The sequence below is a fragment of the Mesoplodon bidens genome (assembly GCF_964165515.1).
Source record: "Mesoplodon bidens genome assembly, chromosome: 1".
NCBI classification, from domain to species: domain Eukaryota; kingdom Metazoa; phylum Chordata; class Mammalia; order Artiodactyla; family Ziphiidae; genus Mesoplodon; species Mesoplodon bidens.
The window spans coordinates 162,689,009-162,926,622 of NC_138176.1; the positions used below are offsets into that span (position 1 = coordinate 162,689,009).

Sequence of the window (237,614 nt, forward strand, 5' to 3'; positions counted from 1 at the left end):
GTGTCTATTACCATAATGTGAGTTTTCTCCCAATAGGTTCACGTCCTCAGCAGCTTACTGCTCGTGGATACTGCTAAAAGGCTTTGATTTACGCAAACATGTAAATCATAGCATCTCAAACTTATGGACGTCACAGTTTCATTTATTAGACCCTCACTGCCAAGGTTAGATCTACTTATAACTGTAAACCCTGAGGCTTTTGGTCAGTTAGAGCTGAATCCTTAACAGTCGTCTCAGGCGTCCCTGATGAATGTACATCTCTCACATCCAAACTGGAAAGATACAGAAGAAGTAAGATTGATGCCTCATCGCGACACTGGAGGTGAGCCGTATTTCACATGTGCTCTAGGCAGACACTGGAACGTGACCTGCAGATAAAATCTTCAGAGAAGTGCGTAGGAAGAGGCTTAGTGCTGTGAGCTGGAGGGTCTTGGTTCACATACTAGCATCGGTGTTCTGTCACTGAGCCACCTCAAAAAACCCTCTAAGTTATATGAGCCTTAGTTTCTTCATGAGGTGATGAAAATAATGCATCCAGATTAAACGCAGAATGTGAACTGCTTTGAAAAAGCTCATCCCCCTTACCTTGGTTCCCCTTATGTGAGGGGAGTTAGAATTCGGGATAAATTGGGACCCTTTCTCCACAGTTAGTTCTGGACCCAAGGACCCAGGAATTTAGAAGCAGCAGATGTTACAGAAATATTTGTTTGTAATTAAAATATACTGTGGTTTATTTTACATCAAAGAGTTTAGGTCACGAAGTGTCAAAAGCCCATTCCCCCCATCTGGGTTACATTTTGAAGCAAAGAGTGATTGAACCAATGTAACCCCATCTCCATAGCAGAGCCTGTAAAAGCCTTCTGCCCTGGCCCTCTCCATCCCATCCCTGACTCCATCCCCAGTAACTCCAAACGCCCAGATCCTGGTGCCCTTTTACACCTCTGCACCTTTTCACGTGCCCCTCCCTTGTCCTTTTCCTCAAACTTCTGACTCAAGAACCAGTCAAGGCTCTTGGTTTCAACAGAATCTTTCCCAGGGTGACGTAAGCAGTAAAATCACATATCAGAGGCTATCAGGGAGCTGGCAGAATCAGCTAGAAGGCTGGAGAGAGCAGCTGGGCAGGTGGAGGGAAACTGAGGAAATCACAGTCAGAACCACAACCAAGACTTCAGAGCAAAACAGCCAAGGGACGACCCCTCTGCTGCCACCAGCAAGCACTGGAAGCCGGAGGTGTGTGCATCACCCATGCCACCACCCTGGAAGGCTGGCCCTGCCCCCGCACTGCCACCATCACCGACCCAGGAAATGAAACTCAGCAGCTGCAGTGCAAGTCCCAGACAGATCTGTCCAGTTGGGTAAGTCTGGGGGACTTTGCCCTTCTTAGCAGGAGGGCAGGAACTGGGGGTATTGGGCTTTTCAACTTCTGTGGTGGAATCCTATGTTCTAGCCAGACACACTCAGGTAAAGAGCTCAGAAGCCAGGCAGCCAGATGGATAACAGATACAAGGCCACAGGTCTGGCATCACAGTGGTGCCGAAACTTCCCTGATACACTTTTCTCTTTGTCCCCAAGCTGTGCTCCCAGCACCCCTTAAACTTGATTGTGTGGTTTTATATTTTTCTGACTAGGTTTCTGTGACTGCCTTAGGACAGACTCCCCAAAAAAGCAGACCTTGGGGGGAGAAATCACATACAAGTAATTTATGAAGGAAGCTCTCCAGGGAAGATATGTGAGGGAGTGGGGAAACGGGACAGGAGGAAGAGAAAGCCAAGCAAGGGGGAGATCTTGGGTGAAAGTGAAGCAGAAGGTGCCTTCAAGCTGACCCCCCAGGGGACCTCAAGAGCATAACCTACACCTCAGAATTGCCTCAGACCAAGACAAGGGGCTGGGTTCCCACACTTGATGCCCAATAGGCATTAGTTAAAGGCAGCCAGGGTTGAAAAAGGAAGGTATAAATATAAATCCAAGGCACATCCTTGCAAAGTGGCTTCAGTTGCCCTAGCACAGTCCTCCAAGAAGAGCAGCAGGTGCGAGCTATTGAAAGCATGATGTTGACAGCAGCGACGGTAAAATGGGGTCTGAGGAGATGGAACGGAGCTCTGACGCCGTCTGCTCCAGTGACCCCACTAGACTGGGAGCCCCCTCGACAGCGCTGCCCGTGGCTGATTTGTCCCTACGTTCCCAGCACCCAACACAGGCAGGAGCTTAGGAGGCACCGAGGAAGTGTTCAAAAAGTGAATAAATGCTGGCTAGAAGGGGCATTTTGCTTTCGGGATGCAAAATGAAGCAAAGGGATGAGTGCAGACCCTGATGGGAGGCAAGCAGGCAAGGGTCCGGGAATTCCAATCTGGGATTTATAATCCCTTCATTATCTTGCAAGTCCTGGCCACACAGTCTCAGACAAAGAGAAAGAATTCATGGAGTTCGCAAAGTCAGAGGGCCTTCGTTGTCAGAAAGGATTCAATGTCGGGTGAGCACTTGTCTCTAGAAGGGGAACAAGCATTTGGAGTTCTCAGACACAGTGGCCCACAGCTACCCATCCCCTTGGGAAGAGGCTAGAAGCTGGAGCTGACACAGATGGCTTCTGAAGTCACGTATGATACCCAGAGGGCATGGGTGATTTGCCATAGCAGCTCACTTCTTGTCGCCTACAAGCAGGGGGAAGGCAGGACTGGACAGGCTTGTAAGCCCCTGACGAATGCGCTTTCACAGTAGAGTCCCCAGAAGAATTCATCCAGGCTGACTCTGGAGAGAGGGCTATTTTTAATCCTATGCCTTTGAGTTGGCCAACCTCAGAGAAAGAGCAGCAGAGCCAGTGGGGCGGGGGGAAGGGGCAATCTCCCCCTCCCATTTTAGGATAAGAAGAGGGTGGAGTGATTTAGCAAAGGCTTGATTTGGGATGCTAGAGAGATCTGGGTCCTTCCAGTCTGAGGCATAGATGGTAGCCCCGGGAATGTAGCAGGGCATCAAGAGAAGGGACCACCAAGTAAGGCCCTGCTTAGGGCCACCATGGCCCAGGTCATGTCATCAGGCCACTGCTTAACACCACCACTGGCCTCTGGAGTTAAGGGCCGCCCTGATGGTTAATTTTATGTCAACTTGGCTGGGCCACAGTGCCCAGATATGTGGCCAAAGATGATTCTGGACCTTTTTGTCAGGGTGTTTTTGGATGAGATTAACATTTAAATTGGTGGACCTTGAATAAAACTGGTTGTCCTCCATGATGTGGATGGGCCTCATCCAATGAGTTGAAGGCCTGGATCGAATAAAAGACTGACTTCCCCTGAGCAAGAGGGAATTCTGCTGCAGACGGTCTTTGGACTTGAACTGCAATATCAATTCTTCCCTGGGTCTCCAGCCTGATGGCCCACCTTGCAGATTCACTCATATAAGTATAAAGGCTACATGGAAGTGCCCAGAAGGATGGAGTCAGGCAGTGTCACAGAGTCTCCACAGACCTGGATAGAGAGAGTTCAGAAAGCAGACAAACGTTTTACTGTGTGACTTACCCAGAGGTGCTTTGAAGCCAGGTCAAGACTATCAGCAGGTACAGTGTGAATCTTATGGCTGGGAACTCAATGGAAATTTCTTCCAGGGTCCAGCAGAAAGACAGGACAGACCTCAGAGGTAAGGTAGGTCTAGAAGTACCAGTGGGTATTGACTAAGATGGAACATCTCCTGAATAGTAGACGCCCAGCAGCCCCATCACACACCAGGGTAAGTCACAAATCCCCCAGTGCTGTAAATCCATCCTGGGAAGAAAAGGGATTGTGAATTAACTGACTTTAACCTGAAATGACCAAATTTTATTCAGAAAATGGGAACTTGATATAAATTAGGTTCAATTACAGAAAATTTAAGTGGCATTTCTTGCACAGCTACCTGAATTATGAAGATTGTAAGCTTCATCCATCATCACAAAGACAGCATGTCCACACTGTCCTGTGCCCCACCGGGGTGGGGTGGGGGGCACTTAACCTCTGCAACATAGACTCCATTTCCTTAAAACAGACTAATGCAGAGGCCCCAGCCCAGACCCAGGTGTCAGCATCTCTAGAGTAGGAATATTACTGTCTATTTGTTTGTTTGTTTTTAAGATCCCTGGAAACTGCTTTAGATCTTCCTGTTCATTCCCAGCATGTAATTCTGTGCATAGACAATTTACTGGCTGAGCAGACATAAGAAGACAATTGAGGTCCTTTCCACTCTTTGCTAGTTTGTTTCCTTTTTTGTTGTTGCAGAGTTTCAAAGACAGTCAAATTAGACTCTGCCTCAAGTCCAAACTGTAGTTGGGCTTCACTTCTTCCTTCTAATCTGCCAGAAATTACACTAGAAATTTCATCCCATCTCAGATTAACCCGTGAGGAAATGACAGCAGTCATTTTGAACGGTCCTCCCCTCGTTCCGCCAAAACCATAAAATAACTACATAGAGAAATGGGACAGAGCTGCCTGGTGGGTGGGACCCAAAGTCTCCACAGTGCCCCAGCAGCAGACCCCTGGCTTCCAGCCCCAGAAGGACCTGTGCAGGAATGCTGAGCCACAGGTTCAGGTGAAGAACCCCTAGGGATGCTCAGAGTGTACTGACTCCAAGTGTGTGCTTTTCTGATGAATCTCCCGTGTCACCTACTGTTACTTTGTCTTTGGAGACCCAAAAAAGGAGAAACTACACTGTGGGAAAAGTGAAGAAAGTTAGAAGAAGTGAAATAAACGTTTAACTAGAGACTTCAAATGATCACAGACAGAAATGTACCAAGAATGGGCTCATTGCTAAAACTGAAACGGAGATGCTGGAAAGTCCATCAAGAGCAGCATAACCAAGGAATGTCAGAACGTAGAGGATGTCGAGATCTGCCATCCTGGGGTCCAGTGACCACCACCAGGCTGTCTATCTCCTCAGGCACAGAGGGAAATGTGAGGGTCACCTCGTGGTGGAGGCACTGAAACACTACAGCCCAGTTTAAAAGCTGGAGGTTGGGTAATGAGATATGGCTTCTGTCTTCAAAGCAAGATAAAGAGGTCCATTAACAGACTTTGCAAATGGACCTAGAAAGGTGCCAGTGGTGGATGGAACAGGAGAGCAGGCAGAGACACTATCTCTGAATATGTGACAGGACCCATGGCTGGCAAGAAGAGCTGGGACACCCTCGGACTCACTTTGCCCCCAACCCAATACACTCTTGGCCCTTCCACCTTGGGGGGCTGACTTGTGTAGATTTCACCAAGAGTTTCAGACCCTCTAGCTGTAGGCTGGTTCAGCCACTGGGGTGCCCAGCAGAGATTAGAAGGAGGGAGGAGGGTGAAGACAGGTTATTTACTTCTTGCCCCAGCTGCCTCCCTGCAAGGTCACCTGAGGCTGGCTCTGTCCCTGGACACAGTCCTGACCTGCTCAAAATGGCCATCTGTATACGTATCACCCTCCTCATGCTGTAACTGCTCTCCCACACACGCCACCATCCTGAGGGGCTGTGGGGTAACAGCTGGGACGCCACCAAGCCACACACAAGTCACTGCACTTTCCACTGTGGGTCCCCTATGCCCCCCACCTTTGTGAATGAAACTTCATCAAATGGCCCTTTGTTAAGGCCCCCTCTTCTTTCCTTTTGGGGCCCCAGCTAATATAGACACCAACAACCCCTCAATCTTTTCTTGGCCATTCTCAAGCGTCTGTGGAAAAAGACAAATTACATATGCAATGGAACAAAAAAAAAAAAAATGATTCCATCTGAAGAAAAAGACAAGACAAAAAGCTTGTGAGAACCTATGAAATGTGTCTCTAACTTTTTCTCCCTTTTAAGTTACCATTGTACTTTTGAGTACAATTGGTTAAAAATTAGTGTTAAGAGGCTTTTTAAATTGCTGGGAGAAACGGTACCTCCCTTAAACCAATAATTGAATTGCTTAATTGAGAACATAAATCTCATTGTGAATACTGATCGTTTCTCTTAAGGGCTCTGTGTGCTACACCTACCAGCCTGGGCTCCATTGTTTTATAGACGTGTCAGGTAAGTGCTTTTAACACAGAGTATTCCTCCCTTGGTATTACTAAGTAATAAAAGTTAAGTTGTTCCTAAAATGATTTTTGCATTTCCGTTTCAGCTGTGAGTTAGCATCTGCTTTCTAAGGTTAAGAATGTTTCTGATGCAGAGCATCGTTAACTAGTTTTCCAATGGTGCATATGTTCAGGAAGTCCATGCCTCTTGAACAAATTGCTAAGCGATTAATGGAAAATGATATTTTGTTAGGCAGACTTGGGGAAGTGTCTTGATTTATTCCTAAAATAATGTGTTAGAGTCAGGCTCCGGGCTACTAAATCACAGACGTTTTTATGGATTTTAGTTATTTGTTCCAATACTAATTTTTGTATTCAGTGTGCTATTTTGGTTGTTCTGTTTGTTTTTGTTTGCTTGTAAGCCATAAGGGGTCTTTACTTTTCAAGAGTCCCTAGAAACTGGAAATAAGGAAAGAGGTTCCATTAACTCAAAGAACTTTCCATAGTTCTGTTCAACAACCAACTACCAGTAGAAATACGAGGCTGGAAACAATACACATGCCACATATAAGGGGGTGGGCCCCCCACCTTATTAAATTGCCCAGCAGCTGCTCAGAGGGAAAAGAATCACTAAAGAATGGCAAAATGAAAGGCAATAATTACAGCCAATCAGAACAAGCCAAATGGAAAAACCCACCAAAAATCCATGAAGATGTGAGAATAAAAAAGGAATTAACCAGAGTCATGCCAGCACAAACAGCAAGGTGTAATATCGATTAAGAGAGTCAAGAAAAGATAAACGAGGAACAAAACAAGTTATGGAAGGTCTAGGCAGAATTTTTGGGCCACACCCAAGTTATCGGTACAGATTGCTCTTACCCCATAGGCTTGCAGGAGTGTCCAAGATGCTTGGCTGATGACTGAGAATCTGGGCAGAATGTGTCCCTTATGATGAATTTGGTTGTGCAAATGTTCAGTTTGTGTGAAAAGGGAGGGATAGATTACCATATGCTAAAGAGCCCCCCCCCATACACACACAGCCTGAGTTTGGTTCTGAAGGACCCCGTGGATCATAGGGGCTTTTAAGGCTTTTTCCCTAGAACATACACACCACACACACACACACACACACACACACTTATGCACTTTCATGCCTCCATACCTTGGCTTGTGCGAATTTTTCCCTCTTCCTGGAAGCCTCTTCTATTCTTCTACCACTTAAATTCAGATTCCTATTGGTGATCCCCAATGAGCTCCCCTTCCCTCTACACCCTGCTGCCACGTCCTGCCTGGGTGGGGGATGAAAGAGGGGGTGCCCACAGAGGGGAGAAGCCCCTTGGTGAATGGGTTAAGGGTCGACCATAGACCAGCTTGGCTACCTCCTCCTTCTACAGACCATGGGTGCTCTTGAGGCCTTTTCTCCTTCAGCTCCCCTCTAGGGGGTCCCTTTGATTGCTGGGCCTCTGACACTGGTGCCCCCAGGATAACAAATTTCCCTTCAGAAGAGTAGCTGGCACAACCATTTTTGAGTCTGTCTCTGGCTCTGCAACCTCACCATCCTCCACGTTACACAGTTTCCTGGAGTAAGAGCTCATAGCCCAGCAAGTCCGCGAGCTTATCCTGTGGGATGATGTTATAAATGGACACGGAATATTGCCCACAACAGGGACTCACACAGCTGCTCTTAGCATGGTCAGTGGAAAGGAGACATTCACCTCTTATTAAGTGTTTATTGTGGACCCCACGCTTTACAGGTGTCATCTTTTTAAAGCCCACCAGCTAAAGCCCTCTTGGAACACACATATAACCAAAGTTAGATTTATTAGCTGGTTGCAGCAAGGGGGAGCACAGACCAGATAATCGTGGGAGCTAGGAAAGGTCACTTGTTGAGATGGGGGAGCTGAAGTTGATCACAGAATGACCTCGGCAGGGAATGGTCAGAATCTGTAAACTAGGGAGTTGCTGGAACACCCAGGAGTTCTTCAGAACACATGAGTCATGCAGATATGCACCCATGTTCATAGCAGCGTTACTCACAACAGCCAAAAGGTGGAAGTAACCCAGGTGTCCATCAACAGAAGAATGGATAAACAAAATGTTGTATATACATACAACGGAATATTATTCAGCCTTAAACAGGAAAAAAGTCTGGCACATGCCACAACATGCATGAACCTTGACGAAATTATGCTAAGTGGAATAAGCCAGGGACGAAAAGGCAAATACGATATGATTCCACTTACATGAGGTACCTAGAGTCATCACATTAATTCAGACAGAATGTAGAATGGCGGTTGCCAGGGGCTGGAGGGAGGGGAGAATGGGAGTTATTGTTTAATTGGTTCAGCTTATCTGTTTTCAAGTTACAGAGCAGTTTTGCCTAGATGGGATTTTTGTTTAAATTCTCAGTCCCCCCACTTCAGACTAGCTGTTAGCAGAGCTTTTTTGACTTTATCAGTCTCGTTTGTTTGTTTGAAACAATATTTGTAGTTTAATCTCAATCTCATGTTATGTTATTTTCCCAGCCGCACTCTGAGACAGGCATTGTGGAGAAACTGTGGCCCAGAGAATTGGAGACACTTGCTTAGCGTCACAAAACAAGAGTCTTTCTGCCTCCAAATTTATGCTGAGGATAATGAAGGATTTAAAGGTACAGGAGGGGGCATACTCCCCAGGCACTCAGGTCTTCCTGCCCTTGTGTCCCTTCTAAGGATCCCCTCTCAGTAGCCCTTTTCAGCCCCTGCTTCCTAGATATTGCCCCCACTCCCCAAGTGTGCAGGTCCAACTCTACTACACAGGGACCTCCCCGAATCTATACCCCAAGTTACCCTTCCATCCCTTGAAATTTATCTTCCATTAAGTTGCACAGTGTTTTTTACACCTTCTCTTTCTAGTTATAGATTGTAAATTTTCCCTCTGCTGAGTCTTGTAGCTGGCTGACTGTTTTTCATTATATTTGTAGGGCTCAGGGAAAAAAAAAAAAAAAAGACAATTCCTTTATTTGAGAATCCTGACATTTATTAGCATAATAAAACTCTCAAGATGAGATTGCAGTTTTCCAGACAGTAATTTCATTTGCAGGACAACTTACAAGGAATTTATTTTAAAGCCAGGTAAAACCTAAGATCTATGAGACATGCAGAAAGTGCAGGCCCCAAATAAAAGGAAATAAATGTATTAGGCATGGAAAACTCAGCTGTTGTCTCTCACATGTTAATTAGGGGTGACAGGAACAACAGCTTGGGGAATCAGGTTCTCAACCCATCTTGGTCTACTTTCAAAGCTGCTTTGGAGTGAGAACTTTCTTCTTGTTAGTTTCTTCTAACACCTTGAAAATCATCACATCACATCCCCCTGACACGTCCCTGCTAAGCATGAAACTGTTGCTGCTGTTAAAGCGGTTGTCATCAGCGATACCCTCCATTTGACAGAGCTTTCGTATTTATCATTTAACTGACCTGCCAAAAGGCCTAGCGATGGCCGTATAGAAAATTCTCTTCTCAGTTATACTGAACTTTAGTGAGGTTAAATAACATGAACAAAGTCACACGGTTGGTAACTAGCAGCCAAACTCTAATTTGATTCTTCCGAGTCTAATGGAAAGAAGGTAATTTTAATAATAATAATAATAATCAGGTTTTAAAGCACTTTACAGTTCAGAAAGCAGGTTCCCTCCATCACTTTATTGCATTCATCCAGGGGCCCTGTGAGGCAGGTAGATAGGAGAGAGGACATGGAGTCAGCAGGCAAATTTGATAGTATTGAACATGTGTGTATGATGGGTCCTTACCCTGGCTTCCCCAAAAGGCTGAGCCTGCAGCAGATGCTTATGTGCTGCTGTGTCACTCAGGAGCATAGTCCCATGGGAGCAGGAGAGAGAGAAAGGGGAGTGAAGCAGAGAAGGAGGAAGAACACACAGGAGGGGGTGGTACTGATCTGGCCACTGCTTGGCTTCATCGTGACTAGTTGCTCAGTCTTGCAGGACTGTCTTGATACGTCTTGCATGTGAAGAACTGCCTCTCAGAACAGTCCCTCCAAAAGGGAAGAGGAAGGGAGAAGAATTGATCACCATTCTCCGTCTCCCATTGATCAAAGGTTCCCTTCATGGGGAGTTAACCTCCAGGTTCTCCTTGGCTTCATGGTGTCTTAATGCCTCTGCAGTAACAGAAGAGAGGCCCATAGCACCACACGAGGCAAGGCACCATTGGCCGATCAACACGGTGGGAGAGCCGTGCAGATCTGGTTTCAGCGGTGGCAACCAGAGTGAAACAAGTGGCCAAGGTGATCTGAGGAACAGGAAGGGGTGGAGTAGAACATGAGATGCTTGATACAACTATCAAGTAAGGTAACCAGTTCACTGATGGCCACAGAGTACATTCATCCTTTTACTCCCACCACATACAATGCTGCCAGCATTATTATGCTAGTCAGTTTCAGGGTGAGATTTGAATCCAAGTCTTCTTGATCCTAGAGCCTAAAATAATCCCATGATAACATGCCATATACAAATATATATTTTATATATATATATAGAATCTGTAAATGTAAAATATGAGTATGCACAAATAGACACCATCGCTGAAAGTTATTGAGTTACTGGGAGAGTCTTCTTGTTAATATGAAGAACACACTCAGTATAAGTGGACAGTAGAATCAAAATCAAAAGAAGTAGGAAGGCAGAGGTAATCATTTGAGTAACCTGTATAAACAGGACCACAACCTAGAAAGCAAAGGCCTTATCAGATGTCTACGAGCCATTCTTGAATTTATAATTCCCCCTGGGGCTTAAGCATATCTGTAGGAATACATGAAACTACTGCCTCAATACTGCAAAACCAGGGCCAAGATATGATTCCAAGACAGAGGTGGGATGGCAGAAGAAGAGGGAAATACGAAGGCAGGGCAGTATCAGTCATCTCTTCTGAAGCTGGGGCTCAGAAGCCTTAGGTAATTCCAATGATAATATCAATGAGAGTGACAATGAATATCATTTAAAACACAGTATATATGCCTTCCATATAAATCCTTTACAATATTTCTTCTCTAATCTCCATGACTTTATAAACAATGACAAATAGAAAATAACTTACTAGAAATCGTTGCTGATGAGTGTTGGAAAACTTTCAGAAGAAGTGCAGTCATTCAACAAACATTTATTGAATGTCTACCATATGTTAAATTCAGAGTTCGGCACTGGAATTATTTGTATAATTAAAACATGATCCTTGTATTCTAGGAATTCAGTTTAGGGCAGCCATGACAAAAAGGCTTCATCTTCTGAGGTTGTATCTAAATTTTTCAGGAAAGAGTTGCACCAGCTATTAGCAATTTCTGTCCTGGGCACTGGGTCAGGAACCAGCAGCACATACACCATATATTTTCATATTCCTTGAAATATACTAATCTACTTGTCCCTCTGGATGGTGGTGGATCTTCCAGAAGGCCATAAGAAGCTGGGAAGTTCTTGAGTTCAAAAATAGGATGCCCCATGGAGTCCAATTGAGAAGGGGGAAAAATATCATTCAAACAACAGATGGTAGTCTGGTGGGCTGTCCCTCTGTCCACAGGGCTCCTGCAGCAACTCTCCCCCTGAAACAGTGATAATCTCCTCCTAAAAGGAAAAAAAAAGGAAAATTCACTTATAATCAAAGAAAGGAAATAAAGGTCCACCAGAGAGAGATCAGTTCAAGATAGAAAGACTAAGAATATGTATCTGCCTCCTCTGCATTCAAATTTATAGAAATGGCAGGGAAAAATTTGCTTTTAAAAAGAAATAAATCCATAAAAGCATGGGAAAATAAGAAGGAGGACCACCAACAGAGCAAAAATGTTGCAGAATACTTGAAAACCAAAGGCAATACAGGATGAGATTGTCAGAGGAGTGAATGTGGGGCAGGGGCAAGAACAAGTGTCAGTGGGACAGGCTGGGGAACTCCAGGTGGCAGAGGTCTTTGCCTCAGGCAGGTCAGGAAGTGAGGAGAGGCACGCAGTTCCTTGGGAAACCAAAGAGATCCAACTAGTTCAGACATCTCCACGCCCAAAGATGAACTACTCACTGTCAATTCCGTCCCTCATTTCATGAACAGACTGGATTTGGGAAACAGGGACTATATCCATGGATGAATAAACAGGAATTTCAAAGTTCAAAGATCCCCTCAAAGCCCCAAATTTATAAACATTTAAGGAAGATCATAACCATAAAAGAAAGATGCCAAACTCAACAATCGAAATGACTCCCAAGAAAATATCAGGTTTATAAAACAAACAGAGTCTTTAAGAGATGCGTATTAATCTCCTCACTGGAATAAGAAGATAAATCATCCATGAGACAAGAATGGACTATTATAAAATAAAAGAACCAGTTTAAAAACCTGGAAATGAAAGGGATGCCCATTTAAGTTAAAAATTTTTTTTCAGTAGGAGACCTGGAGAGCAGAATGGATGTAACTAAAAAGCAATTTAGTCACCAGAAGAACTGACACATCAATAAGAAAGAGACATCTAAGTAGAAAAATGGATGAAAGACATTAACAGACAATTCGCAGAAGAAATCCAAGTGGCCATTAAACATATGAAAAAATCCTCAGCATCAGTGGTAATCAGAGGAATATAAGCTAAACAACAGTGAGATACACTGCCCATCTTATGGGGAAAAATTAAAATGACTGATAATCCCCAGTATTGGCAGCAGTGTGGGGAAACAGCCTCATATAGTTTTGGAAGAAGCATGAATTGGCGCTACATTTCTGGAGGGCAATCTGGCAGATCTTTTCAAAATAAAATGTGCTTAGTCTTCTATCCAACAATTCCAGTTTGAGGGATCCATCCTAGAGAAAGACTTGCACATGTGCCCAAAGTGATACATGCAGGCAAGTCTCTGCAGCACTGTTTGTGATCACGAAAACCTGGAAGCTACATAAGTGACAAGCAAGAGGAGGATGGAGAACGAAACTGTAAGATACATCCATACCAAGGATGCGGTGCATGCATGGACATGAAAAGATCCCATAGACGTATCTCAATAACAGCCAGCATGTCCTGATAGCTTACAAATGTCAGGTATATTGTTTTAGTGCTTTACATAGTGATATCTTATTGAAACCTCCCAGTGACCCTGAGAGGTGAGTACTATTCTTAAACCTACCTTACTGAGGAGGAAACTAAGGTCCCAAATTTGAATAGTTGCCCAAAGTCACACACAGTAATGAAGTTGGGATTTAAAACTTGGCAGCCTGATTTCAGGGACCATGCTTTCAAAAAATACATTCTATGATATATTAAGCAAATTTTTAAAAATCCAATTGCTAAGCTCTTGGTAAAGGATTATCCAATTTGTGTGAAAAATAATAAAACTATGGACATACATTTTGTTATATATATAACAAAAAAATTCATGTACATAAATTTCTACATTAATGTCCAGGAAATACCTGGATAGGGATACAGCAGACTGGTAATTCAAGATGGAAGATAAAAATGGGGGTTTGAAATGAACAAGACTTTCGCTTTGTACTGTATTTGATTTTTCTTAGAATGTAATCATAAATTAATTGTGTAATTAAAATGTTAATTTATAAAAGCTGACCACCAGATCTACACAGGGGCATAGACAAGATCTCTCTTTAGTGTTAGAAACTCAGTTGCCAGCCTCAGACCCTACATTTGGGAGAGGGTAAAGACCTCCAAAGACATCTGGTCTAGCCTTCCTATGCAGGAACCTGTCCATAGCATCTCTGAGAGACGGACATTCACCCTTCCAGGGACAAGGAGATCATCACTGCTCAAAGCCACTTGTATTGGACAGAGAGAGCACACAACGTGGCTTAGAGGAACAAGCATAAGCTTTAGATGCAGACAGCCTGGGGCTTATCTCGTGGATCTAGCTGGTACCAGCCATGAAAACTTAGACAAGTTACTCAAACTCCCTGACCTTGGTTTCCTGATCTATGAAATGGGACTAACATGCCTCCCTCCCAGAGCCATGGTGAAGATTAAATGAGAACATGGATGAGAGTAACAGGCACAGCGATCGACACTGAGAAGGTACCAATATCCACACACCCCTCCTTCCTCTTTCCTGTAGTTGTTAGAAGGCTCTTCCTGATGCAAGTAGAAATCTGCCTTGATCCTGGGTAGCCTAGTTTTCTGAGCAGTCCTCTCCTCGTAGCATCTAGGTATTTGTAATTGGGTGGTTTTCTATGTGCTTTACTTATAAGTTCAAGTTAAGAGCTGCCCTAGAGCCCTGGGGACATCCATGAAGAAAAAGTAATACAAATCCAAGAGTCTCTATTATAGCAAAAGCCCAGTGAGGCGGTCAAGTAATTCTGTGAACATTTCTATGCCTGCAAAGCTCGGGGAGATGGGGGACCCCTGAGCTGCCACAGCTCTGTCTCCCGGAATCCTGAGCCCCCCCCCCTTCCGGGTCACTGAGCTCCACCTCTGGCTTTCTCCCAGTTACTACTAATGCCAACAGCCACGTTAACACAAAAGTTGTTTCTTTTTATATACATCGTTGGGAAGAAAACATCTTTCACAATGTGAGGTCCATGACAGGGGAACAAATAACAAAAAGAGTTGTGGGAAACAAGAACATGCCTACCACTTCACAGTTAAACAGGGCGCTGTATGTACACCCCCCATTTAACACTCACAGGATCTGAGTTAAGTATTATTTACATCCATTTGCCTGGTTAGCAAACTAAAGCTCAGTGAGACTAAGGAAGCTACCTGAGGTCACACACACACTAAGTGGCAAAGCTATAGTTGGAACAAGAGGCATTGTAACTGAAAAGCTTCTCTAACCACAGCGTTGCCTGCCCAGCTTCAGCTAACTTGACGAAGCTGTTGAAGGCCTGCCTAGAATGTCCTCAAGAGGGACACCCTGGAAAAAGCTGGGGGTGAGACATGGGCTGGGACAGAAGGCAGGTCAACCAGCCCCTAAGTGTGGACAGTAGGCAGCGCTCAGGTACTCAAGGTGAGAAGCGTCTTGGAGACGGGGGTTGGAGGTGCCCACATGAGTAGAGGGTCAGCCAGAGAAGAGCAGTGGCCCCAGAGCCTGGTCTAGACAACCTCTTGTCTCTTCTACCAGCATGGTCTAGATACCTGTGACCCTAAGGACCTTTTGGGGCTGCTTGCTCACTCTCCATCCCCACCTCTTAGAATGCCCACAGCCTGCCTCTCCCTGCCCACCCCCATCAGCACCCCTAAGAGGGATACCTTGTGGAAATCAATGAGATCCGTGAGCGTTGCATGGCGATTGGGGTCCACGCCCAAGAAGCTGTAAAAATCCCCAGAGGCATCCACAAGAAAATGCTTGAACCCTTTCTGCAGGCGGTAGGAGAGGGTGTAACCCCAGATTTTCTCACTGACCCGGACCAGAAATGCACCCTCAGTCATATTCTCAAGGAGATCTTCGGCATCTTCTCGGCTGATAATTCCTGTTTTTTTTTAAAAAAGGAAAAAGAAAAAAAAAGTCAGCAGATTCTGCAACCGCTTCCCCAGCCAGCTACCCTCCCCAGATCATTCCTGCCCCTCAGCCTTGGTCAAAGGTCTAGAGAAGAGAGGGGCCTCAGGAGCTGTCCAGCACTTGACTTATTCTGCTGAGGAGACACCTTGGCCCAGAGCAACTAGCAGTGAGCCTGGGGGCAGAGTTGCTACTTGGACCCCAATTTAGCACGCTTTCCCCCAAATTAAGCCACACTAATTTGGATTAATTGGGTAAAATTGGGTAAGCAAAGAATTAGTAATGAGCTGGAATTATAGCATCTATCCATTACAAATACAAGTCAACAAGAATTGCCCTGTGGAGAGCCTTAAGAGGACTGCTTTAATGACCAGACCAGAATGACTTATGATTACTGCCTCGGTTATCTCTTTGGTACCCATGGGTGAGCACCTGAAAACAGTATTTCCTCTTAAGAAGTAAAAAGACTTCCTCTGTCTACCTGTGGACACCAGGCAAACAGTTTCTTAATAGGGGCATATAGTTAAGCTCCACTTCAGCTCAAAGAACGAAACATTCTCAGGTTCTGCTGTCCTACACAATGCGGTTTCACCACAGTAGGAGAGTCAGGTCTGGCCTTGGAGGTGTTTGTACATCAGGGTCAATCCCCCAAAAGGCTCTTCAGGAGCCATTCTCCTCTAGGGAGTGAACGAGAGGCCATGGGTCTGGTAGGTCAGGCTCTAGAGGGGGCAGCGGTGGGAAAAGGAGGGGGAGTCAGGAGACCTAGATGACCTGCCCACCTCTGCCCTCACCTGTGCATGGGGCCTTCAGCCAAGCCCTCAACTTCCCCAGTGTCCTTTGACGTTTAAGTGACAATCTTAACCTACCTACTTTAAGGGCGCATTACGACTGTCAAGTGAGACCAAGAATTGAAAATAATTTCATAAACAGAAGAGCTATAGAAATGTGGGCTCCAGTTCTCATCTGTTACTTGGGGGAAAGGTAAATTGCAACACAATGTCCTCTTACACACCCACTTGTTTACCATCTACATTCATTCAGGGGATTATTTATTGCCAGTCACATAGCAGAGGGTAGAAAGTAGATGGGCTGCTCATCACCATGACCCTGAAGGCACTGCACGCTGACTTCCCCCCACTGCACCCCTGGTGCCATTGCCATGCTTCACGGTAGGGACACTCCCTTCCCATATCTTTCCTACTTAACAGGAGGTGTGGCAGGACTTCCTTGTGCCCAAAGCAGAGGACACAGAAGCAACCACACTGTCACATGTCCCCCTTTTAAGACAGCCAACACAAATGGGGGCCACCTCTTTCCTCCTTGCCCAGGACTTACCAAGAGGCAATCAAGCCAGCCACCCGCTCCCCAACCAGGCTGTATAAGCAGAAAACCAGGGAGAGAGAAGGAGAGAAGAGGGTGGGAAGCACTCCCACCACAGGGTGCCCGAAGAATCACACATACATACCATGCAGGAGGGAGGATGCTCCTTGGATGGCCTTGGTGGGTTCAGCCAGAGAAGCAGGGACAGCCAAAAGAGGACCAACCGAAAGGGCATGCCCAGGATTTGTCAGAAGACTCAGCACTGTCCCTCACCCACCTCCCTGGCCCAATACCAGAGGACCTAGACCCTAAAGGTGTCTAGGGCAAGGAGGTAAGTAAGGGGAAACAGGGACTGAGCCAAGGGCTGCGAGGAAGGAGAACCAGAAGATGTCACCTGTCCCAACTCCAAGTACCTCAAGCTGAAGCCCAGCCTAGACTTGGGAGTTGGAGAGGAGGGGAGTGTTACAATGGGCGGGAGACTGAACAAACTTAAATATGACTTGACTTTTTAATATGCAAAAGTGACCAGTAACCCCAAAATGACAATGCCATGCATCTCTGCCATCTAAAACCCTTGAAGGGCTTCCCACTGACCTCCGTCTGGCAGAGCCTGGCTCAGGAACAACGGACACCAGGCTCTGAATGCCCGATTTGTCCCAGCTGACCCTGAATCCTCATTGAAGGATTCCTCTTTTCTCCCAGGAATCACAGGCTGCCGGTCACCTACACTCCACCTTTGTGTGGGTTAGAAAAAGATGTCCCTCTGGGTGGTTGAACTAGAAGAAGTTGCCTCTCTGGGCCAAAATGGCTAAGCTCACTTTTCTGTATTTCAATCCGTTCTCCCCCAAACTAGCCCCCTTGGCTTCCCTTTATTCAGTGTCCAAGTTGCTTAACCTCGTCAGGAAATCATTTTTATCCCAGGAGGCCGCTAGAACGTCCCACCTTTGGACTTTTATAATCTTCTGTCCAAACTCTACGGTATATTAGCAAGTGGCTGGGAATAGCTCAAGGACAGAGCCTGTGATGGCCGTGGCAGTGCTCTGCTCAGCCTCCCTCACAGAGAGACCCTGCTTCAAGGAGCAGCAGTGCTGGTGAGCTGACAGCCTCCAGCTGCTGGTCCTTCAGGATCCATCGTGCACAGGGGGTACTGTGTGCCTGACTCGGACAAGGGGTACTATGACGGAGCCCAGGGGGTACCAGAGCTGCCATGCCTACCCAACGTGGGACTCCTCTAGCAAGCAGTCTTTCCTCCAGAGCTTCCCGTCAGCCTGACCAAGATGTTCTCTGAGCTGCACTCCCGTATCAGGCTCTTCCTCCCAATAAGCTGTCCTTCCTTCCCTCTGCTCCTTCACAGGTGTCAGACCTGTACCATGTTCAGAAGACTCTCCCCATCTGTCCTGCTCTGTCTCCCCTTTACCCTTCACAGACATTTCCTCCAGTAAAGCTCTTGGACTTCTGTTTCTGGAAGACCTGAACAGACACAGAAATCTTATCTTTGTATTCCAAGTGCCTGGAATGTTGGGGGCTTGTTTGGAGCAGCGATCATGCACATGGACTAAAATCACAGCTCAAGGACTTGATCAATAGGTGGCCTTGGGCAGGTCACTTAAGCCCCTCTGAAACCCAGTTCAGTGACCTCATCTATTAGGTGGTGCTGATTATAACACCTACATCATACGGTTGTTTGAGAGTTCATTACGTAAAGGCATGAGTGTGCCTATCACACATGTGAATGTGCCTGAGAACATAATGACTACCCGATACAATGTAACTCATTTGCACTGGATACACTGAATACACTACACACATGCTAGTGTTGGGTGTTACCTTGAGCTGGTAGCAGCAATGGTCACAGTACTGCCAAGCTGTGCTGCCCACACCCCGCACACACAGTCCTCTCAGACAGAGGCTGCTGAAGTTGACTTCCTCTGAAGGGGACCACTTGGGTCCCTGGGCCCCAGCCTGGGATATTCCTGGGAGACTCTCCAGGTATCTCAAATAGTAAGCATCTGCGAACCCTGCCTCCTCTTTGATACCTACCTGGGAATCAAAATTGTAATTTGGCCCAAGACCAAAGGTGATACAGCCTCATAGTTCAGGATGGCCAAGAATTTCACAGAAAACCTGACTCTTAAGAGAATTAATTGGTGGCTGAGGGCCGTGTAGGGTGATGGTGAGCGAGGCCGTTACGTTTTCCTGCCCCGTTCACTCTGCTCTCCATCGCTCTCTCTCTTCTGGATCACCTCGAAGCCAAGTGTACTAGGAATTAGCATTAATCATATCCCATCCCATCCCACCTCCCCTCTGAAATACTCTACAACCTCCTGGCCAAGGAAAGAGGGGAGGGCCTCACCTCACCACTTCTGGCTGGGGAGTGAGCGCACCACTGGGATCATGGAAACTTTCTAACTCTGCTAATGACTAGGGTCTTCTGCTGAGGGAGATGGCCTTACCAGACGATGTTCCAGGGTAAGTTGCTCTGGAATGATTATTGGAGTATGCAGCTACACGTTCTTTCTGAGCCAATTCTCACCCCCCGACAACAGGAAATGTAGTTTTTCCAGAAACACTTTCTTTCCTTCCTTCCTTTTTTCCTTTTTCCTTCCTCCCTTCAATAAATATTCATCAAGAACTCTCTAGGAACCAGGTCCCATGCTGGGCACCTGGGAGTCAGTATTAAATGAGAAACAATTCCTGCCTTCCGGCATCTCTGATTCTGGACTGAAATCAAGATTAGCAGAATTTTTTTAAGGGCGGGTGGGGGAGGGGTGGTGCTCGCTGTAACCAGTGGCGATAAAGGCTATAGGGTGGGGGCTCAGGGAGGCGACGCACCCAGCCCTGGAGCCCAGGGGTGGAAGCGCCAGTTAGACTGAAAACAGAGAGGTTAAAACAGAGAGGCAAGGAAAGGAGGGCAGTTTGCAAAAGGAATGAGCACACGATTCTTTGTGGCTGGAGGGAGGGCTAAAGTAGGAGCTGGGGGCAATTCTCTGGCAGTCCAGTGGTTAGGTCTCTGCACTTTCACTGCTGAGGGCACCGGTTCAATCCCTGGTTGGGGAACTAAGATCCCGCAAGCTGCGCAGCGCAGCCAAAAATTAATTAATTAATTAATTATTTTAAAAAGTAGGACCTGGGCAGTGGCATGATGTATAGAGGCTGGCAAGGGTCAGGCCCCAAGGTACTCTCCATATCATTAAAAAGGATTATGGACTTAATTCTGAGGGCAATGGGGAACTACTGATCTTTCCTAAACAGAAGAATGTGAGAATGTTCAAGGGTGGAAAATGGATTGAAAGGTATGGATTGGAGTCATACAAGCCAGGGATTTCAACTCACTGAGGGCTTTTTCACCTAAGTGTTGCTTCACAGCTCCATTTCCACAGTTGGGACATTGGTATCCAGCCCCCAAGCCACTAGTCTACCAGAAGCGGTTTCTGTTTTGAAGCAGAAAGGCAAAAGGATACACCAAGGGTCACATGAGAAGCCTTCTATCAAAGCCAGCACTGGGCAGTATCTGGGGACTCAGTGGCCCTCATCTCATTTAGCCTTCCTAACAACGCTACCATCGTCTGTTCATAGCTGAGGACACTGAAGGTCAGCAAGAGAAGTGACTTACCCAAGGTCACAGAGCTATTAAGTGGTGGAGCCAGAATTTGAACTCAAGTCCTCGGACTCCAAGTCCAGTGCTCTTTGCTCTACACCAAGTTATCTCATGCAGAGGACAGCAAGTGCTGTGAAAGACACAAGAAGGAGGAAATTAATGAGGCCTGTAGAAGTCAGGGCAGGATTTATAGAGGCAATGAAGGGGGATGGGAAGTGCACCTTGAAGGCTGGGTAGATGCTAGGTGAGCAGAAAGGAGTGACGATGAGGTGAAAGGAGAGAAGAAGGGGTAAGTGAGTGAAGCGTCACAGTGAAGACCAAGAATGACACAACCATGGGACATTTATATAAATGTGACATAAGTTTAATCTACGTCTCAGGAGGTTAAGAGACATGGAGGATGAAATGAAAGGTCTAACACATGTATAAGCTGAATCCCAAAAAAGAGAGAGGAGAATGAAGAGGAGGGAATATTTCAAGAGTGAATGCTGAGAATTAGTCAAAGACACATAACAGTGAAATGGCACAAAGTTACTCAATGTCTCATTTTGTCAACCAGAGAGAAAAGGCAGATTACCTGCAAAGAATAAAAAATTAAACTGATGATTGACTTCTCAGTTGCAACAATAGAAGCCAGAGGACAATGAGATAATATTTTCAGAGTGCAGAGAAAAAAATAATGGTGTTTAATGAAACTCTTTCAAGGTGAAGGGAAAAATAAAGACGCCTTCAGAAAAAAAAATTTGAGATTTGACTACTAAGAAAATTCTAGATATACTTCAATTAGAAGAAATATAATCCTAGACAGAGAATCTGAGATGCTAGAAGGAATGATGAGCATGGCTACTGTAGGTCAATTTAAAAATATATGTTGACTTACATTAAAATTGTAAGTTCAACATTAGTGTATCTATAATTATAATTGGTAAAGTCAAGATTATACATGGTGTGAACAGAATGCTGTATAGAAACTATATGTAAATTATTTGTCAGCATTTCATGCAAGTGTGATTATTTTCTAAGGCCCTTCTAGCTCTGGTTTTATGAAATATGTGAATGTAGTATTTTCATCAATAAAGTTTAATATGCTAAGCATTAGTTTAAAATTTGAATGAGAACAATGTTAGGTAGATATGAAGTTATTTACCACATGTTGTAATGATCATTTTTGAATTTATTTTAATATGCAGTATTTGAAAAATGTCAATACATAAAGAAAAGGAAATGAGCACAATTAAGTCAATATATTTTAAAGCAATTTTTATAATTTAGCAGACATTGCATCTTAATATAAGTAACTATTAAAATCATGTCCTTGTGAAAAAAATTAAAATAAAAACATATATAGACTTACAAAACAATAATAATAATGGGTAATTGAGGGTTTGAATAAGATAGAACTATAATACTGGACAACATCTTATCAGTTGAGAGAAGGGTGCTTGGAGTTTAAAAAATCTGTTTGTTTAGGAAGAGGGTAAAGATATATATTAACTTTATAATATATTAAGTATGCACATTAAATCATCTGAATTAACCACTAAAAGATAGGCATTGTTGTTCTGTTGTTCTCCAAACAACAGAAGTGGGAAAATGCAATGAGAAAAAAAAATTTTTTTTCAATGAAGTGTGAAACAAGCTAATCACTGAAAAATAAATACACTATAGCTCCATTTATATTAAATTGAAAAACTCACAAAGCTAAACACTCTAGTGTTTGGAGATCAATATATAAACAATACATGAAGCAAAGAAATGATGGACAAAATACTGAGGATAGGGATCGTATCTGGTGGAAGGAAGAGGGCTGCCCTGGTGAGAAGCACACAGGGGCTTCCAAGGATTGGTGATGTTTCCGCTAATTAAGTTTTCATTCTGCCCTGCTTTTCACCAGGGTCAGCGGCAGAAGCAAACAGAGGTGTAACCTGGAAACTGAGGCAGAATCCCAGCATACAGATGGAGGCCCTTGATGGGGACTAAGGGGAACAGGGCACTGGACCTGAGTGGGCCCACAGGTCCCTGATGTGTCCAAGGCTTCTCGGGATGTCAGAGGCAATCCGACTAACTGCAGCGCCCTCTGTGGGGACACTGCCCAAAAAGACAGGGCCAAGGTCAGGGGACAGAGGCCCTTCAGGGCAGCAGCCCCCTTCCCCACGGTTGCATCAGGCGAGGGTGAAAAGGTGGGGCAGGCAGAAGGGAACGTGTAGGCTGGCACAGCAGAGAAGCCCAGGCTCCCATCACCCCCACATTAACATCACAGGCAGGAGTTTGCAGCCAGCACACCTGTGAAGTGGAGCCAGCTGCTCCTGACTCCTGTCTGTTACTGCACCTCGAGCACAATTCCCGAGCATTCTTCCTGCCACCTCGCCTAATCATCTCCCTGGATTCCACGCAGATGTTCTCAAACACCAACTACTTCACGTTCGCTATCAAAATATTCAATATTTGCTCCATCGGTGCTAACCAGTGGCAGCCCCAGGAAAGGAAAGGCACTTACTTGCAAAAGACACTCTGCTCTAATGGACCCATAAATCCACATGTTAGCAAATCCTAAAGCAGACCCGGGATTCAGTTCCCAACCCCTCCGCCACCTCCGTACCTCCGTCCCTGAAATCGTTAGCTTGGAATTGAACCTCAGTGACCAAATGAGCTCCTTTTATTTCTGTTAGAGCTTCTCCCTGAAAAGAAAGGCAGGCAGGCCAGATAGGACGTTTTACTTTTTATGGGTCTCAATTTATCTGACATGCGTATTTCTTAAAGCTTTCACCAAAGCTACACCTCACCGGCCAACAACTCCTCCATTACCTTTCTCATTCATTTTTGTGAATTTCCTTCCCCTTTCTTATTGCTGTACTTCCCAGATGGTATCATTAAGGGGGCTGGAATTATAAATTGCTTCATTCTCAACAGTTTCTCAGAGCATCCTAAAGCCACAGAGATTGTGATGAATGAGTTCAAATGCCTTCATTTTTTGTAACTCCAAATGAAATTTAGCCACAGTTATCTGCTGAGACGAGTGTTTCTCTGGACAAGCATCTTGGTTCCAGATATATTATGCACAAAAGGCACCATTCCACGCCCATGACCGCCTGCTCCAAGCTGACATGCCAGGTTCAAATCACTGATGCCTCTGTTCATAACATGGCTGCAACCACCCAGCCAAACGACTTCTGAAACTGGCTACACAAGGATCCTGTGTAGCACTAACCTCAACTGGAAGCATAAATTCATTATTTGATTCATGCCAGTCTCACTTCCTGTGAGTTCCACTAGGCCAGTTATTTTCCTCAATATGGTGGACATCAATTGGTCTTGCCCACTCAGGACCATTTGCCCTTCTTCTGGCAAGGGAATGGTGAGCTTCCTTTGGAAGGACACACCATCCCACTCGGTCTATACAGTTGCAATGGGATGGACTCTTCCCTGCTCTGGGGATAGTCATGTGACTCAAGCCTAGCCAATCAGAGAGCTCATCCCTCTGGCCATGGTGATTGGTTCAGGAGTGGGCACGTGACCAAACCAGAGCCAACAAGGCAGAATAATGGGACTAATACCAGAAATTATTTGAGAGAAAAGTATGCCCTATCTTCTGCTGGATTTGAACCTAGGAGAATGAACACACGCATGTAACCACAGGCTGATGCATTGCTTGAGAATAAAAACAACATGGAGAGCAACAGAGCTGAGCGATGGAGAGAGGCCAGTTGCTAAAAACTTAAGCTCCCTGGATCAAGCAAAGCCTGAAGATGGCATGATGTTTGGGTTTTTCCAGTCACATAAGCCAATAAACTCTCTTTTGAGTATACCAGTACGATTTTTTTTCTGTTAATTGCAAGTGAATGTAAGTGCCATGAGAGGAGGGAAGTTGTCAGTTTTGTTCACCACCACATGCCCTGTACTTAGTACAGTGTCTCATGGACAGCAGAAGCTTAATATTAATAATCAACAAATGATTTAACTGCCTTACACAGGGAGCCTGCTCCCTGGTGCCCCTGCCCAGGGAATTCAACAACCCCAAACTCTGACAACTCCCTGTTTTACTCCATTTACTGCATTTACTCCATGAGGACTCCATTTATTGCATTTATTGTGGAGACTGGGATAGCATCCTTCAGGAAGTCTATGGGAGGCAGCCCCAGCTGCAGGAGGAGCAGACACTTGCCCCAGCCAAGAATAAGGCATGGCAACTGAAACAGCTGGCCCCACGGCCCAGAGATGGCTGGATGTCTCCTAAAGGAACAGCCATCTCTTCATCCTCAAGGAGACATCCTGGACTGGAAAGGAACTGACTCTCCTGGGCACTGCGTGCCCCAGGGCAGTTTCTTAACCTTTGGAGCCTCTAGTTCCTTACCTTGAGACGGCAGCAAGGCCACAGTGCGTCACAGATAGGAGCGTGGACTGTGGAGCCAGACCACCAGGGTTTGAATCCCACCACCCCCACTTACTAACAGTGAACCGCAGGCAAGTGGCCTCACTTCTCTATGCCTCAGTTTCCTCATTTGTGAAATGGGGCTAATGCTAGTAGCAAGCACACAGTGTTATTATGAGCATCAAAGAAGTTAAAGTATGTGATGTGCTTAGAAGCAGGCCCCACATATTGTAAGCACCGTGGACCTAACTACTAGTATTATTACCTCTTCCAGAAAGTTGTGCAAAGGGTAAATGAGGTACTGGATGTTCGATATTTACTGGACACAAAGCTAGCACAAAGGAAATGGTCACTAAATTACCAGGTAAGGGCTTCCCTGGTGGTGCAGTGGCTGAGAGTCTGCCTGCCGATGTGGGGGACGCGGGTTCGTGCCCCAGTCCGGGAGGATCCCACGTGCCGCGGAGCGGCTGGGCCCGTGAGCCATGGCCGCTGGGCCTGCGCGTCCGGAGCCTGTGCTCCGCGATGGGAGAGGCCATGGCAGGGAGAGGCCCGTGTACCGCAAAAAAAAAAAAAAAATTACCAGGTAAAACATAAAAGCCAGTGTGAGCCCACACATGAGGCCAACCAACCACATTTCCTGGATATAGACCAGTGCACATCTGACGGAGGAGTGGTACCAGGTCAGGTACCCCCTGCCCAGGGATGCCACCAGTCCAAGTGGTGCCTCTGGGCACCTCCAGATAGACACAGCCCCACGCAGGGAACAGGGCCTGGAAGCAGGGAAGAAGGGGTTGGTGATAACTTCATGAGATCAGAGAAATTATAGAAAAATAAAAGTGCATTTTCTTTGTACACTTAAATAAACTTGAAATGTGGCTACACAAATGTTGGTAATGCCTTACTGTCTGCAGGAGGCTGACAGTATATTTGTGATGATTACAGGAGAAGACACACGTTAATTGCAAGCCATGTTGATCCCCTGCAGGAAGTGTTTCCAGGAGGTTGAATCCTAAAGCAGGGGACACCCTCCTGCCCCGTGCACTCCCAGAGGCTGATGAGGGGGAGTGTGAATCACAACACCCAAAAGCAGCATCACTATTTTAAACGAAATCTGTAAGCAAATGACGTTGACACGTGAATGTATAAAGAACTTAATTACTAAACAGAAGGTAATTTGGGTCTAATAAACTTTTAATAATTAAGCATAAGTGTTACATAAGTCATTTCCAGAAAGCGTCTCAACTACTGTAGTGACTGTACTTTATTCTCTAGCAAATGTCAAAGCCGCCATATTTGTTTCTCAGATAAACAGAGAAAGAAGAGCTCACAGTGGGAAGGTGGGGGGAGAAAAGTCGTGTAATCTGATCTAATCCCCATCATACTGGACAACCCACGCTTTCACTGTCTTGACCGAAGAGCCATCTGGCCTCTGTTTACACATCCCAGCAGCGGGTGCTCCCAGCTCCTGGAGGTAGTTTATTCCATCTCAGGACAGCTAACTGCTAAAAAAGATGATCAGACTGAACCAAAGTCAGCACCTTGTGATTTTCACCCAGTGCTCCATTTCTTGAGGCCGCTGACCTTGAGGACATTAGTGATTTGAAGACAGCAGCTGTGCCACCCACCCCAAGTCTTCCACCTCAACCCCATGCCTGTTGTCACAAAAATGTGAGGCCAAGGGCTCTGGCATGAACTGGAGCCCCGGGTGCCAGGGCTGGGATAAGCTTGGGGCTGGGGATTGGTGGGAAACTAGACTACAGGCCCCAGAGCAGAAAAAACCTAACAGCAGTTTCCTGGGTCTAACCTATGATAGAAACTTCCTGGAGTTAGCAAGGTAGGAGGAATCTCTTGTAACCACCAGAAATATGATGACACTGTCAGAAGTATATTAGATCAATTACATCAACAGAAATCAAGTTTATTGTCACTCTGTGCTTCTATTTAATCTTGATAGAAAATAAAAAATCAGTTCTATCAAATCCAAGCCATCTAGGTCCCCCAACCCCTGTCCCTTCCCACACATTTTAGTTACCCACACCTGCGCATCAGAAAACAATCTCAGCAAAACATCCAAACTAAAAGTGTTAGGTAGACAAGATACCAAGGGTCTGAAATCAGAAACACGGAATCATAGAGAGCAGAAAGGAAAGAGCTACAATCTTGGGAACACCATTACAGTCGATGCTTTCCTAAAGCAAAAAATAATTTCGCTCTTCTTTGTAATCTTTTTTTGATACCCTATAGCCAGTGCACAATTCTTTTAAAAAGAAGGAAAAAGATTCCTTTATTTCTTAGTTGGAACAGCTTAAGCAAGAACTTAAGAGAAAAGTAGGTCAACTGACCTACTCTTTTTCTTCTTTAGAAATGTTTGCATTTGGGATCAGAGTTGGTAGAAATTTTCCATTCCAAATTCTGCTCAGGAGAGGAAAATTAGCAATCTGACTTGACGAGATGGATCATGACATGCTAATCATCCTTCCAAATGACCCATGTGTTACCCCTCACAGCTTTTACAAAAATTTCAAGATGGGTATCTTATTTATAATGAAAAAAATTCAGACTTTTACTTTTTGTGGGGAAGGCTAAATATGTACCATCTTCCTTTTGTGAACAGTCGTTTGATGTCATCTTTCTCTTTACTTCCAAGTGATAGCAGTGGCATACCCTAAGGGTGTGAAGCCACATTTACATGCTTCAAATCCCGATATGCATCTCCAAAAGCTACCGTGTTTATTTATTCCATGTAACAAGTGGAAGCATTTAGTGCAAGTTCTGAACACTTTATAAATATCATACATGTAATCCTTATAACACCACCACTACTTTCTCTACCCCTGGTTTCTTCAGCTAGTCCTTGCTTCACATGGATTTGGTGCCTGGGTCCACACCACCCGGGTCCCCCATTCTGGCTGCCACCTCTCAACAGGTTCCAAAGCCTCACGTAGTTTCCTATCCTTCCACTGATCTTGAAAGCCGAGGACAAGAGCCTAGCTGGCTCACTCTCTCCACCTCAGCCCCAGACACTCTAGCCCCTGAGACTGACCCCAAAGACCAAACAGGGCGCTCCCAGATTTCCCCTCAAGCTGGGCCAGGAGACCAGTGGCAGCTCTGCTCTGGAAGGCCCACGGATTGAGGAGGGGTGAGATTTAAAAGAAAGAACTCGGGCCATGTGTAACAGAAGTTCAAGTGAATATACAGTAAGGGATTGTGAATCCAGAGGAGGCACTTTTTCGCCCCAAGCTCCCTGCCTGGCTAGCAGCATATTCAAGGGGCCGCCAGAGTGGAGGAAGAGCCCTGCATCTTTTCCCAGCTCCCATGCTTACTGCTGGGTGAATAAGGGTGACTTCTCAAGCTTTCTGGTCATCAGCGTCTTCATCTGTAAAGGGCTAACCATGACCAGCTCAAGGAGAAGTTGAGAGCACCTGTGAGATGGTGCACGTCAAACCACTCTGCACGTCTACACAGCCAGGCAAACATACAAGACTTCACGGCAGCATCCGATGATGAACACTGATCAGCCAATTCAAGCCTTTCCTGCTCTGTGCAGCTCAGATAGGATGTGCTGTCCCAGTGCATGCAGTTGTGGGGGACCGGGGGCGGGGGGCAGCGAGCGAGACCCCATTCCCACTCAGCCCCGGCCTCCCCAGGCACAATCCTTCCCACCTCCTAGGGGCTGCCGCCCTGCAGGACTCCTGGAAGGGTCATCCAGACGGGGTGCCCACTGCTGTGCCTCAGTTCCTGGACCACAAACAACATCCGTAATAGGGACACAAATAAGGCAAAGAAGCACAACAGTCACTGGGAGAAGAACACCTCACTCCACAGCCTGCAGACTCCCGCCCGGGCGCCTGCTCTGTGGCCGGCCTCACGCCCTGGCCAGCCTTCCCCATTCTCCTGACCGCCTGAGAAAACTTTGGAGGTCCTGGGGCAACGCCAGCAGAATCACACTGCATCCCAGATGCTAAGGAGAGAAAGCTCTCAAGGGCCCTCGGGCCACCCATCTGAGGAGTCCAATAGCCGTCCTGCTGCCCAATTATAGCTGCAACCATCTTTCTTCTATTGAAGTGAAATGTGTCTCTTTAGAACTCCCAGCCCCCAAGCCCCTTTAATAATCTCCCTTTCTCCAGACAGGACTCCAGAGATTGGGGAGTAGTGGCTCTGTTCCCCGCTTCTGCAAGACAAACATTTCCCCAAATCATCACTAAAAATGACTGCTATGACTTCTACATTCTCCCCCCTCCCCCCTTCAAAGACATTTGGATGCGCTGTGGTCAAGAGCAAGGTGGACAAGGAACCTGAAGGGAGGGACCCATCCTAGAACCCTGCAGCCCTGGGACCTTCAACATTCCTCTCCTCCACGTGTGCCCTGAAGTCGCAGCATGGGCAGGTAGGAAGCAGTGCCCATTCCACTTAGGAGCTCTGCTTTGCACAGAAAGACACCCCCAGCTGCTGGACCCCCGCAGGCTGCACCATCTACATGGTGCTTGTCAGGAAAGGCGTGATGTGAACACCCCACCTGAATGCAGGACAGGCCATCAGGAGATCCACTCTGGAGCCCCAGCTCCACCACCCACTGCGCAGCCGCAGTCCCCGCCAAGCCCTAACTAAGGGCCAGTCGCAGACAGCCAATGGGTTGCTGCCAGGACAATGAACCACGGACCAAGTGTGACTGTTTTCTAGACTGTTTTCTTTTCTCAGGAAAAGAAATGGGTTCTGACTGAGCCAGTGTTCAGACAGAGGGTATTCTTAATAGTTTTAGATACATGTTGAAGTCCAAAAATAGATTTTTCCCCCCAAAGCCAAGCTTATATGCACTAGCTTTTCTCAGGAGTATTTTTGTATACCAGAAGTCTCTCTTAGAACCGCTGGAACATAACAATGAACCGAGGAGAAACGAGGAATGACTTTAACATTTTCTCTCTCTTTTTAACAGAGGGGACTTTATCAAGAACCCCGTGGCCCCAGAGGGAAGCCAGTTCCTCCTTCCCTCCTGCTCTGTGCTCTGAGCCCACATCCCCAAACTGTTTCCCCAGGGAGGTGGGGTCTCTAGTGGCCCACCTCAGTGCATCAGCACTCATGCCAACGGCTCGTTATGGTGGAAAGAGAACATTTGTTGGCTATATCTTCATACGTATCCTGTGGAGTCAATGTTATCATCACAGATGGGGAATTTAAAGGACAGACCCAAGGTCACAGAGCTGCTAGGTTCTAGAGGGGGCCCCAGATCTTCAGACTCCTTGTCCACATCGCTCTTTGGATTACACTTTGACACATCCAAATATGTTTGATAGAAGGATAGATAATAGAAGTCACAGTAGTCCTTTTTAACCTGCATCTAAAATCCATCTAAGGGCTTCCCTGGTGGCGCAGTGGTTGAGAGTCTGCCTGCCAATGCAGGGGACACGGGTTCATGCCCCGGTCCGGGAAGATCCCACATGCCGCGGAGCGGCTGGGCCCGTGAGCCATGGCCGCTGAGCCTGTGTGTTAGGAGCCTGTGCTCCACAACGGGAGAGGCCACAACAGTGAGAGGCCCGCGTACCGCAAAAAAAAAATAATAATAAAATAAAATAAAATCCATCTACATTAACTAGGAATGCTTTCCCCAGGAAAGAAAAGATTTATATTGGGATTGCGATCGATGGCATGATTGGCTCAAATTCTCCTCCCCTCCCTGTCTTCATACCCTTTGACACATGGCTTTGCAGTTCCTCGCACGAAAGGAGCAGAATATTTTTCTCAGCACCTCAACTCTGTGACATATTGTGGCCAATGGCATGAGGTGAAAGTGACAGGGTGCTGGTTTGGAGGCTAGACTTCTGGAGCCTAGCATGCTGCCACGTGCTCTCTGGTTCCTGAGAAGAGCATGCCTGGGCTAGCCTGCCAGTCCCAGGAGGAGCCTGAGAGCTACACGGGGCAGAGCCGCCCCAGCGAAGACACCCAGCCAAGACCAGCTGAGAGCAGAGCCCCAGCCAACTTGCAGCAGACTCCCTAACTATTAGACTGTGGGGCAGGAGGTTTCTTCTCTTGTACAGATTAACATGGGGGAGTCCCACCAAGGATGCTGTAGGGAATTGCTACGTTGGAAGAGAGAAGTTGGATCATGCCAGGAGTTCCAGACATTGGGATTTTAGGTATAAGTAAAAAGTGTGGAAACCAACATGGGGCTGCTCCCTTTTTGCTCTTCTGAGCAAAGGAAGTATATAAAAAAAAATAACTATTGCTTACTATCACCATCAATTCATAAGAGATAGGACATTTTAACACTAAAACTGAGGAGAGGATATCATCTTCTAGTACAACACAGTCCTTTTCAAGCAAAGATAGTTGGCCACCCTCCATATATGAGCCTTTTCCTTTCATCTTGTCACAGATCAATGAAAACTTCGACACATAGCTCTCGTCTGTGGATTAGCAACGTTCCTGCACGCTTTATGGTGGAACTGTCAGAAGAACACGAAATCAGTTACGTAAATTTCGAGACTTAAATCATGGTTCTGTTTCTTCTGTGACAATATAAAAAGTACATGTCTTTTTCATCAGGATAGAAAACGGAGCTAAAGATAAATGTAAGCACCTCTGCCGTGCCTTCTCCGTTGGCTGCCACAAGTGCAGCAGAGCAGCCAGTGGTTCTGACAAACCCCAACCGTGACAGAACTTTTAAGTTGCACTACGCAGGTGCCCAAGATGCTAGTTTTGTGCTTCCATGATTACGATAATATACGAATGAAAAGGAAAGCAGTGATGCAAATGGAACCTCTCACAGGGTCTACAGGGACACATAACAGGGACAGAAGTTAGAGGCAGGGAATCCCCGGGACCAGCTCCCGGGACACACAGTTAGGCCACACGTGAATGTCGACTGTCGACTTTCTGAGCCATAAAGAGCTACCCCATCCTTCTGTTAGATTTGTGGAGGCCCAGGAGAAGGAAGGGGTCTGAAAGTGGACGGGGGTCCTAACAGATTCTGTTATCATTCCAAACTATCCATATCACAGATGCCAGGCTGGCTCTGGCCAGAGGAACGTGAGCAACAATGGCATACGTCAGTTCCAGGCAGAAGCTCCGGGAGCCAGTGTGTCACTGGCCATGCCCCTCTTTTTCCCTCTGTCATGAGATCACTGGCATTTCCAGTAGAGGCAACTCCTTCTGTCTGAGGCCCAGGTTAAAGTTCACGACCAACTCCCACTGGGCATGTTACATGGGTAAGAAATGAGTCTTGGCTGGCAGACGTCACTGAGACTTTGGGATCATTTCTCACTGTAGCGTAACAAAGCATAATCTGACTGACACAATGGGGATGCTACTGAGGTGAAGAACTCAACATCAGTGGCAACAGAGAAAGAGGGTACATTTGTCTTGGATGTGTTTCTCTACCTGATCCCTGAGCAGGTAAGAAGCAGAGGTGAGGGCTGAATACAGAGAAGCCTAAGACACAGGGCCCTGGCCCCTTTGAGCCCACGGCTAACCGGAAAGGCTAGCCTCACCTCTCGTGTGGCTGGGTTTTCTCATTGCTCCCAGATTCACCTCACTCATCAGGCCCTGAGGGGACTCACACACCTACCAGGCCCAATGCAGAGACAGAAGATGCCTCTGAGGAGCCCTGGACGGCCAAGGAGGCTGTGAGGTGAGGGCAGTAGGCAAGAGTCATGTTCATCCCTTCCCAGCAGAGAGGGCAGTGCACGTCCAGAGCCCTGGGGCCTGCAGTCCCCTGGACTCCCGCTCACAGATATTGTGCTTGGTCTCTGACCATCTCCATCAAGGTCACTCAGTGTTTCAGCACACGCCCTGGGGAAGTCAAAGCTTGTGCCTTGAGCTCAACACACTCAGTGAGCAAAGAAAGGACAGACATGGGACCTCTCTCTACTCCACTCCCAGGCCTTGGGGGACCGGCCAGTCTTTGTGGGGCCAGAGTGGAATTAGCAGAGTCTAAAGTCCTTGACTCCTCTGATTGTGGTGGCCCTTCAGGACCCCACACCAACCCCAGAGGGAGGCTGAGATGTGGAAATGATCCACCCCAGGGATCCGGAAAGCCACCCTACCGTGGAACCAGGGGGCGATGGCTTTGGTGCTCCTCTCAAAGCCCGCTCGGCGCGGCAGCTGCTCCTCCTTAAACCAGCGGACTATGACTTCTCTGGAGACAGGACACAGGGGCCGCTCCCAAGTCCTGCTGAGACAGAGACCGAGTGTGGCAGAGTCAGGGAGAGAGCGGGAGGGCGAGAGGGGAAGGAAGGAGGGGGAGGGAGTGGGGAAGACCACTGTGAGAGTGAACAGTCCCGACGCCCACACTCACGCCTGTGGAGAGGATTAAATGAGTCCAGGTACTTGAAGGCGCTTTGCAGATCATAATGTACCAGCTGTTACTGTTTTCCCCAAAAGAAAACTGTTGTCGCTTAGTTTGAAAAAAAGCCACGCAGGTGCGAGTGCGAAATAGGATAGGAGGGGATGTCAGAGGGAGAGAAAAGGCATATGTGCCCTCTAGAATGGCCAGGGCATAAACATCAGCATGTGTGAAGAAGGATCGTAATGTAATAGGAGCAAAATCATTAATATGTGTGTGCCCTCCGCCCTCCCCAAACCCGCCCTGAAGAGAACTCTGGTTTTGCCCCTCCCCGTCTCACCCACCCCTGCCGTCTAAGGGGACACCTGGCTTGGCCAGCTAGCCTTCCATGTTTATGAGGCAGAACCAGGACAGTGAACAGCCTCAATCTGCTCTGGAAATGGCTGAGCTTCACCACCAAGAAGTAAGAGGGAAAAGGACAGAGGAAAGGGTCACTGCACGGGCTGACTTTTGATGGAGAAGCAGGTGTGGAATTGAAGATCCTGGGGCGGGGGAGATGAACAGGGGCACTTGAAGAAGGTCTGAGTAATAAATTAGATGCTTTTTGATATTTTCTCATAAGTCAGCCCGGATTTTAATTGTTATACTGTGGCTCCTGAGCGTATGCAGAGACGGGGCGACGTGAGACCCCGCTGTACTAGAGCCACACTAACATGCAGCCCAGTAAGGGTTTGACAGCACATCCCCCGTAACAACACACACCACTGCCATCGTCTCTTAGGAAATAAACGTCAGCACCAAGTCACGAAGTCTTTGCATTTCCCCTGCACCAGCAAACACTCTGATGCTGAGCCCAGCAGTTCCTGGCAAACCCCAGAATGAGCTCCTATGTTTAATTTACTTGCCCTAAAATGAATCCACATACACACACACAGTAGTGAACACTGTAGATTTTAGAAAAGATGCAATAAGAAAGACAGAGGGTGAGGTTCCACTGAACAGCTTAAAGCCATCATCAGTGGAGTCTGTTCTCCAAACCCCTTGCTTCCCACTGCCACCTCTGCAGGCTTTTTTTAACACCCCCTCCAACCAGCTTTGCTCCTGTGTATCCGCCCTTGAGGATTTCCCTCTTCTCAGGAACCTCAGGTGCTCTTCCTCTTTATGAAGCAGCACACTGCAGCCCTGCCCCAGCCTCTTCCCTCACACTTGCATTCCCCGATAAATAACTGTGCTCAGGGGGAAAAAATATCCTCTGGTTTCTAGGACTCATTCTCCTTAGAAGGCAAGAGGAGGTTATAAATAACAGCAAGGAAAATTCGTTCACTCTTGTCCCTCTGTTTCTAAGCAGAGAATCTGATTCCCCAGAATATAAATGCTAGGACCAAGTGCGCCAAGAGGCCACCTGGCCAGAAGCCTCACTCCTGCACCCGGAGCTCTCTCCCATCAACAATGTGTCTGCCCCCAGCATCACCGGGCAAGCGTGGGCTGGCCGCCGGTGTCGGCCGCCGGTGCCAGCACCACAGTGCTGAGGGCAGTGAGGCCACGGGGACCTGTTCCATGGGGCAGCCACAGGAAGGAGGCTGATGCATGGCTTCTGGTGCCTGGGTCTGCCGCTCCATCTGCAGGGTCCCTGGTCCCCCCGCTTCACCCAAGGCGGCACACTGTGGCTGTCACTTCTCTACTGACAGCCACACACAGCGAGCCTGGAGCCAGACTGCAACACAGTTCATGCAGCTCTGCCTTCTGGGCCTGAAGGACAAATTACATGTCTCCTTTAAAAAAAAAAAAAAGCACAAGAGGAAGAAGGCTTTTCTAACTATGTCTCCAAATCCAGGAAACATGAAAGACAATCTGACCTCATAAAAATAAAGAACTCCTACATGACAGAAAACATCATCATAAAAGTCAAAAGACAAATGACAAGTTGAGGGGAAAAAATGTTTATCACAAAGAAAAGCATCCCTAATATTTTCCCTAATATTTAAGGAGTTCCTAGAAACAGATGGTGAAAAGACCAATAACACAATGAAGAGGCAGGAAGGGAAATGAACAGACAGAGAGAGAAATACCAAAGGCCCTTAAACATACACAAAATACTTCATCTCACACATAAATAGAAATGCAAATTTAAATTTTCCCTGAGATATTATTTCTCACACAAAACAAAAGTCTGATAACATACTGTTGGCAAGGCTAAAGGATGAGAGTGTTCATTGGTACCACCCCTGTGGAGGGCAAGTGGATGATAACTATCAATACTATAAGTGCATGTAGCCCCTAACCCAGTGGTCCCACTTTTGGGAATCTCTCTTGTAGATAATAGTTGCATGTTTATAAAATTAATGTCTACAAGGTTACTCATTAAAGGCACTGTTGGTAATAACCAAAGATTTCAAATAACACCAATGTCCACTAATGGAGGTTTTGAAAAATAAATTAGAGCACAGTCATGCAGTGGAATACTATGCAGCTGTAAAAAGAAAACTAAATAAAAATAATCAGGTAAGCATCGATATGTAAAGACCTCCAAAATTTATAGTTAAATGGAAAAAAAATCAAGATGCAGAACCATGTGTATGACAGGCAAACTTTTATGCAAAAAAAAAAAAAAAAGAGGGAGATACAACTTTTCACCTTGGCAGTTGCAAAGAGGAACTGGGAGGACACATAAACTAAGCACAGTGGTTCCCTGTGCGGGGAAGAGGGAACTGAGTAGATGGACAGCAAGGATGGGAGTCAGCCTTTTCTCCATGTACCTTTTTAAACTTTCTGGTTTGTGAATCATATAAATGACAAGGAAGGAGGAAAGGAAGGGAGGGAAGGAAGGAGGAAACGCAGATGTCAGTTCTCCCGAGGCTGTAGGGAGAGGGAGGGGGTTTTATGAATAATCCTAAATCCCAGTTAAAGCAAAACCCAGACAACCCTCTGTCGTCTGGGGCTGAATGGACTCTTCTGCAGGTTTATTGCGGTTCAGGGAACAGCAGGCACTCACCATCCAGCCTCTGAGCCCTCCCTCGGGCAGCAGACAATCAGCAATAATGAGGAGGGGAACCAACCTTAGGGCTGGCCTGAGGTGGGCACAGGCGGCAGGTGGAGAGGCTCCAGGCAACCTCTTGATCCTCGGTCCCAGCAATCATGGGCAGTCAGTCACCTGAGCGCCCTTGCGAAACCACTCATCAGCCCAGTGTGTAAGGACCCTCCTGCACTCAACTGCGTTCATCTGCAACCGGCTATCAGAACCCAGGATGCACCAGCATTGCCTGTGGTTACAAAAAGCAGCAGCCAGTTCTGATTCCAGGCTGCTGGGCCACATTTAACCCATTTGAGGTCTTATATTACAAGTTCTTAACCTGGGGTCTACAGATCTTTTAGAGCTTGAAATTATATGCAAACATTTTGGGGTATTTACATATGTGCATTTCGCAGAGAAGAGGGTACACAGCTTTCTTTAGATTCTCAAAGGAATCCTAGACCCCAAAGAGGTGAAGCCTCCCAGAACTCCAGAGTTGGTAGAAATCTCCAACCCCGACTCCTCTCCCCAACTCCTGCCCCATTACACAGACTAGGGCACTGAGGCCAACAGAGGGGAGATGACTAGCCCCAAATATCACAGCAAATCGGAGGCGGAGCCGGACTGGATCCCTGGTGCCCTACGCCCCAGCCGGAGGCCCTCCCCCAGATACACCGCGGATGCGGATGCGGGATGCGAGGTCCGCGACCCACCTGCCAGGCACGGCCAGGGGTGAAGGCGGCCCCGGGCCCAGGAGGTGGTGGTAGAGTCTCGCCTCCTGCTCGTGGCTCTGGCCGAGCTCTCGGAACCTGGAGCTGAGGCCAGCGACCGTGCCCTTCTGGATGGCGCGGAGGGAGTGGCGCCGGTACTCGTCCCGGGCGCGCTGGGCTCGGCGCCTCCTCTCCTCATCAGCCGCCTTGGACCGACGCACTGGAAAGGAATAGAGAGCGTGTTCACCCAGACCCGCAGCCCAGGCCATGCACTGAGCAAGCCAGTACATGGCCAGGAGCCCTGGGACTCACCCAGAGTCCCAGGATTCATCCGGATGCACCCACGTGCGCTGCGTGGAGGCTTGGCACCCGGCAATGGCAGGCCCACCCTGAGCCAGCAGCCCTGGGTTAGCCTGTCCCTGTGGGGATAAAAACACTCATGACAGTTTGGGGTGGTCCAGCTGTTCCTGTGGCCCTGTTCCAGAATGAGCAAGCAACTTTTGGATGGAAATTTACATCTCCATGTGCAGTTCTTCCTGGAGTGCCCTGCTCAGAGCAGCTTCTCAAACCCTGTGCCCTGCCTCAAGGACACTTGTCCACCTTGAAGTGGTTGGCATCTCACATACCACTGCCACCACCCGTGCTGATGACAGCTTTCTCTGTGCCAAGCCCTGAGCTCCGGGCCCTCCCTGCAATATCGCATTATAGACACTTCCTCCAGCCACCAAGGGAGGAGGGCACATCACTATGTTTGCACAGAAACCCAGCCTCCGGGAGGTTAAGCAACTTGTCCGAAGTTAAATAGCTAATAAGGGGCAGAGCCAGGGTCGGAACCCAGGTGTGTCTGGCTCTGAAACCCATGCAGCTCTCTACGCCACTCTACCCCACTTCTCAAGCTTCCTTCCATTTTAAAATCAGGCGTATCTGACACCAGAGCCCCTGCTCTTTCCTACAAAAAGCCACAGGAGCATTTAAGACCATCCCATCCAACCTCCTCATGTTATTCACGTGGAAACTGCTTTCCAAGGAAGGACGCTGACTTGCCTAGCTGGGTCAGTGGCCAAGCCTGGCCAGGCACCACCCTGTCTGCTACCACAGGATGAGTTGTTGGAAACTCTGGAGTCCCACTTACGGTGCCCTTTCTCTTTGGTTTCCTGTGGCCTTGACAGCTGGTGGGTGAGTGTGTTGGAGGGAAGGGAGAGGATCCTTTGACAGCTGTGTCACGCCACAGGTTCCAGAATGCCACGAGGCCCCTCTCTCTAGCTTCTGTCTTTTCATGTTCCTCAAGGCAGGGTGGACATCTGCAAGTTGCTTCTTCTAAAACTCAAAAGGGAGTCGTGGGGCTGGGAAAGTGCCAAGAGAGGGAACAAAACCTGTTGCAGGTACGGTCTAGAATTAAAACCAATTATTTTGTAGTCTGATTGCATCGTGTCAGGCCCCTGTCTGCCTCTAAAATCCAATACTTTTGTAGAGAACTCGTGGAGCTGGCCGTGTTCTTCTCGTTGTGCGAGACCTGGGATTGCCCTGGCCCAAGCAGGTCACCCACCCCCCCAGGGAGTAAAATCTTACCCACAGTCTAATTCTACTCCAATCTCCATCCAATACCTGTGTAGCAAGCACCTACAACCCACAAGTCAGAGAACTGTGTTCTGTTAGCATTTGGAGGATACAAGGCACATGGCCCTCATGCTGAAAGAAAGCGCTTCTCCTTCTCAAGTTGTCAAAGTCCACTCTCGAAACATAATAACATCCCCCAGATCTGAGGAAGGCAGCAGGAAGTCTGTCCCTCAGAAGGTATTTATGGATGTGGAAGTCACATGCAGAGGATCTAATAAGCTGAGAGCTCCAGGGCAGGAGGGGAATTTTCTTTGGTCTATTCACTGATGCATTCCAGCGCCTAGAATACATATGTATCAGTCAGCAGGTGATAATATGCTTGGATGACTGTGCCCAATTAAATACTTAACTCTGCCAGGCCCTGAGCTGGATATAGAGACAGCAAAGACCAGACGCTTCCTTCAAGACACTCAGAGCCTAGCTGGGAAAATAAGACAAATAAATATCTCTAGCATGAGGAGAACAGGGACTGATCAAGTACTGTCAGAGTTTAGGGGCAGTAACACTCACATTCTGTGAGGAAACCAGGAGCCACCACAGGAGATGGAGCATCCCACTGGGTCTGGAAAGGTCAACAGGAGTTTTTCCAGAAAAAGAAGAGGGAGGAATCCACTCCAGGGGGAAAAAAAAAACCCATATTTCCACTGCAGGTACTAAGAACACCATAGCACCTGCTACCACGAGGCTCAAACAACGCCAGGCTCCCCAGCACAGGCTTTGCGGTCACTAGACTACAAACTAAACATAGAAGCTTGTGCCCTATAAGGGCCAGTGACCTTTGAGTGTTGACAGCCCCTGAGAGACAGTCACACTCAGTGACAGAAGGAAGTCACATGCAAACTAGGAAGACAGACTTTTAGAACTTGGCTAGGAGAGTGCACAAGCTGTGGGTCACAGAGGGACTAAACCCAGCCTCCTAAAACCCAGCTCTAGTTTTGCCATTGTCTTCCTCAGAAGCCTTCAGTGGCTCCCAATGCACACAGGACAAAGGGCAAACCCCTTGGCCCCTAAGGAGCATCCTGCCCGCCCCGCTTTCTTTCCCAGCCCAGTGGGCCTCTGAGCTCCTGCCCACACTCTGTGTTCAGGCACCACCAAGCTCCCCACCATTCTGCGAACTCTCCCCTGTGCAGCTGTGTCCACCGACTCAGACCAACTGTGATGCCCAGGCAGCAGCCCGGAGGGCACTCGGAGGTGAGGATGCAGCTGAGGCTGCCACAGGAAGCCAGCCCTGCCACCCAGGGGCTGATGTGGAGTCAGACAGGGTTAACGGCAGTTCTGAGAGGGCTCTCTTGGGTCCTTTTCTTTTCTCGTGTTCTTTTTTTGAGACATAATTGACATATGTAAGCTTAAGGTGTACTATGTGCTGATGTGATACACTTAATATATTACAAAATGATTACCACCATAGCATTAGCTAACACCTCCATCAGATCCCATAGTTAATTTTGTGTGGTGAGAACATTTAAGATCTAGTCTCGGCAACTTTGAAGCATACAACATATTATCGTTGACTGTAATCCCTAGGCTGTGCATTAGATCCCCAGAATTTATTCATCTTCTAACTGCAAGTTTGTACCCTTTGACCAACATCTCCCTAACTCCTCCCCACCTCCCCCTTCATCCCCCCCCCCGCCCCCCGGCCCCTGGTAACCACCATTCTACTCTCTGTTTCTACATGTTCGGCTTTTTTAGATTTCACGTATAAGTGATATCGTGCAGTATTTTTCTCTGTCTGACTTTTTTCAGTTAGCATAATGCCCTGAAGGTCCATGTTTGTTGTTGAAAATGGCAGGATTTCCTTCATTCCCATGGTCTTTATCCAATCATCCGTTGACAGATGTTCATGTTGTTTCTATAGCTTGGCTATTGTGAATAATGTTGCAATAAACATGGGAGTACAGATATCTCTTTAATAGCCTGATTTCATTTCCTTTGGAAATATACCCAGATTGCTGGGTCATATGGTAGTTTATTTTTAATTTTCTGAGGAACCTCCATACCGTTTGCCGTAGTGGCTGCACCATTGGACATTCCCACCAACAGTGCACAGGGTTGCCTTTTCTCCCATCCTCATTAACACTCCATGCCAGCTTTCTTAAGAAAGTCCCTGAATGCCTCTAGGCGTCACTTTACACTGCTGTCAAAATGAGAATGACATGAATGTCTGCCACACTGAGTTACTGTGAAGATTAAATGAAACGTAAAATTCTATAAACTATGAAGTACTTTTTTTAAAGCAATGTCTTACTAAATTAGGCCTCTGAACTTGATCCTTTCTTCAAATTTCCCAAAGCCTGATTCTGGAACCTAGCTGCCTGGGTTCAGATCTCAACTTCATTTACCAGCTGTGTGACACTGGACAAGTTACTTAATCACCCTGGGCCTCCGTTGCCTCAAAAGTAAAATGGACATAATAAGAGTCCCTCCTTCATAAAGTTGTTATGAGTTGTTAAGAGAGCTAATAATATAAACCACTTAGACCTGTGTCAGGTACATTTTAAGCACCATGGTAAGCGTTAGCTAAAGCTTTTATTTTCATTAGCCCTGGCATTGCCATGTTCAAAATGTAGCCATAAACAATTCTTGGCCAGTCCAGGAGCGGGCACCCTTGATGCTTGGTCACATGAAATCTGGGTCTGTTTAAAAGCAGTGCGGGATCTTAGTTCCCCGACCAGGGATTGAACCTGGGGCCACGGTAGTGAAAGTGCCGAGTCCTAACCACTGGACTGCCAGGTACTCCCAGCTTACCCTAAATTAAGCTTTGAAATCTTAAAAGGTTGCTTCTGTTCCTTCTCTGAATCCGGGATAGATTCGAACTGTATCATATGACTCTGCCATGGAAACCCTCAGCCAGAATTCGAAGTTTTTTCTTCTATCCCACTGAAAACAACCATAAGCATCTTGTGCCCTGAAGCAGCAAGTATCGGACAGTCCTTGTCCCCAGAGGACGCACTGCAGAGATGAGGGCCCCAACCGAGTCACCGGCTTCCTCCCACGGCCCAAGTTCCCAGGGCCTGCACTGCACGCCGAACAAAGGGGGGCCATGGCCATTCCCACTTCTAAGGTAGGTTCCAGGGTCTCCTTTCTCCATCTCATCTCTCAGAAATACATAAAGACAGCTGAGCAGCATGAAAACACTGAGGACCAGAAGAAAAGCTGAATTTAGAGACTGAAAAAATGGACCAACCACAATAAGATTCCTCTTCACACCTATTTGGATAGCTATTTTTTTTTAATTTTTAAATTTAAAAAAAAGGATGAAAATAGCAAGTATTGGCAAGGACATGGAGAAATTGGAACCCTTATGCATTGTTGGTGGGAATGTGAAATGGTGCAGCTGCTGTGGAAAATAGTACAGCAGTTCCATAAAAAATTAAACATACAATTACCATACGATCCAGCAATGCCAATTCTGGATATATACCCAAAAGAATTGAAAGCAGGAATTCAAACAAATATTTGTACAGCCATGTTCATAACAGCATGATTAACAATAGCCAAAAGGTGGAAATAACCCAAATGTCCATTGATGGATAAATAAAGAAAATATAGTATACACATACAAGTAACAGTATCCAGCCTTCAAAATGGGAGGAAATTCTGACACATGCTACAACATGGATGAATCTTAAAGACATTATGCTAAGTGAATAAGCCAGCCACAAAAGGACAAACATTGTATGATTTCACTTACACTCCACTTATTGCACTTAGAGTAGTTAAATTCACAGAGTAGAAAGTGGCGGCTGCCAGGGGCTACAGGAAGGGTGAAATGAGTTATAGTTTAATGGGGACAAAGTTTCAGTGTGGGAAGATAACCAACGTTGGAGGTGGGTGGTGGTGGTAATGGTAACACAACACTATGAATGTACTAAATGCCACTGAACTACACAACTTAATGTGGTTAAAATGGCCAATTTTAAGTTGTATATTTTACCACAATTTATTTGGGTTTTTTTACCTTTTTGTGGGATCTTAGTTCCCTGACCAGGGATCAAACCTGCTCCCCTGCATTGGGAGCACGGAATCTTAACCACTGGACCACCAGGGAAGTCCTCTACCACAATTAAAATGAAAAAAACAAAAGGACATTCTGGCTTGGGGAGCACCAGGCTGAGAATGAAGAGGCCAGAGCACAGCAGGGTGTCACCGTTAGCTAGAAATGTCCCCAGCTGTGTCCCTGCTGCCATCCCTCCGTTCTCTCACCTACAGATCAGGGGGAAAGATCCCTTTCATCTCTGCTCTCCTAGCACAAGGATGCACCCACATCTGCCTAGCATGGGACCACCTCCCAGAGCTAAGACACCACCCTCCAGGACTGCCTGGCCTGCAGCCCTCCTGCTCAAAAGAAACCAAGTCCCACAGTCTGGGGAGTCCAGCCACACCCATGCCAGAGCTGGGAGTTTAAGCTGTCCCAGGCTCGGGGGTGGGGAGACAGCTGAGCATTCTGCTTGACTTTGCTCCTAACTCTCTATCTAGCCCAGGACAAGTTTTCATCTCTCTGGGTCTTAGTTTTCCCTCCATGGAAAATAGAGACCATCCCCCACTTCGTCCAAGGGCTGCCAGAACTGCCAGGCTGCCCTGGAATCACGTCCTTGCCTGTGCCCTAGGCTTCTGCTCAGTTCTCCAATGCTGAAGAGAAACAGCAGGAGTTGGGTTTCCTCTTGGCAGCATCTCTGGGAGCAGTTACATAGCTCCAGAAATATGGCCAGGCTAGTCATTGCAAGAGGCAGGGTTTTTAACACTTTAAATAACACATTCGGGCACTAAAAACACATTTATTCAGCACGTGTGTATAGTGCCTCCCTGTGCCAGCTCCGTGCTGTGCAGGCCCGAGCTGTGCATTGCACAACTCCAGGGGGCGCAGTCGCCCATGACCATCATTGATATGTACAGATGTAACAATTTCCTGGTAGATGGCAGTGTAGCGTCTTATAGAATCAGCGCCTTTTTCTAATTTTCACAAGGTCACCATATCAGCTGTCTGCCTGGCTCCTGCTAGGGGATGTGGATAGAGCAACCAGCAAGACACCGTCCACGTCCTTGGAGAGCTTACTGCCTGGGAGAGGAAACACGCCAGCAAATGGTGAATGGAGCTGTGTGGGGTGTGCACAGGGTGCCGCGGGGCCCCGGAGAGGCACCTCATCCAGGCAGAGAAATCCTCTGGAGAAGGATATCTAAGCTGAAGCCTGGTGGACACACAGGATTCAACAAAGAGAGGCCAAGGAGAGGCTATTCTAGGCAGAGGAAGCTCAGGGGCAGAGGCCCAGAGGCAAGAGGGAGTTGGAGCATCCCTCCTAGAATGGCTGGGGGGAAGCTCCTGTGGGGAGGGGACAAGAGGTGAAGATGCAGAAACAGAAAAGGCCATTTAGGAGACCAATAAATACCGGCTAATGACTTTTAGTGCTTTACCAAAGGGTGATTGACGCCACTGAAAGGCTTTAAGCAGGAGAGCAGGATGCCCGTTTGCACTTTTCAAAGACTGACTTGGCTATGGTGTTGGAAATGAATCTGACAGGAACAAGAATAGAGGCTTGGAAACAAGAAACCTAGGCAAAGAAAAATGGGGTTAATGTCAGGACAATGGGAAGGAAGGGAGTAAATTCAAAGAATATTGAGGAGGTCAAATCTTTACAACTTGGTGGTTTGGGGATTGGTAGTGAGCAAAAAAGAGAGACCAGAATGACAGCCAAGTTTCTGCCTCTGACAGTCAGGTGATGAGGCAGGTGGGGGAAGAGGAGGATGGAGTTTTGCATGTGTGGAGTGAGAGGTGCCTATGGGATTCAGGGGGGAAGGTCCAGGGGCCACAAGGTTCTGGAAGATCATTAACTGTTGCTCTTCATGAGACCTGTCTCTAGAGCACTTGCCCATGGTTCTCCCTACCTCTGCCCAGACAGAAAAGACTCAGTGCTGAATAGAATTCAGATGAGGCAGTTACAGCCTGCCAAGAAACCAAATGCTTCAAAGCAATATCAATTTGTAGTAACCCCTTGGGTGAATAGCATAATGTCTCAGAAAATTAGTGAATAATCCTATACACAGGAAAAGGCACCAATAAAGATTTAAATTGTGTATGTGTGTAGATGTGTTTAAATTCTTCTCCATTTTCTGCTTCGTGGGAACCTTGGACAACTTGAATTACTATACCTACACTTTATTTCCTCATCTGTAAAATGAGGGCCTTGTAGGGTTACTTTGAGACATCAATGAGATTGTACATAGATGGGGCTTGGACAGTTCTGGGCAAACGGAGGAGGTTCATTAAATATTATCTATTGTTGTTGTTATAATCATGTTGACTGTGAGATAAGGGGACTGGAATTCCACCTTTAGGATGGGTCCAGCCCCATTAAGGCACAAAAGGGTGAAGGTGGGGAAGTGGTGTAAGAATGGGGGCTGGGTGGAATCAGGAGCTCTTGTCAGGGAAATGGTAAAAATGAAACTTCGTGAGAAGGGTACGTTTCCTGACCACTGGGAGAAGGGAAACAGGTGGTCCGGATGCTGAAGGATATTCATACAGGCCTCTGGTGACTCAACCTGCTGGAGCAGCCGTCACCTGGGGAGAGGACGGGTTTGGTGCCAAGACAGTGAGCTCTGATGAGCCTCGGGGAAACCCAGTGAGGCTCACCAACAGCTAAACAAGGCCAAAGTAAGGGGCTGTCTCTACCTGGACCCCGAGGCTTCCGAGGTCACCTGCCAACCATCCTTGTTCTGCTTGCAATCCTGATTGCTGCCAACAGTGACCCCCTGTGGCCAGCAGGAGGAACTTCAGGGGTTCCTTAAGACCAGAGTGCTCCCCATGCCAGCGTGAAGCTCAGAAAGACTTCACTTTGGGGACAATATAAAGTGCCCAGGGATTCCTGAGTAATTCAAGAGGGGAGAGAACCCTAAGCAGGACATGAATCAGGCATGTGGGGACTCACGCTGGCATCATTCTGAGCTGTAAAGCCAAAAGTATATGGCACCTGGAGTTTGGGGATCAGTTCAAACTTACGTCCAAGGAGCAACTACACAATTTCCCATCCCATCAGCAGAGAGAGAAAAAATCCTTCCATGCTATCCTTCAGCTTTCCTTCAAGCCCAAAACTCTTCTCTGCCCACCCCGTCGGCAGACCCACACCCCATCTCCACAGGCCCCTTCAAGCTCTGCCTGTGTCAAGCGCACGGCATTTTAGAATCACTGACTTTAAACCCAGACTCCAGAGCACATGCCCTTTTATGAGCGAAGAGAACAGAACCAGCATAACTGGACTCCCTACTGGGCCCGAGCACGTATTTTCTCAGCTCTGACCGAAACCCCACAAGGCGTGCGACACTAGAGTGCCAGTTATGGGTGAGGGGGCCCACAACCGGGATCACACAGCTCAAAGAAGGAGGGGAGGAGGGCTTCCCTGGTGGCGCAGTGGTTGAGAGTCTGCCTGCCGATGCAGGGGACACGGATTCGTGCCCCGGTCCGGGAAGATCCCACACGCCGCGGAGCGGCTGCGCCCGTGAGCCATGGCCGCTGAGCCTGCGCGTCCGGAGCCTGTGCTCCGCCACAGGAGAGGCCACAGTAGCGAGAGGCCCGCGTACCGCAAAAAAAAAAAAAAAAAAAAAAAAGAGGGAGGGGAGGAGTGAGCAGTCACACAGCTCCAATTTTTGTAAATGATACCGTGAACCAAGTCAGGCCGGCTCATCTCTAAATCTCTGGATGACTAAAGGTTACCTAACTCACACTCTTCCAAATTCACAGTTGAGAAATTATTAAGTGAATTTCTGCCTGATATATTCAGAGCTTCTCAGGAGCCAGAGCCTGCTCTGCTGTTTGAACTGAATAACTAACTCTGTATTCAAGTGATATTAAAGGGAACAATTCCCTTTTTTTCTAACGTGGAGAATTTAATTTAGGTGTTTTATCGAAAACTGCTGCTCCCAGTAGATTAATGGCCCACTATATCTTTCATATTAAGTTAATTGAGTGCAGAATGGCTTTGCTGGATTTGAATGACAGCCTCCAGAGTTTAGCTCATCATTCTTTAAGAAAGCGTAAAATGAGGAACCAAAATCATGGGCCTGAATGATCACATCTTCTCTCTGTTCAGGGTAGGTTTTTCCATTTTCGGTTGCCACACAGTATATTAATTAGCAATCAGGCAGCACTGGGGCCAAATGATTTCCGTCCTCCAGCACCAATGAAACACCAGCCCAGCCCATAACTTTCCATCTCATTGTGTAGCTACAAAAAAGAGGGACACTTCGTGAGTGACAGCCCTTCACAACTTAGAGAGCACCCGTGCTTCCTCCCTCTCATTTCACCCTCTGCTCTCCGTGCGAGATCTTGCTCTGCGTCACACACCTGGAAGTGGCAGAGCTAGGACAGGGCTCCCAGCCCAGTGCTCCTTCCCCAGACCACAGTAGCCTCGTGTGACTTCACTCTGTGATCGTTCACTATTTTTTTCAGTATAAATTTTGTCCTGCCTTCTTTTTTCATCCATTCCAAGTTTAAACAAATGAATTCTTCGTTAGCTCTTGCCCATCTTATCTTTCTAGCCTCATTTCCATCATTACCCACCATGAACCCCAGGCTGCAACCACATCAAAGCATGTGCCGTGTTCTATGCACATTATGACCTTGCTTTTGCTCAGTACTGTTCCCTCGGCTGCGAGGCCCTTGCCCGCCTTATTTATCACCCCATTTTTCCCAAACCACATGTCATTTCCTCCATGGGGCCTTTCCAAATGTACCAATATTTTGTAGCAAAATATTACAGGATTCTTGCATCTATGTTTATCAAGGGTACTGGCTTGTAATTTTCTTTGCTTGTATTGTCTCTATCTGGCTTTGGTATGAGATGATGCTGGCCTCCTAAAATGAGTTTGGAAGTGTTCCCTCCTCTTCAATTTTTTGGAATATTTTGAGAAAGACTTGTATTAATTCTTTTTTAAATGTTCAGTAAATTCATCAGTGAAGCCATCTGCTCCTGGACTTTTCTTTGTTGGCAGATTTTTTATGACTGATTCAATATTCTTTTTTTGTCTTTATCCAAAGCCAGTATGTTTCTTTTATTATTAGTTTTTTTGTTTGACTTAAGATGGTTGAATGATTTCATTTTCATTTATAAGCATTACAATAATTCCTATGCAAAAACCAAGACCGTATATGCCTAATTTCAATTGGCCAAAATCCAACCCGTGAGACTGGACATTCAAGATCAAAATCAAAATGTTGCTTGACCTTTCTAATAGTAGACATCACGGTCATCCTTTGAGAGATCGGCAGGCCCCTGACCTCCCAAACACTACAGTTTGCCATGAGTTCATACCAAAACAGGGAGCAAAACAGCATGTAAACCTGGCAAGTGATTTTATTCATGAAGACAGGACACCTCTACACCAAGGCTGCCACCCACAGTTATCTCCTGGTTCCTGCTCTATAGAAAAACCTGCTTTTGAACAGGCATGGTATCTTCTGTTTGGGGACTGATATTAATTTTTCCTTCCAGTTTTCCTCACAACTCTCAGTAGAAGCAAAGAGACTTTACAAAAAAGCTTACCAAATAATGCCAAAAGAAATACAGTTGAATAATGTATGAATAATGCGGGGTCAGTGGCACCGACCCCTGTGAGGTTGAATATCCATATATAACTTTATGATTCAATATTCTTATTAGTAACTGGACGGTTCAGATTTTCTATTTCTTCATGATTCGGTCTTGGTAGGTTGTATGTTTCTAGAAAGTTATTCATTTCTTCTAGATTAGCTAATTTGTTGGAATATAATTGTTCATAATAGTTTCTTATGATCCTCAGTATTTTTTTGGCAGTCGTTAGGTAGATGCAAATCAAAATCACGATGAGGTGGCACTTCATACCCATTAGGATGGCTGTAAAGCAAAACACCACGAAAAACAAGTGCTGACAAGGATATGAAGAAATTGGAACACTCACACATTGCTTGTAGAAATGTAAAATGGTAGAGTCACTTTGGAAAACAGTATGGCAGTTTCTCAAAACGTTAAACATAGAGTTATCCTACGACCCAGAAATTCCACTCCTGGATATATATCCAAGAGAAATGAAAATATATGTTGACACAAAAACATACACAAGTACTCAGAGCAACATCATCTATAATAGCCAAAAAGTGGAAACAACCCAAATGTCCATCAAACTGATAAATGGATAAACAGAAATGTGGTATATGCACACATTAGAATTTTATGCAGTCATAAAAAAGAATGAATGACTGATCCATGCTACAATGTGGATGGACCTTGAAAACATGCTAAATGAAAGAAGTCAGACACAAAAGGTCACATAATGTATGATTCTATTTATATGAAATGTCCATAACAGGCAAATCCATAGGGACAGAAATTAGATTAATGGTTTCCGGGGGGGTGGGGGCGGGGGGCAGGGAAGTAACTGCCAGTGGGCAGAGTTTCTTTCTCTGGTGATGAAAATATTCTAGAATTAGATAGTGGTGATGGTTGCACAACTTTGTGAGTATACTAGAAACCACTGAATTGAGCACTTTAAAAGGATGTATTTTATGGTATGTGAATTACATCTCAATTTTTTTAAGTCTGTTTAATGAATCTGGCAGATGACTAAGAAGTGCTGAGGGGGCTTCCCTGGTGGCACGGTGGTTGGGAGTCCACCTGCCGATGCAGGGGACACGGGTTCGTGCCCCGGTCTGGGAGGATCTCACATGCCGCGGAGCGGCTGGGCCCGTGAGCCATGGCCGCTGGGCCTGCGCGTCCGGAGCCTGTGCTCCGCAGCAGGAGAGGCCACAACAGCGAGAGGCCCGCGTACCACAAAAAAAAAAAAAAAAGAAGGACCTCTGCTGAGGACCAGAACGCTGGCCAGCAGAAGGCACCTCACATCCCTGCTCTCCCTGCTGTGGCCCTAGTTCCTTTCACTCCCAAACCCAGCCTGAAGCATGTCACTCACCTTTAGAAGCTGCCAGTGTACACCTATATTAATCGTGCCTTTTTATTTTCCGTATTTTTCAAAGTTTTGACATCTGGGGCCTTGCCATCCTTCAGAGACTGCCCGTCCAAGAGCTAGTGAATTCCTAACGCTAGTAAAGGACTCACGTGCAAGTGTGCCTTTCAAATGCAAACTAACCAATGCAAAGCCCACATTCCAACCACCTCTTTTATCTAGTTCTTACACCCCACAATCTATCCATCTGCCATAACCACCCCAGGGCCAGGTATCAGAGAACTAGAGACAGCCCCTGGACCCCAGAGCCTGCTGAAATTATTCATACTAGCCAATCCTAAGCCTGTTTACCCTGCCCTACCTTACCTTTTCCAAAGAAACCACAGTGAAGGCTCTTGCCCACTTTTTCCCCTTGCTCCCTCTGTCTCCTGACTCACCCTCATGCTTCCCCATGTGGCCCTGCCTGGCATGCCATGCTCTCCATGTCTAGGAATCTGTGAGGAAAAACTTCTTCCTGCAAGACAGTCATTTCCATGTCTGAATGTCTAACCATACCCGATTAAAGCAAATCTCAAGAACATATTAAAACGCCACCCTTCAAACCTGGTTCCACCCTTTCTTTCCCACCTAACTTCTTACCACCCCTGACACTCTCCAAGTTTAAGAGTCACCCCATACATCTCTAACTTCCTAAGCACACCACATTCCTTTGTCATATTCTGGGTGCTCCTTCCCAAGGGCCCTCTCCAGCTTCTTTGTCTGTTATCCCTATGCCACCATCAAGCCTCACTTCATAACTCAACTGAAACGCCACCAGGATAGCCACCATGTGCTCCAACAGAACGTGTGCATTTTCCCTCAAAGCCCTTATCCTGTGTGTCTGTCTCCTGTCTGGCCAGTGAGTTCCCCCAAGATAAGGACCGTGATCCCTCATCTCTGGATCCCCAGGGCTTAGCACAGAGTCAGAAAATTATTGGTAACTCAGTAAATGTAGGGTTTTATTCTTTAGTATAAGAAACCTCCCCAACAGGCAAGTAAGTTCCTTGAGGATGGAGCCCTTACCCCCTGGGCCCTTAGCAGGACCACACACATGGTTGACCCCAGGCAAAGGCTCTGGGCTGATTGAGTGAACTGGAATGATGACTGAGCAAATAGACAGGTGGGAGGAGAGTGGCTGAAGAAGGCAGGCCGGCCTCCCAGTCCCCAAGAGACAAGCTCTACTCACGCTGTTCTTCCCACTCGCGTTCCTCCTTCTCACTGGGGAGGCTCTGCAGCTGGGCCTGCTTCAGGGTCCAGTAGAGTTCCTTCGCCCTCTGCTCTTCCTGGAGGCGAATCTGCTCTTCTCCTCGCTTCCTCTCCTCTTCCTCTTTCCTCTAAGATACCACGGGGACAGGGTGACGTTAGGTGATGGTAACAGGGCACGGGCAGGGAAGGGCCGAGCTGTCACGGGAAGAGGTGGGCCAGTGGTGCCCCTCCAGGCTCTGTCTCTATGCACATGAAACGGTGATACTTACACCTAATTTTTGAGCCATGGTAAGGATCAAATGGCCTGAAACATGTGAACGATTTGAAGACACTAAAGCTTTCTGCAATAGTAAGAGGACTTTGGGCCACCCTTGGTCACACTTCCATTGTTGGGGAAGAGGGGAGGGTAGGCATGGGGAGGGGCTCCTGGTCTTCCTGGAGGCCAGTTAAGCAGGATATGATTATATCTTAACCTTATTTTCAGAGAAGATATTTCAGAGAGAGAGCAGGTTTGGGGGGGCCCCAAATCTCCAATTATTGTCCTGCTTTCAAGCTCCAAAAAGGCCATGTGTGTATTTTCCTCTACCTTTGTTTAATCAAAGCAACATGCACACACATGTCAATCATGCATTATATGCCAAAAGGCTTGTTGTAAAAAAAACATCAATTCTCCAATCCACTTCACCCCAACCTACCCCACCCTCATCTACTGCCCAGAGGTCACCATCCTCAATTATTTTAGCTTTCCTTCATGTGGTTACATCCATGTCTGAATAATGCTGCTAATTCTTGATTTATCAATTCTAGACATTAACTACTACCTTTCTTTTTTGGTACATGAGTATTTAGCATTTATATTTCCCACACAGGTACGTACCCATACTTTTCCTCTCCTTACCCTCACAATAGATTTACATCACAATTTGTGGTTAAATCAAACATGGGTGCAGAACTAAATATAGTTCACTGTAACGCCAAATAGGGTGCTATTTCCACCAATTCTAAGAATTACATTTTTTAACTTTCTAATATCTCTAAAATATGTATGTCTTACAACTTACTACTTGCCTTTTTCATAGCCAACAGTTTTTTTCTTTCTTCTTAAAATAATCATAGATTTTACAATTAATGACATCTGAAATTCAGTAAAACATGGCAGTGTGATGATTTTTCTTTCGAATAATTTTCTTTCCTGAGTTACTAGTTGCTTTATCTTGAAGTAGAGTGTTGAATTTTTGCCAAACTTCTCTAAGATCTGCAGTAAATCTTTCTCTGTGTTTAACCAAGTGTTTTTTTTTATAACAGACAATACAGCAGTGATCTTTTCCAAGGGATGCCCGCCCCCCAGATGCATCTCTCCTTCCCCATCTCAGCTGGCTGCCATCTAGGTCTCCTGTCTGCCTGTCCTCTCAGGACTTGCCTCTCAGCCTCCCGTGAGCTGAAGCCCCTGTTTCTTTGTTCCATGTTTTCTTTCTTGTCCACGTCCTCATTTTGCAGCAACATAGCTCACAATACCTCTCAGAAAAGGATGCACAGAGACACTTGTCTGAAAATATCTATATTTATATATATATATATATGTATTTATTTACCTATATATATCTATAGATAGATCTATATATAATCTATACGTCTATATAGAGTCTTGTCTGAAAATATCTATATGCTACCTTCGCATGTAACTTCTAGCTAAGCATAGAATCTGATTAAAAATAATTTTCCGGGGCTTCCCTGGTGGCGCAGTGGTTGAAAGTCCACCTGCCGATGCGGGGGACACTGGTTCATGCCCCCGTCTGGGAGGATCCCACGTGCTGCAGAGCGGCTGGGCCCGTGAGCCACGGCCACTGAGCCTGCACGTCAGGAGCCTGTGCTCCACAGCGGGAGAGGCCACAACAGTGAGAGGCCCATGTACCACCAAAAAAAAAAAAAATTTTTCCTGCAGAAGTTGGAAGACTTTACTATCTTGTCTTCCAGCATCCAGCACTTGGATTCTCATTCTTCTGCATAAGGCACTAATTTTTCTCTTTATCACTGAATTCTGAACCTTTTTTTTTTTTTTTTTTTTTTTGGCTGCATTGGGTCTTCGTTGCTGTGCACGGGCTTTCTCTAGCTGTGGCAAATGAGGGCTACTCTTCATTGTGGTGTGCGGGCTTCTCATTACAGTGGCTTCTCTTGTGGCAGAGCACAGGCTCTAGGCGCGCAGCTTCAGTAGTTGCAGCGCATGGGCTCAGTAGTTTTGGCGCATGGGCTCAGTAGTTTTGGCACATGGGCTCTAGGGCATGCAGGCTTCAGTAGTTGTGGCTCGCGGGCTCTGGAGCGCAGGCTCAGTAGTTGTGGTGCATGGGCTTAGTTGCTCCGCAGCATGTGGGATCTTCCAGCACCAGGGATCGAACCCATGTCCCCTGCAATGGCAGGCGGATTCTTAACCACTGCACCACCAGGGAAGTCCCTGAACCTTTTTAATAGATGTGCCTTGATGTGGATTTTCTTTCATTGATTGTGTTAGGCTCTCAGGATGCTTTCGATTGGAGTTTCAGGTTCTTCTAGTCTAATACATCTCTGCCTAGAATTTTTGTGATAATTTCTTCTCCTCTCATTTTGCCTCTTTCTTTCTAGAACTCCTATGTGTCAACTGATGGACTGCCTGATTTGACCCTATAAGTGCCTTATCATTTCTCTTTTATTTTCCGTCTCTTGTCTTTTTGTTCTACTTCCTGGCTGATTTCACTGACTTTATCCCCCAAGCCTTCTACTGAATTTTTTATGTCAGCTAGCACATTTGTAATTCCCAAGCCCTCTTTCTTATTCTTTGGTTGTTTCTTTTTGCTTCGTTACACCCTGAAATTGTGTCATGAATGCAATAGCTCATCTCTGAGGATTTTAGAGATTTTTCTCCCCCATATTCTGATTTAGATCTGTTTCCTCTCTTCTTTGCTTTTTTGTTTTCTTTTAAGTTTGTTTTATTTGGCGCCTGTCATTTGTGTTGGAGGCTTTCCTCTGATGTCTGATGTTCCCTGACTGCTCACATTCAAGAGAGAAAGTTAAGTATGTATCTGAAACAGAGACTCAGAGTGTGTAGTCAGGGTTTCCTTGAGAGATGGGCTTAACTCTAGGAAGACTGGATGAAGGGCCAGCCATTTGGGCTTCACTGATGGCGCAGTGGTTGAGAGTCCGCCTGCCGATGCAGGGGACACGGGTTCATGCCCCGGGCCGGGAAGATCCCACATGCTGCGGAGCGGCTGGGCCCGTGAGCCATGACCACTGAGCCTGCGCATCCGGAGCCTGTGCTCCACAACGGGAGAGACCATAGCAGCGAGAGGCCCACGTACCGCACCAAAAAAAAAAGGATCAGCCATTTCATTGAGGACCCTCAAATGTAAGTATCTGGAGGTCCTTCCTCTGAGATTATTCAGTGTCTTCTCTGTCCTACCTGGGTGGTATGAGACCACCAGCATCCCAGGAGTCTGTGGTAGGATGCAGGCTGCACGTAGAACAGCCCTTAGACTCAAGCAAGCAGGACCCCTAACCTAAGCCCCACACTTCATGGGAAACCGATGCTTTGAGGTGTCTTTTTGCAAATTTCCCTTGCAAGTTCCCCCAAGACTGGCCAGAAATAGTACCCCCAGGACTGGCAGGGGCAGCAGTGTTGTCCAGGTAAGATGCCCCAAGCCCAGACCAGGTCCCACATGAGTCCTAGTGCCTCCTTCTCCCCTTCAAGGTGCTCTCTGACCCTCTCCTGCACACAAGGGGTTAACCAAGTGCCCCCAAGGGGCTCCAAGATTCATATTTATGGAGTCATCCTGGGGCCCAGTGGCCAGGCCCTGGTTCCAGAAGGGTGGCCCAGAAAGCAGATGAATCCTACTGGCCAACACAATATTTTTATCATAGGATCACATGAGATTGGGCCACCAGAATAGAGCTAATAGACTGATTTTATGTAGTTCAAATTGTTTATTTGCTATAGACAAAAACGCCGCCAAAAAAAAAAAGTTGCCAGGCCTGTACACCCTACAGGCAACCCTGGCTGCAGGTCCCACTGTTCAGAGTTCAGGCCTTTGCTTGCTCCCCCTGTTTCCCACTTGCCCCCCATCTGCTGTCTCCACTCAGCCTGATACACTGAGCCCCAACCTTGCCCTTGCAACTCCCCATCTCCTCCTGGTTAGAGGAAGGGATGAAGTAGCCTGGAAGAAACAGATGAAAGCAGGGACCTGAGGGTCCAGCCACTCCACATAGAAACTTGCCACCAATCTCACATTCTCAGCGCCATCCTTCATGTATCTGCTGCCCCCAAGTCCCGAGCCTGTGGGGACTCTGGACTGAGTCGGCTCAGTGCCACCAGCTCTCTTCCTGCAGGAGCCCCGCTGACCCCCGCACTGCTCTCCCTCTGTCTTCCAGAAACCAAACTTCTGTGGACATTTTCTCATCTGTTCTTCCCTCCTCTCATTTTCTCTGTTTTTGTGGCTCATAACTTTTTCAGTCCATCGATATTTTAATGGATAAAAAAAAAAAAGAAGACAGTAACTGTGGGTTTTGAGTCCCTCATTTAAAAAAAAAAAAAGGCAAGGATTTTGTTGCTTCTGAAACGGCACAGATTGAGGACTTTTCTCCAATTCAATGATCATTTTTTTTTAATTCTAAAACATAGATAAAATTCCAACTTCCTATTGACCCACTCTCTAGGAGTCAGGAATTAAGGGCTAAAGAAGTTGAGCAGCTTCATCTAGTCATTCACCAAATCCTTACTGAGCATCCAGGAGGCTCGGCCTGCTCCAGGCACTGGGGATGTAGCCATGAACAAGGCAGACACGGCACCACTCTCTCGGAGCTTGCCTTCCAATGATGGAAAAACACTCATCAAGTAAAATAAAAAATATATCAGAAATAATAAAGTGTGCAGAGAATTAAAACAGGGTAAGTGATAGAGTCTGGGAGGCTAATGTAGGCTGCGTGACCAGAAGTCCTCTCAAAAGGGACTGATCTGAGACCTAACTAATAAGAAGGCTGATGAGTGAGTCTCAGGGAGAAGAAATTTCCAGAGCAAGGGAACCACAGGTGCAGTAGCCCCAGCACTGGAAACAGGTTTGGCATGTTTGAGTAGAGAATTATCCACTGTGGCTGGAAGAAAAACAAACAAAATTCTATCTTTAATGAGTTTGAGACACCATCTGACATCCAAGAGGCCTGCCGTGGGCCATGGGACACGTGACCCCAGGACTTGAGGGTGAGTGCAGGCTGCAGGTGTTGACTGAGAGGTCCTCTGCTCGGGGGTGATGTTTCTCAGCCATGGACTTGATGTTATCAATGCGAGAAAGAAGGTAGATCAAGAGAAAATAGCCAGGGTGTCTTGGGGCGCTAAGCCATTTAAAAGTTGGGAGAAAGAGCTGGAGCCAGAAAAGGAGACTGAGAAGGCAGACCAAGGGGTAAGATAAAAAACCAGAAGGGGCGACGTCCGTGGGGGAAGCCAAGAGAGGAAAGCATTTCAAGTAAAAAGGGAGTTGTAAGCTGAGCTCAGGCCGCTGAGACATCACAAAAGATAAGGACAGAGAAGCAACAAGGGACAGCAGGACGTGGTCTCAGGGCGTGATGGGAGATCTTGTCAACAGCAGCCCTAGTGGTGCGATGGGCAGCCATCCAGGCAGCGTGGCGGAGGCAGGGGAGTGACCGCAGACAACCCTTTCAAGACATTTCCTGTAAAAAAGGAGCAGAGACAGGAAGTGGCAGCCGGAGGGGAAGGTGGGGTTAAGATAGAAATGGGGAGGGAGGGTGTGTTGGTTGGCTGGTTTTAAGATGGGAAATACTAGAACAGAGAGTTAATGACTGATGCAAAAGTGGAACCAAGGTCTGTCTGACTCCAAAGCAGAAGTTGAATCTTACCCCAAAGCTGTATTTCACCTTCATCAGTCACTAGCGTCTCGGAAGCACAAAAATGAAGCATCACACTGGCACAGCACTTCACAGTTTATACAGTGGGTTTCTATTCCTCCCCCAGGAATCCCTGATCTGACTGTGGTCACCACATCACGCAATACGCAATACACAGGGCACCGACCAAGACAGCTTCCACCGGGGACTATAGATCCATCATCTGCCCCCAGGAGTCTTCCAGACAGGAGTGGATCTCAGGGGAAATCCAGGCAGTCAAGGCATGTCAAAGCCAGAGGGGCTTCAACCCCCTAGTCCTACTCCCTTGTAAGGATAAGGGGTGCACTAGCTTACCCGGCTGCCATAACAAAGTACTTATAGATGGCCATCTTCTCCCTGTGTGTTCACATGGTCTTTCCTCTGTGTTCATACATGTCTGTGTCCAAATTTCCTTTTCTTTTAAGGATACCAATCATAGGGAATTAGGGCCCACCCTAAAGACCTCATTTTAACTTAATTTCCTCTTTAAAGACCTCAGCTCCAAATATAGTTACATTCTAAGATACTGGAGGTTGGGACCTCAACATATGTATTTTAAGCGGACACAATTTAGCCCATAACAAGGACACTGAAGGGTCATGACTGGCGTACCATAGCTAAATAGCATTTGACCAACCACCTCAAATTAAATGCAGTGTTCCTACTCCAATCAGCTGTGGCGACATGAAGCAGCAAGGTCAATGGCAGTGCCCACTCCCCTGACCCCAACCCGGCAACCTCCATTCTACTCTCTGCTTCTACAAGTTCGACTTTGTTAGTCTCCACATTTAAGTGAGATCATGCAAATCTGGCTTTCTGTGTCTAGCTTATTTCACTTAGCATAATGTTCTCCAAGTTCATCTGTGTTGTCACAACTGGCAGTATTTCCTTCTTTATTAAGACTGAATAATATTCCACCGTATATACATATATACTACTTCTTTTATCTATTCTTCTGTCTATAGATACTTAAGCTGTGTTTGATGAAAAGGCACAAAGTTTCAGTTATGCAGCATGAATGAATTCTGGACATCTAATGTACAGCATGAGGACTATAAATTAACACTGTATTGTATATTTGAAATTTTCTCAGGGTAAATCTTAAGTGTTTTCATCACACACACACAAAAAGTAACTAGGTGAAGTGATGGATATGTTAATTAGCTTGATTGGGTAATCATTTCACAATGTACATGTATATCAAAACATCACATTGTACACTTTAAACACATACAATTTTGATTTGTCAATTACACCTCAGTAAAGATGGGAAAAAATTACTACCAATAAATAAATAAATAGACAGATAGACAGATGGCAGTGCCACTGTTCACTCAACCCCTTCCTCCTGAGATTGAGACAACATCTAAGATCCAGAAACCTGCATCAACCTCCATCTCAAAGGAAAACAACTGGTAACTTACTGTGACAAAGGCAAGCTCTTCACAGGGATGAGTTGACACAAGAAAATGCTTTCAATTACAAATAAAGAGTACTACATTATTATCGCCCTGGTTTTGCTAAAATGCTCAACCTTCACAGCTAAAATTGCCTGAAAACTTTCACTGTTGCTACTTTCAGAGTCATCTGGCCCATCTGTGATGACTGAAGAAAAGGCCATCTTTCTTAGGCTTAGCAGCCAAAGGCCAATGCAGCCAAGAGGCAGATAGGCAAAAACACTCGCCTTCCACCTTAGGAGTCAATTGCTTTTTTCTGGCAAGCCCAAAGCCCTCTGAGCTGTCCAGCTTATTCAATCCCCCTTCTCCTGATAACCCATCAGTAACAGCACACCGCAGGAGCACACAGAGGCCTGGCCCATCTCACCCCAATGGAAAATGTCACGGAGACAGATGCTTTTTCTGGAAGGTCTAGTCGTTGTTTTTTTTTTAGCCTGGCCCCAATGATACCATTGTGCCTTGTGGGATGATGTACTCCCAAAGGACAGGGCCAGGCCTGTGTCGTTTATTCCTCCATCGCCAGTTCCCAGCACAGGGCCTAGCAGATACTGGGTGCTCCATAACACTGACCGAAAGAGTGAGTGAATTAACGAATTGATGAAGGGAGGGTTTGTGATGATCTGTGATGGGGAAAGGGTAGACCACACACCACGCTGCCTTGTCGATGTCAGCCTTGTCCAAGAGAAACTCAGATAAAGCCTACAATTTTCAAGAGAAAATGGAAAGTGGAAGGTTTTCCCACCAGTTAAAACCTGATTGGGAATAAGGCAGCGATAGTTTCTCTAGTTGTGGAGGATGTCATGAGGTGGCCAAAATGAACTCCAGACTTAAAGGAGAAAAAACAAAAAGGGAGTGGCCTTGAATAGAAAACAGAGAAAAATGAAAGGACAACTTAGCTGTAGGGTGTCTTCCTCATCAGAGAAACTGGGAGGAGGCGGGAGGGGGCAGGAGACCTGGAGGTGGGGAAAGGAGTTCACAGGCCCTGAGGGAGAGGGAGAGAGCAGGATCCTTAGCCCATGTCCTGTGGTCGGAAGCAGAGGGAGAAGCATCCTAAATCAGTCCTATGGGTTAAGAAAGCAGGGGAAAAAATGCAAATGTTATCTGGACTCATGATCTCCTTTTTTCTAAAAAAAAAAAAAGAACTTCTATGTAAATCTCATTCAAATGGTGCCAGCCACAACAGAATGGTTTTTAAAAACATGTTTTTAGCTGTCTGTATCTCCTGTTTGGAAGTTCCCTCTTTAACCCTACACAAGGTTCTGGGATTTTTCCCCCCATTTTCTAAAAGGAATTTCCTATGACCAGGAGAATTCGCAGAACGCGCCTACATCCTCAACACAGGCTGCCCAAAGTGAGCCCAGCCAACCTCCCTCCACCACCAGGCTTCCCATCCAGGTTCTCTCCTCTCCTCTAGCCTCCACCCCTCTCCCCCTTCTGGGTGGTAAAAAACAAAAACAAAACAAACAACAACAAAAAAACCCCTCAGCACAGCCATTCCAAGCACATTCTCTCCTCCAAGTCTGCGCCTCCTTCCCAGGTCCCCACGGTTAGAGGGTGGTGCCCTCTACCCATCCCTCAGCCTGGGGCTCAGACACGTTGCTCTCTGCTTTCCCTCATCCTGACATCTAATTGATGCCAAGCCTTGTTGATTTCACGACCACCGTTTCTCCCTGTCCATCCCCTTCTATCTCTATCTCTATCTCCCCTTCTACCCTTATTTCCCACTTTGACCACTGCAAAGATCTCCTAACTGGCCTCTCTCTCCCTGCAAACTTTCATCACTGGAATCACACCATCCCCACCAGTCATCCTCGTAAAACTTGATCCAGCCATGGCCCTCTGTATCCTCACAGGTCTGCTTTGCCCACAGAAAACTGTCCACCTCCTTAGTGTAGCATCCAAGGACTCCACAGCCTACCTTTCCAGGTTTACATCTGGCTCCACCCATCGTGTGCTTTTTTCTCTGCCCCCAGCAGACCATTCATCGTTCCACAGACCTCCTTTACATTTCCTGTCTTTGCTCGTGCAAGACTCCTGGAGGGACCTTCACCCTCTATGGTCCCCTGGGCGTGGTTGGGGCTGAGGGCTGCTCATAGAGCTGTCTCTCCCCTGGCACCCTGTAAGCTTTTTGAGAGCAGGGAGTTTATTACTACCACCACCACCCTCCCCCAAACAACCTGCACTTAGGTTCTCAGGGTGAAAAAAAAGTATTAAATTAGATGAATGTTATCGCTGCATTGCTGCATGCAAGACTCACATTATGGTAGAATCTTGGTGTTGAAAGACACATAAAAATTATCTAAACCAATTTCTAGCCCGATGCATAAATCCCTTTGGCAAAGCTGTTGCAGTTATCTATTGCTAAGTAACAACAAGCTTTCAGCAAATTTAGTGGCTTAAAACACAACCGTTATGTGTGCTTGTGATTCTGTGGACTATTAATTCGGGCGGGGCTTGGCTGGGTGGCCCTTCGGCCCTACATTGTGTCAGCCAAGGCCAACCACTTGGTTGAGCTCATTGACTGGAAGAACCACGAAGGCTTCACTCACGTGCCTGGTGCCTTGGTGTTCCTCCACATAGCCTCTGTTTGGCTCTAGCCTGGGTGTCCTTGCAACTTGGGAGTCTAGGGCAAGGAAGGCTTCTCATGAGGCAGCTTCCAAAAGTGAGCATTGCCAGAGGGGCAAAGGCAGAAACTACAAATCTTACAGCCCGTCCTCAGAAGTTACACAGAGTCACTTCCACTGCATCCTACAGACCAAAGCTCGCCACAAGGCTGGCGGAGACTCAGAGTACAGGAAGCAGACCCTACTTCTCAAAGGGAGGTGAGGACAAAAACTTACCAAGAGGCATATTTAATCCACCACAAAACCTTTTCAGATACTTTCAGCCTACGCATAACCATTTCCTGTGATGAAGAGCTCGTCACAATACAAGGGTAGTTCATTTACAGACAGCTCTGACAGAAAATATCCCAGCTCATAAACATGGACTGTCTAATGCCAGAGTCTGGTCTGATGTTCCTTAATGAGCCCCTCCAGGGCCTCAAAGATGCTATACCTGCATTTCTGAGGCTCCTCAAAATGCAGACATATCCATCAGGGTTACTATGTATATTAAACACATTAAACACATCCACACTTAGAAAATTAATTTTTAAAACACAAACAAACACATAATAATGATAACCTTCTTTGGAAATAACACCAAAGCCTGCATTTGGGTCCCTCAGTGAACCTGATGCCTGGCCACAGAGCTTTATGATCCTTCCATGAACCCCGACACAGAGACAGCCCACAATTTATATCCGTCGATCACTGAGGTCCTCAAGGAGAACATCAACCAGAAAATCTCCGCTGGGAACTGAGCCCCAACACCCCAGCTCCACTGAGCTACCCTCCCAGCATCTGGGACTCAGCTCACCTCTAGGGAGGAGGGAGTCCAGAGATTGGAACAGGTGACTTTTGCTGTTGGAGACATATAAAAAGTATTGTTTTTCTTCCCCAGCAGATTTAAATAATCATATGCAAAATCCAACAATACAACCTAAATACCTCTCCACTGTGGATTAGATTTGAGTTACTATTATGGAATCATATTGTTAATTTCAATCAGTGTGATAATGATTATTGTGGCTATGACAGGAAATGTCCTTTTTCATGGAAGATCCTCGCTGAAGGATTAGGGTTTGATCAGGAGGCAGCAAACTGAGGCTCCAAGGCCAAACCTGGCTGACATGCATTATTAAAAGTCTCACCAGGGCTTCCCTGGTGGCGCAGTGGTTGAGAGTCCATCTGCCGATGCAGGGGACACGGGTTCGTGCCCCGGTCCGGGAGGATCCCACATGCCGCGGAGCGGCTAGGCCCGTGCGCCGTGGCAGCTGAGCCTGCGCGTCCGGAGCCTGTGGTCCGCAACGGGAGAGGCCACAGCAGTGAGAGGCCCGCGTACCGCAAAAAAAAAAAAAAAGTCTCACTGGACCACAGCCACACCCTTTTGTTTACATATTGTCTGTGGCTGCTTTTGTGCTACGATGGTCTGGGTGAGTAGTTGTGACAGAGGCAGACCCAAAAAGCCCAAAATATTGATTATCTGGTCCTTTACAGAAAATAGTTTGCTAACCCTTGGGTTAGAGTTACTACGTCTGCCACTTTCTCTCAAATTGTTCAGCAAAATGACAGCAACCAAAAAGTGCATACGTGTATCTGTATGTGTGTGTGTGCGCCTGTGTGCATGGAGAGAGAAGGAAAGAGAGTGAAAATGTGGCAAAATATTAATAACTGGTAAATTTAAGTGGATAATATGAGTATTCATTTTATTTTTCTTTCCACTTTTCTTCAAGTTTGAATTTTTTTTTTAAATAAAGTGTTTTAGAGTAAATATTGCTTCACTTAAAAACTCAAAAGATGGGAATTCCCTGATGGTCCAGTGGTTAGGACTCCGTGCTCTCACTGCTGAGGGCCCAGGTTAAATCCCTGGCCGGGGAACTAAAATCCCACAAGCCATATGGTGCAGCCAAAAAAAAAAAAAAAAAACACTCAAAAGAATCTCCTAGAAAAAAATGCAACTCATAGGAAAGTTAACTAAGGAGACCAGTAACAATATAAATATATAACTAGCAATTGCAATAAGTTTAAAAATAATGAGCACAATCACAATAGCAATAAAAAATATTAAACCTAAAGTTTAATTAGAAAAGAAATGTAGGGCACCTAAATAAAACAATAAATTTTACCAAAGTCCAAAAAATAGAAGCCCACAGGTACATATGTCATTGAGAATGTTTGGGATTGGGTGGCCAGTGCATTTACAGGTGTTTAAAAAAAACGTATATCAAAGACAAAAAAGAAGCTTTGAATAAAAGGAAGAACATACCACATTCCTGAACAAGAAGATTTACTTGTCCATATTATAAAAATGTTCATCCTCCACAAATACAGCAATAGCATTGATGCAATTCCAATAAAAACCACCATGTTGCTTTTTTGATGTTGGGGGGAGGGGATAGTGAGAAAATATTTCAAAAGTATCTCTAACAGGAAAAAATGGATGAGATTAGCCAAGGACATTTTAGAAATGAAGAGTAATGATAGACTCTGACTTTAATAGATGGTAACATTTATGTTAAAGCTGCATATAATTAAACAATTAAATCTGGCTCAGGAATAATCAGTCAAAGAAGAAAAATCCATGAAAAGATCCAAAAGTAAGTAAGAAGTAAGAATCGAGGCAGCAAATCCAGTGAGAGGAGAGAGGATAGTTTACATAGTAAATGATGTTAGGATAACGGGCTAGCCATTTGGAAGAAAATATAGTGAGAGCCATACATCATACCACACTCCAGAGTGAAGGAAAATTAAGTGCAAAGAAATGAAATAAGGGAAGATATATAAAACAATGTAGATTAGTATTTTTATAAGCTTGTGATGGCACAGATCTTTCTATGCATAAAACAAATAATAAAGAAAATGATTCATATAGTTGGCTAATAAAAATTTTAACCTTCTGTACATCCCAAACCACTATAACCAAAATTAAGAAAATAGCAACAACAACACTGAGAAAAAATATTTGCAATAGAAATGATATTAAGGGGTCAATGTCCCCATTATCTAATCATTATGGGGGGAAAAGTTTTTAAAAATTCAAAAATGAGCAAATGTCATTAATATACAATTCACAAAATAATACAATTATTGAGATTCAGCATGATTATCATTTTTTGCTTTTTGTTTATAGTATTTTCTGAGTTTCCTATCCCCCCAAAATGTATTATTCCTGTAGAAAAAAAAATTTCAAAATAGGAACCAGGAAAAATTTTTTTTCTTTTTCAGGAAACCTAAGCTTCTTGCTAGAGGACAGTAAAGCTCCTTTAACAGCTCCAAACTCTCTCAGAATGAGTAGATATGCAAGGTTACAAACAACCTCCAATCGTGGGCAAAAAATATACATTTTTCATCTCCTCGAATCCTCCAAAAATCTCAGGTAGGGTGTTGTTACTACCCTAATATTACAGAAAAGAAAGTGAAGACTCAGAGAAGTTCAGCAAGCTTCCTAAGGTCACAAAGCAGTAAGCAATAGAGTTGGAACTGGATCCCAGGCTGGTCTGACCACAAACTCAGCTCTTTCCAGGCCTCGTTTCAGGACCCTTGGGTTGGGATGTAGAGGGCTGAGTTCTGATCCTGGCTCTGTCCCCAACCACCAGTACACACAGCCTTGGCAAGTCTCTTCCCCTGTCTGACCCTGATTTCCTCATCTGTTCAAGGGGAAGTGGATTGGCCCAAATGGTGTGTCAAGTTCCTTCCTGCTCAGACATGCCAGATTTTTGTTCTCATAAAGCACTCATTAGCCAAGGACTGATCCAAACCAGAGATCAACCCCAGGGGCTTGGGGGCTGGAACAGGTGGCCTCACACAGATGCCCAGGCACTGGCCCACCTTGAATTCCTCATGGATGCGCTCCTCCAGGACTTTGGCAGCCTTGCGGTCCTCCGTCTCCACTTTCCACTTCTCCACCAGGATCCGGGCTTTCTCATTGGCCAGAGCATCCCGGAACTTCTTGGTGATCTCTGCCTCCTTCTGTCTCCTTCCAAGAGAACACCAGCAGGTATCAGGAGGTATGGGAAACTGAAGGACCACATGCCAACAGAACTTCAAATAAAAACCATGCGCAATCATTCTTGGTCTATCAGAACGGCAAATATCTGAGGTTCACAAAACTCAATGTTAGCAAAGGTGGGGAGTATAAGTCACCAGAATTGCTCTGGAAGCCAGAAGATAAAGCCTCAGAAACCCCATTTCTCACTCAAGTTTACAAAGGTGTAGGGAAAAGCTCATTAGAGGGTTTTTATAACATAAAAAGTGGCAAACCCAAATGTCCCTTAACAAGACCAATAAATTGGGTTTCTCACGTAATGGGATACTATACAATAATCTTAAATAACACTGTGGATCTATATTAATCAATTTATGAAGGTGTGAATAAAGCAGCTTACAAAGCATGTATTGCCCAAATGCTCACCATGGTTATCTTAGGTGGTTGGTATTGAGTTGTTATTTAATTGATTCTTTACAGTTTTCAATGTTGTTTACACATTACAATTTTATGATTAAAACACTGTCATTAAAAATTGGGGGAAAAACGTTGGAGTCGACTTCATACAAATTTCCAAGTCTGGCAAAAAATATGTCAAATGTGGTTTATGAAAGAAGTCTGACCCCCCAGTATCAGTAGGGGCTCAACTGTCCATCTTGTGTGAGAAATGGAGGTAACATGATGAGGAACGAACAGATTTTAAAAGTGAATTCAAATTGCTCTGCTGTCCTCGGGACAATTCGGTGAGGAAAGAGGCAAAAGGATATCAAACGCATTATCTCAGTAAATCCAACTACATCCATATAGAAAAGGTGTTGTGATGCCCAAACCACAGATGTGAAAACTGAGGCCCTGGATCAGCTCACCACGAATTAGTGGAGCCAGGATTTGAACCCGCAAGGTCTACCTGATGTAAGACTAGTGCTTTGGGTCCCCTAATCATAGCAGAGCTCCAAACAGCCAGCCAGCTGCCTGGCGCCCCCTCCCTCCCACCCATAACCTATTGCCCTTAATGTGAACCCACCCCAAGCCTCCGTGTTCAGGACCCGCCCCAGTACCCATTGGCACCTCTCACCAGAGCTCCTCCGCCTCCCTCTGTGCCTGCAGCCGTGCCCTCTCTGCAATCAGCTCCTCAGAGATCTCTTCATAGGGTTTGTCTCCAGGGCCTTCTCCCATGACCCAGACCCAGACTTCGCCATCTGCCCCCAGGAGCCACTGGATGTGCTTGTCACTCGCTGCCTCACAACACAGGAAGAACAAGGAAGGAAGGAAAAACAAGTCTGAGTTGTACTGAGTCAGGAATGACCTGGGCTGGCCAGGGGTGCACAACCATCACGCCACCCTACAAAACGTGGTCATCTGCAAAGAGGGTGCCAGAGAGACATTGACCTGAGTGCAGGTCCATGGCCATCTCCCTCTCCCACTCCCTCTAGGGAGCAATATGTCAGCCAAGTCAGCCTGCTGGAGCAGGTGTTCAAAGCTGGAACTGGTGTCCGAAGCCCAGAGACTCTGAAATCTTCAGCACAGGAGACACCAGGTGACAGCACTCGCTGAAGGAAGACTTGTGTCACTCCCAAGCCAAGGCAGTTAGGAGCCCGGGAGTCTTTCTCTCCCTCTCTCTCTCTCTCTCTCTCTCTCTCTCTCTCTCTCTCTCTCTCCCCCTCCCTCCCCCCCATCTCTCTATCTATCTCTATCTCTATCTTTATCTCTATCTCTATCTCTCCTGTCCATTGGCTGGAAATAAGGAATTGGAGATGGTGGCATTGCAAGATGAAGCAGCTGGCCCCTGAGTCTCCCTGACCCACATCAGCCTGTAACCTGAGCAAGAAATAAACCTGTGTTGGATTAAGTCACTGAGATTTTTCAGTTTGCCTGTTCTAACAGATTCCATTGATAACCATGACTAAAATGGAAATCTAAAGTGGGGTACTGGCTGAAACAGGAATATCAACTAAGTGTCACTGCCTTGCCAGTGATGTTTAGCAGGCTGAATGGCTGGGGATCCACGTGATGCAGGAGCAAAGCATCTGGTAAAGTTATCAGACACTATCACTTAAAAGGCAGACCCTCCTGCCTTCTGAACCTGTCCCCCCTAAGGGAAGATATTGGAAAATAGAACTTTGGTAGCAGGTTGGTTGTTAGGAGCTGTGTTTGGCAAGATGTTAAGTTCAAGGAAGAATTGAGCACTTTGCAAGTAGAAATGAAAGGGAATAAAGAGAATATAGAAATCTGGGACTTGGTAGGTTTGGAAAAGCCATCTCTTTCTAGGGCCCAAACTGCAAGAGATGGGATTTTTAAAGGTTTTGCATGACTGGCCCAGTAAAACTTTTAAGGTGAATAAAGGGCCCTAGGACACAGATCTCTGTGATGGTCATGAGAATGTGCTCCATGGACATCCCACAACAGGGAGCATAAGTGACTGTGCACTCCAGCTCCTATGCCCTTGTGTTTGCCCAAGGCCATGCTTCCAGAGGAGGCTCCTAGCCTTTGACTGAGTATGGCAGGCTGGTTCCTGGGAGACATGGGACTCCTCTAATGGGCAACTCCCCGGAGGCCTTGACAAACCTTTCCTGGACTGAGTGGCTGCCTGGAACACCTCCAGCCAACCGGCCTCCCCCTCTCCTTCACTCAAGGTCACTCCCGCACTGCAGTGCCACGGCTCTCCCAGCCTGCTCCTTTTTCTCTCACAGGCATTTCCTGAACAATAGCCTTATGTGATTTTCTCCCAACACTGTCTCTGCCCCTCACAAGCACACTCAGACTGCAATCTCTCACACATATTTTTCAAGGAGCCTAACGTAGATGACCTTCAGTCGAAAGGTAGAGGCATCAGGGTAAAGAGGCAAAGAAAAACAGGCAATTTGCGAAATATGTCCAGAGAAGAATCTTAGCTGTTGCTCCTGGCACATGGAAGCAAACAGATCAGGAGCCTCCTAAGTCTCTGAGTCTGGACTAAAAAAGCCTCTGATTGTTCAAGACTTAAACAACCATTGGGCACCCAGCCTCGATGACCAGGGGGCAGGTTTCAAAGGCTATACTGGTCCAGAGAGGGTGCGACCCTCAACACTCACTCTGGATGTGGCCAAGGGGAATAATGAACAAGAGGAGCCCCCAGGGCACAGACAGCATCCATTCAAGGCCATCCCTTCACTGCCAGGGCAGGGGGACCTCGCAGAGCCTGACCTGGAGGATTTTAGGATGCTATAGACTAGTGATTGAGTGGGGCTCACACTCCCCCCTTTTCCATAGCAGATATTCTGACCCTGCTCCCCCACTGTATATCGTGTCTTAAAGGTGGGCCGTGTTAGGATGACATGTCTTTTTAGTCATATCAGGACCTTAGAGTGCCTAACGCAGAACACATGTAGACTGCGAACTTTGGGTTGATGCAGTGACCGGGTGAGACTTGCGGGCATCCCCTTAAGGAGGTGGTGAGTGTATTTATGCAGAGAAGAACAAAACAAGTGAGTAACCAGAATGACAGTTTGTGACAGTGACCACGCTATGTCCAGCACCCCAGCTCCACTCCCTGAGCCCACCAGATGACCACTTCTCTCAGGTTCCCTTCAATTCCATGGGGCCACGTGACTGAATTCTAGTCTGTGGAGCGTCAGGGGAAATGATTTGTGCTACTTTCAGGCTGAGGCTGGTTGCAATCTGAGTGCCTTTTCCACATTCTGTCTCCCATCCCTTCAGTGGGAAATAAACGACTCCAAGATGGTGGAGAAAAAAGCAGCCTGATCCATGAGTCAGTGTTCGAAAGCAAGCCAGGCAGACAGCTACCTAATCCACATCAAACTGTGACTTAATCAGAAATAAACCTTCATTATGTTAACCCACTGAAATTCCCGCATTTACCTATTGCAGAAGGCAGCATTAATTCCCCCAGCATCGGTATATTTTTAGTATGTTAAAGCAATATAGTAATAGAGGAATATAAGTTTAATTTTGACTGATAGAATCAGGGAAGCAACCACTACTAGAATTGTAGAACTTCCAAATTAATAGTGGGCAAAAGTAAATAAGAGGCTTACCAATCCTGTAAAAATACTTAAAGGGAAAAGAGAAAACAACAGAAAATGTGTAGTTATTATAGCAGGCACTGTCAGTTACCTCCTCATCACCCATTCCAGCCACCTTCCTGCCTTACTAAAAACCCCAGTTTGTTTTGGGGAGTAACAGAGATCCCTTGGTTTCAGGAGAGGCAGGTTTCTACCCCAGCCTCAAAGGACAAATAAAATTAGTCTAAACCCATCATGTAAATTTATTCTCCTTGGCAAGTAATCGATCTAGGAGTGACCAGACATCCCCGTTCTTGACAAAGGAGATGCAGGCAGAAGTCCCAATGATGGGAACTCATTCTCGAAACAAAAGGTGAAGACTTCTTAAGGTTGCAGACAAATACGGTTTGATTCCACTCATACAAGGTACCTAGAATAGTCAAATTTGTAGAGTCAGAAAGTACATTGGTAGATGCCAGGGGCCGGGGGAGGGGGGGGGTAGGAGGAGTGGGGAGTTAGTGTTTAAAGGGGACAGAGTTTCAGTTTAGGAAGGTGAAAAATTCAGGAGATGGATGATGGTGAGAGTTGCATAACAATGTGAATGTACTTAGTGCCACCGAACTGTACAGTTAAATATGGTTAAAATAGTATGTTTTATATTATGCAACTTTTACCACAATAAAAATCATTATAAAAAAAAAAGGTGAAGATTTCTTAGGAGAAGCCCCTTCACTCTTTACTCGTTTACCTCACCTCCTTCTTCCTACCTGGAATGAAGAAGTGATGCCAGGAGCTGCTGGAGGACTTTTGCAGCCATAAGGAAGAAAGCCACATGCTAAGGATGAGTAAGCAGAAGGACTGAAGGAGATGGGGCCTTGATGATCTTGCTGAGCAGCTAAACTAATCTATCCATTGCAGTACACCTCCAGAATTCTTATCATTTGAGAAAAATAAGGAACTCGAAGGAATAAAGTTCTGTAATTATTAAATGAAATGTGGTAATATAAATAAATATGAAAGATTTATTTAATTAGGCAACTTTTAATCGTGCATTCTGCTACTTACGGCCAAGCACATCCCTAACTGATACAGATAACAAATGAAAAATAACACAGAATCCCTAAACCCTAAGGATATTCATTAACACAAAAATGGGAACAGAATTAATTTCCCTATTAAAGATCTGAGACTGTCAGATGTAAATAAAAAGTAAAAGACAAACACTGCTTTGGGAAAGACCCTAGGTGTTCTCCTTACTGGCTGCAAGTAATAATAAATCCTTCCTTGGGGGTGGTGGGATGAATTGGGAGATTGGGATTGACATATATACACTAATAAGTATAAAATAAATAACTGATAAGAACCTTCTGTATAAAAAAAATAAAATAAAATAAAATTCGGAAAAAAAAAGGAAAGAAAGTAAAAACCCACTATTTAATGTCATTAATTAAGTCATCACTTTTTGACCCTACTTCTAACAAGGCATATTTCATTATAGCTTCAGTGTCAATTTTCTCTTCTTTTACTAAATTAAAATTCCACTGGAATGGTCACTAAATTAAATTCCTACTGGTGAACATTCTAACCCTATAATTCTGGGCATAAGGGTGTTTCACATGAGAGCTGTCCTTAGAAAATGCTGCCAGTTATATTTTTGAATTTAGGTTAGATAAAGTATTCCCAAGTTTTCCCCATCATGGAAAAACAATAATAATAATAATAATAAATCCTTCCTTCTCCTGATGGGGAAAAAAAAGTAAAATCCAATTCTGTACTATTTAAATAAAACACACATGTAAAAAAGAAAAAGTTAAAAAATAAAGAGCTAGTTAACAATAGACCATACAAAGGCAAGCAAAAAGAAAGCAGAAGTGGCAATGTCAGACAAAGTAAATTCAAGGACAAATGTGTTAGACAAGACAAAAAAGAATATTATGTAATTATAAAAGATGCAACCCACAAAGAAGATATAACAGTCATAAAACTTTATACAACAAACAACATAGCAGACAACTGCATAAAACAAAAACTCCTAACAACACAATGAGAATTTCAAAATGTATATATACTCATGGTAGAGAGTTTCGCTATATCTATTTAAGCAGCTGGTAGACCAAATAGATTTTAAAAATTAATAATATAGAGGATTTGAATAATATAGTCAACAAATTTTACTTAACAACTACAGAACTTTACTCCTTAAACATTGACAATATACTTTTCTTCTTCTGATCTTGAAATTATGAGAAAATTTTATAGACCGCATCCTCAAACAATAATACAAAACTTAGAAATCAATGGGGTAAAATAGCCATCAAGAAAGTATCTCCTAGAGAACCCATGGATCTTAGGGGAAATCAAAACTGAAACTATACATTATCTAGGGGGAAAATTGTAGCAAAAAAAGATGGGCACAGATAACAGTAAGCTCAAAAGAAAACTTATAAGCTTAAAGGCTTTTCTTTTTGATGTCCCCGTGAAGATAAAATTCTCTTCTCCAAACACAATATAGATGCCTCCATTGACTCTATTCCAAACAGAAGTGTGAAACAGTGAGCAGGGTGGATGCTCCCATGTGGGTCTTGAAACAAATAGTGGTCACCAGGAATGAGACTCCTACAGGGTAGAGGGGAATCAGAGTTCTCCAGGTGAGACTGGGACCTGAGTAGGATTGAGGTCAGATGCTGGTAATGTGGTTGGCAAGTTCATGAAACAGCAAGGAGACCACTGTGGCTGCAGCAGAGGGAGCAAGAAGGGAAACTGGAAATGCAGTTGGAGAAGCAGCAGCTTTAATTCATTCAGTGTGGGAAACAGGGGACAAGAAAATCTGTAGGCCAGTGAGCATTTGTAATAGTCCAGGGGACAGACAATCATTTCTTGGACTAAGATGGTCCTGGTGGAGGAGGTATAAAGTGGTTAAGATTTAGGATATATTCTGAAGGAAAAAGCAATATTTGCTTAAATTTTGGATATGAGTTGTGAAAGAAAAAGAGCAAGAAAACTCTAGCTTTTCAGCTTAAGCAATGGAATGGATGGTCATATTACTGAAAAGAGTAACATGAAAGAAACTGCTTGGATAAATCAACATTTCTGTTTGGGCCAAATTAAGTTTGAGACGTCTATTAGACATCCAATAGGCAGTTGAATACAGAGTTCAGAGGAGAGGCTGGAGCTAAAATATAACTTTTTGGAGGCATCAGTGTATAGATATTTAAAGCCACAAAACTGGAGGAGAGTAGGTAGAGAGTATGTGTAGACAGAAAACAGGAGAGGTTGAAGGACTGAAGCCCAGCACATTCCAACACCTAGATAGGAGGAGGACCCCCAAGGAGATGAGGACAAAGAAGCCTGTGAGGCAGGAGAACAACCAAAAGAGAGCAGTATCCCAGAAGCCAAGTGGAGAAAGAATTTCAGGAATTAAAGGGAGGTCAACTGTGTCAAAGGCTACTGATGGGTCATTGGGATGAAGACTTGAGAACTGACCATTGGATTCAACAACATGGAAGTCACCAATGACCTTGACAAAGGTGGTTTTATAAGTCTGTGAAAAGGAACATTTGGACGCTTGGAAACTTTTAGAGGAAAATATAAATGCATATCATTATTACTTTGGGGAAGGGAAGAATTTCTTCTATGAGACATAAAAAGAATAAACTATGAGAGACAACGTTGATATATTTGAATACAGATTAAAGCTTAAAATTTCTACACACAAAAAATACCATAAAGACAATTAAAAATCAAGTCACCAACTGAGAGAAGATACTTGAATACACATAACTGTCAAGCAATTGCACCAATTAATAAAAGCAATAGTAACAGCTAACATCTACAGAAGGCTTATCTGCTAATCATGGTTCAACATATTTTACATGTATTAACTTATTAATGTCTAGAACAATCTTTCTCTACTAGGGTCCTTTGAGAGAAATAAGCCCTATAAAATGTAATTTGAATTGTCATTTTTTTTCTCAGTTCTCCCAGGAATGGTATATAGGTAGTACTAGTCTAGATGCATTGTAGAAAAGCTAACTCATTGCATACAATGTATCCTTTGAAGCATCTGTTATCAAAAAATTTGCTCTCAAGACCCCTTTATATTCTTTAAAAATATTGAGTATCTCAAAGAATTTTTGTTTATGTGGGTTATATCTATCAATATTTACCATATTCAAAATTAAAACTGAGAAAATTTTTAATATATATTTACTTAAAATAATAGCAACTTGGGACTTCCCTGGCGGTCCAATGGTTACAACTCTGCACTTCCACTGAAGGAGACGTGGGTTCAAACCCTGGTCGAGGAACTAAGATCTCACATGCCACAGGGCGTGGCCTAAAAAAAAAGTTACTTCAAAATAAAAAGTTTAAAGATTTTTAAGCAAAATAAAATTAAAACCCAGGGGCTTCCCTGGTGGTGCAGTGGTTGAGAGTCTGCCTGCCGATGCAGGGGACACGGGTTCGTGCCCCGGTCCGGAAAGATCCCACATGCCGCGGAGCGGCTGGGCCCATGAGCCATGGCCGCTGAGCCAGCGCATCCGGAGCCTGTGCTCCGCAACGGGAGAGGCCACAACAGTGAGAGGCCCGCGTACCGCAAAAAAAAAAAAAGTGATAAATGGACAAAATGTGGTACATCCATATAATGGAATATTATTCAGCCATAAAAAAAGAATGATACTGATACATGCTACATTGTGGATGGACATTGAAAACATTATGCTTAGTGCAAGGACCTTGAAAACATTATGCTAAGTGCAAGAAGCCAGTCACAAAAGTCCAATATTATATTATTCCACTCATATGAAAGTCCAGAATAGGAAAATCCATAGAGACATAAAGTAGATTAGCAGTGGACTTCCCTGGTGGCGCAGTGGTTAAGAATCCACCTGCCAATGCAGGGGACATGGGTTCGATCCCTGGTCCAGGAAGATCCCATACGGAGCAACTAAGCCTGCATGCCACAACTACTGAAGCCCGCACGCCTACAGCCCGTGCTCCGCAACAAGAGAAGCCACCATAATGAGAAGCTCGCTCATCGCAACAAAGAGTAGCCCCCACTTGACGCAACTAGAGAAAGCCCACTCGAAGCAATGAAGACCCAGTGCAGAAAAAAAAAAAGTAGATTAGTGGTTGCTAAGGGCTGGAGCAGGGAGAAAGGGGTCTGGCAGGTACTAGTTAAAGTGTATGGGTTTTCTTGAGGTGATGAAAATATTCCAAAATTGCCTGTGGTGATGGCTGCACATCTCTGTGAATATATTAAAAACCATTTAGTTGTACACATTAAATGGGTGACTTGTGTACACTTTAAATGGGTGACTTGTATGGTATATGAATTATATCTCAATAAAGCTGTTTGTGACAACAAAAACTCTCCTGGTAATTTATATGATAAGGTAACTTATAGGGAAAAAAATCAGTTAGGGTATAGAGGTCTAAACAACATATTGACCAACTTAACCTAACTGACGTCTATAGCACACTCCACACTACAGCAGAATACTTTCTTTATCAAGTGCACACAGAAACAAGGTTGACTACATTCTCAGCCATTAAATTTCAAATGTTTGAAATCATTTATGGTGCGTATTGAGAACCCAACCGTGGTGGCCAGATAATAAGCACATCTGTGAGATGATAGGATAAAAATAAATGCTCCCTGAGGCCCTGTCATTTTGAAAGGACATGAGGGAAACAGGTGTGGAAATGTACCCAAAGCATTTAAACCCCAAAGTTGAATGCAAAATCTGGTTCCAAATGCAAGAATCCTAGGAAGCTTTGCTAGTTTTTACGTTTGAAAAACCTGGAAAGCAGCGTTGCTTCTAGCCACTGGGAGAGGTAACAGAGGGGCAGGCAGCCACCTGCAACCTGCTGCTTCAGCCCGGGGGTGGGGCTGAGACCTGGTGTCAGGTTACAGGGAGTCAGGAGATAACCAGCTGGTGGCCTTTCTCAGAAACTGCCCCTGCTGACCTCCAGGTGCAAAGGGAAGCAGTGAGGTGGACAGTTAGGGAAGGAGGGAGGTGGCAGGCATGATCACCCCTGAAGCAAGGGGAGGAAATTACACCGGGCAGCTCAGCCCAGCATCCCCAGCTGGGGCCTTGCAACAGTCAGGAGAAGGGCTTCCCTCCAGCCAGAGCTGAGCAAAACTCTGTTTAAAGAGCCCATGGGCTTTAGAAAACAAACGTATGGTTACCAGGGGTGAAAGGGGGAGAGGAATAAATTGGGAGATTGGGACTGACATATACACACTACTATATATATAAAATAGATAACTAGGCTTCCCTGGTGGCGCAGTGGTTGAGAGTCCGCCTGCCGATGCAGGGGACACGGGTTCGTGCCCCGGTCCGGGAGGATCCCACGTGCCGCGGAGCGGCTGGGCCCGTGAGCCACGGCCGCTGAGCCTGCGCGTACGGAGCCTGTGCTCCGCAACGGGAGAGGCCGCAACAGTGAGAAGCCCGCGTACCGCAAAAACAAAACAAAGCGAAACAAAACAAAAAAAACAGATAACTAATAAGGGCCTACTGTATAGCACAAGGAACTCTACTCAATACTCTGATGACCTATATGGGAAAAGAATCTAAAAAAGAGTGGATATAAGTATAACTGATTCACTTTGCTGCACACCTGAAACTAACACAACATTGTAAACCATCCACACTCCAATAAAAATTTTTTTAAAATAATAATAATACACAGCCCATGGGCTTTTGGCAGCAGCCGGGAGAAAGTTGCAGGGACAGGAGAAACCCATCCCCGTGGGCCCAAGCTCCTCAGGAACCTGCAGAAAGTCTGTCCCTCCACAGCCATGCAGGCGAGAGAGTATCTCTTTCTCTGGATCCACATCAACATTACTACTAGCAAACTTCTTTAACTTTTGCTAGTATTATTGTTTTAATTTGCAGTGATGTACTGATAGTTCGCTAGTGAGGATGAACACCTTTCCACATGGTCATTGTGACTCGAAGTTGCACTCCTGTGAATGGCTTGTTCATATCTACCCCATTTTTCTACTGTTTGTCTTCTGCTAACTGACTTAGGAAGTTTCTTTATTCTCTGGATACAAGTCCTTTGCCTGTTATAAATGTTGCAGATATTTTTCTCTCATTTACCTCCTGCTTTGTTCTCTTTTTAAACTCCGTTTGGCGTCTTTTATCAAGAAGATTTTAAAAATCTAGTCATATTTATCTTTATTTTTCCTTTTATTTTTCTTGCTGTATCTTATTTTAAGAACACCTTCACTCTCCCCACTATTCTCTCATATTTTCTTTGATTACTTCTATGATTTTGTTTTTGCTTTTTCTGCACTGGTCTTTGATGTGGGGGGCACTGGAGCCCCAGCAGGCCTGGACCCGATTCCAACTCCACCTCGACTCAGACGGAGATAATAACATATTTCATTAATTTGAAGACACACACCTTAACATTTCTGAAATGAGGATGTATCTTACAAACAATGGTGTATCATGGTTTAATTTACAGCTTTCTTAGTAATATATAAAAATAGTGTGTCTTTCAAGCTATGGCATCTTAGATTTCATGAAATACAAAGGACCCAACCTCAGGTCCCTAAGGGGGTGGAATAAACAGGCACTCAACAGGCCCAGGACAGGTCAGACACACAGGAGGCAAGGCGTTCCATCTGGGTGAGTTCTCCTTCATTCCAAAGAATGCAGCTACTCTGAGGCTTCATTCTTCCTGCAGCCCTGGCCCTTCCCCCTTAGCTTCCAGAACCTGAGCCTACTCTCTGGGAACCCCTCCAGGCTCCCCTACCAAAGGCCTTCAGCTGGACAAGGCCACACCTTCAGTTCTCTCCTTCTAGATACAAGATGCTCAGAGCTGACGGTTAAGGGCTCCACATAAGGCTGATCTCCCTCCACAGCCAAGAAAACTGCACTCTCACCCCTGGGGACACCCACACCTGCTGGGCACGGAGAGCACCACATGCTCTCGTGGCAGCTTCTGCCTGGCTCCTCCCACTGCCCGCCTGGTGAGTCTGGGACTTTGCAGCTTCTGCAAATGCTGGCACTGGAGACAGGGAGCCGTGGATGCTGGCAGAGCTGCCTCGGCCAGAACCACAGCGCCGGCTGGGGGAAGGCAGGGAGGAAAGGGAGTGAGCTGGTGGGCTGCAGAGGCCCCCAGCCAGGGCCAGCGTGGGAACTTTGCACAGTGGCTCCTTCAGTCTTACAGCCACCCAGAAAGCCCTTCCCTCTTCACGGACGAAGGAACTGAGCTGCAGGGAAGCAGAGTGACGCCCCTCAGCGATGCTGAGACTCTACCACGGAGGACCTCGCTCACCAGCACTGCTGCCCCACCTTTCTGTCCACCATATGGAGGCCGAACGGGGCTGAGGAGGCAGAAAGTGGGCTCTCCCCCTCAAGGTCAATTCCACACGCCTGGGCAGAGCATCAACTGCATGCAAGGCCCACACTGGGTCTCAGAGTCCAGGCGGGGGTAGTGGTCTGGCCCCTAGCCCCTCTCTCCACGTCCTAAGGGGTCCCACACCCAGCTGCACAGTCACAACCAAGGTGGTCCCAGGCCATACACTATGCAATTCCCCACGGACTAGTCCTCCCATCCCCCATAATGCCACATCTTTGCTTCACCTGTAGGAAAGCTTATCAGCATCCAAGAACCAAGAGTCTCCTTTTACTAGAATAACTGAATTTCTTGCAATTTACCCTAAGAAGTAACCACACAAGGAATAATGACACAGGAAAAGTCCCATCCCCACCCTCATCCCTGAGACTCCAGAAAAACTGAGGTTAGAAGTGGTGGAGCTGAGCCCATAGCCTGGGTCCCATGGGAACATTCAGGAAGAGGCTGAACAAATTCCAAGGGCATCTGCCACCAGAGGCAGACGGAGCCTGTAAGGAAAGGAAGGAGGTGGACATGGCTTGGCTCTTATGTGCCCCGCATGGTGGCAGGAGCTTTCCCACTTGTTGAAGAAGCTTTTTGAACCCTGCCAACAACTGCTGGGGAAGGGTTATTATTCCCACTGCACAGGTGATGTTCCAAGGTCAACCCAGTAGACCAAAGATGAAAATCCAGGGGACTTGGTTCTATTCCACCAAGCTAGAGACATGTTGAAAATAGCATCAACCCAACCAAAAGGTGGAGAAGTGATCTGTGACACTGTCATTTCCCACCCTTGCGCCCCTCAGGAAATGAGCTAATGTAGCATCCCTTCGGGTGTGGAAGTCTGGAAGAGCAGGCAGGATCTGCCTGCCCCCCACATACACCCTGAGAGCTGCAGTGCCTATCTACAGGTGACGGGCACTAGGACACCTCTCTGGGGTCAGCTGGATGGCCTGGTGTCACCACAGATACACTTCTCATGACGTTCCTCTTGCCTGACTCCAGGGCTCTCGCTGGGAAGCGGGCAGCACCCCCATTGCTCATCTGTTGCCTTCACTGGTCCCTCGGACCCACACTCAGCCCCAATTTAGCAATTATTGTGCCACAGGGGACTTTTTACCTCTTGTCTACCTTGCACAGGACCCTGGACACCCTCCTGCACCGCCAGACACCTCTTTTTCTCTCCCCATCACATACACTCTGTGAAAAAGACCATTCTCCCTCCCCACAGAATTGTTCTTTGAATATTTGCATATGGACAAGAAACATCTTCTTAACAGAAGGGATGGGACACTACTGGTGGAGAATCCGGCACCATAAGAAACCAGGGGGGCTAGATTCCCCAGCCCCCTCCCCCCATGGTACTGTCCTAGAAGCACTGTCCCACTGTGCCCAGGAAAGGGGCCATGAACAATAGCTCCAAAGAGCTACAGTCCAGAAATCCAGGGCATCCATGCCCCTGATTCCCCAATGTTCCTACACAGTCACCACACTCTAAGTGGATCTACTGGAAAACTGTTGGAACTAACAGAAAAATTCACAAAGGGAGTTGAAGAAAATCAGCATGCCTACCACCATATGACAGCAAGAACAGGGACGGTGCAGGAGACGGCTTCAAATGTGGATTTCCCTTGATGTTTAATAATTTCTGTGTGACATGCTGAGAATCTGAACAGCAAGGGGTGTGCTGCTGGGTTGGCCAAAGCATTCGTACCAGGGGGCAAAGGGGGAATGAAATGTTTCTCACTTTCCCCTCAGAGGGAAAAATGTGGGGTACGAGTAATACAAAGTGGAGTTAGTGTCCAAGTAATTACTGTTATTATGATTTGATTATGAAACCACCATTGGCATAAAAAAATAAGTCTTGAAAGATAAGTAAACAAAAAAATTTAAAATTCTTGATTATGCCAACAAAATCATGGAGATGGATATTAAAATATCCTTAAGTTTCTCATCTTCAGTAGATAATGTTTCATTCCTGATAAAGATAAAGAAAATGGGTTCAACTATATCTTTAAAATAAGTTCTAAACTAACATATGCTATTTAATATACATGTTTCAATAGATTCCCTTAAAACAAAATGGTATCAAAAGGCAGGGGCGGGGGAGAAAAGATACAGGGAAATGTACACTAAGTGGATGCAAAGGAAAAAAGTAGCATTGGTCAAACTAAAATCTACGCCAAAATCCTAAAACAAGAAATGAAAAAGAAATGAGTTGTAAGTATGAATGACAAGGTGACAGAATTGCCATTACTTATAGATTAAAGATTGTAGTTCAGCTTCTACAATATATCCCAAAACACAAGTATACTGGGATTTTTAGACTTCTACTGAAGATTTTCAAGGTCTAGGAAAGGGGTCACACTGCACAGCTCACAGTCTTCTACTCAAAAGGGAAATCCTTTGATACCCGTCTCTTCTATCAAGCCCCACTGACACACCATGCATGCAACGGTCTTAGCAGCTCCCTGCCTACAGCTGCCCCCCAACCATATCCTTCAGCCTTGTTCCAGACGCTGGGATGGAGGCAAAGCAGCCGCAGTCATGGTGTCATGGCACGTGCAGACTAACGGAGGAGATAGACCATAAACAAGCAAACAGATACAAGAAAAAAGAGGAAGATGACGACAACAAAGAGAGACAGAAAGCACATCAGTGATTGCCAGGGGCTGGGGGAGGAGAGGATGCGGAGTGACCGTTTAAAGGATACAGTCTTTCCTTTTGGGGGGATGGAAATGATAGAGGTGGTGGTTGCACAACATTTTGAATGTACTAAATGTCACTGGATCGCACACTTTAAAATGGTTAAAATGGTAAATTTTATGTTGTGTTTTCTTACCACAAACAACAACAACAAAAAAAACACGATACTTTCAGATGTGGTAAGTGCTTTGAAGGAAATCAGGCCAGATGTTGTAAGAGAGAGAGACTGGGGTGGGGTCCTTGAGAGCGGGTAGTCAGTGAAGAGCTCAACATCTAACTGAGAAATGAATGAGGGGGAGGACCCAGCCTCATGAGGATTTGGGAAAAGAGCATTCCACACAGAGGGACCCAAAAGGGTGGAAATCGGGTTGGAAAGTAGGCAGAGGCCCCCGAAAAGCATTCGTGTTTCTTTGAGTGCAGTGGAAGCAACGGAGGCAGGGAGATGCCTGAGCTAATCATTGTGTTAAAAGGACACTTTGGGGCTTCCCTGGTGGCGCAGTGGTTGAGAGTCCGCCTGCCGATGCAGGGGACACGGGTTCGTGCCCCGGTCCGGGAAGATCCCACATGCTGCAGAGCGGCTGGGCCTGTGAGCCATGGCCGCTGGGCCTGTGCGTCCGGAGCCTGTGCTCCGCAACGAGAGAGGCCACAACAGTGAGAGGCCCGCGTACCGCAAAAAAAAAGTACACTTTGGCTGCTCTGGGGAGAAAAGTCGTAGGGCGTGAGCCTGAGGCAGGGGACCACTGAGAACGTGGGTGCACCGGGAATGTCTGCAGGCAAGTATTGCTTCCCATGCCCGGAAAGGAAACACACGGAGGCTAGGAGGGCCTGGGCCCAGCAGGCAAGGTTGCCGTGGTTACTGGATGGTTCCCAGGAAACAGAGAGAAGGCAGATGCCCAGTGAGAAGGACTGTGTCACACAGCTTTCATTAGAGCATGGACCAGGCCCGCCTGGGCACCCAGTCCAGGGCAGATGCCCAGTGGGAGTGGCTGAGAGCTGAGACAAGATGCTGGATCGGGTGTCTCCCTCCAGCCCCAGGTCAGGGCTGCTTGTGGGAGCGCCACAGGCTGGGCGGGCAGAGAGAGGCGGGCCTAGCAGGTGGGAGGTGCCTCTTGACCCCAGCTGTGGGGAATGGAAGCAGTGAGGGCTGGACAGCTGGACTTAGAGCCCTCCATAGGCTGGACTGGGGCAGGCACAGGGCTGGCTGTGAGGGTGAGAATAAGGCACCTCCATGAGGCTGCAGGTTCGGTTTGTGGCGTGGCCAGTGTCAGCCACGTTAGAGAAGAAAGCAGGAAGGAGGGTGGGGAAAGAGGTCTTGTTCCCAGGCAGATGACATCCAGATGGATAAGAAGATGGTCACTGAGGAACCAATTTAACACTGACAGAGACTGCCAATCACAGTGGAGCCAGCAAGACCAGGCAGGGAAGCTTCCTGGGTCACAACAGCAGTAGGAACACATGTGTCCTGAGTCCTGTGTCCCAGGCAACACCCAGCTCCAGCCCCCAAAAACTGGGATAACTGGGCCAGCCCAGAAGGGGCCAAGGGTTGTAAAGGCTGCAGCTCCTCACACGGGGTGTGGGTTCCTGCAGTGGCAAAAGGGCACAAAAAGGGGAAACGATGTTGAAGGTCATGGTAATGCTGGATGGGCGTGGCTTAAATCTAACGAGAATGTAATGTGATAACCGCCTTCCCAGAGTCTCAGCAAACAACACAAATTCCCGCTGGACCTCAGTTTTGTCAGAAATGTGACAAACAGCAAACATGACGGCAGATGGGAAAACAATGTAAGCTGAGGGTCTGTATCTTCCATGACAGGGCAGAACACCAGAAGCTTCTCAGCAAAATATAAAGTGAAAACAAAAAGACACACCTGCATGGTCGGGGGAGTGACGTGTGCCCAGCCATGACCGTCATCTTTCACCCCAGCTTACTTCTGTGGACCCCAAAGGTGTGTCCCAGGACTAATACAGCCCCTGAGGTTCTGTAAACTGGAATAATCCCTATCACCAGTGTTTATACCTACCCTCTGCAGGAGAAGCACAGAAGTTCTCAGGGAAAGGGTGCACCTTGCCTGGTTGAGCCCTCAGGACAGCAAGGTCAGGCCCGCTAGGGGATGGGAAGTGTCCTCAGAAGAGAGAGGGTGGGAGAGAGGTCTCAGGGGACAAGCAGGACTGGGGAGATGGATGGACAGGAGGAGGTGCAAGGTCATTCCAGTCTGACCGGAACCGAGTAAGTTGTGCTCAGGGATCCCAAGGGGCTGGCACACACAATAGGACACAGCAGATGCTTCCTTCAGGACAGATTGGAAGGAGGGAGGCAAAAGCTGGGAAGGAAGTGCCTGTGAAAGGAAGGAAGAGAAAAGACCCAGCCCATGGAGTCTGTCCCCACACACGCTGTCCTGAGCTGCTGTGCGGCTGCTTTGCCCCAGGCCACCCTCCTGGCACTCCCATTGGCATGTTCCCTGGGATCTGATCTATCTACCCATGGACTCAAGGGCCAAAGCTCTGTCCAGTTCACCAAGGTCAGTGCTTAGTAATGTTGGCTAAGGGATTGAATGAATAAATGAATGAATGAACAAATGAACACATGAACAGATCATCCATTGAATGGAAGTCCCAAGTTCAGAAGTGAATGAGTAGAAAAACATCAGCCACTGGACCAAGGTCAAAGTCACGGGGTGTACATCCCGTCTCCATTCTTAGCAGCTAGGTGACTTTGGATGGATTGTGCCACCTCTGTGAGCAGTGGCTTCCTCATCTGAGATGGGGTCACAGGGCTATGGGGGCATTCAGTGAGGACAGGCACATGGTAAATATTAAAAGTCACAGACCAGGTGGAGGGTTGTTGCAACCCTTCATTGTGATCCTAGGACAGGAAGCAGGCACTGTGCACCCCAGGCCCACAGTAAGAAGCTCTTCAGCCTCTGGGGCTGCGCCTGCCCCTCAGGGCTTCCCCATCTGCCCAGCTCCACACCAGGACTGAAGTAAAGAGCTGAGATCTGAGCGGGATCCTGACCTGGAATACACACACTCCTCCTCTTATCCATGCTTTATAAATCAGAAAATTAATTATCTGGAAAAGAGTCTTCTGCACCAGAAACCCGAATGAGTTTAATGTATAATTTATACTCGAAAATGTAGATGTCAATGTGTGACAAATCGCCATAAAAACATTTTTGCAGTTAAAGGTTTAGGCGTCTGTCCTCCTCGCAGAAGAGCTACCTGACAGACAACATGAGGCCCCAGGGCTCAGGCCGGGTGGGGCAGGAAAGGCAGCCTGTGATTTTCAGTGATGCAGCTGCCAGTGCAGCCCCACCCTTGGCACCAGCCACATGCAGTCAAGTCATAGCTCTCCCTCCTTGGGGTCCTACTGTGTTTTGTCCAAAAGGGGATTCCACACTCTGTGCCAGCTCTGTGCTAGACCCAAGGATGGAAGACAGAATGGAGGATGTGCTCACTCCTGTGGCTTTGAGTCCCCGGGAGAGCCAGGCAAGCAGACGATGAATGACACTGACAGTGTGGCAAGTGCTAGGGCAAAGACGGGTCCTATGTGCCAAGGAGCAAGTACTTCCCTATGCCAGGAGCATCCCCAAGAGACTCCAGGAGGCAGGGGCTAGAACTGAGGGACTTTGTCAGGAGGATGAAGGCGGGAGAACATTCCCAATGGGAAGACTCACATGTGTAAAGACAGAGGCTAGAGCAAGATGTCCAGATGGGTGCCAGTGTGGCCTATGGCACACGGCAGGGGCTGTCTAGCAGTAAGCCTGGAGTAGAGAGAGGGAGCCAGGTCACCAAGGGGCCTGTATGTCCAGTCCAGAAACAGGACTTTGTCCTGGACTGAAAACTTACAAACACATCAAGTCTGCACTTCACTCTGGTCAACAATATGGAGACCAAGAGGAGGGTTGTTGTGGGGAGTGAACGAGAGAGAAGATGAATGGGCTTTGCAAACTGTGAAGTGAAGCATCCACATAAAGTGCCCTCCCCAGCAGGATCTTGAGTCCTGCAACAACTCAGCAGCCTGCCTGCTTCAGGTGCACCTTCACTCACAGGCGCCCCAGTGACAGCCTTGACAGGCACGTCACTGCAGAATAACCACCTGAAACGTGGGTTGAACCCTTGCTTCTTGTCTGCAGTTGCTATTGCCATCGGGGTTGGTCACTCTTAGCGCAGGACCTTCCCTGACACCCTCTCTCCAGAGGCCCACTGGGGCTCCAGCATAACCCAAAGCATCCTCTCACACAAGGACATGGAGGAGGGGCACGGGCACTGTGCTGGAACCACTATGCCGGAACCACTATGCCACACACGCACGTGAGGGAGGGGCGATGTGTCTTTGCTGCACCCTGGCCCTCTGTCCAGAACCACTGGTGAGGTTCAAGAACATGGCCTCTACCCACCAGGCAGTCACCAACAGGGTCTGAGCACAGTCTGAGATCCCAGTGGTGTCTTCCCAGAACCTGGGCCATCCACAACAAGACAAAGCAAGTCCCCGTGCGCCAATGCCATCAGGGCCCCCAGGCAGCTCCCTGAGCAGCCTTGGAGCCCTACAGACCTGGTCAAAAGATAGACGCCCAGGCTAATGGGACGGGATGCTCACAGAACAAGGGTTTCAAGCCCCCAGCCCTCATCACACCAGTGCCCATTTTAAAGAAGAACATAGCCTGACATCGACAACTTTTCTACCTCCCGGGAGGCCAGGGGTCAGCCCCTTGGTGACTCCCACCCACATACCTCGCTTGACCTTGGGGGGCCTGAGGCCCTCGACCTGGGCCAGGGCCTCCCAAGCCTCACGCTCCCTCCAGCGTCTCAGCTGCTCCTCTCGCATTTTGTAGAAGAGGATGTGCTTCTGCACATCACTGAGCTCGGCCAGGAGCTCGGGGTCGATGTACATGTCGTGCAGGATCTGCTGCAGCATGGTGTCACCTGGGATGCACACGCCAGGAGGGACACCCCAGGCCACTCTTCGCCCCTAGCTCCTCACGCCAGGGTCACTCCCAGAGCGCCTTCTCCGTGCAGCACCATCTCTCTGCCTCAGCTCCCGGCCAGCCACGAATTCATCTCCTCTGCCCAGGACAGCCACAGGGATCAGGCAGCAGGAAGCAAAGAGGCAGCCAGGACCTGCAAGGGGGATCCAGCACCAGGAGCTGTCCAGTCCTTCTACTAGGTCACCAAGAGCCACATCCCAGCAAAGCCTGTGTCTTGACCTCCCCTGGCCTCTGGGACAATGGGAGAGTGAAAGCCTCCAGCTCTGCGGGCAAAACTTAGGCCCGGCCCGGGCAGGTGTCGAGTGATCTGTTCGTGGAAGGTAACGATGACACCAGCTATATCAATGACACTGCCCCAGCCAACCGGGAACCGATCTCTCCTCCGCAGGTAAGAGGAGGAGGAGGAGGCAGCTTTGCCTATTAATTCCATGTCTTTTGAGCCAACGTCAAACAGGCCAGAGGAGCCAGCCAGGAGCTTCTAGGCTGCCCGGCCTCTCGCTCTACCTGCTCCATCACTGCCAATCTTCCTCTTTTCCAGGACGTTGGGCTACTGAGGTAATGCTTCTAACACTCGGCCTTGGAGGAGAAAAGAGCTTTCCTTCTTTCTGTGTTGCAGCCAAGGAAGAAAGCAAAATAGAATCAGTAGGGACACCTGAGGGGCTTGATCATGGAATTCAAGGACATGAAGGAGGCAGACATCCTCTGCCTTTTCCCTATAATGAGGTTCTAAGGCTATGCATGTGCTGACAGATTAACCCTCAATTTGGGGTCAACTTTTGTTGTTGCTTATCTTTTTGTTGTTGTTGCAAGTACCTGGAGATGATCACAAACAAAGAATGCAAGTGTGTCTTCTCTGTCCTCTCCATGCCCTGAATGTGAAGCACCCTGGACAGAGCAGGATGTTGCTTTCTGCTTGGAGGGAACCCACCTGTCTTTGGCCGTGAGGATGGGTAGGTGCTGCTCATGCTGAGACCCAAAGTTCACCCTAACAGCTGCTCAGAGCTACTCTCAGCTGCCCCTGTATTCAAACTGGGGTTCAGAGAAGGTAAGCAACTTGCTGATGGCTACCCACCCTGGGACTCCATCCAACTTTCAAATATGACAACCACTGGATACTGTGAATCTTTTGATGGTTTGTAGCACTGTGGCCTAGTTGGGCTGGTGACCTTCATGTCCCCTTCCCTCCCCATAAGGACTAAAGGTGGATCAGGCACCCAAAAGTGATGGAACCCAGGTGTGAGTGGGCGGTCTTCTCCTGCAAGGTTGACCCACAACAGTAAGGATTAAGTGGGTTCAGATGAGCTTTAATCCCACGGGGTCACAAGAAGTACGGAGGGCCAGGCTGCTCCTCCCCCAGGTCTGGCTGGCTTGTCCCCGTGTGACCCAGACCTTGGAGACTCCACGCAGAGGCTCTTGCCATGCAGCGCTGTGGCCCTGGACCCCACCCGCCCTCTTCTCTCTCCTCCCCACCGAAGACCTTTCAGGGCTCGGCGTCCCGGCTCGCTCAGTTTCTTAGACTGAGGCTATCCCAGCCTCCGGCACAGCTCTAATCTCCCTTGTCCTAACTGTGGCTGAGTGGGAGCCCTGCATCCAGAGAGGAAACAAGGGGAGGAAGGGCACGAAGGGCACGAAGGGAGTCTAGCCTCCCGCTGGCAGCTTCTTACTTTCTGGGTCCACCAGATGCCTACAAGAAGAGGGGAGAGACAGCATAGTACGGGGCCGAGGGGATGGGATGACTGCTGTGGGTGTGGGGTCCAGTCCTCCGGCTGAGCGGTGATGGTGTCATCCTTGCGGTGGTGACACCGTTGAGAGACGGTGGGTGGCGGCCGGATGGGAAGGGCCCCGCTAGCTGCCCGTTTTGTGCCGCAGCCGGCGGAACGCTCCCTGGCAATCCCAGGTCAGTGGGGCCGGAAGCCGAGCGCGCAGCGCAGCCGGGGCGCGGGCTGGACCCGGTTTCCGGAAAGACGCTCTCGGGCCGGTGCGGGTGGGAGCTGCCTGGCCCTGATTGGCGCCACCTCTGGGCTGGTGTCCGCCCGCCCGTCGCCCTCCCCAGGCGGAGGAGGCCGCTCAGCCCGGCCTGTGGCACCCCCTGGCGGCCGATCCGAGCGGGAGCGGCAGCACGTGGGCGAGCCGGGCGCCGGGAGCAGCACTAGGGCGGCTACGCCCGCCGGGATGCGCTGGGATCTGGGTGCGGGAGGACCCGCGGTGCGGCCGGGTACACGATGGCCGTCCAGGGCCCGGACCCCGGCCCCGGAGCCGCGCAGACCAAAGGAGCCCGCGGCGGTTCCGGCCCAGGCAGCTTCCGGCGACTGGAAACGAACGAGATGAGGGGCCCCGGGGTATGCACACACGCTTTTCTGCCGCCTTCCAACCGGTTTTATTTTGTTTTCATTTTTTATTGGCCGATGTGATGTGTTTAACTTTGTATGCTAACGCAGTTCCCTCTGGGGGCGGGGTACACGCACGCAATGTTTTTATGAAAGTGACTGGAAACCACCTGAATGTCCCTCAGTGGGGTGGGGCGGGGAGGGCGCCTGGGGCGAACACTAACATTTGTCACAGAGAATGAAGTCCGTCTATCTGCTTTGGCCGGGGAAAATGTCCAGGGCAGAAAAATGAAAAGGCGACACGCAGAATATTGTGCACGGTGTAATCCATTTTTTAAATTCTATGTTTGATTATTTTTGTATGGGCAGAGGAAGAAATATGGAAGAACACACACGTGGTTTCTTTCATCTTGGAAGGGGGAGGAAGCCCACTTTAGACAATTCTGTATTGCTTTATGCAGTGACTAAGATACATAATTCATGTGGCTGAAATAAATGTATTTCAGAAGTTCTAAAATGTGACCCAAGAAAATTGGCCTCTGGAGTTCAGTACTCGTGGGGCAGGATGTGCACAGCCTCGTCCACACTGGCACCCACCCCCAGAGAGGGACATGCAGACAAAGCCAGACCTCCGTAGCCTGGGAGGCTAGAACGTTGGCAGGGATAAACCGTTCATGTTGCCAGAGTTCCTAAGCTGGAGAAGGACTTGGAGACATTTCTCCGAGACAGAGGAGCAGGAGGCGGGGAGAAGAGTCAGCAGAGTTTGGCCAGAGTCTAGGAGGGAGATGCTGAGGACTGTAGTGGCATTGCCAGTGGGGACCAAGAGGGCAGAATTGGGGGACATTTCCTTATCCCAGAGCCTCCTATCAGGTGTCTCTGCTTCCATCTAAAATCATTTTAAAACTTAGATCATGTTATTCCTCTGCTCAAAACCCTACAGTGGCTCCCATTTTACTCAAGAAGCCCAAGGCTCACAGGATCTGCCTTCCACCCCTCCTCCCACCCCCTCAGATAGCCCCTGGCACCACCACTCCCGCTTCCTTGTGCTGGCTGTCCCTCTGCCCAGAACCCGGCTAGCTCATTCACCCCCTTCAAGTCTTTGCTCAAACTTTTAACTCCTCCGTATTCCTGATCCCCCATTATTCGGCTCTATTTCTTCCCGTATCACTCACTTTGTAAAATACCATTTTACAGTTTGTTTGGTTTTGTCTCTCTCTCCCGACTTGTAACAAGCACCACAAGGGCAGGTGCTTCGCTGGTGTCCTCAAGAGCACTGTTTGGCGTGCAGCAGGTGCTGGATAAATTCTGTAGCTACCGGAAACAAGAACGGATGAAGGAACGTTCATACCGGAGTTGACAAGAGCCTGTGCAAATGCTGGGGAGGCATCCAGAATAGGGCTCTGGAGAGAGGGTGCTGGAGACTCGTACCTGGAAGTTGTGGGCAGATGGGCTAAGTCTGTGGGGCATTAGGTGGACTGGCCCTGCCATAGGCCGCCTCCCCTGGCTTGTCCCCCCATGCCCTGACCACAGGGCTCCCTCGAAGGTAGGGTCACGTGTTGGCCAGAGGACCCTGTCACCTCGGCCTCAGGCAGCCCAGAGCACAGGCACCACGAAAAGATAGGCCGCAGGAAGGCCCTCCTTACATTCCCCCCGCCTCCCCGGCACACAGTCACTTGAGGAAGCTGGTCCCAAGAGCACATTTAGGATCTTACCTGGTCTCAGTTTTGCGATCCAAGGGCTCAGTGAAAGTCTAGAGGAATTTCTGCTTTGTCACCCGTTAAGCTCCACGGAAGAATCATGGCCATAAAAAGCAAGAGTGTCCCTGTATGAGTGCAACAACTACTTAGAAAATACAATGTAAAAGAGATCCCGTTCACAATAGGAGCCAGATATAAAACTCTGGGAATAAATTTGATAAATATTGTGGGGGACCTATATGAAGAAAAGTAAAAATCCTCACTGAGAGCATACCTAAGATTTAAGTTGACATAGAGACACACCACATTCACAATCAGGAAGACCTATTACCATAACATGTTCAATTCACCTCTGTGTTACTTAGCCTCCAAGATGGTTCCAGACGATCCCCACCACCTGGCAGCTGTGACCTAGCGTGGGCCCTCTCACACATATCCGGGTTGGTCTGTGTGATCAATAAGATACGCCAGAAGTGATGATCTGTCACTTCTGAGATTAGGTTGTAAAAGACTTTTCTGCTTCCCCCTTGGGTTCTCTCTCCCTCTCTCTCTTCCCCTCTCTCTCTCTTTCTCTCGTCATTCACTCTGGGGAGACCATGTCATGAGACCCCTATGTCAAGGAACTGAAGCCTCCTGCCAACAGTTAGTGAGTGCGGTTGGCACAGGACCTGGTCAGGGGAGACTGCGGCCCCAGCCAGCAGTTTCAGTGCAACCTCATGAGAGACCCTGAGCCAGAATCCCCCAGCCAAGCTGTTCCTAGATTCCTGACCCTCAGAAAGAGTGTGAGATGTATATGTGCTGCTTCAAGCTGCTAAACTTTGGGGTAACGTGTCATGCAGCAATGCATAACTAATACAATCTCGAAGAATTCATCCGTTTAATACAATTTCGAGCCAAACCTGAAATTTAATTGGGACGTGGAGGAGAGACTCAATAAAATGATCCACAAGTTAGCTGAAAGAATGAACGGACGAGAACAGCCTAGAAAATATTGTGGAATATTGAACTCCATACTGCCAGTATTCAGACTTCTAAAACAAACATTTCGGTTCTGACAAAAACAGGTGGATTGAAGTGAGAAAGTCCACACAGTGATCCAAATACATATGTAATTATTTCGTATGTGATCAAAAGAAAGTTAATAATGGGGTGGGGGAGAATGGATTTTTGTTCAATAAACAGAGTTAGGTTAATAAGCTAGATCCTTGCCTATTACTTGTAATTCTACTATACAGCCATTAGAATTAACGTTGAGAATATCCGTTGGCATAAAAGTGTACTTGTGATGTATTACTGGGGGGAAAGCGTGTGTAGGATAGTCCCAGTTTTACGTATCAGGAAAAAGAGTATTTTAACCCTCACTGCCATCTAAGGAGAGTAAGCAGGTCCTATTAAAAGAAAAGGCCGGGGGCTTCCCTGGTGGCACAGTGGTTGAGAGTCCGCCTGCCGATGCAGGGGACACGGGTTCGTGCCCTGGTCTGGGAAGATCCCACATGCCGCGGAGCGGCTGGGCCCATGAGCCGTGGCCGCTGAGCCTGCGCGTCTGGAGCCTGTGCTCCGCAGCGGGAGAGGCCACAACAGAGAGAGGCCCGCGTACCGCAAAAGAAAACACAAAGGTATCAGGGAAAAAAACAAAAACAAAAACAAAAACAAAAAAATAAAAGAAAAGGCCTGGGGCTTCCCTGGTGGAGCAGTGGTTGAGAGTCTGCCTGCCGATGCAGGGGACATGGGTTCGTGCCCCGGTCCGGGAAGATCCCACATGCCGCGGAGCAGCTGGGCCTGTGAGCCATGGCCGCTGAGCCTGCACGTCTGGAGCCTGTGCTCCGCAGCGGGAGAGGCCACAACAGTGAGAAGCCCGCGTACCAAAAAAAAAAAAAAAGGCCTGTGAACTTCTGCAAACCATGCTAGGTTTGGGTATGCACATTTGGAAGGCCAAGCTGGGGTGAGCTGCGTTACTCCATGTAACACAGGACTGAAAATCAGGGTTCCTGAGCCCAGAGATGGCAGTGGAAGAAGCGAAGGGCACGGCCACACACCCGAGACTGTGGACCACCCTGCCCCAGGTCTTTATCAAAATGATTTAACTCACAAAACACTTGCTGTGAAGTTTCTTATTTACAAAAGAAAAAAAGGGAACTTTATCCAATTCTGCCAGGACAGACGAGGGACATAAAAGGACCATTAAGGGACACAGGAGTGGGAGGCACAGGGGCACGAGTGCCAGGAATTAGCAGAGTTCGTGGGAGAGGGCTTGGGCCTTTCCCCCCCATGGAATTGCTGGGATCCGAGTACCTGTGCAGGGTGAGGACACCAATGCTGGCATTTGTAAACAAAAAGACAAGAGCACAAACACACGAGTTTATGAGCTCAGCTTCAGAGCCCAGGGTTGCAGCCAGCCAGGCCTGACCTCCTGGGCAGAGCTTCTCAAGTAATCAGGGCGCTGCACAGAGCTTTTGTCAGAGTCATCTGGCCAGGTCACAGTAGGTGACAGTGGGAGTTGTTTCCTGCTCCTTCATATGGGACCTGGTTCCTCACTAACTTGGTGAGTCAATATATTAGGCAGGGGTTGTGGGTGCTGGTAGCTAATTCTGTGTCCCCAGACTCCTTCTGGTTTAAAGGAAAAAGTCCCAAGTCCCGCACAATCCCTGGGCCAGGGATTGATACACAAACACTGGCAGAAATCGGCTGATTTTCTACTACAGTTCTAACTTGGGGCCGCTGGCACTTGCGTCTCCCCACAGGGGTGAGGGTCTGTGTGTAGTAGGGGAGATGGGCCAAGCTGAAGAGAGGCGGAGACACTGATGGAGAGGAGAAAACACTGGGCAGTGTGAAGTCTGTTCCAGCCCCCGAGGCCCCGCTCCTCTCTGCGACTGTCCCACCCTCCCTCCCTGTCATAGGAGTCCCCTTCTGCTTAACCTTGTCTGAGTTAAGGTCATTGCAACCGGTGTGTCCTGACCACCGCAGTGGCTTGGCTCGCCCACCATTTGTCTTGCCAAGGATGCTGCGGAAGTGGACAGGACATGACACTAAGGACCTGGGCCAGACCCTCTCTCAGGGCCCCTTCTGCTGGCCCATATCCTACAGGAGGTCCTCCTGGGCCCCGATCTCTCTCTGATTGCAGCCACCCCATCTCCTTGATGCCCAGCATCCCTTCCATCACCTCCCCCGGGAAGCCAGTGACACAGCAAAGAAAAGGAGGTTTCCAGAGAAGGCCAGTCCTCTGCTCACAGGATGCCGAGTCCTTTGGCCTGCACACAGCTGGTGCAGTAGGCAGCTCCGGGTACTCAGGTGGAGGGAGTATTGAGCCAGCCTCCCCCCTCTCCATCAGCCGGCCCTCTGATGCAGACAGATGACCTATACTCGCCTGCACCCCTGCCCCCAAAACCTCTCCAGGATCCCCAGTCCTGCTAATTAGAAAATAGTCTGCTCCATCCAAATTCCCCTGGAACCAGGCCACTCAGCACAAGTATAACAGATTGACTCAGTCTCAGCCCAGGACGGATTCTTATTAACTCAAAGGGCAGGAGGAAACTCTGAGGCTGCAGATGGCAAACAGGCTTCGATGCTGGCAGCCGCCCACACAGCCCTCCCCAGGTCCCCTGGCACCTACTAAAGACCACGCAGTCGGCCAGCCCTGCCTGCTGCCCCTCTCAGCTGCAGAGTCACCTCCAGACCACAGGCCCAGCCCCAGCAGGCCCCAAGGCTGTCCTGCCCGGTAGAGAGGAGAAGCAGTGCCCTTGCCCTGTAAGCAGCTGAGAACTCCAGTGAGCCCTGGGCCCCCCATCCCCAGGCCCTCCTCAGAAGAGCAACCAGAGATTACTGCTAATATTTCCTACACACCCACCGTAAGGCAGCAGGCACTGTGCCAAGGGCTTTCTTCTCCAAGCCTACTTAATTCTCAGAACAAGATTATGAAGCAGGCAATTTTATTATCCCAAGGTCAATTTTATTGTCAAGGTCAAACAACTAATGCTCCAGGACTTAAACCCAAGTCTTACTGAGCCCTAACAGGTTCCTGCCCTCCCATCCTCCACTCCCACCCCGTGGACTCTTGTTCTGAGCTGGACAGTCCTTCTGGGGCCGTGCAGCGGTGCCTTACCTCCCCAGTGGTCACACCTGGAGGGCACGGACAGGAGTTCGTGTGCCGTCTGCCCCCTCATCTGCTCACAGACCACATCTCTAGCCCCGTGGGATCCCACACACCCATCCAGCTTGATGAGGTGCCCTCTGCCTTCAGGCTGCTCTTGGGAGCAGTGAGAAGGCTGAGTGGAGGCAGTGAGATAGGCAAGCAGCCCACCACAGGCTGGGCCCTCAGTTCCCTACAAAGGGGGATTCCAGTCCCAGTCCTCACTTCCCTAAGCTGTGGGTCTCGGGGCACAGACCACTGGTGTCCTCCGATACCTGGCCTCGCCTCTTCTTCCTGGACACACAGCGAGACCTTTTCCAGCCCTGGTAGTTTGACGTGGCTTCTGAGTTCTGGCCAATAGAACGTGAGCACAAGTGATGTGCAAGCCATCCAGGCCTCTTTCCTAAGATTCTCCCTCCCAGGATCTTCACCCTCTTCCCCAGCCACCAGCTGACTAGACTAGAGACTTCAAAGACCTATCAGAGGATGGAGTCACAAAATGGAGTAAGTCTGGGTCCCTGAAAGACTGCGCAGAGTGTTTGCCTACCCAGCCCCTCAGCCTTCCACCAGAGACTGTGATGTAAGCAAAAAACATTTATTTTTCAAAGCCGTCAAAGTTTAGGGGACATTTGCTATAATGGTTAGTCTATCCTGACTCTAATGCAATGGTCTCCTAACTTGAGCTTGCATTCAAATCATCAAAGGGCTGGTTCAAACAGAGATTGCTGAGCTCCCTTCCCGAGTTTTTGATTCCACGGGCCCAGAGTTGGACCACAGAATTTGCATGTTTAACAAGTTCCCAGGTGACACGGTGGCTGCTGGTCCAGGGAGCCACACATTGAGAACCACTGCACTATTAGCCAAGCTGCAGTGTAAGAATCACTATCCCCACTTTACAGAGGAAACAGTCCCAGGTTCCTGGCTCTTTCACTAGCACTGTGCCACATCAGTGCATGTCCCCCACACACACCTGCCCGCTTCTGTGCTCACTAATTGTGTCTTTTGAGTTACTATCCTCAGAGGGAGAGAGAACAGTCCTTGGAGTAGACATCCTGGGCTGTAAACCCAGCTCTGCCCCTCACCAACTGTGTGGCACCAGGCAAGTCCAGTTTCCTCTCGTGTCAAAAATACCACCCTCCTGCCCAGCAGTGTTGCCCACAGTAGGTTTTTTACGAGGCTGTCTGACTGTCACACTTCAGTAGCAGATACTTGGAACAGCAGGAACAAACGTGGGTCCTAGATGAGCCCATTGCAGCCTCACCTGTGTTGCTGCCTCCAAGGCCAGTGGCTGACATCTATCTTGGTACAGCCTTGGGGTGGAGGAAGGGGGGGGTGGGGGTGTAGAAAAAAAAAAAAACACAGTCAAAAACTTTAAATGCACCTTTGCCGGGTATAAGAATTGTGCTGCAGGGAGGAAGGAGGGGAGTTCACCAGCTGGGGGCTGGGCCGCACACCCTAGTTTCTTAGAACATCATTACAGATTCATTTTTATATGAGAATCCTACAAAGACCCCCAGCCCCTGCAGCTTCCAAGAATGGTTTTGAGATCTGCAGAGAGGGGAGGTAAGCTCAGTTCAAAATGCAGTTACTCGACTGCACATGAAAGGTTTAACCTTTAGAAGAGGTGACCGGATGTTCTGTGGACTGTGGAGGAGCCGATTTCATCCTCAGAGCCCAGGTGATACCCACACTCCTGGATTTGGCCCCTGGGTGGATGGTGGTCCCCTCAGCTGAGATGGGTGAGACGGGGAGGAGCTGGCTGGGTGTGGTTGGGATTTAGGGTTGGAGGAACAGAAGACAAGTTCAACACGTCTGCAAGAGCAGACGGGGACATGGGTCTAAAGCGGCTTTGCTGACATTGGGCTCTCTGGGCAGCAGACGACGTGAGACACACAGTCCCTACTGAGAGGGCAGCCAGTGTCCCCGGGACACCTCTCACAGTGGCTGACCCTTACGGAGGAGACACCCTAACCCCTGGGATTCACTTTTCACAGTGAGAAGTTGGCTCCTTTAGATTTCCTGCCTGGGTCCTTTTTTTTTTTTTTTTTTTTTTGCTGTACGCGGGCCTCTCACTGTCGTGGCCTCTCCCGTTGCAGAGCACAGGCTCCGGACGTGCAGGCTCAGCGGCCACGGCCCACGGGTCCAGCCACTCCGCGGCACGTGAGATCCTCCCGGACTGGGGCACGAACCCGCATCCCCTGCATCGGCAGGCAGACTCCCAAACAGTGCACCACCAGGGAAGCCCTGGGTCCTATTTTTAAAAGTGAACTCTGCCAGGCAGAAACTAACACAGTATTGTGAAGCAATTATACTCCAACAGAGGTCTCTTAAAAAAAATAATAAAGTGAACTCTGCCAGATAGATAAGAGGTAGAAGGAAATTTGGAATAAGCAAGAAAGCATGGGTGTCTCCAGTGGAAAACTGCATGGCTTAGAGCACAGCCTTGCAGTTGCCTTTGAGCTGTTTTACAGCTCTCTAAGTTTTAGAATTAATGCAAAATACTTCTTGTCTATGGACCTGCATATTGTGTATTTGAATGAGGCCCCATTGACCCTTTCCCTCTGAAAAAAAAAAAAGCCATTCTAGGGCTTCCCTGGTGGCGCAGTGGTTAAGAATCCCCCTGCTGATGCAGGGGACAAGGGTTCGAACCCTGGTCCAGGAAGATCCCACATGCCGCAGAGCAGCTAAGCCCGTGCTCTACAACTACTGAGGCCTGTGCTTTAGAGCCGTGCTAGGCAACAACAGAAGCCACTGCAATGAGAAGCCCACGCACCACAATGAAAAGTAGCCCCCACTCGCCGCAGCTGGAGAAAGCCCGTGCGCAGCAACGAAGACCCAACGCAGCCGAAAATAATAAATAAAATAAATAAATTTATAAAAAACAAGCAAACAAACAAAGCCTCAACATTCCTTTACTCCATATAGATTTAGAGTCCAGTGCGATTTCTCCTTTGAACTGGTTGTTAATCTTACCAGTTCCATCACTTAATTAATGAGTTATATAAAATCTTTGACATGTACATATGTAACATTTAGATGAGTGATGCTGGGTTTTGTTGTTGTTGTTGTTTTTTAAAAATAATCTCTAACCAAGGGCACAGGAAGGACTACTGCCCCTCTCAGGGATGGGAAGATTTGCCATGCAGCACAACTCCCCACCCCAGCCCCATCCATATCACCCCCAACAGGAGGCATCCAGCCTGGGTTTGCACACCTCCAGGGACAGGGTGCTCAGTCCCTCTCAGAGGCCAATTCTCCACATATGGGACCACAGCTGTGCTGATTTTTAAAAATAGAATGAAACAAGAACAAATCTAAAGCTAAAAAAACCCACAACTGTCTCCCCCACCCCCAGCTGACAGAGAATGACTGCTTGGGCCCAAAGAATCACCTACAAATGGCCTGCAACCCGGGGCACCCTGAAAAGGCACAGCGAGGCTGAAATGGCTGGGTAGTGAGGGCGAGGACAGAGGGGATGACGTGGCCCAGAAAGTGCAGCCACAAGGCAGAGCACGCAGGTGAGACTGCTGGGCTAACGCTGCCTTAGGACAGAGTCGCAACTGAGGCACTGGCTGCCTTCCTGACCTTGGGGCTCTGAATAAAACCCACATCGTCTTAGACACAAAGATTTTCTCCTGGGGGCCTGGACTAGCACAGCAGGGCTCCATGCACATGTCTTACACACACACACACACACACACACACACACACACGCTTCCAGTCCTGTTGAGGCTGCCCTGCTTCGGGGATGCACACCCTCACTTGTCAGAGGTGGGAGATGCATGGACCACCTCCTGGACTCAGCGCCTCACTCTGAGGCCTCGGGTGGGTCCCAGCACTTCCCGGAGCCTCTGTTGTCCTTACTCTGAGTGGGACCAGATGGGGTCTCCCCAGCCAAGACCCTCCCCATCCTGTCCAAACATGTCATCTTGCTGGTTTCAGAGCATCTATTCTGGCCCTTTCTTCTTCCCCGTCCAAGCTCCTCTAACCCCTGTTCTCCCCCAGATCATCCCTCCTGGAGCCCTTGAAGGCAGGCTGTGGCCCTCTGCTGGCTCCCTCGGGCGGCCTCTGCAGATAGCCTGGTCCCCTCGACAGGTGAGGACCACTCTGCTTCCTCTGGGGGCTCCAGGAACGACTTCTCAGGCTGTGTTGATTTCTGGCAGGATCCACACCCCAGGAAAGAAGAAACTCCTTCTCCCCGCTCCTCACCCCCGTGACACAGAAAGCAAACAAACAGACCTTGAACTCCAGGTGCCTGCTGAGCTCCCCACAGATCTAAGCCTTGTTCCTGAAAGGACAGGGAAGTGGGTCTTTTCATTTCAGCCTGGCTGGGAACTTAAGCTGTATTTCACATAACCCAGGCAGCTAAGCCTGGTGGGGACTGGTAGTTACAGATAAAATTTCTTCAATACTTGCATTAGCAGTAATTTTGGGGGGTGCCTAATAAGTAATCTAGACCTATGTCAAAACGCTTTACCCACCTCATCTCATTTAATCCTTGAAACAACCCTGTGTTGGGGTGTTTTTATCCCAATTTTACAAAAAAAAGACTCAAAGAGGTTAAGTAACTTGCTAAAGGCCACAAGGCTAGTGAGTAGTAGGTGGCTGCGGAGTCGATAACACCTGCCGAGTTTACCAAGCTGTCATCTACACGAACTCATGAAATGCTGCCAGAAACTTTGTGAAATAAATAAAATGATCTCCACTTGACAGATGAAAAAATTGAGGCACTAAGGTGTTTTGGGTTTGCATGTATGTGTGCGCGTGATTTTTGTTTGTTTTCGAGCCCCAGCTCAAACTCAGGCTCAGTGTTCTTCCCACTGCAGCACAGGACTTAATCCTTAATCCAAAGCAGTCTGCCCGGTGCTACAGAGGAAACAGATACACCGCAACCCCACCCGGTCTCCCTGGGAATGCAGCCCCACAGGGCCAAGACCCTCTCTTCTCCCTTCCCCACTTACCCTGGGTTCACTGTCTAGTTTTGCCTCTGGCACATAGCTGCCTGTCTGGGGAAGTGGCCACGTGGGCAGGCAGAGCCCACCGGAGTGTGCTGTCCTTTTCCAGCAACCAGGCAGTGAGCCATCTGGACCCCAAAGCCCCATCGCAGGCTTGTCTGCCAGGCTCTGCAGCTCCCTCCCTGGCAACCTCGGGGTGGCACTGGATCTCCAGTGCATGTCCTCATCCGTACACAGGGATGCCACCCAAACCACTGCTCTCCCACACGACCAGCTATCTCCGAAGGCAAAGGCGGACTGCAGGGCCACCCTGCTGAGCCTCCCTATGGAAGCTGTGCTGTTGCAGACCACAGGCTACTGGAGGAGACGTCACCGCCCCCCTCCCAACTACCCCTCTTGGCCCAGAAACAGCCCGCACATCCCTGGTGCTCAGGCCGCCCTCACACACACCAGCCCCGAGTAGCCGCTCATTATGAAGCCAGCCCACCTCCCTGGAGAACTTGTTTAAAAACATGTTTTTCGGGGCTTCCCTGGTGGCGCAGTGGTTGAGAGTCCGCCTGCCGATGCAGGGGACACGGGTTCGTGCCCCGGTCCGGGAGGACCCCACATGCCGCGGAGCGGCTAGGCCAGTGAGCCCTGGCCGCTGAGCCTGCGCGTCCGGAGCCTGTGCTCGGCAACGGGAGAGGCCACAACAGTGAGAGGCCTGCGTACCGCAAAAAAAACCAAACAAACATGTTTTTCTTATAAAACCTTCTAGGAAGTAATTCTAATAACAAAATACCGTGGGGCTCTCATAAGCCCTTGTAAGAGCAAAACACCCCGTAACTGAAACGTCCATCCACAGGAGTTCATGGGGGTGGTTGGCAGCCTTCCCCATGTCCATCTCCTCCCATAGGAGACTGATTTCCCCACCACGTGCTTTCAGCGGCATGGACAAGCACAGGGGGCTGGGGCAGGGGGGGCTTCCCTCAATGGGACCACCATGCCGTCCTCACCAGAGGCTCAAGGTGGTCCGTGGTGGGGTCTTGCCTCCCTCTGCCTTGGGTGATGGGAACACTGTGACAGGCAGAGCAGACAGGGGAAAGGAAACTGGATCCTCGGCACTGGCATCACTGAGTCACTCGGATCAAACCCTTAAGGTCACCCCACCTCTGGACTTTCCAGGTTCAGGAGCCAAAAGCCTCCCTTCATTGTTTAGGCCAGTTTCAATTGGGTTTTCTGTTACCTGTGACTGTAAACATAATCCCTGTTCCAGAACAAGGTTCATTCACTCATGGCAGTCCTGCAGTGGACTGTGAAAACACACTGTGGATGCATATGCGGCCACAGAGAAATATTTCTGAGATACACTGAGTAAAACTCATTGTAAAACACAATTCTCATTTATGTGGAAAATTTTCATTTGAATATGTATGGACATTTCCTAGGACGTTACTTAATAGTGGATGCCTCTGGAAAACAGGACCCATACTTTTTACACTCTATGCTTGGATTGCTTCTACTTATACTGAAAAAAACAGATTAGTTTAAAAGCCCTTTGAGGTAATAAAATTACAGTCCAAGGGGATAATTTAGTTTGGTAGTTATTAAGCCATGGTTTTGAAGCCCCTGCTGATGTACAAGATGCAGAGCAATGGGAAGAAAGCAGAGTGAAGAAATAACTCTTCCAGACCTTTGTAAGGCACACAGACTTCCTCCTTTTACAAACCTGGAGTCTCTAAAATTGGTAAGTACACCAGAACAGTATCCATTTGAATGTAGCCTTAACTTTCTCCCTCCCAAAGTTATACTGCCATTGCCATTCTATAGTGCCCACGTCAGGTTTTCCTGAGGTGTCCTGGAGACCCCAAAAGCATTTTGAGAATGAATCTACCTTTACTGTAGTCTTTGAGGAAGAAAAGCCAGGTCTTACTGAGTTTACAAGGAGCTGAAAAGGACCTAAAGTTGTATAATTCTCTGGATTTTTGGAGAGAGCACCCGGATGAAGGAGAAAGGAACTGCAGGAGGCCCAGTCTGCCCTGGAAGGCTGGGAGGCATTCTCTTGAATGACAGACAAGCACGTGGAAGCACCTGTATCAAGATTCATCCCTGGGGACAGGTTACCACAGTTTGGGGGCCGATATCCTACAAACCCTGTGGCCAGACACCTCACATGACCCTAGAGCTAGAAAGCGCCCACCCATGCAGGTCATACAGCCACCCCACTCACCGGGGACAGCTGAGGGCACTGGACCACAAGGTGACAGGGCTGAGCTCCTGACACCTGGGCAGGATGCCCTGGGTGCTGGGACCACGGCAACAGCCCCTCCCCTTTCTCTGCGCCTCTGCAGTCCACACTCTGAGCTTGCCGGCCGAGAAGCGATCAGGTGGTCCCTACTGCCGAGACTGAGTCCCTCCCTCCTCTGCTGGCCTCTCACCCCGCCTCCCCTCTGGGGAGCTCTCCCCTGGGGTCCCTAAGATTGCAGTGGCCTACACTCACAGGCATGCCCATTACTGCCCCAGTGGCAGCCCCCAAGTAGTATCTCCTGAAGAGAAAGCCATGCTCGATCCCTCACCGTCCAGCAGGCTTGCTGAGTGGACGGCAGCTCTGGCCACGCGAGGAAGTAAGCTTGCTGCTGCTCAGAGCCAGGGCCTCCAGCACAGGGTGGGGCTGAGCTCCTTGGGGATGACATCATGCTCCCCCAAAGGCCCCCCAAAACCAAACCAGGCACCCAAATCCAGGTATAGAGACAGGGATCTGCACTCTTCCTCCAGCTGCTTGTCAACGTGCCTCAGAGCCCAGTAACTGGCTCATTCTCAGGACACTGATGCTTCTCAGTCGTGCCCTTGGTGCTAGTTTTGCTCTGCAGGCACCAAGCAGAGGTTCAGAGTCAGGAGCTGGCAGGCACCCAACCTCCTATTTTAGTTGCAGGTGCAGGTTCAGGGGCAAGAGGCTCCCGGAATTTCAACCCAGCTCTTCCAAATCCTTGATCAGCAACTTACCTCATGTTTTGAGCATAAAAATGGCTTCCCCGAGCTCTTCTGGTGACAATCAGTTTTATTGTTTGTTTGTTTTTGCCGTACGCGGGGCTCTCACTGTTGCAGCCTCTCCCGTTGTGGAGCACAGGCTCCGGACGCGCAGGCCCAGCAGCCATGGCTCACGGGCCCAGCCGCTCGCAGCACGTGGGATCTTCCCGGACCGGGGCACGAACCCGTGTCCCCTGCATCCGCAGGCGGACTCTCAACCACTGTGCCACCAGGGAAGCCAGACAATCAGTTTTTAACTGTTAGGTACTCTGTATACTTCCTACGTTCCAGAAGTTCTGGATTCATTAATTTTTATTGTTATTCACGTGGAGAAGACCAGTGCAGTCTCATGCACCAGCATAGATGGCTTTCCTGCGCGGCTCACAGCCCTGCCTTGGGGGCACAGGAGCCCCAGGAGGCAGATGAGCCCTGGCAGGTGCAGCTGAAGGTGGGACAAGGATGGGCGGGAGAGGAGACCTGAGAGCCTTGGCGGCAGCAGAGGACTTTGAGGATGGGGTGGTCCAGAGCGCCAGGTGCTGCAGAGGCCAAGAGAGGCATGGAGGCCGGTGATTGGGGTGTGTGGCTTTCAGTCAAGTGAGAAGAGTACTGGGTGGTGGTGGGAGGGGGACAGAGCCCGGACGAGCAGCCGCCTGGGAAGGAAAGCAGTGGTGGGGCGTGGGCCGGTAGGAGGGCAAGAGGGCCAAGGCAAGCTTTCTGGGATGGGGATACATGGGATGGGGCGAGGACAGCAGGTGGGAAAGATAACAGTGCAGAAGCCCCAGGAGGAGGTGGGCAGGAGGGTCACAGGAAGGATAAGCAAAGAGCCTGAAACTTCAAAGCGAGAGTGTATGGGGGGCCAGGAGGGGAAGTGCAGAGGCACAGGCTGGCCTCTATCTCAGTCTGAGAGGACAGGGAGTGGCTGGAGACTCAGGGTAGGCTGGGCAGGGAGTGACTGGGAGGGCTGCACTGTGGCTCCATGGAGGGAGCCCAGTGTGCTGGAGATGCCACGTGAGCACCCCTTATCCTGCACTTCTTTTCTATTCTCATCCAACTCAGAGTCAGATGAGATGGCTGAAAGTGGCCAGCAAGTTTCGTAAACTAATTGGAAAACAAACCCAAACTCTGAAAAAGTCACAGCTAGACTTTACCCTGTACTGGGCTGTGACCTGTGAAGACACTTGCAAGGGGTCCAGCCACCAGGTCCACGTGAATAGATGGGACAGCAGGAGCTGTTGGTGCCCACACACCAGCGGTGAGGGCCTGGGGCCACCGACTCCCCCAGGGCAGCCTGGGTCAGATGTACCTGGCACTGCCACTAACCTCCTCCACAGATGGGCCAGGAGGTCCAAGACACACAGCTAATGCGGTGGCAGTGTCCAAATTCCAACCCAGTGTCCCCAAGCTCTTTTGCCTGGACCTTACTGCCTGGGGCTATACAGTTATAACCTAAAATAACATTTCCTCTGGGCCTATGGAGTCAAAGTTCTACCTTATGCTTCCAGCTGGGCATAACTAAGCCACAAGCCAGCTTGTTCCAGGTGTAACCTCCACACAAAGAATCACTGAAAGTGGCACACAGAATCTAAAAAAATCACCCGATGAAATTTATTTCAGATTGTGCCAACCACCTACCTTTCCGTCACGCCTACCCACACCCGATCCCACTGTTTCCCTTGGCAGCCGAGTTTACCACTGAGATGCTTAATGCCATCTTGATAGGACCCAAAACAAAAACAATCACAACAACAGCATTAATATAAAGATATATTCCATAAAAGAGTTTGGCAGTCAAGGAAAAGCATCACACTTCCTAAAAACACAAGCATTCTTCTTCCCCTAGTCTACAGAGAAAATTGTAAAAAAAACAAAACAAAACCAACATCATCAACAAACACCCACCAGTATATACCACATTAGCATGTACACTTCGGCAAGTATGTGAAGGGGGCACTCCATCCCTGAACGATGAGGACAGAACTGGTACAAGATCCAGAGAGGCGTTAGAGTGTAGACCAGCCAAAGATGCTCGAACGCCCCAGCTACGCCTGGGGGTTATTCAGTACATAAGACAGACTTCATTTCCAACAGCAAGCCCCCAATAGGCCTGACAGGAAGGGTGGACACGGTGACCACGGTTATCCCCGTCAGGAGGTGGAAGGTCACCATGAAAGTGAGCAACGAAACGTCTGAGCCTCTACGCAGTTGCAGGCTGGGGTCTGTGGCTCGGCCCAGGAGCCTGGCTACGGGGCTTCTCTTTCCAGGGAGAGGTGAACGCCAGGCCGGCCAGCCGGCCCTTAGCACGTGGCCTGGAGAGGAGCCCTGGCCAAAGGTGCCCAGCTGGCCATCTCTGGCTGGGGCTCCCTGGCCTTGCAGTGGGGGAGGGTCAGGATCAGGATTCAAGTTCCGGGTAACAGTTTCAGTAGCACCAAGACCAGAAGACAGGGAGGCCAAGTCGGGTGGGGAGTGGGAGTATGCATGTTGGGGGTGCACAGACGAAGGGGGAGCATGTATGTGCAGCTGGGTTACTTGGGGTGATATGGAGAAGCTGCTGAAGTTGGTTCGTGGGACACTCTAGGGAACTGAAAGGGCCAGCGTCAGTCCCAGACGCCGCGTAAGGCTGTTGAGAGGAGAATGCCAGAGGAAATGAAGACGTGGTGTGAGAACATTCTTGCCCTATAAATAAACTATTTACACACTTCAGGAAAAGGAGAGCTGACTCCGCAGGAGAGCCATGCCCACTGCCCCCTCGTGCCCTCAGGGCATAATGCTGTTGAGGCTGGAGACAGTTCCCGCCCTGGGCGCCGGGGGACAATGGACGAGGCACTCCCGTGGCACCAGCCCCCGCACTGGCTCAGGCTTACTTCACTTGACATGGCCGAGGATCCTGCCAACACCCCGACCTGTGCAGACACTGCGGGCCCCCCTGGCACTCAGAGGGCCACAGAAGGTGTGGCTGCCCCCTAGGCCAGCACCAATGACACGAGCGGTGAGGAGGCCAGGGTGCAGCCACCAGAGCGGTCTGTCCCTCAGAGTCACCTCCCCCACTTAAAGACATACCCTCTGACTCCAGGCAGACCCCAGCGGGGCTGCTGGTCACAAGTCTGTGCAGGTGAGAGGGGGCCCCTCGGTCTCCAGCACCAGCAAGCAGAAACAGAGAGATCATGTCACGCGGATGCTGAAGGCGGGGTGCTGGCTCGGGCTGGGTGCGTCCGTTTCTCTCCCTCTGGACATGAAGTTGATGGCGGTGAAGGGCTTCGGCCTCCACGGCATGGCTCAGCTCTGCTCGCCCACCTGTGGCTCCTCAGAAGTGGTGGCCTGCCTTCACTGCCTCAATGTCCGAGATCAGGGTCCTCGCCAGGAAGATGCCAAATATCTGCCAACAAAGCCAGCAGAGGCAGCGGCCGTCAGCATCGGGGCCCAGAGGGTGAGGTGGGGCAGGGCACCCTGCACTTCCCATCACCTCCACACCCACCCGCAGAGGCTGAGGACAGAGAGCAGCAACTGGGCACGTGCCAAACGAGACCAACCCGCAGTTAAAACAAATGAGCCCGGGGTCTGCTTTGCTGTGTAAAAAACAGCGGGATCTTCCCTAAAGCCTAGAAGGGGCAAACAGCAGGCACCACAGAAGCAAAACGGACGTTCTGCCCTGCCTGCAACATGACCACACACATCGCATACCACAGGCCGCGACTCGCTTTGTACCCGGGGTGAAACGGAAAATGACAGGGTCACCCTGACTGGTTCTGATTCCCCAAATACCAAATCTCGAATGTTTCCTGTAAACCTGGATTCCACCATAAAAACAAGACTGTCCCCGATTTGGGCCATGCTGATGTCTGAAGCTACACCCCGACCTCAGTGACCAGGATAATCATGTGGGAAGGCTGATGTTTTCCTACCAGGAACAGACTAATGTGAACTTGGTGACCTGAGGAATTCTGCTCCCCTCAGCCCCACTTTAAATCCTTCTTGTGGCTGGTATCTGAAGGGCCAGGCCTTCTGAAGTAAGAGATCCTTGCCTGCTTTGCAAGTAAATTTTTTTCTTTCTTTTTCCAGATGCTTCTGTCTCTCGGCCTTCCTTTGAGATCAGTCAACCACTGAGTGAAGGAGGAAAAAGGTGCGTGGATGGCTGGTGACCCCGAGTCCACTCCAGTCACCCTCTTCAAGGCAAGGTCAGAGCCGAACATTTACTGAATGGTGGGTTTTCCACAGAGCAGCAGCCTCAGCTGCCTCCGAGGCTGCCTGGGGGGCTGCCGGCTACTCCTCCCAGCCCTGGGCAACACTGGAAAAACTCCTGGTTTTTCTGATTCACTGAATTCTTGACTTTCTCCCACCAGTTCTTCTCCTGAGAGACACTAACCAGCCTACTCACCCCGGGCCTCACGCGCCCTCGGCCACCAGCATCTTTCCCAGTGTAAAATCTGGCTCAGAGGAACAGGTGCGGCCACAAGGGGAGAGGAAGCCACAAAGGGCAGTGGGGGCAAACCTGCAGCAGTGAAATGGCGATGAAGACGCCGGCCACGATGTAGATGTTCCGTGGGAGCCACCCCTCCAGCGCCTGGATGCAGCCTTTTGTGAAGATGGACTCGTCCCATTTGCTCTTCAGCTGCAGGGAAACAGGACAGCGGCCTGAGCCCAAGACACGCAGGCCGTCCCCACCCTGGATCCCCAGAGGGCTCCCGCGGGGGGCAGAGCAAAGCTCGGCGTGTGACGGGGGAACGAGGGATCTGGGAGGCTGGTGCTGAGGACAGACGGACAGACAGAACTCTCCAGGAGAAACACGTCTATTTGCCTCGGTCTCTGCCCCTCCCCGGGCAGTTCACATTTTATAACCTGTGTAAGCAAAGGCTCCCTGGCTGTGACCTTTAACCCCTTTCTCTTAGGGCCTCCACAGATTTCAAGGTCAGCTTGTTCAACACACCTCCACAGCCCACATCTGGAGAAAGGGGAGGGGATGAGGGAAGGAAAATGTGCCTTAAAGAGAGAAACTGGGGAAAGAGGGCTCAGCGTCTTCTGACTCAGGAGAGGGAAGGGACAATGGCTTCTCAGAGTGTGCCCCCGAGCCCAGGTGAGCCTGGCTCCAAGAAGCAGAGCCAGCAGGAACAGGCTGAAGCCGACCCTAGTGGAGGCTCAGTCAGCACACAGGGACGTGGCCTCGGCAGACACCGCGTCCTCACCCAACCCGAACACAGCAGTCAGCCCCGGCCCCCCTCCCCTATCAGCCTCACCCATGAAACACTGACAGAACATTCATTCGTTAGCAGTGTTAGGGGCTGAATTATGTCCCCCTAAAATTCCTATGTTGAAGTCTTAACCCCCAAGACCTCAGAATGTGACTGTATTTGGAGAGAGGCTGTTTAAAGAGGTAAATAAATTACAATGAGGTCATTGGAGTTGGTCCTAATCCAATATGACTGGTGTCCTCGTGAGAAGAGATTAGGACACAGACAGACACAGAGGGAAGCCCATGTGAGGACACAGGGAAGAGGAGGCACCATCCAAGCCAAGGAGAGGGGCCTCAGAAGGGACCAACACTGCTGACACCTTAACGTCAGACTTCTAACCTCCACAACTATGAGAAAATTAAATCTCTGTTATTTTAACCGCAGGGCCTGGGTACTTTTTTACAGCATCCCTAGCAGATACAAGTGGAGAGGAAATTGGTCACTGAAGAAGCTGATGCTGACATAGGCCCATCACTAGGAAGCGGAGCTCAGTGTAGAGCGAGTTGAGGTTTCCCAGCCTGGAGGGTCACATCCCTAGTTCACATCCCTAGTGTCCACGGCCAACAGCGGGGTGTCTGCAGTTTCCCCGAGATCCTTCTCCTTCAGAACAGCTGTCATTCACATCACCAGAGGCCACCAGAGCAAGGACTGGGGTGGGCCCTTGCCTCTTCACATCCAAGCGCACACTCCCTACGGCCTGAGGAAGCCCTTAGAGGACTGATCCCTGCTCCTGCCCTGAGCCTATCTCCCTCCCTGTCAGCATCACCTCCATGATGGCGGCTGGACCAAGCCATGTGCCTCCTGGAACTCCATCCTGAACCCCTACATAACAGACACCTCCTGGGACTCCAAGGGCCTCTTAAACATGTCGTCTTTGTTCCCCCAAACTTTCATCCATCTTCTTTCCACTAACGTAGCAACTGCTAGATTTTGTGACTGTGGTTCACAGAGCTTGAAATCACACCCATTACTGTTCCCATGAATCTTGTCTTGCCAGCGGCTCAGGGAAGGCGTGTGCGTGGCCGTGTGCTCCCGCTCGCCTGGTTCCCAGCTTAGGTGGCACCTCTGAGCTTAGTCTCCCCTGGCTTTCCCACTCCAATTTGCACTTGTGCTAAATCGGGAAGTTGGACCCTAGAGAATAAACCTGAAGAATTCAAAGTCATATGCATTGGTGCTCTCACCTGAGTCCTGACATCATAGCCACACTGTGTGTTCACAACTTTTTGCTGTAAGAAAAGCAGAAAGATTAGTCATTTTTGTGCTCCAGAAGCCGGTGGTAGAAAGCTCTAGAAAAGTCACAACCAAACACCAGCAAACACCTGCACCAATTCCATTACAGCTCATGCCCTTCCATCATGCTGCCAACTAACCTTCCATGCTAGCACAGAGGTTGGCAAACTTTTTGTGTGAAGGGCGAGATAGTAAATATTTCAAACCCACCTACGACCTACGTAGCTACTATCCAACTCTACTGTTGTAGCATGAACGTGGCCATTGACAATATGTAAATGAACAGGTATGGCTGTATTTCAATAAAACTTTATTTATGGACACTGAAGTTTTAATTTCATGATTTTCACCTGGCACAAAATATTATCCTTCTTTTGATTTATTTTCAACCACTTAAAACAGCTGAAACCATTCATGGCTCACAAGTCATCCAAAAACAGACGGCAGGCCAGACCTGGTGCAGGGGTCGTAGTCTGCCAATCCCTGAGCTAGAAGGGAAAAGCTACACTTGCTAAAGATTTCACAGTCATGGTGGAGATGTCAGACACTGCTGTGCAGCCTCTGCAGACCTGAGCCCCTCCCGGGCTGGGGAACGCGCCCAGAGCCCCGTGGCCCAGCACCAGGCAGTGAGACAGTACTGACGGCCGTAGGGGCTCCCTTTCGCTCAGGCTAGGTTTGGGCAAACATTCAGTGCTCCTTCAAGGACACCCAAGGGAATTCCCTGACAGTCCATTGGTTAAGACTCGGCGCTTTCACTGCTGTGGCGCTGGGTTCAATCCCTGGTCAGGGAACTAAGATCCCATAAGATGCGCAGCGTAGCCAAAAAGACAGGGTGGCAGGGGGGCACCCAAGAGCTCAGTTTCTGGAACCCAAGGATGTGGTCTGTGGACTGGGGATAAAGACAGGTGAAGAAGAAAGAACAGTGAAAGAATTCTGCACCACCCCCAGATGGCGATGTATGCCACTGCGCAGGGCTTCGGAGGACTGAGCGTTTGTTTTCTCCAGAGAAAGGAGACCAGGGCTCATTACATTCACAGCATCTTGTCCAGGCCCCCCTGAGTGAGAGCCCCTCACGGGAGGGGGACCACTGTTTTTTGCCTGCTTCACCCAGCACACCAGAGCCAGGGTGGGCCATGCAAAAACGCTTATGGAATTTATAGGTATAGGATTTCAGAGCTGCAAGAGCCCTAAGGCAAGTGGAGGGGGAGCCGGGCACTCAATCCATCCGCAGAAAAGAAGCCAGAGCCCTCAGGGAGGCAGGAACTGCTCCGCTCCAGAGGGACCGTCCATGCTCAGGCAGACTCACCGCGGGGTCGGGCACACAACAGGAGAAGGGCACCCCACACTTCTCACGGCTGTAGCTGGCGCCACTGCAGTTGAAGTAGACATTGAGGTCCCAGTCTTCAGGGCCATATGCCCCACAGCACTGGTTCTGCAATCATAAAGCCGAGAACTCTCGGGGCTCTGAGCCAGGACTGTCGTTGCCCGGCGTAGGGTGTCTGTCTTAGGGACATGGGGTTCAGTGCACCTCTGTGTATCACACAGAGAAATCGAAGCCTGCCCCACGGACCTCCCATCACCGAGATGTGAGCGAGGTGACCCGAGTGGACCTTTAAGAAGGAAACTGTGTCCAGGTCCTGTCTGGGCCCAACACACCAGGCCGGCTCGGCAGTGCCCTTGGAGTCAGCTCCACTCCCTCCTCACCCTGGAACTTTCCCTTCCTCCCCAACTGACCCCCAACCCGGGAGAACAGGCTTCTCGCTCTCCTTCTGATGTGGTCCTCTACTGCCCCCCGAGAGAACACCTCTTTGTGGGCAGTGTGCTTTCCTCCCCAGGAAAGGTCCAAGCTGGCCCCAGTCACCTTTCGTGCCTCTTTACAGGAAACAGCTGCTGAAGTCTACTCCCAAGGAGAGTTATGACTGGGGTGAAAGGTAACGCAATCAAAACTCTGTCCCTGACCCGGGGTCTCCACCCTCCCTTCCCAGAACCCCCCACTATCTGCTGAAGCAGCAAAGAAAAACTCCATTTGTCTAAAAAATCGTAAAACCAAACACAGTGAAAGCAGCACTGTGACGTCAGTGGCGTCCCAATCCGAGAGCAGATGTCGTTTTCACACTTGCCCTTACAGCTGTCACGGTTATGGCCGTAATCACAGGCCCACAACCAGGATTTTGGCTTCAGTTTCATTCCTAAGGTAAAAATCCCGCCTCCCCTGCCCCCGTCCTCTGTGGTTCCAGGTGCTCTAACGACTACCTGATATTTTACCATGAGGAAGCTCCATCATTTACTGAATATCTCTAAGGAAAGGTATTTTTTAAAAGGAGAGGAAGGCAGTGGAGAAAACCACAATGTCTTTGAGGCCAGTGCAGAGAGGAACCACCCTGGCATCCTTGACACCAGCAAGCCCAAGGTTATGTGGAAGTGAAGAGAGAATGGCAGCCTTGAACAGAAAAGGAAAAGGCACAGGAGGCAGTGATGTCAGAAGAGGGTGGGATGCGGACTTCCGCAGACAAACACGGAAGAGATCTAACAACAACAGAGGGAGGATCTAACAACACAGGAAGGATCTCTGATCACATAAATGGGTTTTGCGGGATCCTACAATACACGAAATAAGGGGTAAACGAGTTCTGGTTAATAAGGAGAACAGATCATAGTTATTTTTAATGCTCTTCTATTTTCTCCTCAGAACAAAAGGGTTCCATATAAAAAGTTCCTGAGGAAGTTAGGTTTTCTGGCAGAGCACAGATCAAACAACAACCTTGCACAGGCTGGCATGGTGGGGAGTGGGTTTCTCCTGGGGCGGGTGCGGGGGGCACAGGGGTGGCAGGGATGGGGGACAGCAGTGGTCCCAGCCTCCAGGTACAGCCACACACAAGGGGGACAAAGGCCTGACAGAGAAAAGGCCACAGCCTGGGACTGCTTAGACAAACCCCCAGGAACAGAGTCCAGGGAGGTCACATTCCTCTCCATCTGAAGAACCTTCCTCCAGGCAGCTCTGCCCTCCCAAACAGGAAGGGGAAAAGGTCCCGAGGAGGAAGGGGACAAGAATAGCCTCAGACGGGGAGTCACGCGCCCGGCTCTACCCCTCAGCACACACAGCACCTAGGAGACTGCAGCCGCCTGCGTGGCCAGGGCTGGAGAGATCCGGGCCCTGCGGGGGGAGAGGGTAGGGTGGCCGTGGGTGCAGCTGGACTGCCTGCCCAAAGCAGATGGGGGAGGGCACCCTGAGAGCAAGCCTGGCCCGCCAGCAACCACAAGCAGACAAAGCTAACCTGACCAGAGTCGGGGGGTAGCACCTCCCCTGGCCTCCTGGCTGTGGGCAGAGCTGAGGAGGGAAGGCCCAGTGTTCCCCACCAGCCTGGCCCCCGAGCCATGCACACAGACTGAAGCCAGGAAAGCCAAGCTCTATCAGGGAGAAGGTGGTGCTTACAGCTTTCTGAAGGGAGTCGATGAGGTTCTGCAGGTCAATGTCATCCCGGTAGGATCTGATGTTGCTCTCGAAGAACTCCCGGAACCGGTCCCTCACCCAGTCCTGGAACAGGAAGGCCAGCACGGCCACGGCCAGCTCCAGGAAAAAGATGAGCACGATGGCACTGCAGAACTGCAGGGGGACAAGCACAGGAGCAGAAGTCACTATACCTCTGGCCTCCCAGCTGGACGCGCATCCTTGTCCGAGCCAGAACCTCTGCCTGCTGCAAAAAGCACGAGCTCGGCACCCAAGAGACCCACGGTGGAGTCTGGGGAATCCCACGTTATTAGCTGGGTACTCTGGGCAACTCATCCCTACTCACACTGCTGCGTTGTTGGTAAGAATCAGATGAGTGAAAGTATGAGAAAGCTCCAAGACAATGTACCAACCATCTCCTATGAAGTAGCCCCCACTCCAAGGAAACTCCATCGTGGGAACAAATGGCTATCCTACCCCACCAGGTATCAGCTCCTTCAGGGCAGACTGTGCTCCAGACACACTATCTGACCACTCTCCTCGCACATACAACCATCCCAGTTGCTAGAAACCTGTTACTCCTGCTTTAGGGATAAGGAAGCTGAGGTTCACTCAGGTTACATACTTTAGATACAGGACATCTGAGTTCCCTGGCAGGGCTCTTTACAATTCTGGAGTTGCTAACCTTATCAGTACCTACTCTGTATGTGTGTATATGATAGTCAACTGCATAAAAACCTCTGCAGAAGCACAGCTGTCCCTGGCCACAATAGTGGTGGAATTCTGTACAGGCCACTGCAGTCACAGGTCTACACTCCCTCCCATCAAGGCAGGGCTCCAGCCTGTAGAGCTCAAGTTATCACAGCCGTTATCACTGGCCATAAGCAGCTATGCAACAACCAGCAATATCTCAAAATAAGACATGCACATGTGGGCTTCCCTGGTGGTGCAGTGGTTGACAGTCCGCCTGCTGATGCAGGGGACACGAGTTCGTGCCCCGGTCCAGGAAGATCCCACAAGCCACGGAGCGGCTGGGCCGGTGAGCCATGACCGCTGAGCCTGCGCATCCCAAGCCTGTGCTCCGCAACGGGAGAGGCCACAACAGTGAGAGGCCTGCGTACCGCAAAAAAAAAAAAAAAAAAAGACATGCACATGTACAAACATACACACGCATAAGGCCCTCCAGAATGTAATCTCCATTCATAGAGAAGCAAGGTAACCAAACATAGTCTTTAAGAGAAAAAAAAAAAGAGAAAAAGCCCATGTGTTTTGCTTTCTAAATGAAGCCCAGAAAAAAAGGCTTGATCTAATAAATTCAACAAAAAATATAGTGCAAAACACAAATATGTGTTTTCCCCATCAGCTATTTAATTTTAGCTGAATGTATTTCAAAATGAATGTGTACCTAAGTATAAAACTAAACTCTTAGTAACTCGAAGTTCTGCCAGGAAATTAAGGATGCTGCATTGCACAGCCAACACATTCACACACCCTGGAGGAGGGAAAAGATTTCCTAACATTATTGACATCTTTTGATCTTAGCCAGGAAGGGCAAAGGTGAGTAGCAAACAAACAACTGGAACTTCTGAAGGGAGATGAAAGGCAAGGGAAGGGGAGGAGAGCAGGCCAGGGAGCAGCTGACTCTGCCCACTAGGAGATAAAATCCAGAGGGGCCCAACCTCTCCAGAGATGAGGATCTGGTTCATCTGACTGTTCCCTGAAATCTTACCTTTCGTTGGGCAGCAGGGCACCAAGGGCTGCCTCCTCCCCCCACTGCCAGATCCTGGGGGAGGCTCGTAAGAGCTGCTACTCACCCCCCAGATAAGGGCTAGGCCTGCCCGGCAGAGCCCATACCCCTACCTCCCCATCTCCTCCCACCCACGTGTCTGGGGCCACTCACAAAGTTGAGCAGGCAGATGTTCTCCCGCAGGGCCCCCACACAGCCAGCGAAACCCAGCGTGAACATCACCACGCCCACCATCAGCACCAGAACCACAGGGTCAATGCCATGCATCCGGGTCACTTTGGTGAGGTCGGACAGCACCCCCTGAAAGAGGCAGAGAAAGCAGGGTAACATCAGCTTCAAAGAGAGTCGAGGGTGCCCTGGGGGGCTGTGTCCGGACCTAAATGAGGACAGGGACCTGCCTTCCAAGGCTCAGTCTTGTCATTAAAAGCCACGGCATGGGGCTTCCCTGGTGGCACAGTGGTTGGGAGTCCGCCTGCCGATGCAGGGGACACGGGTTCGTGCCCTGGTCCCGGAAGATCCCACATGCTGCGGAGCGGCTAGGCCCGTGAGCCATGGCTGCTGAGCCTGCGCGTCCGGAGCCTGTGCTCCGCAACGGGAGAGGCCACAACAGTGAGAGGCCCGCGTACCGCAAAAAAAAAAAAAGCCATGGCATGGCACGGCCCCTCCCCACCTGCCCCCTTAGAGGCCCCTCTGCCCAGTAGATCTTTGCCTACGTCAGCCCCCAGCCACTCTCCCGTTCCCGGTCTCCATCTAGGCTGTGACCGCCTCCCAGGCAGACCCCACACTTCTTTTGTAGTCTGCAGGGTACTGACGCCAGGTTTGGGGTGGAAGAGGCCCTGAGGGGCCCTGTGGTCCGTGGTCAAGGCACCCCAGGGCTCTGGCCTCTGGCCATCTGGTAGCTGACTTTGCATTCAATTCATGGAGCACCCCACTATCCTGAGATGAAAACAGCTTCAACATGAACACGCCTGTGAACAGCACACCCGCCAAGGACAGGCGAAGGCAGTGCCACCCACTAACTTTTTGTGATGATGCACATGTTCTATATCTGCACTGTTCACAATGGTAGCCCCTGGTCACATGTGCTGTTGAGCACTTGAAATGTGGCCTGGTGGAACTAAAGAACTGAATTTTAATTTGTATTTCATTTAAGTTAATTTAGATATAATTAGTCACATCTGGCTAATGGCAACTGAAATGGACAGAGCAGTTCTACAAGATTCAAAGGAGGACGGAGAAAAGAGCAGCCGGACCAGACACCCAGCTAGAATCAGGGAGCCAGGGTAGCCAGGCCTAGGCTCAGGGCTCCGTTGGCTGAGATGCTGCTGTTCCAGAGGCGGTCACACGGTGGCACCACGAGTCATGGTTTGCACCAGCTTCTTGGTCACTAGGGCAAAGGGACATTGCACTACAAGCTCTTAAAGGGGCCCAAACCCAAAGGCAGACCTTATCCAGTTCCTAAGGCCATGGCAAAAAGCCCACAGACCTAAGCGCTCCTGTCTCCTCCTCCTGAAAGCAGAAAGAGATTCCACTGAAGGAACTGAGGGCCCTGGGCCTGAGACTCAAGAGGAAGCTTTAGCTCCCACTGTTTCCAGCCTGGGCTCTCTACTTCCCCAGCACCCACCTACCTGCAGAGCAAAATGTGGCACCAAAGCTCCACCCTGCCCACACCTGGTCTAGTCCCCTCCTTGGACTTCCAACTGCCCCTTGTCCTTCCAGACAATAACAGCCTGGTCTTCTCTCCTCCCCTCTCCTCCACAGGCTGGGCAAGGAGATTCAAAGGTGCCTACAGGGCGCCCAGGGGGCACATCCCAGAGCCCTGCTCCTTGACTCAGGGGTCCTTCCCGTGGACGAGAACAAGAGCTTCAGGAATCAACACAACTGTGTTCAGGGTCCTGCTGGCTCCCAGAGGCACAGACAGGGTCCATTCCAGAAGGTAGCCCCAGGCCTGCCCTGGACACAGCTGTAGACATGCCCTAGGGTGACTCAGGGCTTCTAGGACCAGGAGAGGGGGCTCCCCACACTCACAGGGCTCAAAATCCCAACCAGCCCAACCTTGACCTCTAGCAGCGACCCTACCACAGGGAAACAGGGCCAGCAGCAGGACCCCAGGAGTTTTCATCATAAGTTCAGTAACTTCCCAGAGCCGGCTCTGTAAAGATTAATGACTACAAACCATTACCCTGCACAAGAGAGGCTCGTCAGGGAGGAGTTTGGAGGAAGGGACAGTTAAAGCTGAACAAACCTGGCGGACTGATGCTCAGGGTCCTAGTGACAGTCACACCTACCTTTTCGCTCCACGCCCATAGTCCCACACCAAGGAAGACAACTCCAGCCAACTGAGCAGGCGCAAGGGGAAGAGAGAGAGAGAGAGAGAGAGAGAAAGTTAGGTCAGAAACCAGCTCCATGAACATGCTTCTCAGAGGAGGGACCACACTGCTAGTCAGGGGGTGTTCCTGGCTCGTGTCCAGGCTGGGCAGAGCAAGGGCAAGGCAGACCCCTTGGTCCCAGGGACTCTACACCAGAACAACAGGACGGTGAGGCTCTTCAGATAACCCACACCTATCTTCCCTGACCATTGGGACAAATTCCTTCAACCCCAGCTGGCCCCATGCTCTGGAGAGCAGAGACAAAGATCTCGGAGCAGACTCTGTCCAGGAGAGACTATGGAGTTAGAGACATCAGGCCACACCCCATTTCTTCCCCATTCCACAAGCCCCCTACTCATTTCAATGCACTATCTGGTGTGTAAGAAGACATCACCCCTTATGATGGCTGCCCCAGGAGCCTTCACGGGCTCCCAGTGCAGGTGAAGCCCTGCATAGGACACAGCACCCCCTGTGCCGCCCGCCTCGGGCCTCCAGCCCCGGAGACAGACTCCAAGCACAGACAAGCAGCCGCCCAGGCCATCTGCTGGCGAGGCTCAGGCTCCTCACCATGGTACCTACACTCTGCACTGCAGGGCATGCCTGTGCTCAGGAAATGCCTGGTTATGTTACTGAATTAAAAGAAGCCTGCACCAAGCCAAGTGCTCACCCCAGAAAAGCAGTGCCCCCCAAACCTGATCTCCTACCCACAGGAACCCACTGGGGCTAAGGTGCCTCACGTGCACCATGACAAAAAGGGACCCCCCCAAATACACTCCACAGATTCCTACGCCAGGGAGGACTGTTCCATAGAAAACAAACACCACATGGCCTCTACAAATTAAGCAGCCCCCTATTTTTCTGCTTAACTGCTTTATACTCTGCTGGCATTTTGCTGCCATTTATCAGGACCTCACGGTAAACAACAGGGCAAGGTTCTCTGTGACTGCAACTTTCCCAAGTGTATTCTCCAGCTTTAGGATACTCCTGTCTACTTCACTGCAAGCCCTAGGAGGCTGGACTCGGAAGAAGGGCCTTCAGAGAAAGCCCCGGAGTTCCCAACCTCCTCTGGGTCACAGGCCACTTTCAGAAAATGTGCACATGCCCAATATTTTGGAGGGAATTTCAGAGGGTTCTCAGACTCCTTACTGCTGGTTCCCACAGCAGTCTGTGGACCCCAAGTGAAGGAGTCCTGCCAAGACCTGATTCCCCCACCTAACAAAGCAGCACGAGAGCCAAGAGGGCCAGGACCAAAACTCTGAAACCTATTCCCTCTGAAACAGAGTTCCCTGACAAGTTGATGATTAATCTCTCTATCCACAACTTTATTCCCTTTCTCGTCCCGCCCCTGTTTCCCTCAAGACTGAGGAATATCAAAGAAAAGGGGGGACTGAAACCGAGCAGGACCCTGCAGGGCCTTCTTGGGTACGAGCCCCTCTGGGCCCGCTGCTTCTTGTTGGTCTCCCCTCCCCGTCTCCCCCCATTCCAAAGAGCAGACTCAAGCAGCTACTGATTAGAACAACAGAGTCAAAGGACTCCTGGTTCCTCCAGAAGGGATTTAGATAACAACACAATGCTATCTTTGAGCTGTTCTGCAGAAACTAAGACCACCACCCCCAACCCTGTGGAGGATGGTGATTACCCGCTGACCTGAAGAGGTACGTGGATCCCAGACTGGCTGGAACCAGAAGGCAGATGATTCAGATTCCAGAACCATCTCCCTGTTACATCACCACTAACCAAGCTGAAGAAAGTCCACAAGTTAATCATATACCCTGCGACTCTCACCCTTAACGTTTCCTTTAAAAACCCTTGACTGAAAGCCATCGGGGAGTTTGGGTCTTCTGAGCACGAGCTGCCCGTTCTCCTTGCTGGGCACTCTGCGATAAACATTGTACTTCCCTTCACCACAACCTGGTAGCAAAAGGATTGGCTTTGCTGCAAGTGGGGCGAGCGAACACAAGTTCATTTCAGTAACAATCCCAAGCAGTAAGTGAGAAGGCCCAGATCCCAAGTCTCTGTTTAGTTCATTCATTTACTCACTCACTCATTCATTCAACAGGCATTGAGTAAGTGCCAGGCACCATCTCAAGCACTGGAGACAGCACTGTGCCACGTGGGCAAAGATCCCTCTGCTGCCGGAACTTAGGCTCTATGGAGCCAACACGTGGTCCTTTCCACCACATTGTGCTGATTTCCCACTTTTCCATCCTCCCACTGGATTAACGAGTTGATGAAGAGGGCTTCGTTTTCCTTGATGGGGTACACGACCACTTCCCTTCCCTTCCCGAGTGTCTGACACTGCACGGTAAGCGAGCCTGAAGGTGACCAGTCACTATCTGCCGAATCCCCGTAGGCCTCTCTCCCCATCATTCCTCAAGGTCTCCAATGACTCACTTCCCTCTTGCCAAGCGGCGGGGGGGTCAAGTCTTTTGCCTCAGCTTACCTGATCTCACCCAACATAGCTGGTCATTCTCTCTGTCATTGAGGCACTCAGCTTTGGGGACACCAAGTATACACACACAATTGTCTTCCACCCTCCCTGTTGTTCCCTCTCAGTCTCCTTTGTGGGTTTGTCCTCGTCTTTCAGAGCCCTCTAAATGCTGGAGAACCTCACTGCTCAGTCCTGGACCCCTGCCCTCCCCTGAGCCCTCTAGATCCCTGCCTCAGATCTCATAACTAACATGGCTGACTCACAAATCCTAACCTCCAGCCATAGCTGCTCCCGAGTCAAACACCCCAATGTCTACTTGACTTGTCCACTGAATATGACTAGTAACATTTCAACATTCACGTGCCCCCAAATGGAGCTGTGGTCTCCCAACCCCGGAGCAGCTCCTCCCCACCTCTCCCCTTCTCACTAAATGGCACCACTGACCATCTACTCGTTTAAGACAGAAAACCTAGACCTCAGGCTTGACAGCCCTCTCCCTCCAACTCCACATTCAACCTATCAGGACCCTTCCGTTAGTCCTACCTTCAAAATACAGAGCATACCCTCTCTGCTCCCACCTGTCCATGCTTCATCCCTGCAGGGGCCTCCCCACCATCTCCCCACAGGTCCCCAAGCAACTAGAACAATCCTTTAAAAATATGTCTAGATCACTCCCCTCCTCAAAATGCTCCGATGACTTCCTTTCACATTTAGAATAAAATTCAAACTCCTTGCCGTAGACCACAAGAACGTGGGCAGCCACGCTGTGGCATGCGTCTCCAACACCATCTCCGACCCGGCTCCCCGGTCCCAATCCCCTTCTCTGGGCCACCCTGGTATTGTTACTGTTTCTTGAACTCACCAAACTCATCCCTGCCTCAGAGCCTTGACTAGATCCCTCAGCCTAGAATGTTCCTCCTCCATATCCCTTCCTGGCTTCCTCCCTCATTCCATTCAGGTCTCTTCAAATTTCTCCTCCTCAAACACATCTCCCTTTGCCATGCTATGTGGACGCTCCCCATCCATCACTCCTGATCTCCTTCCCTGCTAGATCTTCTTCATGGCACATATCCTAGACCACATGAGCTGTCTGTCTGTCTACTGTGCCTCCCCCCTACTTAAGCCCTCTGAGGGCAGAGATGTTTTCTATTCTGTTCAGGGTTGCCTAACCACTTTCCATGACAACCCACCCACCACCCGGTGCCACGAGGGACAGTGAGGACGGTCTGCCCCTCGGAAACCCTTCGCCGAATACGGTCAGTTTGAGACACCAGCTCCCTACCACCGCAACCCAGTTCTCCTTCTCTCACAACAACGGGGCTCTAAGAATGAGAGCTTGTGTTTTTTTCCATTCTGTTTTACAGGAAGAACTAAACTTAACTTTGCACCAGAAAGACAGGAACCGGGGGGGCAGGGACCCATGTCAGATCATGGGTTCAGTGAACAGTGGTCCAAGGCAGGACCTTCAGGGACCAACAGTTGTTTTAGAGACAAGGAGACTGAGGGAGAACCAAACAGGGGAAGTGACCTGTCTGGGAGCTCACACGACAGCCCCCTGAATGATCCAGGACTCTGGCCAGCTTTGCCTGGCTCCCCGTGGAGACCCTTCCCTGGACCTCCCTGGGACAGATGGTCTATGGAGCTGGGCTGTCCTCCTGGCTGCCAACCATCTGGGAGTGACAGTTCAGGTGCCTTCCAGCCTCAGAGTAACCTCCTTTGTCTCTCTTCTATGACCTGATTAAATTCCTTCCCAAAGAATGGAGCCCAACTCCCACCAAGCCCAAAGGGTGGCCAGCCTTGGACCATCAGGTGCATACCCTGCGGTGGTCACCAGGGCAAGTAGCACCACCCTTTCCTGGGTGCCAGGTGTTTCATTAAACACAATACACCTAAAGAGGCCCTCCACACCCCATAACACCGGTACTATTACCCCCATTTTTCAAATGGGAAAGTTCCGATGTAAAATGATTTGGTTATTTGCCCAAAGCCACACAGCTAGCTGGTGGCAAAGTCAAGAAACAAACCTGCATGTCTCTTTCCTGACATCATGTTATCTCACTGCCCACAGGGCAGCCACCCAAGGCAGGAAGAGTGGGCACCAGCCTGTGCCCTCCATCACATGGGGCAGTCACAGTGCCCGGCAGCGTGGGAGTCCGCAGAAGGGGCTTCTAAGCTGTGCAACCCTAAAGCCAACGTCCCACATCATCAGGTGGGGAGGATCACTCTGTGTCCAGTCAGGCCCTCTTTGGGGGTCACTGTGAAGATTCAGTAGTGACCTCTCCACCTTAGGCAAAGGCCCCTGTGAAAGAAGGTGAGACGTCTCCTGGGGGGCATTCTGGGCTGGTCCAGCCCTGCCTTGTTCCGGAAGCCACACGGAGTCCACTCACCAAGTGGGCAAGCCTTTACCCAGCAGGTTCCAGACACAATGGAAGTGTAGACATCTAGCCAGGCCCTGCTGGACTGGAAGAGGATTCCAACACCGAGCAGGTCAAAAGCAGCCCCTCATCACCCACAATTTAGTGGGCTTGGTCTCCTGTAAGATTTCACTTCAGTGCGTGTGAAAGCACTTAGGCAATTCTTGCAGGCTCCAGAGGACTTTCCTCCACAAGCTCAAGACAAACCACCAGCAGCCACGAAACGCTTTCAGGCCATGCCCTGCCGGCCCCTGATTCTTGCAGACTCCCCTGGCTGAGGAAGGGTGACATTCACAGAACCCCTGCCCCTGAGCCACCAGAGGGAGCCTCAGAAAAAAACAAGAAGGAAACCCAAGAGTAAGCACCGAAACCCGAGGGAGTCCAGGGCAGCACTGAAAAACAGCATGGGTCAGCCGGTCCTGGTTCCGGCTCCACCCTGCAACAAGTGACAGGACTTGTGTGGGTCCAGAAATTTCTCTGAGCCTGTTTTTCTTTGCAAAATGGGGATGACCCTTCCTGAGTCATAGGAGGGTTGTAAGAATTCAGAGAAGTATCGTGCTTACCCTGGAGCACTGAGCGAGCCCTGCCCTGACATGGAGACAGAACAGAGGCCGCGGGGACCCTCAAGACGCCATCAGCATTTGCTGGATTGAAAGCACTCTGCGCACCAACCCCCAACAACTCGCAGCTTTGTCCTGAGACAAGGTCCTCCTTTCCAGAGGCATCTGTTTTATTGGGCTTCTGGAGCCAAGAGTAAAGCAGAGTTTAAGGAAACAGATGCCTTCTGGAGGCTTTTCAAGTGAGGTAGGGAAAGGATGACGGAAAGAAAACAGGGCAGGGAGTGGAAGAAGATAAGAACTGCCTCAGCTCTGTTCCTAACTCACCCTGTGGCTTTGAGCAAGCCATCCCTCTCTTGGACTTCAGTTTGCCAACCTGCAAAACTGAGTAGGTGGAGACCAATGATCTCCAAGGGCCTCTGCATCTCCCACTGCCTAAGCTCTGCCACCATAAATCATGTCAGGTGGAAACCCAACAGTCCTGGCACTCACTCTCCAGAACTGGAAATCCAGAGTCCAGGCCTGGGGAGTCCAGGGAACACCAGAGATGCTTGTGGTCACTTGAAAGGACACCAGAGGGCACAGACCCTAGACCCAACCTGGCCCTGAGAGCCAGTGCACTGAGGGGGGTCCCAGGCATCTGTCGGGATCAGGAGGCCTTGCCCCTCCAGGCGGCGATCACTCTGGACCCTAAACAGAGCATAAAAGGAACGCCTCTTTCAAAACAGTCTCACATTTTAAAAAAAGCTTAAACCAAGCCAGTTCTTTGTGGGAGTTTGGAAGTTCTGGGAGCTGGAAGGGACGCTAAAGCCCAGCTTCTTATCCCGGAGGGAAATGGGCCCAGGGCAGGATGGTGCCTGGCTCAGGGTCACACAGCTATCACACACCAGCTTTTCCTCCTGCCGGAAGGGTGGTTCTGAAAACCAGAAGCCCGTGTGCCCTTCCCGCAGAGCCAGTGAACTCCTGCAGAGGGGCCCAACGAGGAGGTGGGGAGGACTACCCACAGGGCTCTGGGGCAGCTTCCACAGAATCTCTGTGCTCCCTGATAACAGGGAGCTCACGCCCACCACGCCCTGCCCAGGAATCTGACTGTATCAGCCTTTGAAAGAAAGGAAGGCAGGGAGGCAGAGTTCTCCAAGGGAGGTTACAGGCAGCGCCCCAGGCAATGGAGAGAAGGAACCCCCACCCCAGCCTCACCCCACCCCAGCCCCTGCCATCGCTGGCACAGTTCAGTGATTAACAGTGAGTAGAGAACAAGATACTAAGCTAGGGGTCGACAGTTCTGTAAGGCAGATAGTGTTTTCAGCTTTGCCTGCCAGAAGGTCTCTGTTTCAACTACTCCACTCTGCTGTTATAGCAGGAAAGCAGCCACAGATAATACGTAAACGAATGGACAGGAGTGTGTTCCAGTAAAGTTGTATGTGCAAAAACAGGCAGACAGCCAGGTTTGGCCTTCGAGCCGTAGTCTGCCAAGTCCTGCACTAAACTATCACACTGAAACCATCTAGACAGGATTTCCTTCAGCTCAGCCACATGAACCCCAGGACATCCCTATAATTCGGGTCTCCAACCCTGGTAGATTTTTATATTACTTCAACAGGTCTTAATAGCCTAAAACTGCAAATAACCCAAATGATATATTCCCACAATGGAATATTCCACAACAATGAGAATCAAGGATCTACAATTACGTACCACAGCATGAATGAATCTCACATACAAGATTTAACAAAAGATGTCAGACTCAAAAGATGTCCCTCCAAAATTCATATCTTGAAGCCCTAACCCCCAGTGCAATGGTATTTGGAGGCAGGGAGGTAAGTAGGGTTACATGAGGTCATGAGGGTAGAGCCTCCATGATTAGAGGAAGAAAGACCAGAGCTTGGGTTCTCTCTCTCTGCCACATGAGAAAACAGCAGGAAGGCAGCCATGTGCAGGCCAGGAAGAGAGCCCACACCAGAACCTGACCATGCTGGCAAACTGATTTCAAACTTCCAGCTTCCAGAAATGGGAGAAAATAAATTTCTCTTGTTTAAACCAAACAGCCTGTGATATGTTGTTATGGCAGCCCAAGCTGACCAAGACAGGAAGAATACTTGGGCAGAAAAATTAGATCTAGCATCCAATCAAAAGTTACTAGATAGGCAAGAGGGAAAATAAAAACATGACCTATAACAAGGAAAGAAATTCAGTAACTATAAGAAGACACAGAAATGAGAGAGAAGATGGAATCAGCAAAGACTTTAAAATAGATATTGTAAATATGCTCAAAGATTTAAAGGAAAATATACATAATGAAGAGACAAATAGAAAATATAAAAAAGATCCAAATAGAACTATTAGAAATAGAAAATACAACATTAGAAATGAAGAATCACTAAATGGGTTTAACCGCCAATTAGGCACTATAGAAGATGAGTGAACTTAAAGAAAAAGCAATAGGAAACTTCTAAACTAAATGGTAGAAGGGGGTTAAAAAAAACAACAACTGAGCAGCATCTCAGTGACCTGTGGGACAACAAGGAGTCCAAGGGAGGGAGGGTGTACGTTTGAAGAAATAATGATGGGAGTAATCATATATTTGATGAAAAATACAAACCCACAAATCCATAAAATGCAATGAACTTCAAACAGAACACAAAGAAAACGCACCAGCACATATCATGATAAAATTGCTGAAATCCAGTGACAAAGAGAAAATCCTGAAGTAAGCCAGAGAGGGAAAGAAAAGACACATTATGTAAACAGTATGCATATACAAGACATTTAACCCAATGAAATGAAAACATATCAAAATGTGTAGGATGCAGAAAACGCGGAGCATCAAATATAGGCATACCTTGGATGTACCTGGGTTTGGTTCCAGACCACCACAATAAAGCAAGTCACACTAATTGTTTGGTTTCCCAGTGCATAGGAAGATGATGCTTACACTATACTGTAGTCTATTGAGTGTGCAATAGCATTATGTCTAAGAAAACAATGTACATACCTTAATTTAGAAATACTTTACTGCTAAAAAATGCTAACCATCATCTGAGCCTTCAGTGAGTCATAGATCTTTTTACAACAGTAACATCAAAGGTCACTAATCACAGATCACCATAACAAATACAATAATAATGAAAAAGTTTCAAACAGTCTAAGGATTGCCAAAATGTGACAGAGACACAAAGTGAGCTAATGCTGCTGGAAAAATGGTGTCAATAGACTTGCTCAACGCAGGCTTGCCACAAATCTTCAATTTGCTAAAAATGCAGTGTCTGGGAAGCACAATAAAATGAGGTATGCCTGTACTTATACTATAGGAAAGAAGAAAGATCTAAAATCAATGATCTAATCTTCTGCCTTAAGAAGCCAGACAAAGAACAAAATAATCCCAAAATAAGTAGAAGAGAGAAAATAATAAAAAGAGCAGAGGGCTTCCCTGGTGGCGCAGTGGTTGAGAGTCCGCCTGCCGATGCAGGGGACGCGGGTTCGTGCCCCAGTCCGGCAAGATCCCACATGCCGCGGAGCAGCTGGGCCCGTGAGCCGTGGCTGCTGAGCCTGCGCGTCCGGAGCCTGTGCTCCGCAACGGGAGAGGCCACAACAGTGAGAGGCCCACGTACCGCAAAAAAAAAAGAGCAGAAAGCAGCGCAATAGACTGGAGATGGGTGGTGGGGACGGTTGCACAACAGTGTGAATGCACTTAATGCCACTGAACTGGGCAGTTAGAAATGTGTATGGTTCTAAGTTTTGTTATGTATGTTTTACCACAATTATTAAATATAAAAACATGATGTTTGAAAAACTTTTAAAGAAATTAATAAAATAAAAGCAGAAAAACAACAGAGAAACACCACCTAAACTACAGGAAGTCAGATCGGAGAGTGAAATCTAATTTATATAAGTGACAGGAGGCAAATCAGTGGTTGCCAGGGGAAGGGTGGGGAGGGAGTGACTACAGAAGGGCACAAGGACAGTTTCTAGAGGGATGGAAACGTTTCACATCTTCATCGTGGCGATCATGGTCAGAGGGGAGGGAGGATACAGCTGCCAGCTCAGCGCACTGAACCCTTGAAATGGGTACAGGTTCATCCTTCCTTCCTTCCTCCTTCCTCCTTCCTTCCTTCCTCCCTCTCTCCCTCCCTCCCTCCCTTTCTTCTTTCTATGTATGTATGTATCAATATGTATATTAGAAGTGGATTTATTTATAGATATACATGTTCCATAGTCAGAATGCAGTCCGTCTCAAAAGGCGAGAATGGCCTTGGGAGAAATACACTCCACAGACAGAGTGTGGGCCATCTCAGAAGGCGAGAGCCCTATTCTATTTAATCTACACTTCAACTGAAGTGATTTTTTTAAAAATGTATTTGGCTGCGTCGGGTCTTAGTTGTGTCACGTGGGGTCTTTTCGTTGCAGCGCGCGGGCTTCTCCCTAGTTGTGGTGTGCCAACTCCAGAGCGCACGGGCTCAGTAGTGGCGGTGCGTGGGCTTAGTTGCCCTACGGCATGTGGGATCTTAGTTGCCTGACCAGGGATCGAACCCACGCTCCCTGCACTGGATGGCGGATTCTTAACCACTGGACCACCAGGAAAGTCCCTGGAAGTGATTTTTTTTAAGCATTTCTAGGAGAAAAAAAAAAAAAAAGGTACAAACAAGATGGGAATAGGGTACTCCCCCATACACGACAAATCACCCCAGCAGACTGGGCCACGCTGACTATTTACTGGCCAAGGAAGCAGAGTTATGCACACCACCAGTTACTTAGACCTGACACCACCCTGTGAGTGTGTAATAATCATATGTCCTGGGGAATAATCACAGTGCACCATACTGCCCATCCTCGCAAATCCCTCCTGGTGGTCCCAGCTGAAGATGCGCCTGAGCCAGTGAGATCAGGAGCTGAGGCCCTAAACGGATCAGCAACTCCTAGTTCTAGCGGAGTCTCTAATTAAGCAATCCTCGCCCTCTGTCTTGGCAAGACAAAATGTGGAAGAATACACACAAACACACACCCCTATGAGCCAAAAGATAAGGCGGTCTATTTCCTATGAATTGGGGCAGCCCTTCTGGAGAATATGACTATATAAATGTCAGGCCGGTCAAAACGATGGACACACCTTCTGACCCATTTACTCTCACTCCTGGGAATCTATCCCAGCAAATAATTTCTCCCCTTTCCCCAAAGGGAAGAATCTGTGTTACAAAAACTAATCACTGCTCCTTATCTAGGATAGTAGAAAAATTGGGAACAACCTAAATGTCCAATATAGGAATTTCCAAAAATACAATCAGGAAGACTATGCGGCAACCTGGAATGTTCTACACTAGGTGATGCTGATATGAAAACGCAGATGATCACGTGGATACTCTCACCAAGATGTGAAACTATATGTGACTGCAGACAGGAAAATGGAGCCTGAAGGAGGGAACACAGTCAAGATGGGATGCCTTGTGTAGTCTTCTAGAATTTCCATGCAGTTACAAAAGCTTAGTAAATAAAACTGGAAGGGAAAAAAGGTACCACCTCTCAGCAGTGAAAGTGAAATAGTCTACACATGTTATTAAAACACTAGACTTTCCCTTTCTGACTGCATTGAATTACCAAGAAATGGAAGCAGAGAAACCATCTGACTCAGACCTAGGGATCAGGCCTTGGGGTCTGATATCACATGGACAGAGTTCAGCTCAAATAAGGGCAATTCTCTAACGGTTAGAATGATCCAGAGTCAACAGCCCATTGTAGGGCCAGACAAAGAGAGTTAAGACCATCCACCCACAAAAATGCCACAAAGGGGAGCAAGGGCAGGGAGCTGCCGTTAGGTCCTTCTGCATCAGACTGGCTTTGCCTCTCTTGGGAAGGGTTAGGGTTAGGGACTGTCTTGGTTTGCCTGGGGCAGTCCTGGGGCACATCTGTTGTTCCAGAAAAATTCTGAATAACCTCTCTTTCATTCTTAAAAGTTTCCCAACTTGGAGCACAAATTACATGCTCACCCTACTCGTGGGAGGCATCTGTTACTTTGAAGGAAGGGGCCTCAAGCCATGCTGGTCACAGAGCACAAATGTCCATGTTTCTCACCCAGAAACAGGCTGCACATTAGGGTCAGAAATGAATTCCTGCATTTTACAAGCAGGGAAGCTGTGGCTCAGACCTGCCCTTGTCACTGAGAAGGTCCACAGCAGGGGGGGCTCTCTGTCGTCTGTGCCTACAAGCAGTCTCCGTTTCTCACTTTTAATCCACCTCTGAAATAGATCCAGGCAAGGGCTTTATCAGAATCTTTGCAGATTAAACTCAGTGTCTGTGGTGGGAGTTGCAGGCATCATCGGAATCATCCCTCAAGAGGATTCACTCAGCAAAACCAGGGAAGCTCAAATTCTCTGTGGAATCAGGTGGGGTGAGAATGAACAAAGACAAAGGCTGTAAGCCCCTCCTAGCTTCCTTTCCTCTGCAAGTCAGAGTGAGATTTTTTAAAGAATTTTAATCATAGTAAAGTACACATAATATAAAACTTACCACCTTACCATTTTTAAGTGTGCGGCTCAGTGGCGTTAAGTACATTCACAGTATTGTGAAACCATCACCACCGTCCAGAGAACTCTTTCCATCTTGCAGAACGGACACTGTCCCCATTAAACAGTAACTTCCCATTTTCCCCTCCCCCCCGCCCCTAATACCCACCATTCTACTTTGCGTCTCTGAAGCAGACTACTCTGTGTACCTCATATAAGTGGAATCATAGAGTATTTGTCCTTTTGTGTTTGGTTTATTTCACTCAGCATACTGTCCTCAAGATTCACCCATGTTGTAGTATGTGTAGGAATTTCCTTCATTTTTAAGGCTGAATAATATTCCATGGTCTGTATAGACCACTTTTTGTTTATCCATTCATCCTCTGGTAGACACAGGGGTTGCTTCTAGCTCTCCGCTATTATGAATAACGCTGCTGTGAACAAGGGTGCACAAATATCTCTTCAAGATCCTGCTTTCAATTCTTCTAGGTATATGCCCAGAGGAGAACTGCAGCATCATATGGTAATTCTATTTTTTACTTTTTGAGGAACTGCCATACTTTTTTCATAGCAGCTGCACCATTATACGTTCTCACCAACAGTGCACAAGGATTCCAGTTTCTCCACATCCTCATCAACATTTGTTATTTTTCTGGTTTTTAATCATACTCATTCTAATGGGTGAGAGTGATATCTCATTGTGGTTTTGATTTGCATTTTCCCGTGTCAAAGTGAGATTTGGCCCTAGAAACAGGTCTAACACATCCAAGGAATGATTATAACTTAAAAAAACCGGGCTTCCCTAGTGGCGCAGTGGTTAAGAATCCACCTGCCAGTGCAGGTGACATGGGTTCGAGCCCTGGTCTGGGAAGATCCCACATGCCGCAGAGCAACTAAAGCCCGTGTGCCACAACTACTGAACCTGTGCTCTAGAGCCCACGAGCCACAACTACTGAAGCCCGCGCACCTAGAGCCCATGCTCCACAACGAGAGAAGCCACCACAATGAGAAGCTCGCGCACCGCAACAAAGAGTAGCCCCTGCTCGTGGCAAGTAGAGAAAGTCCAGCGCAGCAATGAAGACCCAATGCGGCCAAAAATAAATAAATAAATAAATTTATAAAAAGAAAAGAGAGAAGTCACCGCAATGCGAAGCCTGCACACTGCAACGAAGAGTAGCCCCCGCGCGCCACAACTAGAGAAAGCCCACGCACAGCAACGAAGACCCAACACAGCCAAAAATAAATAAAATAATTTTTAAAATAATAACAATAATAATTTTTCAAAACCAAGAAAGGGTAAAAAGTGCTAGTGTCCTCAAAATGCTGTGGTGGCAGCATTTTCCTGACATCCCTGTGATAAGATCCCCATGAAGCCCAGCTCCATGTTCACCCAGTAAGACGTGCAGTTCAGAAGAGACACAAACACTGTGGGCATCCACATCTCTCGCCTCAAGCAAGTATTAATGGTCCCTTGGAAAAATCTCGGCCTTGAAGTTGGAAGGAGACAGCTTAAAATAAAAAACAGAAAAAAACCGTAGGCTACAGGTGTTTGCTATAAATAACGTTACTGTGAAAATAATTCTGGATGGGACAAACTGTTAAATAAAACCTCTGCTTGTTCCCACACCTAGAATTGGTCAAGGAACTCAACAGGTTGCTTCTGCATATTCAAACCTGCCTACGGAGCCCAAGTCCACCATCAAGGCTCTCATTCTTCTGCTCCGCTTACTCACTGTTAATTCATCAAAACCAAACAAAAACTCTCTGCAAGATGATCCATCTGTGCTTTGCTTCAAAATAATCCAAGGTGGGGGAAGATATAAATTAAACATGATAGGCTGAGTTGGTAACTTTTGAAGCTAGCTGATGCGAACATGGCAGCCGGGGTGGGGGGTTCATTATATTCCTCTATTTTTGTATTTTCTCCATTTAAAGAAGAAAACTTCTCTGAGGAGGTAAGGGCTTGGCACATCATCTTATTCATTTTCAGCAACCTTGTGAGGCAGGCAGCAGGCAGGTGAGAGCAGTATTTCACAAAGAAATCAGCTCAGGTTGAGAGTCCAGACTGGCACCCAGGAACCCCCACTGCACCATGCACTTCCCTAAGGGCTCTGCGCTCCAATTCTCAAGCCTCATTCCACATTCCCAGCTCCTTGTGCAGATGAAGACAGCAAATCTCTGCCTAGAACCCAGCAGGGAGGGGCCGGGCAGCCTCCCCCTCTCATTTTCCCAACAGAGCTCTCATGCTTCGTTTTCCTGACTGTTCCTGTTTGTCCTGTCCTGTTCTGCCCCAGTGCACACTAACTGAAAAATGATTAACTCTCGACCACAGACACTGCCAATTCTGCAAAACTACGATAACGCTGTAGCCCCCTTCAATCACCAAGCAGACTTGCTACAATTCTGGATTCATGAACTCCGCTATGTGAATTTGGTGCTGCAAATGTATTATACTGGGCAAGTTAGTAAAGCTTTCCAAGAGCAAAGAATCTATCCTGAAGAGGCTCTGAAGAAACAGAGATTACCAGGGCCCTGGGCCACAGCAGCAGCAGGAGAGTTTCACTCCAGATGCAAAAATCAGGATGAGAGTCAGAGGTCGGGATGTAAGGCCAAGCAAGCACAGCGGGCCAGCGGGCAAGGGGTACAACAGGCGGGTGGACAAAGTGTCTAAAGTGTCAAACCACCTGCCTAAGCCAGGTGGCCCTCAACTGTGCACCTGGCTGGGGGCTGGGGACTCCAGGTGAGGCCAGAGGCTCTCCTCCAGACAGGGAGCAAATGCACGTCTGAGAAGCCACACATCTCAGGGAGGGGCAACCACAGCCTCCCATTAGGAGGGGCCCACAGGAACCACCTCAAATGTCCAGCACTGCCCTACCTCAGGGACAATAATGAGGCTGCTGGTGAAAGGTTGTCTGGGCACCAGAAAAGTCCTGCGGTGAATGGCCAAGCCACTGAATCCCACCCTACTTCTCCAGGACAGAAAACCCCCCAAACTTTGAGATAAATCATCAGGAGGTGATGCTGGAAAAACAAGGGTGAAAGGCTGAGAGATCTTGGTAAGTCGGCCTCTATGTCAAGAGTTCCAGTCCAAGTAGGAAATGCCAAAATCCTCAGTAGAGGCAAATGTGGCATCATGACCACTTATCCTGTCCCTCCTTCTCCATCAGGCCCCACCCAGACACTAGCTGCAGACTCGACACTTGTATTAAATGAGGTTTTAAAACCCTCTGTGTGCGGTCATGTCACCGTGCTCTCCTGCACAGAATCAATGTCGGCCTCCCCCTGGACCAATGCCACTGACATGCTCTGATATCTCCCTTAACCCTTTGACCATCTCCAGCCAGCACCCAATTGCTCCTCTTTAAGGCAAGAGTCCTTGAAAGAACTGTCATGAGTCACTGGTCTCCACTTCCTCATGTCCCATGGGCTCCTGGACCAACTCCAGGTGGGTTTCCATCCCCAGCAGTTCTAGTCAAGGTCATACCCTCCACCTTGTCAAAGCCAATGTCAATTTTCTGTCCTCATCCTACTCCTCTCTACATGAAGGGCTTCCTCTCAAGGCTTCCATGACACAAAATCTCCTGGTCTTCCTTTTACCTCAGGCCACTCACTCACAGCCAACTTTGGAGAGGACTTTCCTACTCAACCCCACCTCTAGCATCCCCACCTCAATATTCAGACCCCTCCTCTCCTCAGTCAGTACACTTTCCTTCGATGATCTGGTCACCCCTTCCTCTGATGGTGGCCAAGACTTTCATCTCCAGGATGGCCACTGGTATGGGACACTGACATCTCCATGTGGCTGGCTAAGAGACCATTCAAACCCTTCTGCCCCAAATGCCCATCTCAGAACATGGGGCCACCATCCATGCCTTCACTCTGCAGAATCACTCCAAAATCAGATGATACCATCCAACTTATAACCTACCAAAAGTTACTGAAAGAAGTAGAATTCCAGCTACTTACTGGGAACCATACAGTCCTGCATGACCTGGCTTCTTCATGCCCGTGTCCTCACCTGTGTCCCCTGTGCCCTGTACTCACTCAGCTCCAGCCACATGGCCTTCTTTTTGCTTCTTGCATATGCCAAATTCATTCCTGCCTCAGGACCTCTGCACATGCTGCTCTCCCTACCTGAAGCTTTCTTCCCAAGACCCCACATAGCTGTGTCTTCACTAGTACTCAGGTCTCAGCCTACAAGCCACCTCTCCTTAGAATGTGCTTCCCAACCACCCTGGCCAAGAGGCTTCACCCTCCCTGCTCTGAGGCTCAGTAGGCTAATACCCTTCTGATTGAACACCAGCACAAGGACAGGGTTTTGCTCCCCTTGTCCACCCTTACCTCCCAGAGCCCAGGACAAGGCCTGGCCCACAGTCCAATGTACACAAAGGACCCGGCAGCTGATGTCTCACTGGGGCATTCCTGGGGTGTGGGTGGAGGGAAACCGACATGCATCTGGGTCAGAGCCCCATCTTCTTGAACCCCCAAGGCTGGGGTAGGGCCCCTTAATCTAGTCTTCAATCACCTTGGCCTTCCCCATCACAGCACCTGACGGTCTACTTTATAATTTATTGGGTTGGCCAAAAAGTTTGTTCTGGTTTTTCCGTTTTGAACGGAACTGGATTTTCCAGTTTTTTGAACAAACTTTTTGGTCAACCCAATACTTGTCACTGGTTTCATGAGGGCAGGACCCTGACTGTCAGCCACCTCACCCGGAGCCTCACGGGGCTCTGGCAAATCAAAAGAACATGAAGAAGCGTGATTTACTAATTAAGGACTACGCCAGGGAACATGACCGCTCTCATCCACTCACCCAGAAGACGATGTTGTAGCTGAAAAGGAGGTACTTGTACCAGCAGCTGACCTCGGCGTTGGAGTATCTATAATAGTGCATCTTCTGAGAAGCAGGATCTGTGGAGAGAGGAGGAGTGATGAGACAGCAGGTTCAGTTTCGAAACATCTCCCCAAAACCTGCTCCCCAAGGAAAGAGCAAAGGCAAGATACAGACTCAGCCTCCAGAAATCCCCAAATTGTCCCCTGTGCTCTGTTACTAGTCCAGACGTGGGTTTGCTATCAATGGCAGCTACAGGTTAGACAAAAACCCGGTGAAGTCAACTTTCCATAAACAGCCAAAAGCATAAGAGGAGAATTTTTGAAAGAATGGAGAATGGTGATTTTTAAAAAGTGTGCTCTAGGGCTTCCCTGGTGGCACAGTGGTTGAGAGTCCGCCTGCCGATGCCGGGGACACGGGTTCGTGCCCCGGCCCGGGAAGATCCCACATGCCGCGGAGCGGCTGGGCCCGTGAGCCATGGCCGCTGAGCCTGCGCGTCCGGAGCCTGTGCTCCGCAATGGGAGAGGCCACAACGGTGAGAGGCCCGTGTACCACACACACAAAAAAAGTGTGTTCTAAATACCAGGACTTCTGCTGGGAGCCTTCCCAGACGTTATCTCATCACCTCTCCATTGGGTTGATTTCCCCACTTCCTGATGGGGAAACAGGAGTTCAGAAAGGTCACGTGACTTGCCCAACAGCAAGACAAACACAACAGGGCCCAGGATCTAAACCACGGCGGGGGGTTGGGGGTTCCCCACAGTCCACATTCCTTCCACCCACGGCTACCTGGGGCAGAGCAACCAGGAGTGAGGGAACCACAGGAAGAAATGAGGGCTTGACCACTGAGAGCCGCGGTTGGGAAGAAGAGATGAAAGGGCAGGTCTGGATGTGACTTAACAGTGACCAGTCAGGAAAAGCCATATTCGTTCATCTAACTTTTTCTGAGACAACCTCCTAAGCTCACCCTCAAAAGGTAAGGAAGGCAGAGCACCCTGGCCCGGGCAGGGAGATCCTGTGAGCCCACAGCAGCCAGCCTTCACCCCGTTCCCCCTGCCTCTGCCTGACCTCCCACCTACCAGGACCACTGTTTTGGCCTCCTGGGACTGCAGTAAAGCTTGGATTATAGAACACTGAACTGCACAGGGTGAAGGAGGGACCACTCTTTTTTATCTGTGTCCATCCGCCAAAGCCTGCACAAACGAGGGTGCCCTCAAAGGGGAATGAATTCCGAGGGCCTGGCTCACCTTTACTATGTTCCTTTTTGAACCCCAATGGCAACCTAGGTGAACCCTTAACTCCTCCATTATCCCCTGCTGTCAAACAGTGGCTGAATGGGGGGGAAGGAGGCAGGTGCCTGCCTCAAGCTGACCCCCAGGGTGGGATCTAAGGCTCACGGGGAATGCTCCCCCCACCCCCTATTCGCTCCATTCCCCAGGGTGAGGAGAGGAACAAGATGTAACCCAGAGCCTAAGGCAAAAACAAACAAGGCTACTCTGGCAGTGGGGAGACAAACCACCCGCAACTGCCAGCAAGAGACCAGCTTCTGAGCCTTGCTGTGGAGCAACCACGGCAAAATCCCTTCCTGTAAGGTGGCCTCGGTGGCCACTGGTCTGACACGTTCTGAGAAAGTGTTGCCAAGCAGGGACATGAAAACCACATCCTTCTGGAAATGGGTGCTCTGACTGTTCCACCATCCTTCCCCCAGAGCAGAACCAACAGGCAGAGCCTGGACACCACCATCCGCTGGCTCCCCTCCCTCCAGGAGCGATGGGGGCATGGTCAAGGCCCAGCTGGGAGTGCCGGCCTGCCTGGCCTCAAACCCAGCCAGGGAGGGGCAGTGACCCAGCAGCCCCATGCCCACTTCCCCATCCCACCAGCAGAGCAGCAATTCTACAAAACTCCCCTCCAGGAATGCATGTGAACACAACCCCAGGTAATGAGGGACAATACTGGACACAAGGACACACAGGAGGCCTGAACACAGCCTGGGCCACACAGGGTGGCTGCAGGGAGAGGAAAAGGAGCTCTAAGGCAGAGATTCCTTCCTTCAGCAACATGACCTGACCTGGGCAAGCGTCTGCCTCTCAGGGCCTCAGCATCCTCAACTAAAACTAAAAACTTAACGACCGATTCCTAATGTCACTGGTGTTGAGGAGATCAGCCGGCAGCATCAAAATGACTTACTCTAAACACAGATTTCTGGAGATTCTGATAAGCAGGTCTGGGTTGGGGCGAAGAATCTCCAGTTTTGACAAATTCTCCAGGTGATTCCTGCCATGCCTAATGGACGAGGTATCAGCTTGGGCACGGAAGGCTGTAGTCCCTCTGGGGATCTTGCAAAGGTGGAAATACCTTGTCAGCTGTATTTGCAGCACAGAGACTGGGAGTGCAGTAGTGATGGCTCCTGGTAAGCAATTAACTAAAAGTAACCAAAATTCACCCACTTGTGTTTCGCAGATTACAAAACCCCAAAGCACTGGTTTGTCTTCCTAGCTGCAGATGAGTGAATTAATCCACACAGGAAAAAATTTTAATCTAAAACTCAAGTAAGTTTAAGACAGAGAACAGCCAGCTTGGCTGGAAATGACCTATGAGTCAGAAAAATGTTTAAGTGGTAGAAACCCTGTTCTTTTTATGGACAACACAATCCTGCTCCTTGGAAGGCCAAATGCACCTCCCCACCTGTGCATCCTAAAGAAGCCAGAAAGTGGATGGCCATGCCCTCCATGGAACCGGGCCCCAGAGATTGGGGAGGGCTGCTCAGGCATGGTACCTGAATGTTCAGGAATCCAAGAGGGCGCTCCTTGGACATCATTTAACCTAAGCATAGTAAAGAACTCTCCCCAGAGCTCTGAAGCAGTAAACAAAGCCAGGCTCCCTTCTTTCTCCTTGGTCTTGGCTCCACAAAGAAGCCAGCTAATTAGCACTGGTCTGTATGCTTTCCACAGCACTGCAGACTTCTTCATCCCTGCCCACTTGCCCAGGGCCTCTGAAAAATGATGATCCTGAGATGACACAGGGACTCTCCATGTGGAGATCCCTGGTCTCCTTCAGCTCCAGCCAGGTAAGCAGGAAGAACATGGAAAGGCTACAGGGAGCTCCTTGGCACACAGGCTGCAGAGAGCCTGTGCTCTGGAATGTGGATTCTCTGCAGGGGGGTGCTTTTCTCACCATCTGCTCTCCTCTCCTCCACTGGGCTCCCAGGGTCTCACCCCACAAAGACTCACAACCAGGAAATAATTCTGCTTTCACAGGTGTCAGGGTCCGAACCCACACCCGGAGAATCTCAACAACCGTGACATAAACCCCAAGCCCTCACTCCCTGGTAACTTAAACACTCGGAACTATACTAGCCAGGTCCATGCCAGGGAATGATCAGAAAGAAACACCCTAATCATCCATGAGATTATGTGTCACACTCAGATATGTCCCCTTACATGCCAGCCACACCCCTCCCCCCAAGAGCACTCGCATGAGGACTGTGCCATTTGTGTTGCCAAAATAACCTTATGAGGTCTTGGGGCAGGGTGTCTCAATGACACTTATTTCCCCATTCCAACCCACAGAAGAGGAAACTGTTGACGGGAAACCGTTTAGTTTAGTCTTTCTTCACCCACTTGTTTATTCCTCCTCCCCATGGGAAGAGAAGGCACTCAACAAACCAGGAGGTGAGGAGAGTGACCCCAGCTCACATTTCACCTATGGAGCTGGGAGGAAAGGCTGCCTCTCACTCCTGACCTGCTCGCTCTGTTCTGGGACCAGGAGGTGGAGAAGCAGGTCCTGAACTTCAGCCAGAAGATCCAGGTCTCCACATAGGCAAGTCCCAGAATTTAAATGGAAGGAGGTAAAAGTTAGACCTGTTTGGACCCTAGACTAAGCCACATCCTCCAACGCAGGGCCTTGGGTTTGGGGGGGAATGAAGCCAATGAGCATCTGAGGTCTGGCTTGGCAGCTTCAGAACCTCAATGAAGGAGAAAAGACTGTTGAGTGCTCCCCAGCTACCAGCCTGAGGTGTTACCCAAAATTTACCAAGGACCAAAGAACAGAAGGCGATGAGGACAGCGGTGCTGAAACCAGAACCAGACCCGACCCAAGTTAGCCAAAGTGACTCCAGAGTGACTGTGGTCCCTGACTTCTCATCTTCTTTGGTAACCCTAGTCACGTCAGAGGAAGACAGAACTCAGCCCTCTACCAGCTAACCAATTAACACCAAGACCATTTACCCTAAAATACATACACAGACTAAGAATTTGCCTCCTAACAGAAGATGGATAAACTTTTCACAAATACTAATTACCACCACAATTGAGAAGAATCTCCAAAAGCTATTTTGTGTTTTTTGCATAGAAAACAATTATCAGAAAAATTTAATTCCAAGTCCTCAAACTGTCTCAACTCCAAAAGTTATCAAAACAGAATAAAGTATTTATGTGGCAAATAGGAGGCATGTGTTTGTCAAAACATCAACTTCTTAAAACAAGGGGGAAAGTCAGAATTATTTAAGTGTTGAGGTAGCTCGTTTGCGATCAGAGAGGAACTGAATAATACACTAAAACCAATCTAAATATTAAAGGCTACATGTACACACACACACACACACGCACCAATCTCCTTCACTTTTGAGCCAACAGGAAAAAACAATCAAAAGTACAAAAATATCAATATAAAACAGGTAAGTTTTTTTAAATTCCCATACAATTAAAAGTAACATTAAAATTAAAAAGGAAACACAGGGCTTCCCTGGTGGCGCAGTGGTTGGGAGTCCGCCTGCCGATGCAGGGGACACGGGTTCGTGCCCCGGTCTGGGAGGATCCCACATGCCGCGGAGCGGCTGGGCCCGTGAGCCATGGCTGCTGGGCCTGCGCATCTGGAGCCTGTGCTCTGCAGGGGGAGAGGCCACAACAGTGAGAGGCCCGCCTACCACAAAAAAAAAAAAAAAAAAAAAAGGAAACACAAATGATAAGCTACCTGCAGCTGCAGCTATTATGACAAAGGGTAAATACTATCTGCAACATATAAAAATTCATACTTTAGTCGATTTACAATGTTGTGTTAGTTTCTGCTGTACAGCAAGGTAATTCAGCTATATATATATATATATATACACACGTTATTTTCCATTATGGTTTATTGCAGGATATTGAATATAGTTCCCTGTGCTATACACTAGGACCTTGTTGTTTGTCTATTTTTTTTTTTTTTGCAGTACGCGGGCCTCTCACTACTGTGGCCTCTCCGGCTGTGGAGCACAGGCTCCGGACGCGCAGGCTCAGCAGCCATGGCTCACAGGCCCAGCCGCTCCGCGGCATGTGGGATCCTCCCAGACCGGGGCACGAACCCGCGTCCCCCGCATCGGCAGGAGGACTCTCAACCATTGCACCACCAGGGAAGCCCTGTTTGTCTATTTTATATATACTAGTTTGTATCTGCTAATCCCGAACTCCTAATTTATCCATCCCCCACCCCCTTTTCCCTTTGGTGAACATGAGTTTGTTTTCTATGTCAAAAAAAAAGAAAAAAAAATTCATACTTAACAAAAGATTCTAGTTTTAGACAAATAGACAAAGGATACGGGCGTTATACTGAAATGGAAGGACAATACAATTCATAAATGGAAAATATTCATAGTCACTGGAAATGAAACTTAAAGACAACCCGCAGATAGTGTTTTACACTTTTTAATTTAACAAAATCACCACCACTATTGCTGGCAAGCCACGGTGAGGCTAGTGCATGCATACCTTGCTGGCATGGGAGTAAACTGTTACTAACCTTTTGGTAAGCAATACAGTTACAGACATTCAAATTCAAAAAAAAAAAGTCAGACCCTTAATCCAGTAAACTCATGACTCAGAATTTGCCTCAAGGAAAGAAACCAAAAGAAGAAAAACAATATGAGTTAAGTATGAAATCTAAACATGCTGGTTTGCAATTATGAAACAGTTTGTAAGCATGTGGTCAAAGGTCAAAATGGAAGCTAAAAGCGTGAAAATGGTTTCATGGGTTGGTAGACATACAAGTGATTTTCTAAAAAGGTTTTCATCATCACACTTACCATTACAACCTTTGTATTATAAATATAAACTGAGGGTCTTCCCTGGTGGTGCAGTGGTTAAGAATACGCCTGCCAATGCAGGGGACACGGGTTCGAGCCCTGGTCCGGGAAGATCCCACATGCCGTGGAGCAACTAAGCCCGTGCACCACAACTACTGAGCCTGCGCACCACAACTACTGAGCCTGCGCACCACAACTACTGAAGCCCACGCGCCTAGAGCCCATGCTCCGCAACAAGAGAAGCCACCGCAATGAGAAGCCCGTGCACTGCAACGATGAGTAGCCCCCACTCACCGCAACTAGAGAAAGCTGGCACGCAGCAACAAAGACCCAACGCAGCCAAAAATAAATAAATAAATAAATTTATAATAAATAAAATTTAAAAAAATAAACGGAGGCCACTGCTGGTGGAGGATGCTGGCCCCCCAAGTATGGTGACCTCTGTAGGCAAAGTAAACAGGGCTCGTCTACTTTGGGATAATATTAACTTGTAAGATTCCTTCCTCTTCCCTCTCCCTCCCACCGCTTTATTTAATTTAAAAAGTAGCACACGCTCAACTGTAAAATACTTGGACAATTCAGAAGAGCGCAAAGGGAACTGGCAATGAGAAGCCACTGACAATGGCTTTCAAATTTTTTACGATGGCCCACAGTAAGAAGCACATTTAACAATCAATCCAGGGCACACACACTTACATGCACCCCTGAGTTTTGTGAAACAGGACTTCCCCTTATCACAGGCCATGTGTTCTAGATTTGCTGTTGCTTTAATTTTTTTCAAAATTGTCCCTGCATGTAATCTACGAATCAGCAACTGTAAAAGCTGTGTTGAGAAAAACAGCAGATCCCAGGTCCCAAGGCCAGGCCTTGCCCTTTCCAGGGACTCCCTCAACTTCTAGCTGGTCTTGATGTTAACTTCCCAAATATCTCTTAGAAATTTCTGTATATGATATGTTTGTCTTACTATTCCCTGGCTTTTCAGTGTTATTTAGGTGTTACCTATCCACTTCCCACCCTGGAAGACAAGGGCATAACTCTCTTCCCTCCTCTACAAACCACCTGTGCCCCAAACACCCCCCCCAACCCCTTTCCCATACCTGCATTCCAATTATAGCTAAACTGTAGCGATGGCTAGAGTAATTTTCAGCGTTTACATTATTAGGACCACGAGAGCCATCAGAGTGAGCCATGTAAACCATGATTACTTTTCCTAGACAACTTTTTGTTCTCTGGAGTTAATAATTCTTATTTTTCTGTTTAATTTTCTACGAATTTATTAATATTCAACCCCAAATTCAATGCCAGTTGTCCAAATCTCCTCTCAGTAAGTTCACTCACATAAGATGTCCTATTTCTAGTTCTTTTTCCAGAAGAAACCTCTCCTGGAATCCTCTGAGCGGCTTTAATCTGGACTGGGTCCCAGAACTCCCTTTTGCCTCATTTGGAATACAGCCTACGAGTGAGCCAGTCTTTGTTCACCTTTGTGGAGGAAATCTTCAGGGCAAAAGCAAAGTTTTTCAGACCCTGTATGTCTGAAAACATCTTTATTTTACCTTCATTTCTGAATAAAAGTTTGGCCGTGTATAGAATTCTAGGTTGAGAGTCAATTCCACTGAGAACAATGAAGACATCGCCCTACCTATATTCCAGGGTATTGAGGCTGAAACCACTCAGATTCCTGATCTTTCTATTTAACCTGTTCCTTTCTCTCTGTAAACTTGTAGGATCATCCCTTTCTCCCCAGCACACTGACACTTCAGGGTACTGGTCTATCTTCATCCACTTGGCTCAACATCTGATGAGTCCATACAATATGGAAACCTATATCTTTCTAGGAAATTTTTTTCTGGATGATTTTCCCACTTGCATTTTTCTCTGTTCTCTCCTTCTGCAGCTCCCATATTAATCGATATGGGGACCCGGGCTGATTCCTTAAATTTCTTACCTCTTCTGCTCTGTTATCCACCTCTTCATCTTTCTTGTCTATTTTCTGGAATACTCTTTCAACTTTATAATAATTCTAATTATTCTAATAATTCTGAGATTTTTGCTCTGCTCTTACTCTTTTAAACTTTTAATACTTTTTTGTTTTCTAAATGTTCCTTTTGTATAGTATCCTACTCATATTTCATAGATATAATATTTCTCTTATCTCTCTGAGAAAATGTCTAATTTTTTTCAAAATATTCTCTCTAAATAGAATATTTATTTCAAGTTGCCTTTTCCCCCCTACTTGTTTTGCTTCCTTTCATGTTAGGTACTTTCTTCAGATATTAGCAATCCTTGGTAATCCTCATGACTAAGAATAAATGCCTAAGAACTGACTAGTAGCACTGAGTTCTTGGGCAGGTGAGTTTCTGTGCAGGGAGATCTGGCTGGGCCATCTGCTAAAGATGTCGCCAGCATCTTTAGTTCTTTCCTCTTAGGCCAGTCAGGTTCCCCAGTGAGGTGTCTTTTAATCTCCTGCCTGAAAGTTAAGGGGTTGGCTGTCAGTGTTCTAGAAGCCAAGTGGGATAAAAGGCTGGGGAATGAAGATAGTCTTCATATGAACCTCCAAGAACACCTGGAGTCTCCCAGGCCCTTGGTTTTTCCTTCAGCAGAAGGAATCTCCAATGTCCAGCTAAAGGGAAGAAGCAGTCACCAAGCACCACTGAGAAAGGAAAGGGCTCTAACCACATCAACTGCTTTCAAACAATTCTTATATTTAGCCACCTCTGATGCTCCTCCCCCGCAAACCCCCCTAAAACAATAATATGGTGACACCAACTCCTACATTTCAAACTGAGCCCCTCACCCATCTAATTATTGGTTTGCAAATTTTTTCTTGCTGTTGTTTCCTTTTCCATTCTCCCTGTCCTCGTAGATTGATTGCTTTTTAAAAAATTCCCTTTATCTTAACTTTGGTGGGGTTTTAGGATAAAATAAAATTAGGTGTGTCCACTCAATCCACCATTTTTACACGGATCTCTAGGATGACTTCAACATTTTTTTAATTGCCATCTTTTTACTGAGCAAAGTAAAAAAACAGGAAGTATAATTTATAACCATATAGAAGAAAGGACAAATGAGATTTTGCAGATGTAATCAAGATGAATAATCAATTTACTTAAAATAGGGAAACTGAGTGGGTCCAGTATAATTACATGAGCCCTTAAAAGCAGAGCTTTCTCCCAGCTGAGGGCAGAAGTAGTCAGAGAGATTCCAAGCGTGAGAAGGATGCAATGCATTGTTGCTGGATCTGAGACAGAGGAGCCACATGAAAGGACCAGAGAGAGGAGCCAGGAATTAAGGGTAGCCCTGGTTGACAGCAAGGAAACAGGACCTCAGTTCTACAACAAACAGCAAGGAACTAGGTTCTGCCCCAGAACCTCTTCTGAATGCAGCCTGCCTACCCCTTGATTTGGACCATGTAAGACCCCTAAGCAAAGAACCCAGCTGAACTATGCTGACCTGGACAATACCATCCACCCATATCCCGAGCTAGAACCCAAGTTATCCTGCTGGCTCCCCGCTGCCTCATTCTCCAGACTCAGCCATTCACCAAGATTCAACCTTTCCACCTGGCCTTCGAGGCTCCCAGTACTTGTACCTGCCCGCAGGCCCATCCCAGGGAAGGGAAGCCATATTCCCAATGGAGCTGGGAACCGTGCTGCACCTCCGAACAGCAAACCTTAGGCCCTGGACTTTCCAGGTCCTCAGTACCCACTGGGTACTGGCCGTAGGAACAGGGAGGCCCAAGGGGAGAAGTCTAGGAGGAGACAGATGACTTTCAAGGGAAATGGGTTCCAGTAGGAGAGATGGTCACAAAGGCAGGCCAGAGTAGGCTGCCTCACTGCCCATGGGAATCACACACAGGAAGGATGTCATGTCTCAGCCCTGGGGCACCGCCACCCTGAGAGGGGAAGGAGGGGTCAGGTCCACGGGCTCCCCACTCAGCTCTGACTCACCCTCAGAGTCAGAAGTGTCTAAGTCCTCCCCTAACCCATACCCCTCAGGACCCAACTCCCCACACTCAGAGTCTGCCAGAAACAGTGCAAAGTTGGACATGGTGGCAGCAGCCACTCACAGGGGTCTGGGAGTTTGACTCTTCACTATGGGAAGACACTACAAAGCCAGCCAGGCATTAGGGTGGGCCACCGTCCCTTATCACAGGGTCACAAGCACAGGCCCTGCCACACAGGTGTGGGAGAAGGGAGGTTCCCAGAGTTCAGAGACCCTCAGGCCCTTGACTGCTGGACCTGTGAGAGTCTCCAGGTGGAGGTCCAGGAAAGCCTAGGCCACCAGCTCTGAGCCCCACCAGGCTCTCCAACAGACTCAGGATTCTAAGTGCTGTATGAATTGGCTTCCTGTACGAAACTCTGTTCTTAGCAAACACGGCATTATGAGCTTCCACCACCAAAAACCCACAACCCCAAACCTGCTGAGTTTGAGGAGCACCAAGGGGCCCCTCACTAATCTGGTGAGGAGACATCTGTCTACCTCAGTGCTGTCACCAGGGAAGAAGCTGAGGGAGGGAGGGATGTGGGTCAGAGGAGGGAAGTGGGGAGGTGAGGGCTCAGAGGGAAAAATGCTGGGCCTGGAATGGAGGTCACCTAATCCAGCGATTTTCAAACTTACTATTTTTATTACTTTTCAAGCTACAAGAGCTTTTGTACAAAGAGACTCTGACCCAGAAACCCAGCATGGAGGTGGGCATAGCAAGTCTCTTCAAGTGGCTGGTGGAAAGGGGAGGCTCCATGAGCTACACACTTGAAAATGACCGGCCTGGTCCAGCTGATCCCAAATTCCACAGAACAGGAGAATCACTCAAGGAGCTTTTTCCAAAATGCACGTGGAGACTAGTTTAATAGGACTGTGACAGACCTGGAAATTCACATTTTAAGAGCTGTCCTTCACAGCGGTCAGTTTGAAGGGACCCCCACTGGCCCAATCTGGAACAATGTGAGCGTCAAAATAAACAATAATACTAATGCATTTTAACTCATTGAATAAAGTAAGAATCCATGAGTCCATTCTAATATATATAAATGGATAAATAAACAAGTAGAGGAGAAGGGAAAGTTCTTTACAGCAGAGTGATAAATGTAAAATTAATGTAATTAAATCATTGCCACTCAGCAACCACAACAGAAATAACTGATAATGGGTTTTCAGTCTGTTCAGGCTGTTGTAACAAAACACCACACTGGACAAAATATCACAGACCAGGCAGCTTCTAAAGCACGGATGTTTATTCCTGACAGTTCTGGAGGCTGGGAAGCCCAAGATTAAGGTGCCAGCATGGTCAGGCAAGGGCCTCATCCTGGTTCAAAGCTGGCACCTTTTCACCATATCCTCACAAGATGGAGCAGTAAGGGAGCCCTGTGGGGTCTCTTGTAAGGGCACTAATCCTATTCTTGAGGGCTCCACCTCCATGACCTAAGCACCTCCCAAAGGCCCCACCTCCTAACATCATCAAACCAGGCACTAGAATTTCAATATGTGAACTGGGGCAGGGGATGACACAAAAACATTCGGACTGTAAACAGGTTCTAAAACCAGTTGATCAAAGTTTGATGAGAAAGCAGCATGTTTACATAGTCTCAAAGTATCTCCCCGTAGGACACTTACTAATTACAAAGAACATAATGGTAGCTCAGCAGTGGAGAAACCCAGCAGATACCGCCTTAACCAAGTGACCACCACTGTCATCACTAGTAATGAGGCCCTCAAGCCAACATCCGTCCCTCCTGAAGGGATACACTGAGGACACACCACAAAATGCATAACCGGAGTCTTATCTTGACGAAAGATCAAAAAACAAACAAAACAAATGAAGGCAGAGTCTACAAAATAACTCACCTCCAGTAAAATGTAGAATTTGTGGCCATTTTCCTTTAAACAAACAAAAAAACATTTGGGCAACAAACAAGCCTGGGGCCCAAACACAGATCTTGAAGATGATTCATCAGGCAGCTTACTCAACTGCTCAGGCAGCACCAGGGTGGTGCCTGCCCACCCAGATGAGGCAGGGCCAGGTCACCCACAGCTGCTGCCCCCCAACCTCTCAAAAGGCTGTGGGGAAGGAGGCCTGGCACCGTCCTGGCCTCCCAGCTGCCCTCCCTCTGCTGCTGCAGGTGAAGCCACCTGCTCACGTGAGGATGGGGAGCCCTGGCGTCATGGTGTACGGCACCTTGTGCCCAGATAATCACAGCAGGCCTGTTTCTGAAAACCTAAGTGCACACAAAATGTCTACACCCAGAAGCCAGGTGCACACAAGACGTGGTAATCTGGACCCAGTTTACAGCAACATCCTCAGCATGGACAAGAACCCATGAGGCCTATGTGCTGTGACCTCCAGACCTCAGGACCCAGAGGCCTGGACCCTCTGTCCACCCTGAGGTTCCCCATGAAGGGCCTAAGCCAAGGCCAAGGCGCGACTGAAGCCAAGAGCACAGCAATCCACCAGTGCCCCTCACTCACTCTGGGAGCCCCTGGGGGAAAGGCTTTTGTTGTGGAGATGAACACCTCAGGACCTGTTTCTACATGTCCTGGCACCCGCTGCGTGCCAGGCACCTAGAATGGGGCTGTGGACACCAAGAACTCGAGTGAGACCCGTGCCCGATGCAGGGGGCTCAGGACACGCTTCCCTCTGCTAAATGCAGTCAGGCAGGGGCAGGAGGGCAGGATGGGGCCCAGGAAGGAAGGAAGGAGGAGGCGGGAAGCTGGTCAGGAAATGTTCCCCACAGCAGTGGGTTTAACTGCTACAACCCAGCATGGTGGCAGCCAACAGTCTCAACAGAGCCCCAGTGTGGCCCCAGCTCTGGGCCGAGCCCTGAGGATGGCACCAAGACCCCACCAGTGTGGCTGCCCTTGCAGGGCTGACACAGTTGTGGTAGGGGCCACTCCTAACAGCCGCAAACGTACTGAGTGACAAGTGGGCCTGCTTTCGGAGAGAAGTAAACTCTGCTCCAAAAGCTGAGTCCTGGGCAGCCCTTAGGGGAGCTGCTCCGGTGCGAGGATGTGACCTGACCGTCTAATGTAGGTGGGAAATGTTCTCTTTGCAGGGGTTGCCCTACCCCCACCCTCCTCTGCCCCAACACAAAGAAACTATATAGGAGAACTTAGAATTACACACATTTACTCCTTTTCCTCCATTTCTCCATGCCTGAAAGGCATAAAATACTGTGGCTCTAAGAGAGTCAAAATCTTTGTATCCAAAATTGCACAGTTCACCACAATATACTGTACTGTAAGACAACCAACCCACTTCACCCCGAGGTCAGCATTGGGAACACCCCCTAATCCTGCCCTGGGCAGACAGGGGCTCACCAGGCCAGGGCAGATCCTGGCTCCTGGCCTCCGAGCAAGGCAAACAGCCTGGGGTCAGGCTCACAGAGGGTCGAAAGCAAAAGGTGAAGCCTGCTGGAGAAAAATACATAAATATAACAAAGTGCGTTGAAAATGTAAAAGAGAGGAGGAATAAGAGGGGTGGGGGAGGGAGAAGCAGATTTTTTTAAAATGCAAATCAATGGTGGAACTCTACTGAAAAAAGCTGAGAAGAATCCACGAAGAGTTAGAAGATTAGCAGCTTAGTCCCTAAAACAGTCCCGGAAAGCCAGGGGCATCCCCAGGCCTGGGGGCCCAAGCTCACACCCACAAGCCTCAACCAGAATGCAGGCAATCCTAGGGAAATCAGGAGAGTCATCACAAACATTTTTCCGCTAAAAAAAATTAATTTACAATCCCTTTTCTGGACTATTTATTTGAACTTCAACGTCTACCAAAACATCTTTATATATGGAATGCTTTGTGTTTCTACAAAAAGCAAACAACATTTACAACCTGATTTTGATCTCCTGTCGCCCAGCTGGACGGATGGGGCGGGGCAAGTGGCACCAGATGGCCGAGGGAGGCTCTGCACCCCCTTTCACAAAAGAGGGCTCCAATTACCTCCTCGGCTCAGTGCCCCAAAGTTGACCTCGCCAGCAGGCTTCAGGGAGCCAGCTGCCCGCCAAGGCTGCTTCCACGGTCCCCAGACCCACCTCCCAGACACCGCCAGCGCCCAGGGCTACCTGCTGCGAACTGCGCGCCCGAGGGGGTGGGAGCCACGGAGCCGGAGCTGGCAGAGCCCTTTAAAGCCGGCAGCTTTAAGGGGAGCAAGAGGGTGAAGACAGCAAAACCACAAAAGAGACAGAAGAAGGTGCGAGAGTCTCAGGGTGGGGCAGGGCGGGACGAGGTGTCTGAGCCAGTGCTTTTCAAACTTGAAAGCGCATGAAATCACCTGGGAATCTTGTTAAAAGCAGATTCTGCGTCAGCTGCTGTGGGGCAAGTCTGCAGTGCTACAGGCTCCCAGGTGTTGCCAGTGCTGCCCAGTGACAGGCCTGTGGGCACTACTCTGAACAGTGAGGGTGTAAGAGGCCCAAAAGAAAAGCAGTAACACTGATGGAGGGAAAGGACCTTTAAGGCAAGTCATGGGGGAAAGCCCACCCACCCAATCGTGCATCCACTGACAGGGATGCAATCAGCTAGCTCTCTCGGAGGAATGCTTTAACTGTGGAATCTGCTCAGTATTTTAGTGCATCCCACTGGATCCTCACAGGTTATTTTTATTCCCATTTCACAGCTGTGGAAGCTACTCTAACCAAATGTTTATCAAAGCTGGACTCCCTGCCCCTTGGATATCTTCCAAGACCACAGACCTCCTGTGACGCAGGGCAGAAACACACAGCCCAGAACAGTGACAAGGCTGATCCCAGCCCAGCAGACAATGGGAGGAAAGCCATGGGGCACAGGAGGCCTCCCAGGGGGTGGAGGCTGGGTAGGGAAAGGCAGATAAAGGGCCAGAAACCCGTTTTTGCCTCCTGGAATTTTTAACAAAATAAAGACAAAATGTAAATCTAGCCGCCACCCCCAGGACCAAATTGGATATTTAAGTACAGATGGTATCTCTGTCTTACAGGTTTTGTTTTTACTTTTAACAGCCTGGCCTCACTTTGGTGGGAGGTAAAATAAAGAGCTTTCTTTCCATCCCCAGAGGTTCACCAAAGAGGGAATGTGGTATTTCCAAGAAAAGGGTCAATGCCATTGTCTGAGGCAGGACTATTTATCAGTGGGCTCCTTGGTGCCACACTCAGCCCCTGAGGACTGGCCGTGTGCTTTTGGGCTCAGGATGGTTGGGTTTCACCACCACCAGCCCCTCAAGAACCTGAGGAAGAAATGCCCCAGGGAAGAGATGCCCTCCGTTAACCCCATCTGATGACATTTCCTCCAAAAATGTACCCTGAGTTGGTGAGAGGGGTTCAGTGTAGCGACCAAGCATTTTGGACTTAGATTCATAGAACTCAGAGTCACGGCTCAAAAACGTCCAAAGTTCATCTGAGCAACCCTTCCATTTTCCAGAGACCTACGCCCATGGAAATGAATCGCCAAGGTCACCCAGAGGGCCAGTCGCACAGCTGGGACCCAACCTCAGGCTTCTCCTTATTTCCCTGCGCTTTTCCGGAGCAGCGTGTTGCCTCAGTCATGACCTTTCCCACACTTGTTTGGGCCCAACTACCCTAAAAGCTGCATCTGTATTTCAATGCATATGACAGCGAACTTAGCTATTTTTGCTGAGTCTTGTACAACATTTGCTGAAAGAAGGGGCAACCCTGTCCAGGGCTGGAACTTGCTTCCTAATTTGCAGGGTTGGCTGATAAGAGTCAGATAAGACAGCCAGGCTGATCTCAAGACGGATGGGTTTTGAAAAGTTAAAAAAAAAAAATGCTAAACACGAAAAAAAGTAGTGAGAGCTCCAGAGTTCTCATACCAAACAACTCTTATGTCAAAGGCAGGGGGACTACATTTCAGATTCCGGCTGCGGTTTAGAAAGCTGGAGATGTATGAGTTGGGGCAGGCACACTTCCAGAAAGAGATGCCAGAGAGTAACCCTCAGCTTGGCCTGTGACCTCACACTGGGTGAAATCAGACCCCCAGGAGGAAGCTAATTTTGCCCACCAAAAACTGGGGATGAGAGACATTCAGATGCAAAGGGGCAGGGGATGGATGGTTCCCCTCAGTTGGAGAAAAATTCCCACAACCACAGAGACCAAAAAAAAAAAAACCTACTGTTTTCTCAACTACCCCTGCCACTAAATGCTAAGAGCTCTTCCTACACGACTCTTTCATGGAGAAGGACCAGGAGGTAAAGGGATCAAAATTTACGCTTGGGAGTGACCTTTTCTGCCAAAGACCAGGAGGCTGGTGCTCCCAAAGGCATCCATGAACTCGCCCTCCCCCCCATCTTTCTCCCTCTCACACACCCTCAGTGGCACAAACAGGCAAGCCCTCTCTCTGTCCCCACTGTACAAGTCAGCGTCACTGTGATCCAATAAGATGCAAGACCCTCTTTAAACAAACAGAAATCTCAGCACCACCGGGGAGCTGGGGGTACAGCTGGGGGAAGTGACGGTATAGCCGGCAGACTGCACACCATCAGCTCCGTGGGAAGATTCATGTCGTGAGGGCTTCCGCTGGGGCTGTGCGCCCGATGCCTGCTGCCTGCCCTGCCTGCCGCCTCCTGCCTGAGATTCAAGAGCCCGGAGATGGCAGAACAAAGGAAAATGGCCGTGGCTCAGGCAGCGGGGTTGGTGGGGGGGCGGGGGCTGCAGGCCGGCCTGCCGGCAAGCAGGCTTTTCTACAGCTGAGTGCTCCAGCGAGGCACAGGGGACACCGGGCTGAGCGCCGAGGTACAAAGGAAGATGGGGGCCTCAAGACTGACAGCTACCCAGGCACACGCCTGGCCCCCACCCAAGGGTGCAGCTGGGCCGGGAGAGCTCAGGCAGACACCATCCCCAGAGGCAGCGGGCAGGTGGCTGATGAGACAGGCACTGGGCACCCCTGCTCCTTGCCCAGCTGCTCAGAGCTCTCACACCCAGGGGGGTTCCAGGCACAGCTAGGGGGCTTGAGGGGGGGAAGGAGAATCTTGACAGAGGTACCCACAAAGGGCAGGGTCCCTCCAGATTTCCAGGGATGGGGAGCGCTGGGAGAGGGCAGGGTTGGGCTAGGCAGCTCACCCAACATCAGAGAACATGAGTGGGGCCCTGGAGTGGCTAAGATCTGTTCACTAAAGGACTTCTATTAGCATAATGGGCTCCCGCTACCAGCAACAATGGAGGCACTGGCCACCCCCTCTCCTCCTCCCCTCCCCCCAAAATAATTCACAATGGGATGCAGCAGGAAACCAGGGCAGAGCCCATGAATAGCTCCACTGTCCGTTCCCAGGCGCCACCTCCTCAGCCCCACAGGTCAGCCCTAGCTGCCACCCGGCCACAACAGAAACTTCTGTGCTGCCAAGCTCCAAGCCCCTTACAACAGAGCGGTGGGCATGGGAAGTTGTGGACTTCTCACAGGGGCGGCATGTAAGGGCAATGGTGGGAGAGACAGGGCAGGGACGCAGGCCTCGAACTCACCAGGTCAGGGTCATATCGGGCACCTTTCTTTTTAGGGGGGCTATCTGCCAGCCAGCCCTAAAATCTCCCCGCTTCCTGCCCTGCCCTTTACAGGCATGGGGTGGCCAGAGCCAGATAGGGGAAGATTATGGTCCTTTCCGGGGTACACGGTGGCCACAAGGATGGGGAAACAGCCAGGACTCCCAGAAGGATCCCAGTAGATGGCTCCAATGTAAGCCCTCTCTCACATCCCTGACTCCCTGCCCCAACACATCCCAGGAAGAAAACCTCATCTGCCCTCACCCCATGCTTCTGCTCTGCAAGGAAGCCGCCTGCTCAAAACAGAAAAACCCATCTATTATTTACACCAGGTGCCTTGTACACAGGCTTTTAAAATCACAGGGTGGCAGTCAGGCCCAGAGCAGCCTGAAGCGGTACAAAGCCAGGCAGAGCCTCTGGGCAGGCAGGAGATGGGGGAATCCCAGAGCTGCGGAAGGTCCAGTGGAGCCTGGACAAGAGGCCTCACACCAACCCCTGAAACCCAGGGAGAATCTGCTCTTCTAAAAGCTGATTCCCAATTCCTTGTTTGTTTCTCAGCCAGGATGCTGGACCTCACACCTGGCCCAATTCCTGCAAACTCCTGGGGCTGCTCAAGCCCACATACGAAAAGCCTCCCCGCTCCCCACCTCCCCAGAACCTCCCTAGACCCTATCTGGCTCTGACTGCCTCTTCACACTCTTACATCACACTTTTGGGTGCACAGGCAGGCCCACAGGGCACAGCCAAGGGCTGCAAACACCAGGTGCCCTGGAAGCAGGCTGACCTGAGCTGAAACAGACAGACTACGGCGGGAACTAGCACCAGCGCTGCAGCCCCTCCAGCTCTAGGCTCTGACTGCAGAAACACAAGATCCCTTCAAAAGAAAAACTCAGAAATGTTCATGCTCCCTCTTGGAATCAAAACAGCGTGTTTCTTTTCTTGTCAAGCACCCCATGCCTGGATTCCCCGTCTAGTCATCTCTACGACAGACCTCTGAGCATGTACATGTGAGGCATTCCTGCAGCTTGGCTTGTAGGAACCAAACACTGAAAGCAACCCCAATGTCCATCCATGGGGGGCTGATAAAGTGAATCATGGTTGACCACACAGAGGAATAACATGCCGCCGTTAAAAAGAATGGCCTGAACTGCGTGTGCTGAAATGGAACAATCCCAAGATAAACTTTAGGGTAGAAATCAGAACACCCTAAGTAGTGTACGGCATGGTGATAAACAAGAGGAGGCCAGAGACGCTTCACTAGACACCCGACATCTGGTGATGGTGACAGGGCCTCAGGGGAGCAGAACTGAAGGGGTCAGGGGTGGAAATATTAATTTTCACTATATATTTTTATGTATCTTTCACCACATTTTTTTAAAGAAAAAAGTTAAAACTAAATTGACATTTAAAATCCCTAAAGTTCGTGGCACAAAAAATTTGGCTTGTAGCTCTCTGCAGACAGTTTCTGGCATCTCCCTAGAACAAGAAGAAGGGGGGGAAAAAGGGGAAGAGAGTGCCAGCCTCTGAAATAAAGACAGACTTACCAACTCAGAGAGTTCCCTGCTCACAACTCCTCTCCAAGTCCCAAAATAGAAAGCCTTCCTAGGAAGACCAAGAGCAGATTTTGACCAAGGCAGAAGGGAAACCTAAGTTATTCCATACAGAGGACCATCTGTAGCCAGGTCCACTCGGTCCACGATGAGACTGTAAGACTCCCAGGTTCTGGGGGCACTGAGCCGCAGGCATCCCAGGCCTCAGCATGGACACTTCTCGGGGCCCTCCCCAGTCATCAGTGAGGCTCGAGGTCCTAGTGTTACAAACTCATCTCAATTTTAGCAGCTGAAGAAAGCTATTTCAACAGATTTCTAGGCCTGGCCCAACTCCAAGAACAGGCTAAAAACAGTTTCTCCAAAATCCCAGCTCTAAACTCCAACCCCTTAACCACTAAACTCCCTGTACCTTTCAGGAAATGCAAGCTGCAAAATGGAGCTGTGAGATGGGTTTGCACATTTGTTCCTTACTAAAGGAATAGGTACATGTTGTTTAAAAGCCTACTTTAACTGACAGGTCAATAAATACTCTGCACTCAGAAGCACTGATGTATTTCCTCCAAGTGATTTTCCCCCTAAGGAGCAATATACTAACCATCCCAGTCTCTCTCCTGCTTCTGAGGGGTATGACACAATGCCTATTAGAACCAGGACTGGCCAGACCATTTGGGTGAGACCACTCGGCGGGCAGGGAGTGGTTCCTGGATGGAGCTCTCTCTACCTAGCAGAAGTTCCCTGCCCCACCTCGCAGCCCACCACAAAGATCTCCTAATGACTTGCAGACCGCCCAGACCACAGAGAAAGGTGGCTGGAAAGAGGGAAGATGTTAAGTTTGGCTCCCCTGTCCTATTTGAGGCTTTCTGATGAGTGTTCAGTGTTCGACAAGCAGCCCCCAAATTAAGGAGCACGAATGAGACTCCACAACAAGTAGAATCACGCAGGAGCCCTCAGACCTCAGCTGCTGGAGACAAGTTCCTGGGCCCGGCCCTCAGCACCTCTGGTGCAGAATCCTACAACCCTCCACCAGCCCAAGGCCTCTCTGACTGCCTTTCTGCATGAGCGGGCAGTGCCCTACACCCAGGTAGGCACTGACCCTCAACACACTGAATCCTGCAGCCCCTCCCGGGCTGGCACTTGCCCCACCTCCCCGCATCTGTCTTCCCACAGAGAGAGCTTCAGGAATCCCTAGCCCAGAGGGGCCCCAGACAGGCCTGCCCATCCCACCCCTCCACCAGGGCACACACCACTCGCACCTCCCTGCTCCCTCGGGAATGAATGAATACCCCATGGCTACCACCGGCTCTTTTGTTGACAGGCCCCCTTGTCCATGTTTATATCATTACTTGTATTTCACAGGAAGCAGCTAGGACAACAGGAGACGATGACAGTGGAGGTAGGATGGCTGCACAGAGCCACTGTCCCCTGCAGGGGTGGAAGCCAGCCTTCAGGAAGGGGGGAAGGCCCGAACCCGCAGGCAGCAGATTTTCTGCACACACCCTTTTTTCTCACAACAGCTGGGGGTCTGGTTCCTAACAAGCCGACTGTCGAGACAGGAGCACCCCCAGGAGTAGCAGACACACCCAACAGGGTTATCTGTGCAGGGTGTGACCAAACAGACAAGAGGGGCAGAGAAAACCAGGAGGATCGGAAGGCCTTGGGCAGCGGAAGGAAGCAGCGGGGGATCAGGCCAGAAGGCCCCTGGAGCAGCGGCACTGCGGGGCGGGGAGGGAGAGGATCACCCACTGCACCTCCCTTGGCCCAGCTCAGGCAGATTAGACAGTCGGGTCCCAGGCCTGTGGGAGAGGGAGATCCATAAAGTTGTCAGACTGGTTTGCCCAGGATGCAGAGAACAGGAAACACAAGGTACACAGGCCAAGGAAAGAGGGTCAAGTAGGGAGGGTTGTCCAGCGTCAAGCGGCTGTTATCTGGCTCCCAACAGATCTGGCAACAAGGGCTGCCAGCACTGGCCTGGGGGCTGGGGCGGGGGGGGGGGGGCACAGGGAACCAAGGCATACTTCTCCATACTGTTTCCTGGATGCAGAGGGCGGTCCAGGGGCCAAGAGTGAAGGAGCCAGGGGCCAAGGAGCCAGTAGATGCTGAAAAGAAAAGGACTATGTTTCTGGAAACAAGGGACTGACGCCCACAAAGAGGGGCACCACTCCTGAGCGACAAGTGAGTGGTGATGAGCTCAGGCTAGTGCCTCCTACACTGACCGTCTCTTTTTGACCAAACTAGTCAGGATCCTCTGAGCCCTCTGCCCCGTGAGGCCCAAACCCGGGCTTCTGTCTCTGTCCTTGTAGAGTCCAGGTTTAGCAGGAATCCCGCTAAGGCAGTTTAGCCAGGATCTCCCACCCTCCATAGCTGATCACCTTCCACATCTGACCAAATTCCTCATCCTCCCCGGGTAGCACCCGCCACATGACACCTGATCACCCTAGCCTGCCTTCAGCAAGAACTGTCAGGTCAGATAGCGAAGAATTACCCTACCCTCCTATAAGTTCACCATCCACCCACCCACCCACCTCTGCTCCCTTGTAACACTAGGGGTTGAGCCCAATCTCTCTCCCCCACTGCAAAACCCCATCCCCCATTGTTGTAGTCCTTATACCTATCACGACACTCCTGAATAAAGCGCGCCTTACGGCTTTCACGAGTGTCAGAATAATTTTTTTTAAACAATATGGAGCTCCAAGTCTTCCTGGACCCCTCACCCACAGTGTGAGAACCGCTGGGGCTGGGGCTGGCCTCCCCGACCAAGCCCTGGGAGACAGACCCTGTCTGTCTGGCCCAGGGGTGAAGGGCTGAAACCAGACAGCCAAAGCTGCAGGGTGGCCGGACATTAGGGAGGTCATCTGGAGAGGAAACAGTGTCTCTTCGTGGCAATGGTCACTCAGTGGGCAACCAGGGCCTTTCCTTGGAGCAGCTGGTGGCAGCAGCCAGAAACCTGGAAAGAGCAGGGACCTGAGCAAGCTGAGTGGGCACCCCAGACTGGGAATCAAAACACTCCAAAAGCTGAGAGTTACACATGGCCTGAACTGCTGCAGTGGGTGTGCCGGGCCCAGTCGCCCCTCCCTGGGAGGCCAAATCTGAAGCTGGGGCGGCCATATCCCTTATTTCCACCTGCCACTTTCCAACAAGTCCGGGTATCCCATGGTGCCCTGATGGGCTTCTGATGCATCAGCACAGACCCTGCCTTGGAACTGTGTGTCCTGGGATATGCTGCTGCCCTCGACCCTCCCAGGCTCACCACTCAGACTTCAGGGTGTGGATGAAAGAGATACAGGGGACACCCATTTAATTCCAGCTGCTACGACAAATTCCTCAAAGCCGCTTTTTTTTTTTTTTTTAATGCTTCCTGAGCCCTGCAGAATAGACTGGCACAGGCCCCAGCAGCTAGTACAGGTAAACAGGGAAAACACAGAGAGGGGGTTCATCGAACCTCTCCTCAGGGTCCACCTCTGCCTAGCCCCACGTCCTGACCCCTCCCCAAACCTTACCAATGCAGGAAAGCCCAGCCTCAGCTCTCCCAAATTCCAGGACACACGCAGAGTCTGAGGAAGCACCAGAAGTGTACCTCTGACCCGGGATCCCAAGGGCCCCGCCACGGCTCGCAGCCACGCAGCACAGGCTGACAGAGCCCAAGAAGGGAGGAGCTGGTCCTTCCAGCTATCCAGCTGATGGACATCAGGGCTCTAGGAACTTCTCCCTGGCTACTGGGCGAGCGAGACAGAACAGACCTCCAGAAGCCTGCCCAGGCCCACTTACTCTCAGATTACCAGCCTGCGGCCTCCTGAGGAAAAACCACAGCAACTCCCAGCCAGGCCCAGCCCCGGCCAACCCCACCAGGCCCAAGAATGGAGGAAATGGGCTTCCCAGAATCCTTGGCTGGTGAGCACTTTGCTGAGAGCCGTCAGCGCGATGGTAGCAGTCCCAAACCAGGGTATCACCCTAACTCAGGGGCTGCACACACTGCTTCTCAAACCTGAAGTGTGTATGCTTCACAGTAACCCCACGAGGGACAGGAAGGGCAGATTCTTCTCACTTCACAGATGACAAAACCAAATCCAAGAAAGAAAGAAAGAAAAAAAAAAATCAAAGACTTGTCTAGGTCACTCAGCTAGAAAGTAGATACAACTCTAAAGCTGGCCTCACCACTGTCCACTCTAGGTGCTGGACAACATTACTCATCGCTATGTTTCATCGGCACTAAACATTTCCTACTAGCCAGGCCCTTTGCTGGTCCAACACAGCCACTTGCCCTGTCTGAACCAAAAAAAAAAAAAAAAAAAAAAACATGCCGTAAAGGGAGAAAACAGATGTAGAGACATTATGAATACCCCACTGCTATAATGAAGATAAGACAAACCAGGAATGCTGGCATTCACTTAGACCAAAGATTTTCAAAGCACAGGTCTACACAGTCCCCATCACAGTCACAGAGGACTCTGATGACCAGCCAAGAATGGGACCACTGCTGTAGACCACCATTACCTCTCTCTCTATTCCAGGTAGGAGAGAAAACAGAAGCCCTGAAAAAGGAGCAGACATGCCTAAGGATAGTACGTTAACCATGAGCAGAAGAATCTGAAGTCCCACCACCTCCACCAGTGTTTCTTGACCCTGCTGGAAGTCACCAGGGACAAAGCCAGTGACAAACCACAAAAGCAAGGTCCACAGGGTAGCCAGCTCTTTGACACCCTGCAAGGGTGTCCCAGGTGGAAAAATGCAATAAACAAAGGGGTTCTAAACCACTTCACAGGACAGAGAACCACCCCAGCCCCATATTCAAGCCTGTCCTCATGTGGCTCCATCCTTTAGTAATCTCACCACCTTACCTTTCCATACCCCTAGGCCTGCAGGCTCAGCACCAGAGTCTCACAGGTGGAAGGGGAAGGGCAAGGCCTACAGGGGTGCTTCTACATGCTCCTGCTTCCTAGAAAGGTGGCTGCCCCTACTCGCCACATACAGATAGAACATGAGGAAGTCCAAGAAGTCCAAGGGCTCATGTGCCAGGGCAGAGAGAAAGAGCAGGAGCCTGCTTCGCTTCCCATAGGTAATAATATCCCTCCTTAAAGGCCACCAGGACCCAGCAGCAGGAAACAGGAATCCTGGAACCTAGTTTACAGCCCCTAGCACCAGGCTAGGAGCTAAACAAGTGCTTAGTAAGAATTCCTGACCTGGGACTCATCACTAGTCCTTGGGCTCATGAACTAATGCATGAATAAATGAACGAGCAAAAGAAGACCCAAGGGACTCAAATAACTTGCCCAGGGTCAGAGGAGCAAGCTGCTTCTGCAGACCACCTCTTACTACTGTAATAAGCATTTTTGTTCACCATACCTCTGCCCTTCAAATGTGGCACCTCAATTCATCTTTAACCTAAATGACATTTCTTTGACTAATTCATGATCGATGTTCATGGTGACACAGAAACATATGACTCTCGGACCCAGACCTTGGGAAGAAGTCACAGAGACGGCACAGTGGTAGGCAGGTGGCAGGCATCAGTGCTGTTCACCAAATGTTTCCAGTCCTCTTTTGCTCCCCACCCTGCAGGGAAGTATGGCCATGTGACTGCTTCGACCATTGAAATGCCGCTTCCGGGTGGAAGCTTTAAGAGTCAGAATGAGATTCATCATGTTCTCTGTCCCTCTGTCCAAGTGACCAGGAACATTTCACTTAATCAGCATGGGTCCCACGGTGAGAACAACATAAAGCAGACATGCGATGTATGTGGTATAAGAAATAATCCTTTGTTGCTTTAAGCCTCTGAGATTTGAGGATTGTTATCACAGCAAACTCTGATCTATCTAGACAGATACAGGCAATGACTCGCTCCTACTGTGCATGGCAGTGCTGGTCTTCCCATTCCCTGGCCTTAGGGAGACAAAAGCTACATCACCAGTCAACCTGCTATGTGCCCAGATAGTTGAGATGCTTTCAGAAGCAGGGAACATAAGGGCACCTGCACTGAAGAACTTACTAGTTCCTCTGTGGGCCAGGCTTGTTCAGTGTATTAATCAACTTTATTCACTTCTGAGAGGAAGTCATTATCTAATTAGGTATGAGGAAACCCGGTTCACATTCAGACCTTAAGCAAGTTACTGTGACCTCTCTAAGCCACAGTTTCATCATCTGTAAAATGGGACGTTAACATTATCTACCATACTGTGTCGTTTCACGGATGAAATGAATGAATACAAGTAAAGCTTCTAGAATAGTATGTGGTGTACGTCTCAATCATTAAGTCTCAATAAACTTAACTATTACTACACATTTTAAAACCACCAAAGGTTTCCCAGGACCGGCACAATGGCACTTTACAGGCATTGCCAAACTGAATTCTATCTCAGTTGAAGTTAAACAAGTAACAAGTCAAATCCCTGAGCACACAGTAACCTAGAGTGAGACCTCAGGAAATGTTTCCACAACCCAGAGCTTCCAGAACTCCCTGCTCCCTCCCCTCCTTGGGAATTCACTACCACCAGGACCTACAGGGCAGGGCCCCCTCCTCTCCCACACAGAACACGTGCTTTGTCCTCCCACTCCCAGTCACCGGAAGGGAGGCGCCCTCACCTGTCCTCAGAGATTTGCACAGCTGCCCAGCTGGTAAAGGGGGGAACTTCCCTGGGCAGCCAACCCTTCTGCAGCCCCTTTCTTTCCATGCCCTTTCTTCCTAGAGGCAGCCACAAACCTCCAAATGCACCAGTGGGCTTGAACTCCTGTTTGCCTGAATAATGCTGCTAAGCAGAGATCAAGCTCAGATTAATAAACGCTACAGAGCATCTACTACATGTCCAGCCTCGGTTCTAAGACCACACAGAGCTGACAGCCAGCTGTGAGCCTGGAACAATGCTTGCAACAGCTCCTGGCATCCCACAGACTCTCAACCATGCTTTGTTGAATGAACTGAAGACCATGTTTGGAAGTCCAAGCAGTAGAGTTCAGAGATGTGGGGATGCAATAAGAGGGGAGGGGAAATCCGTCTGGTAGCCTGGGCTTCCAAGGCCTGACCCCCAGACATTATGGATCCTCAGGATGGGACAAAGCTTGGAGACAGCTGAGAGAGGAGCTAGAAGGGCAAATGGGGCCATCATGGAGGAGTATGCGCTTCATCCTGAGGGTGCCAGGGCCCAGGAGGATCCCTGGAAACAAGGGTGCTTTGGCCTTCCACAGGGCTGACTGAATGTAGAGGGGGTGTAGCGGTGCTGGGGTGCTCTGATGGCCTAGGCCCCAGGTTTCCCTTCACCAACAGGGAAGGGTGACTCCAGCACTCTGCAGGCACTAACTTCCCCTACTTTGAGGTCAAGGGGAAGGGGGAAGGCTACTTTTGAGGATTTGGCAAGCAGCTCCACCCACTCCTATCAGCCCCAAGGCAACCCTCATCTCAGAAGAGAGGAGGACTCCTACGGAGCAGGCCATGGGAGAGAGCACACCTGCAAAGGCTCCAATGCAATGCCCCGCACTCACGGCCCAGGACGACCTGATGCCCCCAGACCCCAGCGCGCTGCTACACAGCGCCGCAGCCAGCCGCCAGGGCAGTACCGGGGCCAACCATTTCCCAACTCCTCACAGCACCGACCCCTTCTAGCCTGAGACCAACTTCTTCGTGCCTCCCGGATTCGTGTCCCAGCAGTCCCGGTACCCAAGTCCCTACATACATACATACATACATACATACATACATACATACACACACACACACACACACACACCCATACCCACTGGCGGCACCACACACACACACACACACATACCCATACCCACTGGCGGCACCACACACACACACACACACCCATACCCACTGGCGGCACCACACACACACACACACACACACACACACACACACACCCATACCCACTGGCGGCACCACACACACACACACACACACACACACACCCATACCCACTGGCGGCACCACCACTCCTCCCCGCAGGAGCAGTGGCCCCGGGACAAGCCAACTCCGCAGCCACAGACCCAACTCGACCGAAGCTCCAGTTAGATCAGGAGTCGGGCTTTGCTCCAAAGCATAACCCCAAACGACCAGCACGGAGAAGCTGGATCACCACCTACTCAAACTCCGCCCGCCCCAAACCCGTGCAGGGCAGAGTGGTACACACCGCCGGGGTGGGCGACTTGGAGAACACTCGAGGCGGGGCGGGGAATGGGACCGCCCTCCCCAGTCCGCGCCACCCTCCACCCCTGGCCCGAGCTCCGGGCAGCCGAGGGTCCGTGACGGAACCGAAAGGAGTGCCCAACCCAAGGCTCGAGACTCGGGAGAGGGGCAGAGCCCAGAACGGCGGCGGTCCGACCCCTCCCTCCCCGAGTGCTCCCACTCCCGCCCGGTCGCAGCAGGCACCCGTCCGGGGACACGGACAGGGCGAGGGCGGCAGAACCCCGAGCGCCAGCCGCGTCGCCCGCTGCGGCTCTCACTCCGCCCGGCGCCCGAGTTCGGCTCAGCGGGGTCCGGGCCAAGGCCTCCGGCCCCTCACGGGCGATCTGGGCAAACAAAGCCAGCGCCGCCCGCCGGGCCGCCCCCGGGGCAGGGGCGAGGGAACCGGAGGGACCGATCCTGGACATGGGGAGCAGTCCTAGTCCCCAGAGGGCGCTCAGGGGGATCGGCCTCAGACAATGAAGGGGGCAGGGCCCGACGCTCCAGCGGGGACTCCGCGCTCTACTCACCCGGGCGCGGCGGCGGCGGCGGCGGCGGCGGCGGCGACGACGACTGCAGCGGTGCGGCCGGGCTGGGCCAAGGAAGTTAGAGCAAGTTCGGCGGCGCTGGGCGGGAGGGCGCGACTCAGGCCATCCGAGCGCGGGGGCGGGGCGCGGAGGGGCGGGGCCGGGGGCGCGGCGCCCGGCGGCGGCTGAGAAAGGGGCGCCACTTCCCTACGCCGCCCGGCGCGGCCCCGCCTCCACGCCCCGCCCCCACCGCTCGCCCCGCCCCCACCGCTCGCCCCGCCCGGCCTTCCAGCCCGCGCCTGGGCAGAACCGGCGGCGCCCGGTCCCCGGCCCGCCCCTTCGTCCCGCTTTGGGCGGGGCCGCAGGCGGGGGGCGGCCCTGGTCGGCGCTCGCCCCTTGGGTGCGCGGGGCAGGCTGAGCCCGGACCCGCACCCAACGTTTGGGGGCCGGAGCAATACGTGGACGCCACGTCGGCCTTGTCACTGACCCCACCGGAACCCAGCCTGAGAGAAGCGCGAGTTGTGGGTGCCACATCTCGGGGCTACGGGGGTGACCGGGTAGAGAGGTGAGCGCAGGGTTAGAAAAATGGCTGAAGTACTGGAAGGCATTCCTGCCGGGCCTCGGAGACTGGGGATGGGGGTGGGCTTCAAGACTGGGGTAGTAAATTAACATTTATTTCTTTGTAAACCGGCCGGTAAAGACTGGCTGCCTGTAGCCTTCGTGCTAAAAATACCACGCTCTCTTTCGACTGCCTGCCGAGATTTGTCCCTCACCTTCATCCTGACAAGATGGCTGAGAGGATTCTTGCGGGGGGAGGGGGAACAAAAGGTACAGCATACCTCTCTGTGTTAGAGAGGTATTCACACCGCTGGCTGGGCTCTGATGTTAAAAAGGCTGAGCTCTGGGGTCTCAATCCGCCTATCTGAAAAATGAGGCCCAGGCAGGCCTCATTTTTTAATGAGCCTTAAACTCATTCAGGTGGAGGAGGGCTAAGCGGTTTGCTCTGGGGACAGCAGGAAACTCGGATCTGTTAAAATTGGGTCAAGAGACTAGTTGCATCACATTCTAGTAAAAGCAACCAACAGGTTAAGTCCAATGTAAGGAGGAGATCTTGAACTGTTCAGTCCATTCCCAGTTTTTTCTTATTAAGGGGGATGCAGTCTGCTTGTGACACCCCAGGCAGCTCAGAGACCTCCTTGGAGAACCTGTCCATCCATTCATCCTCGAGCAGATAGTGGGTGCTTGATTGGGCGCCTGATCTGTGGCCAGGCCCTGTTTTGATGCTGAGGATTCAGCAGTAAATGAGACAGCTGAAGCCTCTTGCTACATAAGGCTGATTTTCGGTGGAGGACACATTATTGCAGGTTGAAGTAAATGCTGGGACAAAAACAAAGGACTGGGATAGAGAACAAGAGCCGTTTGTACTTTAGGTGGAGCCAGCAGGGAAAATGTCTTTGAGGAGGTGATGGTGAAATTGAAGTCAAGAAAATGAGGAGATAGCTTTGGGAAAAGCCAAGCAGAGACATTCCAAGTCAAGAACAGTTTGTGCCGAGGCCCTGAGAAAGGTAAGCTGTGAATGTGTGAAGGAGCTGGAAACAAAACAGTGTGGCCAGAATAGCAAGCCTGGGAAAAAGAACAAGGGGGAAGTGGGCAGGGGCCAGGCCATGCAAGACTGTGTTTAGAAATGGAGACTTTTTATTAAACCATTGAGGGGTTTTATGCAGAAGACTAATGTGTTCTGATTTTCTGCTGTGTGAAAATAAATTGGGTGGGTGGCAGGCACAAATAAAAGCAAGGAGATAATTAGACTGTTATGGCAGCCCCAGCCAAAACTAATGGTGGTTTGGACCAAATTGGTGGCCACACTAAGGTGAGTAGTTGAAAGATGCTGTTTTGGACATGGACACTGATAGGATGGATGTAGGGGCAGGGAATAGAGAAACCAAAGATAACTTTGAAGTTTCTGGCTGGAGTAAGTGGATGAACAGTGCCTCATTTATTGGGTGGAGTAGCCTGGAGGAAAGGGACTACAGTTCAGGGAGGCACATCAAGATTCTGTGTTAGGGGCTTGCCTGGTGGCGCAGTGGTTAAGAACCTGCCTGCCAGTGCAGGGGACAGGGTTTCAACCCCTGGTCTGGGAAGATCCCACATGCCTCGGAGCAACTAAGCCCGTGTGCCACAACTCCTGAGCCTGCACTCTAGAGCCCATGAGCCACAACTACCGAGCCCGTGTGCCACAACTACTGAAGCCCGCACACCTAGAGCCCATGCTCCACAACAATAGAAGCCACCGCAATGAGAAGCCCACACTCAGCAATGAAGACCCAACGCAGCCAAAAATTAATTAATTAATTAATTTTTAAAAAAGAATTCTGTTTTAGTCATGTTGAGTTGAGATCCCCGTCAGAGATCCAGTTCAATTGTCCAGTCACTAGGTGCTCAGAAGAGAGGCCTGGGCTGGGGGTGGGGCTTTGGGAGGCATCATTTTAATGATGGTAAACAACTTGGGATCTGAGGGAGTCACCTTGGTTGAGGAGGTAGATGCAGAAGAGGAGAGGGTTCAAGAGGGACCCAGAGGAGTCAGAGGAGCCAGAGCAGGAAAGAAGACTGAAAAAGAGGCTGGGGAGGCGAAAGGAGAACCAGGAGAGTGCTATGTCCCGGAGACTGACAAAGCAGTGTTTTCAGAAAAGAGTGGTCAGCTGTGCTAGATGCTACTTACAGCCCAGATAAGATGAAGAAAGGGAAGGATCCTTTGACTCTGGCCACATGAATGTCATTGGTGCACATGATAAGGACAGTGTTCCAGGAGTAGTGGGGCGGCAGCCAGACCATGGTAGAGCTATCGTGTTTGGACAGCTTGTCCAACAGGGAACACAGAACAGGGAGAGGTCTAGAAAGGGATGTGGAATCATAGGAGGCTTTGACAGAGAATGCTAGATGACCCTAATAGCCATTCTCCCCCATTTCCTGTATTATAGACTTTCCAGTTCTAGCTGGCCACATGGCTTCCCTGAATAAAAGCAAGTTTCTAGGACTCCCTCATGGCTCTGTGTGGTCACGTGACTCAGTTCCAGCCAACAGGAAGAAAGTGGAGGTGTCCACGTGCAACTTGTGAGAAGTAGCTTTAAAGGGAAGTGGTGTGCTTATCTTAGCCATTGCTCTCTTCTGCTCACTGGAATATGTAAATAGAGCTGCAGCCAGCCTATTCAACTTTGAAGCTATAGCCATGTGTTGAGGATGTTAGTGCAACAAATTAGAATAAATCCGGGTTCCTAATGTTTAGGGAGCCACCGTACCAGCTCTGGGCTATTACCTCTTGATTTTGTATTTGAGAAAAAGAAATTTGTCTTGTTTAATCCTCTGTTTTCCAGTTCTCATAGCCATATCTAATTTTTACTTCTGTTAGGATACAAAGGGTTTTGTTAAAATATGGAAGTTACTAGAGCAGGTTTGAAGAGTGATAGGAATGATGCAGGAGTGATGATTCTGAAGAAAAGGTGGAAGGAGATGTTATGTGAGCATGAATGGTGAGGACACCTGGTAGAGGGATGACTCCACCATTATTAAAAAGGGGGGTGTGGAGACAGAGAAGATGTTTCCAGTGAAGGTTGCGATTGGAAAGATGATCATCCACACCTGATGATTTCTGGTTAACCCTGGATGTGAAGGAGGTCATGAGCCTAGAACAAGGAGGAGAGAGTAAGGCCAGCTTTGTGAGTCATGGACCCGATGATGTTGGAGGTCCTGCCAGCCTGAGCAGCCTCAGTGAGACAGCTGCTTTCTGGAGCAGTTGGCCACACTGCTGCAGGGCATGAAGAGGATGAGGGGAGTGCCCACAAAACCAGCAAGGCCTCCACCCCTCCCCAACCAGGCCTCACTGACAGTTACTTATGACACTTTCCTACCATTTCCAGCTGCCCTTTGAGACCCACCAAGCTTTACCTGACCCTTTTATTTTTTTTATTTTTTATTTTTTTTCAATACGCGGGCCTGTCACTATTGTGGCCCCCCCAATTGCGGAGCACAGGCTCCGGACGCGCAGGCTCAGCAGCAATAGCTCACGGGCCCAGCCGCTCCGTGGCATGTGGGATCTTCCCGGACCGGGGCACGAACCTGTGTCCCCTGCATCGGCAGGCGGACTCTCAACCACTGCGCAACCAGGGAAGCCCTACCTGACCCATTTTTACAATAATACGGGGTGGCTTCAGAAAGCATCAGGGACACTCAAAGCAGGGCAGGCCCATTTTCTCTTCCTTTCTTAAAAAGTAAAAAGAATCGCAGTGGTGATCATTTTGAAATGTGTAGAAATATCAGATCACTATGTAATGCACCAGGAACTACCATAGTGTTGTAGGTCAATTATATACTTCAAAAAGCAAACAAACTCATAGAAAGAGAGATCAAATTTGTGGTTACCAGAGGTGGGGGGGTGGGGAGAAGGGGAATTGGATGAAGGTTGTCAAAAGGTACAAAATTCCAGTTGTGAAATAAAGAAGTACTAGGGATGTCATGTACAACATGATTAATTAACACTGTTGTATGTTACATATAAAAGTTGTTCAGAAAGTAAATCCTAAGAGTTCTCATCACAAGGAAAAAAATTTTTTTCTTTTTCTTTTATTTTGTATTTATATGAGTTGATGGATGTTCACTAAACTTATTGTGATAATCATTTCATGATGTATGTAAGTCATATCATTTTGCCATATACCTTGAACTTACACAGTGCTGTATGTCAGTTACATCTCAATAAAACTGGAAGAAAAAAAAAGTACAACGTAACCAAAAGACAAAATAAATTAAAAGAATTGAGATATGGACAGTCCCAGCTCATAAAAGGGCTGTATTGTAAACAGTGACTTAGTTTCCGGGCTAGCCCCCAGAACTGTAATTGCCAAGAATATAACTGAATTATTGCACAGACTGTAAGCCTGAGGTATAGATTATGGGAACAAAAAACATTACAAGGAGGGGTATAAGAAAGAAGCTGAGAGTTTCTTCTTCTCCTGGACCTGGAGTTGGCTATAAATTTTCAATGGAGGGGGGCTTCCCTGGTGGCGCAGTGGTTGAGAGTCTGCCTGCCGATGCAGGGGACACAGGTTCGTGCCCCGGTCTGGGAAGATCCCACATGCCGCGGAGCGGCTGGGCCCGTAAGCCATGGCTGCTGAGCCTGCGCGTCTGGAGCGGAGAGGCCACAACAGTGAGAGGCCCGCGTACTGCAAAAAAAAAAAAAAAAAAAAATTTAAATGGAGGGAGCTTGGCCTTTACCATCCTCTGACTTCCTCCTTACCCTCCTGTCCCAGTCTGGTCCCTATCCCAGTGCTGCTTTTACTCTCGCTGGGCTCCGCTCTGTAGCACCTCTGTGTGTGTATGTGTGTGCGTGTGTGTGTGTACAAGCTGGGGGACAGGGGGGCGATGAGGGGAAGCAGCTTGAATAGAAGAGGAGCTTGGTGTCCAAGTGCTCCTAATTCTGAGCCTCTGGATCTTGAGCAAAATACTCTACGTCTCTGAGCCCTACTTTTCTTATCTGTAAAGTCAAGATAATAATAAAACCCACCTCACAAGCTTATAGTAAGAATCAAATGAAATAATGTTTATAAAACATGAGCTGGAAGGAGCTCTATTTGTTTTCTGGGAACCACCAGACAATCAAGGATCTTCACTTTAGTCAGGATGTTTTGGTTGGAAGTGAGAAAAACCTACTCAAATTAGCTTAGGCCAAAGGAGGGAAAATTACTGGAAGGATACTCAGGTCACACACAGAATCAAAAGAAGAACTGGAAACCAGATTGACTCTGAACACTAGGGGCTGATCCTGCGGGCTGTCCAGTCCAGGACCCCCTTCCTCTGCCTCTTCTAGTGCTCACAGTTTGCCCCATGTTGGAGATGTGACTCCGAATAGCTGCACTCTAGGTTGGTTTGAACAAATCCCAAGGGAGGCCTCTAATTGGCCCAGCTCTAGTCATGTGCCCAGTCTTGGACCAATCACTGTGGCAAGGGAGAGAGGTTTCCATAACTGAACCAGGTGTAGGTCACTATTCCCATCCCTGTGGTCTGTAGAGCAACACCTATGCCAAAGAGGTGGTGTTGCAGGACCAACATCATAATTCCAGAAAAGTCTTACAGTATATGCCTGGTATTCCTCAGGTCCTAAGTTGTCTCTGAAAGGTTTTAGGCAGAGTAGTAACATTATTACATTTGTGCTTTTAGAAGATCCCTAATGCTGCTGTAGGGAGAATGGATTGGAAGGAGCAAGATTAAAAAATAGGAAGGAAACTGTTACAATGGTTCAGGAAGTCGGTGATGAGATCTAAGAGGTGAACAGATTCAAAATATATTTAGGAGGTAGAATTGAGGGGTGACTGATAGGATTCTGGCTGCATAGATGGTGATGCTGTTTACTGAGACCAGGAATCCAAGTGACTGTGTGTGTGTGTTTCGTGAGGGGTGACAACTTGGACCTCTTCTGTTTGAGGTGTCTCTGGACAGAGAAAAGAGGTCCAGTTTGCTGTTTGAAGTTCAGGCAAGACCTCTAAGCAAAAACTGTACATTTGGGAGTTGTATTAATGAAAACTTGTGTTCAGCTCCTGTAACATCAACCCAACCACATTGCTTTGCCTAAATGGGGTTTGTTGCTCTTTGCTGCTATACTTATTGAAAACTCTGACATAACACAAAGTCTGAAGGTAAGTAGAGTAAGGCTGGTCAGCAGTTCCACAGTCATTCAGGTCCCAGGTCCACTCTGTCAGTCTGCTCTGGCTCTTCTTACTGGGAAGCTTGCATCCTCAGAGCCAGCCATGGTCATACAATGGCTGCTCCAGCTCCAGCTTCCTACCTTCATTCCATATAGGCAGGAGAAAGAGCAAAAAAGGATGAAAGAGTAGCACCTACGTTAGGACAGCAAAACTTCCCCAGAAATCCCTGCCGACTGCTGCTTATGCCTCATTGGCCAAGTCGGTCGCATGGCAATCCATAGCTCCACAGGAGGCTGGGAAATGTAATTTTTAAAAATTAGGTTATATATGTTATATACATTTTACCACAATAAAAAAAACAACATTTTAATGCTAAAAAAAAAATTAGGTTCCGAGCCTGTTTGAAAGAAGGAAGAGGAGAATGATTATTGAGAGAGCTACACAGAGATGATGATTAAAACCATGAAAGTATTGGAAATTATCCTGGGACTGGGAGTTGAGAAGGAAAAACGACAGAGGCAGAATTCTGATGAATGTGGAGACGACCAGGAAGAGAAAAAGGAGAGGGATTAAGGAGCCTGAGAAAGAGCAGCCAGTGAGATAGGAGCAAAGCCAGAAGGATGGTGTGTATGCAAGTCAAGGGAAATGAATGTTTCAGGAAGGAAGGAGTGGCCCCCAGTTTCCAGTGCTGCAAGGAAGGCTGCAAGACAAGGCTGAGGAGTGACCACAGGTGTCGGGAGCTTCAGAGAGCTGGGCCAGTGGATAGTTGGGTCACAAGCCTGTTAAGTGGGCTGGAGAATAAATGAGGATCAGAGTGAGGTCTTTAGCTGGAAGATGATGAGAGTAAGAGGCTGAGGGGAGAGGTTTGTTTATTTAAGAAAGGAGAAACTTTAATATGTTTAAATGATGTAGGGAAGAGGCAGTAGAAGAAGAGAAATTGAAGAGTCTGAAGGAAAAAAGATGATGCTTGCTGGAGAAGGTGGGAAGGATTGGGGTTCAGAACAGGAGGGCAGCCAAAGACTGAAGGACAGATGGGCCTCCATGGAGACAAGAGGATGGGGGAAGAGCTGAGTGAGATGCGGATGTTTGTGGGTTTAGTGGGGGTTCCTGAGTGAAGGCTTCCTTTTTTTTTCTGAAAATAGGAGGAATAGGTCACCTGTTTAAGGAAAGTGGATGTTTGGTGGGATCCAAGGATTTCAGAGAAACTTAGTAGAAAATGAGAGAGGCTTCTGAGGAGGGGCAGACAGAAGGATTTGAGGAAGGATTGGGAGCCCAGGTGAGGATGGCGAACCAGAGTCAGAGTTACAGCTCAAATGGCACAGCCTTCATCAGTCCTCAGCGGCTGGGGTAAGTCCGGGTGCAGAGAGCACAGACAGTAGGATTGATCAAAGTTTGAGGGTTTGCTAGAAAGGCATGATAGAAAAACAATAGTGCAGAGGATTGAAGAATATTGGAAAGAAAGCACTGAGGTGTCGTATCATGAGTCGTGGGTGGTAGGGGAGAGAAGTGACAGTGGAAGGGCCAGTAGATGGGAAGAAAGGAGAAGGTAGGGGTGAGGCAGGAGGGCCCTCATTGACCGCAGAGGGCGGGAATTGTTGCACGTGGCTACGGTCAGACAGAGGGATGTATCCACGGGAGTGAGTGATCAAGATGAAATGAAGGAATCAGTGGCCCTTGCAGTGAGGAAGTCGGGGCCAAGAGGCCAGTGGGAGGATGGGTCACCCCATGAAGTATGGCAGGACTTGGCTGAGCCAGGTGCTAACGTCTTTGGTAGACCTTTCACTCCGAGCTGTTTTGAATTGATGTTGCCTTTCTTGAAAAGATCAGGGAGCCCTAGAGAAAGGTGAACAGCAAAGAAATTAATTTCTTGGCCTGTCATCCAGTGCCTGCCCTGTTTGTTCCAGAACCATCTATTTTTTAAAAATCTGCACGTCTTCCCTGGTGGCACAGTGGTTAAGAATCCACCTGCCAATGCAGGGGACACGGGTTTGAGCCCTGGTTCGGGACGATCCCACGTGCCACGGAGCAGCTAAGCCTGTGCGCCACAATTACTGAGCCTGTGCTCTAGAGCCTGCGAGCCACAACTACTGAAGCCCGAGCACCTAGAGCCCACTGAAGTGGGAAGCCACTGCAGTGAGAAGCCCGCACACCGCAGTGAAGAGTAGCCCCCGCTCGCCTCAACTAGAGAAAGCCCGCGCACAGCAATGAAGACCCAACGCAGCCAAAAAAAAAAGAATAAATAAAATAAATGAAATTTTTAAAATGTTAAAAAAAAATCTGCAATTTTCCAAGGGCTTCTTGCTCCGATTTGCATCTTCAGCCTCAGCCCTGAGACCTCTGTCCTCAGACAGTGTCCCCTACCACACTATAAAGATTTGTGATAGGAACCCATGTGTTAGCACAAGACACAGTGGAGCATACTTTAATGATGGACGCCGAGACTCTTATAGATGATGGTGACAAGGAGTCTTATCTCCCCTTAGTTGTCCAATCCATAAATTGAAGGTGGGAGGGAGAGGACAGTTGTTTAGTAGGTAACCTCCCAGAGCCCTTCTAACCCTGACTGCCTGTGAGTCAGCCCTACTGTAATTTCTCCAAATGGAAGAAGATGGTTTTGCCAGAGAAGGAAGTCCAGATGTGGCCAACAAGACATCAGAGGGAGGAGGCCAATCAGAGAGGTTAAGAGCAAGGTCAGACTGCCTAGGTTCAACCCCAGCTTTGCCCCTGAAAGCACTGTCCACCAGGGGAACTGTGGACTATGTGTAAATGTGAAAATCACTTGACGGTGAAAAATTATTTCTTCTGAAATAATCTCATGTGAACTGACTTTCACAGAGCTATGCATTTGTAGAACAAATGTGGAAAGTAGGCTCAGAGGGAGTCACTCTCCGCATAAATGGTAGAATCAGAAGTGTTAGCTTTATGTCCAGACCTTTGTGTCTCAATCTTCCACCCAAGACTGGAGAGTCACAAACACACGGATTTGGGGGTCCACTAAGCCCCTGGGACCCTTATGTTCAGGCCCTGCCAGGAAGGACCCTGATAGGAACCCCTAGGAAGGGGAGAAAGAGGCACCTGCCCCACCCACCTGAAGCAGAGCAGAGCACAGGTGGATGCTGCAGGCATCACAGGTGCCTCTGCCTGTCCCCCGCACGGCTCTGGGGACTTTTCCCTGGTCCCGTGGGAGAACCTGGCCTTCCCTGGGGAGCAGTGTGGGACAGCTGCTGCCGCATGCACACACTGCCATCTAGAGGCAGCCGGCTGAACTGAGTTTACGGAGCCACAGCTGGGTGTGTTGGGGCAGGAGAAAAGGGCTTTCAGTCTTGGTCTGAAGATTCCTTCCTGGAGCACTTGTTCTCCTGGCTCCCTCTTCTAGTTACCCACTCGGGCAGCACCACATATTGTAGTGGCAGGACCACGCCCCTACTCCTCTGAGTGTCCTGATCTCCCCTCCCTGTAATTGTTGCTGCTCTTCCCTGAGCCCCCATCTCCACAGGGTCTCTGAGGTCTCTGCTGTTCCTGTGTCTTTAGATGCCTTCCCTGGCCACACTTCATGTTTATCACCAGACTTGCTCTCTCTCCTGAGCCCCAGCCCCAGTCTAGAAGGAAAATCTGATCCCATCATCCCCTTCCCCCAGACCATGAGAAGTTCATTTCACTGAACATTCTTCAGAGGCCGACCACACCTGGTCACTATGACCACATCTGAGCAGGTCGCTGTAACCACGTCTCTGACCACAGGCCTCCTTCACACTCGGTGACCAAGTCTGTCACCTCTAGTGTAGTGGTGACCACACAGACTGCCCTTCAGGACCAGGTGTTGGAATCTGATAGGAGGGAATTGCCCCGGGCAGAAGGGAGCTACCTCAGTCAGGGTTCTGGGGCCCAAAGCTCACCAAATCCCCCTTTGCTCATTTCTGGACAACTCATGAGTGATCCCGGCTCCAACCTCCCCATGGGGTCAATTGAGGCCTCCCTTGGAATAACCTCACAGTTCAATTTCTCCCCCCACCCTGTCCTGCTTCCCTCACTTCCTGCACATAAATCTCCAGATCAGCTTCTGTTTTCTGTGCACTTAGCCTCAGCACATGTCATCACCTGAGCTCAGAACATCTTTTGCCCATTCCTTTTGCCTGTGTGAGAACACTCAGGGAAGTAGAAACTAGCCAGCCTAGCCCCTCAGCCAGGCTCTTCAGGAGAACGGACCTGGGTGTCCCCATGTCACCAGCTCCCAGAGGGTCACTCATGCTCTGGCACCAGTGTCTCACTTTGTTTCTCCTGCTCCAGCTGCTTCTGGCCAACTGGTCCCCAGCTTCCCCTTGGGCCCTGCCTGAGGTCTGCCCACTGTCTCCTCTGTGAGTCTTCAGCCCTTGCCCCCTTCATCTCTCAGAGAGGCACATTTATGTACCCCAAGAGTGAGATGCTGGTTGCTTTGGTCAGCTGTCACCATCCACATCCCTTCTTGGGCAGAACTTTTGTGCCAGCCTTGCAGGTTGGCATGCCTTGCATGTCTGGCCAACCCACGAGGTCCTGACTCAGAGTCCAGGACCCACCTCTGGTCCAGTCACTCTGCCCAGGACGGAGAGTTTGGGGTACAGAGCTCTGGTGAGGCCAGAGCTGCATGACCAGCTCTCTGAGATCCCCAGGAGAGGGCAGTGATGGGTGGCAAATGGGCACATAGTGTCATGTCTGTCGAGTTTGCTGCTAGGGCTGCTGACTTGAGATAATAAACAAATGTAGACCTACACATTAGCATTTGTAATTTTCGGTATGAGTTTCGGTATGAGCATGCAGATCCAGTTTTGTGATGATTATATTCTTATCTGTCGGTTTTTAAATGTGTTTGAAACATTTATGAGACTGAAGCATTAGAATTGGGAAGAGTGCAATTGATTACATTTAACTTCAATTGTTCAGGGAAATCTACTTCGTTAAAATTATAAAAAGTCAACTTGTTGGTTGTAGGAATAGTATGTGAATATTTAGAGAAATGTTAACTGTTTCAGTTTTCCTACATTGCACGTGAGACAAGGTGCGGAGTTGGCTATGTTTCTCTGTGGGTAAAGAGCCCCTTGGGCATTAAAGAGCAGCTGTGGGGAGCCCATGGGGTGCTGGGAGCCAGTCCAGGGAGCGGGACCTTCACTGTCTATGCACCAGGAGGTGGGAGGGTGTCTGTCCTGCGCTCTGCCCCATGGCCCAGCTGGGGCCGGTGAGGGGCCTGACCCTGTGCACTAGGGTGAGGGGTTCACTGCTGGTGGCCCCCAGCCCTCACCCCACATAGGCCCAAAGTTACCCCAAGGTTCTCTTGAGTCACAAATGTTGGGATAGAAATGAGAGCCAGATAAGAGCAGCCGAGGCCTCTGCCTGACAGATGCTTCAAAGGCTTTCTGCTTGAAAGGGCAAGCCTCACGGCCCACCCCAGGAGCTGGCTGTGTCTCCAGGCCCAGCTCCCCAGCCCCTCCTGTCCAGAGGGCGCTGGCCTCCTCCTCCTTTTGAGTATGACCAGTGCTGGGGTAAGGGCCTGGTAGCAGAACTGGCCCTCTGTCCCCCTAAACAAGCACAGTCAGGAAGGGCACAAGGAAGGCCCAGTGCCAACTGGGTCCACTGTCAGGGAGAGCAGCTCTCCCAGCTGCTTATCTGAATTTGCATTCCTCTCCAGGCCTCTGCCTATGCAGGCCCACAGGGCTTCCCTGGCTCCTCAAACCATACTGATTTAATAGAGCTTAATGTGGCCCAACTTTCATGCCACATCTATAACCCTCTCTGAGGGGCTGAGGGTGAGGGCACAGAAAAACTTTTGATCAGTGAATCAGATATGGAGGTTTACTAAGTGCATAGGATAATGCTATTTTATTACTTTGTTAAAAATATTTAATTAGTTAATGCAGTCACATGTATTAAAGTTCAAAAGGGCATTAAAAGGGACATTTTCCTCTCACCTGTGTTCCCAGCCACCAGTACCCTATTCCTAGAAGCAAATACGGTTACTGGTTTTTCATGTATTTTCCTATCAATATGTTATGGCAGACACTGTTGGTTGAACCTTAAAATCCATTCTGTTTTCTTTTTTTAGGGATAGAGTCACCAAAGTTTGGCAACATATAAAGCCATCCATGAGAAAGACTACACTTCCCAACCACTCTTGCAGTTAAGTACAGGCATACCTCATTTTATTGAGCTTCACTTTATTGTGTTTTTTACAAATTGAAGGTTTGTAGGAACCTGCATCAAGCAAGGCTATAGGTGCCATTTTTCCAACAGCATTTGTTCACTTTGTGTCTCTGTATCACATTTTGGTAATCCTCGCAATATTTTAAATTTTTTCATTATTATTAGATTTGTTATGGTGATCAGTGATCTTTGATGCTACTATTGAAAAAAGATTATGACTTGCAGAAGGCTCAGATGACGGTTAGCAATTTTTGGCAATATTTTTTAATTAAGGTATGTACACTGTTTTCTTTGACATAATGCTACTGTACACTTAACAGACTACAGTATAGTGTAAACATAACTTTTATATGCACTGCAAAACCAGAAAATTCATGTGACTCGCTTTATTGCTATATTTACTTAATCGCAGTAATCTGAAGCTGAACCCACAGTATCTCCAAGGAATGGATGTATGGCCCTTAGTCCTGGCCAATGGGATGTGAGCAGAAGTGATATGTGCTTCTTCCAGGTCATACCTTAAGGGAAAGAAGTATGTTTAGCATTTGACAAAATTCAACATCCTTTCATGATAAAAACTCAACAAATTAAGTATGGAAGGATTATTCCTTACCATAATAAAGGCCATATATGACAAGCCCATAGCTAACATCATACTCAAAGGTATAAAGTTAAAAGCCTCTCCTCTGAGATCAGGAACAAGACAAGGATGCCCACCATCACCATTTCTATTCAACATAGTACTGGAAATCTTAGTCATAGCAATTAGGCAAAAAAAAGAAATAAAAGTCATCCAAATCAGAAAGAAAGAAGTAAAAGTATCTCTGTTTGCAGATGACATGATATAGAAAACCCTGAAGACCACCAAAAAAACTGCTATAACTGATAAATGAATTCAGTAAAGTTGCAGGATACAAGATCAACATACAGAAATCAATTGCATTTCTATACATTAACAACAAACTATCTGAAAGAGAAAGAAAGCAATCTAAACTTTCTAAGTTAACACACATCTAAGCTAATAGACATCTATAGAACACTGCATACAACAACTGCAGAATACATTCTTCTCAAGTGCCTATGAAACATTCTTCAGTAGAGACCATATGTTAGGCAATCAGATAAGTCTTAAAAAATTAAAAAAATTGAAATCATACAAAAAGTTTGTTTTCTGACCACAATGGAATGAAATTAGAAATCATTACCAGAAGGAAATTTGAGGAATTCACAATTATGTGGATATTAAACAACATACTCCTAAATAACCAAGAGGTCAAAGAAGAAATCACAAGGGATATTAGGAAATATTTTGAGATTAATGAAAACAAAAACACAGCATACCAAAATTTATGCAAACAACACAGTGCTCAGATGGAAAATTATAGCTGTAAACATCTATATTTTAAAAAGAAAGATCTCAAATCAATAGCCTAACCTTACACCTCAAGACACTAGAAAAAGAAGAGCAAACCAAACCAGACACAAACAGAAGGAAGGAAATAATAAAGATTAGTGCCAAAATAAATGAAATAGAGAGTAGAAGAAATATAGAGAAGAAATCAACAAAACCAAAAGTTGATTCTTTGAAAGGATCAACAAAATTGACAAATCTTTAGCTAGACTAGTAAAAAAGTAAAAGACTCAAGTTGTTAAAATCATTAATAAAAGAAGGGCCATTATTTTATTTTCAGAAATAAAATGATTATAGCAAAAAAATAAAGCAATTGCATTGACAATAACATCCCCAAAAAACAATAAAATATTTAGGAATAAATTGAACCAAGGAGGTGAAAGACCTGTACACTGAGAAGTATAAGACATTGATGAAAGAGACTGAAGAAGACACAAATAATAAAAAGGAAAAAGAAGAAGACACAAATAAATGGAAAGATATTCCATATTCCTGGATTGGAAGAATTAATATTGTGAAAATGTCCATCCTGCCCAAAGGAATTTACAGATTCAATGCAATCCCCATCAAATTTCCAATGGCATTTTTTAAGAATATAGGAAAAACTATCCTAAAACCCCAAATAGCCAAAGCAACCCTAAGAAAGAACAAATCTGGAGGCATCACATTTCCTGAATTTGCACTATATTACAAAGCTATAGTAATCAAAATAGTATGGTACTGGCATAAAACAGGCACATAGACCAGTGGAACAGAGTAGACAACACATGACATGATAATCTATGTGGTTTTAAAATGGATATCAAGTTGAGGAAGATCCCCTCTTTTCCTGTTTACTGAGGAGTTTTATTATGAGTAGGTTTTGGATTTTGTCAAATGCTTTTTCTGTATCTATTGATTTAATCATGTGGCTTTTTTCTTTAGCCTGTTGATATGATAGGTTACATGAATTGATTTTTGAATGTTGAACCAGCCTTACATACTAGGATAAATCCCACTTAATTGTGGTGTATAATTCTTTTTATATATTGTTAAATTTCATTTGCTAATATTGTGTTGAGGCTTTTGCATCCATGTTCATGAGAGATATTGGTCTGTAGTTTTCTTGTAATGGCTTTGTCTGGTATTGGTATTAGGGTAATGCTGGTATCATAGAATGAGTTAGGAAGTATTCACTCTGCATCTATCTTCTGAAAGAAATTATAGAAACTGGTATATTTTCTTATTTATTTATTTATTCATTTATTTTTGGCTGTGTTGGGTCTTTGTTGCTGCGCGTGGGCTTTCTCTAGTCGCAGTGAGCAGGGGCTACTCCTAGTTGCAGTGCATGGGATTCTCATTGTGGTGGCTTCTCTTGTTATGGAGCACGGGCTCTAGGCGCGTGGGCTTCAGTAGTTGTGGCACATGGGCTCAGTAGTTGTGGCTCACGAGCTCTAGAGTGCAGGCTCAGTAGTTGTGGCGCACGGGCTTAGTTGCTCCGCAGCATGTGGGATCTTCCTGGACCAGGGCTCAGACCCCTGTCCCCTGCACTGGCAGGCAGATTCTTAACCACTGTGCCACCAGGGAAGCCCGAAAATTGGTATATTTTCTTCTTTAAATGTTTGGTAGAATTCACCAGTGAACCCATCTGGGCCTAGTGCTTTATGTTTGGAAAGTTATTAATTATTGATTCAATTTCTCTAATAAATATAGGCCTCTTCAAATTGTCTATCTCTTCTTGTGTGAGTTTTGGCAGATTATATCTTTTGTGGAAATGGTCCATTTCATCTGGTTATCAAATTTGTGCATATAGAGTCGTTCATAGTATTTCCTTATTATCCTTTTAATGGCCATGGGATCTATAGTGATGTCCCTTCTTTCATTTCTGATGTTAGTAGTTTGTGTCCTCTCCCTTTTTTTCTTAGTTAGCCTGGCTAGAGGCTTATCAATTTTATTGATCTTTTTAAAGGATAAACTTTTGGTTTAGTTGATTTTCTCTATTGATTCCTATTTTCAATTTACTTGATTTCTGTTCTAATTTTTATTTCTTTTTTTCTTCTTACTTTGGATTTAATTTACTCTTCTCTCTCTAGTTTCTTAAGGTAGAAGTTTAATTATTTATTTTAGATCTTTCTTCTTTTCTAATATGTGCATTCAGTGCTATAAATTTCACTCTAATCACTGCTTTCACTGTACCCCACAAATTTTGTTAAGTTATATTTTCATTTTCATTTAGTTAAACATATTTTTGAGATTTCTTCTTTGACCCATGTGTTATTTAGAAGTGTGTTCTTTAATCTTCAAGTATTTGGGGATTTCCAGCTATCTTTGTGTTATTGATTACTAGTTTAATTCCATTGCAGTCAGAGCAGACACTGTATGATTTCTTTTCTTGAAGAACAGAAGTTACGTTTGATGGCTCAGACTATGCTCTATCTTGGTAAGTGTTCCATGTGAGCTTGAGGAGATTGTATATTCTGCTGTTGGACAAAGCAGTCTATCAATGTCCATTATATACATTTGATTGATGACTGTTGTTGATTTCAACTATGTCCTTACTGGTTTTTTGCCTGCTGGATCTATCCATTTTCTGATAGATGGGTGTTGAAGCCTCCAACTGTAATGATGGATTCATCTGTTTCTCCTTGCAGTTCTACTGATGTTTGTCTCATGTATTTTGATGCTCTGCTGTTAGGCACATACATATTAGAATTGTTTTGTCTTCTTAGAGGATTTACCCCTTTATTGTTATGCAGTGCCCTTCTTTTTCCCTGATAGCTTTCTTGCTCTAAAGTTTGCTCTGTCTGAAATTAATACAGATACTCTGCTTTCTTTGGATTAGTGTTAGCATTGTATGTATTTCTCCATCCATTTATTTTTTTTCTTTTAATATTTTAAAAATAAATTTATTTATTTATTTATTTATTTATTTTTGGCTGCGTTGGGTCTTTGTTCCTGCACGTGGGCTTTCTCTAGTTGCGGCAAGCCGGGGCTACTCTTTGTTGAGGTGTGTGGGCTTCTCATTGCGGTGCCTTCTCTTTGTTGCAGAGCACAGGCTCTAGGCACACGGGCTTCAGTGGTTATGGCATGTGGGCTCAGTAGTTGTGGCTCGCGAGCTCTAGAGCACAGGCTCAGTAGTTGTGGCGCACGGGCTTAGGTACTCTGCAGCATGTGAAATCTTCCCAGACCAGGGCTCGAACCTGTGTCCCCTGCATTGGCAGGCATATTCTTAACCACTGTGCCACCAGGGAAGTCCCCATTTGTTTTTAATGTATACATGTCTTTATATTGAAAGTAGGTTTCTTGTAGATAACATATAGTTGGGTCTTGTTTTTTGGTCCACTCTTGACAATCTTCTTTTATTGGTGTATTTCAAACATTGACATTTAAAGTGATTATTGATATAGTTGGATTAATTCCTACCATATTAGTTTTTATTTGTTGCCTTTTTTATATTGTTCCTATTTTTGTCTTCCACTTTTTTGCTGTCTTTTATAGTTTTAATTGAACATTTTATATGATTCTGTTTTCTTTCATTTCTTAGTATATCACTTATCCTTCTTTGTTTACTTTTTTTAGTGGTTGCCCCAGAGTTTGCAGTATACATTTGCAATTAATCCAAGTCCACTTTCAGATAACACTGTACCACTTCATGGTGCAGTGTGAGTACCTTGTAATAATAAAATAATTACAATTCCTGCCTCCCATCCATTGTATCATTGCTGTCATTCATTCACTTATACATAGCATATATATGAGCATACATAATTGAATATATTTTTACTATTATTATTTTAAACTTATCTGTTAGATCAATTAAGAATAAGAAAAATAAAAATTTTTATTTTCCCTTCACTTATTCCTTCTCCAATGCTCTATTTTCTTTATGTAGATCTGAGTTTCTGACTATATCATTTTCCTTCTCTCTGAAGAACTTCTTTTAACATTGATTGCCATGCAGATATACTGGCAACAAAGTCCCTCAATTTATGTTTGTTTGAGAAAGTCTTTACTTCTCCTTCATTTTTGCCAGATACAGAATTCAATGTTGGTGGTTTTTTCCCCCAACACTTTCTTTCTTTCTTTTTCTTTCTTCCTTCCTTTCCTTCCCTTCCCTTCCCTCCCCTCCCCTCCCCCTCCCCTCCCCTCCCCTCCCCCTCCCCTCCCCTCCCCTTCCCCTCCCCTCCCCCTCCCCTCCCCCTCCCCTCCCCTCCCCCTCCCCTCCCCTCCCCTTCCCCTCCCCTTCCCCTCCACCCCTCCCCTTTCCCTCCCCTCCCCCTTCCCCTCCCCTCCCCTCCCCTTCCCCTCCCCTCCCCCTCCTCCCCTCCCCTTCCCCTCCCCTCCCCTCCTCCCCTCCCCCCTCCCCTCCCCCCTCCCCCTCCCCCTCCCCCTCCCCTCCCCTCCCCCTCCTCCCCTCCCCACCTCCCCTCCCCTTCCCCTTCCCCTTTCCTTATTTATTCTATTTTTTTGGCTGCACTGTGCAGCATGTGGGATCTTAGTTCCCTGACCAGGATCAAACCTGCACCCCCTGCAGTGGAAGCACAGAGTCTTAACCACTGACCATCAGGGAAGTCCCTCCCCCAACACTTTAAAAATTACACTCTACTCTCTTCTTGCTTACATGGTTTCTGAGGAAAAGTTGGATGTAATTCTTATCTTTGTTCTTCTATACGTAAGGTGTTTTTTCCCCTAATTTTTCGAGAATTTTTCGTTTTGATTTTCTGCAATTTTAATATGATATACCTAGGTGTAGAGTGTTTTATGTTCTTGTTGTTTTGTTTTTGCATTTATCCTGCTTGGTGTTCTCTGAGGTTCCTGGTTCTGTGGTTTGGTGTCCGACATTAATTTTGGGGAAATTCTCAGTCATTACAGCTTCAAACATTCTTTTCTTTCTCTGTTTTCCTTCTGGTATTCCCATTATGCATATGTTACACCTAATTTTTAGTTGTCCCACAGTTCCTGGATATCCTGTTCTACTATTTTCAGTGTGTGTGTGTGTTTTGTTTTTGGTTTTTTTTTTGCTTTGCTTTTCAGTTTTGGAAGTTTCTTTTTTTTAATTTTTGAATTTTATTTCATTTATTTTTTATACAGCAGTTTCTTATTAGTTATCTATTTTATACATATTAGTGTATATGTCAATCAAAATCTCCCAATTCATCCTACCACACCACTGCCCCCGCCACTTTCCCCCCTTGGTGTCCATATGTTTGTCTCTACATCTGTGTCTCTATTTCTGCCCTGCAGACGGGTTCATCTGTACCATTTTTCTGGGTTCCACATATATTCGTTAATATACGATATTTGTTTTTCTCTTTCTGACTTACTTCACTCTGTATGACAGTCTCTAGATCCATCCATGTCTCTACAAATGATCCAATTTCGTTCCTTTTTATGGCTGAGTAATATTCTATTGTATATATGTACCACAACTTCTTTATCCATTCATCTGTCGATGGGCATTTAGGTTGCTTCCATGACCTGGCTATTGTAAATAGTGCTGCAATGAAGATTGGGTGCATGTGTCTTTTTGAATTATGGTTTTCTCTGGGTATATGCCTGGTAGTGGGATTGCTGGATCATTTGGTAATTGTATTTTTATTTTTTTAAGGAACCTCCATACTGTTCTCCATAGTGGCTGTATCAATTTACATTCCCACCAACAGTGCAAGAGGGTTCCCTTTTCTCCACACCCTCTCCAGCATTTGTTGTTTGTAGATTTTCTGATGATGCCCATTCTAACTGGTGTGAGGTGATACTTCATTGTAGTTTTGATTTACTTGTCTCTAATAATTAGTGATGTTGAGCAACTTTTCATATGCTTCTTGGCCATCTGTATGTCTTCTTTGGAGAAATGTCTATTTAGGTCTTCTGCCCATTTTTGGATTGGGTGGTTTGTTTTTTTAATATTGAGCTGCATGAGCTGTTTATATATTTTGGAAATGAGTCCTTTGTCCATTGATTTGTTTGCAAATATTTTCTCCCATACTGAGGGTTGTCTTTTCATCTTGTTTGTAGTTTCCTTTGCTTCACAAAAGCTTTGAAGTTTCATTAGGTCCCATTTGTTTATTTTTGTTTCTATTTCCATTACTCTAGGAGGTGGATCAAAAAAGATCTTGCTGTGATTTATGTCAAAGAGTGTTCTTCCTCTGTTTTCCTCTAAGACTTTTATAGTGTCTGGTCTTACATTTAGGTCTCTAATCCATTTTGAGTTTATTTTTGTGTATGGTGTTAGGGACTGTTCTAATTTCATTCTTTTACATGTAGCTATCCAGTTTGCCCAGCACCACTTATTGAAGAGACTGTCTTTCCTCCATTGTATATCCTTGCCTCCTTTGTCAAAGATTAGTTGACCATAGGTGCGTGGGTTTATCTCTGGGCTTTCTATCCTGTTCCACTGATCTATATTTTTGCTTTTGTGCCAGTACCATATTGTCTTGGTTACTGTAGCTTTGTAGTATAGTCTGAAGTCAGGGAGTCTGATTCCTCCAGCTCCATTTTTTTCCCTCAAGACTGCTTTGGCTATTCAGGGTCTTTTGTGTCTCCATACAAATTTTAAGATTTTTTGTTTGAGTTCTGTAAAAAATGCCACTGGTAATTTGATAGGGATTACATTGAATCTGTAGATTTCTTTGGGTAGTACAGTCATTTCCACAATATTGATTCTTCCAATCCAAGAACATGGTATATCTCTCCATCTGTTTGTGTCACCTTTGATTTCTTTCATCAGTGTCTTATAGTTTTCTGAGTACAGGTCTTTTATCTCCTTAGGTAGGTTTATTCCTAGGTATTTTATTCTTTTTGTTGCAATGGTGAATGGGATTGTTTCCTTAATTTCTCTTTCTGATCTTTCATTGTTAGTGTATAGGAATGCAAGAGATTTCTGTGCATTAAGTTTGTATCCTGCAACTTTACCAGATTCATTGATTAGCTCTAGTAGTTTTCTGGTGGCATCCTTAGGATTCTCTATGTATAGTATCATGTCATCTGTATACAGTGACAGTTTTACTTCTTCTTTTCCAATTTGTATTCCTTTTATTTCTTTTTCTTCTCTGATTGCCGTGGCTAAGACTTCCAAAACTATGTTGAATAATAGTGGTGAGAGTGGACATCCTTGTCTTGTTCCTGATCTTAGAGGAAATGCTTTCAGCTTTTCACCATTGAGAATGATGTTTGCTGTGGGTTTGTTGTATATGGCCTTTATTATATTGAGGTAGGTTCCCTCTATGCCCACTTTCTGGAGAGTTTTTTATCATAAATGGGTGTTGAATTTTGTCAAAAGCTTTTTCTGCATCTATTAAGATGATCATATGGTTTTTATTCCTTAATTTGTTAATATGGTGTATCACATTGATTGATTTGCGTATATTGAAGAATCCTTGCATCCCTGGGATAAATCTCACTTGATCATGGTGTATGATACTTTTAATGTGCTGTTGTATTCTGTTTGCTTGTATTTTGTAGAGGATTTTTGCATTTATATTCATCAGTGATATTGGTCTGTAATTTTCTTTTTTTTTTTCTTATCTTTGCCTTGTTTTGTTAGCAGGGTGATGGTGGCCTCATAGAATGAGTTTGGGAGTGTTCCTTCCTCTGCAATTTTTTGGAAGAGTTTGAGAAGGATGGGTGTTAGTTCTTCTCTAAATGTTTGATAGAATTCACCTGTGAAGCCATCTGGTCCTGGACTTTTGTTTATTGGAAGATTTTTAATCACAGTTTCAATTTCGTTACTTGTGATTGGTCTGTTCATATTTTCTGTTTCTTCCTGGTTCAGTCTTGGAAGCTTATACCTTTCTAAGAATTTGTCCATTTCTTCCAGGTTGTCCATTTTATTGTTATAGAGTTGCTTGTAGTAGTCTCTTAGGATGCTTTGTATTTCTGTGGTGTCCATTGACACTTCTCCTTTTTCATTTCTAATTTTATTGATATGAGTCCTCTCACTCTTTTTCTTGATGAGTCTGGCTAAAAGTTTATCAATTTTGTTTATCTTCTCAAAGAACCAGCTTTTAGTTTTATTGATCTTTGCTGTTGTTTTCTTTGTTTCTATTTCATTTATTTCTGATCTGATCTTTATGATTTCTTTCCTTCTACTAACTTTGGGTTTTATTTGTTCTTCTTTCTCTAGTTCCTTTAGGTGTAAGTTTAGATTGTTTATTTGAGATTTTTCTTGTTTCTTGAAGTAGGCTTGTATTGCTATAAACTTCCCTCTTAGAAATGCTTTTGCTGAATCCCATAGGTTTTGGATCATCGTGTTTTCGCTGTAATTCGTCTCTAGGAATTTTTTGATTTCCTCTTTGATTTCTTCAGTGATCTCTTGGTTATTTAGTAACGTATTGTTTAGCCTCCATGTGTTTGTATTTTTTATGTTTTTCTCCCCATAATTGTTTTCTAATCTCCTAGCGTTGTGGTCAGAAAAGATGCTTGATATGATTTCAATTTTCTTAAATTTACTGAGGCTTGATTTGTGACCCAAGATGTGATCTGTCCTGGAGAATGTTCCGTGTGCACTTGAGAAGAAAGTGTAATCTGCTGTTTTTGGATGGAATGTCCTATAAATATCAATTAAATCTCTCTGGTCTATTGTGTCATTTAAAGCTTCTGTTTCCTTATTAATTTTCAGTCTGGATGATCTGTCCATTGCTGTAAGTGAGGTGTTAAAGTCCCCCCACTATTATTGTGTTACTGTCGATTTCCTCTTTTATAGCTGTTAGCAGTTGCCTTATGTATTGAGGTGCTCCTATGTTGGGTGCATATATATTTATAATTGTTATATCTTCTTCTTGGATTGATCCTTTGATCATTATGTAGTGTCCTTCCTTGTCTCTTGTAACATTCTTTATTTTAAAGTCTATTTTATCTGATATGAGTATTGCTACTCCAGCTTTCTTTTGATTTCCATTTGCATGGAATATCTTTTTCCATCCCCTCCCTTTCAGTCTGTATGTGTTCCTAGGTCTGAAGTGGGTCTCTTGTAGACAGCATATATATGGGTCTTGTTTTTGTATCCATTCAGTGAGCTTGTGTCTTTTGGTTGGAGAATTTAATTCATTTATGTTTAACGTAATTATCAATATGTATGTTCCTATGACCATTTTCTTAATTGTTTTGGGTTTGTTTTTGTAGGTCCTTTTCTTCTCTTGTGTTTCCCACTTAGAGAAGTTCCTTTAGCATTTGTTGTAGAGCTGATTTGGTGGTGCTGAATTCTCTCAGCTTTTGCTTGTCTGTAAAGCTTTTGATTTCTCTGTTGAATCTGAATGAGATCCTTGCCGGGTAGAGTAATCTTGGTTTTAGGTTCTTCCCTTTCATCATTTTAAATATGTCATGCCACTCCCTTCTGGCTTGTAGAGTTTCTGCTGAGAAATCAGTTGTTAGCCTTATGGGAGTTCCCTTGTATATTTTTTGTCATTTTTCCCTCGTTGCTTTCAATAATTTTTCTTTGTCTTTAATTTTTGTCAGTTTGATTACTATGGGTCTCGGCATGTTTCTCCTTGGGTTTATCCTGCCTGGGACTCTCTGCGCTTCCTGGACTTGGGTGGCTATTTCCTTTCCCATGTTAGGGAAGTTTTTTGACTATAATCTCTTCAAATATTTTCTCGGGTCCTTTCTCTCTCTCTTCTTCTGGGACCCCTGTAATGCGAATGTTGTTGGGTTTAATGTTGTCCCAGAGGTCTCTTAGGCTGTCTTCATTTCTTTTCATTCTTTTTTCTTTATTCTGTTCCACAACAGTGAATTCCACCATTCTGTCTTCCAGGTCACTCATCTGTTCTTCTGCCTCAGTTATTCTGCTACTGATTCCTTCTAGTGTATTTTTCATTTCAGTTATTGTATTGTTCATCTCTGTTTGTTTGTTCTTTAAATCTTCTAGGTCTTTGTTAAACATTTCTTGCGTCTTCTCGATCTTTGCCTCCATTCTTCTTCTGAGGTCTTGGATCATCTTCACTATCATCAATCTGAATTCTTTTTCTGGAAGGTTGCCTATCTCCACTTCATTTAGTTGTTTTTATGGGGTTTTATCTTGTTCCTTCATCTGGTACAAAGTCCTCTGCCTTTTCATTTTGTCTGTCTTTCTGTGAATGTGGTTTGTGTTCCACAGTCCGCAGAATTGTAGTTCTTCTTGCTTCTGCTGTCTGCCCTCTGGTGGATGAGGCTCTTCAGTTTTGGAAGTTTCTATTGAGATATCCTCAAGCACAGAGGTTCTTTTCTCAGCTGTGTCCAATCTATTTGAAAGCTCATCAAAGGCATTCTTCGTTTCTGTTCCAGTGTTTTTTATCTCTAGCTTTTCTTTTTTATTCTTTCTTAGAATATCCATCTCTCTGCTTACACTGTCTATCTGTTGTTTCATGCTGTCTACTTTATCCATAAGAGCCCTTAGCATAGTAACCATAGTTATTTTAAATTCCAGATATGATAATTCCAGTCATCTCTGCCATATCTGAGTCTGGTTCTGAGGCTCATTTTTGTCTCTTCAAACTATGATTTTTGTCTTTTAGTATGCTTTGTAATTTTTTTTTTTTTGATTGCAGGGCATGGTATACTGTGTAAAAGGAATTGCTGTTTAGCAATTTAGTAATGTGGGGGTGGGGTGGAGGGAGTGTTCTTAGTCCTGTGATTAAGTCTGAGTCTTTTACTGAGCCTGTGCACCTGGACTGTGAACTTCCCAAGTGCTTCTTAGTATCCCATCCCTGCATAAGTGGGACAGGTTGGCTAGAGTGGGCTGTAGGTAGGGATTTCCCTTCTCCCACATTGAAGGCTAGAGCCTGCTGGAGTAGGGTATTTCTTTTCCCCCATGCCAGCTAGGCTCTGGTTAGATAGCTCTGGCATATTTCAAAATGGCTGCTTTTCCCCTCCCCCTGCCAGAAGCATGAGGGGATTTTTCTCCAATACTTACTGTGAGAACCTGGTCAAGTTTCTGGAGGTAAAACTCACAAAAGTGTGGGGACTCCCTATGGCTTAGTCCCCTGAAGTTTTTGACTCGAAGAGTTGCCCCCACTGAGCCTCCAGCAATTCATCAATTACAGTTTAGGTATTCCTGTCCTAGAATTGGTGCCCACAGAGGTTTCTACACATGGATTTGTGCTTCAGTAAGTTGTAATTCTCTGTATTAGACTCTCCACTTTTGGGGCCAGCAGGTTTCCCTGTTGCCTCATTTCTTTTAAAGATCTAAGAAGAGTTGTTGATTTTCTAGTTTTTTACTTGTTAGGATAGAGTATTAACTTCCAAGCTCTTTACATGGGGGGACTGGAAACTGGAATTCTGTTAACCTTTTATTGATATGTAGGAACTGGTATTTGAAAAACCATCCTTTTGTAGTTTGAATTGCAAGTGTTTTTTCCCCATTGTTTATTGGCCTTTTGACTTTTCTTATGGCTGTTTTTGCCATCCAAGCTCTATTATTTATTGAGGAACAGGCTCTATACTGGGTGCTGAGGAAACCAGGATGAACAAGATCAACAATTCCCTGCTTTCTTGGAATGTCCAGTCCATTGATCCAAGGAGGGCTGGTTCTGTAACAACAGCATAGAGATCTGGGCTATAGGTTTGACCTGATGAACGAATCATACGAATTATATAGGGCTTGTAGCTACCAAATCTAGAATAGCCCATAGATGACACAGATGAAGAAATAGGCCTAGAGAAGGAAGAGACCAGCACAAGGTTTCATAGCAAATTGGTGTCCCAGCTCTGGAGGCTTAGTTCAGAGCTCTTTTCTCTCCATCAGAAAGCTGCTCCTGACCAGTTTGGGTCCTATAACATCATCTCCCCAGAATTCTGTTTTCCCCCATAAAGTGAGGGGTAGGATCAAGATTTTAACTGACTCAGTCTGTAGTGAGGGAGCATTTGGAGTAGGAAATGGAACCAGAATGTCTTGCTGGATGTAGACAGTAGTTCGAGGCATCATCTGCTGGGAGGAAGCTTGTAAGGAGCTGCCCTATGGACTGAGCCAGAGAGGCATTTCCAGGGACTTGCCACTGGCCACACTGCGACCACTCCCATTCTAGCTAGGCTGGACCAGCCCTGAGCAAGTACTTCTGTAATGAGAAACTTCTCTCATCAACTCTTTGGTTACTGTGAAGCAACAAAGATAGGATAAGTGCTTATTTCTTTATTCTTTTCCAGGTTTTAAAATGAATTGACTTCTTAGTATCATCCAATGATTTTTTTATTTTTCAAAGATCATTATGAACTTATGGATTTAAACATATCTGATATGTTTTAATCCATTTTAACTAAAGATGCTCATATTGTCCCATCTTTAGCAAGAAAGAACCTCTTCAAGGTGGATCCTGGGTCCTTTCTTTCTACAAGCCTTCAGTAGTGTTTGGGAGCTTGCTTGACAACCGATATGACAAGATGTTCTAGGCTCATCTTGTCCATTCTCTGCCCTAAGCTTATAATCAGCCATTTCTCTGAGGAGGTCCTTGGATGTTAGAAGACCACAGTCTGGGCTCACCTGCCTCTTGGGAGAGTTTCTTCATGTTTCCTGGCTGAACAACATGGAAATTAGGGCATGGGTGTCTCTTGCCTAGCTCTAAAACAGATACTCTATTCAAGCCTTAGATATAAAAGGGGAAAATTCCTTGTACTTCTCTAAGATATCACAGTTGTTTCTCAATTTAAGGCAGTGGTTTTCCACCTTGCCTACATACTAGAACCCCCTAGGGAGCTTTAAAAAAAATACTGGATCCATCCTGGATGCATGCCCAGAGATTCTGGTTTAACTGGACTAGGATCTGGCCTGGGCAATAGAATTTGTAAAAGTGTGAAGCAACCAGATGGTGTGGAACCCTGGCTGCACATTGTTTATCATTCCATATGTGTTTTTACACTTTACTGCCTTGTGTATGGAGTTTTAAAGGTTACTGTTGTGCAGTTTTAAAAATTTATATAAATTGTATCCTACTGAGTATACCACCAGGAGCTTGTTTTTACCTAGCATTGTTTTGATGCATCCCAGGTGATACTTACACCTCTGGTTCATTCATTGTAACTGTTATAGCTGGTTAAAACTTTCCTTCTACACCATCATTTTCTGCTCTCTTTTACTGCAAAATTCATATGCAGTTAGTGGTTCAGGTCAAAAACCTTGGAGTCATCCTTGACTCCTCTTTTTTTTTATGTCCCAAATCCATTCATTTGGAAATCCCCTTAGCTCTGTCTTCAGATATATCTGACAATTTCTCATCACCTCCACTGCTACCACTGGGTTCCAGCCTTCATAATCTTTTGCCTGGATTATTGCAGTAGCATCCTAAGTGGTCTCCCTGGTTGATCTCCTATAATTGATTGTCTCAAAGCAGTCAGGATAATATAAATCAGATCATTCCTCTTCTCAAAACCCTCCAATGGATTCCCATCTCTCTCAGTAAAATCAGGTTTTACCTGGGCCTGCCAGAACATGGCATGCATTTCTATCATCTCACCACCTTCTGATCTTGTTACTGAGTCCAAGATCGTACCGCTCGCCCTCACATTGTCAGGCCAGTAAGTCGAGAGAGGAGTTGTTGGGGCAAGGAATAGCAACTTTATTCAGAAAGCCAGCAGACCAAGAAGATGGTGGACTAGTGTCCCAAAGAACCATCTTACCCGTTAGAATTTGGGCTTCTTTTATACTAAAAGGGGAGGCAGGTAGCTGGTTGTTGCATACTTCTTGATGCAGGAATCCTTTGTTCTTGCAGCTGTCCACAGAGGTCTGGTTACACTGTTCCTGTAAATTTCCAACAAGATAATTGCTATTTTCTACTCTGCAACATTTTTTTTTTTAATTTTTGGCTGCGTTGGGTCTTTTTTGCTGCACGCGGGCTTTCTCTAGTTGTGGCGAGCGGGGGCTACTCTTTGTTGCAGTGTGCAGGCTTCTCATTGCGGTGGCTTCTCTTGTTGCGGAGCACGGGCTTTAGGCGCACGGGCTTCAGTAGTTGTGGCACGTGGGCTCAGTAGTTGTGGCTCGCGGGTTCTAGAGTGCAGGCTCAGTAGTTGTGGTGCACAGGCTTAGTTGCTCCATGGCATGTGGGATCTTCCTGGACCAGGGCTCGAACCTGTGTCCCCTGCATTGGCAGGCGGATTCTTAAGCACTGTGCCACCAGGGAAGTCATATTCTACAACTTTTTAAAGGTCAAAGCCTTAAGAATGGGCTATCCTGTATACTTCAGGCTGTAGGCAACATTCTTTTACAAAGGTGCAGAGCCAGCATGACTAAGCACAGGCCACAGAGCACAAGAGTTAGCGCTAAAGGAATAGATCCAGTATGGAGTCAGGCTTGTTCTTCTGTTACAATCTCATCTACCTCTGCTCCTCACTCATGTTGCTGTAGCCACATTCGCTTTCTTTTTGTTCCTTGAACATAATCCCAACCCCACCTCTGGACCTTTGGATTTGCTGTTTCCTCATTGATCTGAAAAGGGTACTGCTTTTGAGAAATCAGTGTACTGGGGAAAGGAACACAGAATCAGGAAAACAAAACAGACCAGCCTCTCACCTGTTTTCCCATGCCGATTTACTTTTCCTCTGGTTACCTCTTGGTTCAGGGGCTTGATCCTATCTGAAATGACCTCTTTACACTGGCCACCTACCCAAATCTTCTCCACCTTGAAGGTTCAGCTCCAGCCCAGGCTCCCTCTACATCCATGTCCATACCATCCCTGACCCTTGCCATCCAAAGACTGTTTTCCAAAACTCATCAGAGATTACCAGGGGCAGCCTGGTTCTAGGTAATTTCTCTTAAGTTGTGAGCGCTGGTCTTCTAGACTTGATGCTAAGTTCTTTTAAGATGGTTCTCAACTTTGGTTGCATATTGGAATCACCCAGGAGCTTTAAGAAATGTTGTTGCCTGAGTCCCATCCCTGAGATTCTGATTTAATGGGCCCGGGTGTGTGGCTGGGACGTCAGAATTTTTTAAAACCCCCTCAGGTGATTCTACTGTGCATCCATTTTGAGAACCATCAGCTTTCCTACAAGGACTGTCTCTTGTATTCTCTCGGTAGTTTGAATTATTATGGATTCTCGATTAGTTTATAAAATAAAGAAAAGAGAACCTGCTAATGCTTGTCAAAGGCTAATCACAGCGATCAGTCCCCCAACCTGCTTTCTGTAATCTTCCACTACTCTGACTCTGCTCAAGCCCCCGCTTGTCTCCCCTCCCACTTCTTCATTTTCCCTTTAAAATTCCAGTCACCTTTGTACAGAGCCTGCCTGAATTCAGTTCTATATTGAGGGCTCTCCCCTAACTACAGGAGTTACCAAGTAAAATCTGTCTACACTGCCTTTAACTAGTGTTTGGCTTTTCTTTAACCATCTCCATTTAACAAGATCCTTAGGTGATCTGCATGTATATGAAAATTGGAGAAGCACTGTTTCATAATATTTATCATTCCCTAAATGACTTCTAATAAACATTCCTCAATTATAGACAGGAATTATTATGCCCATGAGAGATTAGGGTCAGAGCTTTGCTCAAAGTCACACAGTTAAACTAGAACTTGAACCCACCTCAGAACTCAGTCTGGTGCTCTTTCCATAATGCCATGCTAACTGGGGAAAGACACAATGTACGTAAAGACCCAGGAGTAAAACAGCTGGTGAAGGAGATCACAATAAGGCTCCTCTCTAAACATCCATTGCAGCAATGTCCTTGCAGGTTCTGCTCTTCTTTGGTTGCAGGAGAACTGTTTCAGAATCAAGTGTCTTCTAGGCACCAAAGAATTCTCATCTGGGGGCTTCCCTGGTCGCTCAGTGGTTAAGAATCTGCCCGCTAATGCAGGGGACATGGGTTCGAGCCCTGGTCCGGGAAGATCCCACATGCCGCAGAACAACTAAGCCCATGTGTCACAACTACTGAGCCTGCATGCCTAGAGCCCGTGCTCTGCAACAAGAGAAGCCACCGCAATGAGAAGCCCACGCACTGCAACGAAGAGTAGCCCCTGCTCGCCACAACTAGAGAAAACCCGTGTGCAGCAACAAAACCAAACACGGCCAAAAATAATAAAATAAATAAATTTAAAAGAATTCTTATCTGGGTTATCCTATCAATAGCTGCAGTCCCAGAGATCACAGCTACTGGGGGCTGAGTCACTGTACTGACCCTCTTCAAGTACTAAAGAGCGCTGCCTCAACGTCTGCAGGAGCCCAGCACTTCAGGGGCCCCGCACATACCACATAGCCGCCACCACATGAAGTCAGACCCAGTCCTGGTCTTAGTCCTGAACTAGCTGCCCCTACTTACTGTACACTCAGTGTCGACACGCCTGCCTTCCCAGCTTTACCTCCAACCTCAGTCTTCATCTTTGCTTTCCTGGATAAAAACTGACTCCCCTCCTCCTGGCTGCTTTGGTTCCTTGGGTAAATACAATAGCTTCCCCTTATCTGTGGTTTTGCTTTCCACCCTTTCAGTTTCCCACAGTCAACTGCCCTCTGAAAACATTACATGGCAAATTCCAGAAAAAAACAATTTATAAGTTTTAAATCACACACCATTCTGAGTAGCATGATAAAATCTCGTGTTGTCCCACTCTGTCCTGCCTGGGATCCCCAGCCATCAACATCGTCTGCTGCTGACATCCAACCGCTGACATCCAACCACTGACATTGTCATGGCGCAGTAGTCCAGGATCACCTGAAGCAGACAATCCTCCCTCTGACTTAGTGTCAGAAGGTCAGTAGTAGTCTAACGCTACATCACAATGCCTATGTCATTCACCTCGCTTCATCTCAGCACATAATCATCTCACATCATAAGAAGAAGGATAAGTATGATAGATGTTTTGAAAGAGACCACAGTCACATAACTTTTATCACAGTATAGTGTTATAATTGTTCTATTTTATTATTAATTATTGTTAATCTCTTATTGTGTCTAATTTATAAATTAAAATAATAGGTATGTATGTATAGGAAAAAACACAGTACGCATAGTGTTCAATACCTTCCATGGTTTCAGGCATCCACAGGGAGTCTTGGAATATATACATATGAGGGGACCACTGTAGTCCTCTTCTCTGGACTCCCATCCCCGCCTTCCTACTCCTGGGCCAGTTTGGTGCCTTGAGCAGACTCCCTAGGGCAGAGCTTCCTTCAGGCTCTTGCTGACCTCATACTTACTCACATGACAAAATTTCAAAGATAACAAACTAATGAACTAAGTTACATTTCATCTTCTCTGTCCTTTTTCCTCCTCAGTCACCAAATTAGGCTAGAAAACCATCAATAGGAAAGCAGCTACCAGTTTTAAATGCCAAGTCATTCCTCTAGGAAAGTCAGCAAAATCACTAACGTGAATGACAGGATGAACCTTTCTGGGCATTTGGAAACCTCTTAGATCATTAGAACTAGAGGAACTCCTCCCCCGACCCTACCCCATACACATGCAGAATACTGATTTTTCATGTTCAGTGTCTTTGGCACCACTGATTTAATAAATTCAGCCGTTATTATGGTAAATATTTTTATTGTTAGTTTTGTCAGAAATATTTGTATATATGGGCAATTTCTGATGCCTAATTTTATTAGAGCCTAATTTTATTGATCATTTCTTCTAGAAAATCAAATCTCCAAGATTAGAATGGAAGACAATGAAAAAATAGATTTCACTTTATAGTTTACCTTTATCAAGCCATCCAAAGCACATCAGTTCTTTTATACGAGCATTACTTTAACATAATATAATAAATCATAACAGACCAATGAACTAAGTTACATTTCATCTTCTCTGTCCTTTTTCCTCCTCAGTCACCAAATTAGGCTAGAAAACCATCAATAGGAAAGCAGCTACCAATTTTAAATGCCAAGTCATTCCTCTAGGAAAGACAGTAAAATCACTAACATGAATGAATCACTAACATGAATCATTCATTGAAAACACAAGCCAGAACCTTATACCGTTAATCTTCAAGTCAATCACCAACTTTTCTTAGGTTTTTAAAGACAGGAAAATGAAAATCATTTCAAATAACAGCACTCAAACACCATATATGTTTGTAATGAGGTGTAGCAGTCAACTTTAAGCCTCAGATTTTCCAGGTTTTAGCTGAAATAAGCCTTATTAATTAGATTTTTATCAGTCTTGTTTGGGGGTTATTTTGCCTTATTAGGCCTAAACAGAGTACAATATTAAAATATGTTAATTGTCTATACGGAGAATATGGCATAAATGGGTTTCTAACTCCTTAGGGGCAGCAGTGGAAACACAACACATCCCATGAACACAGGTGAGAGCCCTAGTTATCCCTGAGCTGGGCAGTTTCACACAATCATTTTTTCTCTGAGGCTGAAGTCTGTGGTTTGATCTTCCTAGCAGCTTCCAGAACAGAAGTTAGGTTTACTTTGTCTCCAAATTCTTTTTCTCGGTGCTCCAGAAGAATGCCCTGAAAGGAAACAAGAGGGTACATCAGTCCTCACTCTGAGTCATTCATTCATGAGACAGACACTGAGCGCCAGCTGTCCATCAAGGCCCTTGCTTGGGCAGCAAGGAACAGAGATCCGAATCGGTCCCGGCTCTGCCCTTGAAGAGTTCAGTCTTTTGGGGAAGGTAGGTCAGGGGAGGCTCCCTCGCAATATTTGGACTGTACGAGCAGCACTTTGGGAGCAGGAGTCAGGAGTGATTAATATAACAGGGCGATCAAAGAAGGCTTCACAGGTGATAAAGCATGTCTACAGGTAGAGATGCACGTAAAAGAACATTCCAGGCAGAAAGAACAGAATGAGCTTGCACAGAAAAGCCTGGAGTTGTGGAAGTAGAGCTCAGAGGTCAGACCTTGACAGGCACTAAGTGAACACCTGAAAAGGGAGACGCTATCGTTAGTTTTCCTACGAAACTGGAGGCCACTCACTTCTGATACCATGAAGCAAAATGCACTAAGACATACTACACCCCAAAATACCCCAGAAGTTGTAAAAAAGATAAAATGTGTTTGAGATCAGCATCAAGGAATCCTTGTTAAAGGGTTCTTTGATAGGTGACAAATTAAACTCAAATTGAATTTAAAAAATAAACACCTATAAACATGTTCTTTGTACCATTATTTATAAAGACTTTAAAAAAAAAAAAGTGCCACCACACTGTGGTGACTACAAGGAAGCAGATCAGGAAAGTATATTTACTCTCTCATTAGCGCAGTTTGCAGACCTTAAAAACACTGATATGATGACATGGGGAAATGTTCATGACACGCTGTTAAATGAAAAAAGAACATCTAGTTTAGTAAGGTACCGTTTTCTAAAAAAAAAAAAAAAAAAAAAGGCCTGTCAGCTCAGCTCTGTCCTAAGAGGTTGCCCCTGGTAGCTGAGCTTATAGAATGGCTCTCCCCACCTTCTGCGTTTTCAAATTTCCTGTGTTGAAAACACACTGCTTCTTTAAAGTTAAGTATGCTTTAAAGATTATTATTACAAAGTAAATCCCTACTGAGTGGCACCTGGCACAGTGGGACTGCAAAAACTCTGCTCTCAAGAGCAGAGTTACACGGAGGTAAGCCCTGAGGCCAGGCCAGCCTGGTCAGCCTTCCACCAGGAAGGAGGAAGGCAGGAGCTCTGGGGAGCACCAACAAAGTCAAACAACACCCCAGGAGCGAGCCAGCCAGGCTTGGGCAGCCCGTGAGCACCAGGTGAGTCACTGCCAGGCAAGAGGAGGCTGGCAGGTGAGCCAAGCCCTTCCCTGGGGGCTGTGGAAAGGCAGAGCTAGGAAGGGGAAGGAATCCCAGGGGCCCGGAGTGGAAAGAGGCTGAGGGATCCTGAGGAAGTGGCCTGCCCAAGTGCAAGGGTACCTGGAAGGGGTCTTTGGGAACCACCTCCAAAGAGGGGCTATGGGCAAGGGAAGGGCAGGGTCTCTGGAGCAGGACAGATCAGAGTTCTTGAGTTTCATTTCCTTTGCACCACATACTAGCCGCATATCTTTGACTGAGTTATTTCATAGGCCCATTTCCTTACATGTAGATGGGAATAAGAATACCGACCATCCCAGATTGGTTGCAGAGAAGACACGAGATCATGTATATGAGCACCTGGCACAAGGCAGGCACTCACTGGCAGCCGTTATCACTAAGACATTTTGATACATTACCAGAACGTTAGCAAACAGGTTTATATCAGACACCAATTCATGCTAGATTCTCACACAGACAAACAACTGCAGATACCAAAGTTTAAAAGGAAGAGATTCGAAATATAGCTTAAAAGTGAAGGCTTTCTAGTTCCACTAGCTTTCCTCCCCAACCGGGGAAAGTATGCAGTTATCAATGTTAGTGGTGAGTTTCACCATGCGGACCAACCCTGTCTTCTTTTTTTTTGGCTGCACCATGCGGCTTTTGGGATCTTAGTTCCCTGACCAGGGATCGAACCCGTTCCCCCTGCAGTGGAAGCATCGAGTCCTAACCACTGGACCGCCAGGGAATTCCAACCCTGTCTTTTTACAGACAAGCTCAAGTGTTAATGTCATGTCCAAAGTTGGTGAGACGGGCCTAGAAATCAGACCACTGGGTCTTCCTGCCAGGCCCTTGAGCCTGCACTCACTGTACCCTGTCCTTTCTCTGTGCCCACCCGGCCTCTGCTGGCACTGCCCTGAGCCTGATGTGGAGCATCCACCCATCTACCTCCTGAGCCCACAGAGACCTCATCTCTCCACACCTTCCCTTAAGCCCCTGTGCTGACTCTGGATCCCCACAGCCAGGGCCTGAAATAGAGTGTGCAGAGAAGCCTGCCACCCCTCCAGAGACAGCCAGGCCACCAGGACCCCCGCAGGGAAAGAACCACCCCCTGCAGCTCCCTGCTGCTCCCCCAACGAGGTCTCTTTCCATTCCTTCTCTTCTCTCTTCACTTTTCTCTACTGACCATCCTCGATGACAGGGAGCACTGCAAGGGAGTAAATTCTTCACAGAACAAAGACCCTGCTTTTGTTCTAGTGTAGAAAACAGAACTTGACATCAGGAGACCCGGGTCCAGGCTCCTGAAGTGCCACTGAGGAGCCGTCCTCACTCGCCCCCTCACAAGTTATTTACCTGCAAGACTCAGACTCTGTCGTGATGTTACTGTGTGACGAGGGAGGGGGTCATGTGTGAGGTGCCGAGAGAGCAGGCGTGCAATAAACGATCATTTCCCTCCCTTCTCCTTCCTTGTGCTCCCTGGCTTTCCGGAAGGAAGGCTGGGAGACTCCGAGTAGGGAAAGCCACCCTCCCACCCGACACATCGGGGTCTCATGCTCACAGACCCACGAGTAAACACACTAGCAATTTACCTGCTTTCCTGGTCCCACCACAAAAACTCCCCCAAGGATGAAGCCCTCGCCTTCCAGGTTTCCAGAAAAGCCTCCACTCCGGGCCCGGAAGAAGTTGTACCAGACACCCAGACGGACAAATCCCATGAACATCATCTTCCGCCTTTCCGGACCATAGAACTTCTTCTGTAGGTGCGAGGAAGACAGACCCCATATGAGTAGCCCATATGCCTGCCTTCCCCAGGGAGGAAAGTTCCCAGCAGGGCATCTGTTTTCAAAGACCCAAAGGCTGCTGGTTCCTGTCCTCCACCACCCGACACACACAGCTGCCACCCAGGAGCGCTCTCAACTGCCCGAGCTAAACAGAACCCTGCGGCCTGCCACCCTGACTCTAATCTATTGCTATGGACGTACAGGGTTCTTGGGCCTGACAGAGTGATAACAGTCCTACATTCTGCAGAGGTTAGTAGAGGGGAAAGAACTATGGCTACAATGAATTAAGGGACAGGGGCTTGTGCTGAGCAACCCCCTGCAGTGCGGGGGAAACCGGTGGAGCTTTCAGCTATTTTCAAGGCTCCCATTCCCAGGTCACAAGTCAGGAAGGGCTCAAGTAATAACTGAAGGACAGCTCTTAAGTTTTTTTCACTCATGTTCTGCTCAGAGGGTTGGGGGCAGCTGAAAGGGAGGCTGACTCCAACTCCTGTCCAGATATGCTTTGGGCCACCGAACTCTCCACGCACGAGTGCAATCCCCAGCGGTCTGTGTCCGACAGGCTCACAGCACATGTACCTTTTCATCCAAGAAGATTTCTCCTTTGAAATAAGGCTGGAAGTCCTTCACTTCAGTCTTGACCTGCTCCTTTACCACTGCGTAGAGGGGGATGCCCAGCTCGTCCAACTTGGGCTTCAGGGAGGACAGGTCTGCAGCCTCCTGCAGAAGACAGGAAAGGTCAGGGGCATGAACTCTCAGGGCTCTGCAGCCAACCAACACCCTCTTTTGTACAGGCCCAGAGCATGGCTGGCACCGAATGCAGAAGAACAAAGGCAACAAAATGCCAAGAACAATTAAGGCCTGTGTAGACCAGCAAAAGACTGTCCCAGCTGGGCACGAGGCCTCAGGATAGAGTGTCAGGTCCCCTCCTCAGCCCAGGCTCCTGTCCTGTCCATGGAGGGAAGAAGAGGCTAGGCTCCTGTTACGGGTGTCCTAACCATGGCCTGGGGAGCATCTGATGACTAAGAGCTTGCACCCAAACTCAGTCCTCCACTCCTAGCCACAGTGCTTCTCTCCTAATCTCCCAGCCCCTCCACTGCACTAGAACAAACTAGCACAAGGGCCTAGCAGTCGATCTCCATGTAGGCCATGTGAATAGCTGCCTCCACACCTCTGCTCAGCTGGCCCCCCTCTCATTGCAATAACCTTCCTTCTTTCTCCAGCTCGAATCCTACCCTCTAGAAAAGGATCCCTCTTCTAAAAAGTTCTCGCTGGCTAGCGCAGCCTGGAGTAAAGGCCTGATTCTCTGTGTATATCTAATCTTTCCTGCTTGGCGACTTTTTCTGTACTGAGTCCACTGGGTTCCACTAAGTTGAGCTTTGTCCCTTAAGTTCCCCAATGTGTCTCAGAGTCAGAAACTGCCTTCCATTTCTTGTATCCCTCAGTGCCTAGCACATGGCTGGATATGCAGAACGTACTAGGTAGCAGGAGGAAAGATTCCAGGTGAAGGTGGACAATGGGGAGACTGCAGCTGAGCTGGTAAGTATGGACGTCCCTGATTCTCAGGAACTGTGGGCTAGATGAAAAGATGAAACTCACACATCAGGGTAGAGCTTCGATGTTAAGAACAAACTCCTTTTTCACATTTGGTGTCAGAATGAAAGGAACAGCAGGAAATCCTATCAGAAGCAGCCTACTTGCCTCCAATACATTGCTATATGGTGGCAACTGCATTTAATTTTTCATTTATTTTCTAGAACAACAACAAAAGGATAGCTAATGAAGCAGAATTCATTACAATGCATTTGTCAAGAGGTTCAGTGAGTGGCAAACTCTGCCCAAGAGCAGAGAGGACTATAGGTCTGATGTGGTCAGAGACCACCTGTGTGTGAGAGTAAAGGTTTTACTCACTTTCCCTGGGCTTTACTCAGAAAAAGTGTGAAGTGGAAACTGAGTCACATGCCTCCCCCCTCAAAATAACTTTGCCTGCCATCCAACCATCCTTTTAGAAACATAAGTTTTCCATAAAATGCTCTACCAGGGTACAGACCAGAGCCCAGATAAACAGGTTGTAATTAGAGCAGTTGCTCCTGGAACCTTGGGGTTTAGCTGGCCTTGAGAAATCAAGTCATAACAGGCTTCCATGTTGGTATCTGGAGGCATCAGAGATTGGACTCCAAAGCCCTGAGTTTAAATGTCACCTCCTGTGGTAGGCAGAATAATACCTTCTAAGGATGGATGTCCACATCGTAATCCCAGGAACCCGTGAATATGTTTTGTTACGTGGGAAGGGGGAATTAAGGCAGCAGATGAAATTTAGATTGCTAATCAGGTGATCTTAAAGGAGATTATCCTGTTTTATCTGGGTGGTCCCAATGTGGAATCACTAAGGTCCTTAAATGTGGGAGAGGAAAGCAGAAGAGTCAGTGTCATAGTGACACAATGTAAGAAAGACTTGGCCAGCTATTGCTGGCTTTAAGAATGGAGGAAGGGGGCACGAGCCAAGGAATGCAGATGGCCTCTAGAAGCTGGAAAAGACACAGAAACTATTTATCCCCTGGAGCCTCCAGAAGCATTACAGCCCTGCTGATACCTTTATTTTAGCTCAGTGAGACCCATTTCAGAATTCTGACCGTTAGAACTGTAAGAAAATGAATCTGTGTTATTTAAAGCCACTGAGTATGTGATCATGTGTTACAGCAGCAATAGGAAATTAATACACCCCCTACAGCAGTATGACATTGTCACTACCTCTGTACCTCAATTTCCTCCTCTGTAAAATGAGAATAACAGCAAGTTGTATTTTCCAGGGATGCAGTGGGGAACCAACGAGGTACCGGTGGAAAGTGCCCTGAATGTATAGTACGATAGTGCACCATGTAATGTAGGCAGATTCTCAGCCAGCCCAACCACACAAGCAGGGGAGAGCTCTGCAAAGCTGAAAGGAAATGCCTCAGGATGAGAGAGGACAACCAGGGGAAGGAGGATGGCAACTAGGACAGGACCAAGGCCATGACCTGAAAAGCAAAGTTTTCTCAAGAGCTGGAGTACTGTCGTTCCCAGTTCTCCCCCAAGCCAAGCCGTGAACCTCAGAACCTGGGTCTTCTATCACTGACTGTATGACCATGGATAGGTCAACAAACCACTCTTATCCTCAGTTTACCTATGTGTAAAGTGACAAGGCTGGACCCTGCCTTCCCTTGACAAGCTTCCTCACTTACTGAACAGACGCGATGGCCTCCCTTTGAGGGGCCAACCCGGAGACCTCCCAGTCAGTGAGCCCCAAATTGCACCAAACTCTCTTGCCCACTGCACCCACACTATCGGCATGACCCAAATCCCCTGGGCTTCAGATCCAACGCTGAGAGCACGGAGAGGCAGCAGAGTCACCACGTGCGGCTCTCAGCCGTCCAGCAGGAACACCGGGGGCTCCCCAGGAAGAGGCACACAGCCAGGTCCATCCTAAAGGTGTGACCCTGTGCTTCCCCGGCTGCTGTAGCTGCACCACCGGTGAGGCTGCCCAGGCCTGTACCAGTAACGATCCAGGCACCTCAGTTCAGTAAGCAAACCCCTGTGCTGAGAATCAGGAACATGCAATTGGACCTGGTCCAGGACACAGATACTACAAGAGTGAAAGGCCTTGGAATGCCAAAGGAAAGTCAAATATGTTGCTAATCCTAGGATATGGTGAGCTGTTAAATGAACAGAAACAGAGAATTAGGCAAAAAACAAAACAAACCTAGAGTAAATAACATAATGGGCCACTGTTGGTCCTGGCTGGAAATGCCCCGGTCCCCACTTGCTAGGATCCCTTCCTCCGAACAGATCCTCAAATGCACTCACCTCTCGACAGAGGAAACAGCCTGGCCTCCGCACAGCCATAATCACAGCTCCATTATTTTCCCAGAGCGTCTTTGCTTTAAAAGTCATTGGTTCTGAGGAGAAGAAAAGGGAATTCAGTATCACTTCCGCTCAGCCGGGCCCCAACCTCTAAGCACCTCATAAACAGCACCAGGCCAAACAGAGGACCTGCAAAAGTATTTCACATGTGGGAAAAAGCAAACAGGAAACACGGATAGGGAATATTCATCTTTCCAAGGAAAATGAATCCAGTGTAAGGGTCCTACTATATCACCAGAAGGCCCCTCCCCCATAAAAATCTAGTTGCAAACTTGAACATCCCAAACTGGAACATTTCTGGAAAAATAGCATATTCCTTTGCTGGTCTCAATGGACCTTGTAACAATCCTTTAGGGCAGATACATGGCCAAAACCTGAACGAAATCTTGCACTTTGGCCAAGAAAACCCCAACTCTTAAAAAAGTATTTGAAGAAATTAGGTCAAAAGAAATTAAAAACAAAAAAAAATTTAACCTAAATATGTTAACTGCAACGTTATCCATAGGAGAGGGCAGAAGATGTCCAACAAGGAAATTCTCTGGGTAGCAGAGTAGTGTAGCTCAAGCCCGGCTCCAGTCACACTGAGTCCGCATCCAGGTGTGACCCGGGGCAGGCTATATCTCCTCCCTGAACCTCCATTTCCCCGTTTGTAAATGCAGATGCCTAGCAGCTCCACTTTGGGCCACAGGGAGTATTAAAAGATGGATATAAAAGTGCTCTCCAGGTAATACAGAGTTAGTGAGGGCTCAATAAGTACTATCCCTTATTATTTTAGCATTTCTCAGAGGAATCCATGTCCCTGTGGGATGTTATATAGGAAAAAAAGAAGGTGGGAGGGGGTTGAAATCAAATGACACTGGGAAACTCTGGGTCGAACACAGCTAAATAGGACTGTGCAGGGCTTCTTAGTCCCTTACTGAGGTGACCTACATCATAAATCTGCAGTCACATTTCCTGCCTTCCCTTGACAAGCTTCCTCACTTAGTGAACAGACGCGATGGCCTCCCTTTGAGGGGCCAACCCGGAGACCTCCCAGTAAGTGAGCCCCAAATTGCACTAAACTCATGCCCACTGCACCCACACTATCGGCATGACCCAAATCCCCTGGGCTTCAGACCCAACGCCAAGAGCACGGAGAGGCAGCAGAGTCACCACGTGCGGCTCTCAGCCGTCCAGCAGGGACACCGGGGGCTCCCCAGGAAGAGGCACACAGGCAGGTCCATTCTAAAGGTGCGGCGCTGTGCTTCCCCGGGTGCTGTAGCTGCACCACAGGCGAGGCTGCCCATGCCTGTACCAGTAACGATCAAGGCACCTCATTTCAGTAAGCAAACCCCTGTGCTGAGAACCAGGAACATGCAATTGGACATAGGGTTTCTCAAATTTATTGGACTCAGGAGCTCCTGTTTTTGAAGATCCAGGAGCCTGGAATTCCTCATAACACACTCTGGAAGGGTTGGTTGAGTAAACAGTGGTACAATATTACTAAATATTATGGAACGATTATCATTATATTTAGAGAGACAACGTGAGAAAATGAAAAATGCTTTTGGTAAGAATAAACTAATACTCAGCCATAAAAAGAAACGAAACTGAGTTATTTGTAGTGAGGTAGATGGACCTACAGTCTGTCATACAGAGTGAAGCAAGTCAGAAAGAGAAAAACACCACGTGCTAACACATATATATGGAATCTAAAAAAAAAAAAAAGGTTCTGAAAAACCTAGCAGCAGGACAGGAATAAAGATGCAGACGTAGAGAATGGACTTGAGGATATGGGGAGGGGTAAGGGTAAGCTGGGACAAAGTGAGAGAGTGGCATGGACATATACACTACCAAACGTAAAACAGATGGCTAGTGGGAAGCAGCCACATAGCACAGGGAGATCAGCTCGGTGCTTTGTGACCACCTAGAGGGGTGGGATAGGGAGGGTGGGAGGGAGGGGATATGGGGATATATGTGTACATATAGCTGATTCACTTTGTTATACAGCAGAAACTAACACACCATTGTAAAGCAGCTATACTCCAATAAAGGTGTTTAAAAAAAAAGAAATAGATTTTATCTCTTAAAAAAAAGAAAAGAAAAAGCTAAAATGTAAAAGATCAATGTACAAGTACACCAAGATCATAACTACATATTATTATGTGTACACCTGGAAAAATATGTGTGAAAATAAAAAAGATTATTGTGTTAGGGTAATGGAATCATCAGTAATTTTTAAAGTGTTACTAAATTTTTCCTAATGTTATATTGCCTTTTCAATTAAAAAAAAAAAAAAAAAGAACTACTTCAGAGAGAAAAAAACTAAGTAAGCCTGCATCCCAGCATCTTGGAAAAGTACTGACACCAGCGGAGTCACTGCTTACCCTTCTCCAGTGTTTTCAGGTCTATATCCTCCAGATACTCCAGCGTGGCTTTCTGGGGCTTGGGCAGAAATACGTCTGTGTTGGCCAGGAGCAGTGCCAAGGCAGCAGCCCCTATGGCCCCCGCACCAATGGACCACATTCCCATGGTGAAGAAACTTGGATCCTGGAGGAAAGACATTTCTGGGGATTGAGAGAAAGGAAGAAGACGTTACTGCTCCCACAGGACAGCCGGAATCTGATCTCCCGGACAAGGCTCTGGCTGGGCAGCCAATCAGGGGGCCAGAGGCAAAGGGAGGAGAAGCAGCAGTGTCAGAGATGGGACTGGACAAGGGCTGCTAACCGAGCCCCTGCCCACCTGCCGCTACAGGAGCCTGGGAATACGACAGACACGTGGAGGGTCCTGCCCCAGGGAGCTCACTAGTGGGTCAGCAGCCACGACAGAGGCGACAGCCTCTCTTGCTGCTCCCTCTCCGTTGCACAAGGCTGTGGCCTCCCAGCTAGGTGGCGCTCCTCCAGGCTGTGTCACTGCCCTCCTCATCAATGTCTGCTCTCTTCCCTCACAGTCCAGGAGTGGCAGCTCCCACCTCCCTGGGGAGGCAGAAGCCTCTCTGTGTGATTAGATCACTTAGAGACCAATCACCCTGTTGTAACCCTACCCTTCCTCCTCGCTGTGAATCCCTCAGACACAGAGACCAGGTCCTATTCATCCAGCCCCCAGACAGTGCCCAGCACGGCCTCACTCGAAGTAGGCAGGCAATCTCAGTACATTTCTCCAGCTGAGAATACCTTTATTCTCTACTCATTATAAAAATAAAACAGGCTCACGGTGAAAACAAAACACCAAAAAGGAAGCAATACATAAAATCACAGTTGACAAGAAAGCAAATACCCTCTCAACATCCACCACCTATTAAATTATACAGTTTAACAGAGATGGCCACTATTAGTCTGACATTTTTCCCCTGTGAACAGAATTATACAGACGTCTGTCCAGTGAACAGGTAGAGAAACTGAGAGAGAAGGCAACATGTAAGAAAGAGCACGGTGCTGGGGTGTCTGCTTCAGAGGACTGGGCAACAGACAGTCTGCATTGGGCAGGGGGCTCTGTAGTTGAAATGGAGGTCCAGGCAGGTCCTATAGCATCCGGCCTCCTCCCCAGCTCATGCTTGGGGGCCTCGCCAAGGCTTCCTCTAGTTGGGAAGCCTTGTGCTTCTGAGTGGGAGCTCCTGGAAGCAGCCCACCCCTGTAACCACAGCAAGTACCCCACCCAGCCTTCTTTTCTTGACAACCACTTACAATACCTATCTTTCCATCTGACCCTCTCGCCATCCTAGGATCTGACTTACGCCGGAGGCTTCCTCCCCAAGTACCTGCACAACTCTATGTGCTCGGATCACTGGGTACCGACCTGAGGTGTGTGTCTATGTGTATGTGTGTGTGTGGCCCACCTGACCTCATCCCACCTAACCAAAGGCTTAATTCTCCCCTGCAGGACTTGACTCAGGAGAGGACCTCTCCAAAGGATTAAGCAAAGGCCCAGAAATCCACATGTCACTGCCAAGGGAGGGGGCTGTGAGGGATCCACTGCCATGAGGTGGGGTTGGGAGTAACTTGGTGGTGATAACTTTGGGAAGAAAAGGGTAGGCCAGACTAGTGTTTAGGCCAGCCCGGGAAGTTCAGACTTGAGTTCAGAAATAAAAGGGAACTTTCAGACAGGGGATGTGGAGTGTGTACTGGGAATGACCAAATGAAAATAGCCTTTAAGAAAGAGGAATTTGGCATCTGTACACTAGGGGAGAGGAAAAAGAAGGGGACTCTGTGTGTGTTGGGGGGGGGCGGTGAGCTGGGAGAGAAGAGTTTCTTATAACCTCAAGATGTGCCCTCGTGCGCTGGCAGCATTGGCGTCGTGGAGAACTGCAGAATTTCCAGCCTTACCTCAAAACTAAAAAATCATAACCTGCATTTTCATCAGACACGGAAGGCAATTCACAGGCACATAAAAATTTCAGAAGCATTGTCTTGGAACAAAGAATTCAGGTTTTGTGGTTGGTTGGCCATAAGCCACAGAACAAAGTACAACAATGAGGGCAGGCTGGCCTTGGAGAGCTGGGCCTTCCTCAAGGGCCAGCTTCTGTTCCCTCAGCTCACTGTGTGAGGGCAGCCACGGAGGGCACAACTCCACGCCTCTGCCCAGAGTGTCCTTCCTCATTCGCTCTATTCTGCATGACTCAGACACCTCTTCCAGGGGTCTTCTTGGATGCTCTGCCCACCCCCGTCCCCCAAGAGGGGATTATTCACCCCCACCTGTGTCCAAATCACACCACGATCCTTCTGATTTGGAACTGTTTTCAAGTTTTCTCTCTTTTGACTCTTCCTCAGTTTATCTCTGAATTCCCCCGTGCCCAGCACAGGGCCTGTTTGTGGTCCACAGTGGGCTCTCCATAAATGTGTGCTAAAATGAATTCAGTAGGACTGAGTGATGAAAATGATGACTTATGGAGGACCGAAGCGCTTGGGCGAAGCAGGAAAGAACGTTCCACAGGCCAGCTTCCAGTTCTTTTATGTGTCAAAGTTACACATTACTGCATTATAGTTCACAGAACGATTAGGAGGAAAACCACAGCTCTCACCTGCCTGCTGTAAACAGGAGATTCCCCAGAGCCTGGAACAATTTCTGTACCTTGACGCACTTCCACAACCTCCCTGGACTGCTGACATGTGTATATGATGAAGGCCCACATGACACGGTCTCTGATCACAGATTTGCTAACATTTCTGCACCAGTTCCCAAAGGCCAGCTTACACCCACCCTCCAAAAGGACTCACTTCAATTCCTGGGACACATCAGAGCGTTGCAGGAAGTCCAGGGACCCTTCCAGTCAGCTCCACACCCTTCTAACACACCACTGGCTGTTTTTGAAGGCAAACAGGCTCCGGCTCCCCACTGCCCATCAACAGTCATCGAGCCTGTTTGCTCGCAAGCACAAGGGAATCAGACTCAAACAGACTCAACATTTATTTCCAAACATTTATTCAGCACTGACCTGTTTAATAAATGGCAGTTTGGGATGACATAAAACTAAATGATAAACAGTCCTCAAGGAGATACAGGCCTAGTACACAGATAACAGAAATTCAAGTGGAAAGGTATGAACACGGGGCTAAGGCAGTGCAGGGGTGAGAATCAGTTACGTCTGGTCTGGGCAGCCGTAGAAGCACCCAGAAGGAAATGGCTTTGGAGCGGGCATAGGATTCAGAGAGCAGGATGGAGCAGCTAGGCCAGGCTTGGGCTCAATAAGCCTGGGAAACAGTGGACTGGCTGGGGTGAACGTCCCAAAGGCGCCTGACACCCTACCTCAAGTTCACAAGCGGGAGCACAAGATGTGGGCTTCACAAGCCCCAGGAGCCTTGTTTAGCACCCCACCCCCGCCTCCAGCTGTGATCTGGAAAGCATACGCACAGAGTCACCCCTTTGGGGAGCTTGGCCCGGGACCTCAGGCCCCACAGCGCTAAGATGTGAGCATTATCAGCACCAGAGGTGAGAGGCTGGCCTCTCCATGCACATATACTCCCAGCGGGCCTCTAGCAGCTGCCTCTTCTGCCAGTGGGAAGCAGTGAAAACTGACTTCCAGAAACACCTAGAGAGTGTACAGATCCGGCCTCTCAGCCAAGCCCCCCTGAGCTGCAAGGCAATTCCCATCCCAACATGTCTTTGGAGCATGTGCCATGCAACTCGCTGGCTCTAAATCCTGCATCACAGCTATTCCCACCCACAAAAAAGGACTGGAAGTAGCAGGAAGCTTAATATCTACACGGAACAATGCATTTTCACATGGGCCTCTAAGGCTACTAACTGAGAGATAGGGAGGCCGGTAAACGAGCACTTACTTAGCGCCACCCGAAATGCGTGCCTTAATTTCACACAGTCGTATGATGCAGATAGTATCCTGTTATGCAGCTGACAACACTGAAGTTCAGAGAAGTTCAGTACCTTTTCCAGTGTCACAGAGCCAGCAGGACAGTGCTGCATCCTGGACCCAGATCACTAGGACCCCAAAGCCTGTAGTCTTTCTACTACACAGGCCTCCCCACACGTTCACTGGTGGGTTTCTGGAGGTCAAGGGGCATGATCCCTTTTGTCTTAAAGAGAATTTTAAATGATCAACCTATTTTTTTTTCAATCATCACATACAGTCAAACCATGTTTACTCTAAAGGAAATGTACTGTGTGACAGATGTCCCTTCTCTTTCCTCCCCTCTCTATCCCCTTCTGTTAAGGAAAGGGTCAGTTTCTCTGAAAGATAATAGCAAGGCTGTTTACAGAAGAGCCAACCACCACCTGACACAGCCGTAGTATTCGGTTCCCCACTGTGGCACTTATCTGATCTGGTGTCTCCCACAGAAGAACGTGAAGCGTGATAAGACCACAGACCAGCAACAGCTGGGGCGGCTCAGAGTGGCAGCGCTGGTCTGGGATAAGCGTCTCGGGGCAGGAGACCCGGCTGGGCTCCCTAGGCCCAGCTGGCTTGATCCCTCCCCTCAGCCTCATTTTCCTCAACTCCAAAATGAGGGCATTGGATGGGGTGAATGGCAAAGCTTCTAAAGCACCCAGTGACATCGTGGGATTCTATCAAAAACAGTTCACTTTGGAGCCTGCACATTCTCGGTTCCTCATCACAACTCTACCCCGCCCCACCCCCATTTCAATTTCCAGAGTGTTTCTTCCCCCCGCTGCCCAGAGCTTCACAAGGCACCTCCCCTCCCCCACACACGGTCCCTCATCCGCAACCGGGCACCAGGCACTCACCATCCGCAGTGCGCACACCCTGGCTTCTGCTGACCCACGAGGAGCAGGCAGCAGGGGAGGGCTGGAGGTGGGGCTCTGGAGTCCCGCCTATGGCCCTAAGCTCACTCCATTGGCAGGACCAGGCCACCCAGAAACCCTGGGGCTCCTTCAGCTGCTGACGGTCAATCTCCAGAAAACATCAATATGGACAGCTGCCAAGACCCCCTAGCCCTTCAAAACGCTGAGCAAATGTTGAGTCATTTGCAGTCACGCAGATTATAACATTTATCAAGCGCCAACAGACTCCCTTTCTGCTTTCCTGGGCAGGCTAATGAAGCAAAGCCCTTAATGTGGCCCTTAATGCAGCCCAGGGGTCACACTAACTGAAATCAAAGGAAGATGTCCCTTTCTCCCTGGCCGCTTGCATAACAAACAAGGCTGACTCCATAGTGGATCTATTCCTTTAGCTCTAACCCTTGTGCTCTGCAGCCTGTGCTTAGTCATGCTGGCTCTGCACCTTTGTAAAAGGATGTTTCCTAGAGCCTGAAATATACATGATAGCCCATTCTTGAGGCCTTGACCTTTAAAAAGTAGCAGAACTAAAAATAACAATTGTATTGTTGGAGGTTTATAGGAACACTGTGACCAGACCTACATGGACAGCTGCAAGGACAAAGGATTCCTGCACCAAGAAGTATGCAACCACCAGCCACCCGCCTGCCCTTTCAGTATAAAAGCAGCCTGAATTCTAACTCGGGTAAGATGGTTCTTTGGGACATGAGTCCATCACCTTCTCGGTCTGCTGGCTTTCCAAATAAAGTCGCTATTCCTTGCCCCAGCACCTCCTCTCCCGATTTACTGGCATGTCGTGTAGCGGGCAGTATGAGTTTAGACTTGGTAACACTTGTGCAGCCTGCTCCCTTGCCCTGTCCTCCACCCCACACCACTGGGGCCCCTTACCTGCTGTCTATTCTCTACCTCCCTCTGCCTTCCCTTCTTTTCCTGCCACTTCAAGACGCCTCTCAACCCACACTCCCTGCCTCAGTGACCTCACCTACAGCCGGCACTTCACCCACCACCTTGGTAGTGACTTCCAGGTTCCAAGTGCTGCTCCGGACTCAAAAGTTTCCACTCCAGGGTTCTACAGGTTATCTCTGTTGCATCATAACCAAAGCTGAGTCAGTTTCTCTTCCGGAGTTCTTTTTCCCTAGCTCAGTGAATGACACAAGCATGGAGCCAACTGCTCAAGCCAGAAACCGCGAGTTGCATTTTACTCTTTGTTCTCCCTCATTGTCCACATGAAATCAGTCAGGAAGTTCTGACCATCCTATGACATGGGTTCGCTACCCATCCTCTTCTCAGCCTTACTGCTGCTGTCCACGGCAAAGCCCGTTACTCTGTACCTGGCCTATCTCAGTAACTACAGAACTGAGCTTGGCTGGCTCCAGCCAGATCCCCTTCAGCTTATTCTCCGTGCTGTAGCCAGAGCGATTGTCACACTCCCTGGCCTGATCACGTCCTTCCCTTGCTTTCAGACCCTCACTAACTACAAACCTCTCAGCACGCCACCTGACAGCTCAGCTTCAGGCCACCATTCCGGCCTTACCCCTGGCCACTTCAGCACCCTCATCAGATCACCCAGTGTGTAAGGACTATAACATGTTTTGTTAGGCCTCTGCACTGTGGCTCGTGTTGTTTCCGTTACCCAGAATGCCCTCCCCGCCCATGCCAACTAGGGAAAGACCCAAGCACATGTAACACTTTCTCTCCGGGGCCTTTCCTGAAAGCCCCAACAACAGACTGTTCCCTCACCTCTGGTTAGATAGCAGGCATGTATGTGCAAACACACACACACCTTTGCACAGTGCACAAGCAGGTGGACTTAGTGAATTTAGTTATTTACATGTCTGTCTACACAGTATGGTGGAGCTATCTGAGGGCAGGGGCTGTTGTCCTATTCGTTCCTGCAAATTCAGCATTTAACACAAATCTTGGCAACTAGTAGGCATTAAATCTCTGAATGAAATGATCTGAATTTTACTCTTTAAACTCCACAGTGAGGCAGAGCTGAAACTAATTTGCAGCTGGTTTGGCCTTAAAGAAACACTCAAGCCTGGGGCTTAGGTGACCTTAGGTGGGTCCTACCTCCACTGCTCATCGGCAGGGTGATCTGACACAAGCTATGAAGACACTCTGGGCCCGGGTCTCCTCATCTGTACAGAGGAGGGAACTAGAAAATCTACAAGTTCATCTCAGTTCTGACATCCAAAGACTCTGAAGTACTGCGTGATTGCAACTCCAGGGTTCTGACGTCCAGAAAGCCACGGGGACACCTGCCACTACTGCCCTCCTGCTGGGTGTGTACAGTCTCACCCTCTGCTTCCTCAGGCCTCATTCTACCTGTTCAAAGAGCTGCCTCTGGGCAGGAACTGATAAAGTCTTACTAAAACAAAGTATCAGCACTGGGTGGGTTAATTCATGCCTGAAACAAGCAGAGACAACATCATATTCCAAACATTAAGGGTACACCTGCCCAGCCAAGCCCGAGCCAGGGAATCCTCCCTCGTCAGAATGAGCTGGCTTGAGGCAGACACAGGGCAGAAGGAAGAAAGGGGTCCTGAGGGAGACAAAAGAAACTAGGAGTGTACATGGGCTTCCTTGTCTCAAGCCCTCAGTGAACGAGGCTGGAAAGGATGCTTCATCTTCTTTTCTGTGCTCTCCTCTGTTCCTTCAGAGCTCTAGTTCAGCCCCTCCTTCACCGAGCAAAAGAAAAAACTAAGGCCCAGAGATGGGACCAGCTAGTCCCAGGTCACTTGCAGGGAGGACTGGTTAGTGGCTGTTCCGGGACTCAGGTCTCCCAACTCCTAGTCCATAGCCATCTATCCTGCATTGGACACTCCTGCATAGGCTGAAACAGTGTGGGATCAGAACCCAGGAAGAGGGCCTGCAGGTCTTCAAGTCTGCTCACTGGCCTGAAGAAGGCTGAAAGCAAAACTGCTCCCGGACAGAGCCTGGGAAATCAGGTGGCTAGAGAGAGAACTAATCTTTCCCAAGCCCAGTACTTTGTGAGCAGTTTATAATTCAAAGCCAAATGTTTGGGCTTCCCTGGTGGCACAGTGGTTGAGAGTCCGCCTGTCGATGCAGGGGACAAGGGTTCGTGCCCCGGTCTGGGACGATCCCACATGCCGCGGAGCAACTGGGTCCGTGAGCCATGTCCACTGAGCCTGCGCGTCCGGAGCCTGTGCTCCGCAACGGGAGAGGCCCACATACTGCAAAAAAAAAAAAAAAACCCCCCCAAAAAAAAAAAAAAAAACAAAGCCAAATGTTTTCTTAAGGGTCACGTTGCCCATTCTCAGCTGAGAAGCCACTCCATACCTCTCCTCCCCACAGTAACAAGGTCCTGTCAATTCTGGATAGACAGCCTTGAAAATGGCAATTTAGCAGCCTGGTGACACGGGCACCCAGGGCCCCATGAGCAGTAGGACATACACTCCCACCCACCCTTGTTGTCAAGCACCACGGAACTAGCCAGTTGCAAGGCGCTCTCACCTACTTGCCTCGGTCTCTGACTTCCTACTTTGCTCCTTGGGGTGACTGCTTAGCTCTTAAATGCCAGATTCAGAAAGTTCTGATCAGATGCTGAATGCAGACCAAGAGGACTGGGAAACATTGAATCACTGCCAGTGTGAGGAATATGAGGGCTGGAAGAGGTCTTTTCCTCTGATCAGCTACCCTGAGGCTATAGAGCCCACGCAAAATACCTGGCTATTCTGCCCCTTGCTTGCACAGCCTCCTGTCTGGGCTCAGTTATATGAGTGTGGGTGGAAGGCAAGGGAGATACCACAAAAGAAACGGATTCAGGACAAAAATCCTGGGTTCTCACTCTTTGATTATAAGAGGTCACCACGTCCCTCTGAACCTCAGTGTCTTCTTCTTAAAAGGCGCTTTGGGGCTGCCCTGTTGGCACGGCGGTTGAGAGTCCGCCTGCCAATGCAGGGGACACGGGTTCGTGCCCCAGTCCGGGAGGATCCCACATGCCGCGGAGCAGCTGGGCCCGTGAGCCATGGCCACTGAGCCTGCGCGTCCGGAGCCTGTGCTCCGCAACGGGAGAGGCCACAACAATGAGAGGCCCGTGTACCGCAAAAAAAAAAAACCGAGGGCACTTTGAAGGGTTGTTGGGAAGACTATATAAGAGCAATGAGGAACAAACTGTAAGGCAGCATTATCTTTTTCTTCTTTGCAGAGCTCAGATTCACTCATTCTCCTATGAGGGCAGGAGATTTGAAGCAGAACAGACACAAAACACTGAACAACTTCTTCAGCTGTGTCACTGCAGGCCTGCTTCCTGGGCGGAAGTTCTGGATCTGGAGGGAACCCTGGCTTTTCTCAGGCCCCTGTGGTCTAACTGCCACTCCACAATGCATACTCCATGCTGCCCTTTTGCAGACTGCCAGCACCAGAGAAGGCAAACGGCCCTGCCCAGTTGTAATCTCCCTGTGTCAGAGGCCACTGAGCTCAGGGGTGGGCTGGTTCCCGCAGTGTCTCCAGACAGTTCTTGCCACACATGCCTCAGCAGAAGGAGCTTTGGAGTGTCTCTGCTCAACATTTCACAAAAAGGCAAGTACCCAGCTGGCAGGAGAGCTGCCTTATTTCTGGGATACTAATAGATCCTGGGGCTTTGAGCCTCAGAATTCCAGTCCTCACCAAACTTTCCAAGCACCATTTAAGTGACAGAAGCAGATAAAATAAGAAATGTCTTCATACCCCTCAGGAACAACGCATAAGATGTCAAATAAATGGCATGTCCTTATAAAGAACAGCAAAACAGGAATGGCCACACCAAGAATAGCTCAAACCTAATTCAAATTCCTACAAGCTGTAAGAACCTGGACAAGGCACTGTTTTTGTATCAGTAAAACAGGAATGATTCCCAAATTACAAAATGTAATCTTCCACAGAGTTGTAAGAATCAAAGGATTAAATGTATACGTGGTGCTTTGTAAGCTACCTTACAAAGAGTGACATAATGTGAGGTGTAATTCTTACTCATTTCTAGATTAGTCAATGATTGCCCCTAAAATGTTTGTACATGAGATGGAGGGTTTCTGATGACCGGATATGTTCCAAGGAGACAGGGTTTCTGTTCTCCAGGACTGGGCTGGAGCAGAAGCATCGGAGACTATACAAGCTGGCTCCCGGACAATGCTTTGCTAAAGAAATCCCAAGTAATTATTTTCTGTTTTTAACCATCTGACAAGTTCAAAGGAAAATACATTAAAAAAAAAAAAAAAACTAAACTGAGGGTTAGAAAATTGGGTTGTGGAAAGAGCCTCGTGTGGTAAGGAAAAGAGGCCCAGAGTCAGCTGGGACTGGACCCCAAGCACGCTTCTGGCCCCCCGGGGGTGCTGCCTCCCCACGGCCCTGGCCAGGCTGGGCCTTAAACATCTTCTCCAGCTGCTTCAGCTCCGATCCCTGCAACAACCTCGAGGAGAGACTGTCCGATCATCAGTGCCTTGACTTTTCACTCCCAGACTTAAGCACAGTGTTTTAAAACATACGGCTGAGCTCTTTTCAAAAGAAGTTGCCAGGGGTTGTAACCCTTGGGTAAGGGAGGCAAAACAGGTGCCTCTGAGATGATGAAAAAAGCGAGAAATCGCGGCGCCATAAAACACAGGACCCTAAGCAGGCACAGAGCCCAAGACGACCAGGCTCTTGGCCTCCACCCGCACATCGCCCATCGCCAGCTGGTCGGCCGGCCACCCACAGGCAACCCCGCCGGCCCATCCCGGGCTCGGCCCCGCAGAACAGACGCGCCAGGACAAAGCCCCTTTCTCAGTTCTTTGTCCCAACAATCCAGGCAAGCCGGTGCCATCAGCCTCTCTCAAAGCCTGGGGGCGGGGAAGAGGGGGGTTTCTCGGCCGGTCAGATCAGCGCAGGGTCCCAGCCCGGGGTTTTCTGACCGCAAACGCTGGGTTTTTCCGCGGAGCGCGGGGCTCAGGGGCGGGAGGGGCGTCGTCCTCCGAGGGAGGTGGGGGCCGCCTCGAGACCCGCAGGTGTGGCCGCGCCCTGCCGGCTCTGAAGCAGCTTCCCGTGGGCTCCGAAGCCGACCGTGGGGCTCACCTAACCAGCCCCGCATCCGGCCAACCCGCGCGCGCCGACCTGCCTCGTTCGCCCCTCCCTGCCTCAGTTTCCTCACCTGCCTTCGCGGACGTCACGTGCCCCGCAGAGCCCTGCGCGCCGCACTTACCGCTCGTGCTCGCCTGCCGCCCGCCTCCTCTCGCGCCCGACGCCCGGTGGCTGGCGGATGGAACACTCCCCGGCCCCAGGGGTCCCAGGGGTGGCCCCAGCGCCTGCGCAGGTTCGCGCCTGCGTCTCCCCGCGCGCCACTCCCACATGACCCGCCCAGCCCCCCCTCCCCCCACCCCGTGGCTCAGTGCCAGCCCGGCTGTGGCGCTGTCGCCAGCTCGGAGCGCGCGTCCAACCCTATGCGGCTCTCAAGACCCGTTCGCATGCGGTCCCTGGTTCTCACAGCTCCAGCTGCTTTCAGTCCTTCACGAGTGGTGACCCTAGACTCCTGATTCATTGTCAGGGGCGCCTTCGGGAGCAAAAGGAGGCTTTCGACTGCCCTGCTGGGATCTGGAAGTCCTGTAGCCGAGGACAGTCCCCTTTCAGCGAGTTTTTGAGCAGTTATTTTTTCAAGGTTTTTTGGCATAGGGAGGGGGAATCTTTAGGACTGACACACTTTAGAAACAAATTCAGAATTGCCAGCCTCTGACCCCCATCCCACATCCTCTTTCGCCCCAAAATGCTGGCCATTGGACAGAGCGTGGTGAGTGGAGGCCTGGAGCACTGGCTACTGGGATGTTGGGTGACTTCACAGATTCTGAGGTCAGGGTCTAGTTTGACCCACATGGTTCTTCCACTCATTCATTTATTCCTCATATGTTAAGTGTCCACATTGTTTTATAAAAGTAGGCAGTTGAGAGAACACCTTTTCGGAGACAGGAAGACCTGATTCACAATACAACACTTAAAGTAACACTGGGACAACTGATCAGTCACAGGGCAGTGTGCAATGAAATAGCAAAGCAGGGCTGCCACACCCACTGGTCAGATGTAGCTGTCTGCCTGCAGTTTGGCCCCTGAGTTCACCTGGCACCGCCTACTGGTGTACAAAGTCCAAAGGGTTCCCTGTCACCTTCCCGACCTCGCACCCAGACTCCAAGCTCCTTGTAAGTTTATGGGCCATTTAAGAGATCTCTCCTTCACCAGATTGTGATTTCCTTTGTTCCATCTCTGGGAACCCAGAGCCTGGCCCAAGGCCAGCACGGAAGTATACAGGGGAAGTGCTGTGAAAGAGAGGCTGTTTCTAAATTGGAGGTGAGAGGAATCAGTTTGAGTGATCATGCAGCCTTCTTGCGGGAGTAGGTATTTGATTTGAAGGCCTGAAACTATTTGGTATAATTTGGTACAATGTGGGTGTAGTCATAAGAAGACAATTTACCCCCAGAGGGCCTTTCTCACTCCTGCTTAATACCTTCTTACCCAGTGAAGGGGAGGGGGAAAAGGCTTATTCTATTCATCCTGAAATAGGATATTTGGTCAACAAGGAGAAAGGTTGCAGGGGAAAAGGGCCACTTAGAACAAAACAGGAAGCCATTTCCCTTGAGTATGGGTCCCCGGAGACTGACCATTAATGACAGAACCATTCAGGGATCACCGGTAGCAGAATCCTGGGGTGGAAGGCTCCCTGAGGCTTCAGCTGTGGTATAATTACCAAATACAAAAAGCCATGATTATATTTATACTTTTGTAGCATGCCAAAGCTCTGGACTTCAAAAGCCAGGCTAGATCTGATAGCTAATTAACACACTCTTCACACTCCCAATTTGTCCAAGAAGGCACAGGCTGAACTCATTAAAAAGCAGTCAACAGACCAGAAGAAAAAGTAGGCACAGGAAAATTTACAAACTCAGGGATTAAAAACAAAAACACCAGTCTACAAAGTTTGAAAGAGAAAAGTGGTTCTGGTGTTGTAAAGACCATGAAATAACCTAGATTTTGATTTAAGGGGGTAGAAATTAAGGTCGACTACGAGCTTTGTGACAACTTAGATGTGGTACCCTCTCAGCAGGGGCAGGGAAACTGTTCTGTCCTTCATAAATCCCCTGGAGCAGGCAGAAAACTTTGCTAACAGGAGGCAGTTTGGGTAAAGATTTGTGATTCTTTCAGTGTCACAGACACCCCTAGATTCACCTAGCTTCATCTGCTCACTCAGCAGTGACCCAGGCCAGCATCATAACATGATTTTTTATGCTGATGGTCCTGCAGTGTGTCTGGGCTCATTGGGGACAGTTCTGGAAGCAGCTAGCATCAACATGAAAATAAAGTAAAAATAGGTGCTTGATTTCATTGTTTCAGGCCTAGGTTCTTGTTCTGTGAATGCATAAAAGTCAAATCAAGATCTGGAAACATGTATGAACCACAAAAACAGATGTGCACGGATCAGCTCCAAATATCTTTCTACTTGCCAATATCCCTGAATTCCACTTTCTTATTTTATAAAAGTATATAAAGATGCTCTACTTTCACAGCGCACCTCACAGCAGAGCCTTTCTGGAGCCCTCAATAGACGTGACCAGTGGTTCACCAGATGGATCAGTGACTGACCCAGAGCTGGACAGTAGGATAATTCTGTCCCCAGGTTGGGGAAGCAGGGCTGCCTTGAGTGTCCTCACTCATTATCTTTTTCTCTATCCACTAACATTCATTTAGGAAGCTTTAGTGTGCAAGTAACAGAAACCCAACTCATACTGCCTTGAGGTGATCCTGTGGTTCAATAAAGTCATCAACTATCCAGGTCCTTTTGCTTCTTTGCACTGTTAGCCAGGTGTTAGTTCATGTTAAGACTGGTTCATCTTGTGGTCATAGGATGGCTTCCAAGATCCAGCATGGGGAGGGGCCAGTTAGACTAAGGAGTGAACAAAGCCCAGAGCCAGTCAGCCACTCTGATTGGCCAGTCACTGTGGTCAGGGTATTGCTGCGCTCTGATTGATCTAAGTCTGGGTTGGTGCCCATCTCATACATTATTGCATGCATAGTTAAAAGGATAAATAGAAGTGAAATAAATGTGTTAAGGTATTCCTAAGACATCTTCACATCCAAAGTCCAACTCTTCTCCATCATTTTTGGACTCAGAATCACTGAAGTCTGCATTTATCACACAATATTATCCTTGGGGTATTAGAAACACTGGTGATGCGGCATTTCTTAAAGAGTGCTCCACTACACTGCAACGAGAAGCCCGCGCACTGCAACAAAGAGTAGCCCCCGCTCGCCACTACTAGAGAAAGTCTGCACCGCAGCAAGGAAGACCCAATGCGGCCCAATCAATCAATCAATCAATCAATCAATCAATCAATCTTTTTTAAAAAAAGAGTGCTCCCCTATCGTCTTCTGCTCAAAACCAGCAGGAAGTTTTGATAAACAGATGTTTTACATCTTAATGGTAGCCCTTCAAAACACGTGAATTGTGATGACAATCTCTCATTGCTTTGGAATTTCTTTTATCTATTTCAAGAGATTTGGGAAATTTTCCATTGTATTACAATCCTTTTGCATGGATCTTGTAGTGAAAGATAATAGACTTCATATGTGTGTGAAGGGGGATTGGGGGTAGCTTTATTTCTTGGTTCTATAAACCTCTTGATTTTGCTTTGCAAGAAAACAGAAAAATGAAGTCATTCCTTTGATAACAAAATTCCCTTTACTAATATAAATTCATTTTCCACTTGCTGTTTCCATGAATTTCTGTGTTCACAATAACTTTTTCACTTTAGTGCCAAATCCTAATGTAATCTCTTAGAAGATTTTTATACAGCAATTAAAGTCAACTCATGGAATATAAACAATGTGCACTTGCAACTGGAGGCAACTTAACTGACACAGAGTCCAAGCTTTATAAGGAAAACGAATATCTGAAAGTAGTTGTGAAAGTTACATGAAAAAACAGTGAGACAAAATTTGCCTTACCAAATATCAAAATACACCATAAAGTCATTGTAATTCAAATTAATATGGTATTTTCTAAAAATTCTGCTTTATCTATAACTATATCCCAATTTTCAATCCTGGTATCGATTTCCTTCCCACTTCTTTTGCTGGACACCAAGGTCCAGGTGAGCTTCTCTGGTTGCCAATACTCTATGCATATTGTCACACATCACTGCTGGAAAAGTAACACTCTTCATGACTCCATAGTTAGAGGAAGACCGGAAGTTCTGAGTTTGGTACGTTCTTAGACTCTGCCCTGTGCACTTCTTCCCTTGGCTAATTTCAATCTGTATCTTTTCCCTATAATAAAAATATAACCGTGAGCATCAATGGCATTCAGTGAGTTCTATGAGTTTCCCTAGTGAATTATCAAGCCTAAGTGTGGTCTCAGGGACCCTAAACTTGAAATTGGTGTCAGAAGTCTTGCTCCCTCAAACTCCTCACTGTCCTTGACAGGTTTAGGGGCATCTGGGTTATCTAGCATAGTAAAACCCGTTAAGAACTTTTCTGTTGATTCAGTTTATTGTTATATTTTTCTGAAAAATTGTCCATTTCAACTAAGTTTTAAGATGTATTTATTTAAAGTTGTTCCCTAATGATTTTCTAAAAACTCTGCTTTTCCTGTAGTTATATCCCATTTCTCAATCTGGTTATAACTTTCCTTCTCACCTATTTTTGCTTGAGTTAAAAAAATGTTTTAGGGAATTCCCTGGTGGCGCAGTGGTTAAGAATCCACCTGCCAATGCAGGGGACCTGTGTTCGAGCCCTCAGCTGGGAAGATCCCACATGCTGTGGAGCAACTAAGCGCGTACACCACAACTACTGAGCCTGTGCTCTAGAGCCCAAGAGCCACGACTACTGAAACCCGTGTGCCTAGAGCCCGTGCCCCACAACAAGAGAAGCCACCGCAATGAGAAGCCCACGCACTGCAACGAAGAGTAGACCCCGCTTGCCGCAGCTAGAGAAAGCTGCTGCGCAGCAACGAAGACCCAACACAGCCAAAAATAGATAACTAAATTTATTTTTTTAAAAGTTTTGTCGGGCCTCCCTGGTGGCACAGTTGTTGAGAGTCCGCCTGCCGATGCAGGGCACACGGGTTCGTACCCCGGTTCGGGAAGATCACACATGCCGTGGAGCGGCTGGGCCCGTGAGCCATGGCCACTGAGCCTGCACATCCAGAGCCTGTGCTCCGCAACGGGAGAGGTCACAACAGTGAGAGGCCCGTGTACCGCAAAAAAAAAAAAAAAAAAAAAAAAAAAAGTTTTGTCAGCTTTAGTAAAGTACAATTTTTTATGAAGTTAGAGTTGAGGTAAAATTCACCAATTTTAATTGCTGAATTTGAAGAGTTGGAACCCACATATGCAGACATCTACCATCACCACCACCATCATCATATAGAACATTTCTTTTACCCCCAATAGTTCTTTCATGGCCCTTGTGGTCAATTCCTTCCCCAGACCCCTAACCTCAGGAGATCACTGATCTGCTTCCTACCACTATAGTTTTGCTTTTTGTAGAAGCTCATATAAATGGAATCATGCAGCATGTAGTATTTTGTTTGGCTTTTTTCACTTAGAATAATGCTTTTGAGATTCATCCATGTTGCTGTGTACAGCAGTACTTCATTACTTCTTATTGCTAAGAAGTATTCCATTGTATAGGTATGCCAAATTTTGTTTCTCCATTCACAAGTTGATGGATATATTTGGGTTGTTTCTAGCTTTTTGGCAGCTATGAATAAAGCTGCTGGGAACATTTGTATGCAACCTCTGGACATATGTTGTCATTTCTCTTGGATCAATGTCTAGGAGTGGTCATATGGTCAGTGTATGTTTAACTTTATAAGACACTCTCAAACTTTTCTAAAGTGCCTATATGATTTTCATTCTAATTCTAAGAATTCCAATTGCTTCACATCCTCACCAGATTTAGTATTTTCCATCATCCCCTGTGGTTTCCTCCACTAACAGCACATTTGCCATTAGACCCTTGAGGCCACCCTCAATGCTTTAGGGCATATGGTCAAGTTTCTACAAAGATCCTGCAGCAATCCAGGGACAGAGAGGGCTCAGGCCCTCCATCATGTCGGGGAACCCTAGACCCATCTCCTCCGTTTGTCTTAGAAATCTCAACATCACCAGGGGTCTGGCTTCTCCAGCCTCTCCTTCCTCCCAAGTATTGGCTTGTCTCTCCCAATGTAACTGCTCAGCTGGCTAAAAACAGAAAATGTGTACTCCTCACTCCCTGTTCCCAAGAGCTAAGCTCTTCTATTCTCTGTTCCTGATGAACAGGAAGGGACAACTGACATCAGCTGTGTCTCTATCCTTATCTGTATCCCAATTCCAGTCCTGTCTGTCTATCTCTTCATCTAGCTATGTGTAGGTCTGTATTGACACATGCTGACGCCGTATGGGCATAGAACAAAGTCTAGAAGGAAACCCCACAAATTGATAGCAATTGTTCCATTTTGGGAAGGAGGAAGAGGAAAGGAAGATATACTTTTCGATGTGTAGACTCATGTTGGTATTTTTAAAGCAATATAACTAAAAAGAAAATAGCTACAGTGCTAAAAAAAAAAACTGTTTCCTCATACCCCACACTTTGGTCATCCCCCTGCTCTGGGAGTTCTCTATAGTTCTTCCCAGCTCTGTCTACCTCTCATTAAATTATTAATTATTATTTTTAAAAATCACCTACAGTTTCTGGAAGCTAGAGAAGACACTCAGAACTCCTGGACAAAGAGAAATCTGTCTAGTGAGGCAGGCTGCTCCATATTCATTAGAGGCTCTCCCAGGAGACTCAGTTTCAGTCTAAAAATGTTTAGAAAAAGAGCACCCGAGAGAGAGTCTAGGTTTGCCTAACACTGTCTAATTTTTCTCTCTTTTCCTAGTGTCCCGTTCAGTATAGCTTGTGTCCCAGATAGAAGAGCCATGGTTGGGATGATAAAAAGCATTGTCTCCCACACCACAGGTAACCTGCTTTGGACAATAGCAGGCTGCCACCAGCCAGTCCTTCTGAGAGAAAGCTTCCTCCCCGCCTGCAGTCACCTTGCCTTATGTTCTCTTGCTGCTATCTCAAAGTGTCACCTTCCCCTTGTTGGCATGCTGTCAGGACACCCAGGGACCTGGTTGGAGCCAGTGGATGCTGTTTCTGCATCCCAGGAATGTTGGTGAGCTTCAGGTCAGTGACTGGGATGGCCAGGGCTGCTGCAGAAAGGAGCCAAGAGGTGAGTAGTCTTCACACTCTCCTCAGCCTCACCAGAGGAAACATCCCCTCAAAGCTGGCAAGGTCTCTTTGGTGATTGAGGGCCTCCTCCCCACACATGGCCATGAACGTGGTGCCTGTGTCACCCATGAAGCAATGCCTTCTCCATCCTTGGTTCTGGGCACGCAGCTGCACAGTGTAAGCTGTGGTCTCTCCCTGGTCAGACATTGTGGGCACTCAGGGAGACCAGGAATGGGATCGCATCCGCCCAGAGCTCCTGGCAGGGGTATGGCGGGCCTGTTCTGGAGTTCTCACACTTCATTAAGAGACCTTCCCAAGTCTCAACCTCACCCTCAACCCTCTGCTATTCAGCCATCCTGCCATTCTTACGCATTTCTGAACATCGAGATATCTTTGCACACATGCTGTTTCCCCCGGCCTAGACTGCCTTTCCTTATGCTTTTCTGCCTGTAAAACTCCTCATTCTTCAACACCCAGGTCAGAAGTCGTCTGTGCAATGCTTTTTCTCACACTCTGCCTGAGTTAGTTCTGCTCTTCTGGGCTCCCAAGGTTTGTTCCTACTTCTGTTCCCACACTGCCTACCTCTCTCTGTCTCCCCCACTGGACTAGGACCTTGAGGGTAGAGACTGTGCTCATCACAGCCACACTCCCAGACAAGGGCTTGGCAACTGTTATTGAGAAGAATGGCTTGGCTCTCCCCCTCCCATCCTGAGAGAGGCATTCTCATTGTGGAAACGAACCCAGGGAGGAGAGTTTCAATGGATCAGCCAGGTTTCACTACAGTTTTCTCTAAAGAGGATTCTGTGATTAGTGATTTAAGTTACTTCTGCACCCCAACCAGCAGGCACACCTATACTGAAACATTAATCATCTAACAAACACCCACCACCCCACTGAGTCATCGTGCTGAAGGCAGAGATTCCAATATTTAGTAACATTCCTGCCAGCCTGATTGCTGGCCAGACCTTTCAACCATGTTATTCAGGAGAGGAAAAGCAAACCTTTATTTCAAGGGAAACTGTATGGATCCTAAATGTTTTTCCCTGGGGGTATAGTATACGTGACTGAATTTGAAGAATGTTTTTCCTGCACACCTGGCATGTAATCTCCCGTATTTTCCAACAAGTCAATGCATAACTCATCCAGCAAATGATTTATATTAATAGATACCCATTATCTCTGCTGAAAGGGTTTCCTAGATAATGGTGTGACTGAAGTTCTGAAGTTCGTAATGATGCTGGGGCTTTCTCTGCAAGGCCCTGGTTTAGGGCTATTCTAGCTCCTTCTGGTGCTGCAGCTTTGGGACTTTGTTGAGTGCCAAAATCTTAGCTTTGAGTGTCCAAACTTCCGAAATTAATGTCACCCTTCAGCATCTGAAGTGTTAATCTCAATTAGTTCACTCTTCAAAAGGCTCCATGTTTGGGTTCCTGGTGGCACAGTGGTTGAAAGTCCACCTGCCGATGCAGGGGACGTGGGTTCGTGCCCTGGTCTGGGAAGATCCCACATGTCGTGGAGCGGCTAGGCCCGTGAGCCATGGCCACTGAGCCTGCACGTCCGGAGCCTGTGCTCCGCAAGGGAGAGGCCACAACAGTGAGAGGCCCGCATACCGCAAAAAAAAAAAAAAAAAAAAAAAAGGCTCCATGTTTGTTTATTTGTTTGTTTGTTTAAAGAAAGCAGTAATAAAACACTCAACCAAACTAATTGCATCTTAAACCTGAGCGTCAAGCTGGGTCTTGAAAAGATATTTGCACACCCATGTTCATAGCAACATTATTCACCATAGCCAAGAGGTGGATGCAACCAAATATCTGTCAGCTGGTGACCGGATAAACAAAATGTGGCATATATATACAATGGAATATTATTCAGCCTTAAAAATGATACCGAGCAGGGCCCTTTGGGGCTCCTGGGCACAAAGCCTTTCTGTGTTCCCCCATTTCTTTGATTACAGGAAATATCCTTCAATCAGCCTCCATGACCTTCCCTGAGTTCCAGTGGGCAGACTCAAGCAGTTGTTAATTAGGGAAGGGAGGGGATGCGAGAACAGGGAGAAACAAACAGTCAAGAGAAACAATAGTGCAGCCTTGGGACAAGGTCCCCATTCCCTATCAAAGGATACACACAACAATATCCTTGAGCTGTTTTGCAGATACTGAAACCCCTTCCAGGTGGGAGAAGTTAACGATTAACGATGGTATGCTGCCCACAAGCATGTAGACCCCAGACCAGTTGGAACCTGAAGGTTGATGATGCTGACTCCTACTTACCTCACCACCAACCCATCAGAAGAATGTCCATGAGCTGATCATGCCCTCTTTGAACCACTGCTATAAAATTTCTCACTATCCTCTCCAAATGGGGACACATAGTTTTTTGAGTTGGGAGCCCGCTGTGTCCCCCTTTGCCTGGCAAAGTCATAAAGCTATCCTTTTCTCCTTCACCCAAAACTCTGTCTCCGAGATTTGATTTGGCACTGATGTACAGAGAAGCTGAGCTTTCGGCATCAAAAAAATCCTGTCTCATGCTACAACATGGATGAACCTTGAGGACATTATACTAAGTGAAGTAAGCCAGCCACAAAGAGACAAACATTGTATGCTTCCACGTATACGATGTATCTAAAGTGGTCTAACTCATAGAAAGAGAACATAACATAGTGGCTACCAAGCAGAAGGGGGTTGGACATGGGAGTTCTTGTTTAATGGAGTTTCAATTTTGCAAGAGGAAAAATTCTGGAGATCTGTTGCACAACAACGTGAATATACTTAACACCACTGAACTGTATACTTGAAAATGGTTAAGATGGTAAATTTTAGGTTATGCATTTTTTTAACCACAAAACAACAACAACAAAGCAAAGTTTCTTCAGGATCACCTGGTTTGTCCTACTGTTTTACCAATGGTGCAAAGATTTGCCCAAGGTCATCATCCACATTCAAGGTGACCTGACTCATGGCTGGATGCTTTCCATGCTCCAACAGCCTGCCTCTCCAGCAGCTCTAGTGAGTTTCCCCTCCTCCTTCATTAAGGAAGGGAGGAGCCCAAGGCCCCCCATGGTGGTCCCAAGCGCGCCAGGGCAGTGGGGGAGGCCCTGTGAGACACTAAATTCTCATCAGTTCCACTCTCTTCTCCTCATCAGCCTCCTGGGTAGCTCATTTTTACTGGGCCCAAATATGTATAACCATGGAAACAAGTCACGTGGTCCTTTGGGTCTAAAGATGACAGAAGCCCAGACTGTTGTCCAAGAGTGTCAGAGTGAGCACACCCAGCACCTGGGGAGACTTCTCCTGTGCCCTGGATCTGGAGTCACACTCCCAGCAGACACCACCTTATCTCAAATCAGAGTTTTTCTGCTCCCCAGGTTCGGTTGTGTGTTGGCTTGGGTCTGCATGTACCTTTCTGCTCAGGCTTAAGGAGATTCCACCACAACCTTGGATATTTCCAAAATGTTCTCACTCCAGAGTTTGAGCTTCCCTGAATGCAATATTCTTTGCTAGGTATTCAAGGCCCTCTCTGACCCAACCCTAAGGTACTTTTCCAATCATATTGGAAGCTAAGATTGCACAGTGACTTAAGCTTAGTCTTAGGGTCAGGGCTGAATTCCAGTTTAACAGGCTTTATCTCTGTAGCCTTAGATAGTCACTTATCTCACTCAGGATTTCGTAAAGAAAAACAGAGATAACAGTATCTAGTGTGTGAGGACTTGATGAGATAAGGCATGCCAGACCTGAGCTTAGAACCCGGTACAATGTAAGCACTCTCTGAAGCCCTTAGAAACTGGACTTATTGTCAACAGTACAGGTGTCCTCTGGTCCAGCAGAGTAGGATAATTTACCAGATGTACACTGTATACATGGTCTGTGCATTCCAGCCTCTGCCTCTGTCTTACTTCTTTCTTCTCTCTTTCTAGAGCATCTTCCCCAAATCCCCCCACGGCCCAGATCAAACTCACCTCATTCTTGAAGACTTCATTGACCCTCCCAGCAGGAAAGTATCTGTGCTAGAGGTCGATTTGTGTAGCTCTGGGCTATAAAGACACTGTGTCACAGAGGGGGTTTGCTGAATGTGTCCTCAGGTGGTCATGAATGCAGGAGGCTCTAGGACCTGAGACAGGGGTTTAGTCTTTCTCTGGCACTTTGGAAATTTCTGTGAGCAGACCCACAGTTCCTCTCTTCACAGGGTGTCTGTGAGACCTTAAGGGGGCACCTATATGACCCAGTTTGTCAGCTACAACAAGCCTTGGAGAAGAAGGAAGCTTTCTTGAGGATATTACATGGGCACTCCTAGTAGGCTGCCGCCTGCGTTCTATTTTTCCCAGTAAAAGCAACCCTGGGTGGTGGAGTTGGCTCCCTCTGCACCATCTTGGGTCCATGGGTCTGACCTTTGCCCCCTCCATCCCCTACTTGTGTTTAGATCAAAGGTCTAGGCTAATTCTCCTTTCCTACTTTCACAGCAACTCTCCTGCCTTGGATTCTCTTACAACTTGTGGTTCCTCTCTTGGCACATGGTTCCAGTCAGTCTGTATGATCATTATTTGGTGTATAAGTTGCTCCTCTATTGAATTAGAAGCTCTTTCAGTGCAAGGATTATGTTGGATTGATTTCTCTGCTCTGTGCAGAGCCAAGCACGGTACCTGGCTCATGCTTGGTACCTAGTGGTTTTGGGTTAACTTAATTGTTATAATAGTGAAGCTAATAACTATCAATTACCATGTGTTCATGATCTGTCTGGCCCAGTGCTAAGTGGTCTATATACGTTATCTCAGGTAATCCTCACCTCAGTTCTGTAAAGAAAGCCTTGCTATCCTCCACTTAAAGATGAGCACTGAAGGCCTAGAGAGGATAAGTGACTTGGCTAAGGCCATGGAGCAAGGAAAAGGTAGAGCTGGGGTTTTAATTCATCTCCACATGACTGGCTAGATGCACACATGACCAAAGGAAACACACATACAGACACATCATCGCATTTGCAAAATTTTCACCTCACATCTGAAACAAGTCACGCAAGCCTGAGGATATCTGGCTCCCCCTAGACAATGTGACCCAGCATCATGACGTGGGCTGCCTGTTTGGGGGCTGCTATCGGTCCAGACCCAGGTTGGGGCTGGCCAAATTTGTAAGATCCTGAACTATACAAGGTATCTGCACCGTGGCTTCTGTCCTTCCTCTAGCTTCACCTTCATCATTGGCTCAGCTTACTCTGTAAGCTCCAGGAGGGCAGGGACTTTGTCTCTCCTAGGACAGTGCCTGCATCTGGCAGGTGTTCAATAAATTACCATTATTATTTTCAAGTTGCTCCTGGTGTGCTTCTGTCTTCTCAGCATAATTAACAAGAAATATGGAGGCTAAAGCAGGGGTACTTTACACAAAATTCAGTGCTAAATACATCTCCATGAACACAAACATAAAAAGGAAATGTTTCTGCAATCCACGGAAAGATCTGTCTGATGAGGCTTGGCTCTTTGTATATGCAGAGGCATGATCCTGATGCTTCTGAAATGAAAAACCAGCCACCACTTCAGATGAACGTTTGTGAAGTGCTGGTGACACCACATGGCTGTGAGAGGAAACACAGGCTGGAACTTTGGTAAAGGGAGAAAGAAAAATCGTGGAAGTGGTGGGGAGCTGGGGGAAAGCCCCTGCAGTAACACAACTGCAGGTTTAGAATTACATGGTTCTAGCCCAACAACAACAATAGTGATAACAGCAGCATCCGCAGCTGATGTTATTGAGGATTTTCTATGTTTCAGGCACACCACTCTAGGAGCTTTATGTGAATTAACTCATTTAAGTGTCACAGGGGGTACTGGAAATTGGAGGTCGATGTTCATGGGTGGAATAACCAGAGGCTGACTTTTTAAAAAATTTATTTTATTGAAGTATAGATGATTTACAATGTTGTGTTAGTTTCTGGTGTACAGCAAAGTAATTCAGTTATATATATATACATATATATATTCTTTTCCACTATGGTTTATCACAGGATATTGAATATAGTTCCCTGTGCTCTACAGTAGGACCTTGTTGTTTTTCCATCCTATATATACTAGTGTGCATCTGCTAACCCCAAATCCCAATACATCCCTCCCCCACTGCTCCTCCCTCTTGCAACCACAAGTCTGTTCTCTGTCTGTGAGTCTGTTTCTGTTTCATAGATAAGTTCGTTTGTGTCATATTTTAGGTTCCACATATAAGTGATATCCTATGGTATTTGTCTTTCTCTGTCTGACTTACTTCACTTAGTTTGATAATCTTTAGGTCTATCCACGTTTCTGCAAATGGCATTATTTCATTTTTTTATGGCTGAGTAGTATTCCATTGTATTTATGTACCACATCTTCTTTATCCATTCATCTGTGGATGGACATTTGGGTTGCTTCCATGTCTTGGCTATTGTAAATAGTGCTGCTATGAACATTGGGGTGGGTGTATCTTTTCCAATTAGAGTTTTCTCTGGATATATGCCCAGGAGTAGGATTTCTGGATCATATGGCAACTCTATATTTAGTTTTCTGGGGAACCTCCATACTGTTTTCCATAGTGACTGCAGCAATTTACATTCCCACTAACAGTGTAGGAGGGTTCCTTTTTCTCCACACCCTCTGCAGCATTTGTTATTTGTAGACATATTAATGAAGGCAGTTTTGACCAGTGTGAGGTGATACCTCATTATAGTTTTGATTTGCATTTCTCTAATAATTAGTAATGTTGAGCACCTTTTCATGTGCCTATTGGCCATCTATATGTCTTCTTTGGAGAAATGTCTAGTTAGCAGAGACTGACTTCTTGAGCATGAGACCCCTGAAGGACTATGCCTGGTAGGAAGGAGTTAGAAGCATTTAGCTAATGATGGTTGTATTCGTGATCATTATACTAGTCATGAGCAATGGATAGTGGCAACTTCAAAGGCCATTATAATAATAATAATCTGAAGGGCAGTGTTATGACAAGAGAGCAGTTTCAATGGGTTCTCCTTGCATTTCAGTGGAACGATAGTTTATTTAAGGTTGTGTTCAGAGAGATAGGTAAGCTGCTAAATGAAGAATGTGGTAGTGTCTCCCATCTCCCACCACAAGCCTGACTTTCCCACCAAATTGTAGGTGGAAAAGCTGAAACCAAGAGCATGAAGACCTGCTGAGACTCTGACAAGTACTGACAGGTTCAAGGGACCAGGGAGAAAAAGAAATCCCAAACAGTGTGACATTTAATACATTCCCTCTGCCCAGCAGAGAAACGTGACCCCAAGACTAGCAGGCACCAAACGATCTCAACAACCAGAGAGGTCAATTTTCCTCCTAGAGGGAGGACTTGTGGAGCAAGTAACCAGAAGAGTTCACTCCGTTACTGTCCCATCTGGAGGTTGGTCTAGAAGAATTCTGTGGAAACACAAAGACTGGGAATTAAGCACCCATTTAGCAGTCACAGTGAAAGCTCAAGTTTAAATGTACATTTTACACTTAAAAAAATATTTGGGCTTCTCAGGTTCACATTGATAAATTTTACTTTTAAAAAATAAACTTTGTTTCCCCAATGGAGAAAATAGTTTTATTTCTTTTTTTTCTTTTTAATTTTATAAAAGATTTATGATCATTATAAAGAAGTTTGTAATGCAGAAAAGTATAACAAAATATAAATTCAGCAGTATTCCTATCACTTAAATGACCATCATTCTATATATTTCTCTATGCATAGACACACATGCACACTCTAAGATAATACAATTGCTATGCCAACACATATCTTTCTACATTATTGCTTTTAATGGCTGCATAATAGTCATAGTGGAATGGTTCCATGATGAATTCCAGTAATGCCTTTTGTGCTGACTATCTATCTTTTATCTATCTATCTATCTCTGAAATATACAATAAATTAAATACCAAATCAAAGTACTCTTTTTGTAATCAGCTCTCAAACTTGTTGTCAGTCTACGTTTGTGTGTTTTTGTTCTTGTTCTGTGAAGTTGTTTGGGAAATGTTCAAATATTTAAGAAAAGTTTAGATGCTAAGCAGATTGGAACCAGGGATAGAATAACACAAGATTCTGGAGTTCATTTGGCCACTTATGTAAAACGAAACCCTTAGATGGACAGGTGGGCAGGCAGGGCTTGAAAAAGTTCAGAAACGTGGAGCTCCTCGCAGGCCCCCTGCCCTTGTCTCTCTGATGCTGCCCCCTGGTGGTGGGTTATCAAGGTTGGGCCCTGTAACCTCCAGTCATGTCTGTCTTTTAACCTCTTCCCCTTTCCTTGGGTTCTTGAAGGGCACTACTTAGGCAGGAGGAAGAAATACTAAAAAGGAGAGAAGCTTTCTTTTTAGTCATGTAGATTCTGAGTCTAATAACATAGTTTTCGAATAAGGAGAAGAAATCCACCCTTTTTTACAGCATCCTTTCAAACCCCTCTTATTTCTCCCACCTGTCTCTCTCTCTCTCCCTCTCTCTCTCTCTCTCTCTCACACACACACACACACATTCGCACATACATACCAAAATCATATGATCATTTAGCTGTACCACATTCTCCCTATTGGTGGACATTCTGATTGCTCCGGGTTTTTCATTTTTATAAACTTATTTTATTTTATTTATTTATTTATTTATTTATTTTTCCTCGGTACACGGGCCTCTCACTGTTGTGGCCTCTCCCGTTGCGGAGCACAGGCTCCGGACGCACAGGCTCAGCGGCCATGGCTCACAGGCCCAGCCGCTCCGCGGCATGAGGGATCTTCCCGGACCGGGGCACGAACCCACGTCCCCTGCATCGGCAGGTGGACTCTCAACCACTGCGCCACCAGGGAAGCCCTGCATAATCACTTTTAATGCAATGGTTTTCAGAGGCCAGTTTAAGCTGCAGAAACATGGCCAATACCTATTGTGTATTGTACATACTGCCTCATGGAAACCCCAAAACAATTTTACGTGGTGAAGCTTATTAGAATTCTAATTTTAGGAAGGGCAGGCATATGGGGCACAGGGTGCTTAAGTAACTTGTTCATGGCCATACAGCTAGTAAGTGCCAGGGCGTGGATTTGCACCCAGGTCTTGTGGAGGCCAAAATTCTTGCTCTTGATCCTTAGGCTATGCTGCTTGCTTTCCAAATAAATAACGATTTACTTGAGATGAAAATCAAGTAGAAATTGGCCAATCTTATCATCAGTTCTTTATTTTTGTCTTGTCTCCATTATTCACTGAGAGAAGGAGCTACACTCCTCCCATTTATCTGTTAGGTACTTCATCCTGACTGACCTCATTCTCTGATGCTGCGACTTTCATTTCTGTTTGCTGTTATCTATCAGCTTTGTTAACCTTAGTCTGGAGTTACCTCTCGTGAAAACTTCTGAAAAGATTTTTTTTGAATCACTAAAGGCAAGTAAATTAAACTTGAAGTGGAGAAAATCTTTATGCCTTCATGGCTTTCCAGAAATGGGTCATAGAATACAAAAGGAAGACCTAAAGCTTTAGCTTGGGTGACACTGACTACAGGGTTTGCGCTACAGGATTGCATCAGTGGAACTACTTGGCCTGGATTTACTTTACCTTGGCTATCTGTTTTTCCTGAAAAGAAATGAATTGAGATAACGGAGTTTACCTCAGGAGGGTCATTTCTGCCGCAGAGTATGTGCGGAGAACTTCTTTCTGATGGGCTACAAACATATGGCATCATGAGCTCGTGTCAGCTCAGCCTTGCTCCAAACTATTCCCAATTCCTAAGACGTTTTGTCTTGGTTACCTTTTTCTAAAGATTTTCTTCCTTTGAATAGTGTTTGCCAGGGAACTTCACTGAGCTGGATCCTCTCCATAGATTTTCTGACAGCATTTGCTGGGGAGAATTTCCTGGCTCAAAGTATGCATTACTTGTTCCTCTCCTAAAGAATTGCTTGCAAGATTTTTATCCTGACTATTCATATGCTTTTTTTATCTCCAGATGGCATTATTTGACTAGACTTACCTACTATTATTTGTGATGACATTTGCTGAGAAATTTGTTCTTTATTTAAGGTTCTTTATTTGGTTTGGTAGCTTTACCCATGACAATGATAATTCTTTTGATATTTTGTGTTGAAGGGATCTAGTGATGAATACTAATGTACCCCAAGGCATGTTCTCAGGAATATCACCCTGCAGAGCCCCTTCAGTAAACCTGACTACCGACTGTTCTGAGGAATAACCCTAACAATCTCTGCCCTGGGGCTTGCCCTTAAACAATTGTTAAATTTTTCCAGATTTCAAGGTTTTCTTTCTCTCTCTCTCTCTCTTTTTAAAATTAATTAATTAATTAATTAATTTAGTTTTGGCTGCGTTGGGTCTTTGTTGCTGCGCAGGCTTTCTCTAGTTGCAGCGAGCAGGGGCTACTCTTCGTTGCCGTGCATGGGTTTCTTATTGTGGTGGCTTCTCTTGTTGCAGAGCATGGGCTCTAGGAGTGCGGGCTTCAGTAGTTGTGGAGTGTCACCTCAGTAGTTTTGGCTCGCGGGCTTAGTTGCTCCGCAGCACGTGGGATCTTCCCGGACCAGGCTCAAACCCATGTCCCCTACATTGGCAGGCAAATTCTTAACCACTGTGCCACCAGGTAAGTCCCTCAAAATTAGTTTTATCATTTCTCATTGAGTCAACAAACCATTCTTCAGATCCTGCCTCTTTTGAGGGTTTTATTCTAAACATCTTGACCTTTGGGCATTATTTTTCTATATGACTTTTCTGAACATCTATTCTGGCCAATCCTCTTGATGGAAACTTCTCTTTCTAAGGCCAGCAACTGATTTTTTTTTTTTTTCTTTTTTTTGCGGTACGCGCGCCTCTCACTGTTGTGGCCTCTCCCTTTGCGGAGCACAGGCTCCGGATGCGCAGGCCCAGCGGCCATGGCTCACAGGCCCAGCTGCTCCGCGGCATGTGGGATCCTCCCGGACCGGGGCACGAACTCGTGTCCCCTGCATCGGCAGGCAGACTCTCAACCACTGCGCCACCAGGGAAGCCCTAGCAACTGATTTTTGAGGCATCTCATAAAACACTGGTTTTATACACTGATTGTGACAGTGATGAATATTGAGGAATTTTTCCCCTGGCTAACTTTTCTCCTGAAATTGCTTTCTATTGGCCATTATTCATGAGGATTTTCCTTAGCCAGGCTCATCTGCAGAATTTATCTCCCCTAGTGATAGTTCTTGCAAAGTCTCTCCTCAGCTAGTTGTGTCCATGTAGTTCGTTTTTCAGACAAATGATCTAGAGGTAATTCATTCTGGCCTATTATGGTCTTGGAATATGTCCCCAGTAGTGACTTTTTTTGGGCTCTAGGGAATTATTGCAGTCTGGCTTAAAATAGACTTGTGTTTCATCATTAGGGGCAATGATTTCTGACCAGTTTCTCCCTTCTTGGCATTATGTATGCGGACTTTTCTTTTCTGGTGCCTCTTGTAGAGCAATTTTTGCCCCAATAACCGGTATCTGTGAACTGTATTTCTCCTGAAATTTTTGATAATTCCATTTCACTTTAGTTAAACTTATCTACGAGTGTAATATTTTTAGACAATATCTTTGGATGCTATCTTTTTAGTCCTGGAGGTCATCCTTTTTGACAATGGCAACCAACTTTTTTTTTCTTTTCTAATAATTTCTTTGAGGTGGGAAGACCCAAGAAATCCCTGACACTAGGGTGTCAGGATGACTTTTTTTTTTTGGTGGTACGCGGGCCTCTCACTGTTGTGGCCTCTCCCGTTGCAGAGCACAGGCTCCGGACACGCAAGTTCAGCAGCCATGGCTCACGGGCCCAGCCGCTCCGCGGCATGTGGGATCTTCCCGGACCGGAGCACAAACCCATGTCCCCTGCATCGGCAGGCGGACTCTCAACCACTGCGCCACCAGGGAAGCCCCAGGATGACTTCTGTCCATGGCTTCCAAAAGTCTGCTTTCTGGGAACACTTAATGGGACTTTCTGCCATCTGTGACGTTTGGACTTGCCTTTTGTTGAAAGGCATCAGAAGAAGTTTCTTCTTGACAAATAGAACTCAAACATGAACACAGAAAGACCCAGAGAACTTTCCCTTTAGTAATATGAGACATGCAACAGGGTTCAGAGCTGTTCCTTGAGAAACTGTTGGCGTAAGCATCGAACTCTCTTCATACACATCATAAGTTTTAATCCTGTCCAGAAAATCACTCACCAGTTTTTCCTTGCTGACAAGCATCTTCTTAGAACCACATTTTTAGTTGATTTAAGCCATTTCATTCTCAAATTCTGAAAATATCTGGTTGTGACATCACAGGTTTTGCATTCGTTCCCCCAAAGTCATTCTTCGTGTTCTCTTTCCAAAGATAAAAAAGTGAGATTTATTCCACCCCACAGGATATTATTCAACTTTTGAAAAATATTTACAATCTACATAAAAATATAACAATGACATTACTAGCTACTAGTTATTCAAAAGAATATTTTCACTGGATGGTATTACTCTGTCACTGGGAAGAGCTTTAGTGATGGACTTCATCACTTATATGGTTATCACAGTGTCCCTAAAGGGTCTAACATGAATTTTTGATGTATCCTGTTTGGGATTTTAAATGCTTAGAGTGTTGGTTAATTCTGGCTGATAATCAAGACAATAAAATATGAATGAGTGAGCTTAAATGCTTCTGGATAACAATGATCATTTGAAAGCTCTTTGAAGTTTTGATTTCATCTGAGAGGTAAGAAAAAGACTGTAATTGGGCTTCCCTGGTGGCGCAGTGGTTGAGAGTCTGCCTGCCAATGCAGGGGATACAGGTTCGTGGCCCGGTCCGGGAAGATCCCACATGCCGTGGAGCGGCTGGGCCCGTGAGCCATGGCCGCTGAGCCTGCGCGTCCGGAGCCTGTGCTCCGCAATGGGAGAGGCCGCAACAGTGAGAGGCCCGCGTACCACCAAAAAAAAAAAAAAAGACTGTCATTGACTTGAAGCAAAATATCCACGGACAGAGGAATTAAAATTCCTTCATTAGAAAGCATGAGTCAGCACCGCCTGGCAGTCAGGTGTGTGGGCTCCTGACAGACAGACCCGAGTGCCACTGCCTTGCTGTCTGACCTTGGGCCAGCCATCAGCTTCTGAACCTAAATTGTTTCCTCATCCATAACATGGAGATTATTCAAGTATCCAACTTGTGGAGTATTGTGAGATGTAAATGAGGTAATGCAATTAAGCACTTAGCATAGTGCCTGGCTCATATTCAACATCCAACATAAGTCAGATATTATTACTGACAATGAAGATCATGCTTTTAAACTATGTCCCTTTCTTTCTTTAAACATGTGTGGAGGAATGAACTTGAGTGAAGAGTGGGAATTTCCATATTCCCTTTTGAAGGGTATGGAAAGTCTGATGAGCACATACCCTTTGGGGGAAGATGTGCTCCATCCTAGACCCTAGCTCTTTGGAAGACGTCCTGATTTTAAAGTCCCTTCAAAAGCAGACATTATTTTGGGGTGAATTTACTCAGCCCCTTAATTTCCCCCTAAACAAATAAAAGCTGGAAGCCGTTTTGGACTTCTCTCCCACTCACTGTAGATTCCTCTCAGATCCAGCCCGTTCTCTGCACCCTGAGCCTCTCTGGCAGTTCCTCACACACACCCTGCTTATGTTTCTGAGAGTCTTCACTCCTGTCTTCGTGCCTTTGCACGTGCCCTTCTCCTGTTCTGAAATGCTCTTTGTGGTGTCCTTCACCTGCCTTTGTTTATGCCGTCATCTCTCCATGCACTGGCCCGTTATTGTGGTCATTGAACGTTGCCCATGCACTCAACACTGAATCCCTTACTGCTTCTGTCCATCACAGCTGCTCTTGATCGATAGATAGGATAAGTGAAGAAAGCTGCCAACCACAAGAACTAGAGGGTGAGGAAAATAAGAGAGTCTTTCTTCAGTTGCTTGTCAGTTGCTCAGCAAGAGCAAAGCAAGCCTGGTCAGAGGTGAGACACATAATATAAGCTTAGAGGGAGAGGCGAGAAAGACTATAACCTGAGTGAAGGCATTCAGCTCCCTTTAGAAAGAATGTGTGCATCAGAAGGGGGCAGCACAAGCACTGGCAGTGACCTCCAAGCATTGCCCTGCGTCAGAGGGGAGAGGGCTTGGTCATTTCACTTTGCCATTTTCAACCCCTGGGCCAGGCTAGCCCCGGGAAAGCCTGTGAGAGTCTGGTAACCAGTCATGACTTGGTCTGTCCTGGACTGCAGGGTAGAGCCATCTCAGCTGGGAGAGGATGAGGCTTCTGAGCCAAGTGCCCTTAACCCTTTGTTTCTGAGCCTGCTCTTCTGAGGACAGTGCTGGTGAGTGAGTTCAAGCCCTCCCTTTGGAACCAAAATGTTGGGATTTGAACACTGTCTCTCCCCCTCCTAGCCACACCGGCTCAGACAGGCTACCTAATGTCTTTGTGCCTCGGTTTCTTCACTGGTAAAATGGGGATAATAACAGTATGTATTTGCAAAACATATATCTGATAAGGGTTTAGTATTCAGAATATACATAAAGAACTTTACTATTTTTCATGTATGATTGGCAGAAAATAAAAGTAAAATAACTAGCTCGCCTGAAGCCACAACTAAGGAGCCCACCTGCCGCAACTAAGGAACCCACCTGCTGTAACTAAGACCCAGCACAACCAAAAAAAAAAAAACTAGCTCAGTGTAGCAAGAGTATAAAGAAATGGCCATTTCCATGTAGGAGTGTAAGTTAGTCTAGACTTTCCAGATGACAACTTGGTGAAATTGATTGCAATTAAAAATAAAAGTTTATTTTTAAAATAAATAATAATAAATAAATAAAAGTTAAAATACATTATGGGGATAATTGAGGATGTTTGAAAATGGACTGTACATAAGGTAAGAGTTTTACAACTTTTAAAATTTTAAACTTTTAATTTTGAGATAATTATGGATTTACATGCAGTTGTATGAAATAATATAGAGAGATCTTATGTACAAATGGTAACATCTTGCAAAATTATAGAACTACTATGATACTGACATTGGTACAATTTACCAGTCTGGTTCAGATTTCCCCTGTTTACTTGTACTTATTTGTATATGTGTGTGTTTAATTCTAAGCAATTTTTTTCAGATATGTAGCTTTGTGTATCCATCACCACAATCAAAATATGAAACAGTTTTATCATCACAAGAATTCCTCTTGTTGCTCTTTTATAACCACATCCATCTCCCTCCTTCCCCAACCCCTGTCCCTAAGCCTTGGCAATCACTAACCTAGTCTGCATCTCTGTAATTTTGTCATTTCAAGAGTGTTATATAAGTGGATTCCTATAGCATGTAAAAACGCTTAGCATAATTTCCTTCAGATTCATCCAAGTTGTTCATGTATCAATATTTCGTTCCTTTTTACTGCTGAGTAATATTCCATGATATGAATGTACCACAGTTGGTTTAACTATACACCCACTGAAGAATACTTGGGTTATTTCCAGTTTTTGCCTATTATGAATAAAGCTTTTATAAACATAAAACTTATGTAAGCATAAGTTGTAATTTTTCTGGGATATGTGCCCAAGAGTATAATTGCTGGGTTGTATGGCAATTAATTATATGCTTAGTTTCATAAGAAACTGCTAAACTATTTTCCAGAGTAACTGTATCACTTTACATTCCCACCAGCAAAGTATGAGTGATCTGGTTTCTCCTCATCCTCGCCATTGACCTTTGGTATTGTCATTATCTTTTAACTTTAGCCATTATGACATATGTGTAGTAATATCATTGTGATTTTAATTTGCATTTCCCTAATGGCTACTGATGTTGAACATATGTTCATGTGCTTATTTGTCATGTGTCCATCCTCTTTGATGAAATGTCTATTCATTCCTGTCTTTTGCCCCCCAAATGCAAATTTTTTTGATTTAGCAATCCATAGATATATCAGTGGAGATTTGCTCAGATACGTGTACAAGAAAGTTCACTGTAACAAGTTTTTAGTAATAAAACAACAACAAAAAAGTCAATGTAAAGAACATTGGTAGTGATTGATTAAATTATCACCACCCAGTGATATAATCCAAAATTGGGGCCAAATAATGTAACAAAGGCAAAAAAGCATGGAATCCTTTAAAGCAGGCAAAGGTTACACTTCCCTCACACAGATTGTGATGTCCAGGAGACAGCAGCTCCCAGATGGAGGACAAGCTACCTGGACTTCACCTTCCCACTGAGGTGCTGCAGATCCACCAAGGAGTCCACTGGGTCTTCTACAAAGCTGTTTGCTCTGTGTGGGGTTTTGGGATTCCTTGACCTTTTTCAGCTACTCTGGAAAATCTGGCTGCATGCCTTCCCACCAGGTGCAAGTTAGATTCAATGACCTCAGCACATGCCTGGAGTGCTTTACTAAATATGGAGCGGGTCAAGGTCACTCAAAGTTTCCCAGGGTTGCCCTCTGTAGTGGAGTCTGGCTCCATTTTTTTTTTTTTTAGTATATTTATTTATTTATTGCCTGCGTTGGGTCTTCGTTGCTGCTCGTGGGCTTTCTTTAGTTGCAGCGAGCAGGGGGCTACTCTTCGTTGAGGTGTGCCGGCTTCTCATTGCGGTGCCTTCTCTTGTTGCGGAGCACAGGCTCTAGGCTCGCGGGCTTTAGTAGTTGTGGCTCGCGGGCTCTAGAGCGCAGGCTCAGTAGTTGTGGCGCGTGGGTTTAGTTGCTCCGCGGCATCTGGGATCTTCCTGGACCAGGGCTCGAACCCGTGTTCCCTGTATTGGCAGGCAGATTCTTGACCACTGTGCCACCAGGGAAATCCCTGGCTCCATTTTTTGATGTTCGACTTCTGACAGCTTTTGGCTTCAACTCTTTCTCTTCCCCTTGTGCCTGGCATCATCCGGGCCTGCTGATAAGCTCAGGTGCTCCCAGCTTTGGCACATCAGGAGTTTCAAACCACACAAGCCCCTCTCCATGTATGGTAGCTCCTACCTGGGCCCCTCCCCTAAACACAATACAAACCCCAAGCCAGTCTCCTTTCCTAGCTGTCTTAAGCCATTTTCAAACCTGTTTTGGGAAGCCTGGAAGCCTCATTATGTGAGTAATAAACCTCTTCATACCTTCTTGCTGTGTGGCCACAACATCCTGAAGGTGTTAAGTCCATGCCTGAGGCCCTTTTCCTATAACCCATAACTGAGATCTAGTCCTATAACCCATCCCTGACCTAGGATTTAATACTTTTTCACTAGGAACCAGTAGGTCTAATCATTTTTACATTTATTTATTTACTTTTATTTTTTTTAGAAGGGGGCAATTCTTTTTTTTAAAAAAATTATTTATTTATGTATTTATTTTTGGCTGCCTTGGGTCTTAGCTGCTGCACGCGGACTTTCTCTAGTTGCAGTAAGTGGGGGCTACTCTTCATTGTGGTGCACAGGCTTCTCATTGCGGTGGCTTCTCTTGTTGCAGAACACGGCTCTAGGCGCATGGGCTTCAGTAGCTGTGGCATGCGGGCTCAGTAGTTGTGGTGCACAGGCTTAGTTGCTCTGTGGCATGTGGGATCTTCCCGGACCAGGGCTCGAACCCATGTCCCCTGCGTTGGCAGGTGGATTCTTAATCGCTGTGTCACCAGGGAAGCTCCTGGGTCATATTTTACATTCCACATATAAGTGATATCATCTGATATTTGTCTTTCTCTATCTGACTTAACTTCACTTAATCTCTAGGTCCGTCCATGTTGCTGCAAATGGCATTATTTAATTCTATTTTATGGCTAATATTCCATTGTGTGTGTGTGTGTGTGTGTGTATATATATATATATATATATATATATATATATACACACAGTCCTGTCCCAACTCCAACTTTGGCTGAGGTTTAATTCCACAAGAGAATCTGCAGAAATCCAGGGGTGTGGGGAGATGGGAGTTTTCCAAGTGGAGAGAAGAGAAAGCAAATGTTCTGAGATTGAACCATGCCTAGCATGTCTGAAGAACAGGAGGTTGGCATAGCTGGCATGGAGAGAACAATACGGAGAGTAAAAAAGTGATGGGGAATCACTCTTATAGTCTGGTAGGTCATGGTAGGGGCCTTAAATGTTTCTGTGACTGAGATGGGAAGCTGCTCATTAGACATGATCTGACTTAATCTTTTACCAAGATCATTCTGACTTTAATGTTGAGGATAGACTAGAAAAGTCAAGGGCAGAAGAAGGGAGTTCAGTTAACAGGCTATTGTAATAATTTAGGCAAAAGATGATTGTGGCTTATGCATTCAAGTGGTTGAATTCTGTCTTTATTTTAAATGGAAAGCCAACAGACCAGATTTAGGGCTAGCAAAAAGAGAGTAGAGCCAAGGACGGCACCACGAGTTTTGACTGAGCAAATTAAAAAAATGGTAGAAACCGATTCCGGGAGGATATAAGGGATTCCATTTGGATTGCAGTTGATCCTTGAACATGGGTTCAAACTGCACAGGTCCACCTATATGCGGATATTTTTCAACAGTAAATACTCCAGTACTATACAGTCAGTGGTTGGTTGAATCCGAGGGTATGGAGGAACCTCAGGTATGGATGGCCAACTATAAGTTAT

At 47.6% G+C, this 237,614-nt stretch overlaps 3 protein-coding genes and 1 long non-coding RNA gene across 8 annotated transcripts; 1 reads left to right on the plus strand and 3 right to left on the minus strand.

The window, feature by feature from the left end:
* Window positions 1-10,469: 10,469 nt before the first annotated feature.
* SH2D4B (SH2 domain containing 4B) lies at window positions 10,470-86,415 on the minus strand. 2 transcript variants are annotated; one of them, XM_081246812.1, is made up of 8 exons: window positions 84,264-84,468; window positions 65,549-65,708; window positions 64,317-64,464; window positions 50,508-50,655; window positions 36,743-36,959; window positions 32,781-32,905; window positions 15,208-15,428; window positions 10,470-11,602 (listed from the first exon to the last, which is right to left on the minus strand). In XM_081246812.1, the coding sequence occupies exons 1-8, from the start codon at window positions 84,445-84,447 to the stop codon at window positions 11,510-11,512; spliced, it is 1,296 nt and encodes a 431-aa protein (XP_081102938.1). In that variant the 5' UTR covers window positions 84,448-84,468; the 3' UTR covers window positions 10,470-11,509. The 2 variants fall into 2 exon arrangements, with proteins under 2 accessions (XP_081102938.1, XP_081102939.1); XM_081246813.1 differs by lacking the exon at window positions 15,208-15,428 and having other exon boundaries at window positions 84,264-86,415.
* Window positions 86,416-102,209: 15,794 nt separating this feature from the next.
* On the minus strand, window positions 102,210-159,210 carry TSPAN14 (tetraspanin 14). The gene is made up of 9 exons (XM_081244717.1): window positions 159,115-159,210; window positions 131,357-131,454; window positions 114,567-114,617; window positions 112,432-112,578; window positions 110,517-110,687; window positions 108,390-108,515; window positions 107,035-107,079; window positions 105,115-105,234; window positions 102,210-104,001 (listed from the first exon to the last, which is right to left on the minus strand). Exons 2-9 carry the CDS (start codon window positions 131,435-131,437, stop codon window positions 103,930-103,932), a joined length of 813 nt encoding a protein of 270 aa, XP_081100843.1. The 5' UTR covers window positions 131,438-131,454; window positions 159,115-159,210; the 3' UTR covers window positions 102,210-103,929.
* Window positions 159,211-159,490: 280 nt separating this feature from the next.
* On the plus strand, window positions 159,491-198,603 carry LOC308623989. The gene is made up of 5 exons (XR_014016910.1): window positions 159,491-159,676; window positions 160,542-160,676; window positions 171,880-171,953; window positions 196,213-196,306; window positions 197,578-198,603. It is a non-coding gene; the product is annotated as an uncharacterized lncRNA (long non-coding RNA).
* Window positions 190,782-212,197, minus strand: PRXL2A (peroxiredoxin like 2A). Of its 4 annotated transcripts, none has more exons than XM_081246783.1 (6): window positions 212,067-212,197; window positions 201,034-201,196; window positions 198,611-198,702; window positions 195,347-195,487; window positions 194,579-194,743; window positions 190,782-191,717 (listed from the first exon to the last, which is right to left on the minus strand). In XM_081246783.1, the coding sequence occupies exons 2-6, from the start codon at window positions 201,176-201,178 to the stop codon at window positions 191,604-191,606; spliced, it is 657 nt and encodes a 218-aa protein (XP_081102909.1). In that variant the 5' UTR covers window positions 201,179-201,196; window positions 212,067-212,197; the 3' UTR covers window positions 190,782-191,603. The 4 variants fall into 4 exon arrangements, with proteins under 4 accessions (XP_081102909.1, XP_081102906.1, XP_081102908.1 ...); XM_081246780.1 differs by having other exon boundaries at window positions 201,034-201,213; window positions 212,067-212,183; XM_081246782.1 differs by having other exon boundaries at window positions 212,016-212,105.
* Window positions 212,198-237,614: the final 25,417 nt, after the last annotated feature.

Coding starts and splice junctions, on each gene's coding strand:
- SH2D4B (XM_081246812.1), bottom strand. CDS start 84,447: ATGCTGCAGCAGATCCTGCACGACATGTACATCGACCCCGAGCTCCTG. Junction 65,709..84,263: donor GCCCCCCAAGGTCAAGCGAG/GTATGTGGGTGG, acceptor GTTGTGAGGCAG/CGAGTGACAAGCACATCCAG. Junction 11,603..15,207: donor ATCTCATTGATTTCCACAAG/GTATCCCTCTTA, acceptor TTTTCCTTTTAG/GAGGAGATTATCACTGTTTC.
- TSPAN14 (XM_081244717.1), bottom strand. CDS start 131,437: ATGCACTATTATAGATACTCCAACGCCGAGGTCAGCTGCTGGTACAAG. Junction 112,579..114,566: donor TATGGGCGTGGAGCGAAAAG/GTAGGTGTGACT, acceptor TGCCTCTTTCAG/GGGGTGCTGTCCGACCTCAC. Junction 107,080..108,389: donor GTTGTGTGCCCGACCCCGCG/GTGAGTCTGCCT, acceptor CTTTTCTTACAG/CAAAAAGTTGTGAACACACA.
- PRXL2A (XM_081246780.1), bottom strand. CDS start 201,211: ATGTCTTTCCTCCAGGATCCAAGTTTCTTCACCATGGGAATGTGGTCC. Junction 195,488..198,610: donor GCTGTTTCCTCTGTCGAGAG/GTGAGTGCATTT, acceptor TGTCTTCTGCAG/GAGGCTGCAGACCTGTCCTC. Junction 191,718..194,578: donor TGGTGGGACCAGGAAAGCAG/GTAAATTGCTAG, acceptor GTTTCCTTTCAG/GGCATTCTTCTGGAGCACCG.